The sequence below is a fragment of the Mus caroli genome, unplaced genomic scaffold (genome assembly GCF_978045245.1).
Source record: "Mus caroli unplaced genomic scaffold, Mus_caroli_1 scaffold_13, whole genome shotgun sequence".
Lineage (NCBI taxonomy): Eukaryota > Metazoa > Chordata > Mammalia > Rodentia > Muridae > Mus > Mus caroli.
The window spans coordinates 43,965,134-44,248,603 of record NW_028227268.1 but is presented as its reverse complement, the minus strand read 5'-3'; the positions used below and the strand labels follow the sequence as shown (position 1 = coordinate 44,248,603).

The 283,470-nt window shown below is 44.6% G+C and overlaps 10 protein-coding genes and 1 pseudogene across 12 annotated transcripts; 6 read left to right on the top strand and 5 right to left on the bottom strand.

Annotated features, from left to right (window-relative positions):
• The first annotated feature begins 43,609 nt into the window (after positions 1 to 43,609).
• On the top strand, positions 43,610 to 48,812 carry Slc46a1 (solute carrier family 46 member 1). Its single transcript, XM_021176653.3, has 5 exons — positions 43,610 to 43,931; positions 44,277 to 45,129; positions 46,579 to 46,662; positions 47,574 to 47,730; positions 48,252 to 48,812. Exons 1-5 carry the CDS (start codon positions 43,704 to 43,706, stop codon positions 48,307 to 48,309), a joined length of 1,380 nt encoding a protein of 459 aa, XP_021032312.1. The 5' UTR covers positions 43,610 to 43,703; the 3' UTR covers positions 48,310 to 48,812.
• Positions 48,813 to 48,866: 54 nt separating this feature from the next.
• Positions 48,867 to 74,156, bottom strand: Sarm1 (sterile alpha and TIR motif containing 1). The gene is made up of 9 exons (XM_021177112.3): positions 73,388 to 74,156; positions 67,342 to 67,960; positions 64,465 to 64,677; positions 64,111 to 64,202; positions 63,767 to 64,002; positions 59,209 to 59,311; positions 58,932 to 59,121; positions 52,078 to 52,199; positions 48,867 to 51,887 (listed from the first exon to the last, which is right to left on the bottom strand). The coding sequence occupies exons 1-9, from the start codon at positions 73,855 to 73,857 to the stop codon at positions 51,758 to 51,760; spliced, it is 2,175 nt and encodes a 724-aa protein (XP_021032771.1). The 5' UTR covers positions 73,858 to 74,156; the 3' UTR covers positions 48,867 to 51,757.
• Positions 74,157 to 75,823: 1,667 nt separating this feature from the next.
• On the top strand, positions 75,824 to 78,900 carry Vtn (vitronectin). Its single transcript, XM_021177950.3, has 8 exons — positions 75,824 to 75,992; positions 76,082 to 76,201; positions 76,280 to 76,621; positions 76,701 to 76,840; positions 77,008 to 77,164; positions 77,274 to 77,426; positions 78,153 to 78,503; positions 78,716 to 78,900. Exons 1-8 carry the CDS (start codon positions 75,929 to 75,931, stop codon positions 78,823 to 78,825), a joined length of 1,437 nt encoding a protein of 478 aa, XP_021033609.1. The 5' UTR covers positions 75,824 to 75,928; the 3' UTR covers positions 78,826 to 78,900.
• A 1,190-nt stretch (positions 78,901 to 80,090) lies between these two features.
• Positions 80,091 to 81,245, top strand: Sebox (SEBOX homeobox). The gene is made up of 3 exons (XM_021178355.2): positions 80,091 to 80,143; positions 80,282 to 80,442; positions 80,569 to 81,245. The coding sequence occupies exons 1-3, from the start codon at positions 80,116 to 80,118 to the stop codon at positions 80,950 to 80,952; spliced, it is 573 nt and encodes a 190-aa protein (XP_021034014.1). The 5' UTR covers positions 80,091 to 80,115; the 3' UTR covers positions 80,953 to 81,245.
• A 2,931-nt stretch (positions 81,246 to 84,176) lies between these two features.
• Vma12 (vacuolar ATPase assembly factor VMA12) lies at positions 84,177 to 89,265 on the bottom strand. The gene is made up of 6 exons (XM_021177521.2): positions 89,021 to 89,265; positions 87,453 to 87,526; positions 86,817 to 86,906; positions 85,731 to 85,773; positions 85,401 to 85,513; positions 84,177 to 84,930 (listed from the first exon to the last, which is right to left on the bottom strand). Exons 1-6 carry the CDS (start codon positions 89,229 to 89,231, stop codon positions 84,835 to 84,837), a joined length of 627 nt encoding a protein of 208 aa, XP_021033180.1. The 5' UTR covers positions 89,232 to 89,265; the 3' UTR covers positions 84,177 to 84,834.
• Positions 89,266 to 89,370: 105 nt separating this feature from the next.
• Poldip2 (DNA polymerase delta interacting protein 2) lies at positions 89,371 to 99,281 on the top strand. Its single transcript, XM_021178261.3, has 11 exons — positions 89,371 to 89,596; positions 91,028 to 91,109; positions 92,190 to 92,287; positions 93,749 to 93,845; positions 94,007 to 94,082; positions 94,295 to 94,402; positions 94,543 to 94,679; positions 95,450 to 95,476; positions 95,657 to 95,782; positions 97,700 to 97,779; positions 98,356 to 99,281. Exons 1-11 carry the CDS (start codon positions 89,436 to 89,438, stop codon positions 98,468 to 98,470), a joined length of 1,107 nt encoding a protein of 368 aa, XP_021033920.1. The 5' UTR covers positions 89,371 to 89,435; the 3' UTR covers positions 98,471 to 99,281.
• Positions 99,282 to 99,444: 163 nt separating this feature from the next.
• Tnfaip1 (TNF alpha induced protein 1) lies at positions 99,445 to 112,450 on the bottom strand. Its single transcript, XM_021178262.3, has 7 exons — positions 112,253 to 112,450; positions 106,192 to 106,511; positions 105,248 to 105,417; positions 104,746 to 104,835; positions 104,607 to 104,659; positions 103,903 to 104,098; positions 99,445 to 101,904 (listed from the first exon to the last, which is right to left on the bottom strand). Exons 2-7 carry the CDS (start codon positions 106,394 to 106,396, stop codon positions 101,668 to 101,670), a joined length of 951 nt encoding a protein of 316 aa, XP_021033921.1. The 5' UTR covers positions 106,397 to 106,511; positions 112,253 to 112,450; the 3' UTR covers positions 99,445 to 101,667.
• A 90-nt stretch (positions 112,451 to 112,540) lies between these two features.
• Positions 112,541 to 118,206, top strand: Ift20 (intraflagellar transport 20). Of its 3 annotated transcripts, none has more exons than XM_085829774.1 (5): positions 112,541 to 112,740; positions 115,033 to 115,161; positions 116,264 to 116,349; positions 117,389 to 117,492; positions 117,853 to 118,206. In XM_085829774.1, the coding sequence occupies exons 2-5, from the start codon at positions 115,035 to 115,037 to the stop codon at positions 117,932 to 117,934; spliced, it is 399 nt and encodes a 132-aa protein (XP_085685900.1). In that variant the 5' UTR covers positions 112,541 to 112,740; positions 115,033 to 115,034; the 3' UTR covers positions 117,935 to 118,206. The 3 variants fall into 3 exon arrangements, with proteins under 3 accessions (XP_085685900.1, XP_085685899.1, XP_085685901.1); XM_085829773.1 differs by lacking the exon at positions 112,541 to 112,740 and adding an exon at positions 114,708 to 114,936; XM_085829775.1 differs by lacking the exon at positions 112,541 to 112,740 and adding an exon at positions 114,709 to 114,916 and having other exon boundaries at positions 115,011 to 115,161.
• Positions 118,207 to 118,288: 82 nt separating this feature from the next.
• On the bottom strand, positions 118,289 to 127,406 carry Tmem97 (transmembrane protein 97). The gene is made up of 3 exons (XM_021177282.2): positions 127,147 to 127,406; positions 120,181 to 120,325; positions 118,289 to 119,283 (listed from the first exon to the last, which is right to left on the bottom strand). The coding sequence occupies exons 1-3, from the start codon at positions 127,270 to 127,272 to the stop codon at positions 119,024 to 119,026; spliced, it is 531 nt and encodes a 176-aa protein (XP_021032941.1). The 5' UTR covers positions 127,273 to 127,406; the 3' UTR covers positions 118,289 to 119,023.
• Positions 127,407 to 144,079: 16,673 nt separating this feature from the next.
• Positions 144,080 to 275,161, bottom strand: Nlk (nemo like kinase). The gene is made up of 11 exons (XM_085829772.1): positions 273,481 to 275,161; positions 203,081 to 203,210; positions 195,272 to 195,327; positions 166,933 to 167,039; positions 165,358 to 165,443; positions 162,941 to 163,150; positions 159,923 to 160,024; positions 151,252 to 151,338; positions 149,093 to 149,291; positions 148,332 to 148,425; positions 144,080 to 145,879 (listed from the first exon to the last, which is right to left on the bottom strand). Exons 1-11 carry the CDS (start codon positions 273,936 to 273,938, stop codon positions 145,825 to 145,827), a joined length of 1,584 nt encoding a protein of 527 aa, XP_085685898.1. The 5' UTR covers positions 273,939 to 275,161; the 3' UTR covers positions 144,080 to 145,824.
• LOC110306189 (annexin A2 pseudogene) lies at positions 152,644 to 153,698 on the top strand (annotated as a pseudogene).
• Positions 275,162 to 283,470: the final 8,309 nt, after the last annotated feature.

The following is a 283,470-nucleotide window of genomic DNA, read 5'->3' as shown; positions in this document are numbered from 1 at the left end:
TTTTTTCAGAATCTTCCTGGTCCCCACCTCTTGACTGCCATGGAAAAACAGCAAATATTGCTTCATACGCTATTTACATACTCAGCCATTCCTCATACCTGTCATCCACCCAACAAACCTTTGGCACCAGTCATGGGCAGCATTTGGTGCTAAGGATACAGAAATTAAAGGGCCATACATAGGTGGGGTGTGATGTTCCCAGCATTTAGTCCAAGCTGGATGGTGTGCTGTTTCACTGACTGCACAAAACACTAGGTGTTACTGTTTCACTTTACAAGTGGGGAAACTGAGACCTGAAGACACAGAGCCAGGTAGACTTCAAACATGTTCTGTGAGTGCCCTGATGTGGATGCCAACCCAGGGTGGAAGCTTGGGGAGAGAGCACTGGAGACACCCCAAAAAAGATGCCTGGAGGAGAGCCTGTGTGTGTCCCGGCTCTAGATCGGAGTCGTAGGCAGGAAGAGGGCAGAGTGGGACCGAGAGGGTGTCGGGCAGGTTGATGTATGTGCTGCTGGGGACCGGGGTGCAGAGTGTGGTGTGGAATACCTACTTGGTTTGTTTTTTATTTTTTTATTTTTTGTTTTTTGTTTTGTTTTGTTTTTTCAAGACAGGGTTTCTCTGTATAGCCCTGGCTGTCCTGGAACTCACTTTGTAGATCAGGCTGGCCTTGAACTCAGAAATCTGCCTGCTTCGGCTGTGCAGGGATTAAAGGCGTACACCACCACACCCAGCTTGGAGTACCTACTTGGAAACAGTCTCTCAGGTGCTCTTGCCCCTCCTGGCGCTATACTCAATGCAGCAGGTATTTGATGGGTGTCTCTGATATTATCACAGTGTGATCTGTGGGTGCCAGGGTAAGAAGGAAGGGTGCCAGAGAGACCTTTCAGGTGGGAGCACAGTCTGACAAAGATGTATAGGGCTGAGGACAGAAAAGCTCCGTGGTTGGAAGCTGCCGCTCCCAGGATAGGACTGACAGCTGTCACTCACCTTGTCAGGCTGTTAGGATACCCACGCACTCCTGGCTCCAGTGAGGGGTCTGTGCGAGAGACCCTCAATGCTTTGCAGAATGGTTGCAGCCGTGTGCATGGGTCTAGGTGGCAGAGCCAGTCAGGATGGGAAGTTAAACAAACAGCAGGCAGCTCCCAGCCTTTACTCCCACAGAGCTACTGAAGTGAGCAAGAGGCAGGAAGATGGGAGACAAAGAGTTTCAGACACACAGGACAATACCCGATTCTAGTTTCTCTAGAAGAAAGCCTCTCCCATGGCCCAGGGCTCTGGAGGAGCCACTGCTGCTACCAGGCTGGGTTCTCTTCCCCCAGGAGCAACATTTACTGCTTATAAACCACATCCCGATGCTCCTCCACACTCCTGAAGCACAAAGCACAGGCATGGCTTGTCATAGCGTGAATCTGTGAAGCTGGGCTCATTTCCAGGACTGCCCTTGGCTCACTCTCCATTGCTTTGGACTACTTTGATAGAGCTGGGACAAAACTCAGCATTTTCAAACTGGCTGGCTACTGTTTTCTGGCTGCTGCCAATAATCCTCTTCTGTGCCATGGACTTTGCTGGCCTTGGTTGATCCTCTGCCTTCTCCTCCTCCTACTCCACCTCATTTTCTTTTGGTGTGCGTGTGTGTGTGTGTGTGTTTATACGTGCATGTGTGTGCATGTGCATATATACATGTAAAGGTAAATGTGAGTGCTCACACACATGTGAACAGAGATTAACATAAGATGTCCATCTTGTTTTTAGAGACAGTCTCGAGCTCACAGGCTAGTCTAGATGGCCAGTGGGTTCCCGAGATCCTCCTATCTCTACCTGCAATGCTGGGACTGGGGTTACAGAAGCCTCCTGTTGAACTCAGATGATGTTGACGATGATGACAATGATGATGATGATGATTTACATGGGTGCCAGGATTGAACTCAAGTCTTCATGGTTGTGTGGCAAGCAGTTTATCAACGAAGCCATCTTGCCATCTCCCCAGCTTTGCTGCTGCTGTTCTTTTTTTTCTTTTCTTTTTTGGTTTTTCGAGACAGGGTTTCTCTGTATAGCCCTGGCTGTCCTGGAACTCAAGCTGGCTTTGAACTCAGAAATCTGCCTGCCTCTGCCTCCCAAGTGCTGGGATTAAAGGCATGTGCCACCACTGCCCGGCTGCTGTTCTTTTAAAAACAAATTTATTTTAGACTTATTTATTTCACGAGTATGAAGGTTTTTCGGGGTGTATTTCTGTGCACTAAGTTCACAGTGCTTATGGAGGTCAGACGAGAGCATCAGGTTCCCTGGAACTGGAGTTATGAATGGTTGTGAACTGAATCCAGGCCCTCTGCAAGAACAGCCGATGCTCTTAACTACTGAGCCGTCTCTCTAATCCCTTCCCTGATGCTGAAATTCAGTGTTGGACAAATAATTGGATCAGCAGCATACAGGCAACCCAACCCCATGATTAATTTATTTCAAAGTCAGAGTCCCAAGGCTAACGGGAAGCTTCTAGCTGCCACACACATCGCAAGAACTTACTCCCTGCCCAGCAACCAAGCCAGTGTCCTACTCTGCAAGGCCTTGTTCATTTTCCCAGCCCTACCCCATGGCCTCCTTCAGTAAATAGTGCATGACTCCTGATGGACTGCAAACAGTGCAAGCAGGAAAGCAGCCTTCCTACAGTCTTTGCTGAGGCCTTGACTGAGATATATAGCCTTGGGTCCTATCTCAGAGGAATGTCAGACCTAGGACATTCCTGCCTTGCGCTTTGTCTATAGAGCTTCCTGGAGAGGGCCATCAGAGACAGCTGAGAGTCTAGGGGGTTAGGAGACATGCACAGATTGCAAGACCCAGCTTGTCCTCAGAAGCAAACGGCTGGTATGATGGAAGTAGATCTGGGCTTGTAGGGGTGGGCAAAGGTGGCTCTTGGCAAGTTCATACCTGGATAGATCGGCGGAGAGGCATTCAGAGTGCAGCCCCAACAACGGTAGGGAAGGCTAGATATACCAGTACCTGGAATGATTTGTAAGATGTGAAACTGTCCATCCCGGAGGAGAGAAGGGCAGATAAAGTCATCAAATCTTTGAAGAAGAAGGTAAGGATGTTCTCAAGGGCCAAGAACAGACCACAGATCGGGGAGACTGGGAAGGCACATAGGCTGTCATCAAGAAAACCACTTCCTTGGACTGGAGAGATGGCGGTTAAGAGCACTGACTGCTCTTCCAGAGGTCCTGAGTTCAATTCCCAGCAACCACATGGTGGGTCACAACCATCTCTCATGGGATCCAAGGCCCTCTTCTGATGCATCTGAAGAGAATAACAGTGTACTCACATTGATAAAATAAATAAATCTTAAATATATGTAGATAAAGAAAACTACTTCCGCCGGGCGTGGTGGCGCACGCCTTTAATCCCAGCACTTGGGAGGCAGAGGCAGGCGGATTTCTGAGTTCGAGGCCAGCCTGGTCTACAAAGTGAGTGCCAGGACAGCCAGGGCTACACAGAGAAACCCTGTCTCGAAAAAACCAAAAAAAAAAAAAAAAAAGAAAACTACTTCCTCATCAAAAGAGGCACCTTCCTTCCCAGGGACCAGCTTCCCCTTCCCCTGAGATGGTAGGGAGAGTGAGCAGGTTGGGTGTCCTGCTTACAGCCTGGAGAGTCTTCCGGCTTCCTCTCATCCTCTACTGCCTCCCCTACTGGGTCCACACAACTTAGTTTACACAAATTCACATCCACTCCCACCCCACACCGGACAGGGTGCTTAGACGGTGATTAAATAGGCCTACGGGGCTCACCGCTTGCTTTCCTCCTTGGCTTGGTCCACATCATTCCTGCCTCTCACTCCATAAACCAGATTCTGTTTTCAGATGCCTCCTTTGGGCTCTGTATTTTCTAGTCTCCAGGAAGTTCCCATGCTGTTCGGTGGCTGAAGGACATTGTCTGTGTCTCCTCCCCCCTACTTTACTGGTTCTGTCTTGTTGATCTTCCAAGACTGAGGTAAAGACTTGCTTTGTGAGCTGTCAGCACAGACTGGGTGAGGCCCCCTGCTCAGTGCCCTAGATCAGCTTTCTTAAGGCTAGTGTCACACTGCTCTGCACAATCTCTTGTAAGCTGAGAATCCTCTACTGGACCACGCTTCACCGAGAGCTGGTACCCAGCAGATAGGTGTTGACTGAGTGAGTGGGAATGACAGCCACATAGATAGCATTTCCATGAGATAAACCATCAGGTTCAAGATGGAGAACTAAGCCGTCTTTCTAGCTTATTCTGGATTGTAGGAAGGGTATGTGGGAGTTTCGGTCATATGACAGAAAGAAGAAGTGAATGGCTCTTTGCCTCCATTAAGATCCTTATGTGAGTGAGGAAGTAATTTCTGGAAGCCACACAGTGAGCCTGGGTTCATTCCTCAAAGAGACACGAGGCTCATTTACATACAAAAACCTCAAGAATCCCCTCCCACATTGCCAGGAGGTGAGCGGCTCCTTTTCATGTGTCTGTGTAGAGGCCAGAAGTAAATGTCCGGTGCTTCCTCAGTTACTCCTGGAAACCATTGATGGAGCTAAACCAGCCTCCCCAGCACTACATTGATCAGTATTATCTTGAGCTCACTCTGTGGCCTTGGTAGGGTGTGAGCTTTCAATCCTTCTGCTTCTGCCTCCTGACTATCTGGGGTTAGAGTCCTGCATCGCATGGTCTGCTATGCCCAGCTGTTTTTGAAACTGTGATTAAAATCAGCACAATCTGAGTTATCACCCTGAGCCCTGTGTCTGCGCACAGGGCAGGGGTGCTGAGCACGCGCACGCTGTTGCATAACTGGCTTCAGAACGTTTCCATCTTGCAAACATGATACTCAACACTTATTAACCAGCTCCCATTTCTTCCTCCCCAGGACCTGGCAACTCCCATTCTACACTTGGTCTCTGTGAGTTTGGCAGCTCTTGATACGCCCTAGGAGTGCAATCATCCAGGGGTTGTCTTTGGTGGACCACCTTATTAATCTCAGCATGCTGTCTCCAGGCTCAGGAGGTCTTTCCTTCAGAAGGTCAAATAATGCCCTGAAGCCAGGCGTGATGGCTCACACCTTTAATCCCAGCACTCGGGAGGCAGAGGCAGGCGGATTTCTGAGTTCGAGGCCAGCCTGGTCTACAAAGTGAGTTCCAGGACAGCCAGGGCTATACAGAGAAACTCTGTCTCAAAACACAAACAAACAAACAAACAAACCTCGATGTAGTTCTGCACCACACTCCCCTTGCCCATTTGTCTGCCAGTGAGTGTTTCACCTCTGGGCTATTGTGAACGGTGTGCCTACCACTACAAGTATGCAGACATCTCTAAGAGTCTGCTTTCAATACTTCTGTCTCTGAACTGACCCTATTTAAATGCAAAGTATCCTCTCTGTAGAGAAACTCATGTGTTGGAACAGTTCTCTTCCTGCTGGTGGCGCTGTTTCAGGAGGTTGGAGACCCTTTCAGACATAGGGGCTCAGCTGGCAGTTAGATGTGAGGGTATAGGGTGAGGCCAGAATGTTTACATTGCTAGAGACTGAACCCAAGGCCTTGTACACACTAGACAAGCACTGGAAAACGGCACTGGAAAACAGCTATACCCTCCCAGCCTTTTTTTTTTTTTCCCGACAGAGTCTCACTAAGTTGCCCAAGCTGGATTTGAAATTCACTCTGTACCTTAAGCAGGGCCTTCTTCTGCCTGAACCACTTGTGTTCTGATTGGTCACCAGGATAGGACTAATGTGCCTTGTGCTCCTGTAACCATGGGGTTCTCACCTGCCACCGAGTCTTCACCATTATGGTAGACTACATCCCCTCAAACCATAAGCCAGAATAAATCCCTCCTCTCTTAAATCTCCCTTTGCCAGGTAATTGGTAGCAACATTAAGGAAAATAAGTGATTCAGGATATTGGTACCAACAGTGGGGTTGTTGCTCTGAGAAACCTGATTTCGTGGCTTCTCAGCCTCGGGAAGAATGTGGGAGAGTCTGGAGAAGGTCCAAGGTTATGTAAGGAGGTCGGGAGTGGGCAATTCTGGTTGACCATTGAAAGACCAGAATATAGACAGAGATGGAGACAGTGAAGATTCAGCTCAAAAGGTTTTAGAAGGGTAACAAGAGCTCTATCTAGGACCCTAACAAGCACCCAGACTAGAGTCCATTCCTGTTACATTCTTGCAAAGAATGGATCTGCATTCTGCTTATATCCAGAAAAAACGGAGTGAGGGTAAATCCAAAAGGAGTAGACTCATCTGTTTAGAAGAAGAGGTTGTAACGTTAAGGCTGTGGAGTGGTTATTACTGTGTTTAGCCAGATTTAAACACACACACACACACACACACACACACACACACACACACACACACACACACACACAGAGAGAGAGAGAGAGAGAGAGAGAGAGAGAGAGAGAGAGAGAGAGAGAGAGAGAACAGAAAGAGACTGAGTATAGTAGAGCCTGCCTTTAATTCCATCCATCACTTGGGAGGCAGAAGCAGGTGGATGTCTGGTCTGTGAGTTCTAGGCCAGCCAAGGCTACACAGATAAGACTCTGTCTCCAAAAAGAAAACAAATTAAGGAAACAGAAAGACATGAAAAGGGAACCATCTGGAAAAGGGACAGAAACTTGATTAATGTTTTCTTTATAATTTTTAAAAAAAGATTTATTTGTATAAGTACACTGTAGCTGTCTTCAGACACACCAGAAAAGGGCATCGGACCCCATTACAGATGGTTGTGAGCCACCATGTGGTTGCTAGGAATTGAACTCAGGACCTCTGGAAGAGCAGTCAATGCTCTCTTCACCACTGAGCCAACTTTCCAGCCCCCTGATTAAAGTTGTGGACTGTGTCGGGGACCCCCACAAGTCTTATTTATGGCCTGCAGGAAAATGATCTGCACTAAGTAAAGGGATGCCAGCCCATAAAACCTTCCAGAGTTCAATCTCAGGGTTTATTTCTCTTACACATTTAAGTAGCGTAAAGCTATGCGGAAAGGTTCCCACGTGACCATGATCACAACGAATCTTTAGGCATAGCTACGTAGAAACTCCCTAGCAAGGTAGGAAAGCATCTGGAACCTTCACAATAAGAATGAGACTGGGTTTCTCAGTATAGCCCTGGCTGTCCAGGCTGGCCTTGAACTCACAGAGATCTGCCTGCCCCTGCCTGCCAAGTGCTGGGATTAAAGGCTTGGAGGCACAAGCCGGAACACAAGGCGCTGTACTAACTGATAAGTAGAGCTCAGGATAAGGGCCTAGGAAGGAAGGATTTGTGATAAGCCTGAGGATAGGCTGAGGGACGCAAAGCACACAGACCCGGCTCATAAGGCTGGGCTCTGTTCACTGAAACTAAGCTCAGGCTATTGTGGGTTCAGGAAGGCTGCCTCCATAGAATAGCAAATGGATACCAGGTCGTTAGACAATGTTCCCTCCGGCCTTCCAGGGGACTAGGCATCAGTCATTTCCCCTTCCTTTGAAGTAAACAGGTCCACGTGGCTAACAAGCCCAGTACCTCCGATGCTATCTTTAAGCTGTGCCTCCTACAGACAGGGGATGGAAGGGGCTGAGATGTTAAAGAGCAGCCTCTCAGTCTGTCCTAAGATAACTGGAAATGCATCTTAAGGGAAAGAAACATTGAAAGTTCCTGGGTTGAGCCGGGCTTTTTTAATCCCAGCACTTGGGAGGCAGAGGCAGGTGGATTTCTGAGTTTGAGGCCAGCCTGGTCTACAAAGTGAGTTCCAGGACAGCCAGGGCTATACAGAGAAACCCTGTCTCGAACTCCCTCCCCCCCAACCCCCCCAAAAAAGAAAGTTCCTGGGTGTAACACATTTCCAAAAAAATCTTCCATTTCAAAGTATGTAATTTATCTCTTGATTTCGCAGGGACTCACGGTTAGGAGACTGTTTTGAGTCTTAGAAGGGAATTTCAACTTTAGACTTTGGAACAGTGTTGGACCGAGACTATGGGGACTTTTGAAGTTGGACTGGATGAGTTTTGCATAATGGCATGGCTATGGGCCTGTAGGGGCCAGGAGTGGAACACTATGCTTTGAGTGTGAAATGCCCCTTACAGGCTCATGCATTTAGATATTTCATCTCTAGCTGGGAGTGCTGTTGGTGAGGTTGCACGATCTTTTGGACCAGTGCCTAGCTAGCAGATGGAGATTTGTGTCTGAGGGCTCTGGGCTTAATGTCCTACTGAGGTGTGAGCGGGCAGCCTCGAAGCTGCCAGCCATGCCCAGCTCCATGTCTTTCTCATCACGGTAGACTGAACTTTCTTCCTTTAAGATTTACTTGTTAGGTATTTGGTCACAGCAATGAGAAAAACAACCAATACATATAACTAAAAAGATACCCAGTGCTGCTGCTGGGTAGGGACTTTTTTATTTTTATTTGTTTTCGAGACAGGGTTTCTCTGTGTAGCCCTGGCTGCCCTGGAACTCATTTTGTAGATCAGGCTGGCCTCGAACTCAGAAATCCGCCTGCCTCTGCCTCCTGAGTGCTGGGATCAAAGGCATGCGCCACCACGCCCGGCTTATTTATTTATTTATTTATTTATTATTTTTATTTTTTATATTTTTTAAAGAAAGTTACTTTGTTTTATGTATTAGCGTTTTCCTACTTTTTTTAAAGATTTATTTATTTATTTATTTATTTATTTATTTATTATATGTAAGTACACTGTAGCGGTCTTCAGACACTCCAGAAGAGGGAGTCAGATCTCGTTACGGATGGTTGTGAGCCACCATGTGGTTGCTGGGATTTGAACTCAGGACCTTCAGAAGAGCAGTCGGGTGCTCTTACTCACTGAGCCATCTCACCAGTCCTATTTATTTATTTTTTTACTTGCTATGGAGCCCTGGATGGGCTAGAACTCACTATGTCCTTCAGTCTGGCTTCAGACTTACAGCCATTTTCCTGACTCAGTCTCCTACATGCTAAAATTACAAGTGTGTATCACCACACCCAGCTCCCATTTTTACATTTATTCAGTTTTTTGTTTTGTGACAAGGTCTCCTTATGTAGCCTTGGTTGACCTAAAATTCACTCTGTAGATCAGGCTGGCCTTGAACTCATAGAGATTTGTCTGCTCATTATGTGCTCTGAATAAAGGAATGTGTCAAAACTCTCAGATATTTATCTGACAGAGGGTCTTACTGTATATCCATGGCTGGCCTATGTAGACCAGGCTGACCTCAAACCACAAAGATCCTCCTGCCTCTGCCTCCCCAGGACTGGGATTAAAGGTGTAGGCCAGCACACCTGGCTATTTAGCTACGTTCGAGGAGGTTCAGTGCTGTGTCTCTCAGTGGCTGGGACACTTTACACCCTTCAGAAGGACACAAGGGTTCCAGGATCTCCACGTTCCCACCAGTACAGCATCCATGCCATTTGATTTTTGTTAAAAAAAAAAAAAAAAAAAAAACCAAACAAATCAAAACAAAACATTTTTTTGTTAGGTTTAGATCTAAACATTTTTATCTATGTGTATGTGTGAGTGTGTGCCACAGAAGTGTGAAGTGCCCATAGAACTCAGAAGAGGGTTTCTGATCCCCTGGAGCCAGAGTGATGGGCAGTCAGGAACTACCCGACTTGGGTCCTGGGAACTGAGTTGATCCTCTGGAAAAGCAGCAAGCCATCTTAACTACAGCCATCGTCCAACCCTGTCATTTGATGACTTCTTCTTCTTCTTCTTCTTCTTTTTTTTTTTTTTTTTGGTTTTTCGAGACAGGGTTTTTCTGTGTAGCCCTGGCTGTCCTGGAACTCACTTTGTAGACCAGGCTGGCCTCGAACTCAGAAATCCGCCTGCCTCTGCCTCCCGAGTGCTGGGATTAAAGGCGTGCGCCACCACGCCCGGCCTTCTTCTTCTTCTTCTTCTTCTTCTTCTTCTTCTTCTTCTTCTTCTTCTTCTTCTTCTTCTTCTTCTTCTTCTTCTTCTTCTTCGTCTTCTTCTTCTTCGTCTTCTTCCTCCTCCTCCTCCTCCTCCATCTTCTTCTTCATAAGCAGCTAGCCTAACCGATGTGAAGAAATTTTCTTTTGATTTCTCTCATCGATAGTGATGTCGAACAACATTCAAACCTGTTAGACATTTGTGTCTCTTCTGTCGAGAAATGTTAAACACGTAGAGATTTCTGTTGCTGATGTTGGACTGTAGGAGTTCTTCATATAGCTTAGATATTAACTTCTCAGGCAAACAAAGATGTCCTCTCCCTTTCTTTGACAGCTTCTTACTGTATAGCCCAGGCTAGCCTTAATTCTCCTGCCCCAGCCTTCTGAGTGCTGGGATTACAGGTGTGTGTGTGTGTGTGTGTGTGTGTGAATACCCCCAGTGTTCCCTCCCCTTCTATAGGGTGACTTCCCACTCTGCTGATTGTCTTTCTCCTTAGACATACATGCTCTGCTCTTCTGGGGCCTCTTTTCTCGTTGAAACCTACCTCTGATCGTCACTTTAACACTACCTCACTTAGTTCTCTACAGCGAAAAGCCCATGGAGCCGGGAAGAGCAGTAGGATTTCTGCTGCCTTTCAGTGTTTGGGTCTGAGCCTGACTCTGTCTGTCCATCATGCATCCACACAGATACTTAGTCATTTGTCCATCCATCCAGCTCCCCCTCACACAGAGGAAAGCAGCCCTCCAGCGCCAAGCAGCTTAGCATGTGTGACTCTGGACGAGACAACCTTCCCAGGTTTCTGACCGTAAAGCAGCGAAGAAGCCAACCATGTTTGAGGGCAAGATCTGAGGACTAGGGGTGGTGCTCAGACCTGCCACACCCAAGGTCTCTTCAACACAGCAGAAAGGAAGGAAAGGAAAAAAAAAGTTTGAAATTGGCCTACTGGGCTGTTTGAAGAACTAGCCATGCTGTGGGAAGGATCTCTTTGGTTGGACACTCCTTCTCAGGCCAGAGCTAAGTGAATACCTTCTCAAGGGACTCTTGAATGTCACAATCAAGAAACAAATGGTAGGCTGGCAAGTTGGTGCACACCTGATCCCAGAGCTCAGAAAGCTGAGGTAGGAGGTTTGTGAGTTTGAGGCTAGTTTGAGCTATAAATACTGAGACCCTACTTCACAGGGGTGGGGGAGGGGAAAGCCTTGATGTTTTCTGGGAATTCAATTATTTCCCTAATCTTGAGATTATCAAGTTGTTGGCAATGTAAGCAGAATCCTGTCTGTTTTCCCTGTAGTGTCAGTGAGGAGACTTTCCCTCCTGAGACTCGTTCTGACCTTGAAGGTTTATAAAGAACATAAAGGGACTTTCCCCTAATGACAGGAGGCCATGATCAGATTGCCCTGGGTGGAGGTAGAGATAAGGCAAGAGCTATACTCTGGGAGGAGGACAGGGATTGGAAAGCGTCCGGCCGAGGGGAGGGGAGTGGCTGTCTTCAGACCACTGAGTCCTTCTGTGAGAAGCCTCTGGCCTTCGGTCTTCTCAGCCTAGGAGCAGATTCCAGGCATTTAAATCTGAGCTGGGAAATCTGGGGATTGGAGGCCCCTCGTCTGACCCTGACTCTGTGCGTGGCTTGCTCCTGGCCTGGGTCTCAGAAGCCTCATTTGTAATATGAAGAAGAGGAAAGTGCTAGGGAAGGCATGCTGACTGCGTGGGAAGAGGCATGACGAGCATGCAGCACACAGTAGGGTGGCACACAGTAGGCAACAGTGGCTCCTCCTCCCTCCAGCTCCCTTTTTCTTTTTCTTTCTTTTTTTTTTTTTTTTTTTTTTTTGGTTTTTTCGAGACAGGGTTTCTCTGTGTAGCTCTGGCTGTCCTGGAACTCACTCTGTAACTCTGTAGACCAGGCTGGCCTCGAACTCAGAAATCCGCCTGCCTCTGCCTCCCGAGTGCTGGGATTAAAGGCGTGCACCACCACGCCCGGCTTCCCTTTTTCTTAAGCTTCCCTTTGCATAGATATATCCCATCCAGGTCCAGTCTCCTCGGACTCCCATGCTAATCACCATGGGGTTGAACCTGGCCAGGGCGTCTAGAATCTATCACCCACCCGCTTTCCACCATGATAACTCTCCCCTTCCCTTGGCTGTGAGCCTTGTCTGAAGTCCTGGCCCATCTTGACCGGACTGTTTAGGACATAACAGACTGCTCTGGTCTCTGACACAAACTGTACTTTTGGTGGTTACATCTGTCCCTAGCAAGTCCCCAGTGGGACGGTGGTAGCCCGAGGTACAGAGCAGGGATCTGACTCACCTCTTAGAGGTTCAGTATGCGCTGTAGCTCAGTGCTCTTGGAAACAGGCTGAATAATCCGGGTGCCCTCAGACAGACATGCTGCGCGTAGCTGGCAGACAAGCAATCCAGATCTCCTCAACCACCATCCTACACACACAGCCACCTGTACTTCCTTCAAGGAGATGTCAAAGCAGGGCAAGAGGTGTAAAGTCATTGGTAGAGTGCCTGCCTGTGATACAGCGGGCTCTCGGTTCAATCCCCACCATCACAAGAAATGAAGACAGTGTGCTTAAAGAAAAAGGATGCCCAAACTGGATATAGTGGTTCACACCAGTAGTTCCAATACTTGCGAGACTAAGGCAAGTAGATCGTTGTGAGTTCAAGGACAGGCTAGACTACATAAAAATAAAACACAAAGTAAAGGAAAGAGAAGAAGGAATGAAGGTCAGTATGTGCATCTTATTTAATGTGTAAAACATAGAGGTGTCTAGGACAGAGTACGTCTTCCTCCGTGGGTCTGTCCCTGCTCTTGATACCCTTAACACTCTATGCTGTGCCCTTAAGGAAGGAGGAGAATTCTAGAATCTTGACGATGGAGGAGGCTACAGAACAGGCAGGCCACTTTTCTCATTTCCTGCCGGGGCTCAGAGAAGGAAGAGAGTCTCTCGGGTCTGCACATACTGGACTAGGACCTGCAGCCCTTGTAGACAATGTCCCTGCCTCTTCTCCCTCCTTCAATTCCTCCTCCCTGCTCCACGCTCCCCCCAATCTTTCATTAACCTCTCTCCACACCAGTCCGGGTTTATTGTCTGCACAGAACAGAGAAGCAAACTAGGGCCCCAGAAAAGGGAATGGTCGGGGCGGGGCCTCGTGCTTAGCAAGTGGTCTAATGGAGACCTGATACTTCAGCGGCACTCCCAGCCATGCCTGGAGCCTCTCCTCTGCAATGCCAATGGGAGAGTCAGTTCCCACTCCTAGCTGGGAGGAAAGGGGAAAGGCCAAGGACCATTGGAGACCGTAGGTGGCACCAATGATGGCAAAAAGCCAGTACAGTGGCCTTCTGGCAGAATATGGCCTTGCTTTACACAACATGAAGATCTCATTCTCTTAGGAATGCAGCAGGGCAGCTCCCTGCTCAGGGTAAGAGGGACCCAGCCGGAAGGCTTCGGTGGCTTCCACGCCCCAGCGCGGCTCTGGATCACGCCCCCTGCTGGACGACTGGGGTAATATATGCTATCAACACGCTTTAAGTGCGGTTTACCATCTAAGCGCCTTGACTTCCTGTTCCAGAAGGTGATTGATTGATTGATGATGGTGGATGATGATAAGGATGGTGAAGGTGAATATGGTACATATAAAGATTTTCCCCCCTGAAACACCATTTTATGGATTCCAAAGGCACTATTTAAAATGCCTTTAGGGAGCTGGAGAGCTAGCTCAGTGATTAACAGCATTTTTTGCTCTGCCAGAGGACCCAAGTTTGGTTCCCAGCAACCAGCATCTGCTGACTCCCAACTGCTTGATAACTCCAGCACTGGCCTTTGACCTCCATGGGAGCCTGCACACACAAAGACATCCTCCCTCGGCCCCAAAGACACACGTGCATTCACGTGATTTAAAATAACAAAGATAAACCACATAATCCTTCGCTAGAATAATTATTGCTACTTTCTTTTTTTCTATTTTTGAGACAGGGTTTCTCTGTATAACCCTGGTTGTCCTGGAACTCACTCTGTAGACCAGGCTGGCCTTGAACTCAGAAATCCGCTTGCCTCTGCCTCCTGAGTGCTGGGATTAAAGGAGTGCGCCACCACCGCCCGGCTTTTTGTTTTGTTTTTAAGACAGGGTCTCACTATGGTTGGCTGGCTGGGAACTTGCTCTGTAGACCAGGCTGGCATCAAACTCAGGAGAGCCTCCTGTCTCTGCCTCCCCAGTGCTGCGATTAAAAGTGTGCACCACCACACCTAGCTGAGATTTATTTATTTATTTCCTCTATCCTTTTCTTTCCCCTCCCTTTCCCATGCCCTCCTCTTTCCTATTTGCTCTCTGTCCATTTTGGTGAAGTGATGGGACTTGAACCTGGAGTCTCATATGTATCAGGCAAGAACTCTGCCACTGCTATTCCAGCATCCCTGGAAGTGAACGTGTTTTGGAGGAGGCCCACAAACCATGGTGTTCTGTTCCCTTGTCACTCACACAGTGGTTCTCTCACTGCTGACTAGCTGGAACACATCGCCATATCTCTGACGGCCTTGGTTATATGCTTACCTTTGGTGTGTCGCCTGTATGCTTAGACAGATTCACATGTGTGGGGGATTTATGGCATAGAGTCATGTGTCACTTCATAATGGAGGTATGTTCTGAGAAATGTCTTGTTGAGCAATTCCACTACTGTGCAAACATAGACTGTACTTGCACAAAGTAGAACGGCTAATGTCAGCAGGTGATATAATTTTATAGGACTACTAGCTGTGGATAGTGGAGCCTGCTTGGAATCCCAGTGTTCAGGAGTTTAGGGCAGGCAGGTTAGGTGTTCAAGCCCAGCCTGAGCTACATAGTGAGACATTCCAAGCAAAACAAAAACCTTATAGGATTACCATTGTATACATGGTCCATCATTGACCAAAACATCCTTATGAATATACAGTACTTGGTTCTCCTCTCTCTATCTCTCTCTCTCTCTCTCTCTTTCTCTGTTTGTGATGTGGATAGGAAGAGCTGATTTATGTGTTTGTTTTTTTATATAACCATTTTTATTATAAAACCATTTTTATTGACTCTTTGTGAATTTTACATCATGCACCCCATACCACCCATCTCTCCTTCCCTTCATAGCCCCTGTGTCATGGAGACCCTGCAGCTTTGGATCTGCAGCCCCTTCACATGTTCTAGCAGTTCACAGATGAGGTAAATGTTGAGGTGGGCCAACTCAAAGCCTTGGACATGGGTCTGGGTAACTTGGTCAGCACACAAGCTCTCCCACACCCACACCACCAAGTGTGAGCTTTCCAACACTGCCCCAGAGAGCTCGCCCAGTGCCATAGCTGGCAAGGGGTAGGACCAGGCTCTCCCACTCTCAAGCCCTCTGGGCTGGTTCACTGACTCCTTTGCTACCAAGACCAGCTCTGCTGTGTTGCCCAGGCAAGATGCAGGGCCAGCTCTCCTGCCCAAGGAGGGCAGAGGAAGAGAGAATCTTGTTTTTGTTTGTTTGTTTGTTTGTTTGTTTTTGGTTTTTCAAGACAAGGTTTCTCTGTGTAGCCCTGGCTGTCCTGGAACTCTCTTTGTAGACCAGGCTGGCCTTTTACTCAGAAATCCACCTGCCTCTGCCTCCCGAGTGCTGGGATTAAAGGCGTGTACAATGCCCGGCTTTTGTTTGTTTGTTTGTTTTTTGTTTTTAAAGCTAGAATCTCATGTAGCCCAGGCTGGCCTTGAACTCACTGTGTACTGAATTCATGTATGAATACTGGAGTTAGTGCAGGACGGATCCACGTGCATGTTAGATAACACTTGCGTCTACTCATGTGTATTCTAGTGGCTGGGAGGGGTTGGAGAGTACTCTGTGAAGACTCACTGTATCAAGGGAGAAAGAAAAAAATAAAATTATTCTGATAGCTTGTCAGTGGCTGATAAGGAAGGTTACCAGTGGCCCCAGCTTCCCTAGTCTTAGCATTGAAAGTCCTGCATGCTGGGCTAACCTGGATAGCTGATCATTGTATGGGCCTGGTTACCAGTATCTTTACTGTCATGTTCTTTTGATGACTGTGACAGAGTCGAAGTGACTCTGTGACTACAATATATCAAAGCCAACACAAGGACACCATGCAACTGAAAGTCATTAAGCATCTTCCCTCTGAGCTGGCACAAATGACTGATGCCCTTTGACCAAGGACAACTGCAGCTCAGCTTTGATCCTTCTGCTGGATAGATAAGAATAGTCAAGATGATCAACCATCAGTTTGTTCTTGCTTCTTCATGATGCTCAACCCAGAATGGACTTGAATCCCTGAGTACTTACCAATGTCACCCAACACAGCCTCATGCCTGTACTGAAATTCCTGGAATTTTGGTTTCATTTAAAAACATAGAAATAAACCAAGCATAGTTGCACTTGCCTTTAATCCTAGCCTTGTGAGGCAGAGGCAGAGGCAGATGGATCTCTGTGAATGCAAGGCCAGCTTGTTCTACAGAGTGAGTTTCAGGGGGGAAAAAACCCTGTCTCAAAAAACAAAACAAAGCAATAACAAACCCACAGAAATGTTATAAAAATGTGTTTTATTTTAATCCAAGTTGTAGGGATATAGGGCTGCTCGGATTGTCTGAAGCAGCAGCTGACTATGATTTGCCTCGTGCCCTAGCAGAGGTGTGGTTTTGCCAGCTGCAGATAGTTTCTGCGATTGTATGACATTTGGATTTTGGGAACTTTTCTTTTCTTTTTTTCCTTTTCTTTTCCTTTTCTTTCTTTTTTTTTCTTTTTTCTTTCTTTTTTTCTTTTGGTTTTTTTGAGACAGGGTTTCTCTGTGTGGCCCTGGCTGTCCTGGAACTCACTCTGTAGACCAGGCTGGCCTCGAACTCAGAAATCTGCCTGCCTCTGCCTCCCAGGTGCTGAGATTAAAGGTATGCACCACCATGCCCGGCTTTCTGGGAACTTTTCAAAGGGTACGTTCCTGATAGGTGGTGATCTGCTGGTGGTTGTTGGTCATTCAGGGGGCTTGGATGCAGTTTGTTAGTAATTGTGCTCAAAAAGAAAGAAATTATACTCAAAGATCTCTATTTCTCTTTCTCTCCTCTATCCTTTTTCTCTCCTATCTAATGACAGGGAGATAAAGGATAGAAAAACAAAGAAGCCACCTAGTAGCAAAGGTCAGCCACACATGCCCAGTAGTGACTCTATCCTAATTGGATCTTATCAAGATGCCCCCACTGCTGGGCGTGGTGGCGCACGCCCTTAATCCCAGCGCTTGGGAGGCAGAGGCAGGTGGATTTCTGAGTTTGAGGCCAGCCTGGTCTACAAAGTGAGTTCCAGGACAGTCAGGGCTATACAGAGAAACCCTGTCTCAAAAAACCAAAAAACCAAAACCAAAACAAAACAAAAAAACCCAAAACAAAAACAAAACAAACAAACAAACAAACAAAAAAACAAAAAAACATGCCCCCACAGTTTACCATAGTCAAAGGGATGAAAAGGGCAAAGATAAAACTAATTCTCATATTTTGACAATCAGACCCTAACTCCCTTGGGGCCTGACCCTAATGACTTGTAAACTGCCTTTATTCCCTGTACTCAAGAAGCAGAGGCAGGCAGATCTCTAAGTTCAAGGCCAGCCTGGTCTACATAGTAAGTTCCAGGACAGCCTGGGATACACAGAGAAACCCTTACAACTGGTTCCTGGATAGGTGCAGTTTGTAAAGTTTTCCTTCTTGGTCAGTCCAGTCTGAGTAGATGGATGAGTTGGCTGCAGAGTGAAGCTGGGCTTTACTTCATGAGTCAGGAGGGTCTGTGTTCTCAGTGTAGAGCATGCTCATCCCAGCCAAGTCAAAGCGCTAAGGTTAGGTCTTGTCCCTGACAATAGAGGATCCACGGCACCTCTGGTTGGACACGTATAATGGGCCTTGTTGTGCCCTCTATTCCCCCTGACACACCTCTGGGATGTATTCTCTAAATCTTATTCTGAATCCTTAAAAAGAAAAATCCCAACGAATTACTTCCCTTTGTAGCAAAATTTGGCCCTGGTACCTACTTCCAGATCAGGAGTGTTGCTCACCGCATGGCATGTTAAGCTAGAGCTACATCCTTCAAGCAGATCTCTTTTGCTATAATTTAGGGAAATGTCTGAAATCCCTGGGAGCCAAACCTCCATAGCCTCGTAGTGGGAGCCTCAGCTCTGAGAAGGATGACGTGTGTGTCTGTAATTACGTTTCTCACTGCTGTGGTCAAATGCTTGGCAAAGCATCTTTGGATAGGAGAGTTTACTTCTTTGTGAGGTTTGAAGGTATAGACATGGAGTTTAGGGGGTAGGCGGGGAGTCTTGGTACAGGAACAGCTGATCACACTGCATCCTATCAGGAAGCAGAAGGGGCATGGGGAGGAGAGGGCTGCTGTGCTGTGCTATGCTATGCGTGGGTCACCTTCACCTTTGTATACAGTCTGCACAAAGGTGTTGCCTACATTCAGGCGGGATCTACCCACCTCAGTTAATACAGTCTAGAAACCCACAGAGATGCTCAGAGGTTTGTTTCTTGGATGTTGCTACAACCTGTCACATTGACAGTCAATGCCAACCATCACAGCAGCTTGCTAGATCCTCTTACACGAACCAACTCCCCAAGACTCAGTCCCAAATGATGGTCTGTCTCTATGACTCTTCCTTTATATAAGAACCTACCTGGGCTGGAGAGATGGCTGGGATGTATTCTCTAAATCTTATTCTCAAATCCTTAAAAAGAAAAATCCCAACGAATTACTTCCCTATGTAACAAAATTTGAGTTAAGAGCACTGATTGCTCTTCCAGAGGTCCTGAGTTCAAATGCCAGCAACCACATGGTGGCTCACAACCATCTGTAATGAGATCTGATGCCCTCTTCTGGTGTGTCTGAAGACAGCTACAGTGTACTTACATATAATAAATAAATTAAAAAAAAAAAAAAAGGAACCTACCGATCTGTCACCAGCCGTGCCTCCATCTAGAACTCTGATCCCATCTGACTTAGTAGTTTTTCTATTGCTGCAATAAGACTTATAAAAGGAAGAGCTTACTTGGGACTTACAGTTCAGAAGGGTAGAGTCCATTATCTTCATGGCAGGGAGTGTGGCGGCAGTGGGGAACATGGTGCTGAAGAGCACTAAGAGCTTCATCTTGACCCCTGGTCTTCCAACTTATTGGATGGATAGCAACCACATCCTTGCTTTCATCCCAGCCTGTATCCAAGTTGTAACTAACAGTCAACCACTCCCTGTCCCGTTTAGGGATCCCTCTGCCTGGGAGGCTGTCCAGATGATGCCCTTCTGTTCTAGTTTGCTTTCTGTTGCTATGATAAACACATAACTAAAAGTGACTTGGGGAGGAAAGGGTTTATTTCAGCTCACAGGTTATAGTCCCTCTTCCAGGGAAGCCAAGGCAGGAACTCAAGGCGGAGGTTTGAAGCAGAAACCAAGGAGGAATGTTTTTACTGGTGTGCTCCCTCTGGCTTGCTCAGCTGGCTTTTTATACAGGCTAGGTCCACGTGTATAGTACGTGTCACCCATAGTAAGCTGGGCATTCCTACATCAATTATCAATCAATATCCCCGTAGACAGGCCCTATAGGCTGAGCTGATGCAGGAAAATTTTCAGTTGAGGTTCCCTTTTCTCAGATGTATCCAGTTGACAAAGAGTAAGTGAATTCAGACTTTTATAGTTTGCTTTTTAAAAATTTGGTGATATTTGCTGTTTTTGAAGGTTGGTTTGTTTTAGAAAGGGAGGGTTTCAATTAGCCCAGGCTGCCCTTGGTTGGTCACTATACGGTTGAAGATGACCTTCCTTGAACTTCTGATTCACTGTCTCTACCTCCCAAGTGCTGGATTATAGATATACCTGACTTCAGATTGGCTTCTTATGCCTTAGCAAAACTTATTGGCCCAATTAGCTATGACACTAGACCAGATCTCAATAGTCTTTAGGACCTTTCAAGACCAAGCTGAGTTTCTTGTCTCAGAAGTACTCCAAAACTATGTGTGGGGAGGGGGGATGGGAGGATTGTGGGAGGGGGGTGACTGGGAGGGAGGTAGTGAGTGGGATGGGAAGTGAATGAGTAAAAAAAAAAATTAAATTGGGCTGGTGAGATGGCTCAGCAGGTAAGAGCACCCAACTGCTCTTCCAAAGGTCCTGAGTTCAAATCCCAGCAACCACATGGTGACTCACAACCATCCTTAATGAGATCTGAATCCCTCTTCTGGTGTGTCTGAGGACAGCTACAGTGTACTTACATATAATAAATAAATAAATCTTAAAAAAATTAAATTAAACAACAACAAACAAACAAATGGTATGCTTTTGCTATGCCTATGGTGGCATAACATATAGGCCCTAGGAGAAGCTGGGTCTGTGCCAGTCAACTGAAGACATAGTACCCGTGGTGGTGTAAATGAGAATGGCCCCCGTAAGCTCACATGTTTAAATGCTTGGTCCCCAGGTGGTGGAAGTGTTTGTGTTTGGGAAGAATAGGAGGTATGGCCGCGTTGGAGGACGTGTGTCACTGGGGGTGGGCTTTCAGGTTTCAGAAACCCATGCTACGCCCAGTTTAGCTTTCTCTGCGCCATGGTTGTATCTCAAGACATAAGACCTCGGCTGCTGCTCCAACACGGTGCTTGCCTGCTTGCATCATGCTCTCTGATGGTCATGGAACTGCAAGCTGAAGTGGAAACTTAAGGGTTCTTTAGAAAGTCAGTTGTGTTGGATGGTGTTTTGCTGGGGCAAACACGTCAAGTGTTTAGCTGAAGTGGAGATGCAGGTGAAGGGGTGCTTTACACAAGTGAAAAGACTTGTGATGAAGGATTTTTTTGGTTTTTGGGTTTTTTGAGACAGGGTTTCTCTGTATAGCCCTGGCTGTCCTGGAACTCACTTTGTAGACCAGGTTGGCCTCGAACTCAGAAATCTGCCTGCCTCTGCCTCCCGAGTGCTGGGATTAAAGGTGTGTGCCACCACGCCCGGCAAAGGACTTTTTGATAACGACATGCATGGGTTGGTTCACCTTACATGCATTGTTGAGCTCCATTTGTCGTGACTCCATAGAGACACCAAAAAACTGGTGGTGTGCTGGTGGCTTCTTGTTGCTTCTGCGGACTTGGGCCTATTAGCAGAGTGATGTCAGCTGAAACAGACTCATGTGCTGAGGCACATGATGACTGGTGGTGCAAGACCCGTGGAGGACATGTGATGTTTGGAGGGAGTATAAAAAGGACTTACCGGGCTGTAGGAGGGGCTTGCTTGTAGAGCTAGCTCTGCAACGCTTCTTGGTCTTCACTGGTCTTTATATTGTTGGGAGAGACACAGCCAAGAACTTCTGGCATCACTGATGGTCCTAATCCCCCAGGCTGACTCATGCCGATCTGGCTGAAGCCTGGCTGTTCCTGCTAGGTCGTGCCACTACTGCTGCTATCCCGACGCTACTGAACTGGACTGCTAGTATATTTATGAAGTGTTTTCAAGTGGATCGAGCTGCCGTTACTGACCAGTGAACTGAACTGCTGATTTCCTGACAACACAGATGAGATTTGCTCCAAAGAACCATTTCTAAACAGGTCCACTCCCTCCATATCCTAGTAACCTTTCTTTTCTACCTTTGGTGGGTGGTGGGCTAGAAGGGAGGGAAAAGCATTTAAGAATCAGTATTAAAGTTAGAGTGGAGAAAAATGCAAGCCAACAGTAAGCCCCAACAAAGTATTTTTTTAAGTTGCCTCGATCACGGCAACTTTCTGCCAGCAATAGAAAGTAACTAAGACAGTACAAACTGCAGTTAAAAGACTAAAACATAGAGAAAAATCTATGAGACGGCATTCCTGCAAAAGGTCACACAAGGCCGGCTTTCCCTGTTACCATCTCTCCTGGATCAGCTCAGTATAATTCTTCTTCCTTTCATCCCTTCCATAAGCTTCCTGATATCTTCCAGGTCACAGGCCATTAAGCTCCAGATCTCCAGCTTGTACTGCCTCAGGGATATCAACCATCACCATCAGTGCTGGCGCCTGCCTCCTACCATCTAGAAGTTCCTGACCTTCAATTGATGTCAGTCTTGTCTTCAACCGCTTAAGATATGCTCTTCCTCTCCTCATGCAAGTCTGACAACTGGGGATCAGGTCAGCAGTGCAAAGCAGGGTCCTTCCATGCTCAGAATGGATGGATGTAGAGGAAAAGGTCAAAAAACAAGGGTGGATGTTTCCAAACTTCAATAATTAAACTCTGACACCTTGGAGCCTGACCCCAGAGACTTGTCATATTTCCTTAATAGGAGTCAGCTCTTAACTTATTTTTTTTTCTTTTTTCCTTTATAGATTTATTTATTTATATGAGTACACTGTAGCTGTCTTCAGACACACCAGAAGAGGACATTAGATCCCATTATTACAGATGGTTGTGAGCCACCATGTGGTTGCTGGGAATTGAACTCAGGACCTCTGGAAGAGCAGTCGGTGCTCTTAACCGCTGAACCATCTCTCCAGCCCTAGTTCTTGACTTCTACCATGTGGCTCCTAGAGATACACCTCAGGTTGTCTGGCTTGGTGACAAGTGCCTTTACTCCCCTGAGTCATCTCACTGGTTCACACTTTCTTGGCATCTCTGTGGAAGATACACTGGCTGACCCCACTGGCTCACATTCAGGATGTGCAGGCAGGTTGGGGACTTTTTTTCAGATGGACATTGCAGGCATGGCCACCAGGGAGCAAGCAAGAACAGCTTGGGCAGGTCTGTAGAGGGAGAAGACTGAACAGGAAAAAGAGGACCGGGGAGGTCCCAGGACACAGAGGTGGGAACAGACCTTGGAGCTCAGGTGTGAGTCCTGGAACTATTTGTGGGGTGGTGAGCCCTGAACACTGCACAAGTCTCACCCTGTGCCAGGACGGGGTCTGTCTTCAACAGACCACCTGTTGTAGGGCCAAGGGCTTAGGGTGTGGGAGACTGATCCATGGTGCCCCAAACCCTCCCCTTCCTGAGTTCTTTCATGTCCAGGATTTGCCCAAGTCATCTTTTGCTCCAGAGAATATTCCTCTTGTCTTCCAAAAACTACGCCTGGCTGGACCCGCCACTCTGGAGCGGCTGTGAGGAGACTTTATGGCAGGACATCTTGCCAAGGGTGACTCGGTAAGGTCAATCTTTCTGTTCCCCGAGGACCAGAATCTTGAATTCCTCGTGTCTTCTCTGTAACTACCACCTCACCTTCCCTGTATTCCAAAAGAAATCAGGAGACAGAAATTGGGAAACGATGTTGGATTTATTTATGGCTTAGCCAAACACAGAAAAAAAATAACCAATTTTGTTTTCCATGTGTCTGTGGCAGCCTTTACAATTTATAGACACCATGAGACAAAGGCCAGAAGGCCTGCAGTTTCACTCTGAGATATTCGAACTGCCTGTTTCTGAGTGACAGACAAGGTTACTGCTAATGTCCTCAGCTAGTGATGTCCCACAGATAGAGTGTGTCAGCTGCATTCCCAAAACTGTCTTGTTTCCTACACTTTTGGTACTCTGAGAGTTAGCCTTCCTGCAAATTCCTTGAAAAAAATACAACCACTGTGTAATATATTACATAATATATACAAAAATATATGTATCATACACACACACACACTATAATATATATGTATATCAAAACCTCAGGTTGGTCTATCTACCTATGTATAAATACAATGTTATTTGTGTGTGGATGTGATTTGACTGCCTGTAGAGACCAGGAAAGGACACTGGGTCCCCTGGAGCTGGAGTTATGATTGTGAGCTGCCTGATGCGGGTCCTGCAGACTGAACTTGGTCCTCCGTAAGGGTAACACTTGTGCTTATTTGCTGAGCCATCTCTTCAGCCCAATTTTTATGTTCTCACGTATCACCTAAAAATAATTTAATTTTAAAAGTAAAATATGGGACTGGGGAAATGATTCATCAGTTAAGAGCATTGTTGCTCTTGCAGGAGACCCAGGTTTGATTCCCAGAATATAGAATCATAACCATCTAAAACTCCAGTTCTGAGAGATCTGGTACCCTTTTCTGACTTCCACAGGTATAAAGTATGCATGTGTGGTACACACACACACACACACACACACAAGCACACAAAATATTCCTGTTAAAAATGCATACATCTAATTTAAAATTTTAAAAATTAAATATTGGCTAACTATTTGAAATACTTTAGGATATGGAGCATTTTCAATGTTTAAAAATAAACAAAATAGGGCTGGTGAGATGGCTCAGTGGGTAAGAGCACCTGACTGCTCTTCCGAAGGTCCGGAGTTCAAATCCCAGCAACCACATGGTGGCTCACAACCATCCGTAACGAGATCTGACTCCCTCTTCTGGAGTGTCTGAAGACAGCTACAGTGTACTTACATATAATAAATAAATAAATAAATCTTTAAAAAAAATAAACAAAATATACTATATATTCTTCAAAGCAGTGCTCCCTCAAGGGGAAATATATAGCCAAAATTCAGTTCCTTGTGGCTAGGGAATGTTCTGAAGATGGGCTGAGTCTGGGCAGGTGACATCATTATTGTCTGGGCCTGAGAATGGGTTTAAACCTGCCTGTATCTGGCCCAATGGTCAAGTGTGCCCAGGAACAGAGGGTGAGGCCTGGGCTGGGGATTCCCAGACCGTGCTGCATGAGCCAGCGTAGCAGGAGAAGCGCCTCCCCTCCCTTAGTTCCGCCTTCCTCTATGGCTTGTCCAGAATCTGAATGAGCCAGGCAATGCTTGTGCTGTGTTCTGCAAAGGGGCCAGCACAAGGAGGAGTCTGAGAACCCCAAGGAAGATCCAGTTAACTGAAGCCTCAGCTTTCTAAACCGGAACACAGAAGCCACACAGTACTCTTTCTTGATTGATTTTAGTTCTCCTCTCTCAGTTTCCCAAATGCTGAGGTTCCAAGAATGAACCACCATACCTGACAGCATGTTTTTTCTTTAATTTTTTTTTAACTTGAAAAAGGGTTTCCTATAGCCCAGGCTAGCTTCAAACTCACCGTATAGCAGAGGATAACCCTGAAGTTCGGATCCTCCTGCTTCCATGTCCTGAGTGCTGGGATTACAGGTGTGTGCAGTCACACAGTTTATACAATGCCAGGGATTGAACCCAGCCTTCATACTGACTTAACACATTCCTTTCTCTGTTTTTCACTAACAAAGTAGTTATGCATGGCACAACAGAAATCATAAGAGAAGACACTTCTCCCCCAGAGAGCCAATTGTCCAGGCCTCACTGAGGGAAAAAGAGGGATCTGGCCACGCCTACTTGGAATGGGTGTTGTGGAATACTGTACCGTCCTCAGATTGTAGCAGCCATTATCATCTTTATAAGAACAGCTGTGTGTACCCACAATAGCCACTCAGACAGATTGGAACTGTTGGCATTCTTTTCACAGAAGGAACAGGTCAGGAGACTCCTGCACACTGCAGCTTTGTGTGGTCTTGGATGTTGCTAGTGTATCTATGACACCAGCAATCATAGGGATTGCTTAGCAACTAGGGACCCTGCATAGCTTAGTCTATACACACACCCTTTCCCACCAATGTACATAGTAACTCAGGGCCTCACCCACACCAAGCTGCACACAAATCCCTCTCCAATAGCAGTGTGCTCACTCAGACCTGCAGCTGCTTACCAGCCCTTAGTAACTCCTCATTTGTGGCCAAGCGTCCTGGAATGTATTCTGAGAGTAGGGGTTTGAGGGTCCATCCAGCTCAGATTGTGAGACCCCGACTTAGAGCGTTTCTCCCTAGAAGGTAAAGCCCCTGGACGTTCCCCAAGCTTGTTTTCCCTGATCTCTAAAAATACAGCCAGAAAGAAGCTCTTTGTTCTCTATAGCCAGCAAAAAGCCTTTTTGTTTCTATACTGTACAACCAGAGATGCCTGCCTTCCTGTGCCGAGGACACGGAGATAAAAATTCAGAAAGAACTCACTACCCACTCCTGCCTTGTAAATTTCACCAAGGACACCCAGAATAGAAGAACTCCTCCCAACTCCTCCCAATTCCTCAGCTAGCTGTTAAAAGCCCCCTACTGTCACCGCTTGGGGTCAAACTCCCCAGCCCTGCACGGCGGAGGGACTTCGTCCTCAGCTAGCTGATAATAAAACCTCTTGCAGTTTGCATCAGGTGTGGTTTTCTATCGGGACACTGGGGTGCTGGCCAGCTCATCCCTGGACTTGAGTTGAGGCCCAGCTTCGGGGGTCTTACAAGACTGGTTTGGGGTACATATGTAGGAAGGCGGACTGAGTCAAAATAAACCTTTAAAGATTTTATTTATTTATTTTATGTATATGAGTACACTGTACAGCTGGTTGTGAGCCTTCATGTGGTTGTTGGGAATTGAATTTCAGACCTCTGCTCTCTCCAGTCAACCCTGCTCGCTCCAGCCCAAAGACTTATTTATCATTATAGATAACTACACTGTTGTTTTCTTCAGACACACCAGAAGAGGGCGTCAGATCCCATTACAGATGGTTGTGAGCACCATGTAGTTGAACCTTTGGAAGAGCAGTCAGTGCTCTTAACCACTGAGCTGTGTTTCCCTGTGTAGCCTGGTTGTCCTGGAACTCACAGAGATCCACCTGCCTCTGCCTTCTGAGTGCTGGAATTAGAGGGGTGCGCCACCGTCGGCCAGCTGAGGTTGTCTTTTCTATTCTGGTGACTTCTGCACTATCTGTGTGCCACAGATTTTCCAACACCGATAAAAAAAATTTTTCCCCGGTTAATTTAAAGAATCTATTTTTATAGACTTGAAATATAATTTCAATGTCCTCATGTCTGATCCGTATGTAGATGACTTTGTTCCACAAGGAGATTTATGTGTGCTTTCTTGTGGAGACGGAATTGAGTTCATTATCACCAGAATAACTTCTGCTAAGTTGTGCTTTGCTTAAATATGCCTGAAATAAACAGAGTCAGACGCCCACGGTTTGAACCGACACTGGCTCCTGAGTTGTGCTGAGCAGGACTGCCTCCTTGTCTATCTCTGCTGTTGTCACTCCGCTGGCCAAGAAGGTTGCAGAGAATTCACAGGTCTGCCTTTGGTGCCCTATCTGGGCTGGGTAGACACGTCTGTCTCCCCAGGAAAAGTTAATACAGTGAAAGAGAGTGGGTTTCCTGGGGAAGGGGGTCTTGGAGGGACACTGGTACGTGGAATAGAAAGATGTTGCAATGCTGGTGGGGAGATCAGCTTTCAAGCAGGGAGCTGTGACAGGTGTCAGACTCTGTGCAGTGTGGGCATGCTCCCCAAAGTGTAGTGGAGCCAGGGGCAGGGCAGGGCAGGGCAGGGCAGGGCAGGGCAGGGCAGGGCAGGGCAGGGCAGGGCAGGGCAGGGCAGGGCAGGGCAGGGCAGGGCAGGGCAGGAGGAGCCTTGGGTGTTATAATAAGGTGCTACTGAAAGTCTTTTTTTAAGATTTATTTATTTTATGTATGTGAGTACACTGTAGCTGTCTTCAGACACACCAGAAGAGGGCATCAGATCTCATTACAGATGGTTATAAGCCACCATATGGTTGCTGGGAATTGAACTCAGGACCTCTGGAAGAGCAGCCAGTGCTCTTAAGTGTAGAGCCATCTCTCTAGCCCCTACTGAAGTCTTTTAAAAGGAAGTGTCAAAATGAGATTCCTCAAGAGTATGGTGACACACACAGCAGTTGGGAGCAGAGAGAGGATTTAGAATTTGAAGCCAGCCTGGGCTACACAACAAAACCCTGCCTCAGAAAAACAAAACCTGGGGCTGGAGAGATGGTTCAGAGCTCCTCCAGAAGACGAGAGTTAAGTTCTCAACACCCTTGTTACAGTCTGAACCCCAGCAGCCTCAGGGGACCCAACACCCTCTCCTGGCCCCCAAGGGCACACACATAATACAGTTAAATATACACAAACACAGGTGAAGGGGCACGTTCTACATTGTGGCAGAGAAAGGTTTGGAAGCAGAGCAAGATGAGACTTTGGGAGACCTGCCAATCAAGTGGAGGACTCAGGCAAAGTGGGGGTCTGGGCTGGCTGAGTGACAGCGGGGTCCAGGAAAGGAAGGATGAGAAGTGCATTAAGTAGAAGGGAGGGTGTATTAGTCAGGGATCTCTAGAGTCACAGAAGATATGAAATGTCTTTCTATACTGAGGGAATTTATTATGATGATGTGATGATGTACAGTCTGTAGTCCAACTTCCCAGCAATGGCCAGCTGTGAATTGGAAGTCCAAGAATCTAGTAGTTGCTCAGTCCCACAAGGCTAGTTGTTTCAGCTGGTCTTCTCTAGAAGCAGATTCCAACAGATGGGCTGGCAAAGTAAATGCAAGAAGAGCAAATCTTCCTTCTTCCAATGTCCTTATGTAGGTCTTCAGCAGAAGGTGTGGCTCAGATTAATGGTGTGAACCATCATGCTGGATCTGGGACTTGTCCCAGGCTGACCTTGAACTCAAAGATCTCCTTGCCTTAGTCTCATGGGATTAAAGTCATGTTCTACCTTGCCTGGGCCTAAGCTTTTCATGGCCACTATGCCTCAAGATCTCCTTGCCAAGATTCAGGTCAGGAACTTGTGTCTTCCAGCCTCAAGATCTGGATCACAGGTGAGCCCTCCAGCTCTGGATTGTAGTTCATTCCAGATATTGTCAAGTTGACAACCAGGAATAGCCGTTATAAAGGGGTAAGGAGAGGGATGGGGAGGTGTTCTCGACCACTAGACTCAGACATTTGATACAGGTGGACAACTAGTCTTCCTTAAAAAAAAAAAAAAAAAAAAAAAGCTATCTCAGCCATTATAACCCCACCATGGGCCAGCTTCCCGGTCCTCAAACCCCAAACACCACTTTGTTACCACACCCACATTGTCTGTTTTTCAGAGGCCGACACACAACAGCCAAACTCATAAGGGATTGATGGGCCCAATACCGAGATGCTAACTCCAATTAGGGAATCAAGGTTGGTGTGTGCCAGTCAACAGGCCCCATCTCCCACTCATCTGTGATGAAACTCCATTTTGTGCTAGGCGTTCATCTTGGTACCCATTAGCCATTTGTCTCTGACTCCAGTCCTTGGAAGAGAAGTTCCGTGATCTCCACCCAGAAGTGTACAGCCTACAGCCATGACCATCTACCTGCTGTGATATGAGTAACTGCTTTTTGGCTTCTGCAACCTGCTTGTGCAGACATTCAAGGACTGTTTTGAGGTCGCCTTGACTACCTGATCTTGGCCGAGCAGAACAGCCTCAGCTTGCTTTTGCAGATTCACAGCCTGTCCTTGTGTCTCTTGCCTTTAAAAATCCATCCCTTCCCCTCACTTCAAGCAGCAATCTCAAGTTTGGCTCAGAGATTGTTGCCCTGCTAGCAGTAATCAACAAATCCTTTAGTTGCAATTGCATTGAGTCTGAGTTCTTCCTTTGATGGTCTTGAACGCCACAACATTCAAGCTGCCCAGAGACTACAAGCAGAGCCACTGGTGATGGTCCAGGTGAGGGCCCAAGGACCTTTATGAAGATAGTGACAATTCCCTCGTAAGGACCCTCTTGCTCACTTGACATGTGTGAAGTGGAGCTGCCTGCCTGACGCCATGTGGTTCATTATGCTGTGGATAACTTAGGGAATCCCTCCTCCCTTTCATCCTCACTTCCTGGCTGCCTCCCATTCTGAGTTGCTCTGTTCAGCTGTCAGTTCGAGCTGTAGGCTGTGTGCTTCTACTGTTGCACGCAGTAGAAGTCTAGGACACATAAGTTGGACAAACTTACAGGTCATATGTTGGAATACATCCTCAGAGCTCAGAAATACTATTTAAAAAAAACACACACACACACACACACAAAAAAACCCTATACTTGTAAAGAAAAATAAAAAAATGCATACTCTGATATAAATGTTTATGAGTATTGGCCAATATATATGCCACTTTTGGGTGTGTATGTGTTCATTTGAATGCACCTGTGTATGTGTGTACACCTGTATGTGGAGGCCTGTGATTGGTCTCCACTGTATTTTTTCCTCACACTGAACCTGGAACTCACCAGTTCAGCTAGACTGTCAAGCTAGCAAGACACTGGGATCCTCCTGTCTGTCTCCCTAGTGCTGGGATTGTGGGCAAAGGCTCATTAGCTTTTAGCCATTGTACTTACTGCATTCGGGCCACCAGCATCTCTCTCATTAATTTTCCTAACATGGCTTTTGTAGTTTTCTAAACACACACACACACACACACACACACACACACACACACACACACACATGAGAAGCAATAGGGGTGAGTGTGGCTGTTTAGGTTCTCTGTCATTCGGGGCTGTCAGGGAGGCTCTTACAACACCACAGCCATTGTCCCAGGTCTGTTTGGGTCCACAGTGGAGAGGGAACCTTGTAACCCACAGTGGGCACATTTGAAGGAGATATTGGGAAGCTAGCTAACCCTACACTTAGAATATAGAAAGCAAAGAGTAGACATTTTAAAAAAAGACTTTAAAATTACATTCATTGGTGTGTGTGTGTTCACTGACTAGTTTTATGCTAACTTGCTGCAGGTGTGAAGGGGCAGAGGGCCATCCTTGGGAGTCAGTTTTCCTTCTCCATCAAATGGGTCCTGGAGATTGAATCAGGATGTCAACAAGGACCTTTACCCAGTGAGCCAGGCACCAGTCTCCAAACATACGTTTACAAAGATGAAAGCTGTATGAACACCTTCCGTCTCAGAATTCACTGAGTTCCAGGCTGTATGATGAGGTCCTGCCTCAAAAAAATATTTTTTAAGTTTTTTTTTATTATTCTTTTGTTTTTAAAAATAATTTCTTATATGTAAGCACACTGCAGACACTCCAGAAAAGGGCGCCAGATCTCGTTACGGATGGTTGTGAGTCACCATGTGGTTGCTGGGATTTGAACCTCGGACCTTCGGAAGAGCAGTCGGGTGCTCTTACCCACTGAGCCATCTCACCAGCCCCAAAAATAATTTCTTAAAGCTTTATTCTGCCTGCATGTATGCCTGCTTGCCTGAAGAGGGCACCAGATCTCGTGATAGATGGTTGTGCGCCACCATGTGGTTGGTTTCTGGGAACTGAATTCAGGACCTCTGGAAGAGTAGTCAATGCTCTTAACTGCTGAGTTCTCTCTCCAGCCCAATAAAAATAATTAAAAAGAAAAATCAACTATATATTTTGTTTTACTTATTTATTTAGAGACAATCTCATTCCGTTACGCAGCCTAGCCTCCAATTCACGCCAGTCTCCCTGCCTCAGCCTCTCCAACGCTGAGATTATAGGAATGTGCCACTACGCTCATCAACTGTACTTTTTCATGTGGGTTTTGTTTGTTTGTTTGTTTGTTTGTTTTGTATTTTTGGGACTTGGTTTCACTATGTAGACCAGGCTGGCCTGGCCCGGAACCAACAGATATCTGCTAGCTCTTGCCTTCCTCCTGAGTACTAAGACTAAATACATGATCCACCATGCCCAGCAACTATATATATATATTGGTTTTTCGAGACAAGGTTTCTCTGTGTAGCCCTGGCTGTCCTGGAACTCACTCTGTAGACCAGGCTGGCCTCGAACTCAGAAATCCACCTGCCTCTGCCTCCCAAGCGCTGAGATTAAAGGCGTGCGCCACCACGCCCGGCTATATATTTTGAAAACAAGAGAAATTACACACGCACACACACCTGGAAAACTCTAAGGCACATTCAGAAGGAAAGAGTCAAAGCAGGCTTTCTGCTGTTAATTCTTTGAAAAGGATGTGATATAATGCGGTCTGATTGTTGGACTCAACCACCTCTCTCTGAGCATGCGCAGTTGTAGCTGCTAGTTCATTGGGTTGTACAGGTTCTGTAAGAGACGTGGGCAGGAATGCAGACAGAGGTGGGCAGGGGAGCTGGCAGCCAGCAGCCACGGTGTGGGAATCCTGTCCCAGTGCCCTGTCCTCGTGTTCCAGTGTGTCTTAGCAGGCCTGAGTGACTGTCCTGTGCTCCAGGTGGGCACTTGCAACTCATCCATCGCCATATATCCTCCCAGTTCTCCCTGTCTAAGACCCATCATCAATGTGCAGTCCGATTGTTCCTAAGTGTTCCTTAACTTATACCCTTCCTTCACTGTCTATACCCCGTCACCCTGGCCTGAGCCCTGAGAACTCACCTGGGACTAACCCAGAGCTTTCAGGTGCCTGGACAATTGTATTGGGGAAGGGAGGGGGGGCGGGGCGGTCATACACAATATTGGATTTCATAAGGACATTTTCTTTTTCTCCCTCCTTCCCTCTCTCTCTCACCCCCGTCCTCCCTCTCTTCTGCCTTCTCTCTTCTTCCTTCCTTTCCTCTTCCTTTCTTTCGAGACAAGGTCTCTTGTAGTACAGGTTATCCTTGACTCACTGTGTGGCCAAGGATGACCTTGATCTCTGATCTTGTCTCCACCTCCTGAGTGCTGGGACTGCAAGCGTGAGCCATCATGTCTGGTTTTATTTGATGCAGAAAATTGCATCCAGGACTTTGGAATATGCCAAATAAGCATGCTTCCAGCCCTTCTCAAGGATATTTTCCTTGCTTTCTTTCTTTTTGTTGTTTTGTTATTTGGTTTTTTTTTTTTTTTTTTTTTTTTTTTTTTTTTTTTTTTGGTTTTTCGAGACAGGGTTTCTCTGTATAGCTCTGGCTGTCCTGGAACTCACTTTGTAGACCAGGCTGGCCTCGAACTCAGAAATCCGCCTGCCTCTGCCTCCCGAGTGCTGGGATTAAAGGCGTGCGCCACCACGCCCGGCTTTGTTTTGTTTTTTAAGATAGGGTTTCCCTTGTGTACCTCTGGCTGTCCCAGAACCCACTATATAGACCAGGCTGGACTCAGACTCAGACATCAGCCTGCCTCTGCTTCCCGAGTGCTGAGCCTGTGCCACCACCACCCGGCTGCTAATAATAATGTTTCTCATTTTATTTTATGCGGCTTGAGTATTTTGCCTGCCTGTACTTGCACCATGTACATGCAATGCCCTCAAAGGCCGTGAGAGGGCATCAGATACCCTCGGGCTGAAATTACAACCAGCTGTGAACTATCATTCTGGAGCTGAGTCTTGAATCCAAGTCCTCTAGAAGAGGACTTTGCCATCTCTCCAGCCACGAGGCTATTTTCAGGCAAGTGTGATCTCCCATCTTTAATGGGAGCATATCAACACCAGAGTCAACTCCAGTGCTCCCCACTCCCCGTCCACCCTACCCCCCTTCCCACTCAGGAGTATGTAAAGACAGCATTTATCAGCCAAACGTCAAGTAATACATAGAAAAGCTTTTAAAAGGGGGGTGGGGTGGCGTGGAGGGGTGGCTTAACAGCTTAGGGTTGCGAGTGCCTCCTGCTTTTGCAGAGGACGTGAGCTCAGGCCCCAGCTCCCACACCTGACAGCTAACCCCCACCACTCCAGCTCTGAGGGGACCCAGGACCTCTAGCCCCCTCAGGAGCACAAACCCAGAAGCAGACAAACACATACATATCATTTTTTTAAATCTAAAACAAACAAACAAACAAATACAAAAGAAAAGCCAAAAGAAAAGGCACCGGGAACACCTGGGCATGCTGTCCCAGATGAGCCCCTGAGAGCTGCATGTTTACAAAGTGGCCAGCCATATCCGGGGCTATAGAGGGAGCTGAGACCTAGACAGGCTGTCGGAGGGAGGACACACCTGCAGGTGTCCACTCAACAGCTGGCTTGTGTGCTTGGCCTTCCTGACACCTCTGGCTGGGTCTCAGCCTCAGCTATGCATCCTGAGGTGGCTTAGGTTAGGCTTGCTTGTCCCTCCATACCCCTCACTCCTGCCTCTGACAGAGGTGCTGATCTCAGCCTAGGCTGGGTTGTAGCTTGCCTGCTGGATTCTCTAAGGGTGACCTTATGTGGTAGTGGGGGTGGGAATCTTTAACTCTATCACCTAATTTCTGTTCCTCCCTGCCCTCAGCACGTCTGTGAAGCTTCCGCCATGTTCTCTTGTGCTATAAAGTGCAGTGGCATCAGAATTCCTGGCCTGGACACCAGCATGTTCTTTGGAGCTAATACAAGTGACTTATATTGGTGGGGGAGGTAGAAGGGTGATTCTTAGACCCTTGGAAGAGCAGTTTGGTATATTGACAAAGCTCTGTGTGGACCATGAGATCCTGAAGAATCTATTTCCAGATTTGACTCAGCTCAGGGAAGGGGAGGTAACTGTGGCAGTAGGTATTCCTTATATGAGTGGAAGTCAGTGGTGAAGAGAGGGCACAGCCCCTTCCAAGCATCCGCCACTATTGCCTGGTTGATGAAACCACAATTTCTGAGTTTTCAAGAGACCTTCCAAGGCTGTGTGTTTTAAAGAGCGTAAAAACAACAAACAAACAAACAAACAAACAAAGCAAGGTAGTGCACTCCTTAGTCCCAGGACTTGGGAAGCAGAAAGCCAGCCTGGTCTCCATAACCAGGACGGTCATGGTTATGTAGACACCCAGGACTTGGGAAGCAGAAAGCCAGCCTGGTCTCCATAACCAGGACGGTCATGGTTATGTAGACACCCAGGACTTGGGAAGCAGAAAGCCAGCCTGGTCTCCATAACCAGGACGGTCATGGTTATGTAGACACCCAGGACTTGGGAAGCAGAAAGCCAGCCTGGTCTCCATAACCAGGACGGTCATGGTTATGTAGACACCCTGTCTTAAAAACAGAACAGAACAAAACAAAACCAATAACAACAACAACAAAACCACAGATCACTTTTAATTATTTACTTATTTATGTATTGGGGGTGGGTCTAAAGCACAATACGGTGACATCTTCGGAAGGGTGAAAACAAAAAACAAAAAAACAAAAACAGCTGGTGACTTAGAACTTGGTACCCAGCAAAGCCACCCTTTGAAGCAAAAAGGTAAAAGAGAAAACCATTTCAGACAAACAGAAGTCAAGAGGGTGCTGTGCCAGAAGGATTACTCTACAGGGTAAATGGAAAGGAATTCCTTCCTTGTCCCTCCAGGAGGGGTGGAACACCACGCAAAGCCAGTGCGTGCAGAGACGAGAGCCAGCTGTTCCTAATGAACCTGGAACTGGCTATCAATTGTCAAGGGTGTATCATCTGCAGCAAGCCCGAAAAAGAATTTTCAAAACGACGTCACCTAAGAGGCCAACAGAGGCTGCATATAAAATAATAAAATGCAATTTCAAAGAAAAGACAAGTGAAGAAACACGGGTAAATCGAGGATATTTTTTTTTTTTTTTTGGCCAAGCCTCATCAAGCCTGACAATATCAGTGATAAGCAATAGTTTATCCTGGAGCTAAATATTGGTCATGGCTCAAGAACACAGATCTAGGTCACCCCAAATTCCATGTTCCAACTTGGAAGCTGTGTCACACCTTTATAGTAACAGAACAAACGCAGTCACAAGTCAAGACACTTTTAAACGCATGGATGGAAATATCAGAGAGGTGGTGGGGTGGAGCAAAGATGGCAGGAGTCTTCTGTTACACATCTCAGGCTGTCTGATGACAATCCTAGACTTGGGGTCGGTGGGAGCCAGTGGTCTCCTGAGTTAATATATTTTAAAATATCATATTTAATTAATAGAATTAATTTAATACATTGAAAATAGTTTTTAAAGGCTTGATTTGATAGTCAGCATGTTAGATCAGACACAGAGGTGGGGAAGGAATGGCTAATAATGGGAGTGGGGTCAGCTCAAGATAAATTATAATTAGGCTCTGGACCTACAGCATTCTGACTTCTCAACAGTCTTTGAAGTTCTAAGCAGTTAATCACCCTTGCAGGAGGTTCCACCCCAGAACTTTTGTTACATCATAGTGTTGCAGAAGTACACACAGGGCAAGGACTAGTTTTGTCTGGAAGTATGTCCCAAAAGTAGGTCGCACCCAAAGCCTGAATGGGATCTAAGTAGGCCAACAAGGTACAATGTGTATTTTTTAAAATATATTTATTTAATATACGTGAGTACACTGTAGCTGTCTTCAGACACACCAGAATTGGGCATCAGATTCCATTACAGATGGTTGTGAGCCACCATGTAGTTGCTGGGAATTGAACTCAGGACCTCTGGAAAAACAGTCAGTGCTCTTAACTGCTGAGCCCTCTTTCCAATGTATTCTTGGTAGGGAGTCTGTAGTTTGGTTTGGATGAGAAACAGCCTCCATAGGCTCAGATATTTGAAGACAGGGGTGGTGGTGGCGGGGGGGGGTGTTAAGGGGAGGCAAGGGGGAGATGTTACCAGATGGTACAGTCTAACTCAGTGGTTCTCAACCTTCCTAACTCCTCATGTTGGGGTGACTCCCAACCATAAAATTATTTTCGTTTCTACTTCATAACTGTGAGGTTGTTACTGTTACGAAACTGTTTTCTGATGGTCTTAGGTGACCCCAGAGAAAGGGTGGGTCAACCCTAAGGGGTCGCGACCCACGGGTTGAGAACCCATGGGAGGAATCCCGTCGCTGAGGAGGCGGAGGTTCTGAGTGTGTATAGCCTCGTCCCACTTCCAGTACGTTCTCTTCTTCATGTTTGTGGTTGATGATGTAATCCCTCAGCTTCCAGATCCTGCATCTTTGCCACGTGCCGCCATACCTGCCTGCCACGATGGACTCCTAATCCAATGTAACCCTAAGGCAAAATAAACTCTTCCATTTGTTGCTTTTGGTCAAGGTACACCATCATAATAGCGGAAAGGTAACCACTACAGGGCGAGCTCACAGCACTGAGCAGGCGCGGCAGGAGACTTTCCCCCTAGTTTATCAAGTGACAGCTGTGTTTCAAGGAATACTCAAGGGCCCCACCCACCTCACAAGTCCCGCAGCACTGATAGGCGCCACAGTAGGTTCACAGAGATATTCCCAGAATTCACTTCCGCCAGCTGAGGCAGGACAGGGAACATCAGACTTTCAAAAGTTTGGTCTTTTACAAGATAAAAATGTATTTATATCAGAAACAAAATGGAAAATCTTTTAAAACACAGAAAATAATCTAACCAGGTGGTGGTAGTGCAAGCCTTTACTCCCAGCACTCAGAAGGCAGAGGCAGGCAGACCTCTGAGTTCAAGGCCAACATGGTCTACAGAGTGAGTTCAGGACAGCCAGGGTAACACAGAGAAACCCTTTTAGGAGGGGGCAGGGAGAGAATCTTACCTTACTAACATTTTGTTACCATGACTCTGATCTCTACTCTGTATTTTTTTGATTTTCGGTCTCATGAACAACTTCTCTCATTTCCAAATACCAAAGTGTTACTGTAGTGCCAGGAAAGGGTTGAACCCCCCAAACCAGACAGGAGCTGATCTGATGCAATCACAGTAGTGATTCGAGCTTTTTATTCGAGCTAGCTTGGCGCATCACCAGCACACAGGATGGTTTTGGTGATGAGGAGCCCTGAATATCTACTGGGGCAAGGCTTTATAGTAAGCAGCAAGCAGGTGTGTGTGTGTGTGTGTGTGTGTGTGTGTGAGCATCTAATTAGAAAGCTCCTGTGGCCTTTAGTATAATTGGCTGGTGCTGGAAGTCACATCATAAACTTAATTTCTATTTCCCTCTACTTTGGTGGCTGTTAGGCAGGGGGTGAAGTTTTTTTTTGGGAAATAATCTGGAGACGCTGGCCTCCTTTTATCAATGGAACCAGATTACCCCCTTAATGGATGCAGAGGTTACCTGGTTCACCAATAGTAACAGCCCCATTCAAAATGGACAGAGAGGACTGGAGAGATGGCTCAGCGGTTAAGAGCACTGACTGCTCTTCCAAAGGTCCTGAGTTCAAATCCCAGCAACCACATGGTGGCTCACAACCATCTGTAATGAGATTTGATGCCTTCTTCTGGGGTATCTGAAAACAGCTCCAGTGTACTTACATATAATAATAAATAAATAAATCTTTTTTAAAAAAATGGACAGAGGTGTGCTGGGGCAGTCGTGGTCTCAAACACCAAGATCATATGGGCAGAGCCACTCCTGGTAGGAATATCAGCCTATCAATCTAATTGGAGAGCTAATTGGCTGGTGCTGGGAGTCATATCATAAACTTAATTTCTAGTTCCCTCTGCATTGATGGTCATTAGGCAGGGGGTGGGCTTGTAATACAGATCTGCTTTCCATGAAGCAGGTCCACCTCCGGAGCTCCACCAACCTTAGCTCAGAGATTGGGTCCTAGTCAAGAGACACTGCCAGGGTCACCAAAGCCTTCTGAAAGGGTCCTTGTGCTACAGAGTTACAGCATGGATCCACTGCACATCTGTTTGCAGTTGAAGAAGACCCTGGCCAGCAGGAGGAGAATTCAGCCCCAAGACTCCCTTCTGTCTCCCACCGATGGGCCCCTACCCATGTCCCAGAGATGCCTCAAAGACATAGCCCTGTTAACTATTTTCATGAAGCTTCAGGAAGTCCCATGAATTCTAGTCACCAGAGAAATGGTTGTGTGTGTGTGTGGGGGGGGGTGAGATGCAAAAGCTTTTAAAAATTCAGACTCCATTTTAGAGAACCTGACCGAAGTTTGAACTCAGGTAAACTAACAGACCAGTACCTTACCTAGCATTAGTTTCCAAGTTACCCCCCCCCAACAAAACATTTTGTGAGCCTAGCTCCAGTCTCTAGGCTCACCCCCCAACAAGACCAGGGTCTCCAGGTTACACCCCCAACAAGACCAGGGTCTCCAGGTTACACCCCCAACAAGACCAGGGTCTCCAGGTTACACCCCCAACAAGACCAGGGTCTCCAGGTTACACCCCCAACAAGACCAGGGTCTCCAGGTTACACCCCCAACAAGACCAGGGTCTCCAGGTTACACCCCCAACAAGACCAGGGTCTCCAGGTTACACCCCCAACAAGACCAGGGTCTCCAGGTTACACCCCCAACAAGACCAGGGTCTCCAGGTTACACCCCCAACAAGACCAGGGTCTCCAGGTTATTACCCCAGCAAGACCAGGGTCTCCAGGTTACACCCCCAACAAGACCAGGGTCTCCAGGTTACACCCCCAACAAGACCAGGGTCTCTAGGTTATTACCCCAGCAGAACTGTATTACAAGCCCACCCCCTGCCTAATGACCATCAATGCAGAGGGAACTAAAAATTAAGTTTATGATATGACTCCCAGCACCAGCCAATTAGCTCTCCAATTAGATGCTTAAACACATACCCACCCCACCCCCACCCCCACTGCTTGTGGTGCTGTGTTCCCATGCTGGGGTAGAACTTGTGTGTATGTGATCCAGGGTGCTGGGCAGTAACCTCTCAGGATGGGCTAGTCTTTATCCAATTACTGGATTGGGAGAAATACTTTTTTGTTCTGTTTTTTGTTTTTTTGTTTTTTTTTTTCTAGACAGGGTTTCTCTGTGTAGCCTTGGCTGTCCTAGAACTTGCTTTGTAGATCAGACTGGCCTCCAACTCAGAAAGCCCCCTGCCTCTGCATCCCAAGTGCTAGGATAAAAGGCATATGTCACCACCACCTGGCTAAAATATTTTTAATGATTTTTAAAAAAAAAATTTCATGTGTATTATGTGTATGTTTTGTCTGCCTGTATTTTTGTGTACCACGTGTGTGCAGTGCCAATAGAGGCCAGAAGAGGGCATTAGTCCCATGGGAAACTGATGTTAGTGATGGTTCTAAGTCACCACGCTGGGCATGAACTGGGAATTGAATGTAGGACCTCCAGAAGAGCAGTCAGTGCTCTTATCTGCAGAGCCATCTCTCCAGCCCTCATAGGGAGGAACCTTAAGACTGCATTCATGCCAGGCGTGGTGGTGCACGCCTTTAATCCCAGCACTCGGGAGGCAGAGGCAGGCGGATTTCTGAGTTCGAGGCCAGCCTGGTCTACAAAGTGAGTTCCAGGACAGCCAGGGCTATACAGAGAAACCCTGTCTCGAAAAACCAAAAAAAAAAAAAAGACTGCATTCATATATAGTTAAACACTTATCCTTCATCACACTTTAAAAACATTGCTTAGATTTGATTTTTGTGTTAGAGTATTTGCCTGTGTTTATGATTATGTAGCATGTGCATGTCTGATGCCTGCAGAGGTCAAAACAGGGTGTCAGATCCCTGGAACTAAAGTTCCAGACAGCTGTGAGCTGCCATGTGGGTGATGGGAACCACACCTGGTCGTTTGCAAGAACAAAAAGTGCTCTTAGCTGCTGAGACAACTCTCCAGACCCCTTCATCACACTTTATTAGGAACAGTGTGTGGGGCTGGGCACTTAGCTCAGGGATAATAAGGTGCTTCCCTGACGAGTGCAAGGTCCCCAGTACAAAGTGCTGGGGTGAGGGGTGACGTACAGGGAAGGACATTTTTACAATGTTATGCTGTGTGCCATTTAACTATGGCTTCAAATTCTAACGGAGTCAACATGCACCCCCCTGCCCTGCCCCCGTGATCACATCTTCCTTGCTCTGCAGATTGGAAAGGCAGAATCATTTTATCCCCCCCACCCCGCCCCGGACTTCCAAGTGAGTGACTGGATGACAGTGAGTGACTTCATGTATAGATTCCAAGTATAGATTCTTGGACTCTGCCCTCCCCGCACTGTAGCTCCACACTGACAGGTCTCCACATGGCCCGGGGATCCAGCTGGGGGAGCCCTTTCTTCTAGATGACCTGATTATAACTAAGTCTTTAGAGCATCTATTGTGTGTGTGAGGTACCATTCTGGTAGCTGGGAAACCATACTGAAGGATCCAAGATCCTTTAACTCTAGGAAAGGGAGACAGCCAACAATAAACAGAAACAAGAAAGTCCTAACAACCCCATGGTGAGGGTGTAACAGGAGAAGGGGGAGGTAGTGGCTGTCATAAATCATTGGGTCAGGTGACATTTTTAGCAGAGGTGGGGCAGCCAGTGGCATGGACATCTGGAAGAACAGCATTCCAGGTAGAAGAAATGGTATGTGCAAAGAGGAGTAAGATTGACGGGTTGTTGGAAGGGGACTGAGGAGGCCAGAAAGGCCAAAGTGAAGGGAGACCAGAGTGGGGTTGGTGGACTAGGGGGAGGGCGAAGGAGGCCCAGGTACCGGTGGTTTGCAGGGTGACTTGACTTTCACTAGTAAAATGGAAACTACTAGATGGGCTGAGCAGAGAGCAACGACCACAGCAGAGCTCCAGGAAGCACTCAAGGAATAGTGACCATCCCTCACAGAAAGAGGGAGTGGGAAGGACTTCCAGGCATGGCTGAGATTCCAGGCGCTCCCTCCCTCTGTTCCTGTAGTAGGATGCCCCTGGGGGTGCAGGAGATCACAGAGGGTTGGAGGCTAACCCTAAAGGGGACCCTAGTTATGTAGCTATAGGATGGTCACTGTCCACGCTGGGGTGACCCTTTCTGGTGATTGTCTCCATGCTCCAATAAACTTGCGTGTCTACCAAGCCAGAATCATTATTTTGGTCTATCGTTAGCAAGCATAAACATTAGTTCACATCCTCCAGGAAAAGTGAAGTTATCAAGGAGTCAGAAGAGGCCTCTAGTTATCAGACACGCAGACTGAGACACACCCTGACCCACTCTCAGCTGACAGACCTTGGCCTCTCCGGACCTCAGCTCCTATCTAGAAAGTATTTACAAGGTTTTAGCTGTCTCCCTCCCTGTGCTGATCCTACTTGTAAAAGCTCTGTATGGGTGGGGTTAGAGGGGAGTGGTGGGATGCGGATGTAAAGAGGTCTGAATGTGTAACACAGAATCATCTGTCTCTAGAAGCCCATGAGAAGAGTAGGCTCCAGTGCCTGTTTGGCATCCACCTATTCTGAGCCTTAGACTCTTGCAGGCTCAAGGAAGAGGAGGGTCACTGTGTCTCCTCAAAGTGCAGGCAGAAATGGAGCTACTGCTCCCCACCCCAAGAGTCGGACCTGTGGGTCACACACTGGGTCCTGTTAGTTCTTGGGAACTTTGCTGACGCTGCTCCATGTGACTCTGCTCCACATGAGCATGAGACGCCTCTATTCCTGCCCTCAAACCCTCTGCCATGGTTGGATTCTACACTATTTACACAGTCTGCTCTTTCTCTCTCCCCACCAATCTAGAAGCTATGGTGCCTGGCGGGGCTTCATCTGTTTGCTTCAGTGTTGTGTTGTCAGATCTCCACAACACCAAGTAAGGGCACTCCTTTTTCACAGGCAATAAAACAGAAGCCCAGACAGACAGACAGGAAGTCTGAGCTGCTCGTCAGCAGTGCAGATGTCTGTTCTCCAGCTCAGTTCCCACAACAGGGGCACTGAAGAGCACAGGCCCACACCCAGGGGCCTCCAGTCTCAGGCTCATCTTGTCTCTATTCCACCCTCTAAGAGAACTGCAGAATCAGACCCCAGGCCTTGATGTGACACTAGCTCCAGGAAAGGCTCCTAGGACAGGAACAGGGGCAAGGGACAACCTATTAGTCATTATTGATAGCCAACAGCGATTAGGTTTAATAGCAACAGCATCCAGAAGCCTGAGGCAGGGGAATCTCTATGAGTCTGAGGTTAGCCTGGTCTGAAAGTATGTATATAAAATAATACTTTCAGTGTACCAAATCTCATTGTCATGTTCCAATACTACTACTTCTTCTTCTTCTCCTTCTCCTTCTTTTCTTCTTCTTCTTCTTCTTCTTCTTCTTCTTCTTCTTCTTCTTCTTCTTCTTCTTCTTCTTCTTCTTCTTCTTCTTCTTCTTTTCCTTCTTCTCCTTCTCCTCCTTCTCCTCCTTCTCCTCCTTCTCCTCCTTCTCCTCCTTCTCCTCCTTCTCCTCCTCCTCCTTCTTCTCCTTCTCCTTCTCCTTCTCCTTCTCCTTCTCCTTCTCCTTCTCCTTCTCCTTCTCCTTCTCCTTCTTCTTCTTTCTTCTTCTTCTTCTTCTTCTTCTTCTTCTTCTTCTTCTTCTTCTTCTTCTTCTTCTTCTTCTTCTTCTTCTTCTTCTCCTTCTTCTCCTTCTCCTCCTTCTCCTCCTTCTCCTCCTTCTTCTTCTTCTTCTTCTTCTTCTTCTTCTTCTTCTTCTTCTTCTTCTTCTTCTTCTTCTTCTTCTTCTCTCTCTCTCTCTCTCTCTCTCCCTCTTTCTTTTCTTTTTTCTTTTGGTTTCTTTGAGTCAGGGTTTCTCTGTGTAGCCCTGACCTGGAACTCACTCTGTAGACCAGGCTGGCCTCAAACTCAGAAATCTGCCTGCTTCTTCCTCCCAATTGCTGGGATTAAAGACATGCAGCACCATGCTCGGCATTCTTTCTTTCTTGGTTTATTTGTTTGTTTGTTTGTTTGTTTTGGACAGAACATCAAGCCTTGGTTAACCTAGTATTGCTTAGACCAAATTGGCCTCGCCTCTGGTGTGCTGGGATTAAAAGCACATGTCACTAGGTCCTGCCTTCACGAAGATTTTCTTCCAAGTGAAGGCAAGGTCAACGGATCAGTGGCAGAGCACAGGTACTCCAGTGTGGCCCACCAGGCTCTGGCTGTTCTTACACAGATGCACATATGCCGAGAGGCAGATGCCACGCAGCTGGCATATCCAGTCTTGTGCGCTAATCCTGCGTGCCTGTCGACCTTACTTCCACATCTCTGGATTCAGATCATTAAGTGACTAATCTATAAGGTTGCCATGAGATAATATATTCAGAATTCCTGGTCCCAGAACAAAGTCACATTGTCAATAAATGTTAGTTATTGATATAGTGATTATTCTTTTGAGTGTTCCGACGCCCAGGAGGGAGGGCTGCCGCACGGTAGTATCTTTGCGTTGCCTGAAGTGAGGACACACCACAGGGATTCTAAATGGACTACACCCAGCCAGCCCAGAGTACAGCGGACCAAAGCTTTTGAGACTGTCTCACGCTCCGCCCCTCTAGACTTTTAACAGAAGCACCCGAAGCCGGCGCAGGCGCAGACAGCACAGACTGGTCCCGGCCTCCCGCAGCTGGTTCCGAGGTGCCAGCCCCTCCGTGTTCGCGCATGGAGGGGCACGTGAGCTCCGTGGGCTCGCCCCACAGTTTCCTCAACGTTCCCGTGCTGTTCCGCGGCCCCGTGGAGCCCCTAGTCTTCCTGGCCAACTTTGCCCTGGTTCTGCAGGGACCGCTCACCACACAGTACCTTTGGCACCGGTTCAGCACCGAACTCGGCTACAATGGCACCCGCCACCGGGAGAACTGTGGGAACCAAAGCGCGGATCCCCTCATGAAGGTAGCAGGGACCAGAGCAGCTGTGAATACGGAGCGCGGCACGGGGCGGGGCCTGTGGAAGACGGGGTCCCCGTGGGGACGGGACACACGTGGCGTGGTGGGCGGGTCAGACCAAAGGGGGCCTGCCCTGGCTGGCTGCCTTGTGCTGGTGGTGTATCTAGAGAAAGCCTGGCTTGGAAAGTTATCTAGCGTAGCGACGGAGAGAATGCTTCTCCAGGGCCTGTTTTTACAAGTTGAGGGAACATTCCAAGAGGCTTAGGGCTCTAAAGCAAGGCTATTGCACCCAGGATGGTGATGGTAGCTAACCAAAGTGAGGTCCTGCGCACTGGTGATTGTGTCTTTACAGGAAGTGGAGACCCTGACATCTCACTGGACCCTCTACATGAACGTGGGAGGCTTCCTGGTGGGACTCTTCTGGTCCACCCTGCTGGGAGCCTGGAGTGACCGCGTGGGTCGCCGCCCATTGCTGGTGCTGGCCTCTCTTGGTCTGCTGCTCCAGGCCGTGGTGTCCATCTTTGTGGTGCAGCTGGAACTGCACGTCGGGTTCTTGGTGCTTGGCCGAGCTCTTTGTGCCCTTCTGGGAGACTTCAACGGCCTCCTTGCTGCTAGCTTTGCCTCTGTGGCAGATGTTAGTTCTAACCACAGTCGCACCTTCCGGATGGCTCTGCTGGAAGCATGCATTGGTGTGGCCGGGACCCTGGCAAGCCTTCTCGGGGGTCACTGGCTCCGGGCCCAGGGTTATGCCAACCCCTTCTGGCTGGCTTTGGCCCTGCTGATCGTCATGGCCCTATACGCAGCATTTTGTTTTGGTGAGACAGTGAAGGAGCCAAAGTCCACTAGGCTTTTCACGCTCCGCCATCATCGATCCATTGCCCGGCTGTATGTGGTTCCAGCCCCAGAAAAATCCAGGATGCATCTAGCCCTGTACTCTTTGGCCATATTCGTGGTGATCACTGTGCATTTTGGGGCTCAAGATATCCTGACACTCTATGAGCTGAGTGCACCCCTCTGCTGGGACTCCAAGCTGATTGGCTATGGCTCAGCAGCCCAGCACCTACCCTACCTCACCAGCCTGCTGGGCCTAAGGCTACTGCAGTTCTGCCTGGCTGACACCTGGGTGGCTGAGATTGGCCTGGCCTTCAACATCCTGGGAATGGTGGTCTTTGCGTTTGCTACCATTACACCCCTCATGTTCACAGGTAAAGTGAAAATGGGGCCGTTCACTCATTGCCCCCAAATGTGGTTCAAGCCTGTGGCTTTGGATCCAGAGTTATATTCTCTGCCTGTGTTCTAAGAGGACAGACACGCGAGAAACCACAGAAAAATACCATCTCTGATATACAGAAAATACAGAGCTTGAGTGGCCAAAGTAATTAATGCACATTATAGCTCATAAGCTAATTGCTTCACCCCTTGGCCTCCCAAAGTCCATGCCATTAATGTCTTGATCTTTGGCTCTCGGATAAGAACCTCGAGTTAATGAGAATGCTCTGCCTTCTTTTGGGCTTGTTAAAAAAGCTACAGTGTCTAAAATTCCTGCTGCCTTGGCTTCCCTCCCTCTTCCTTCCCTACTCCTTCCCCTTGTTGCTGCCCAGCTTCTGACTCTCCTGAGAAGAGAGGAAGCTGGCAAGAGAATGAAAAAGTTAACTCCCTAAAAAAGATATGTGTATTCTGCTAGAGTCCGGAACTGCACTGTGTGCAGAGTCAGCTGTTTGTGGTAGCAACTGCGTTAACTCAGCTAACTCGGTAGTGACACCAAAGGGACCGGGGACCATTTGCCCAAGGCCACAGAGCCTCAGAAGTGCTAAGATGAAAGATGCTGCATCACAGAGTCTCAGCAGAATCGCAAACATTTCGAGCCTATAGGTAGCTAGATGCCAGGGCAAAGGCACTCAAATGCTGTACCCTCAACATGCACCCCTCCTTGGCCCATGTAGTCCTTCCCCAAAGTGGCTGAAGCAAGTTGCCACAGGCTGGGTAGCTTAAACAACAGAGAGGTATTCTCTCGGTGTTAGAGGTCAGTATCGGTGTCACTGAAATCAGAATGTCACAGGGCAGTGCTCCCTGCAGGAGCACAAGGAGGGAAGCTGTTTCTCATCTCCTTGAGCCTCTGCTGTGGCAGACTTCCTCTGTTCCTGGTCACATCTTTATCAGCCTGTTAAAAAGGAGAGCTTACATCAAGGTCCTTCCTGGTTAAACCTGTAAAGACTCATTTCCCATGGAAGACAGCTCACAGGTTTAGGGCCTGTCTTTCAGGCTGTGTATTCTACCTCTCCCTCTGTAGAATCACCCTCCAGTAGAGGCCTGTGGTCTTCCACTTACAAACTAGGAGACGGGAGTGTGACCTCAGACAAGGTCTCACACACACAGCAAGCAGTGGTAACCCAACTCCAAAGCACAGGCTCATTTTCTGGGACCTGCCATCTTCCTTCTAGAGCCAAGTAGGCACTAGAGGTATTCTGACAAAGGCGTTGGTGGGGCTTAGACAGAGCAAAGTGGGGTGTAGCTCTCATTCAAAAGATTGGGCAGAAAGCTTCTGCCGTTTCCTCCTGGGTCCGACATCTGTCCCTCCTGGGCTGTATGTAGGAGCTCTGCTGATGTCAGGACACCCCTCCTTGATGGCTGTTTCCTGGCCGATGTTTCTGCAGGGTACGGATTGCTCTTCCTGTCATTGGTCACGACGCCTGTCATCCGGGCCAAGCTTTCCAAGCTGGTGGACAAGTTGGAGCAGGGTGAGTGTCAGGATCAGTTTGTATCTGGTCCCAGTGCCCAGTGTCGCCTGAACAGGCACATGGACAGTTGTGGTCAAGGATGGCCTGCCTTCTGTCCTCACCTGGAGGAGTAAGTAACGAAAGCAGATGCACTTCTGCTGCTCCAAGCTGGCTGGAGACAGATGCTGTGGATTTTTGTCTCTAGACCTCTTCTTTCCCATCTGGAAAATGGGTGTGATGTATAGAATGGGGGAAGACACTTGTCACCAGCCTGGTGACCTGAGTTCCGTATCCACATGGAAGAAGAGAATCAGCTCCTGAAAGTTGTCCTCAGACCACCACACACATGACACACACCCATGAATGAGTGTAATAAGACCTTCTTAAAAGAACTCATCATGGTGGCACATCCTTGTAATCTTAGCACTCAAGAGGCTGAGGCAGGAGGATTGCAAGTTCAAGGGCAATTGGAGCCACGTAGGGAGACCATTACTCAAAACAAAACCAACCAGGCTCCAGAGAGATGGCTCAGCCTTTAATAGCACAAGCTACTCTTCCAGAGGACCTGGGCTCGATTCTTAGCAGCACCCACATGGTGACTCATGACCATCTGTAATTCCATTTTGGGAGGGATCTGATACCCTCTTCTAGCTTCCAAGGGCACCAGGCATGCAAGTGGCATGGAGACATACATGCAGGCAAAACACATACATGCAAGTAATTTTAACAGTTAACAGCCATGTATTTAATAGCTATTCTGCCAGGTGCTTCCCGTGGACGGCCTCATTGAGCTTTTCAACACTGAGAGTAGGAGGCTCAGGTGAGGGAGGAGAGAGTCGGGGAGCCACCCCAGGCCGTCCAGCTGTGAGGTGGAGCGGCCCTCCTTTGACCCTGGGTCTTTCCAGCTCTCAGGTGTATTTGTTCACTCGCAGGTGCTCTGTTCTCTGCTGTGGCCTGTGTGAATAGCTTGGCCATGTTGATGGCCTCTGGCATCTTCAACTCCATCTACCCGGCCACTCTGAACTTCATGAAGGGCTTCCCCTTCCTCCTGGGAGCTGGCCTCCTCTTCATCCCAGCCATTCTGATTGGGTAATGGAGGGCTCTGACCTTACCTGCTCATCATGGAGTCTGATTTTTCTAGAAGTTTCCTGTCTCTCCCACTCCTAACTGGAAAAGGAGGCCTTGTCCTTTAGGGATCCTGCCCCAGGGCTGACCCTACCCCAATGCAGATGGTTGCCTGCTCTTTCAGGAACCATCTCCAGAGAGAGGTAGAGGGACACATGGGGAGGAGTCAAGCCAACCTGACAAGGCTGTGTCCCCGCTCTCTCTCTCTCTCTCAGGTCCCCTCATCCTGCCCCATCCCCATGTGGCAGACAGGACTACAGTGGCAGAACTGTGGTCACAGAAAGCCCAGAGAACTTCCTTGTGGCTGAGCCCCAGGCTAGCTGACCCACTGAAGTCTTTAGAGCTCTTCTCTAGAGCCATCTGTCTATGGACAATGGGGAGGGAGACACCTGGAGCTGCCTGCCCTAGTCAGTCCCATGTCACCTCTCCAGGCTGGGTGGGGGCTCCCCATGTCAACTCTAAACCGTCTCTCTGGTCTCTCACAGGGTACTGGAGAAGGTTAATCCACACCCTGAGTTCCAGCAGTTTCCTCAGAGCCCCTGATCTGCCCGAAGCCATGAGGAGCAGTGGACCCACACTGACTATGTATGCCTAAAGCCCAGCACACCAGCCGCCTCGGAATTCGTCTTTGACCACAGTCTATCCACCCTTGACCTCAGCCTTGGCAGTACTCACTCTGGAAAGGGAGTTCAAGCCAGTTATGGGCAACACCTACTCTCTGACTGAGCCAGTCTCTGCTACATACAGAATCTAATCAGGAGAGGTCCACTTTAGGGCAGGCGCCATTTGTGGCAAGGGTTTCTTCACCCCTTATGCTAGTCATCACTCAGAACCTTCTAGAATGAAGGAGATGGCATTTCGGGGACCAAGCGTGAGACCGACCTCTCCTTCTAGCCCATGGTACTAGGTCCCTGCTGTGTTCAGTGGCTTCCAGGCACTGGAGCTCTGTCTATGGTTGGGAATCTGTCCTTGACCACAGTCTATCCACCCTTGACCTCAGCCTTGGCAATTGTCACAGTAAATTGTTTGAATCAGTCTGAAAAGTTTACTGGGCTTTGGGGTTTTCTGTCTTTATGCTCTCTGCTTGTTTGGCACCAGCGCCTTCTGGGCTGGACTCCCCTAGTTGCCTGTGGGGTTGGTGCTGGGTATGTCTCATTCTCCAGGCTCCAGCTGGTTTCTCCCTAAGCTGCTGAGGAGTGAAGGGCTTGTGAGGCTTCATCGGGCCCATGGAGACACTTGGACCCAAGCTCTGGCTGCCCCTTGCTGATGGTCAGATCATTCATTCCCTGGCTGGCTTCATGGCTACACCAGCCCCAGAGGGATCGCCTTTGGTTGCCATTTGACCCACCCACATAGCTCAGTGTTGAGACACTGAGACCATCATTCCTACTTCTGGGAAGTTGTGTGTGTGTGTGTGTGTGTGGCGTGTTGGAAAGACCTGGGCTCAAAGCTGTAAGGGAGAATCTTATCTAATGGGAAGCCACTGTCTTTGATGAAGCTATCTCTTCCTGCCCAAACTGCAAGCTAGTTTCTCGGCTGGAAATCATGCAGGTGAAAGAGATGCATCCCAGGGAAAACTAAGGCCCACAGAACTGCACCAGGGCCCATCTGCCTTCCACACTCCTGCTTCACTGTCCCCCTGGAAATAGAAAAGTCTAAGCAAGAAGAGGCTTTCCACTAACCCCACTGCCCTGAGGCTGTGAGGGGGGAAAGGCTCCACTCTGGCAGCATGTGACCTTGAGCAAATCTAGAGAAAACTGGATCAGCACTCCCCCACATCTGTCTGCAAGGACCTAACTGGGTGCACTAGGAAGCACAGCTGTTGGATGCTCTGAGATCCCTCCAGCTCCATACATCCCAGGATGAGATGCTCAGTGAAGGATGAACAAACTGGCTGGATCTTTAGCCTCTGAATGTCCCTAAGCAGTTCGTAGCTCCCTAGAGACGGGTGGGTGCTGAAGAGTAGGGATCTCCCTGACTAAGCCCCAATCTGGGGGCAGCAGCTATAGCTCAGCTAGGTAGAATCCCTGAACCCATAGACCATGCGAGTGTGGGCTGCTTGAAGGGCTACTGAAGAGCCTGTCTCAAGATCAGTGTGGTCAGCCATGCTTAGCAGAAGTTGAGGCCCTCTGTCACCACATAGTGTACTGTCTAGCTAGAGGAGGCTTGACACTTTTGCTATCCTGGCTGGAACATAAGGCTGTGCTCTGGTTCCCCAGGAAGATAGTAGGGGACAGATCAACAGAAGGCCAGGCAGTGGAGGTAGTAGTGACTTGTGCCCCAAACAAGAAAAACCGGAAACTTCTTGAGTACTGCCCACAGGGACCACGGGAGAGCATGGGACTGAAGACAGACAGAACATTTCCTTAGGGTGAACTCATACACTGTATTGTCATTGAATTTGTCATCAAGGATACCATTCCATCTGCCTCACCTTAGAATAGGATGTGGGGTTTTTCCTGGTGACAAAACTGCAAATAGTCACAGCCAGAGGCCAGCCATGACCCATGGAAGATGGACGGTAGGAGAAAACTGTCCCCAGGCCTGGAGAGAAAGCCCTTTGGCTCTCTGATAATGTGGGCCAAGGGCAAGTCACCTGGCTAGCCTCAGGAGAGGTGTGACCCCATGGCCTCCAGAAGACGACAGCAGGGTGGTGCCAGCTCTCTGAGCTTGAGCCTGGGTAATGGCAAGAGCCAGCTTTCTTGCCTTTCTTGTCTAGTGGAGGGAGGGACATGGGACAATCCTGCTCAGTTATTTCTGTATGCCCTTAGCTCCACCTTTTAGTCAAGACCCACCCTGCACTGCTCAGTTCTTTGTGGCCAGGGAGAGGCAGCTACCAAGTGTGGGCCACAGCCTCTTGGATGAGTCTCAGGAGAACAGATCTGGACACTGCAGTGCTGGGTACCAGGACTAAGGCAAGATCCTGAGGCTGCCACCAATAACTTGGGGGCCTGATCCCATCACTCAGCCACTCGGCCCTGTAAAACTGGAGAGACAGGACTGGAAAAGGCTGTTGTGATGATTGGGGTGTTTGGAATGGCTGGATTGGTGAGGGCTCTCTTTCATCAGATCTCCTGGGAATCTGAAAAATGCCCAGGCGCCTCCCAGGTGGCCTGCTGTGAATTTTGACAAGATTCCCAATGGATTTGACATGCTTCGGTGGGAGAAACTGCCCCAGGAATTAGCCCTTGCCTGTGAATGGCTTGCTTTTTTCCCCATGGTGCAGGTTCTGCTCAGGCCACTGGTGTTGTTGGGGCTTCCCTGAGCAGGTGGGTGACAAGCCCTGTGTGGGTGAGGAGCTGGGGAAGCCAGATGGAGCAGGCTAGGCAAGAGCCTTAGGCACGCACAGAGGTTTGGGCTAGGGTGAGCTCTTATGGCCTCCTCGCATAAGCAAAGGACCTTTTCTTGCACCAGGAGGGGCAACAAGGCCAGGCAGAGGGCCGGTTCAGCCACACCTGACTCCCAATATGCCAAAGGAGGCTGCCAGAAGTCTAGAAGGGGTACCAGGTAGTTACAGAGCAAAACCATGAGGCAGGAGGAAGCCAGGTGAGCCTGGGTCCAGGCACAATGTGAGTAGATAGCCTTGGGGGATTCTTAGCCCCAGCTTCCTCCTGAGCACAGGTTTGGGGATCCAGGTGTTGTATTGACCCTTATGGGAGACTGGCAACCTCACCTTACTCAAGCTGGCTGCTCTCAGGTCAGGAGATGGGGAAATGTCCTTCCTCTGTCTTGGGTGTCCAGAACTAAGCAGGGACATGGTTCTGCATGGGAGCTGAGACCTGATGGCAGGGCCTGACACAGGAGTGTCCTCTCATCTAACCTGTGCCTGGCATCTCTGGGTTAGAAGTGGGCCACAGGGTGGCAGCTGGGAAAGCCATTGCCTGAGAACAGTCTGGTCTGCCTCAGTCAGGGTGGCATCTAGAGGAGCTATTCCTTTAAAGGCAGGGAACTGAATCAGGAGTCACAGTAGGGCGTGGGAACTGGGGACAGGTTAAGGCAGACCCATTGGCGTAGCTCCCTCCAAACTGGTATCCGAGCCGGCAGAGGAGTCCTGAGAGGGACGGCCCTGCAGGAAGCGGATGATCTTCTCGATGGTGGCCTCCTGGTACTCATGGGACCATCTGTGCACACAGAGGGCAAAATGGGTCAGAGGGTGGGTAGAGGCCTTGTGGGCCTGGGCCATTTGCTTCACCCAGGTGCTGCTGGTGGTCTGGGTCACACACACACACACACACACACACACACACACACACACACACACCACTTACTCTTTAACTTTCCCTTTTTCTTTTTTAAGAGCAGGGGGCTTACTTGATGCCGTTGAAGGTGAGTACAGCCTGCATATCCTCAGGCAGCGCCTGAGGCTCAGGCCACTCAAAGCCATCAATGATGGGCACAATGTTCTTGCCACAGCTTAAAGCAGTCACAATCTCCTGAAGAAAGAAGAAAGAGAAATCTGTTTGTGTTTCATCTTGAATGAGCCCTGCAAAGGCCCATGCCTTGGATGTTCTATCCTCAGTGAGATGGGGAAGTGATGGAGACTTCAGGAAGTGGGAACTAAGTGGATAAAGGAAGTAATGTGGGGGTGGGGTGGGGTGGAGGTGGGAAGAGGCTTTCCCTTTCCTACTCTGTGCCTCTTGCCCACTGTGAGTGTCCTGCTTCACAGCAGGACTCAACAGGGCAACAGGGCCAGTGGCCATGGACCAAAAAGCTCAGAAACCACGGGCCAACGCAAATCTTCCTCCCTATTGATGTTCTTGGGTGTTCTGTCACATGGTGGATATCTGATCAACACAAGACCCCACCCCCACCCCCATCCCACACGGCAGCCCTGGGGTCAGGCGGGTATGAGAGGACCCTTAGCCTGAGACTGAGTCGGGGGCAAGACACTGGTTTGAGGATTTACCCTGACTTCTCTCAGCTTTCACACTATAGAAACCTTTAGTCTCTATCCTAGGACAAGCAGGCCTGAGTGTCTAAAACTACTGGAGTCCCCCTGCGTGTGCTTTTACCATTGCAATAATCCTAGCCAGAGGTTGGGCAGGGAGAGGTGGCCTAGAGAATTTCTCATAGGCGTTGAGCACCAGAAAGGCCAACCACGGGCCGAGGCTTAGGACTCTGGAGGCCCATCTACTTTTTAGGAAGGGCTACAGAATGCGTTCAGTCCCAGTGGCCACAATTTCATCAGTCACGGCATCTAAAGCCTCCACAAGATCCCTCAGCAGCAAGGTCTAAGGAGCTTCCAGGGTGGTACATAGACCAGAGAGGCAGAGCCCAGGGAAGTGATGCCCAGAGAGCATCAAAACTCTACCACTGTGCCTCTCTTTTTTCATCATTTCACAGATAGATTTGCGTGTTTGCTTGTCTGTCTGTCTGTCTAGTGTTAGGGGTGGGGAAAGGAGACAGCCAGAAAAGTGAAGCTGCTCAAACTATTTGGAGCCCAGAAAATCCTAAGTCCAAGATGTTGAACACTGTGATATTTACACTGTTGGGTTTTGTTTTGTTTTGTTTTGTTTGTTTGTTTGTTTTTGAGACAGGGTTTCTAGATCAGGCTAGCCTTGAACTCAGAAATCCACCTGCTTCTGCCTCCCAAGTGCTGGGATTAAAGGCGTACGTCACCACTGCCCGGCAAGTTTTTGGTTTTGCTTTGAATATGGCTGTGAGGAGTTCTTCCCTCTTGGAGAAGGAATGTAACTTGTATCTTATTTTGCAGGAGCCCTCAGTTAAGGGCTCTAAAGAGACATTGGATGTTTTCAAAGAGATTGGACTTTTAAGTTTTGATTTTTATTTTATTTTATTTTATTTATTTATTTATTTTTTTTTTTTTTTGGTTTTTCGAGACAAGGTTTCTCTGTGTAGCCCTGGCTGTCCTGGAGCTCACTCTGTAGACCAGGCTGGCCTCGAACTCAGAAATCCGCCTGTCTCTGCCTCCCGAGTGCTGGGATTAAAGGCGTGCGCCACCACACCCGGCTCCTGGGAAAAGGAATCTTAACTAAGAAAATGTGTCAGTCAGATTGGCTGTAGGCAAGTCTGCCGGGCATTTTCTTGACTAATGATTGATCTGAAAGGCTCAGACCACTGGAGGCAGTGCCACCTTGGGCAGGTGGTCCTGGGTGGTACAGGACTGCAGGCAGAGCAAGCCAGTAAGCAGCATCCTTCCATGGTCTCTGTTCCATCCCTGCATCGGTTTCCCCTGATGTGGACCTGTAAGCAAGTAAGCTTCCCAAATTGCACCTGGGCATAGGACATGGGTCCCAGCACCAGACAGGAAACAATGACAGATGCCACCACCACCCCTGTTAATCCAAGGTCTCTGCTTTAGTTAGGATTTCTGTTGCTGTGAAGAGACACCATGACCATAGCAACTCTTATATTAAAAAGAGCATTTGGTTGGGGCTTGCTTACAGATTTAGAATTTTAGTCCATTATCATTTTGGCGGGAAGCATGGAGGTGTGCAGGCAGACATGGTACTAGAGAAGGAGCTGAGAGTTCTACAAACCAGATCAGTCAGCAGCAGGGCAAATGAGACCTGAAAGCCCGCCCCCACAGTGACACACTTCCTCCAATAATGCCACACCTACTCCAACTAGGCCACACCTCCTAAGAGTGCCACTCCCCATGGGCAAAGCATTCAAACACACAAGTCTATGGGGACAATTCCTATTCAAATCATCACAGCCTCTCCCTGGCCTGGAGGTCACCAGTACACTAGACTGGCCAATGAGCCTCGGGGACCATTGTGTGAAAAATCTGACTTCTCATTTCTGGACTTGACATGTCTCTTAGAATAAAGTTCTATGTCCTTGTTGGTGTGTGGTGGCTCACGCCTTTAATCCCAGCACTCAGGAGGCAGAGGCAGGTGGATTTCTGAGTTTGAGGCCAGACTGGTTTACAAAGTAAGTTCCAGGACAGCCAGGGCTATACAGAGAAACCCTGTCTCGAAAAACCAAAAAAAAAAAAAAGTTCTATGTCCTTAATGTGGCTCACAGACCCTGTACAGTCAGCCAGAGTCCACTCTCAGACTCCACCCCTGCACTGTCCTTTTAGTCAGAGCTTGCAGCCTGTGCAAATTCCCATGGGCTCTGCTGCTCATGAAACAGTTACAAACTTTAACTAATTCAGGGGTAATTGTAATTCAGGGCAGGGGTCATGCCTGCTTTTTATATTTCCTATCATCTCTCACAAAGCCCTGCTCACAGTCAGACCTTTTTTTTTTGGGGGGGGGGTCGAGACAGGGTTTCTCTGTGTAGTTCTGGCTGTCCTGGAACTCACTCTGTAGACCAGGCTGGCCTCGAATTCAGAAATCCGCCTGCCTCTGCCTCCCAAGTGCTGGGATTGGAGGTGTGCGCCACCACACCCGGCTATAGTCAGACCTTCTTAAACACTGACTGGACAGATGAATGAATGAATGCAGCAATACACACAGCAGTCGGGGGCTGCATTATGAAATAAAAAGATCCAGGTTCGCAATGGTTATGAATGCTTAATTTTGATTGTTGGCTTTATTGGGTTAAAAAATACTCAGAGGGCCAGTAAGATGTCTCAGCTGGTAAAGGTGTGCTTGCCACAGAGCTTGTCACCCTGAGTTCAGTCCTTTTCATAGTGGAAAGAAAGAAGTGACTCTACAGAGACACACACAAGGACACACACAGAGACACACAGAGACACAGACGGACACACACACAGATAAACAGATTAACCTAGGCCATCGGGGAGGTACAAACTCTTGGCTATGTCTGAGGATGTTTGCAGTGGGAAGGAGTTGAAGAGGGACAAACTGCCCTGAATGTGGCTGGCACCAGCCCATGGGCTGGGGTCCTAGGCTGAATATAAGGGCAGGGGGAGAAGAAAGCCAGTTAAATGGCAACCTCCCTACTCCTCCTCATCCAGAGATGAGAGCTAGCCCCTTCCTCCTGCTGCTGACAGGAGCTGATCTTGCCTTCTGGCTTTTGCATCCATGATAGATGTAGCTCTGGCCTCATGAGTCACAGTAAACCTTTCCTCCCTCAAGTTTCTTTTTGTTCAGTATTTGGTTACAGCCTTGGAGAAGGTAAGGAATATGCGGGACACAGGCTCTGTGACCCAAGACAAAAATAATGGGCTTTCAAAGTCTGTTTTCTAATGTGTAGAACAGGGTTAATGACAATTGATGACCTTACTGGGTTGTTGTGTGGAATAATGGCTACATTCTACAGCCAGTGATTAGAGTGGGATCTAGCACTTAAAAACTGGGTATATTTAAGGAGCAGTTTAGTGGGGTGTGGTGGCTCAGGACTGTAACTTAGAACAAGAGAAGACTAAGGCGAGGAAGATTGTGATTAGGGGCTAGTCTGGGCTATGCACAGCTATATCTCATCTCAAATAAATAAATAAATAAATAAATAAATAAATAAATAAATAAATAAATAAATTTAAAAATGAAACAATGGGCTCCTTCTTTGTAAAGTGCAGAGGGCAACGCTGCCCCACAGGCTATTCTTCTGGGGACACTACTCACTGGGAATGTTGACATGGTAAGCACTTACTGAATGGATTTTGCCTTCCAAGGGGGTCCTCAGGGATGGGACTTTTTAAAGTGCAGTTCACTTGTGGGTTTGTATATTGATTAGACATTAAACGTGGCTTCCAGGAAGGCAGTATGAAAACCAGAGACAATTAGGCACTGCAAACAACCAAAAAGGATGACGAGTTTTCAGGACAAATTCCAAGGAGCAAGCCATACCTACCACTTGCCTGAATGCTCTTCCTCAGCAGGCCCAGTGCTGGAGCGTGGGAAGAGAATGTATGTAGCATTCACCCAGACTGGCCTCCTGGAGCCTTGTCATCGTACCGATAATGGGAAGAAATGCCGAAGAGCGGGGAGTGCTTCTTCCAAGTCCCTCAAGCATGCAGCCCCAAAGGGCTCCAGATGAAGCCTTCAGAGTCCAAGCCCCTCCCCGGCTGTGTCATCCAAGCTCTGCTGCCTTTGCCAGGCTCCTGAGAGGGTCCTGGCCCTGCCACTTATTGGGGGGAGTTTTGGGTATTTGTTCCACCCAGAGTTACACAGAACCAGAGACAATGCAGTTGGTCACCATCCAGACGTACAGTTCGGTCAATAAAGACATCAAGTCATGGTGTAACTCGGGGATAGGAAGCAGATGCATAGCAGAATCACACATACTCTGTTCACTCATTGGCTCAATTATTCCACTAACTCTTCTAAAGTCCCTTTTGTTCTATGCACAGTGTTAGGCTCCAGGGATATGGCACAAGCACAGCAGGCCTGAACTGGCCGGACACTCATAGACAATTCCCATCACCCCAGAAGGTTGCCTGTCACCTACTCAGCATCTTCAGTCACATTCCTGGAAGACATCTTCCTGGTCCCACGTGCCCTCCAGGAACCAGACTCTAGATTCAGCAACTTTTCCATAGCCTCTAGGGCTCAGCCCTCTTTCCCATGGCCAGTCTGGACGGCACTCCGCGTTTATTCTCACACACACTGCCCTAGCACCTCCCCTTGTATGGTGGCTAAAATTGATTTTCAACTTGACTGGATCTGGTGTTACCTAGGAGACAAGCCTCTGGGCACATCTGTGAGGGACTACCTAGATGACGTTAACCCTATGCCTATGATGAGGGATCATCCTGGTGGGTGTCTTAGTTAGAGTTTTACTGCTGTGAACAGACACCATGACCAAGGCAACCCTTATAAAGACAACATTTCATTGGGGCTGGCTTACAGCTTCACAGGTTCACACCACTATCACCAACGTGGGAGCATGGCAGCATCCAGGCAGGCATGATGCAGACAGAGCTGAGAGTTTCACATCTTCATCTGAAGGCTGCTAGCAGAATACTGGCTTCCAGGCTTTTAAAGCCCACACCCACAGTGACACGCCTACTCCAACAAGGCCACACCTCCAAATAGTGCCACTCCCTGGGCCAAGCATACACAAACCATCGCAGTGGGTTCACTGAGGCAGGAAGATTCATCCTAAAAGTGGGTGACACCATTCCCTAAGCTTCAATCCCAGGCTGCTCAGAAAGGAGGAGGTTAGCCAAGAAGCAGAATTCATGCTCTGCCTCCTGACTGCAGATGGAAAGTGACAACTGCCTCAAGCTCCTACTGCCCTGCCTCCCAGCTATGATGGAGCGTGATACTCACCTGCAGGCTAAAATGCACCCTGTTGTCATTGACTCACTCTGTCAGGATCTTATCACAGCAACAAGCCAAGAAACTATCACATCTAAAATGGACTCTCTGCCTCCTAGAGTGTTGTGTGCAGGCTTTACCTCACCTATAACACACACACACACACACACACACGCACACAGAGAGAGATAAATGTAATTCTTGGGTTCCCCAACCCCCAGTAATGTCACAGAACATGATACAGGTCCCAGGAAAGAGCACGGGCTTTAAAGTCAGATTTCAAACTCCAGCCAGTCTGATCCCCACACAACAAGCATGCTGCCCCTCTGACCTTCAGCCTAAACTCAGGTCATCATGTCTGTGACATCTTTTTTTTTTAAAAACTGTATGTATATGTGTGTGTATGGATATTTGTGGGTACCTTCAGAGGACAGAAGGGGGTGTTGGATCCCCTAGAGAGGAAGTTATAGGAGGCTGTGCACAGCCTGATGTAGGTGCTTGACCTCCAGCCTTCTGTAAGAGCAGCATGTGCTTTTAACCACCAAGCCATCTCTCCAGCCCCTAACTAGCATTCTTAAATTTCTCAAGGTCTGCCTCCTCCATGAAGCCTACCCTGATTATCTCAGCCCTGGCTTAGTGTTTACATTAGTCATTGTGGGCATGATTTTACATTTTAATTAATTAAATTTTTAATTTTAATTTTGATTTATTGAGACAGGGTCTCACTGTAAAGCCCAGGCAGACTTCAAACTCACAGACATCCATCTCTGCCTCCCAAGTGCTGAGATCAAACGTGTGCACCACCACTGGCCTGGCTCAAGTGTTCTTTTTCCATGCATTTTTATCCCTCCCTGACATCACTGTACAACCTTATAAATGGATAAGACAGGTCAGTCATTCCTACTTTGTAGATGAGAAAACCAAGCTGGGATTGATCACAGCCAGATGTGCAGACTACAAGGGACGCGGGAAAGCCTCGAGCTTTCCACCCCAGGCCATGTTTCAGCACAGACCCCGGCCAGCACCTACCTTGTGCACCCAGTCCTTACATTCATGGTCCTGCATGCACTTATCCAGCGCCCCAGCAGACAGCACCAGGACAAAATTGCGAGCCGCCATGACGCTTTGGATAAGCTTGTCCTCAAATTTGCCGGCTTCCAGCTTCTCCACGTCGATGAAGACGCTGAAGCCATGAAGCTGCAGGTGCACCTTCAGGAGGCTGCGGGGTGGGGGGTTGGGGGAGAGGGTCAACACTTTGGCGGCCTGGCCCCAAACCCCAGCGCCAAACCCGCGCGCCCCTTCTCACCTGGCCAACTGGGACCCTGAGTTCCTCCGGTAGCTGATAAAGACATCTGGGGTGTCTCCACTGAGCTTGCCTCCAGTACAGGGCAGCGGGGAATGTAGCATTTCTGGAGCCAAGGAAAGAGACATGGAGGTGAGGGTGACCCTTCCCTACTGCTTAACATGGGGTCCATCATCGTGGAGACTTGGTCCTCGTCTACTCAAACTTCTCAGGCCAGTCTGGGCAAAGTGACCTGATTCGGAAAAGGCTGTCATCTCTCAGCAAGCTCTGGGCAGGAAAGATCTGAGCTTTAGGGACACTGACGCGAATCTCTAGCCGTACCTTCCTTCTGAACTGCAGACTGCCTTAGCCAGTTGCCCACAAACACTCCAAACTGAGCCTACGTTAAGCCCCTCCCCCTGGTCCTTCTTCCTCCGTCCTACTGGAAACCCAGGCTTCTGCCTCAGCTCCTGCCTAACATTTTAGTCGGGAAATGCCGGTACTCCTCAATTTATAGTAGTGTCCTGAGACACCCACAGTGACTATAAACTCCTGCACGGGAAGGTGTATTGACTCCACCTCCTAGATGTCCTAGCTTAGCCTAGCCTACCTTACAGGGCTCCCAGAGCAGCTGCTTTAGTCTGCAGCTAAGCAAAAACATCCAATACAAAGCCTGCTTCACAAAACTCTAGTTTTCTGAACGCTGTGATGAAAGTGAACGTGTAGCTGTGTTTCATATCACCACGAAGGGGAAAAGCTGCAGACTAGGCACAGTGGCATGTTATCCCAGCACTGGGAAGTGGGGGCAGAAAGTTCACAAGTTCAAGGCTAGTCTCAGCTCTAAAGCAAGTCTAAGACCAGACTAAACCACACAAGACCCTGTGTCACACACACACACACACACACACACACACACACACACACATACACATACACAGAGCTAAGTAAATGTAATGAAGTAGGATAACAAACTGCATGGCGAGGGAACTCAGCTCAGTGGGGCATGCTTGCTTCTCACGTGCAATATGACACACATACACAAAAAAAGGCAACAGAGCATGGAGAATGTAAAGTGTGCATGGTGGTCCTGCCTGCAACCCTGGCCCTGAAGAAGGGAGGAGGCTGGAGAAAGGGGATCTCCAGAGCCAATGGTCACCCAGCTTAGCCAGGTAAACTCTGAATTCAGTAAGACCCTGTCTCAAAACAAAAACAAACAAACAAACAAAACAAACAACCAAAAAACAACAACAACAAAAAAAAAACATGTGGTTGTGGTGGCCCACACTGCAATGCAGCACTGGGAGACAGGCAAGGTCTCTGTGAGTTTGAGGCCAGCCTTGATCTATTTAGTGAGTTTCAGGCCAGTGGGGCTGTCTCAAAACAAAGAAACAAGCAAATAAACAAAAACCCAGTACCGCCGGGCGTGGTGGCGCACGCCTTTAATCCCAGCACTCGGGAGGCAGAGGCAGGCGGATTTCTGAGTTCGAGGCCAGCCTGGTCTACAAAGTGAGTTCCAGGACAGCCAGGGCTATACAGAGAAACCCTGTCTCGAAAAACCAAAAAAAAAAAAAAAAAAAAAAAAAAAAAAAAAAAAAAAACCCAGTACCAAGCAATAGAGGAAGAGGACACCCCAACATTGGCCTTTGGACTCCTTTGGACTCCACATGAACACACATGCAGACATACAAAGAAACTACACACACATAAAATAACAAAATGAAAATAAAGAAAACAAAATAGGCCGGGCGTGGTGGCGCACGCCTTTAATCCCAGCACTTGGGAGGCAGAGGCAGGCGGATTTCTGAGTTCGAGGCCAGCCTGGTCTACAAAGTGAGCTCCAGGACAGCCAGAGCTATAAAGAGAAACCCTGTCTCGAAAAACCAAAAAAAAAAAAAAAAACAAAAAAACAAAATAGAAAAAAAAAGACCTAAAATAACAAAATGAAATAGCAGGCTGTGGTGGTGCACGCCTTTGAGCCCAGCAATCAGGAGGCAGAAGCAGGACGATCTCTGAGTTCGAGGCCAGCCTGGTCTACAGAAGGAGTTCTAGGACAGCCAGGACTACATAGGAAAATCCTGTCTTGGAAACCCAAAATTAATTAATTAATTAATTAATTAAAAAATTTAAAATTAGAACAAAACAAAAATGAGGATTTCATGGTTCTTTATATTCCAGAATAGCAATTATTTTTGCCTTAGAACCTTATTTTTCAAAAAGAAAGAAATCTTAGCCGGATGAGATGGCACACACCATTAGTCTCAGCTCTTGAGAGGCAGAGGCAAGTGGATCTCTGAAGTTCAAGGGCAGCCTGCTCAAAGCTACACAGAGAGATTCTGTCTCAAAAGAGAATGAACACCAAGCAAAGAAAGAGCAATAACAGAAGGGGTCCTGCAGCTACAGAAGCTGCAGCTTTCCTCAAAGCAGGGAGACAGTCCCTGGCGCCATGGAGGTGCGGAGTATGTTCTGGCCTAGTGGATGGATAAAATGAAGTGGACTCATCTTCTAATAATATCCACAATTAACACCCACACACTTTTGTTTATCTAGGATGCAGAAAAAGAAAAATAGGCTCAAATCCCAGTTGTCATTTAATGGCTTTTATAACCTCGGGAGATGTATTCAGATCCTTTCGTTTTCATTTTATTATCTTTAAAATTAAAACCTAGGATGGAAACGTTCGGTCTTTTCAAAACACTGCCGCCAGGTTTAAATCCCAGCACTCAGGAGTAGACAGAGGCAGGTGGATTTCTGTGAGTTCAAGGCCAGCCTGGTCTACAAATAGGACCAGGACAGACACAGAGGATCCTTGTCTTAAAACAACAACAAAAACAAAAACAACCAAAAAACCAGCCAAACAGAGTGGGGGCAGGGAGGAGATCTTACATTTATATATTCATGGGGTGGGGTGCCACACTGGGAAGGTCAGAGGGCACCTTGTGTGTCTTCTCTCCTATGATGTGGGTCATGGAGCCTGACCTCAGGTCATCAGGCTTGGCCACAAAGTCTTTGCCCACTGAGACAACTCATCAGTGCCAAGAGACTCATTTTATTCTTTTAAAGGTTTTTAAAGTTAATTTAAAATACTGAACTCCCACAACATAGAATAGTAATAAAATAATTGGGTTATCTGCTTTGTTTTGGTTTTTGAGACAGGATCAATTTATATAGCCCTGGATAGCCTTGTACCCATATGTATGTCAAGTTCACCTTGAAGTTTCAGCAATTCTCCTGCCTCCACCTCCCAGGTGCTGGGGTTACAGGTACACACCTCAAACTCAGTGCTGAGATTATATGTGAAAAGCTTACTACAAGGTCTTGAGAGATGACTCAGAAGGTAAGAACACTGGCTGCTCTTCTAGAGGACCCAGATCCAGTGCCAAGCACTCACATGGTGACTCACAACCATTTGTAATTCCAGTTCCAGGGGCTCTGATGCCCTCTTCTGGTTTCTATAGGAAGCAGAAGCTCATGAGGTATACATACATACATACATACATACATACACATGCTCATGCACACAAATTAAAAAAATCAATCTTGGGCTGGTGAGATGTCTCAGTGGGTAAGAGCACCCGACTGCTCTTCTGAAGGTCCAGAGTTCAATTCCCAGCAACCACATGGTGGCTCACAACCATCTGTAACGAGATCTGGCGCCCTCTTCTGGAGTGTCTGAAGACAGCTACAGTGTATTTACATATAATAAATAAATAAATCTTAAAAAAAAAAAATCAATCTTAGCCGGGCAGTGGTGGCACATGTCTTTAATCCCAGCACTTGGGAGGCAGAGGCAGAGGCAGGCGGATTTCTGAGTTCGAGACCAGCCTGGTCTACAAAGTGAGTTCCAGGACTGCCAGGGCTACACAGAGAAACCCTGTCTCGAAAAACCAAAATAATAATAATAATAATAATAATAATAATAATAATAATAATAAATAAAAATCAATCTTTTAAAAAACATGACTGTGATAGCCTGGGATATATAGTTACTGACCCCTAAGTGCTAAAGAGTAAATTATCCAGTGAAAATGAGTCAGGGAGAAAAAGGAGCAGCCACTGCCCTAGGTTCTGCTGGGACAGACCACCAGAACTCAGACATTGTAAGCTGTTGGATTCTGGGATAATTCTAGGATTCTTGCCCCCTTAACCCCACCTCAAACCACAAGTGCTCCACCAATAGTACCCATGTATTATCCTTCCTGTCCTTGCTAAAGCTGCCCCTGCCTGTCCTTCCTGTTCTCCCTGCCCTCACACAACCCTCAAAGCCTGGACAACCCCTCCTCTCCAAGTCTGAACCTGGGTGACCAAGACAGGCAGTGATTCCTCTGGGCTGCACACGGGTCCTGGGAATGCTTCCTACTGTGGCCATCTGCCGATTGTATACCTCCTTACTCCTGTTCTGGTACCCATTTCCAGTGGAGGACTCCTTATGAACAAAGGGAAGCAGACTCATCTTTACATCCTCAGAGCCCAGTCTAAACCAGTCAGATGCTCCTTGTCAGGGGAGGCTCTGCATCTCCAGCGTGGTCCTCCTCTCCCTTTCAGGATTGGAACTGGATTGGGTTTCCCAGGTGTGCTCACTTACCTCTGGCTGCAGAGAGGATGCGCGTGCGGTGCACCCCCAGGCGGATGCCACAGTCCTCCAGGAGCTGCTGCTCTGACACGCGGTGCAGCAGGGAGCGGTCTAGACCGCAGCTGACCAGGCCATAGGTGTACTGGCGGAAGCGAGGATCCAGGCTGCCCAGCCAGTCCGCTAGGTTGCTGCGGTCGCAAGTAGCGTAGCTGGCGAAGGTCTTGAGCTCCGTGAGCTCCCTAAAGAACCTGCCCAGGAGATAAAAGTCGATGCAGTTCTGATGCTAAGGGTGCTGAGGATGAACAAACAGGGCCTAGATAAGACCCAGTTGGATTAGACTGGCTGAGCCTCCTTACCTCTTGCGAGTGATGCTTGACTTCATGCCTAGGTCTGCCTGGAGTTCTTCATCTGTGAGTCTTAGAAGCAGGTCACCATCTACCTGCTGCTCCTGGGGGAGGGGGAGGTGTGAGGAAGGCTCTCCCCATGACCCCAAGATATAAAGGGAAGGATAAGGAGGTTGTAGTGAAGACTGATGGGACCCCGAAGGTGGCTGAACGCGGGTTTCCCACCCCTAAAAGGCCACCTTGGCGCAGCTGGCGTGAGGCCTATACGGCACCCGGACGCCTGTGCTCAGGACACCCGCAGAGGCCACGCGACCCTCGGGGATGCGACCTTTCTGTGTAGGGGGAGGTGGCTGCCCGCAGCTCTACCCGAAATTTCTCGCAGTACTGGGAGAAGCCGATCTGCTGTAGCCAGGTCTGGACCTCAGCTTCCTTCCAGCTGGCCACGCAGGGCAGGATGCGCCTTGGCACCTCCTCGCCCAATAGGCGCAGCGCGCGCTTGGCCAGCGCCGACGTGGTGCCATTCGTAGAGTAAGAAACCAGGCGTTTCAGGCTCTGGATAGCGCCGATGTCGCTGAACACCTTAGGAAGTAAGATGGATAAGGGCGCCTGAGGTTTCCAGCTCCCCAGCTGCCACCAAACGTGTCCAATCCCATCTCCTGCCTCTTCTCACTAAAGACCCACCAACTGCCCTAGCCTTCGTCACTAAGTCACCTCTCCCACCCCCGTCCCCACTTCTGCCATGTATTTACCCTCCTGAAACTCTTTTTTTTTTTTTTTTTTTTTTAAGATTTATTTATTTATTATATGTAAGTACACTGTAGCTGTCTTCAGACACTCCAGAAGAGGGCGCCAGATCTCGTTACGGATGGTTGTGAGCCACCATGTGGTTGCTGGGATTTGAACTCTGGACCTTCGGAAGAGCAGTCGGGTGCTCTTACCCACTGAGCCATCTCACCAGCCCCATTTTTTTTTTTTTTCTCCTGAAACTCTTGATTAGGACCTCCAACTTCCACACCTTTACGCCCTAGGATAAAGTCTGTAGTTCTCAATGTGACCGCGAGATGGCAGCGGACCCCCACACTCCCAGCTCCCGCATCTGTGGTGTTCTTTTAGCCTGACTGGAACCCCACTACTTCATGGGAATCCTGATTGGTCAGCAACCCCTCCATGCATTTCACTTTGATTCCTCCATAGTTTGGTCCACACCTCCAGTTGGTCCTACTACCACACTCTGAATGTCCCTGTCACTAGATGACCATGGTGCTTCCGCTGGACTAACAGTTGAGGACATGTCTTAGTCACCACTGGAGCCCCATAGCTATGATGGAGGATATGGAGTAGAACTCAGTATGTCTTTGTTGCTCAATACTGTGTTCATTTGGCCTTGGTGAGAAAGAGCTGAGAAAGCTAACAGCCAGCTTTGCTGCTTAGTGCAGACCAGGGATCCCCCTCCCTGTTCACCACTGTCACCAACTCCCAAGGGACCCCAGTGGAATGTAAAAGAGATGGACAGTGTAGTGACAGTGTTAAACCTGTCCTGTTGTAAGACAAAACCCCACAAGCTCTTTGCAATGAAACTCTCACTAATCCCATGATAAGGACAAGAGACGGTGATGTGGTCCAACACCCTCAGTTTTCCAAAAAAGTAAAAACATGGCCCAGAGGAGGGAAGCCAGCTGCCCAAAATCACACAATAAGTCAAAGAAGTAGGAGATGGATGCTGTGGTTTAGATCTTGGGCATGGGGACCCTCTGTGACTCAGATGACCAGTATTTAGCTGATACCCTGAGGTCCTGCTCTGTCTCCAGCAGTTATCTCTTTTCCATCCTCTAAGTGACATAACTGTCCACTGAAGCTTCCCAACTGGATATCTGCTGGGCACCCCAAATTCAACACGACCCACTGGTCTCCCCCTTCCCTGCGATCTCTTACCCAGTTTACCTCTTTATATTCATGGCCAAGGGCACCTTCAACCCCTGCTCTCTTTTCTAAGCATCAGTCCTTTATCTGCCCACACCCCTCCCTTCTTCCATGTTCTTCTTCTCTTTCTGCTTTGTTTGCCTGTTTGTTTTTGAGACAGGGTTTCTCTGTAGCTTTGATTGTCCTGGAACTCCCTCTGTAGACTAGGCTGCCTCTGAACTCACAGAGATCTGTCTACCTCTGCCTCCAGAGTGCTGGGATTAAAGGCTTGCTGTACCACCACCTGGATCCTTCCCCCACTTTCTCAGTTTGCCCCCCCCCCCCAATATCCCACAGCAGCCTAGAGGTACCCTTGTCACATCCACGTTTATAGCAGCCTGGTTGATCTTTGTAAAACTCGAGGCTCTCAGGGGCTGAAGGCGTGGTTCCCTCGGCAGTTTAGAGCACTAGCTACTCTTCCAGAGGACACGGGTTTAATTCCCAGCTCCCACAGGGTCACTCACGCCTGTTTATAACTCCAGTTTGAGGGCTTCTGACACCCTTACATAGGCACACATGCAGGCAAAATATCAATGAACATAAAAATAATTTTTTTAAAAAAATCAAGGATCAGGCTGGAGAGATGGCTCAGTGGTTAAGAGCACTGACTGCTCTTTCAGAGGGCCTGAGTTCAATTCCCAGCAACCACATGGTGGCTCAGAACCATCTATAATGGGAGCTGATGCCCTCTTCTGGATCTGTCCGAAGGTAGCAACAATGTATTCACATACATGAAACAAACAAACAAATAAATATTTTTTTAAAATTGAGGATCTGCAGGACAGTGGAGGTGCAGGCCTTTAATCCCAGCACTCTGGAGGCAGAGGCAGGCAGATCTCTGAATTCAAGGTCAGCCTGGTCTACAGAGTGAGTTCTAGGAGGGCCAAAGCTACACAGAGAAACCCTGTCTCAAACAACAACAAAAATCGGGGATCTCCTACTTTAAAAGCTCTCAGTACCTTCCTCTTATTCCCAAAGGCCAAGTACAACTTTGAGTCTAACCTTCAAGGGCAAAATGACTGGTCTCTCTACCTTCTGCCTGCCCCACCTAATTTCGTGTAATTTTTTTTTTTAAAGCCCTGGCTGGCCTGGAAATCTATGCGTAGATCAGGTAACCTCAAAGTCACAGAGGTCTGCCTGCCTCTGCAGACATACGACCCCACCCTTGGGTATGCTTCACTCTATTCTTGCAAGTACTCCAAATTCCAGTTACAGATCATTTCCTCTGAGAAACCTTCCCAGACTCTCTCTAACCCTTGAGCTTCCCTTCTCTAACATCAGTACCTTGGTCTTTCCCTGTAGGCTCTTGATGGCAGCCTCTGCGCACAGGTAGAATGCTCCTATGCACTGAGCCTCCAAACGCGACGAATCGAGCAACAGCACCAGGCTCTGTAGGTCGTCTGGTCCACGACCCTGGCTTGTGTCACTGGCATCCACCAGACAGCGGGCGAAGCGGCCGGGGTCCAGCGATGCCACGAGCGGCTCGACAAGCGCCAATGTGCCGGAGTGCTCGACCTCGCGTTCCACCTCCTTGTTGGTAGCCAACACCGCCACCGCCAGGCAGGCGTGCAGCCGCAGCAGCTCGTCCTCCTTGGAGAAAGCGAGCGGGAAGAGCCACTCGGCGGCGCGCTTCTCCACCATGCACCGCTGCACCGTCTGGCCCCCGTGCAGCGCGCAGTTCGCCAGCGCAAGAGCGCAGTGGCGCAGTAGCGCCGGGTCTGTGCGACGGCACCAGTACAGCACCGCGTCGAGGCCTCCGGCCGCCACCAGCCGCTGGCACGTCTCCTCCGAGTGCTTGAACATGTGCTCCAAGATGCCCGCCACGCTTCGTGCCAGTTCCACAGGCTCGCGCTCCTTCGCCAAGTTCAAGATCACGCCTAGGCCAATGCGCGCCACGCGGTCCCTGCAGAGAGACAGAAGGAGAACCGTCGTGTGGCTGCTGTCTCCAGAGCTTGACTTTCTCACGGAGGCCTGGCCTGATCTCTGGGCCTTATGAGTGTGAGTCATGACAGAATTATTACCCTTTCTGTTCTGATCCTGACTTCTGTCTCTGGTTATCAGGAAGCACTAACCTGGCTACAGCCACCATCTTCTCTACCCTCTCTCCAAACACGGTTGAATGTTTTCAACCCTATGGTCGGATCCTGAGCCTTCCTGGGTCCTTCTCTTCTGTTTTCTAATAGCAAACTTAGGTCACCTCATTTCTCGACTTCAGTCTCCTCAACTCATGAATGGGAAAATAATACATATCTTATAAAAATATTACTAGGGCTAACACAATATTCCATAGAGGTTGGAGAGATGTTCTGCCATTCAGAGTGCTTGTTGCTCTTGGCAAAGAGGTCCAGAGCTCAGCTCCCAGCATCCATATCGGGCGACATGGCTCACAACTGCCTGTTACTTCAGTTCCAGGGAACCTTTGCTCTCTTCTGGTCTTGGAGTGCACCTGAACACACAGGCACATACACATATACCCACAGATGAAAATAAATCTTTAAAAAGATAATCCATTAAAAAGTGCTTGGGACAGAGCTGTCACATAGAACCCAGCAGATGTGAATTTGTCATTTGATGTATTACTAGAAGTGCACCACCCTTAACCTTGCTTTTGAATGATTCCCCCCTTCACATTCCGTGACCAGTGTGTGCTCATTCATTCACTCGGTTGATGGTTTTTGAGGACCTACTGTGTGCCCAAGTTGGTACTAGAGAGGCTGATGATAAAGAGTGATTAAGCCTGACTGTATCTTACTCAGCCCCAGCAAATAAGGCCAGTGATGAGCAAGCAACCAATGATTGCACCAGCTCACAGTAGAAAGGCACTATGCTAGCAAACTAGATGATGTCATGGAGGAGGGATGGATGTGTCTAAGAAGATTTTTATCTGGGAAATAACATTGAGAAACCTGCCTGCAAACAGTTAAGAGAAGAGCCTAACGTGTGTGTGTGTGTGTGTGTGTGTGTGTGTATGTGTGTGTGTCAGAGAGAGAGAGAAAGAGAGAGAGAGAGAGGCAGAGAGAGAGGAGCCAGGGCAAAGGTTTTGACACTGCGGAGCCCCCCTGTTTGAGGAAGAGAAAGGAGACCAGAGAGAAACACAGTATTGAACATCAGCAAAGAAAAAAAGAAAATCAGGAAGGGATTTACTTAGAGTATGTGTAAGTAAATATTCAAACCAACCAAATGCATGAAATTCAATAGAAAATGGGCAGAGTCTTAGACAATATAAAGGAGAAAGTCTAAACTATTAGCAAACAGGAGACACTCCAACCTTCTGAGAGTCAGAGGCTGGTAGTCAGAATAAACATTGCCTGGTAGGTGGGCTGACACAGAGGGCTGGAAGGTTGTGAACTTCTTGAAGCACTGTGGGAGGGGTGGCCACTGGGTCAGTTACTCTGAGAAGCAGGTGATCCCTTCTAAACAGAGTCCAGTTGAGGGCATATCATAAAGGCGTTTAACATGGTACTATTTATGAAGAAGGAAGTTGGAGCCATTAATATCAATTCCAGGGGTTATTGGAGAGGGGCCCACTCACAAATGATTGAGTAGGTTTCTAACATTGTAACACGAAGGATCTTCTTTTTTTTAATTGTTGTTTTTGTTTGTTTCTAGACAGGGTTTCTCTGTGTAGCCCTGGCTGTCCTAAAACTCACTAGGTAGACCAGGCTGACTTTGCAACAGTATGTAACATGAAGGATCTTATGACCCTAACACAGAGTTGGAAAAAAAAAAGTACTACATAATACAGCATCATTTATGTAAATTAAAAACGTCTGCACTCAAAACAAGTCTGAAGGTTTTACCAAGCTGGACACAGTAACACAAATCTATAACCTCAGCTATTCAAGAGACTGAGGCTACTCTGAAAGTGGTGACTCAGGCCTCTAATCCCAGCACTCCAGAAGCAGAGCTAGGTGGATCTCATGAGTTCCAGACCCTACTATAGAGTGAGTTCCAGGACAGACAAAGCTACACAGAGAACCCCCATACACAAACAAACAAACAAAAGAAGATGAGAATTGAAAGCTCAAGGCCCGGACTACATAGTGAGTTGTTGTCTGGTTTAGGCAACTTACAGAACTCTTGTCTCAAATAGACAGACAGACAGACAGGCAGGCAGGCAGGCAGGCAGACAGGCAGTCTGGGGAGGATGCAGGTCAATGGTAATGTTTAACATTTGTAAGGTCCTGAATCCAATCTGAAGAAGAAGAAGAAGGAGAAGGAGAAGGAGAAGGAGAAGGAGAAGGAGAAGGAGAAGGAGAAGGAGAAGGAGAAGGAGAAGGAGAAGGAGAAGGAGAAGGAGAAGGAGAAGGAGAAGGAGAAGGAGAAGAAGAAGAAGAAGAAGAAGAAGAAGAAGAAGAAGAAGAAGAAGAAGAAGAAGAAGAAGAAGAAGAAGAAGAAGAAAAAGAAAGCAAAGTCTCTCTCACCAGATACATGAAACATTTGGTGGTGCTTAGGGATTAGGTCAGAAGGATGGCTGGGGCATGAGCCAGGAGAAGGGGATCTTCCATTGCAGACACAAGTGCGTGCATGGGCATGCAGGTTTCAGAGAGCTGGTACCCCTAGGGAGTGAGCCACACTACAGAAGAGGGTCCAAAGAAAGGGTGGGGAGAGATAAGCCCTAACAGCCTTCTCAGCTCCCTCAGGGTATCTGTACTTTATCTTTGGAACAAGCAGGAGGCCACTCAAGAGCTTTGGGGAAGGAGTATCCAGTTCTGGTTTAGGCTTTAAGAAACTGGCCACTGTGAGAAGGATATGCCCGAGGCAGATCCTGAAGGCCAGCAGAATAGCAAGCAAAGTGCCATATTCCAGATAGGGGCGAAGACTTCCTGTCTCACCTAATTCAACAAAACAGTGACTTCCCCTCGTCAGGTTACTTCCAATGACTGACTTAACCAGTGACAGAACTCTTGCTCTATGGATGCCGCAGTGACCACAGTGCCTGTAACTTTGTGGACAATGCAGAGTTTGGCTAAGTCCTGGATATGGTGTTAGTTCAGCAAAGGTTTGCTGACCTCATCACTCAGCCTCTCTATAGCCAACCTCCAAATGGCCAAACGGGTCTGAACTATCCACCCTGCATTCTGGAACTCAGGCACTCCCTTTACCAAAGAGGAAAGCTAAGGTTAGAGAGACACCATGGCATGGCCAAGGCCACAGAGTTTCTGAATTTAAAATCCTTCATCTTGACTTTGGACTAGGTAAACTCCTAGGCTATCCGGGTTGAATGTGTGTAAGAAATCATCTCAGGACTGGAGAGTTGGTTCTGTGGTTAAGAGCACTGGCTGCTCTTCCAGAGGACCTGGTTTCAATGTCCAGACCACACAAGGTGGCTCGTGATCCTCTATAACCCCAGTTCCACAGGTTCTAACATCCTCTTCTGATCTCTATGGGTACCGCACATACATGGTACACAGATATACATGCAGGCAACACATTCATACACATAGGAAAATGAAGCCATCTCATCTAACACATTTTCAGAAGACTCACCCAAGGTCCAGTGAAATGAAGGGCTTACTCTGGAACATGGGTTCACAGCTGGAAACTTATTCTGACCTCTAAGTCTTAGCCTCCAGGCCTCATCTTTTCCTATGCCCAGACACCTTCCTGAAGTTAAAGTTGTGGATAGTTGTAAAAACTGTAAATTCACCTCTTAATTCTGTTCTCTGAGATTGCGGGTCTAATGCAATGGCTGAAATCTTTGGGGGTTCACAGGTCTAGTTTCAAATCCCAGCTGCCAAGTAAGAAACCATTTGAGTACATACATACATATTTTTTCACATACATATATGTGTGTGTATTTATGTGTGCAAATGCTTGTATATGCTCCACCCCTCTCTGGAAGGAGATACAAAAAGCTTGTTCAGTAGTTTTCCTCCACAGGAGAGGATTTGTTGAGAACTTTTATCATTATACCATTTTTTGTACACCTTTGCAAGTTTTGAATTGTAATGTGTAATAGTTTTCTTTCTTTATATTAAAAATAGACTCCTTTATTATTCATTCAATATTCTAGAGGAAGCCATTTATCTTCCTCAAAGATATGTTCACTATATTCATTCTGTCCCCCTGGTGGGGTGGGCTGTGATTTTAGAGGGCTGCTAGCTAGGCAGTGCCCTCACTGGGTATTATGGGACCAGAGTTGAAGATCCCTACACTGTTGACAGTTCGTGGGTGAGAGCCAGTGAGCTAGGATTCTGGGAAGTGGCTGCAGCATCACCCTGGGGAAGTCCAGAATTGCCAGAATGGGATGGCAAAAAGAGGCACCGAGGAGGCTGATGGATGGAGAATAAACACAAAGCCCTCGCGTGTTCCCTGCTTCTCTCCCTTCCAGTCTTGTCCCCATGAATGAAAGCAGAGTCCCTGGGTTTCTGGGGAAGGAGCATGAGGGATAGCGGGACTTGTGCCCTGTCCTTGGTCCTGAAAAGGCATCCTTACGTGTTTGGGGACTAGTACACTAGACAGAGGTTACTCTCTCAGAGCTGTCAATAAGTAAGGATGGTCATTTTCATTCCTGAAAACATATCCGTGTGTTTGCATCATATTTCCGGCACCCGCTTCCCACAGGTACCGCCAGTTCAAGCTTCCTGCCCATACCAAGCCAACACCAGCCAAACTGGGCTCCAACACACTCAGCAAGCACCATTTTCCAGTTCTCCATACTCATGGCCTATCCCAGTCAGGACAGTGGATATTAGATGAGAGGGGTTAAGCAAGCAGAAACCTAACTTGGATCTCCCAACCTAAATCGTTCTGTTTGTGCATTTTTTTGACAATTGTGTAATTTCCACATATCAAAGGTGATCAAAAATGCCAGAGAAAACACGCTGTGATACTTGTGAGGGCTGAGTGCTGAAAGTGACTCTTCTAAAAATTCTGAGCTGAGAGCCTGAGATTTTGGTGAAAATTAGTGTGACAGCCTGTTTTGCTCTGGCACCAGAAGACCGGGAAAGTGGGCCCTCCAAAGGCTTCATAATAGTTCAAGGGAGGTCTCAGGAGGTAGGCAAAGGAGAAGCAGTCAAGCACAGTTTCCCATAGGAAGGAAAGATATCTCAGTTTTCTCTGCCCCTACTATTTCGTCCTAGCCAAAACAAAAACAAAAACAAAACAAAACAAAACAAAACAAAACAAAACAAAACACCAAAAAACTTTCTGTTCCTGATCAGACGCTGCAGAATGAGGTCATGGCTGCCCTGGTGAGAAGGTAACACAGAAAGACACCCAGATGCAGGGGAGAATTATGGGCTTAGGGCAAAATCAGCAATGGGATACCATCTCCAACCACCTTCACTGCCCTGGCCACCCCATACCTCACCCCACTCTCCCTCACCGGTTCTCAGCCACCAGGATCTGCTCCAGCAAGCGCGCGGCCTGCACACGGGTCTCTAGCTCCGGTGCCTGAAGCAGCCGCAACAGCAAGTCGAGGCCACCATCCAGACGTATAGCATCGCATAGACCCTGGGCCACCTCGCGGCCCACGGCCGGCAGCAGCCAGGCTTCCTCTACCAGCTGGAAGACCTCGGCGAGGCCCGCGCCCACAGCCCGCGCCGCGCTTGCCTGTTTCAGCTCGGACAGCGCCTGCTGCAGCTCCGGCAGCGAACGCTCCAGGGCGCCTTGCACCTCAGTGCCCACCCCGGGCGACACTTCGCGAGACCCACGACCGCCCGCAGCCCACCATGGGCTGGCGCCACCACTCCGATCCGGTCCGGGCACTGTCAGCCGATCGGCGCCCGGCCGTGGGCCTGACATGGTGAAGAAGCGACACAGTTTGTAGGCGGAGAAGAGCAGCGTCAGGACCATGGGCGCTGGGCAGCAGGGGACATGCCAGGCCTGGAGGGGCGGGGCCTGGCAGAGAGACCCCGGCCTTGGGAGGAGAAAGAAAAAAAAAAAAAAAAAAGCAAACCGGATCCGGTAAAGGTGCTGGGCTACAAGTGTAGAAGCAGAGGGAGAAGGGCAGTTCGGGGACTCAGCGACTTAGGAAGGGCATGAAGGGAGAGAGAAGCATGGACCAGACGCGGGAGGGTAGAGATGCAGGTGCCCGGAACAAAGCGCAGCTCCAGTCTAAGCACGGCGGAGCTGAGATGCTCAACAGCAACACGCCTCTGAGTAGCGGAGTCAAGGATTTGACGCCCCGCCTCTAGGTTTCACGGGCTCCGCCCCCGACGCAGGCGCAAGCCCTACCCCAGGTCTCCAGCCACGCCCACACCTGGCTCCGCCTCCTCTCCCTAGTCTCCCCTTGGCGGTGTGCAAGTTGTTGTAGAAAGGGCTGTAAAGAGCTGTCTTCCATTTCCCACCGCTCGCCGGCCCCCCATAATGTGGAAGCAAGCTGGCTACATGTATCCACGTCCCCTCCGGATGGTTAAAGAATCGCAGTTGAGAATCTTAAAGCCCTTTAATGCCGGTTTCCACTTAGGCTTCACGCGTCTGTAGGGAGTAAAATTTAGTGTTTCATTTTGCCGTTGAGACTACTGCCGTCCATAGAGAAGAGACACCAAAGGTACGCTCGCCTGTGATTACAGAACAGAAAACTTAGGGGCTTCAGAAGTGTGCCAGTGCCTGGAATTTGGCCCAAAATCTGGCACTCTACACCAGTGAGCACTTTCTTTATAGAGAAATCACACTTAGTATGTGAGTCTAGAAAGTATGCCCAATGAGTCCATTTTTTTTTTTATAAATGAGGTCATTGAAGGTGTGGCCAGGGTGGTCCCCTGAGGATCAATGGATTAGTGGAAGCCTCAGGAATGGGCTCTGGGACTGGAAAGATGGCTCAGCCGTTAAGAGCACTTGTTCTTACAGAGGACCTGGGTTTGATTCTCAGCATCCACACGGCAGTTCATAACTGTTCAAAACTCCAGTTCCAGGGTATTCAAAGCCCTCTTCTGACCTCCATAGACACAAGGCATGCATGTGGTGCACAGATGCACATGTGAGTAGACACTTATACACAAAACATAAAATAAATAAATTAAAAAAAAAAAAGAGCCGGGCGTGGTGGCGCACGCCTTTAATCCCAGCACTCGGGAGGCAGAGGCAGGCGGATTTCTGAGTTCGAGGCCAGCCTGGTCTACAAAGTGAGTTCCAGGACAGCCAAGGCTACACAGAGAAACCCTGTCTCGAAAAACCAAAAAAAAAAAAAAAAAAAAAAAAAAAAGAAAGAAAGAAAGAATAGACTCTGTCTCACTACTTCCTATGCTGTGACATCCAGCTTAGAGAGAACAAGGAGAGGCCAGAAATGAAGCTTTGTTCTTTTATGAGAAGAAAAGAAAACCTCCCCCAAAGTGCTTGCCAGCTCTCCCCCACCCCTCCTTCTTGCCCCCAAAATCCAGATTCGAAGTGGAGGTAGGATGGGACAAGCACCTAGTCAGGCAGGGATGTGCCTGATCAAACAGTAAATCGATAACGGCTTATGGGAATGAGTTGGAAGCTACTCCAGGCATGAAACGTTTTGTCTGTTCTAGCTCACGGAATCTCTCAACACCTGATGAGGCAAGGCACCATGGTCCCATTTTATAAAAAGTAAGGCTCAGGGAGATTAACGGAACTGGCTCAGAGGGTGACAACACATGCTTTCTTTCCACCTCCCCAGCTAAGCTAAGCGTGTTATCCCTCCTGCCCGTGACCCTCCTGACTCTGGTCTTGGCGAGGGTTCTGTTTCCCAGCTCTCCTGGGGCTGGGGTTCTGGGAATGTGACCCTTTGTTGCAGCTGTGTTTGGAGGAGGGGAATAGGGCCGGGCCAGAGGATGAGCAAATAAAGGGCAGAGACCCAGGGAAGTAGGAACTCTTCTTCAGTCTGCTTCTCTTCTCAGGCAGAACAGCGAGATTCCAGAAGCTCCGCACCCAGCTTGCCAAGGCTCTGGGCTAGAGGCCTGCCATGGCACCTCTGAGGCCCCTTTTCATTCTAGCCCTGGTGGCATGGGTTTCTCTGGCTGACCAAGGTGTGGGAGGGGATTGGTGGGTATCTAGGGTAGTGCAGGTTGGGCGGGTGCCCTAGATTGGGCTGTAAATCTGATATTCCCTCCCATAGAGTCATGCAAGGGCCGCTGCACTCTGGGTTTCATGGCCAGCAAGAAGTGTCAGTGTGACGAGCTTTGCACTTACTATCAGAGCTGCTGTGCCGACTACATGGAGCAGTGCAAGCCCCAAGGTGAGTTCAGAGCCCTGGTGGGTGGGCCTCGGGTTTCCTCTACAACCTGACACTCACTGCTCCCCGTTCTGCCTGCAGTAACTCGGGGGGACGTGTTCACTATGCCGGAAGATGATTATTGGAGCTATGATTACGTGGAGGAGACCAAGAACAATACCAACACCGGTGTGCAACCCGAGAACACCTCTCTACCCGTTGACCTAAATCCTCGGACGGACGGCACTCTGAAGCCGACAGCCTTCCTAGATCCTGAGGAACAGCCAAGCACCTCAGGGCCTAAAGTGGAGCAACAGGGGGAGATCCTAAGGCCCGACACCACTGATCAAGGGACCCCTGAGTTTCCAGAGGAAGAACTGTGCAGTGGAAAGCCCTTTGACGCCTTCACGGACCTCAAGAATGGGTCCCTCTTTGCCTTCCGAGGTGACTCTATGGACAGGTCAGGTGGCGGTCGGATCTGCCTTAGGCTCATCTGCTTCTCACACAGTTTCCCCTGTTCTAGGGCAGTACTGCTATGAGCTAGATGAGAAGGCTGTGAGGCCTGGATACCCCAAACTTATCCAAGATGTCTGGGGCATTGAGGGCCCCATCGATGCTGCCTTCACTCGCATCAACTGTCAGGGGAAGACCTACTTGTTCAAGGTACCAGACCTAAGTCTGAAGCAAGGTAAAGGGTGCCATGGACGTGCTGGGGAGCTGTGAAGACAAAGCAGTCAGGAACTCCAGGAGCAGGTGACAGCCAGTTTAGGATATAGGACTGCTTCTGTGGCCAGCAGTATGTCCTCACCCTTCTGATCTCTGCCCTTCAGGGTAGTCAGTACTGGCGCTTTGACGATGGGGTCCTGGACCCTGATTATCCCCGAAACATCTCCGAAGGCTTCAGTGGCATACCAGACAATGTTGATGCAGCGTTCGCCCTTCCTGCCCATCGTTACAGTGGCCGGGAAAGGGCCTACTTCTTCAAGGGTACTCAGGGTGGAGGAGAAGGGGGCAGGTGGTGGATTCCCTGTTCTATCCCATGATTCCTCTCTGCCTTGGTCAGATCCCTCCTGATGCCAGCTGTTCTGCTCCTCAGGAAAGCAGTACTGGGAGTACGAATTTCAGCAGCAACCCAGCCAGAAGGAGTGTGGAGGCAGCTCTCTGTCAGCCGTGTTTGAGCACTTTGCCTTGCTTCAGCGGGACAGCTGGGAGAACATTTTCGAATTCCTCTTCTGGGGCAGATCCTCTGGTATGGAGGGAGAGCAAGGCTGGCTTCTTTCTCTGGAAACTGGGTTTGGAGTAGGGCTGGGCTGTGATAGTGGGGGCTTCTGGAGGAGGGGCCTGGAACTGTGGCACCATCGATCAAGAGCTGTTTGCTCTGGCTAGACTTTGCTTCTGTTGACTTTTGGGGGATGAGGCTTGGCTCTATTTGGATCCCATACCTTGGACTTTGCCTAACACAGCAGAAGGAGGGGCTGCGCCACTGAGGGGTTTCAGATGGGGCAGAGATACAAGGGATACAGTGGAGAGAGGATGGGAAAAAGCACTAGACAGGGAGGCTGGGGCCTGGGGCCTGGGGCCTGAGTTGTGTGTGCAAGGCATAGCAAATGTGTTCTAAAGGTCCTACTGGAGCTGGGTGTAGTGGCACATGCTTTTAATCCCACCACTCGGAGTCACAGGCAAATGGGTCTTTGTGAGTTAAGAGGCCAGTTATGGCTTCATAGTGAGTTGTAAGCCAGCCATAGGTAGGTGCTAAGATCCTGTTTCAAAGAAAGCAAACAAACAAACAAATAAATAGGTAGATAGGTAAGTAGGTAGGTAGATGATAGATACATACATAGATAGATACATAGATAAAGATAGATAGATAGATAGATAGATAGATAGATAGATAGATAGATAGATAGACAGGCAACCTTGCTGGAGAAATCAAAGCCAGGATCCGCCAAGTGCATTAACCCTTTCCCTGTTACAGATGGTGCCAGAGAACCCCAATTCATCAGCCGGGACTGGCATGGTGTGCCAGGGAAAGTGGATGCTGCTATGGCCGGCCGCATCTACGTCACTGGCTCCACATCCCACTCTGCCCAGGCCAAAAAACAGAAGTCTAAGCGTAGAAGCCGAAAGCACTACCGTTCACGCCGAGGGCGTGGCCACAGACGCAGCCAGAGCTCGAACTCTCGTCGTCCATCACGTTCAATCTTGTTCTCTTTGTTCTCCAGCGAAGAGAGCAGTCTAGGAACCTACAACAACTATGATTATGATATGGACTGGCTTGTACCTGCCACCTGCGAGCCCATTCAGAGCGTCTATTTCTTCTCTGGAGGTGGGAGTCCCTTTCTACTCCTTAGACTGGTTTTGGCTAGGCCTTGCCTGCAGGTCTTGGTCCCTGGGTGCTGAACACAGCCTGTAGATGTGACACTATCTGCTTGGTGAATGTTCCCTTTCCCTTCTGAGAAAAAGCCTTTATCCTTCTTAGGACCAGTGAGCAGGATCAGGCAGAATCTCATATAAACCCTTTTCCATTCTTTCTTTCAGACAAATACTACCGAGTCAACCTTAGAACCCGGCGAGTGGACTCTGTGAATCCTCCCTACCCACGCTCCATTGCTCAGTATTGGCTGGGCTGCCTGACCTCTGAAAAGTAGGAATCAGAGCCCACATGGCTGAGTTTCAGGAGCCTCATCTCTCTCCCAGCCCAATAAAAAGTCTGTTGGCTACGAGTTTAAGACTACTGTCTTGAATGGGGGGAGGGGGCAGCCCTGTCCCCTGGATAAGGAGGGCAAGTGGGGATCTCAGAACTGATTGAGGGACGGAGAAGACCTTCACTGGGCTCAGGTGCTCTCCCTAAATCATAGACACTGGGGGCTTGTGAGAGTACCCTTCCTTCTGAGGCACCACACCCTCCCTGGGTGAGGCTTCTTTAACCACGAAGTTAACTAGGAAGGCTGGGGACATGAGAAACAGGAAGGCGGAGTTCATCTCGGCTTTGCTGTCCGTCATGAATCTGTGATGCAGCTAACTCCTGAGCAACAGAGGGACAGACTCCCACAACACGAACCCTAATGGAGGCTTTTCTCCTAGGCCTCTGTCCTGGGCATAGGGCAGGGAGAGAGATGGGAGGGCACGAATAGGAAGAACATGATGCAGGGCAGTGGTGGCGCACACCTTTAACCCCAGCACTTGGGAGGCAGAGGGAGGTGGACTTCTGAGTTCGAGGCCAGCCTGGTCTACAAAGTGAGTTCTAGGACAAACCAGGGCTATACAGAGAAATCCTGTCTCCAGAAAACCAATATATATAATAAAAGAGAGAAAGAAAGCAGAAAAGAACATGACATTTAACTCCTCCCTCACAGTAAAGCAGCTCATGTAAGTTGATGCTGTAAATGCAAATGTCTTTATGAACCCATGGTTCGCCTGTGGAACCTTCCCTGGCTCTAGGATGCTGGGCAAGCTGGTGGTGCCATCTGCTTCCTAGCCCTGCTGACAGGAGGTGGCTCCAACGGCATCTACATCCTACCTGATCTCACTGCCTAGTCCTCAGAGAGCGGGGCAGGAACCCATCTTGTTTCCCCTGAAGGAAGCAAAGACCAGTGTACTTGGGGATTTTAGGGCACAGCTGAAGCCCTGGGTGTCTGCGGTTTGAGGGAAGAATTTCACAAAGTACAGGATTGAAAGCAGAGACTTTCAGAGGCTGAGGTTTGAGGAGGAAGGTGTGACCAGCTTCTTGGTGTACACCAATCTGGTTGAACCCAGATCTCATCAACCCCAGTCCTGCCATGTTTCCTACTTCTCAACCTCTCTTGAATGAATGCCAAGCCTCTTCCCTCCAGAGGCGGAGCCACCCACTCTGAGCGGCTTAAAACCCTAAGGCCTGAGTCTGGTGCGGGGAAACAGCCCTGGCATGGCCTTCTGGCTCCTCACCCCGTGTCAGCTCCATGGCCAGTCCTGTGGAGGCGTCTCCAGGTGACCTGGTGGGGAAAGGGTAGCAAGGTGGGATGGGGAAGGGTGGAAGGGAGAGAGTAGGGGTTGCAGAGGCTGATCATGGCTTTGGGTGGAGGCTCTTGCAGGGAGTCTTGGTTTGATTCCCACCCTGGCCCACAGGCTGTGCCAGTGGGTTGGGTCCCCATCGGAGGAAGAGGACCACTTTCAGTGCCGGGCAGTTGCTGGAGCTGGAGAGGGCATTTGCAGCTAGGCCCTATCCTGACATCAGCACCCGTGAGCACCTGGCTCAGGTAACTCACCTGCCTGAAGCCAAGATCCAGGTGAGTCACAAGGGCCAACTTCTGAGCTCAACAGCCTCTTCTCTCTGGGAATCCTGACCTCAGGTTGTTTTCTGTCCCACAAGGCTGTGCTGGTGCCAAGATCCATCCCTTCATCTTTTCTATCAGGTGTGGTTCCAGAACCGGCGAGCCAAGAGAATCAAGGACAGAAAGCCAGGAGCCCTAAATTCCAGGCTGGAGCTTCCCCCAAACTCCTGTTCTCTTCCAGACACTCCTCAGCTACCTTGGGACCCTGGAACATCAAGCTATCCTCTGCACCCTACCAGTTCAGCTCAGTATACTTCAGCATGCCCACCACAGACCTCCTGCCTAGGACCCATTTTGGGTCCAGGGCAGAGTTGGTCAGGGGCTAAAGTGGCAGCCCCATGGGGGACAAGTAGAGCTTCAGGGATTCACTCTTCTTTAGAGCAAATTGTTCCTCAGACTTCACTGGGCAACCTGTCTGACCTTATCTATACCTCAGCCATCGTCACCAATGTAGACCACTTCTAATTTAGGTGTAGAGCTTTTAAGACTTGGCTCTGGCCTTGTAGCCCATAGGACAGAGCACATAAGAGAACTCCTGCCTCTTTTTTGCAGTGTTTGCTAACAGTTTGGCTCAGGGACTCCCACCCCCATCCCTAGTCTCCACCAGTTTAGTTGAGGTCCTGTGACTGGAGCCTGGCTCCTATAACTCGGCATCCTGGTCCTTTTGGGGACATGAGCATCAGGAGGTACTGTTAAAGTGAGGGACTATATTTTCCACCTTTACTGACAGGTTTGGGTCCCCAACTCCTATTATCTTAGCAGAATGATCTCTTTCCTCTAAAGGGTTAGCCACCAGTCTAAGAGGGCCCTTCAGGATCTCACATATGTGCCAGGGGCAGGGTACTGGACTGCTGGGACCCACATTTTCATGGTTCAGGGCCCCATTGCCTGACTTCCTGCCACCTGGACAAATTAATCAGAACTGTGGATCTGAAGAGAGAGTGATATTAAAGTTACAGAAATAGAAGCCTGGGTCTTAGGTTGATTGAATTTCCCCAAAGATCAGATTGGCTGCCCTCTGATGTGGGCTGCGGGGACAACCTAATAGAACTGGGGGGTGGGGGTGGGGTGTGTGGTATCACTGGCATCTGTAATACCAACTAATCTCCAAATAAAACAAAACTCTTCGCTTTAATCTGGATTGTTGTGTCACAAATTAATGGGGATGAGGTCTGCCTGCCTGGGAAGTATATCTCCCATCACCAAATCCCTAAATAGGGCCAGGTGTCACAGACTCTGCGTTGGAATCATGTCCAGGCTTCTGTTGAGCTCAGAGCTCTCCCAGGCTCTGGGGACACAGCAGCTTGCTTGCACTCCATGGCATTCCAGTTGCTGCCACCTCTGGAGCTGCTTTGTTTTGGAGAAGCATGGGGTCTGTGCCCAGCCTTGTTGCAGGCAAACCCTACCTCTTCTATGTAACTATGACTCTCAAATTCTGTTTGTAAAGTAAGATGGGAACACTTATTCCCTGTCTGGGGAAACATTTAAGAGCTTCACGTGATGACATAGTTAAAAACCCACTAAATGCTAGTTCCTGCTGCTTTAGAGAGGAACTCATGAATAACTGGCAAGGCCCAGAATTCCTGTCCCTCTGACCACGTGCCATGAGCCTCCTGGGTGTAGAGTGCTTTGAATAAAGTAGGGCAGAGCAAGAGAATTCCCATTCCTGTGGTCAGCTACTTGTCAGCACTCTCTACCGTGTACATGGAGAGGTCCCTGAAGCGTGGGTTTTGCTTAATTACACACACAAGGAAAGAGCTAGGTCTCTTGCTTTCTCCAGATGTTAGCATAGTGCCTGGCCCACAAAACTGCTGTTGGTAAGAGCTTGATACTGAAGAAGTATAGCAAAGTAAAAACAAAATTCGAGGCTTTTAGGCCCAGGCTTGGGAGTGTGGTCTTTGTGGCTTAGTGCTCCAGGTGCTGGTCATAAAACAGATAGCGACATTCCTTCCTCCACCCACCCGCTTCCTGGGTTCAAAGAGTGTTCATTCAAAGAATGGCACCCTGACCATTACCGGAACCTGCAATGCAAATGTGCTATCTTTAGGGGCTCTTAGATTGTTAGGGGCTCTTAGAAACTGTCTTGAGGGATAACCTGACACTTGTGACTTTGCACTTCCTTGTGACTCTTAACTGGTATTTTTGGTATTTTCCAACAACGCCCTCCCCACCTCCTTGAGTTGTGGTTTCTTCCTTTAAATACCCCCTTACTCAGCTACTTGGGGCGCCACGGTCCTCTACCCCTGCGTGGTGTATGACCATGGGCCCGAGAGCGCTCTTGAATAAAAATCCTCTTGCAGTTGCAGCAAGACCGTTTCTTGTGTGATTTGGGGTGTCGCCTCTCCTGAGTCAGAACGTGGGGGAGTCCTCACGTTGTGGGTCTTTCAATACCACAGAAGCTTGCTGGCTTCTGTGGAGAGGCTGGGATCTAGTGGAAAACCCTTCCCAACAAAAGACCCCAAGTTTACTGACACACCCTAGGCTGGTCAAGGTCTGCTGGAAGAGACTCTCATGGAGTCAAAACCTCTAGCATTTGTAAGGCTTGTAACTTAAATTCAGGTACTTAAGGATATGTTAGTAGTTTGGCATATAGGGAACATAGAGTATTGAGCTACAACCCCTACCCCGGCCCCTGACAAAGCTTAAAGTGAGACTTTCTGACCCAGCCTGGTTATCAGAAACACTGTAAAATGCTACTTACACTTTTCTACACTTGATACACTTCCTTATGTCTCCTGAGTAACGGGAGCTGGGAAACACAGCTGACAAACTGTCTCCTCATCTAGTTAATATGAGAAGCTTGGCAAACACTCCAGAGAGAGGGCTCAGGAGGTAAAAACACTGGCAGTACAAGCCTGAGAAGCAGAATCCAATGTTGGAGCTGTGCGGTGGTGGCACACGCCTTTAGTCTGAGCACTTGGGAGGCAGAGGCAGGAGGATTTCTGAGTTCGAGGCCAGCCTGGTCTACAGAGTGAGTTCCAGGACAGACAGGGCTACAGAGAAACCATGTCTCGAAAAACCAAAAACAAAAAAAGAAAAAAAAGAATCCAATGTTGAATGTGATGGTGCATTATCTACGAAGGCACCCTGGAGCACACAGTGGTGCATCAGCAGAACCCAGAGACCTGCTTCAACAACAGACCCTGAAGGTTGCCCTCTGATCTCCATATGAAAGCTCTGGCACATGTGTTCCTGTACTTATATTCACATCAGGATGTAAAATATATTTTATAAAATGAAGAGAGAAAACAGTATGAGCACACTTCTACGAAACAAAGAAACAAAGTCTACAATTAGGACCAGAGGGCTTGAGGGGCTGAAGTGATGGCTCAGTGGGTAAGAGCAGTTACAACTCTTGCAGAAAATGGAGGTGCAATTCCCAGCACCCACACAATAGCTCAACTCTAGTTCCACTTCTCACCTCTTCAGGCTCCTGTACGTATACGTACACATACATACAGTCAGACATACACAGGGAAAGCAGGCAGGTGGGCAGACTGGCAGGAAAAAACAGACCTCTAAGACCAGCTATGATGGCATATGTCTGAATCCTAGGACCCAGGAGGCAGAGGCAGAAGTCAGCCAGAACTATATAGCAAAACCCTGTCACAAACAAAAGGGCAGATATTGAGCAATTCATAGAATTATGCAAGTTTTTGTGCTTTGTGTTTTAAAACCAAAGATAAAAATACAGTGAACACAATAAATATTTATTGAATAAATAACATCTTTCAAGTGCCTTAGACAGATTCTCTAACTTATCTAAGTTCTGAACAGTGTAACATAACAAAGACAGTGGGACAATGCAGACATCTTTGGCTCCATTTAACATGAGGGCCATACTGATCATCTGATTTCTCTCAGGCCATATGACCTCTGGAAAATGGCCTGATATCATTTCCTTTTCTACAGAGTTAGCTGCCTGGCTTCTAGTTCCACCATCCTGTATCAACTGGTTTTTCTTCTATGGATGCCTGTCTTCTGACTCTTGGGCCAGTTCAAGGCAGTAGAGTCCATTTAGGATAAAGGCCTGGGTTCTACTTACTTTTATGAGAAAAACCAGACTCAGTAGACCCCAAAATGGACCAGCAAAGGCAGATGATGGGCCCTGGATTCAGAAGTTACTGAGATCAGTCTTTTTAGTTTTACAGAAACACTGTCTGAATCTCCTCTACTCCTCCCCGAGGAAATTCACGGTAGACAGGCTCCCCAAAGAACCTGACCTGGTCCTCTGACTAACTGGAGCTGAATACAAAGAGCATTGTGGGTTGACTGAGAGTCTGTGATGGGCAATGGAGAGTCTGGGGCTCCTCACACTTCTTCCAGACTCTGATGGTGAAACACCAGTTACAGCTCGCCCAGTTCTCCTTCCATTGCCCTTACCATGACGTACAGTTCTGCCAGACCTACCACCGAGGCAACAATCAATGCAGCCAGCACTCTCTGCAGGTGAGAAGAATTAGGGATAAGAGCTGTGGGTCAGCACTCAAATCTGCAAGCCCTTAGCACCTCTAATGAGGATTGAGATTCCCTATTCCAGTCCCTAAGTCATCAGTTCTCAACCTGTGGGTCACGACCTTTCACAGTGGTCACAAATCAGATAGCCTGCATATAGAGATTTACATTGTGATTTGTAATAGCAAAATTACAGCTATGAAGTAGCAAGAAAAATAATTTTATGGTTGGGGGTCACCACAACATGAAGAACTGTATTAAGGGGTCACAGCATTAGGAAGGTTGAGAGGAAAGGAGGCTCCTGGGATTGCTACCCACCCCCATGATTACTGGGAACCTAAATGTGTCCATGTTGATTGCATCAATATATGCAACTGATTAACCTGTGCAGTTCCACATACACCCTCCTTTCCCATTAACCCAACAAGGGCACTCTGTCCTGCCCTGTGCCTACTCACCGAGGCCATTTCTGTGAAGACATACTGGCTTCCTAGGTAAGTGCAGACAAAGGCAGCTGCCACTGTGATAATGAAGTTGAAGATGGTGACGACCAGAGCCTTCACTGACCTCACTTTGGGAACAGTTCAGAAAGGAAGCATTTAGGCCAGCATTCTCAGGGAGGACAGATTACCCCAGAGCTGCCTCCCCTACCTGATGTGTTCTCTTTACAGACCAAGTCTGAACGTCTTACACTTCATCTCATAATAGTGCATGTGGTAGGAAGGATGGCCATGACCAACCCCAGGGAGAGGTTTGAGCAGCCCGGGCTCTCATTCTCAGCACCTTACCTTGCTTTCCCAGGTCACTGAGAGTCCCCCCACACTGTGCATCCTGGGAAAAAAGTAAACAAACAAACAAACAAACAAAACATAAAACAACAACAAAACAGATGATTTCAGAATGAGCAGTTCAGGTCCCCTTTACCAGTTCAGCCTCAGCCCTTTTTATTTCTCAACACATCAGCTCTCCCTTCCATGGGTTCTTTAGCCTGGGACTTGTATGATGCCTTTTAGATCATAGAGGAGGATCCAGGCTCCTAGGACCCATCTACCTTCCTATGTTATCGCAAAAACATGCCAAAGAAGTCCTGTCAGGAAAGACGGGCTACAGGCACACCTGTGATCCTAGTATTTGGGAGGCTGCCTGGGCTACAGAAACCCTTCCTTGAATAAAGAAGAAAGCTCCACGGCTCATATCCATTTCTATGACATTTAAGAATGAGTCACCAAGGGGCTGGAGAGATGGCTCAGTGGTTAAGAGCACCGACTGCTCTTCCGAAGGTCCTGAGTTCAAATCCCAGCAACCACATGGTGGTTCACAACCATTCGTAATGAGATCTGACGCCCTCTTCTGGTGTGTCTGGAGACAGCTACAGTGTACTTAGATATAATAATAAATAAATCTTAAAAAAAAAAAAAAAAAAAAAAAGAATGAGTCACCAGGGCTGGAGAGGTGGCTCAGAGCCATCTGTAATGGGATCTGGTGCCCTCTTCTGGCATGCAGGCATACATGCATACATGCAAACATAGCACTGCATACATAACAAACAAACAAACAAACAAACAAACAAACCAACCTTAAAAAAAAAAAAAAAAAAAGATTCAGTCACCATCTAAGCCCAGAGTCTCAGTGAATACACTGAAGACTCGTCTTGGTCCACATGGAACATAGGCCTTACAGTTCTACAACAGTGTATAGACTAAGTTCGAATTCCCATATTTTTCTTTTCTTTTTTGAGACATTGTCTCACTATATAGTTCTGGTTGGTCTCAAATTCATTTGCCTCTGCATCAGAAGTACTGGGGTTAAAGATGTGTGTCATTACACTACCCTCGCCATTTTTTTAGAACATACACCGAGCAGTAGGCCCTTACCTGACAAGTGACATTGCGAGTGATCCGCTTATACTCTTCATTGGCTAGCTGTATCTTAATCTTCTCTAGCCGGGCAACTAGCTCTGGATTCTAAACAAAAATAACCACGTGAGAAGAATGATATTCTTTTACATATTTCTTGCTACAGGGTTCCAAAGACCACTGTACTCCTAATGGTGCTGGGACACCGCATACCTGTTATGCTTCCACTGCTTTGGAAAATGGTTTACTGAATCTCAGTTTCCAAAGCCGTCAGAGGCTTCTCTCCCTGATCTTAGATTCCCAACAGCTTTTGGTTTTGTTTTTTTAAATCCTTGGTACATGCACATAAACCCGAGCAGCAGTACATGTGTGCAGGGAAGAGACAACCTTTGGGAGTCAGCCTTTCCCTCCACCATGGGGGTCCTGAGGACAGAACCCAGGTTGCCTGCCATGCCTGGTAGCAAGTGCCCCCACTCACTGAGGTATTTCACTGGCCCCCAAATTTTATGTATTTATTGGTGCTAGGGCCTTGTCAAGCACTATCCCACTGAGCCACAGCTCAGCTATTCCAAAGAATTAAAATATAAGATTTTAAACCCAAAAGCTGATTAATAAAACCTGTACTCAACTCTCACAAATCTCTCTGTTACATACCCGGGGAGGCTTCACAATCTCTGGAAAGTAGATTTCACTGCCTTCTAGGAGTTCATGAAGATATAGCCTGGACTCTGGAAAGAATAAGGTTCCACATAATGACACGTGCAGCTGAGGCTGGAAAGCTAAGATGACAGAAGTGGGTAGCCCTAATTTTTACCTAAGTAAAACACGGCCATCCCTGTTAATTCATATATATTTCACATTTAACTCATATATTTCATATATAACTCATATTTCACGTTAGTTAAGATGGAAGTAGTAAACCTGGGGTTTATGAGAAGGCTTTTGGACTGGATATATGAGAACTCGGTAGGCACTCGAGAGTGATGGGGGGAAAATACGCCTCAGAAGGGATTAGATCTGAAAAGAACGTGGCGACTCTTGATTGGGAATCGCTCACTTCTTTCTCTCATATATAGATATATTATTGAGACAAGGCTGATATATATATATATATATATATATATATATATATATATATATATATATCAATATATATCATGTAGACCAGGCTGGCTCAGAACTCATTATGAAACCAGTCTAACCTTAAGCCCATTAAGATACACCTAGCTGTCTCTTGAATTCTCATGTACTTCATCTAGACCACAACTCACAATCTTACTGCCTCAGCCCCTTGGGTTTCAGGTACGTGCCATGCCCAACCTTGTGATCATTTTCTTTCTCTCCTTGTGTTTATTCAATTATTTTTCATTTTACTCAAGATAACTTTCAACTAGGAAAGATTTAGGACAATTCCACCTAAGTATTTTTTAGTGCCATAGAGTGGACTTTAACTGTCAGTCTTCCTTACCAACCCTACCTCACCACTACCAATGGTAGGTTATTTCTGTGAAAATAATAGACCTGTCCTAGTCAGGATTGGGTTGTGATGCTAAACACTCAGCGGACACTGTATTAGAGGATCTTTTTCTAAGATTCTCTTAAGTCTGAATAGTTGATCATCTACCCTTTGCACTTCTGGCCAGAATATGTTAACTCTGGCAAGGTAAGTTACATGCCAGTTTACCCTATTCCCTACCTTAACATTAAGTAAATAGGTCTAAAAAGGAGAAATTACTTCTTTACAATGTCTAGAACTACATGCGACTCAATCCAGATCTTTCAATAGTTTTTGTTGTTGTTACCGTTTCCCTACCCTCACTCCTAAACTGGGGCTTGTACCTTTACCTTTGAGATGGAAGGAAAAAAAAAATCACTTTTCCCAAACACGATATGCTCACTATTGATATATGGCCCCCAAATGGAGAAACTCAACCTGTCAGATAGTACTGGGCTACAATCTCGACTTCCTAAAAAAAAAAATTCACATGGACTTAGGTGGCACTAAAAGAGGACTCAACAAAATCTGAAAATACGTTTTGTTACACACGAAGAATTTTCACGGAAGTTAAGATGGAAGTAGTAAACCTGGGGTTTATGAGAAGGCTTTTGGACTGGATATATGAGAACTCGGTAGGCACTCGAGAGTGATAGGGGGGAAAATACGCCTCAGAAAGGATTAGATCTGAAAAGAATGCGGCGACTCTTGATTGGGGACCGCTCACTTCTTTCTCTCAGGTGCTGATGCAGATCTCGGATGAGACGGAAGGAAACCAGGCGCCGGGGTCCCGTGGCGTTATCACTGCCCGCGTGTTTCTTTCCTAGAGCAGCCTCGAGCTGGGCACGCAGCTTCCGGGGGAGCTGCTCCCGTTCCAGTTCTCCGCCAGGACCCAAAGCGCGAACCAGTCGTTCGCCGGCAAGCAAGGAAGACGCCATTTCTGCCTCACGCTCTGATCAGGTGATCCCAAACTCGGACTTCCGCCCACAGGCGCCGGATGTAGCTGGAAGAGCCCACGCGGCCGCGGGGGGCGGGCCCGAGGGGAGGGGCTTAGGCGCGGGGCAGTGTGGGGCGGGGGCGGGACGGCGCCCCGCCGCGGGTCGGGCCCTGTGTCAGCAGCCGAGCGGGCGCTCGGGCGGGACATGGCTGCTTGTGTGGCCCGACGGGCCCTAGCAGTGGGCAGCCGCTGGTGGTCTCGGTCGCTGGCCGCGACCCGAGGGTCGAGGCCACTGTGTGCGGTCGGTGGAGCAGGGGCCCTTCCTCCGGTGGCCACAGCGACGACACGAAGGCATCTGTCGTCCCGGTGAGGGACGGAGAGAGGGGGCCAGGGAGCCGGGCCCAGAATCTAGGGATCGTTTTTTACCTAGCTGCTAAGGAAGCCAGGAGGCCTGACTCTGTTTGGGCAGCCGGAGTGCCACCTGAGAAAGGGTCCCGAGGAGGGAGCCGACACGGGCTGCTTGGGACATGTGCCAAGAGCAAAGAAGGGAGCACTGCCCAGGGCCCTGGCAGTGCTGGGCAGCTCCGAGGGAGAACAAGTAACGCTTCTTAAGCGAATCCTGCCTCCCAGGCTGGGGTCCCCGGCACCTGGAGTGGGCTGCCATTTAATACAACTACAGGGATCCCCGGGCCCTTTTGGGTCAGTGACTCTCACAAATATGCTATTCTGTGGGAAACAAGTCGATTTAAGTGTCTACCTTTGTGGGTCCTGTTTCCATGTGACCTTGGGGAGACTGATTTTGCCCATGTGACTTGGGAAATAGGGGTTGAGGCTGGGGGGTGTGTGTGTGTAAACAAAGCCTTGTAGGGATCAGACAGGATTGAAAAGTTGGCTATGAAGTTAACATTTCCAAAGTAACATTACAGTACTTTGATGGATCCATAGCAAAATTAATCCTATTTAAAAGGATAAGTTGATGGAAATGACCTGATAGTGGTTAAGGGAGGTATTTGCTATTTAAGACAGGTAAATGTGAAAAGACACTGGGTGGAGACACGGCAGTGCTAAGTGCACCTTGTGGGGTACCTTTGAGAATCTAGAAATGCTAGGTCCTGAGGTCAGGGTAAAGACTTAGAATTTACAGCACAGGTGAATGTGTAGAATTGGGAGAATCATGCTGTATAGCCAGATGGGCCCAGAACCTGTTATTTTCCAGCCTTAGCCTTAAGAGCCCTGGGATTACCGATGTGTGGAACCATTTTTGGTTCAGAACAATTCTTCCAAGTAGCAACTGCCAGGCTTAGTGAGTATACTGCCAAGCAGCAGTGGGTAAAAGTAGAGACAGAAGAACTGCTTGCCTTAAAACAAATGCTTTTTGAGCACCTCTTACACACGAGGCATGTCTTTCAGGTCTTTAATGGGCTCAAGGCATGCACACCAGGAACTGAAATGCAAAGTTGGAAGGATGGTTAAAATGCCGGGGGAAGACCTGGAGGGTGGGTGAAGGTGTGCATTGAAACAGGATATGCAAGCATGACTTTGGAAATGCTAAGTAAAGATAGAAGGAATGAAGTTTGGAGTAGTCACACAAAACCCTGGAAGACTGGGAGAACTTCACCATTTAGATGCCCATGTCTGGATCTTAACCGAGGAAAAGCAGCATCCTGGGCCTTAGCTGTCATTGCCCTGACCCTGCAGAGTACTAGGGGGCTTTGTTCACCTGTTTGATTTTTTTCCTGGCGAAGGACTGCTGTCTTCTCAGGGTTTCAATTGCTTTATCTTTTCCTTCCCAATCAGGAACCGTGCAGAGGGCAAAGTGCTGGAGACAGTTGGTGTGTTTGAGGTGCCAAAACAAAATGGAAAATATGAGACTGGGCAGGTAGGTACTGTGCTAGGTCTCCCCTCATTTTCATGGACTATTCTGTTTCTGAATGCAGCTAAGTCTGGTCAGAATATTGAATCTCAGCGGTATTTGTATCTTTTCATTCTTCATCCCTTTGCCCACTGGTCTTAGAGACAGATGCCATCTGCTGAGCTACACCCCCAAGTTTCAGTCCATCTTCATTTTGACCAAGATAAATTTTGGACTTGTTTTGAGGCAGGGTCTTCTGTGTAGCTCAGTTTAGCCTTGACTCATTCTGTAACCCACGGTGACCTTGACATTGCAAACTCGTTCCCTCATGGAATACTTGTGTTACAGATGTGTGCGACCATGTTCAGCTCAGAATCACAAATTAAGAAAAAACAGGGTTTTTTGTTTTTTGGTTTTTTTACATTGATTTATTTAGAATGGGTATGTGTGTGTACACATGCGTGTGTGCATGCGCCCAGGCATGGAGATCAAAGAACAACTGTGATAGTATGTATTCTTACGTGTGAATGCATGTGCACTAGAGTCACAAAACTTGTTATATATAGATTTCTGGAGATATGTGTATATTAGCATCAAATCCCAGCACTCCAGAAGCAGGGGCAGAAGGATCACTTCAAGTTGGAGGTCTAGTGTAGTGATACTCTTAAAACACAGTAAGAAGCAGGAGATGTGGCTTGACTGGTCAAGGCACTTGCTGAGGAAGCCTAGAAGTAAAGGTGAGGACAGAACTGACTCCAGAGTCACATAGCCCCAGGTAACCCAGTGCCTCTGACTTCCTTGGGTCCCTGCACCCAGATACAGATCCACACATATAACTAAAGTAAAACAAATCCTGAAAGCAGACAGTTACAATCAGTGGCTCTGCGCTGCAGTAAGAGGAGGGCAGGGCAAGGAAAGTTCCCTGGAGGCCAAAGGTGACCTGAAAGGTTGGGGTCAGCCTGGTGACAGGCATGAGAATACTTCAGTAGTCTGAGGACAAAGCTGGGGAGACTGCTGTAGTTGCTTCCACCCAGGCCACTGCATGGTCGGGGCCCACTTGGATGGATCTTTGAGACAGCAGGCTCATCGAGATCTCTCTCCTCCTAGCTATTCCTCCATAGTATTTTTGGCTACCGAGGGGTCGTCCTGTTTCCCTGGCAGGCCAGACTGTATGACCGGGATGTGGCTTCTGCAACTCCAGAAAAGTAAGTTTCCCTATCTTGTCTCATGGTGTCCTCAGGTGGCCTGACTTGTGGCAGACACATGCAGTTGGGGTAAAAACAGCATCCCTTGGGCTTTAGAAATAACCCCAAGCCAGGCATGGTACTGTACACTTTAATCCCAGCACTTGGGAGGCAGAAGCAGGAGGGTCTCTGTGAGTTCAAGGCCAGCTTGGTCTACAGAGTGAGCTCCAGGACTGCAAAAGAGCCAGGCCTTGGTAGAGGGACCCTGTTTCAGAAAACAAAACAAACAGGAACAAAACAAAACAACTCAACCAACTAAAATAAAGGAAATAATCCCAGAGTGTTTCTTTAGCACTCATCCCCATAGAGACAAAAGTGCTATGGGGTCTAAGTCTATGGGGTCTCTGTGGGCCTCCCCAGAACTGTCTGTCCTTCCTTTTTATAGACTCCTGCTGCTTTTCCTTTTTATATTCTGAACCCCAGAGAATGTTTTAGGGAACAGTTTTCTTGATTTATTTTCTTACTTTTTTTTTAAAAAAATTTGTTTTTATTTTGTGTATATGGATGTTTTGCCTGGAAGTGTCTGTGCACAGTGCTCACAGAGGCCAGAAGAGGGCGCTGGGTCCTGAGACTGGAATTAGAGATGGTGGTGAGCTGCCATGAGTGTTGGAAACCAAGCCTGGGTCCTCCAATAGAGCAGCAGTGCCCTTTAACCACAGCCGTTTTCTACCCCTTCTCCTTTATGATTATTATTGAGTTTACCTTTTGATTTGTCTCAATATTATTTATTACATGACTCTGGTTGCCCTAAACACATGAGATCTGTATGCCTCTGCCTGTCAACCGAGTGCTGAGGAGGGCATGAGTTTCCACACCAGGCTATTCTTAATCCCTCCCTTTCTAAAGATTTCATTTTTATATAATGTATATGAGTGTTATATCTGCATGTAGGTCTGTGTCCCACATTCATGCAGCGTTCCTGGAGGCCAGAAGAGGGTATAGATTCTTCAGAACTTGAGTTAAAGACAGTGTGAACTTCTTGTGGGTGCTGGGAACTAAACTTGGGTCCTCTGGACGAGCAGTTGGTGCTCTCAACCACTAAGCCCTCTTTCTAGCCCTGCTTCTTGGTTTCTTGATGCACAGTTGGACATCTTTCTGTTAATCTCACACCGTCACTGGAGTACAGTAAAAGAGGGAAGTCCCACAAATGATCACCCTGGGGTGAAAGAAGTATAAGGTCCTTGTGGTCTTGGGGTTCGGGGAACAAGTGGACTCTTTTGTCTTGGTCCTCTTCAAGGAGGTGCCCAGAGCGGTAACCGCATGGCCCTAGAGAGAGACTGGGGAGAGGCTGGCTGGAGGTGCGTTGAGCAGAAGTCCCTTCAGATCATGAACCAGCCCATTTAGGAGAGGAGATGGCAATTAGCTGAGCCAGGCACAGCGTGTACTTCTCTGGGGTGATCTGGGCTGCTTCTCATCCCACAGAGCAGAGAACCCTGCCGGCCATGGCTCTAAGGAGGTGAAAGGCAAAACTCACACTTACTACCAAGTGCTGATTGATGCCCGTGACTGCCCACATATAGTAAGTAAGCAAAATGCCTGGGCCTGGGGTCCTCCCCATGGGAAAGATTTTCACTCATTTAGGGTCAAAATGGGGTCAGAGAGAGGTTAGGTCAGCTCTGGGCCTTAAGGCCTCAGGACTGGGTAGTAGCTAAAGAACCTTTGAATCACCTTTTGCTTTAGTCTCAGAGATCTCAGACAGAAGCTGTGACCTTCTTGGCTAACCATGATGACAGCCGGGCGCTCTATGCTATCCCAGGTGAGGAGTTAGCATTCAAATGGTACCTGAGGAGCAGAGGTCTGGTGTCCGAGGGAGAGGAATCTGATGTCTTGTCATTTGCTGGGAGGGATCATGGTACTGAGAACTGTGGTGCCAGGGTTGCCTACCTTGGGCAGGACTAGAAGGTATTTCCTCTCAGTCTCTCATTCCTCTGCTCTGTAAGTCTTACCAGCTCTGCCTCTCTGTGCCAGGCTTGGACTATGTCAGCCATGAAGACATCCTCCCCTACACCTCCACGGATCAGGTTCCTATTCAACATGAACTCTTTGAAAGATTTCTTCTATATGACCAGACAAAAGGTAGTCTCTCAGGAAAAGGGAAGGCCCCTTCTTCTAGCAGAGTTTCAGAAATAACTGGGAAGGAGTTTCTGGGAGGGACAGCTGGAGGGTGGGTGGTATGCCCAGGACTCTGGACTGGACTAACCCATTGTCTCTTCTAGCACCTCCTTTTGTGGCTCGAGAAACGCTGCGGGCCTGGCAAGAGAAGAATCACCCGTGGCTAGAGCTCTCTGACGTGCACAGGGAGACCACCGAGAACATCCGTGTCACAGTCATCCCTTTCTACATGGGCATGAGGGTGTGTGCTAGCCTGGGCTTCTTCCTGCAGGAATCTTCTTCCCAGATTCAGTGTGCTATCCCGGATGGACTACAGGGCTTGGGGCGGGAGTGTATCTAAACCTAAATCATCCCCTGTGCTTCTGCTTTCAAGTGCTCATGTGCATGTGCAGGGTAGGGTTGAGGTAGCCTCTTGATAATGGCCAGCACCATTTCTTAGAGCAGGAAACCCATAGACCAGGAAGTAGTCCTTCATGCCAGCTCCATCTCTCCTCTGTAGAGGGAATCTTTCTTGTGAGAAATAGATACATACTTGCCTAAATCAGTGTGGATTGATTGTCACACTTAGTATTTAGTAGCCAAGTAGTTACTGATCTCTGTCTTGCCTCACTCTAAGCTAGGCCTGCAGATACAAGTATAAAGGGAAGACTTCCTGCCTGTTAGCACTGAGACCCAGGGAATGTCAGCATCCATCAGAGCACAACAGGAAGGGCTGTGAGAAGGACAGGGCCCAGGTGGCAGGAGGAGGACAGGGCTGTCAGGGACACTGGAGAGAATAGAGCCCTGGAGTGGTATTCTGCTAGCATCCAGTTCTGTTGATTTTGACAGGATTGTAGAGGGGAAAGAACAGGAAGGGTGCGGGGAGGCTCTTGACCATAGTTCTATCACATTCGTCATTGGCCCCAGACATTCTCAGCTTAATCAGCCTCCGCCACCTTCCAGGGATGCTTCACTTGAAATATGTTGATTGGAACAGACTTAAGTCTCATCCTCAAACTTTTCTCCCTCCAGGAAGCCCAGAATTCCCACGTCTATTGGGTGAGTGTCTCCCTTGGCCGGGGCTCAGGAATGGTCTGGGGGGTGCTGTGGAGGCAGGGTGGATGCAGCCATCCACACTGTTAAGATGTTGATGTCAGCCTTTGTTGCTTTTTATCTGGAATTCTGGGTGGGCTGGCCCAAGGATCATTCTCCCTCAAACACAAACTCTTTCCCTCACAGTGGCGCTATTGTATACGCTTGGAAAACTTGGACAGTGATGTGGTACAGCTCCGGGAGCGGCACTGGCGGATATTCAGTCTCTCAGGGACCCTGGAAACAGTTCGAGGACGAGGGGTGGTGGGCAGGGTGAGCATCCTTGGGCCACTATGGCCTCGTTGCTGGTCCTGTTAGCAGGCCTGGGAACTTCGGGTATGTTTTCTTCCTCTCTGGTATGGACAGTATGTGTTCCTGTATGTGTGTGTGTTCCTGTGTGTGTGTTCCTGTATGTGTGTGTGTGTTCCTGTATGTGTGTGTTCCTGTGTGTGGTTTGAAATCTTACAACAGCTGTGTGGGGCAGATGAAGGGGAGACTTAGAAGCTAGTTAATAAGGGACTGGGAATGTAGCTCAGTTGGTAGAGTGCCTACTTTGCATCATGAATTTGACCCTAGCACTGCATTAACTGAGTAGGTTTTGGTGCCTATATCTTAGCACTTTGGAAGTTCAGGGTCATCCTTGACTGCCTGGGCTACATGAATCTCTGTCTTGAAACACATACCTCTGGAAAGCTGGGCCTCTGCCAAAGCTGCAAGTACTCTTAACTGCTGAGCTCTCTGTCCAGCCCATGCTGCTGGTGTGGTGGCGCACGCCTTTAATCCCAGCACTCGGGAAGCAGAGGCAGGGGGATTTCTGAGTTCCAGGACAGCCTGGTCTACAGAGTGAGTTCCAGGACAGCCAGGGCTACACAGAGAAACCCTGTCTCAAAAAAAAAAAAACCAAAAAAAAAAAACCAAAACCAAAACAAAGAAAGAGTCAGAGGGATCAGAGATGTGCAGCCATATCTGGGCACATGATAAATTTGACATCAGCCTGGGTTACATGATCCCTATTGTTTAATAAAAGCAGAACTATGGGCTGGTGAAACGGCTCCACGGGTAAAGGTGCTGCCAGGGCTGCCAGGGCTGCTGACCTGAGCTTGCTCCCCGAAACTCACATGGTAGAAGGCAAGCATTGACTCTCTGAAGTTAGCTTCTGTCTTCTGACTTCCATACATCAGACAAGTTGCATGTTTGTGCAGGAATGAACACACACACACACACACACACACACACACACACACACACACACACACGAGATTAGGCACCTCCCCCAACACCTCCCCCCAATAACAAACAAAAGCACTCTGATTTTGGAACATGCACTGACTGTGACATGTCTCCCTGCTTTCATACATCTACTGGTTCTTGCTTTGATTTTATGTTCCCTGCCGATACTACCCTGTCTCTAGAGAGATAAGGCCACAAGTATATTAGTCTCATCCAGCATCATTGTTAGAAGAGACTTGGAAAAGTAGGGGGACAAGTAAACATGGCTTGGGTTGGGTGTGTGGCACACACCCATAATCCAGTAGCATGGAAATTGAGGCATGATTATTGTTGTGAGTCTGAGGCCAGCTTGGGCTACATGTTCTTTGAAAAAAAAACAAAAATAGGGCTTGCCTTCAAATTCCAGCTATATATTCCATTATTTTGGACTTTTTTTTTTCATTTTGTTTTGAGACAGGGTTTCTCTGTGTAGCCCTGGCTGTCCTGGTAGGTACTCTGTAGACCAGGCTGCCCTGAAGATCCTCCTGCCTCTGCCTTTGTAGTACTGGGATCAAAGGTGCGTGCTTTTACACCCAGGTTGGGCAAATTATGTAACCCAGTGTTTCTTACTGCTAAATTAGGGATCACAATAGTACTTCATGGTCACCAAGAGAATAAAATCAGCAGGCAGAGGGCCTGATATTGCGTCTGGCACTTGTTCCTCTGAGTGAATGTTGTGAAAGAGGTTTTCAAAGAAAGTCTGCTTAGCACCCATCTCTTGGTGCCCCGTTTCCTTTTCCTAGAGACAGAATAAAAGCCTCAGGTCATTGGCCATGATGTGGGAGGAAGTCCTGAAAGATGGTCATTGTAGATGTGTCTGCTGTCATGGTTGCTTGGGTGAAAGATCAACACATAGTGGCCCCAGGGTGCAGAGAATGGTTCTGGGGCTTGGCCTGATCCATTTTGCCTGAATTCTTTTAGGAACCAGTGTTATCCAAGGAGCAGCCTGCATTCCAGTATAGCAGCCATGTCTCTCTACAAGCTTCCAGTGGGCACATGTGGTGAGTGAGTGTATGCTGGAGTGTATGTTGCTCAACTCCACAGAAACTGCCAGTTAGAACAGGAGAGCTGGGGCTGGGTGTGGTAGGTGTACACCTACAGTCCTAGCACTTGGGAGACTGAGGTAGGTTTGTGAATTCTAGGCCAACCTGAACTACATAGTGAGACTCTATTTTGGCTCATGCCAACAATAACAAAAACACCTGAGTAAGCTGAAATTGTGGTCAGTTCAGCAAAGGCCCTGGGATGAGCACAGATGGGTGCCATTCATTGCTGTGTGGTACTATCTGGTTTTTATGACTCTTAGATCCTTACAATTTGTGGCCTAAGGACTTAGGTCCCAAGACTTGAGACTGAATTGCTAGTATAGTTGGGTTCCCCCCTTAATCTTGAGTACGGTGGGACACTTATGTAGTATGTATCCCAGTGGCTGTGCTTATTGTGTGTGGTCAGAGGTTCTTGGATCTCTTAGATTATAATCCCAGCTCTGGCTCCATCAGAGGACATGGGACTACACAGTTCAAGAGGCCTTTCAGTTCAGACCTTACTCCCTCTAAACCAGCTTCTCCAATCCTCAGGGGCACATTTCGTTTTGAGAGACCTGATGGCTCCCATTTTGATGTCCGGATCCCACCATTCTCCTTGGAAAGCAATAAAGATGAGAAGACCCCACCCTCAGGCCTTCACTGGTAGGCCAGCTGAGGCCCAGGTTGGCCCTAAGAACAACAGCTCTCAACCCATAATTGCTGCAGAACTCTAAACCTCTCCCTACTGTGAAATTCTTTTTTTGGAAGGAGATTGTAACTTTTCTTGGAAGACCCACATAAGACTCCTCCAAGGTTGGCCACTGTCCAGGACACCAAGTTCCAGCAAAGCTGTCAGGGAACTGTTCAGTTGTCCAATGTTTTCTGGAATGTGAGGTGTGGTCAATAAACCAGTGCTCACTTGGCCACCGCGGCCATTTTTGTCTCCAGGGTCTCAGGCCCCCTTGCTGGCCCTATAGGAACTCTTAGTTGCTTTTCATGCAAAATTTCTTCTAGGGAGCTGCTGGCTCTGCTAGGGTGCGTCTTCCTCAGAGGCTGGTAACAATGAACAGCACTGGACTAAGTTCTGGTCTCTCTACCCTCCGCCCAGTGTAGAGGAGGCCAGTTTAGAGTTGGACTGACCTGACTATAAACACGGATTACCCACCAGCACCCCTGGCTTCACTAGGCCTGGAGAAGAGTGAGGCCAAACCAGTCAGGTTTCCTGGAGCTGTGGGCTTCTGAGCACTGAGCAAAGCCTGTCAAGCATGCAGACCACAAGTGCAGGAATTCAGCCAGGAAGCAGCTTAAGTTATGGTCAGTGACCAAGTCAAGCTGCTTTTGGAGCTTCTTTCAGGCCAACAGGAGCCAGAGAATTGGGCTGCATTTTGCCCCAGGTCTTAGGATTCCTTCACCACTATAGTCACTGTTAGAGGTCCTTTCATTCTTGCATTATTAAATCTCAGTTCTAGTTCTTCTGAGTATTGTTCTTAATCTTCCACCAGGGGGAGTGTGGGTCTGTAGGACTATAGAGGACCGAGTCTCTTGACCTACCTAGAACACAAGGTCATGGAGGGAACAGAAATAAAAGAACTGAGCCCACAGCTGTGAGCTGGCCAGGCTCTGCTCACTGGAAACATGGCACAGCAGTGTAAAACAACTTTATTAAAAGTTAGTGTTTACTTCCATCACTTAAGGTAAGCACTAAGACCGCAGGTATGTAGTAAAGGGCACAGTCTTTCATGCCAGAACCTGTGTTACCCTTCAGGCCAACCAGTCACATGTCCCAGGTTCAACAGAGCACACAGCTGGTGTTTGTGAGCAGCGTCCAGTCTGACCCTCATGAATGTTTTATGTTTAAGTCCTCTGGGCTGCCTGTGATCAAAAAACCCATCCTGCTACAACTCCTTTAGGACAGGGCTGGCAAATCTCACCAGTCCAGATCACTTCAGTATTATTTCCTTAAACCAAGGAGAAATTTTCAGTCAAAGAAGATGAATGCCCAACCTGGGACTCCTGCTGTGTTTCCTCAGCCCATGACTAGACAGCACTGAACAGCAGAGGAGATGGATGTCAAAGCGCCTCGTGGAGGCTAAAGGGGGTGTGGAGGTAAAGAGACAAACTGGAAACACCGCAGGGGTCTGGGAATCTGAGTGTTGAAGGCTTTTAGGGGACAGCTGAGAAAACAGATTGGTGGCCTCATGCTGTCACATTCCAAAGTCTGTGGGAAAGACTCAAAGCCAAAGCCTCTATTTGGCCAAAAAAGTTGGATTGTCATCTTAGTTCCAGCGAGATCTGGATGAACTAATAGTTGCTCGTCACTAAGGTGCCTGACCCAAGCATCTTAGAGCTATTTATACATTCAAGATTGTGATTAACATAACATGCCTGATTATTAAGTCACATTTCCCATTTCCCCTGCTCTGTCAGGTTAGATCCTTGTGAGAGCCCAACCCTGGGCTTGGCATCTGCCCATAGGCTCTAAGAGGCGAGCCTTTGTGTGCCCATGTGGCAATCATAAGAGTGGTCAAGGGATGCAGTTGATAATCTGTGTCCCTTCTTGAGCACTGTTGATGGGTACACGGGCTTCAGCTGAGGGCTCCATAGCCTTCTGCTGCAGCTTGTTTCTGGCCTGCAGCACAGCTTTTGGCTTTATGGTTTGTGGGGACAGCATGTCTTAGAGCTGAACATACCCAAGTATGAGGCTCAAACCAAAGAATCCTGTTAAATCTGAGTCAGTGATGTGACCCTACCCTTTCCCCACAGGATGCTATTAAAACCATTTTCAACTTGGACATCCTTTTCCTTTTGGTATTCTTTGGGTAGTCAGGCTGACAAGCCAAAGCTGGTCAGGCTACTTTTTTTTTTTTTTTTTTGAGACAAAGTCTATGTAGCCCAGGCTGGCCTGAAACTTTTAACTACATAGCACAGGCTGGTCTCAAACTTGTGATCCTCCTGTCTCAGCCTTTCCTTCAGATTGTGCAGGAGGGGATCAGTGTCAAAAAAAGCTTTGGGTCAAGGCAGAATAGATTCCCCTGAATGATAGACATACAAAGTGCTTTAAAGATGGGTCCTAGGATACAGAAAAGGGTGGAGTGAGTGTGTGAGTGTATGTGCCTACTAGGTAGGGTCCTGGCACTCTGCTTAGTCCTAGCTTTCCCCTCAGACTAAAAACTAGTCATTTCTTAGATACCTAGTGAGTGTGGCAGTACTGGGGATTGAGCCCAGGGCCTCACTCTTGCTAGGTAAGTATTCTACCACTGGGCCCCCTTTTTAAAATTTTATATTGAGGGCCTTGCTATGTTGTCCAGGCTAGCCTAGAACATGTTATCCCACCTTGGCTTCTCCATAGCTGGGATTCTAGGTACGGCCATGCTAACATCTAGATTTAAAAACAAACAAAAATCCAGGCTATACCAATGTTTAAACACCTTAGGAAAAAAAGGCCACTTTTTCTGTTCAAAATTGGGTCCTCACAGCACCAGAAGCCTCCTTTCCCCTAGAACAAAGCTGTTCCCGTGGGCCTCAGCTGAGGAACTAAAGGAGCTCTTCAGAAGAAAGGGGCACTCAGCCAAGGGCCCGGGAGTATTCTTGGCAGGAGGTGGGAAATCAGTGCACTCACCCTAGAGCAGAAGTAGCTCCTTGTTGACAGGAAGTGGGGTGGCATCTGGAAGTGCTGAGGGGAGGGGGGCCAGGCAAGACAATGTGACCTTCCCTCTCCCAGCTCCCCAACCTCCCAAGCAGGGCTGTCACCTCTACATGCTAGAGCAGGCTCCCAGCTAGCAGGAGCAGCATAGGGTGGCCAATGGGTACGTTCCACAGGGTGGCAGACAGGAATTCTTGTGCCCCGATTTCCTAAGGACCTCATCAGTCACGATGAGCGGACTGATGGCCGAGTTGCCGGTCATCGTACGTGCTATAGCGCTTGACATGAATGCGACGGACACGGTCCCGCAGTTCAAAGGTGTCTTCATCTTCACTGGGGGAAGCCTGGCTGCGGCTCCGGCTTGTGGCCTCCAGTAAGGAATTGTCAGGGACTCGAGGGGTCTCATAGAGTAGGACATTGAGTGTTTCCTCATAGATACGGGCCTCTGGGAATTCCACCTGGAGTGAACAGAAAAGACAGAATGAGGTTTCATTTAGTGAGGAAACGTCTACCGTAGGAGTCAGGTGGCTGCCCGGCTAACAAGGGAAGCATGAGAGGGCATGAGAATATAGATCAACACCTCTAGCTACCCTACAGCATCCCACAACTGAAGACTAGTATGCATAGGTATATCCAGGTACAAGCACAACTCCATGGGCTTGGTGCCAGATGGAGTCTGAGCTTTCTGGGCTGTAGTTACTGTTTGTATAAAGTGGTGTCAATAGCTACCTTTGGTTTTGTTTTTTTTGAGACAGGGTCTCCTTATAGTTCAAGCTGCCCCAGAATCAGAATCCTACCTTAGCCTTCTAAGCACTGTGATTCCAATCAAGTACACCAACCTGAGCTAACACCTCTGAAGAGTTATCAACATAGCAGGCAAGACATGCATCCTGTAGTTCAGTGACTACCCCAACACAGTAAACAGCCAGACATGTAATAGAAAGCAGCTGCTTAGCCAGGCAGGGTGATGCCCATCTATCATCCCTGCTACCTGGGGGGCTGAGGTCAGGAGGATGGAGAGTTTGAAGCCAGCCCACCTAGTGAAATCCTGTCTCAGCAGAGGGGGGGAGGAGCAGAGGATAGCTCAGTGGGTAAAGGCGCTTGCCACCAATCCTGACAACTTGAGTTTGGTCCTAGGACATAACTAGTAAAACCCAAATGGAGAGAATGCTCCAAGCTGTCCTGTCTTTCACTCATAGGCCATGGCAGAGCACACCCACCAACACAAATCAATGAAATAATAACGGAGCAGCTCTGAGAAGCAGCTTCATTGTTTTTCTGACCTAGAACGGCCCCAGGTGGCCTGTCTCCTATCCAGTGTGAGGGGTTAGGGAGAGAGCATCTAGAAAGAAGACGCCCTGTCACGTCTGCCTGTCACATCTGCTGCTGCTCAGGAGCTGCACTGACTCCACCGTTACAGCCCCTTGTTTAACTCCTGGTCCCCCCCTCCGCCCCCCGGCTCCTGCCCCTACAAAGACTGCTCCCCAATATAAGCTGCCCTTCCGACGACCCTCAGGAGACCGTGTAGCAGTCTGCGGCCCAGCTTTTCGGGTCTCGGTGCTTGAGCCCTTTATTTACCATCACTTTCCAGACAACCTGTGTGGCACTGCACCTGTGAAGCTTGAACTTAAGCAGTGTTTAAGTGGAAAGCACACCACACTACTGTCTCCAAGTACAGACGCTAGGGAGGACACGTGCTGGCATCTGCAGGAAGGGAGGTGAGTCTATGTCTACTGTCCCCTATCAAGTAATTCCCACAGTTGACTACAGTGGACTATGCCGACGACCCTAGTACTAGTGGCCTGAGGCAGGAGGAATGCCATGTATTTATAGCCAACCTAGCCTATTTAGCAAGTTCCAGCCTGAGCTTCAGAGACACTGTTTCAAAAATAAAGAATTAAATAAATAAATAAAAATATTAAAAAGTTACAAAAAACTCATAAAAGGTTCATCAGGCACCGTGATCACTCCATGGGCTCAGGAAGCCAGCTGACCAGGAATACCATGCTCGCCTGGCTGCAAGAGCAGTGTTTAAGTGGACACCACACTGTTGCTTCTGAGTTGTACCTTGCCATGTATTGGCTACTTAGACTCTCATTCCCATGTCTGCAAGTAGGGACACAGACCAATGCAGTTTAAATGGTTCCCCAACATCAGATATCTGGGAAAAAAAAAAGCTGGGACCAGAGCTGCAACCTAAGTTGTGACAACTTCAAAGACCTGGCCCTCCCACAGCCTAGAGGGGAAGTTCCCTGCTGCTCAGCGGGCTTAGCTGCTGACCGTGTCTGACCAACCTCCAACCTCGTTCCAGGCTCTGTCCTACCTGGCACCATCATACCATATTTGGGAAAGTACATGTGGCCCTTGTGTTGCTGTGGGCAGGGTACACTGGGGCAGTACCAGCTCTCCATCTTGGAGTCCATGTGATCTGTCCCTGGCAGGCAGCCCATACGTACCTTGGTCTGCTTCTTCTCTGTGGCGTACACAATGGAGGTGCAGCACACCTCTGCCAGCTTACGGCCCTGGCCATAGAAAGACCAGCAGCAGATCTCGTCCCCAATGACGTCCTTGATGAAGAGCACGCGGCCGTTGAAGCGCAGGGACAGCTTGTCAAATAGTTCAATGTTCTTTAGCAGGTGATCATCAGAGTTGCTGAAAAACCAGAAGCCCAGCAGGCCTGGAATGAGCTTCCAGCACAAGGGGGCTGCCGGGAAGGGCTAGGCTCTCCGCTCCCTGATCCTATCATGTTGATGCGAAGATAAGGCAGAGGGACAGGGAAGCGGAGAGCAACCTGTAGGACTGGGGCCTGTGAGGGAAACGGGTGGAGATGGCCCTCAGTGACAGCAGAGAGCACGGAGGTAAGAAGTGACCCCACCTAAGCCCGGAAGAAAAGGTCCCTCAGTGCTACTTCTGTTCCTTCTCCGCCATGGGGTGATGCGCTGTCCACGGGGACCAGGAGAGTCTAGAAGCAAGCTGCAGCCACCTGGGTCTACCCAACCATGGCCTGTTGTGAGGGCACAGTGAGAAGCACAGGCGCCAGGAGGACTCAGCTCACATCTCTACCCCGAGCTCCCTTCTACCCCTCTTCATGCCCCTCCGTCAGGCCTGCTGCACAGGACCCACTCTGGGTGCCCAGCCCTTTAACTGACGCCTGCCGTACCTGGTGTACGAGTACTTGTTGTTGCTCCTGTTGTACAGCAGCTTCACCACAGGCTGTGAGGGAAGAGAGAGTGAGGGCCAGGCCAGGAGCCCGGTGTCCCCAGGTGTCCCTAGGCCAAGACCCTCAGAGTACTCAGTACCTTTGTGGAGGATTCAATGAGCCTGTCCTCCTCCCTCAGGGACGTGATGATGGGGATGTTGCACACAGGCTGGTAGGAGTCTTTCTTGTCCTGGGTGACACACAGAGCGGAGAGCTGCCTTTAGGATTCTGTGCTGGTCAAGCATAGCCAGGGACATCCCCAGGCCTCTGCCACGGTCTCACACACACACACACACATACACACACACACACCCCGACTGGTAATGAGGTACCAAACAGTTCATGACTTTCTTGGTAATAGATACTGCCAGCCAGGAAGCAGTTCCCCACTGCCAGAAATCTGAGGCTGATACCCAGGCACATGAACAGCCAAGTGTGACTCGCTAGCAGCCGTCTGCTGGGCCTGGGCAGCTCCCCATCGTTCTGACTGCGTTTGGATTCCTCAAACTCATTTCCAACACAGCTTCCCAGGGGCCAACCAAGCCTCGTGTCCCCAGGGGGACAACTTCGGACCCCACCAGACCACGCAACACTTCCCATACCTGCAGGGCAGTCTGGCACGTGCTCACCAGCCCTTGAATGAGGTAATATTTGGCTTCGGCCATCAACTCCTGGATTTCTTGCCGGCTTTGAGGGAGGGTGATGGTGTCATCTCGGAGGTAATTCAAAATGGTGCCAAAGTGCTTTCCACATCGGTCTATGAGAATCCAGCCTAGGGAGTGAGAGGGGTCCCACAGGATTGCCGTTTGCCTCCAAGCTGTGTCCAGCGCTGGCAAAGGCCACCTGAGAGAGGCAGGCAGGCAGCAGGATGCAAGGAAAGGAGCCACATGAGGAGAGGCCAGAGCCCAGGCCAGGGGTGGCTCTGAGACTCTAGGTCTCAGGACAGTACTGCTCTTCCCTATCCTGAGTCCGGGAACTGCTATCTTCAGGGCTCTGTGGAGGACTGGCTGTCTAATGTTGGGGCTACTCAGGCCACCATGGTGACACAGAAACAACCAGTCTCTGCTTACCTTTTGCCCACTGCCCAGGTTCTACTATGTTTATGACAATCTTATCCTATTTGGATATAAATACACACGTCAGCTTTGAGACAGTTGTTTCGGTTAGCCGCCGTGTCTCAGTCTCCTGAGTGCTGGGATTACAAGCACGAGCCATTACTCCGGGATTCTATTTGATAAGGTTTCATATAGCCCAGGATGGCCTCAGGTTCATTATGTAGTGGAGGCTGGCCTCAAATTTCTGCTCCTCCTGTCCCCACCTCTAAGTGCTAAGGTTACAGACGTAACCACACCCAGCCTGAGTATGATACACAAGCATACAGCATTCTATGTGCAATCTCAAGGAATTCTGAGGCTCTGTTAGAACTTGTATGGGGCAGGAAAAGATATATATTCTAGACCTATTGGGTCAAGCCCAGCCTTGGAGTCAGCTCAAGATGCCCCTTCCTCCTCTCCCTTACCCAGCATGCCCCCATGCAATGGCTCACCTTCTTTGTCGGTCAGCACCTCCATTCGCCCACTGAACATGGCCTTGAGCATGGTGTCGTGCCGGGTGAGGGCCCGCACCGTGGTGTAGTACAGGGAGCCTCCCACATTGAGCTGCACGTACTTGTTGCCCAGCCCGCCTCCCTTGAAGCCACTGATCTTGGGCTTGGCCCCCGAGGCTGGACACAGACAGGTGTCCCCTGACATCTCCCGCTGCAGGTAGATCACCACACGGCAGGAGGTAGGCTTAGAAGGTTCTGCCGTGGTGGAAGTGGTCACGAGTGAGTGGCCCTCAGAGGCCAGGGCCTCATACTCTCAGTGCCTGTAAGCAAGAGGTAGAGAGAACACTAAAGTCAGCAGAGAGGCCACAGGGAGGAGGGGCAGCAGAGGGAACTCTGACGCAGTTTACTTTCTAGAGAAGCCCTTCCTCATTGTACGAGTTAGATTCTTGTCAACTTGACACAAGCTAACGTCACCTGGGAGGAGACCCTCGATTGAGAAAATGCCTCTATCATACTGGCCTGGAAGCAAGTCTCTGGGAGCATTCTCTTGATTAATAATTGATGAGCAGCAGGGATTGGGGGGAACCATCCCGGGGAAGGTGGTTCTGGGTGGCATAAGAAGGCATGCTAGGGGCTGGAGAGATGGCTCAGCCCTTAAAGGATAGGTTCACAACCAAAAATATAACAAGTCATGCCGGCAAGCCAGTAAGCAGCACCCCTCTGTGGCCTCGGCTTCAGTTCCTATCCCCGGGTTCCTGTTGCCAGGTTCCTTTCCCCATTTCCCTTAAGGAAGAACTGTGACCTGGGAAGTGTAAGCCGAGTAAACTCTTTCCTCCCCACGTTGCTTTTGGTCACAGTGTTTTATCACACCAGTAGACTGCAAACTTGGACAGTGGGCAACAGGAAGAATGCCCTGCACGCTGTTCTCACAGTACCAGGAGTCAGGGCTGGGAGCATGGTCTCCCTGGGCATCTCACCAGCTCCTCTAGGATCAGCTCTGCTTCTGGCTGCAGGGAAAACCCTTCAAACTAGCTAAGGGTCGGAGGAGCAGATCTCCCTGGGATCGACCAGAATGGCTCCAGAAAATGTTTTTCCAAGATTCCCAGGATTCCAGGTGTCCAGACTAACCAACTGGGAATCTACCCAGCCTAGGATTTTCCCAGGAGCCAGGGGGACAGGATGCACTTCCTGTCTCAGGAGGAGCCCCTCCAGGATTCGGGTTATCGTTAGTCAAAGGAAGCCAGGATCCAGGAAGGAAAGTGAGTGTGGTTCTAAGAGCACGAGGAGAGCCGGCTGTAGGGGCAGACAGCCAGGGAGCTTGGCAGGGGTTACCTGAGCTCCCCCGCCCCCCCAGCACCAGCCCTGCCCCAGGTTCCTGTAATTGTCACCTTTTTCAAGGCCCAGCAGAGAGGGCTGTTGTGCTGCTTCCCCCCAAGAGCCCCTTTTCTTCCTTCCCATCAAGAATGGGGGGAACAGACATGATGGCCCTAAAAATGAGTAAGCTCAAAACTGAAAGGAAAACACTAACAGTTCAGAGACCCGAGAAATGACTACAGGAAAAGCTGGTTCTCCCTCCTCGTTTGCTTTCAGTTATTTTCTTTTTTGGTTTTTCAAGACACAGGTTCTCTGTGTGGCCCTGGGTGTCCTGGAACTCACTCTGTAGACCAGGCTGGCCTGGAACTCACAAAGATCCGCCTGCCTCTGCCTCCCAAGTGCTGGGATTAAAGGCGTGCTCCACCACTGCCGGGCTCTTATTCTGTTTTTATTGCTGCTATTTACATTCTTAATTCTAAACCTGTAGATGGAAAGAAGTTTGAATGTAAAAAAAAACGTTTAAGTCCTAGCTGGGCGTGGTGATGCACACCTTTAGATCCAGCACCAGGGAGGCAGAGGCAGGCAGAACTCTGTGAGTTCTAGGCCAGCCTCATCTACAGAGGGAATTCCAAGACAGCCAGTTACATAGTGAGACTCTGTCTCAAAAAATACAAAAATAAAATAAAAATAAATAAATAAAAGCTGGGCGAGGTAGTGTAATCCTAGCACTTGGGAGACAGAGCAGGTAAATCTCTGAGTTGAGGCCAGCCTGGTCTACTGAGGGAGTTCCAGGACAGTTAAGACTATACAGAGCTCTATCAAAAATGAACAAAAGATTGAATGTCCACTGAAAGTATAGAGACTTACCGTGGTTACCACCCCTAAACAGCACAGTATAACAACTATGTATATCACACTCCATACATTTACATAGTGCTAGTATTATTAAATAAGCCAGAGATAATAGGAGGAATTCAGGAGGGTGTGTATAGATTATATGTAAATATACAGCATTTAATGTCATAAAGAACTTGAGCATTCTCAGATTTTGGTATTTGCAAAAAACCTAGAGTTGGGGCTGGAGAGATGGCTCAGTGGTTAAGAGCACTGACTGCTCTTCCGAAGGTCCTGAGTTCAAATCTCAGCAACCACATGGTGGCTCACAACCATCTGTAATGAGATTGGATGCTCTCTTCTGGGGTGTCTGAAGACAGCTACAGTGTACTTACATATAATAAATAAATAAATAAATAAATCTTTAAAAAAGAAAACAACCTAGAGTCAATGCCACACAGACATGAAGGGATAATTGGACGATGATGACGATGGCGTTTTTTTGAGATGTCTATGATGTTGCATTGGCTGTTCTAGACCTTGATATATAGACTAAGCTGATCTCAAACTCAGTGATCCACCTGCCTCTGCCTCCTGAGTGCTGCGATTGAATGACAGTGCCACTGCTCCTGGCTGTAATCTTTTGGTTTATCCAAACTACCACTAACCAGGCCAAAGATGGTGGCTCAGAGCTATAATCCAGCACTTGGAAGGCTGAGGCAGGCTGGACTACAGAGACGCCATCACAAGGTTAAAAAAAGGAAGAAGACTAAGCTGTACCTTAATTGGCAGAATGCTTGTCTAGATTTGATTCCCAGCAGCATATAAACTACATGTGATGGCCCATGCCTATACTCCAAACATAGGCAGATGGAGGCAGACAGACCAGGTATCTCAGCTACCAAGAGTACAGGTGACTCTGCCTGAAAAACCAACCAACCAACCAATCCCAATTGTCACTAGGTACTATTAGGTTCTTGGTGGTGCACCTCTGCAATACCAGCAAGCACTACCAGACTAAGCCCTGCCTGGAATACAGAATGAGACAGAACCCAACCTGGTCCAGACAGCAGGATCTCGGTCTTTAAAACACACTCAAAAAAAAAAATAAAAAGTCACATACTGAAGAGATGCCTCAGCTGTTCTGAACACCAGCTGTTCTGAGAAGAGTCCCGCCCTCATGGACCCCCATACTCTAGTGGAAGAAGACAGACTAGCTGGGTGGCACATGTCTTTAATCCTAGTATTGGAAGTTCCAGGCTACATAGAAAGACCCTACCTCAAACAAAAACAGACTAGAAGCCACACTATAAATGATGGGACATCGAGGCAGACAGTTATAGAGGCGATCGACGTCACTGAGAAGATAGGAATTATGAGAAGATATGAGAATTATCAGGCTGAGGCTTGAGACCAATTGAAGATCACATTTCAGTTAAGATCTAAAAAGTATAGTCTAGACAGCAAGAGCAAAGCTCCTATCTGAACAAGTTTTAGAGGCTGAAGAGATGCTCTTCCAGAGGTCCTGAGTTCAATTCCCAACAACCACATGGTGGCTCACAACCATCTATAATGGGACACCTCTTCTGGTGTCTGAAGACAGTGACAATGTACTCATATAGATGAAATAAATCTTTTTTTTTTTTTTTTTTTTTGGTTTTTTCGAGACAGGGTTTTTCTGTATAGTCCTGGCTGTCCTGGAACTCACTTTGTAGACCAGGCTGGCCTCGAACTCAGAAATCCGCCTGCCTCTGCCTCCCGAGTGCTGGGATTAAAGGTGTGCGCCACCACGCCCGGCTAAATCTTTTTAAAAAGAAAAAAAAAAAAAGAAAAAAAAAAGCCTTAAAAAAGTGTATTCCTGGGGGCTGGTGAGATGGCTCAGTGGGTAAGAGCACCCGACTGCTCTTCCGAAGGTCTGGAGTTCAAATCCCAGCAACCACATGGTGGCTCACAACCATCCGTAACGAGATCTGACTTCCTCTTCTGGAGTGTCTGAAGACAGCTACAGTGTACTTACATATAATAAATAAATAATAAATAAAAAAAGAGATTAAAACTTCAAAAAAAAAAGTGTATTCCTCTTGCAGTAGACCCAGATACAGTTAGACCCAGATAGCACCCAAATCAAAAGGCTTACAATACTCTGTATCCTGTTCCAGGGGATCTGACACCCTCTTTTGGGTGCTGCTGCATGCACACACATGGTACACATATATACACTCAGGCACACACACGTACACACAAAAATGTTAAAAAGTGAAACAAGTTTTATGGGGCTAGAGAGATGGCTCAGCAGTTAGGAGTACTAGATGCTCTTCTAGGACCTAGGTTCAATTCCTAGCATTCATACAGTGGCTCACAACCATCTATAACTCCAGTCATAGGAGTTCTGATGCCCTCTTCTGGTCACTGTGGGCTCCAGGCACACATGTGGTGCACAGACACACATGCAGGCAAAATCAGCACACACATAAATTGTTTAAAAGGAACACATTTTGGGGACAGTAGTGACATGGTGGCGGTTATATAGGAAGAAGCGGGAGGATGGTCTGGCAGGAAGCCAGAGAAGACAAGTGCTACATGAGAAGGAAGAGCTGGGGTTTATGGGAATTGCAACAGACTTTGGGGTCGGGGAAGGCTTTTAGCAGGGGAGTGATGTGATCTGATTTATAATTTCCAAGGACAACTTGATGCTGTGTGGGATGCAAAGGTAGATGAAAGGAAATGGGAAAATCAGAGGAAGGAGTGGTCCAGGCAAATGATGATAAAGGCTTACACCACAGAACAACCACAACACCCCAAAGTGGAACCAACCTCTTTAAATACGGAACACTCAGTCGTTTCCTGTTATTCCTCATGTTTTACAGGTAAAACCCACAACACTGGTCCTCAAACAAGAATTAAGTACTCAATATACATCAGCTTGCTAAACTAAAACTGACCCTGAAGAGATTTCAGTATGTCTTTGGAATGGTCAGGGGGGGGGGGGACGCTTTCAGGGAGGGCTATATTGGTGCTAAATTAAGTAGCATATCCTTTTGATGGCTTCTTAATTGCTTCAGTGATGGAACGCGGAGGAAACGAGCTCCGGGAGTCTGACAGTAACACTACAATGCTAGACTGGTGAGCAACTGACCGCCTTACCTCAAAGGGGTAAAAATCAACTCCTCAACAAGTTTTAGCAAGTTCCTCACATACTTTGTGTGCAATCCCCATTTCCCCAGAATCAAGGAAGCACATAAACACGTTCTGCCAAATCAAAGAAACTCAAGTGACTAGGCTTGCCAACTGAGGAAGTCAAATCCGGAGCTAATCTATTCTTTTCCTCCTAAGAGCTACTTTGAGTCCTAGATGACGTCAGACCAGATTCCACCCAGACCAATTAGGTCCAAGAGTCCAATGGCAGGTGACGCCCTAGAAAGAAATTTCTGAGAGGATGAAGCTTCCACTGATAGTTTCAGGGCTCTTTCCTCAGGACTTCGCCTGTGAATAGAGGGGTAATCCTGGGGCTGGGGACACACACGTGTCTCTATGGGAACCTAATGCGAAGCCAAGCAGAACAAAGCGCAAACGATCACGGTAGTTCAAAGACTTGGGGTTCTAAAGGAAGGACACGAGGTACGGCGAGAAGGTGGGAAGGCTGATTTTGGCAAGAACGGTCAGAAATCGTGGAAGCGGCTCTTATGTTTCACCCAAAGGCTCTCCAGTGGAAATGGAGAAACATCCCATGTCTCTCGTTGCAATGTAGGCTGCCCTCCCGCCACACCCCTCCTCTTCTGAAAAACTGAGATCCGCGGTGCCTCCCATCCCCAGAAAAGACCTGAACTTCATCCCCGCGCGCCATCCCGTGCCTTTTGCCCAGGACTCGGCAGAGTCTGTCCTTCCCCTCTGCACCCGCACGTCTGGCTCTCACCGTCCGCGGGGACGCCTCTCCTCTCAGCCAAGTGGCAAGCGGATTCAGTGCCACCTCTGGCCTGCGGCTGCCTGCAATCTCGGCTGTGAGCTCACATCCTGCGCCCGCCGACTCGGGAGTTACAACCCAAGCCTGCAGATCGGGAAAGAGACTACAAGACCCGGCATGCACAGCGCGCGAGCTAGCAGTGGGTCGAAAACTTGAAGTTTGACTTCCTTCTACTTCCGGGTTCGGGAACAAATCTACTTCCCGTGTCGTAGTCCCCGCCCCCTGAGCAAAGGCTTCTGGGTCCAGTGGGCAGTTATCTCGTGTTGCATCTATTTCCCAGCAAGCACTGCAGGGTGGGCGGATGCTGGTGCTTCTGGGCTCGGGGGTGACGTGTGGCTCCTAGGTCTTATCTCCGTGGCAGCAGCTGGTTGCAGTTGCCGGAGAGAAGCTTCTACCGACAGTCGTCAGGGCCGCAGAGCGCCGCCGAGACGGCTCATCAGGTAGGTCGGGGACGTGGATGACTTGGGACGGGAGGAGGCCGACGTGACCCAGCGCCGAGGATTGGCAGGACCGGGTGGAAAGCGGCGGTTTCCCTACCTCGGAGTTTTTAGGGATAGGGTTTACACTCAGCTCAGCCTGGCTCCCTCGATGTCACCGGTGAACCGAGGTTCGGACATTGCAGAAGTATAATTTAGTAAAGACAGCCGCGCCATTTGCCCAGTTCTTTCTGACTGTGTCTACGCCTTCTCCAAACCCCACAGCCACAACTATTTGTTGTGTCTGCGGACCTGGGAGAGCCAGGGAGCGTAGAGCCAGGCACAGCCTTCATGCTTAGGAAACTCAATCCCAGGTTCCTGGAGCATATTTGTGGTGGGAGTTAAGGGTGGGCTGGGGATCTGATAGCCCGCTGTGTACCATTTCTATCTTACCCATCTCTTTAAACTGTCCTTTCCAGCCATACTCTCGGTCCAGTCCATATGGCAATCATGTTTGGCTCCTTTCTTCACTTTTCTCCAAAGTGCTGCATTAAGCATTACTAAATTCTGTCAATTCAGACATCATCTGATCTCTGAACTCCCTTTCGGCTTCAAATCTTTTCTTCTGTTACAGCTTTCTGTTTCCACATGAATTCATTCATTCTGCAAACATTATCAGAGTGCCACTTACCTGCAGGCAGCCTGCTTAGAGATGCTTGGCTCACAGTGAGAAATTTGGAAAGGACGCCTCTATTCTGCTCTTCCCTGTTTCCTCTGTTTGGCCAAGGCAGTGAGTGATCTTTCCAACTCTGATCAATAAGCACTGCCGAAATCCACTGCTAGCTGTTATCATTATAAAAAATAATCCAAGTTCAGCTGGGCAGTGGTGGCGCACGCCTTTAATCCCAGCACTTGGGAGGCAGAGGCAGGCGGATTTCTGAGTTCGAGGCCAGCCTGGTCTACAGAGTGAGTTCCAGGACAGCCAGGGCTATACAGAGAAACCTTATCTCGAAAACCAAAACCAAACCCAAGTTCATTTAATCATCCAGCTATAGCCGGTTGCCAACCTAGCCACCTTGCTCCTTCTTGCTGTTTTGATCCCAGGACCCTTTGTGTCAAAATCTTCCAGCCTCAGGATGCCCCCATATGCTTTTCCCTATGCCCACAATGTCCCTCTCCCTTCTCTTAGAAGATTTTCTGGACGTGTTTAGGTCCCAGATTGTTTTTTCTGAAGGCTTTTGTTGACCTCTCCGCCTCCTTGAGTTATGTTCTCCTGTAGAATCCTGACAGAGCACTGAGCACTGTTCCTCATACTCTCATCACAGTGTGTGGTTATTCGCTTACTGTCTGTCTAGAGACACTATGCTCACTCTGTCCTTGGAGCTGGGATTCAATAAGGGGTTTTGTTTTCTTTTTGTTTCTGATTTTGATAAATGCATGTTAACTCAGAAGGCAGTAGGAGTTCAAACAAGTGTTTGCAGTCTCATATCATATGAACTATTCCATAGGACCTGGTCCAGTCAGTCCCTAGGAGCTCTTAAATACTCAAACTATCCAACTAGAACAACACAGGAAGGCAATTTTTTTTTTTTTTTTTGAGACAAGGGCTTGTGTAGCACAGGATAGCCTGGAACTCGGTATGCAGCCCAGGTTGGTCCTTAGCGTGTGGCAGTCTTCCTCTGACACAGTGAGTTACTAGAATTAGAGTCACGCATGACCATAGCTAGCTTCTAACTCTCATTTTTAAATTCCTCCTTTTTGTTTTGTTTTGTTTTGATTTTTTTTTTTTCTGTCATTTCAGGACATGCATTTGAAAAGCCTTTTTGGGACCTTAAACAGGGATTTATGACTATGCTTTTGTCTCGCTCGCAGCTTAGGCCAGATACACCCAAGTGAACTGCAATTGTCATTTCTCCTTGCTTAGTGATAGTTCTGTAAAAATCACTTGATGCAATATAATCCTTCAGGTTCATGTGTCTGTTTTCCTCCAGCTAAGCTGTGCTGCTCCAGGGCAGGCACCATGTTGCATTCATCTTTACGCCCAGCATCTAGCAGTGTCGGCATGTAGTAGGCACTCAAGAAATGTATGTTGAATGAACAATGTCTGTGACAAGCAACTGGACTTTACTCTTTCCTGACCCTTGCTCCTATGACATACCTCCTGATTGCCACTGTCACCCCTTCAAAGCAGACCTCTAGGGCTTCCTGGAAGGGAAACAGGTGAGGCTGAGAGCTGGAGGCAGAGGGTTGGGGTGTATGAGGAGGGCTGGGGTGGTGTCTGGGATGAAATTCAGGTCGTGACTGGTTTCTCTGCAGCTATGGCCAAGGACATCTTGGGCGAGGCAGGGCTGCATTTTGATGAACTGAACAAGCTTCGGGTGTTGGACCCAGAGGTCACCCAGCAGACTGTGGAGCTCAAGGAAGAGTGCAAGGATTTTGTGGACAGTGAGTACCATCTGGAGACGCAGTGTTATTCTGCTTTGAGCAGTTTCCTTACCTGACCTTGGCCATTGCTCTTGGGTCTACCAGAATGAAGTTGCACGCTCTCTAGATTGAGCCTGGTCTCTGGGTTCCTATGTGTACCCAACCTTCTCTGCTTGCCCTCTTACACTGCCATGCAATCCCACATTTAGTGCCAAGCAATGGTTTAGATTGGGGGAGGGGGAAGTGTTTTTAGATGTGCTGCGATGTTTTTGTTTGTTTGGTTGGTTTTTTCTTTTAGCAACCGTAAAATTGATGATAAAGAATTACAGCCTGGAGGTGGGAGATGAAATTATATACTATGTTACTCCCTGGTGGCAGGGTGTGTTATTTGGAGTTAGAGGTAGTGACTGAGGTCTCTATGAGCAGCTCAGCACAGTGCTGACCTCTGGGCTACTGATCTCCAAGAAGCCTCCTTTCCTAGCAGCTAAGCCAGCCCAGTACCAGTGGGAACATTCAGATTTAGCTAGAGCAAGGGAGTTTTCTTTCCTTTTTTTGAGACAAGGCCTCACTATGTATGTTGCATGTTGGCCTCAAACTCATGATTCTAACTTAGTCTCCCTAGTGCTGGGGTTCCAGGCCTGTGTCATACACTCAGCTGTAGTAAGGGATTTCTGTGCCATGGTTTCGTGACAGGTTGCTTGCTTGTTGTCTGTTTCCACTTTAGTAGTTGCTGCGTGCTGTGGCTTTCTCTGGGCTTATTTTCATAAAATAAAACGATTCCACCAAGGTCATTGGGAAAGCAAATAGGAAATGTGGCACCTAAATGGCACGGTTACAGGCGGGAATTCTCACACCACCTTTTACTGAAACCCAGTGTTGTCTGGCCAGTCTAGAGTCTGCACTTTGGTTCTGAGAGCCCTTTCTGAGAAAGGTAGGTTTGGGTCCACACTGCAATCTGTGTTCTGAGTCTAGTCCTGGCACCTCTCCTGCCACAGACCAGATGGTGGGAGGCTTAGGTTAGTGAGCATCGGACAGCCACAACACAATTTAGAAGGTGTGGTTAGCTCCACCCTCCCTACTTCCAAGGGATGCTAACAAGAATGTTTTGTTCTTTTCCTCAAAGAAATTGGCCAGTTTCAGAAAATTGTTGGTGGTCTAATTGAGCTTGTTGATCAGCTTGCCAAAGAAGCAGAGAACGAGAAGATGAAGGTAAGATCAGCAGTTGGTCCTGGCCAGAAACCCTGCTTATTATATGGATGGTGGGATCATCTTTTTAAAACAGGCATTTAATAAGAGATCCTGGGGCTGGTGAGATGGCTCAGTGGGTAAGAGCACCCGACTGCTCTTCCTAAGGTCCAGAGTTCAAATCCCAGCAACCACATGGTGGCTCACAACCATCCGCAACGAGATCTGGCGCCCTCTTCTGGAGTGTCTGAAGACAGCTACAGTGTACTTACATATAATAAATAAATCTTTAAAAAAAAAAAAAAGAGATCCTGGCCAAGTTAATGTGGTGAGCTTATATGCCAATATTTTTTTAAGACTTTATTTCAGTGTGAATGTTTGTGCACATAATGTGTGCATTAGAGGCCAGGTGTTAAATCCTCTGGAACTAGAATTAGAAATGTTAGGTTGTGAGCTGCCGTGTTGAGTGTGGGGAATTGAACCCAGGTCCTCTGGAAATACAGTGCTTTAATGACTGAGCCATCTCTTCAGTCCTCAGTTTTTGTTTTAGATTTATATGTGTGACGATTTAGCCTCCATGTATGTATGTGTACCACCTTGTGTGCCTGATGCCCATGCCCTTGGAGGTCAGAAGATGGCATTGGATCCCCTGGAACAAAGCTATAGAGTCGTGAGCTGCCACGTAGGTGCTTGCAGAACTGAACCTGGCTCCTCTCTAAGAGCCACAAGTGCTCTTAACCAGAGTCATCTTTCCAGCCCCACCAGTCCATGCTTGTCATTGCTCCCTTTGATCTTCATGGTCCCACTGGTGGGTGTTTACCCTCCTTTTAAAAATGAAGACACGAAAGATTGCCTGGTAGATGACTTGGTGAGTAGCCCAAGTCTAAATGATGCCTCCCAATAGAGCACTGCATACACTTGCGGGCCTGACTGCCATTTCGTACCAGGTACTTTCAGGAGACGAGGAGGTTAATAGTCATGGCTAACCAGTAAAACCATGTCCTCCTCTCTTGGAGGACTTTGGGGAGTTTAAAACCACACCTTCTTTGGTAATGTCTGTTAGGCCATTGGTGCTCGGAACTTGCTGAAATCCATAGCGAAGCAGAGAGAAGCCCAACAGCAGCAGCTGCAGGCCCTGATAGCAGAAAAGAAGACGCAGCTAGAAAGGTAAGCGGCCATGGTCACTGCAAACTTCTTTTCCTTCTCTGCCACCTTGGCTTCCCTCACCATTTCCCGGGTAGAGCATCTCACTTTAAAAATCGATAGAAAAAAGTGGGGACTTGCTTAATTCCAAATTGCCTCCATGGTGTGAGCACTGGTTCTTATAACAAGGACTGAGGCCAACTCCCGTGCCTTCCCTGGGGTAGTGTTCTCCCAGGTGGCCCTAAACGGGGCTTTGCTTATCGGACACTCTGGCCCTGACTTCTCAATTCATGGTTTCTTGCATCTGTTTTAAAGCTCTATACTCTCAAAGAATTATGTTTTTATTTCATTCTTTTCAGGGCTTCTAACAATTTTGTCTTTCAGGTACCGGGTTGAGTATGAAGCTTTGTGTAAAGTAGAAGCAGAACAAAATGAATTTATTGACCAATTTATTTTTCAGAAATGAACTGAAAATTTCAGTTTTATAGCAGGAAGGCAAAAAAAAAGCAGCCCAACCAAAAAAACAAACCTCTGTACCATTCCAGTGATGTCACTAATGTATGTCATGCAGTGTTACGGGGGCAGCTGATAAACAGTGCACAGCCTCTGCTAGTGGCCAGGCAGCACAGGGCCTCAGCTCGACTTCTCAGCACAAACTCAGTGTCTGTAAACTTTGGTACATTCACAAAGCTCTCAAGGAAAAGCAATAAATACCATTTGCAAGTGGCTTGGTCTTTCTTCTGTGGTGCTGTGTGCGTTATTTCCAGTCCCTCTTGAGATCAAGAGTTGTTCTACCCCCCATCCACACAACAAAGCAGGCTAACAACAAATCAGCAGCTGCCTTTATTTGGACCAGACACGTAAGTAACAACCACAGCAGCATGGCTCGCAAGCAGAGCCAGCACTGTCTAGCCCCACAGGGTTTTGTTTCTGTAGTCAGTGGAACAAGCAGCAGACACTCCTTGGACAGTCCAGTCACCCTCACGAGCCTGCGCACTAGGAAGCCCAGTGGTGTGAGGCGCCAGAGCAGGGACATGAGAGCAGTTCCTAGAACCAGCACCAGAATAACCCAGAGCAGGCTATCTGTTCAAGATAAAAATGGAGGTCCCTTCCTTCCACTGTCACCCATTTCTGGCTTGGACTCATGTGAGGCTATAATATATTTTTCTCCCAGAGGTGGAGGTGTGGGCAGGAAACCATGTTAAAAAGTGCTAAAGAGACAAAATACTGCTCATTTGTTGACTATCAAGGTCAAGGTGAGGACTTGGTCAGGTGTGTGCATTCTAGGTCAGGAGCTAACAGCTTCTCAACCTGTCCTTTTTAGCAATGCTGTGGTAGAGCTTTGGCACCATTTTGCTGTAACTTGGTCACACCCCTGCTGATGGCCTGTTCAGCCCTGGAATGTGAAGGCTTGGCATGTCTCCTGCCGCTGTCTTGTTTGTATGCACTGCTGGTGGTGTTTCAAATGCTGCTGAAACATGTTTGGGGCAGTTTTCCTGTGTTGTCCAAAAGGCAACTGTGCTGGGATCTTCCCCACCAGGCTCGTGGCTGCCCCTTATTTTTTCTTTCTTTTCTCCTCATGCTTGTAGTAAGGGTTCCGAAGCATGAACAGGAGGAGTATGAGGGGGATTATTAAATAGGGGGCGTAGACACCTACGAGGGTCAGTCGTTCACGGAAACTCTCGGGTCTTTGTCCCTTGAAAGCAACGGCTTTAGAGAAATCCTCAAACAGGAGTGTGTAGAGGATTGGAATTAAAGTCGTTATGGTGTGAGCTGCATAGATGATTGCAGGGATTCGGATCCACCGGCAGCTTCCTGAAGCAGAGGGGGAGAAAAGGGTCATCAGGTTAAGGCGACTCCAAGGGCGTCTGGGACCTGCTCTGCCTCCTCACCCCTGTTTGTCTGCCTCCTCTGAGTGGAAACTCAGACTATGCACATGGAAACCAGGTGTTGCGCTGCTCAACAGGTAAAGCTTACAGGACCCAAACAGCTCAGCCAGTCTGATCTAAAACAGGGGGAAGGGACCCTGTCCCAGCACCCATGGTGATTCACATGCAGAACCCCAGTGAGAAATAAACTTTTCCACTCTATAAGCTTAGTTCCCAAGGGCAGGCATGGCTACTTCATAAAGTCACTCATTATAGGATGACAAGTAGGCATACATTTTTTTGAGTTTTGCCTGCACGTATTTAGTGTCCTGAGGCCAGAAGAGGGTGTTGGATCCTGGAACTGGAGTTCTAGAATGGTTATGAGCTGCCATGTGGGTGCTGGACACCAAACTGAGGTCCTTCAGAAGAGCAGAACTGGGAGGAAGCTAGGCTCACAACCAACACGTAAGAGCGGCCAGTGTTCTTAATTGCTGAGCCCTAGCCCCAGAAATAATTTTTAAATGAGAAGTTAAGCTCTTCAGGGATTAGCTTGATACTTCCTGCTCATAAGGCAATATACTAACCTAGGGGGAAAGTAAGGCCAAGGATAAAAGATAATATATTGTGAGTAGTGGATGATAAAAGAGAACAAGTTTGTCCTTGGCCTCGGGTTTCATAGGAGGGACTTTTAGAAAACTGAGACAGCCCAGCTTAGGATATCAGCTGAGCCTCGTTTACTGTTCCCCAGTGACATATATGCTAGTGGATACCAGATCCTTCAAGCTACAGGGGTTCACTCCAAGAGATTTCTGAGCCAAACTAGGATTTTGTGTACTGTACCAACCTTTGAAGAAGGCATATGCTGCAACGGGAAAGAAAGGCAGCTGGAACACAAGCTCACAGAGCAGAAACGACTTGAACCACACTGGGGGCTCCTGCATCAGAGGGTCTTTGAACTCCTTAGAGTACCACCGCAACAGGTTGCTGAACTGGAAAGAGACAGGGTCACAGTGAGTATGGCCTTGCGGCTTGCATGGCCAGGGGCTCCAGTGCACCAATATCCTCTACTAAGAGTCCCTTGTGCAGCCCTGGTGGCAGCAGTCACATGCTCGCACTGGCTCTCCCTTGAATCCAGTTCCTCGTGTTGAGTTACCTCCAACCATAAAAGTATTTGTGTTGTTACTTCAGAATAGTAATTTTGCTACTGTTATGAATCGTAATGTAAATATCTGTTTTCCCACGGTCTTAGGTGACCCCCATGAGATAATCATTAGACCTCTAAAAGGGTTGAGAACCATTGGCCTAGGTGGTCACTAATAAAAAGTTACTAGCCATAATTCAAATGTTACCCTCTCTGCACAGGAAGTTTTCCTTTCCAATCCCATCTTAGTACAACTGTACATCTGTTCCTAACTCTGTGATAGCACAAACCTAGGCATGTTACTGCAGAGCTACAGTGTCAGCTGCTTACGAGATTTTCAGGATGCTATTCCTCTACCAGGTTTTGGTAAGAAAATTAAAAACCCATCCCGACACTTTCACAAATGCATATCGAAGTCCCAAAGCTCGATACTTCGAGTGCAGAAACCAGTTGGATTTTCTTGGGGGAGGGTAGAAGGAAGTAAATCTAACCTCTGTGGAGACATAGACATTTTCATCCCAATATTACAAATAAGTTTATTTTCATTTATCTTTTAAAAGACCAGCTAAAGCCGGGTGTGGCGGTTCATGCCTTTAATCCCAGCACTTGGGAGGCAGAGGCAGGCGGATTTCTGAGTTCGAGGCCATCCTGGTCTACAGAGTGAGTTCCAGGACAGCCAGGGCTATACAGAGAAACCCTGTCTCGAAAGACAAACAAACAAAAAAAAGGACCAGCTGATATTTGTGGAAGTAGCAGTACATAGCATCTAGGTTCGCAAGGCTGGAGTTAGCGTCTGGTTCCAGCTCCAGCCTCACCCTTGCCATAAACCAATTAGCTGCAGGTCCATGCTGACACACTTACAGGGGAGGCTGCAGCTACCACCCTGTGCTTTACAGGAGCCAGACAGAGGCTAGAGCCTGGAGCATCCTGAATCCCAGGCCATCCTCAGCTACATACTTGGTCTAAGGCTAACCTGGGCTATATGGAGTCTTGTCTCAAAAACAAATTAACATTACAAAAATAGCCTGGAGGTGGCACTCTTACACCTTCCAAGCCAACTGAGTATTGGGATATGGTGGATAAAGGCAGCTTCCTTGTGTTTATCTTACAATGGAAAATCTAGAGATATGTTCTATGTTAATTTTTAATCAAAAGGTAAAGGCTGGTAGGTGTGGTGGCACACAGTAATCCCAGCACTTGGGAGCTGGAGCTGGAGCTGGAGGATCGGGAGTTCAAGCCTAGTTGGAGGCTAAGTCTGAGATACAGGAGACCTATCTCAAAATCAACAAAACCAAGTAACACCAAAAACTGGCTGGCCATTGTGAAACAAAAGCTCGTTACCATGAGGGCTTTGAAGCACCCAGATGCTGCTGGGGTCACAGGCATCAGAACACACAGCGTTGATTCTTGGCAATGCCCCCTGCCTCCTGAACACTCTTCAGGGCAGTAAGGTTGGGACAGTAAAGGTTAATTAAGTCAGCCCTCCCGAGACTGAGACTCCACTTCCTCATCTGTCAATTCAGCAGGTTAGACTGGTTTTTCCCTTTGCATTGTGTTTTTTGAGAACAGGTCTCTTTAGCTGAGATGGGCCTTGAACTCTTGACCCTCCACTTTGTGGGTTCAGGGAATAGAGCTGTGCATCACCACAGCTTCACTTTACAATGACGTCACTGTAAACAATGTCTGAGGTTTGCCTATTCCACAGGTCCGCACAGACACGTGCTGAAGGGCTGCAAAGTAAGATCAGCAAAGCTGACTGCCCACTCCCAATCAGTTGGAGCCCATAGGGGTCTACCACACATATTTGCTGCCAGAACAGCCTAGACAGTGAGTGGAAGACAAAGACAAGGTCCCCAGCAGGGTGGCAGGACTGCTGGAGCTGGAGGCCAAGGGCCTGGCTCTGGCAAGACCCTTAACAGCATCACACATAATGCCGATGACCTTCCCATGGTGTTCAGATGCAGTGAGTTAGTGCAGTGGCCTGCAGACCAGCAGCCAGCACAGATGAAAGGAGCTTACTTGTCCAGACCCGAAGATGCTCCAGCTTAACCCGACCCAATGTAAGCAGGCAGCTGCTCATTAGCACTTACGCCCAAACCCCAAGGTTGAAAAGAAAACACTTTCCATTTACACCACACCGCGACCTGGAACACATCTCTCTCTCTGAACTCCTGGGCTACTGCAGCCTGCAGACCTACAGACTCACACCTTTTTTTATTTTAACAGAATGGGTTCACTCAGCTGCAAAAGATACTACAAAATCTTTCCAGTTTAAACTCCAACTCAAGTCTTTTAACTGTTTCATAATGGTTTTTAGCTCTTGTGATTTGATTGAAACAGCAGCAAAAATTTAGCTTGCAAAATTCAGCCCAACTGGTGAGGCCTTCTACATTGTTAGGAAAAACCTCTAGATCATAAGTTTTAGCTATCTATTGTTTTGGGGGGAGGGTGTAAATTTCAGCTTTGCTATTTTATAGAGATGACCTTGCAGTTCTAAATTCAAGTATCATTCATGACAACCTGAGATTGACTCAAGTCACAGACTATTATTTTCTTCGTGGAGAAACAACAAAATCATTACTCCCTCATCCAAAAGCAACAAGAGGGGAACAGGGGACGGCCTTCCAAGGCAGGATGCTGCAGGTTCATGCTTTCAGTACTCAACAGCAGAGATGCACAGTTTTGGGCCAGTATATTAAAAAGGCAGGGCCAGCAAGCTGGTTCTGTGCTTGGTAAAGTGCTTGGTACACAAACTCGATAACTGGAGTTCAATGCCCAGAAAAACCTCAGAGGTGGAAGACCTGGCCCACAGATTGTCGTGATCTCCATACATTCAATGCAGCATGCACTCCCACACAGTAATAGTGTCAAAGGCAAAACGGGGACAGAGTAAATAAAGGGCTAGCCAGGAAACCTAGCATCATGTGCACGAGACACATGAATAATGCTACATCCCTAACCTGGAAGCTGTTGTAGAATATTCGATCACACTGTCATCTCCAAAGTTGTGTTATTTACTGGGAAAAACAAAAACAAAAACAAAAACCACCACAAACCCAAAATCCAACTTTCTTTTCTTCTTTCTTTATTTTTTATTAGATTTTTTTTTTTTTTTCCCCCGAGACAGGGTTTCTCTGTGTAGCCCTGGCTGTCCTGGAACTCACTTTGTAGACTAGGCTGGCCTCGAACTCAGAAATCCGCCTGCCTCTGCCTCCCAAGTGCTGGGGTTAAAGGTGTGCGCCACCACGCCCGGCTCTGATATTTTCTTTATATACATTTCAAATGCTATCCCAAAAGTTCCTTATACCCTCCCTCTGCCCTGCTCCCCTACTCATCCACTCCCACTTCTTGGCCCTGGCGTTTCCCTGTACTGGGGCATATAAAGTTTACAATACCAAGAGGCCTCTCTTCCCAGTGATGGCCCACGAGGCCATCTTCTGCTACATATGCTGCTAGAGACACGAGCTCTGGGGATATTGGTTAGTTCATATTGTTGTTCCAAATATAGAGTTGCAGACCCCTTTGGCTCCTTGGGTGCTTTCTCTAGCTTCTCCATTAGGGGCCCTCTGTTCTATCTTATAGATGACTATGAGCATCCACTTCTGTATTTGCCAGGCACTGGCATAGCCTCATACAAGACAGCTATAACAGGGTCCCTTCAGCAAAATCAATCTGGCATTGTGCAATAGTGTCTGGGTTTGGTGGCTGATTATGGGATGGCTCCCCGGGTGGGGTAGTCTCTGAATAGTCCATCCTTTTGTCTTAGCTCCAAACTTTGTCTCTGTAACTCCTTTCATGGGTATTTTGTTCCCTCTAAGGAGGAATGAAGTATCCACCCATTAAAACCCAACTTTCTACTTGTGGTGTAGCTCAGCACTTAGCACACAACTTTAATCCCTCTGGCTAGAACACAGACACGCCCTTAGAATTCACCTTTCATTTCATCCCAAACAATTAAGGTAAATTTAGTTTGTAGAAGGAAGCACCTGTGTTTGAAAGTGGTATCTAATTGAGTGGTAAAGTGATGAATCAGAGGAAGATTTGACAGAACAGCATATGCCCAATTCTCGTGGAGAAGAAAGGGAAGCTACTTGATATAGAGCAGAGAGAAAAAAAGAGGGAGGAGAAAGGCAGTTTTACAGGAAGAGACTGGTTACAGACAGAACAAACTAGATATAGATGAAGACAGAACAAGCCAGAGGATGAGAAGGCGCCAGATTAGAACAGATTGCCAGTATGAGTTTGAGGCCAAGCAGATTAATTCAGGAGAGGCCCAGACAGAAGTCTGGTTGAGAGAGGAGTTTGAGCCAGAACAGCTAAGCTGAACCAGCCAGCCAGAGTTCAGGAAAAAAAAAAGAACAGATGAGCTTATTCATCAGTAAGTTTCAGAGGCAGAAAACACTCTAGGTCTAGTTAAGACTGTACAGAGGCCAGAAGCTTTCAGGACTAGGCCTAGGTTAACAGATGGTGGCAGCAAACGTTTACTCTGAGATGACAACTACAACAGGAGAATGAAAGTGATGTAACAGGAAGCTAATAAAAGTCCACCAGATCAACCAGAGATTGGGCATGGTGAAGTGAGCTGTGCGTATTTGGGAGGTAGCAGCAGGAGTTCTGTGAGTTTGAGACCCACCAGGTCTAGATACTGAGTTACAGAACAGCTGGAGCTACACAGTGAGACACCATCTTGAAAAACAAACAAAAATAAAATGTTTAAGTGGTGGTCTGCATGATGCTGGTCACACCTAGTTGTTTCTGGAGTGGTGAGCAAGGATGGGTGCAAGCAGTCAGAAGGTAAACCAGGAATTGCCAGGTGATGCCTGTAAACCCAGTGCAGCTCAATTGGTGAATTCAATTTTTAAACAAACAAAACAAAACAAAACCCAAACAACAAAAACAAACCTCAAACACAATACCAAAGGAAAAACAAGGAGGGTAGTTCAGTATGCAAAGCCCTGGGTTTTATCTCCATGCTACCAAACCCCAAAGAAAGGGCAACTCCCCTTCTTCATGGCTGTAGCTAGTGCAAAGTTTTGATGGCCTCTTTGTAGTTGTCAGGCCCTTCCGTGGCAGCAGGCTGACAGCACTCAAAGGTATCATGTCCTAATCCATGTCCAATAGGACCACAGATGTACAGAAGGATGTTCAAAGGGGAGGTTTTCCTGGGTTACATGGTGGGGCCTCGTGAATTACAAGTGACCTTATAAAAGGCAGAGAGAGATGTGCATACAGATGAAGTGGCAATATGACGGATGACTTGCAGATTGCAGTGAAAGGGCCACAGCCAAAGAAAGGTCAGTGAGTAGACTGTGTGCGCAGCAAGCCTGAGTGTGAGCCACAACTCTGCAAACCCAGCCACCTGGAAGAGGCAAGGAGTGTAGTCTACCTTTGGGCCTGAGACCTACTATTCTCAATTTCTAACCTCCAAGCAGCTTAAAAATAACGTTGGGGTAAAGTAAGCCACTGCATCTGTGACAATGCCTTAGAGAAGTGAAACAAATCAACATAACTTGATACACACTGGTTTTGGTGATGGGATTTGAATCCAGGGCCTCGTGCATGCTGGCCAATGTTTTTACTACGGAGCCACAGCCTCAATCCTACACTCTTTGAGTTTACAATCTAAAGCTGTGGCTACATGTCAGTTACGGCCTGGCCTGAGGTCCTCTTGCAATGGACTCAAATGAACTATTATTTTAAGGGGGAAAAAAGTAGGCTCCACAGGGCCCTCAACATGTCCATAGGCAGCCAGTCCTTGGGAAAGCAGCACCATGGACCGGTGCTCTTGCCACGTACTACCTACGAGTTTCCCCTGTAGGTCAAAGGTCTTTGCAATCCTGTGGTTCCACAAACAAACCAAAGAGAGACTTAAGGGAGTGTGTGTGTGTGTGGGGGGGGGGGGGGTGGTGACACTGCTGATGTGTCACTCCTAACTTTGTTGAGTAGGTGACAATTCCTGTGTCATGTCCTCTCAGAGGACACAAGGCACATGTCATTTTGCTGCCACCATTGAGAATTTGCAGATTTAAGATCAAGAACTGCCCTGCAAAGAAGAAACATTTAAAGACCATTTCAGAGGTAAAATCAAACATTTAGGTGGATAAGTCCGTCAACAGATTGGAGAGGCATGCTTAATCTTGACCTTAAAATCGGGTCAAAGAATGCTCTCCAAAGCGTATCTTCAAACAATTCAAAACTGACTTGGAAAAGCGGCATTTCCTCAACTGCTCCTCAAGCTAGATCCAGACCCAGGAGTATATGAATGCCACGAGCACTAACCAAGGGCTAACCTTTCAGTCATTTTATTCTACGCACGACATTTTTCTTTCTTTCTCGGATTACACTGGACTTTTAAAGTCCATCCAAACGCAACAGATCCAACACCTGACAGACACTGTTTCACCCAGGCAACTTCCCTCAGCCAACTGCCGTAGGTGAAACCATGGGAGCGAAACACACCCAGGCAAAGGTTTTGCAAAGGATTGGCGAGTACATGGGGCTCAAACCCAGGACCTCCTAGGCATGCGCCCTACCATTGGGTTGCACCCTCAGTTCCGCTCTGAAAAGAACAAAGCGGTGGTCAACGGCTGGGGACAGCTGGCTGGGGCCGAAGTCAGGCACGGAGCCAACAGAAATCAGGACGGCCACGTGGGGACCCCTGAGCCTCACCTCCTGCGGGTAGAGTTCGGGGGGCAACACCGCCTGCAGGTCGATGAACAGCGTGATGGGGATGTGCGAGACGAAGTAGAGGCCCAATAGCCACTCGACGCAGCGCCTGGCTGCCAGAGCCCCCATGTTTCCTCCCGTCCGTTGGGCTACGACTGGCACGCCGGCGATAGAAGCCTGCTACGTGGTTAGAAGCCCGGCGCCCGCGCTGTGCCGTCCCGCCCCCGGCTCACACAGGCTGTGCCTATTGGTCCAAGGGGAAAAACAGAAGCGGCTCGTGAGTGGGTGGAGACCCTCGTGGCCCGCCCATATAGCGGGGGCTATAGTTTGAATGATGGTCTACCAGTTGTTTCCATTGGCTGCTGGGAGTACCGCGTGAGGGGGCGTGGCTCTGTGCGGTCCACGTCGGCGGGTGCGCGTGTGCAGCGTGAGGCTGCGTGCGCTCGTCTTCCCTGTCCCACGAGTGTTTCATTCGCTGGGTTCTGTTCCGTATCGGGACCCCAGGCCATTGCCAGAACTCGCAGTGGCAGTTTAGGAGCGCTGCGAGCCGGGCTTTCCTGCTGGCTCCAAAATCACTGCCCAGCCCACAAATAATGATTTTATATGATGGACCCTGATAGGCTTGGGACAAGATGGGGGCTGCCATTCGATGAGAATAGGGAACACAGGACTTGGGTTCAAGGGAAAGGAATTCAGTTTGTGCTTTGTAGACACTGAGCAGGGTTAGGGCTTGGGTACTAAGTATAGAGCATTTACTTAGCACTCAAGAAGGCCCGACTTCCATCTCCTGCACCATTTGAACCAGAGCCCCAAAGGACCGGGTGTGGACAGAAATCTGTAAGGTCTAGGCCAGCCTGGTCTACATAGTTACAGGCAAGCTAGGGATACATAGAGCCTGTCTCAGACCAAACCAACCAACCAAAGAGACCTTGAGCAGGCAGGCGGGCAGTTGGATGAACTTGGTTTAGATTTGTGAGAGCATTTGAAGGTTAGAGAGCGAAGGGCATTAAGAGGTCCTACAGAATCATAAGGGTCATGGGAGGAGATGACCAAGCGAATGATGGTCACAGGGAAGAATGGGGTAGCTGTGTCACGGTTGACACTGAGTGCTGTCCACCAGCACCAATGAGTCAGAAGTCCTATGGCTGGAGAACAGTGAATTGGGAGGTGGGGAAATGGAGACAGAGTATAGACAACTGGTCGGGAAGAGGTAGAGAAATGGACCCCACGTGTCCTCTTTCTTTTGTATTCATTTTTTGAGATAGCCTCTCACTATGTAACCCTGTGACTGGCTGTGTAGACAAGGCTAGCCTGAACCTCACAGAGATCCACCCTGCCTCTGCCTTTCAAGTGCTGGAATTAAAGTCATAGGCACCATGCTTGCTCCAGTGTGCCCATTTCAGCAAAGGAGAAGGAAAGTATAGTTAAGGGAAAGCAAAGATTAGGGTTAGGCAGGGTAGTCTGTGTGCCCAGTGGTGGCTACCATAGCACTGAGACAGAGGGGTTGGCGTTGCTGAGGTAAATGGCTCTCAGTGTTGGGTCTGCTCAGAAAAGCATGTTGGATGCATCAGGGAGAGGGTGGTCAGGAAGATAAAGGTGAGCCGAAGAAGGTGGACAAGTGGTTGATGTAATAGACTGTGGGACCCAAGGACGACAGGGACAGATGAGGCAACAGGCACTGTTAACTAGAGAAAGTAGAGAGGTAAATGACTTAGGCCCTGCTGAGCATGTCAGTGGGCCAGGAGTTTGGGGGCTGTACTGTAAGATTTCTGGTGTCGGGATATTCTGCCTTCCAGGCCTGGATGCAATGCTCTAATGGGAGGATCTCTAGAGATGTGGTCAATGCCCAGAGAACCCAGTGCGCCGAGGAAACAACAGAGGAAGGTGGGTGAGGGCAGAACCAGGCATTACCTTCAGATGTGGCCTTGGAGAGCTGGGAGGCAGGTGACCTGGTTTCAAGGAATGTGGGAAATCAAACAGCTGTGGGTAAGCTAAGCCCTAGACAAAGCCAGGTGCCAGTTTCTGAGGTGACTGCTGAGGGTGAGGAGGGCAGTGAGCAAGGTGGAGACCCAGCAGCACAGCAGGGGCAAAGTCTGAGTAGATGCCATTTGAAACCATAGTTCTGCTTGCAGGTGGCTTGCTCAGGAGCTCAGGGATAAAGGACAAGTGTTCAGTGTCCAAAACTTTTTAGACATACTCCAAATCCCTCCTTCTTTCCCTCCCTCCCTCTCTCTCCCTTCCTTCCTTTCTTTATTTTATTTTCCCCATTAGTTTTTTTAAAATATTTTTTTATTATTTATTTTCCTCAATTACATTTCCAATGATATCCCAAAAGTCCCCCATACCCTCCCCCAGACTCCCCTACCCACCCATTCCCACTTTTTGGCCCTGGCGTTCCCCTGTACTGGGGCATATAAAGTTTGTGTGTCCAATGGGCACGTGTCCAGTGATGGCCGACTAGGCCATCTTTTGATACATATGCAGCTAGAGTCAAGAGCTTTGGGGTACTGGTTAGTTCATAATGTTGTTGCACCTACAGGGTTGCAGATCTCTTTAGCTCCTTGGATACTTTCTCTAGCTCCTCCATTGGGGGCCCTGTGTTCCATCCCCCATGTTTTTCAAGACAGGATTTCTCTGTGTAATCCTGGCTGTCCTGGAACTCTGTAGATCAGGCTGGCTCTGCTGAGTCCTGCATGGCCTAGGAAGGGACAGTATGACATGGTTTCCTGCCCCTGGAGCAGAGCCAGCAGAATGTGGCCTCCATGAGTATTGACGGTTGCTGGGTGTGAGGCTTGTTCGTATAAATATACTTCATATTGCTCTTTGGAGAAATACTCTCCCTGTCAAGGTTATTGGTGAATGTCCTTTCTACAAAAGTCAATGATGACAGTGTGAGTCTGAGTGACTCAGTGTGAGGGTGAGTCCATGTCCTTACTAAAAATGGTAAGGCTGTGACCTTCAGGACAGCCCTAAGGCTGTGGGAAAGAACTCTGAAAACATGAGATCAAAAATTATATAAATTTGAAACTATGCAAAATATAAGGCTGTGATATGAATTATATGAGGGGCTTCACAGACCTAAAAGAACAGAGGCAGCTGCACTATGAGCCAGCTTGTCAGAAAGATACAAAGGCAGGCAGATTCCTGAATTCAAGGTCAGCCTGGGACAAAGCAAATTGAAGCCCAGGTGTGCTGATCTCAGAGATGAATCCCACCCAGCTAGCTTATTGTCTGTACTTACAAAGGCAGACAGATCTCTGAATTCCTTTGCAATGTTAAGTCAAATGTGCTTGCTTTTTCCTACCTAGGGGTCAAGTGGCTAAGGTAAAAAAAAAATGCTGATTGGTGGTATAATCACAAGGGAACATGGGGTGAATGACTGAATTGATCTATAAATGAAAGACTGGGTCTGAGAGAGCTGAGCTCTCTGGAGATCTTCAGAAAGCTTTCTGGAGCAGAACACAGGCTGTCAGCTTGTACCCCACGGTTGACTTTGAGCTGTTCTTTGGCCGCTCTCAAACACCCCTTCTCTCAGGAACCTCTCTCCCCGAGCTGAGGGTAATCCTTGGCAGGATGGTGCCAGGAACAGGGATTGAGACAAGGGAAGGTAAATATTTTGGGCAAGTTTGATTTAGGACAGATTTCACTTACGGTGTTTTCAAACCTCCCAGTGTGAGATAGAGCTGGGTAAAGGAATGAAGATTTGGATAAAAAAAAAAAAAAAATTGGGCCAAGCAAATTTAATAAGCAGAGAAATGTATGTTAAGGTTTTTGAAAGAAGTCATTTGTAAGAAAGGTGTCAAGATGCAGACAAGGCTTTTGCAATATTTCTTGGAGTTCATACAGAAAGTTAGTTCATTGTCCCCTGAAAAGGGCTATTGAGCCATGATACATGGCATAAGATTGGTAAACATTTGCAAGCATGAAGGTGAAAAAACCCTGAGCGCACTCCCTTCTTGTGGAACATGATTAAGCAAATTTTTTTTTTAAGATTTATTATTTTATGTATATTGGTGCACTAGCTGTGTAGCCTTCATGTGAAGGTTGTGAGTCTTCATGTGGTTGTTGGGAATTGAATTTTAGAACCTCTACTCTCTCTGGTTGGTCCCGCTCACTCAGGCCCAAAGATTTATTTATTATACATAAGTACACTGTAGCTGACTTCAGATGCACCAGAAGAGGGCATCAGATCTCATTACAGGTGGTTGTGAGCCACCATGTAGCTGCTATAGCTGCTGTGGATTGAGCTCAGGACCTTCGGAAGAGCAGTCAGTGCTCTTACCCTCTGAGCCATCTTGGCTGTCCTTACGCAAACCTTAAAGGCAGAAACAGTTGATGATCTGCCTCATTCTAGCTCGGCTTTGGTAAATTCAACGTGCTCCAATTTGATTAGTTTGGTAGAAATCACGCCTTTATTAAGGTTACCAACATCAGCTCTGCCCCGCCTGACCAAAGGCATTACAGGCAAATCTTGCTGTTCCTGAAAATGAAAGTGAATGGGAAGACAAGCCACCCCGTCCCAGTGGTGCTTGCGATTCGGAAGAGGTGGCAGGTATATTGTTGAGACAATTAGGTTATGAAAATACCAATAAAACCTGCAGAGATCTGCTTGGGCCTGCAAGACATTCTGGAAATGTTAGAGGTTTTGTCTGCCTCTGTGCTAATGACTTTACACCCTCTATGGTGCAAGGACCTGCAATGGTGGCAGCTTTTCAGGGGCTTTTCCCCATTTCAAAATGGGGGCCCATCGTTGACTTTGAGCTATTCTTTGGCTGCTCTCAAACACCCCTTCTCTCAGAAACCCCTCTCCAAGCTGAAACTGGTCCTTGGCAGGCCTTGAACTCATAGAGTGAGGGCTCTGACTCCTGAGTGCTGAAGTTGAAGGTGTGCACCACGACCTCCCAGCCAAAATATTTTCTCTAAAAACAAACAAACAACAAACAAAAGGCATTTACCAGAGGGACTTAGGCTACCTGAGGGGAGCCTATTTGAAGTAAGAAAGAAAAGTTGTCCTCCTTGCCCTCAGCTCAGTCCTCCAGTTCTATGTGTACAACTTCCCTCTTTCCCATTTCTGTACCATTCATGTGAATGTGAAGTCCTTGGAGGGCCCAAAACTCATTAGGAAACAGACTCAGAATTTGTCCAGATCATGAAGTAACAAGGCAAGAGTACCATGCTGTTGTAACATCTAGCCTTGGATCTTAATAAGGGTGTGAGTGGTGCTTAGTTCAGGCCTTCCTCCATTCCTGTGTCAAGACAGTGTCCTTCCTCATAAGATTTGTAGTCCCCTCCAGACCAGGCCCAGGGCCCTGGGAAGCCTGGCCAGCTGGAGTCACTGTACCCAGCTACATTCAGAAAAGGACTTGGCACACTGTACCATCCAGCACTGGGAATAGCTCTAAGGAGAGGCAGTGCCATGCAAATGTATGGCATGCAGACCTTGTACAACACCTAACTGTGGCTTCCAAACCTGTGGGCCCCAGCAGGGATCTGCCCTGGGAGCATGGCAAGTGTGCAGCTGTCAGTGTAACTGCGATGTTCCCAGCCAAGTCTGTTATCTGTAGATAAAGATTTCAAGGCCAAGTGCTTCCAGTAGAAGGTCCTCCAGTTTAACCTCTACAGCTGCAGTCTTGTTTACAGTTCCTTTAGGAAGCCCGAAGTGAAGTTCTTTTGTCTTGATTTTTAATTTTTGTTTGATTTTCGAAACAAGGCCTTTCTATTTGTCCTGGCTGTCCCTTAAGTGCATGCCCACTAAAGTAAAAAGAGAATGTTACATGTCCAGGAGCCACAGTTACAGGTGACTGTGAGCTGCTCAGTGTAGATGCTGGGAAATGAACTCAGGTCCTCTTCAAAAGCAGTGTGCATGGTGCAATGGCAATGGCAAGCCCCCTCTCCGACCCCAGAACTGAAATTATTAATTTGAGGAAGTCATTGCATCTTACAGCGCACGTGGTCTTGGAGAAGGCGTGAGGGGTGGGGATAGGGAGGGGATTCATCTCCCAAAGCCAGGGCTTAGTGACTTCCTGTCTTCCTGGGAAGAGACTGTGCTTAAGGCCTTCTGTAAATTATTTGAATATCAGGACTTTTACATTAAAAAAAAAAAAAAAAAAAGAGACAAAACAACAGAAGCCCAGCTCACCCACTGTATGGAATCAGTTAGCGCATTCAAGTAATTCAAGTAGACCCAAGGGTTGCGATAGACACACACTGTACAGTGATGTCATCACTCCCCAGTTGTCACTAACATGGGACTCAACACAAAAACTTCAGCTTTCTGAATACCTGGGTCAGTGAGTGTATGGCCGAGATACTGGACTTCCGAAGGCTAGTGGAGAAGCAAGGGAGACTCACAGCCTTACACCTCGTGAACCCACGTGCGAATGCTGCTTCTTTCTACTAAATATACCAGAAACAAAGGTTCCCGAAGAAAAGTATTTGCTGGCCGAGCATGGTGGTACATGTCTAATCACAACTCAGGAGAGACAGAGGCAGGAGGATAAGGAATTCATTTGGCTACATGGCAGGTTCAAGACCACTCTCAACTACATGCAACTCTCCCTTTAAAAAAGGGGGCAGTGGGGCTGGTGAGATGGGGCTCAGCGGTTAAGAGCACCGACTGCTCTTCCAAAGGTCCTGAGTTCAGATCCCAGCAACCACATGGTGGCTCACGGCCATTCGTAACAAAATCTAATGCCATCTTCTGGAGTGTCTGAAGATAGCTACAGTGTACTTACATATAATAAATAAATTAATTTAAAAAAGCGGGGGAGTGGGATTTGTGAGACAAACACCATTAGCCCCTCAGTACTCCTGATGGTGGCAAGGGACAAGGGAATTCTGGCATTGTAAGTGCCCTCCGTGCAAGGGTTAGGGGAAGCAGCCCTAGGGTTGGCTGCTTTGCTCATTGACAGCATCTGCACAGAAGTCCTCTTTGCTCACCACTTAACCCACACCACCCTCCTTACCACATCCAGCCTGCCTATGACACCCTGCGTGTTTTAAGGCTTAGTTGATGGTCACCTTTGTTTTGCCTCTCTTTGATGGCACTGCACCGTGACTGCCTGTGATACTCTGGCCCTGAGAGCTTGTCCTTTTCCACATTGTACATGCCCCTGGGGATATTTTCACTGGACGTTAGGTTCTTTAAAACCAGGCTGTGTGAAGGGGCAAAGTCCCTCCTCTGCCATATGCAGATTGTCCCCTATCGTCACTGAGAAGGAATGCAGGTGTGAGGTGAGATTTGACTTGCGAGCTTCTGGTGCTTTAGGAAACGGTGAGATCTTGACACTTCTGTGACTCAGACGGACAGACAAATTCATACTTCAGGGTGAAACCACCAGGCGGGCACTCACCAATACTAAGGGACTGCCATCAAAGCAATGCTAGGATCCTGTCAGTGCTGGGGATTTGGCTCCAGGGAGGCAGGGAGACTTAGAACTGTCTTTGGAGCTCCAGGGTTTTGCCAGGATTGTGGGCCTGGTCTGCCTTGTCAAAGACCAGTGTATGTGGGCAGATGGGCAGAGCACGGCTCTGCAGGGGCTAATTATGAATGACACCACCAGTCTTTTCTTAGCTCTCCTGGGCGAGGTTTTGAAAGTTGTGTTAGTCAGGGCCTGGTGGTGTGTACTTTTAATCCCAGTTCTAGTAGCCCCAGCCCTGGGGAGGCAGATGAGGCCTCTGACTGCCAAACAAGAGCTCCATTGTCTAACGCAACTTTCTTTCCTCTTTCCTTTCCTTTTTCCTCTCCTCTCCTCTCCTCTCCTTTCCTTCCTCTCCTCTTCCCTTTCCCTTCCTTTTCCTTTCCTTTCCCTTTCCTTTTTCCTCTCCTTTCCCTCCCCTTCTCCCCTCTCCTTTCCCTTCCTTTCCTTTCCGCTGGGTCCCATTGTGTAGCTCTGGCTGCCCTGGAACTCAGTATGTAGAGACCCGCTGTTTGAACTCACAGGGATCCTGCTGCCTTCTGAGTACTTGGATTAGAGATGGGTATTGACACACCCAGTTTCCAGCATTAGACATTTTCTTTCTTTTTGGGGTGTGTATGGGGGGAGGTTCGAGAGAGGGTTTCTCAGTGTAGCCCTGGCTGTCCTGGAACTTACTCTGTAGACCAGCTTGGCCTTGAACTCAGACCCATCTACCTCTGCCCCTGCCTCTCTGGTGCTGGGATTTGAAGTGTGTGCTCCCACAACCTTGCTAGGCATTTTCAAGGTACATGCACTTCAAGTATGGTGGTGGAGGTTAACTTAGGAGCCTATTCCTTTACAGTCAATCTGCCCTACTCCCTCCCTGCTTCATGGCCCCCTTTTTATAGCCCACTGGTTCTAATTTGTGCTGTGTGGAGTGTATTTGTGTGTGTGCATTCACACCAACCAGGAAGTCACTATTATAGAAACCTGGCTTTCATTCTCCCAGAAGCCACCAGCTGTCAATGGCTCCTCAGTGAGGGATGGGGCCTCGAGTCACTTCCCACTCCATGCTGGGTATTGACTGACTTGATCATGTACAGGAACTACAGCTGCTGTGAGTTCAAGAGTGCAGAAGTCTTGTCATAACCAGAAGATAGATTCTCTCTGGTCTACCCCAACCTCTGGCTCTTCCAGTATTTCAGCCACCCGTCCTCAAGATAACTGAGCTTAAAGGTGATATGGTTGGGGAGGGGAGAATAATGGAGAGGGAAGTTTCACTGGGGAGGGAAATGGAAGGGTAGTGCAGAGGTGCAGAGGAGGTGATTGGGAGAGAGATAACTAGCACTAAGGATGTTTGAAAAAGACACATGGAAGCCTACTATTTTATAAACTTTTTGTTGTTGTTGTTGGTTTTTTTTTTTTTTTTTTTTTTGAGACAGAGTTTCTCTGTATAGCCCTGGCTGTCCAGGAACTCACTCTGTAGACCAGGCTGGCCTCGAACTCAGAAATCCACCCAAGTGCTGGTATTAAAGGCATGTGCCACAACCGCCTGGCATAACCTTGTTTTTTTAAAGATTTATTTATTTATTATATGCAAGTACACTGTAGCTGTCTTCAGACACCCCAGAAGAGGGCATCAGATCTCATTATGGATGGTTGTGAGCCACAACGTGGTTGCTGGGATTTGAACTCAGGACCTTCAGAAGAGCAATCAGTGCTCTTAACTGCTGAGCCATCTCTCCAGCCCATAAGCTTCTTAAAATATATAAGCACATATATATTAGACATGGTATGGTGCCATATGCTTTTAATCCCACCACTTGGGAGGCAAAGGCAGGCAGATCTCTGTGAGAGCAACCTGGTCTACTTAGTGAATTCCAGGCCAGCCAGAACTACAAAGTAAGACTCTGCCTCAAAACAAACAAACAAACAAACAACAATGCAAAACAACAATATCACACCATCATGAAAGAGTTTAATTGGAGTCTACACAGGGGATAAGAAGCCATAGGTTGCCAAATAAAAAGCCCATTGCCATCGGGCGTGGTGGCGCACGCCTTTAATCCCAGCACTTGGGAGGCAGAGGCAGGCAGATTTCTGAGTTCGAGGCCAGCCTGGTCTACAAAGTGAGTTCCAGGACAGCCAGGGTACACAGAGAAACCCTGTCTCAAAAAAACAAAAAAACAAACAAAACAAAAAAGCAAACAAAAAAAAGCCCATTGCCAGTGTGGGATGCCTTCCCTTGAGGTATACCTTCAGGGGTGTCCTGAGACCAACCCCAAACAATATAGGCTATTCCCACTGTTCTTGGTAGCCTATCAGAACTTGATGGTAAGACTATTGCTGAAGACACCACACACTTTGGCCATAGATATGGAGAAATCAAGCTGTTACTGACCAGGATGCATCGTCCTCACTGGCTAGCTGTCATATTACCAGGTGATAGGCAGGCTGCAAAGGGAGTGAAGGTGGGTCGTCATTAACCCTCTCACCCAGCCGTGAGCCCTGTGAGCTGCAATAACGACCAGTGTGGCAAGGTACGTCAACGGATACAAGAGTGTCATGCATGCCCGGGGTAACCAGCCACTTTCTGATTAGATTTAAGGCCTGCTCCACAGGAAGAAGCACATGCCGGTTACTGTAAATTTAACCAAGAAATATGGTTGGGGAGCTCAGGGGCCCTAATGGTGAATCTAGTTCTATTGTTCTGCTAAATAGACACAGCATCACACTGCCTTCTGATTGTATCTCTACCCATGGATCAGTGCGGCTCTCAGACCTCATCAGAGAGCATGTGCAGTGGACATGGAGATTCTCAGGACTCTGCATGCACCACCACGCCCAGCTTTTATATATTCACTTTGTGTGTGTGTGTGTGTGCCAATGCTTTCTTCCACTCTGTGGATCCCAGGGCTCCAACTCAGATTGTCAGGCTGGGTGGTGGGCATTGTCACCCACCTAGCCACACCACTGTCCCCATTAACTTCTGTAAACATCCAGAAATTAAGCAGGCTTTGCTGGACAGCCTCTATCTAAGCTACTCTTCTGCCCTGTGTGAATGCAGGCACAGAGCAGCTAGTGAGTAAATATGGTCAAGTTCTCATTAAGCTTGATCAAAACAGTGGTCAACTTCACCTATGGTAGCCATGTGCTCTTCAGGGCCAAACCCAAGTGGCCACGAGGTTAAGAAAAAAGAAAGCACAGAGAGTTCTAAGGCCTGGCCTGGAATTGGCAACACAGCACATAATAGCATCTAGTCCCATTCCCTCCGTTTATTTAGATACTTGCCCACACTTTGCCACTAGGGGGCGCGGAAGTCCAGACTACCTGCATGGTAGCAGCCCGCAAGCTCCTGGTATGGGAGGTTTGCCATGCAGAAATCGAGGTGACTCTCACTGTGTCTGAATTTGCTAGAGTCTTAGAAAAAAAGGTGTGCAGAATGAATGACATTAATAGATTATTCCCCAACTAGTAGCAAATAATGTGGCAAAGACTATCAATAGATGCCACTGTATGTCATTTGCTGAAGAGTAAGATGTGATCTCACATTCTTTTCTTTATGTGGGTTTGGTACTCACATCTGTAATCCTAATCTTGGAAGGTAGAGGCAGGAAGTTCACCAGTTCAGAGACAGATTCCATTGCACAGCAAGTTTAAGTCCAGCCTGGACATGTGAGCCACTGCTTCAGAAAAGCCAAAACAAAACTCTCCACAGGTTAGTTACTACAGGGCTCTGGGAGAGTGGAGATCTCTGGTAATCAATGCAATGCTGATCACATAATCATACCATTTATCCCCCAAAATAAGACGAGCTGTTTGTGTCTCCCTATGGGATGGAATAGGAACAGGCCACTCATATTACCTTATAAAAGATCATCACAGGCGCACACGTGTATACACACACACACACAGGAAGAAAGATGTGGGATTTATTACTGAACATGACTTAGAGGGTTTGGACAAGGCAGTGAAGCCTTCAGGAGTGGAGGAACTGCCACTTATCCAGGGGCCCACAACTGGGAATTTATTTCATTCCACAGCCATTAGCTACTGTGTCTTTAAATTCACCTGCCTTAAACACGAGGAAGCTCCATTTCTTTGAGATCTGGGTCTTCTAGTGGTCAAGGAACTTGAACTCGGCTACATGCAGGACTTCGACCACAAGTTCCTTCTCCTGTAGTTTGCTGTGGATATACATGATGCGTTGGCCACTGTGCCCTGGTGCCTTCCAAAGGCACCTGACATACCCGTGGAGCCTAGCCTGGGGAAAACACTGAGATCAGACATGAATAGCTACCAGAAAATTGTCTCCAAGGTCTCTTAGGGTAACCCATGTAGGGAACAGGCTGTGCACATCCCCAAGGAGGCTGATAGTTTCTCTAAATGTTTAACAGGTACCTAAATCTGAGGAAACAAACTGATTACATAAATCTTCTCCCATGACAGCTGGCTCTGCCTGCTCTCCTCCCTCCTCCTTTGTCTTCTTTTTAAAAAAGATTTGTTTATTCATTTATGTATGTATGGGTATTTTGTCTGCATACATGTCTGCACACCAGAAGGTGGCACTGGATTCCATTGGACTAGTTACAGATGGTTGTAGCTGCCATGTGGGTGCTGAGGATTGAATTAAGGACTTCGCCGAAAGAGCTGAGCCTTCATCTCTCCAGCCCTACTCTCTGCCTTTTCTACCAGCATTAAAAAGAAAACCAATATAAGGAAAACGCCCCTGATCCCGAAAGGGAGGAAACACCGCACAGTAAAATCTGGAGGATAACTGGAGAATCTGAAGAGAGAAGGTACTCAGGTGACATATCATTTGTTAAATTTCTTAACATCTTGGGCTAACACAGGCTGGAGAGAGCGCTCACCAGGTTAAGTGTCTGCATGCAACCCCGATGACCTAGTTCAATCCCTGGAAGCCATTCTTCCCACCAGACGGGAAAGACAGGAGAAAGAGCTCAGGAATAGGAGCCAGGTGTGGTGGTGCTCACCTCGAACAGCAGCACTCAGGAGGGCAGCAGAGGCAGGTGGACTGCCAGTTCCAGGCCAAACTGGTCTACATAGTAAAATCCTGCCTCAGACAACTGAAAAAGAAGAAAGGGTGAGGTTGGAGAGACAGTTCAGTGGTTAAGAGGACAGACTGCTTTTGCAGAGGACCTGGCTTATGGTCCTCTGCAAGACCCAGCACTGCGTCAGCTCACAACAGTCTGGAACTCTAGCTCCAAAGAATGCAACGTCCTCCTCTGACCTCTGTAGGCACTGGGCATGAAAGTGGTACACAGGCATGCATGCATGCATGCAGACAAAACATCCATCACATTTAAAGGCTGGGAGGAGGGCTAGAGAGGCGGTTCGATGCTTGAGTTCTTGCCTAACACCTGGGAAGCCCTGAATGTAATCCTTAACACTGTGTGTGTGTGTGTGTGTGTGTGTGTGTGAGAGAGAGAGAGAGAGAGAGAGAGGTGGGGTGGGGGTGGGGAAAATGTCCATGTTCAAACTGCCACCAGTTCAGTCTCCTGTGTCAGCTTCCCAAGCAGAATGACAGGCGCCACCCTGACTCATCCAAGTCTCATTATATGGGCTGTAGATCTTTATTCCTCCTTTTCTTCACTAAAGATTTTGTTTTGTGTTTTGGGGACAAGGTCTTCTAGCCCACCCTGGTCCTGAACTCATACTATAGCTTATTTCACTTAGTGTCAAGTCTGGTTCAGCCACTTCATCACCTAACAGAATTTTTTTCCACTTTAAGCCTGAATAATACTCCTTTATATGGATATACTGTAGCCTATTCCTGGAGGGACCCGTGGGTTTCCACCTTTCTGTCACTGTAGGTAATGTTATGAACACAGGAGTGCACATATTAGAGTCACTGTTTTCTTTTTTAAAAGGATTTATCAGTTTTCACTATGTGTAGTGTAGGTGTGTGTGTGTGTGTGTCCGTGTGCGGGTACCCTGGGAGTTTAGGAGTGTTGGATCCCTTTGGAGCTGGGTTACTGGTAGTGTGAGTTGACTGACGTGGGTGCTGAGAATTGAACTCAGGTCCCCTGTGAGAGCAGCAGTAGTTCTTAAGCAGAGCCACCTCTCTAGCCTTAATTCTTACAGTGATGAAGCCAGAGATAAGCCCCGTGCTTACTTCGTTTCTGGAGGAACCAACATACTGCTTCTCAAACTCTGCACCGCTTACATTCCCATCAGCCATGCCCTGGGCTTCCAACTTCTCCATATCCTTGCCAACACTGGTGTAACATTTTTTTCGACATGTTTTAATCTTTTACTTTAAATATATATTGCTAGAACTTTGAGGCTACAGATTCAGGCTATTTATAATTATGGAAAATGTATACCAGATAAACTGTAAAATCTTCAGTGGCCAAGCAGGCAATCAAAACAGATTTTCCTTCTGTTGGAGAAAGTCAAACTTCATTTTATGTTCACACACACACACACACACACACACACACACACACAAAATCACTTCTCAGACTTTAAGATAGATTTAAGCAGCGCTTCTGTAGAATCTTCTTTGTCTTCAGGGCTGTGTCCTAGTTGAAATGCTGATGTAAGCACAGGGGTGCATGCCTATAAGCCCAGGACTTGGGAAGTGGAGGAGGAGGAGGAGCAGCAGCAGCACAAGGCTGCCTGGGATATGTGAGGCTCTATTACAAAAAGATAAATAAGTGCAGAGGAGAAGGTGCTGGAGGAACATCTCGGCTGGTAAGAGCACTGGTACTCTGGGTTTGGATCCCAGCCTCAATATGGTGGCTCACAGTCATCTGCAATTTCACTTCCAAGGGCATCTAATGCCCTCTTCTGACCTCCGTGGGAGAACCAGACACACGTGGTGCGCAAGCATATATGCAGAACACTGGCATACATAAAATAAATCTATCTTTAAAATGAGATAAAATAAGGACCAGCGAGATGGCTCAATGGGTAAAGGCATGTGACACTGAATGTGACATCAGAACATGATGTCCAGGACTCACACAGTAGAAGGAGGGAACAGATTCCTGCAGGTGCTCCTCTGACCTCCACTTGTGTGCATACACATTAAAACTAGTAAAAAAAAAATGCTGTCATAGGTCAGGTGTGGTGGCACATGCCTCTAATTCCAGCATTTGAGAGACAGAGACAGGTGGTGTGGGTTTGAGGCCAGCCTGGCCTACATTGAGCTCCAGGTTAGCCAGGGCTACATAATAAGACCCAGTCTCAAAATACTCAAAAGATCAATGTGCTGCTTGCTGTAACTTACCCTACCCTCCCATCAGCCATTATACCATTATACTGTCCTATGCAGTTTGTTTTCACCACTTTCCTTGTTCTCTCCCCCCCCCCCCCCCCCCAGTGTTTCTCTGTGTAGCTCTGATTGTCTTGGAACTTGCTCTGTAGATCATGCTGGCCTTGAACTAAAGAGATCTGCCGGCCTCTGTTTCACAAGTACTGGGATTAAAGGTGTAGGCCACCACCCCTGGCTTGCTTCCAGTTCTTGTCTACATTGCTGGGCATCTAACCTATGGCCTTCTACCTGCTAAGCAAGCACTCTACCATTGAGCCACAAGGACAGGCCTCTGTTGTACCCACGCTTTTTTTTTTTGGGGGGGGGGTTCAAGACAGGGTTTCTCTGTATAGCCCTGGCTGTCCTGGAACTCACTTTGTAGATCAGGCTGGCCTCGAATTCAGAAATCCACCTGCCTCTGCCTCCCAAGTGCTGGGATTAAAAGTATATGCACAGCTAGCACCCCCCCCCCCACCTTTTCTAAATTTAAAGATTGGTTTATTTTTATTTAATGTGTATGGGTATTTTGCCTGCATATATGTGTGTGCCCTTTGTGTGTGAATGCCTAGTGGCGTTGGGAGGCAGATAAGGGCACTGGATCCTCGGAACTGGAGTTATGGATGATTGTGAACTATCATGTGGGTGCCAGGAATCAGACTTAGGTCCTCTTTACCAGCAAGCATTCCTAACCACTGAGCCATCTCTCCAGCCCCAGGGATTTATTATTTTTAGATCTGGGTGTGTGGGTAGGTCTGTGCATGTAAGTGCAGGTGCCCATTGAGATTAGAACGGTCTGATCCCCACCGAGTCCTGGAGTTACAGGTATTTGAATTGCCCCATGTGGGACCTAGGAATTGAACTCTGATCTTCTTAAGAGATGCTCTTAACCACTAAACCATTTGTAGCCCCTGATATTTTTAGTATAAAAGCAATATTTTGACTGATATACTAAAAAAAAAAAAAAAAAAACCCAAACCAAACCAAAAACAAAACAAGAAAACCCACTCCAAACGAGAGATCATCTCCAGGGTCTTAACCTGCCAGTAAGTGCAGCTGATTAAGGAGCTGACTCACCTGTCCACTCTCATGCTTCTCAAAGCCTTAGCAATTCCCAGTTATGTTAGACAAACACCCAAAGCACAGCTCCCTCGGATCAAGAAGCAGGTCCCAGTACAAAGAGATCAACTTGGTCTCGCCCTCTATGTATCTGTGAAAAGCTTTAGTTTCAAAGTTAAATGTGCACTTTAGAATGCTCTTGTGTAGCTGTGCACAGTGGTTCATGCCAGTTCTCTCAACACTGGAGGCAGAGGCATGCTCAGGCCAAGGCTGGTCTAAGTGGTGAATTTCAAGTGGGCCAGAGAGGGCTGATCTCAAACCAAAACAAAATACCAAACTAGCAACAAAATATGAACAGTCAACTTTCCCATATCTGGAGGAAATAAACCCAGTTGTTTTGTTGGAGCTGGGCCTGGCTGCCCAAGTCTTTAATCCAATCTACTGGGAAAGCCGAGGCAGGAAGGTCCTAAATTCAAGGCTAGGCTAGGAACACGGCCCAGTCTCAAAATGGATGAGGATGCACTACTATAAGTTTGAGCCTCAGTAGCGCAATAAAAGAGGGACGCAAATACCACTTGCAGATTCAAGAGTGCATAACAGCATGATCTGGGAGTATAGCTCACTTGTCAGTTTTTAAGTATGTACAAAATCGTGGATTGCATCCCCATTATAAAGCAATCCTTGGTTGTGTACTGAGCTCAAGGCCAACATGGGCAAAAAGAACAATATAATATTATTTTGTCCAAGCTCAGGACAAGAAGTTAGGCGGTGTAGTTTCTGGTCTGAATTACACTGCAACAAGTTCCTGACTTCCTCCTCAGCTGAAGCAGCTAGGGCTTCTAGGGTGGGGAAGCAGAAAGAGGGAGGGAGGGTCACATGACTCATCTAGCCTGCTTTAGCCACAGCAACCTACTTTATTTACTCTCTTTGAATAATCCCATATATTAGGGTTAGATCCCACATGAGAACAAGATGTCCCACTGGATATATTTAGATCAACTGCCTCTGATGCCAGTTAACAGAGCTTCTGACACATTCCTGGCAATCTTAACTTCCTGGGAAGAATTAAAAACAAACAAGTAATTTCCTCAAAGATAAGAGTAGAAACATCAGCATGTGTCTCCAGACTTTGCAAAGTCAGGACAGGACAGAAGCTGTACTGAAGAGCAAGCCATGGGAGGAGTGGAAATAAGACAGCGACGTATCATTTTCAAATGTCACGTTTAATGTTCTCACCACTGTACTTCAAATCTACATTGTACAAAGTGACCAGAAAGTGTGCCACGGTAACTGACCAACCTCTGAGATTGTACCTTTCATACCAGTGTCTTCTCGGGCTCTTTTGATACTCATTCAAGTGAATTGAAATGCTTCGGGTGGGGAGCTTCTCGGGAGCCTCATAAAAAACAACAACAACAACAACGACAACAAAGATATTGCACCATCTTTGTTTAGTAATTCAATGTTTGTTTCTTTCACAGCAAATAATTACTTCATTGAAGTTAAAACTTCCAAATATAACTTAATAGTCTTCAAATTCAGCTCAGATCACTCAAGATGAAAATACTCTGCTAAATACAGATAACTTACAGTAACTTTAACAGTTAATTGTCCGTAACACACACACACACCAAGCTTTTTCCTAGACCAGTTTTAAGACGATCCGTTAGTACTCCTCGTACAGGTGAAAAACGCTCTTCAATTTTCTTGTCTTTTTATTTTTAATATAAAAGTTGGAAGGGACATTCAAGTTTCAAGTCTCCACATTGAACTTAAAAAAAACCAAAAGAGTCATCATCAGCGTGTGGAGGTAACAAGCCGAGCTGTGTAACTCCAGGAGGTAGAGGCCTTCGATTGGTGCTCATATTTACATATGCACAGAGTTCAGTGTTCCAGCAGGAAAAAGAATTTGTCAAAAAAGTAATAAGTTATTTACTACTGTGACATCTCAAGACTCCCACAGCTTTGCCTAAGGACACAAACACATTTGACATGATTCCCTATGTGCCTTTGTGGCTGTAATTTTTTTTTTTTAATTTCTTTTTGTCTTTTATTTATTATTTTTCACTGTCCAGTGCAGGAAAAGTCTCACAGAATTTCACAGACCTAAAATGTGCAAGCTAGTTCTCTATACAGCAGTGTTGGGATTCTTTTGAAATTAGCCCAGAAATGAATTATTTACATACATGAAAGATGCATGCTTGGGTCTTTTTTTTTTTATGTAAGAAAGAGCAGAAAAACTTCTAATAAAAATAGATTAAATATATATATGTATATATATATTTATACCGGGTAAGGGAAACAGAGGGTTAGTTTCTCCTAGCCACAAACTCATTCTCTCTACGCACAGCATTGGAGGTTAAACAGCACACACCACCAGCACGGCTCTAATGAGAAGCCAATCACAGGCTTCATCATTAGGTGGCCCCTCCTGCCCATGCCCCAGGCGCAGCCACAGTCAGCTCACAAGGCTCCATGATTGGTCACTGGCAAGCTTTCTAGATTCTTTAGTTTTAGAAAACCCTTAATCTTTAGGAATGGCTCAAATATCAAAATGTATGACTGTCCTCTGTGTCTGAGTGTATACATGTGAACAATCTTACTTCATTAAAAAATAATAATAATAAAATAAAAACATAAACCCCAAATGCCCAAATTTGGTTCAATTTTCATTTGTTCTGAGGTGAGCCGTAACAGCTGCACTGAATTCTTTAACCATGTGCAACTCTGGGTAAAATATTTTTTTTTCTTCTAAAAGCACAACCACTTTACAAGATTAAAAGTCTAGTAACATTTCTAAATATTATTCATATCATACAAGTAGTGGTTGTTAATTTAAAACTTCATTAGTAAAATTACAGTACAAGCATGATTAACCCTCCAGAATTGCAAATCCCAGACTCCAGTGAAAGCTACATTACATCTTCAGTAGTACAGTGTCTTCCACAGTCACTCCCACACCAGAGGAGATGGCGGCATCTCAGACGGCTGAGCGACGGTGGAACTGGAAGGCAAGGGAGACTGGGAGTCAGTGCGACAGGGCACTCCACTACCACCTGCAACCCTCCCCGCTTAGTGCAGAGCATTTCTGTGCTTCTGTATCTACACTGAGTTGGTTGCAAACCGTTCACTTAGGGACCTGTTACCCTGAGCGAGGCAGTGAGCTTCAGTGGCTTACACAGGGATGGGAGAGGGCCACGATATTGAGTGGGAGTGGGAAGGCTCCTGTGGCCTACCTCAGAGTGGTGTGGAAAATAACTGAGGTAATATATGTACAGTGCCATCCATGGAGCCTACTTCATGATGTAGAGTGATTCGGAGCTGTTATAAATAAGGGTTCTCGTATTCAATCAGAAAATGCCCTTAAGAAACAGCCCCTCAAACTAGTGTTGGTGAGTGGGGACCTATCTGAAGGGGCCGTGTGAGCAGTACTGGTGCAGTATGAGCCAGGGTCCAGCAACTGTTACCACAGATCTGGTAGGGTCTAGGGTTGCTAGTTAGAAAGGGATGGCAACCACTCCCCTCCCAGGCCCGGGAGAACAATGACCAGCGCCTGGAAGGAAGGCGCTAAACACATCATCTGGATCACTGAGTGTTCTGGGAAACACTGAAGTAATTTAAACCAGAGAAGTCAAAATGCAAGTTAACAACATCTTTCTACATGAAGAAAACGGAAGAAAAGGAAGACAACTGCTCTTACTAATCTCATAGACAGCTTGGTCCCACAGCAGACTCAACACAGGGAAGGCCCTACCTATCTCGCTGTGGGGAAAGCAAAGGGAGACAGATAAGGAGTCGGCTGTCCTTCAACAAGAAAATGGAGTCAGATCTGCTTGTGGTTCTTTGCTGCCTGGCTTCAAGTTCACATTTGCCAACAGAGAGTGCAGGAGGGCACTGCAGACCGGAGCATCAGGCTACAGCTTCCCTTCCTGCTTCTGGCCCATCTTTGTCCTCAAGTTCCTCTGTAGCCCAGCACGACTTTCTGATGGGCACACTTCCTGCCACCTCATGCTGTATGCTCCTGCAGAGACAGGCACTCTCCAAAGAGGCCCCCAGGGAGGGGACCTCTGAGGTCACTTTCTGGCTTGGCTTTTGTTTTTGTTTTTAAACCTATTGGTCCACAAGGGGTTACACATTTGTCCAGTTGTTACTGCAAGGCCCCCTCCCCTACAGGGCACTTTTTTGCTCTTTAGAAGTTAGACATCTTCTCTTGACTGGCAATCCCTATTATTAAAATCTCCCCACATTGTTGAAGTGGTTTCTGTCTCCCCACTGGACTCCAGTAAGGAGAAACAAGGGAAACAGAGAGACAAACAGAATGAAGTTTGCTAGAATCCAGGTTAGAGTCACAGTCCCTTGGCTGTTCCTCCCACTTATCCAGGCTTACTCAGTTAGCTGAGGCAGGAAGAGGACAAGGAGAATAGCCTGGGCTACAAGGTGAGACCCTGTCTTAAAGAAACAAAACAAAACATGCAAACATATGGCAAAGAGGGAGTCAGAGAGGAGTACGGGCCTGGGCCAGTGCTGAGACAGAGGCTGGAGGAGCTCAGAACCAAGGCTCGTTAGGGTTTATCCAGTGAAAACCCAAACAAATAACCAATAACAACCCTGAAGCCCACTGTCAGTGTTCTTGCTGTGTTATCGAGAGGGCGAGCAGGTGGAAGCACCGAGATCACACTCCTAACTGCTGTCTGCCGCAGTCAAGGCCCCACATATACCACCGTATATGCTCTGGGAAAAACCTAACTGCTAAACTCACCATGGGAGCTGGGCCCCAGATACTGACAGCAACAACTTCCTATTGAACGTTTTTGTTTGTTTGTTTGTTGAGATGCGGTCTCATGTGACCTAGGATTAAACTCACTATGTAGCCCAGGCTAACCGCTAACCTTACACTCCCTTCTTGCCTCTACTTTTTTTAAAAAAAGATTGATTTATTTAATATATATATGAGTACACTGTAGCTGTCTTCAGACACACCAGAAGAGGGCATCAGATCTCATTACAGATGGCTGTGAGCTACCACGTGGTTGCTGGGAATTGAACTCAGGACCTCTGGAAGAACAGTCAGTGCTCTTACCTGTGGAGCCATCTCTCCAGCCCCACCTCCACTTTTTAAATGCTAGGATGACAGGCATGTGATACCATGCCCAGCTTCTGTTGAACTTTAAAAATCTGTATTAATTTAAAAAACTGAACAAACTGAAATGAAAGCGGAAACAGGGAAGATGGCTCAGCAAGAAAGGGTGCTAACCACCAACCCTGACTGATGACCTAGGTTTGATCCCCAGAATACACGTGGTGCAGGCAGAGAACGGACTTCTGAGCATCCACACATATACATACATGCAAAATGAATAATTAAAACAAAACAAAACAGAAATATGCTGAATATCAAAATCACACCAGCCTTTCTTTACTTCCGAGTGGTGAGAGCTAAATGCACACATAGTTACCTAATAAAGCTCTTAAAGGCAGCGGACTGCGGGTTGATGCAGAGAGGCACTCTGTTTCCTTTCTGCTGTTCCAGAATGAACTGGTGGATAATTTCTGTGGAGAAAACAAACACCATCCACTCCACTGCCAACTCGCAGGCTGGCAGTGTAGATTCCCAGCTAACAGAGCCAGCGTCTGAACACGGCGGCCTGCTGGGATAGTTAAATCACACACATACCCTCTATCAGTCCAAATCAAGTTCTACTTTTTCTGAAGCCAAAATGATGGGTGTTGCTAAAAACAGACAAGAACTCCCCCAGAGGCCCTACACAGGCTGGAAGTTCCACTGGTGGGGAGAGTCTCCTAAACCCAAGATGCCCTCAACCTCCACCCCAGGGAGTGAGCCTTTTTACATCTTCAGGGTAAGTTATCAGAGTTCCCCTTTTCTCATCACCATTCTCTCTAGTGACTTTGAGGTTCTTTGAAAATGTCATGTGTTACATAAAGAATGACATTCAGTGAATGCAGATACAGTATATTTTTGAGTCATACTCATACAACTTGGAATAGAATGAAGTATCCATTCCTCTGGCTAATCTTCCCCTGGATATAATGCTAAGTCATCATTCTCTTAACGTGCACACATGCTCTGCACAGACAGCTACGTACAAAGCGGAAATAAGACTCTGGGCAACCCTGGCAAGCCTCTGCCTCGATCCCTGGCTATGCAATCAAAGATGTCACTAGTTACCTTGTCCAACTGGGTGTCAAAGGTGCTCACCTTTAACCTGTCGGACAGAGCTGAGGTTCTTCTCAAAGGTGTCATCAAATTTGGGGTTGGTGACAGGCTCAAAGTCACTGGTGTAGACTCTCCCCGTCGAGGTGGAAAAGCAGCACTTGCACATACACGTATGGTATCTCAGCCGCCCTTCATCTAGGTAGGGGTGGGCTAAGGCATCCTTAGCGGATATTCTTTTTGACTGAAATCAAATTTAGAGACCAGCACATCAACACTACAGGTAAGCATGGCTGTCCATGTAGAATCTTCCACAAGACAGTTACATTACACGGGTAATACTTGACATATAAGGGGGCAAAGGGGCCAAGTGAATTTAGGGGTAGGTGGCCGGAGAGTGAGTAGACTTGCGATAGCTGCCACTTTGAAATGCTCTTCAACTAAAAATCTGCAGAGTTCCTACCTTGAAATAGATGAACATAGGGCCCCAAATACAAATATCATGACATTTAAATATGGAATGCATTGCATTTTAGACAACAGGCTACACTCTCTGGAAGTGTCAGCATTTAGAGGGGATGTGTTTACACTGGCAACTTTAGAAGGCTGCTTAGAACTCTCATTCTCTCTGAACACAGACTGACTGGGCAAAGCATACCCCAAAGCCACAGGAGTTAGTGGAGGGAGCAGTCTGAATGCCAGGCTGAGACCAGAAGTGGCCGCCTATCTTCTGGCTTTGGGGGCCTTTTGATCAGAACAGTTAATACACCAGAGTGTCTTGCTTACTGACCCAGAAACTTTACACTCCAGCAAAAAATTAAAGAAAAATCATCCTTCCTCAGTGCTCAGTGGATGATGAAGGGAAAGTGGATCTTAGAGGACTCAAGGATGGGTTCAACAGGAAACAATGAAAATGACACTCAGCCCTGATTCAAGGATGTGTGGCACTAGCCTAAGGTCTCATGTAGCCAGAGTGGCCTCAAACTCACATGTGGCTCAAGAGGACCTTGAAACCCCATCTTCACCCTGAAAACCAAATTGGGTTTATTTGTATTTATCATCACTCCTGGTTCAAACTCAACAAGTTTTGTACCTAATTTCTCTGTATGTTTCTCTGATAGGGTCTTTCTAAAAAGCCCTGGATGTCCTGGACCTCACAGCAGGCTGGCCTTGAACTCACAGAGATCTGCCTGCCAAGTGCTGGGATTAAAGGCATGTGCAACCACACCCAGCTTTCATAGTTTTTCTATGGTCCTGTCTAAAGACAATTATGTGGATCTGATTAATATATAAGAAAGATGTTGTATTATTATCAGAGAGCAAGGTAGCTTTACTGTCTATAATTGTGTGGGTTTTTAAAAAAAATTTCTTTAAATACCTATGTTTTATATTTAGTGATTTCTTTGTATCTTATCAAGTACATTTCCCTTTTGAAATGTTTCTGTTTAAATCTTCTTTGACAATAATTACTGGAACACATATGAATAATAAATGATCTTTGGATGAATAAACGAATAAATAGCAGACATCATGATGCAGTTTGTGTACAAGCCCAGAACAATCAAGTCCAGAAAGAGGTTCAGAGAAGCTACACTCTCAGCCCAGAGAGGAGACATCCTATATGCCACACAATGATTTTCAAACAATTGAAAAATTTTCCTCTTGGTTTAACTTGGTGTCAAACCCTTTTACAGATAAGAAGATTATAAGAACGGCAATGTCTCCTAGTCCTTTTCATAAGCTCTGCTTAAGTCTAAAATGTCAAAACTCAAACATCCATGGGATGAGATAACATGGGAACACAAATAAGAGCTGCAATCTGTTATTTCCAGTCACTACTGACTCTGCTAGTCGAGTTAAAGCCAGAATGCTTCTCTTAGAATACTATTTTAAAATTTATTTAATAAACATAAAAATATTTTCTGTTTTTTTAAACGTAACACTGGAGCAATGGCTTGGCAGTACAGAATTCTTGTGGCTCTAACAGAGGACCAGGATTTAGATTCTGGCACCAATATGGTGGCTCACACCATCTGTAGCTCCAATTCATCTGTAAAAATACTATGCAGTGCTTAGCCTGCCCGAATCTGATGCCCTCATCTGACCTCTGAGAGCACCAGGCACACATGCGGTACACAGATAAACAGGCAGGCACAACATTCAAACACACAAAGTAACAACACATAAAAGTTAGCAGTACTTACTGGATCAAAGACCAACATCCTGCAAAGCAGGTGAACAGCTTCATGTGTGGCCTGGCTGGAGAGGGTGTAGAGCACAGGAAGAGATGGCTGCAAGAGAGCAGGAAATTCAGATAGTTAAGCCTCATGTATTATATATGTAATACAGTTAATTTGTAGCAAACCAGCTCAAAAAGATGTGAGCTGGGTGTTGTGTAGCATGACTTAATCTCAGCATTCAGGAGAGAGAGGCAGGTAGATCTCTGTGAGTTCAAGGCTAGCTTGGTTTACTTAGTGTCAGGCCAATCAGGGCTACACCGTAAGACTGTGTCTCACATCAGCTCAAAAAACAAACAAACAAAAACCTCAAAGGGAATGAGTTTCACCACACTCATCAAGCTTCAAAAGGGAACTCTCACTGACTTCTGGCAGCATATCTGGTCAGAGTACATCAACAGCACAGTAGGGCAGAGGACAAAAAGTCTTGACAAATGAAAATCGATCCAATAAATAAGATGGCTTTGATAATAAGGGAAGAACAATCATGCTTAAAGATGGAAAAAAGACACTAAAAACTTTGACCTCATGCAGAGTTATGGACATCAAATGTAGGAAGTAAGTCGGGTGTGAGGTTCTAAGTGCTAAGTCATGAGTGAGTGTGCTCTCTAGGTGGCCTTGGCCTGGCTGAAGGAGTGTCTTGGGAGGGTGTTCCTTTAGTTCCCAGCCAACAATCAAGAGGTTTAGATTTTAGCTGGCAGCAAACGGTATGTGATTTAGCTAGGGCATTAACTGTACAATGGATAGATAGCAGGATGCACTCTGGGGTCACATAAAGGAAAACTCTTCCTGAACCAACTCTCAATTACCCAGAGTCTGCTGAACGTCAGACACGGTCCCTGCAGGAGACAGGACTGCTTTACTAAGCTAAGCTTTCTGACATCTAAGATTCTAAGTTATAAAAAACACAATATAATAAAAATACTATGCAGTGCTTTGCCTGCCTGGAACCCCTGACTTACAGTGAACCATTCTGCCACTCTCAAGCCTTGTGGTTTGCTTGGCTGGATTTTCTTCTACCAGTTTCACAGATAGGCACCTCACTCATATTTAGCCAACTGAGTAACATTATTTTTTGAGGACGAACCCTGGCCCCAGGATAGATTCATAGTTTAAACCCCACCAGAGACAGGCAATAGAATGACCAGGCCAACACAGCCAACTCTTTCCCCCTCTTTCCTGACTTTAGTATTTAGAATAAGAAAGCTGGCCATTCATTAATGTTTAGCCTGTTGTGTCTACAAACTCTCCTGCCTCTGCCTCTGGAGTGCTGAGATTACAGATGAGCATCTCTACGCTTGGCCAAGAAACTTAATTTTGTTTCTGGAGTCAACTCTCAGTGCTAGGTGAGAGTTTTAAATGTCTATTGTTCAGAGAATCCTGTGCAAGCTCAGCTTAGAGGGTGATCACTCCATACCCCCAAGTGCCTATGGGTCGGTTAAAGCCTACACCAAATTTGATGCCAAGAGGGATGCTCTGAACCTTGAGATGGTGTCAAGACCAAACGAATGGTTGAGGTCAGCATCGTCAACATTCTGACTAACCACAGCAACGTACAGGAACAGGACATTGCCTTCACCTATTGGTGCTGAAGTCAGTCTTATCTGGCTACCTGGAGACAGATTTCAGGCCTATTGAAGACACCTGCCCAGTACGATGCTTCTGCACTGAAAGCCTCTGTGAAGGGCCTGGGGACTGATTGAGAGCTCCCTCATCGAGACCATCTGCTCAAGAACCAACCAGGAGCTGCTGGAGAGTAACAGACTGTATTAGGAGACACACAAGACCGATCTGGAGAAGGATGCCATTTCCTACACACCTGGAGGCTTCTGCAAGCTGAGGGCTGCCCTTGCCAAGGGAAGAAGAGCAGAGGATGGTTCAGTCAGTGATTACCAACTGACTGACCAGGATGCCTGAGAGCTCTATGACACCGGGTTGAAGACCAATGGAACCGATGTCACCAAGTGGATAAGCAGCTTGACCAAGACCATTGTGTGCCATCTCTATGACATGCTGGACACCATCAAGAAGTAGGTCAAGGGCTGGAGAGATGGCTCAGCAGTTAAGAGCACTGACTGTTCTTCCAGAGGTCCTGAGTTCAATTCCCACCAACCACATGGTGGCCTACAACCATCTAGTGCCCTCTTCTGGTGTGTCTGAAAACAGTGTACTCACATGCATATAATAAATAAATCTTTAAAAAATTTTTTTTAAAAAGAAGTAGGTTAAAGGAGACCTGGAAAATGCATTCCCGAACCTGGTCCAGTACATACAGAACAAGCCGCTGTACTTTGCTGATTGGCTGTATGACTCATCAAGGGCAAGAGGAATCAAGACAAGATCCTGATTAGAAGTATGGCCTCCTAAAGTGAGGTGGACATGTTGAAAATCAGACCTGAATTCAAGAGGAAGTACTACATCCAGCAGGATACCAAGGGTGACTGTGGGTGCTGCTGTGCCTGTGCAATGGAGACAACTGAAGGGCTTGGCACAGTGCAGCACCCAGAAGTGGCCTTACCTGTGCTTGACCTAACGATCTAGAGAACCAGCCTGCCACTAATGGACCTGAGTTTCTCCCTGAGGGGAGGATGATGCAGACCCTTAGCACTGCCTGGCTTTCCCTGTATTCCCTCCTTTATATCAGGGAAATGAACACTCCTGGGAGCTGGACATGTCATCTGCGATATCAGACACTTGGCTCTTGTGTACTATTATGAATAAAACATTTTTACTTTAGACACAAGGGGAAAAAAAGAAACTTAGTTTTGCAGATTGAGCTTATAACCTAAAGCATATTATCAATTAATCTATGCAATCCTCCTTCTTACATGGACAAAAAGGAATACTAGTAGTAATAACAGTGTTTTTATGAGTAGAATATAAGAAGTTATTTATGACAAGTCTCAGAACACATTCATAGCAAACTTCTAATTACTGTTAGCAATTATTATTAACAGTTTTCATCTTACTTGGAGTAGTTGGTTAAAAGAAGCCTAAGAACTAAAGAGACTAATGGGATGGCTAATGTTGGCTGTCAACACGACACACCTGGGAATAAGGAGGTTCATCTGAGGGACTGCCTTCAGACTGGCCTGTGAGCGAGCCTGTGTGCAGCAATTTCTTGGTTGTTGACTGATGTGGGAGGGCCCAGCACACTGTGTGTGGTACTGCTCCTGGGCAGGTTCTGGGTGGCATAAGAAAGATGGGTAAAGGGAGCATGGAGCAGGGCAGTAAGCAGCGTTCCTCCTTGGCACTTGCTTCAGTTCCTGCCCCGCCCTCCCTCAGAGAAGGACCGTGTCACCCGGGAGCTGTAAGATGAAATGATCCCTTTCTTCAAGTTGCCTTTGGTCCTGGTGTCTATCACAGCAACAGAAAAATCAAACTGAAACACAGTTTTCCCCCTTATACTTCAAACTAAAGCCCATCTGTTGATTTGCCTCTTCTCTGAGAAGTCCACATCTATGTTCTCTGATGTGTTTTGTCTTGTGACCCTCATGCTTAAAGTTTATATTAAAGATTCTTCTTCGGTAACTCCCAACTCTACTTAAAATTGAAACAACTTGTATTGAGGTTTTAGACCTGTCCCCCAGAAGGCTAGCATGAAGTGCCGGCCTTGCAAGCATGAGATTATGAGCTCAAACTCCAGAATGCTGGGTAGGGTCGTGTGCTGTGCTCTTTTAATGCCAGCACCATAGAGGTGGAGACCGAAGAACCTCAACGGCACAATGGCCAGTCAGACTAGTCTAGACTAAGTGGTGAGTTCTAGTCAATGGGAAAGCTTCTCTCAAATGAGGTAGGCAAGAGTTTCTAATGATGACATATGAGGTTGTCTTCCGGCCTCTATATTCACTCATACATATGTATATATGTATATCCACCCAAACATACCAGCACATGTATGAACATGCATAGGTATATGTACATTAAAAAAAAAAAAAGGATCTTTGGGGCTGGAGAGATGGCTCAGCAGGTAAGAGCACTGGCTGTTCTTCCAGAGGTCCTGAGTTCAATTCCCAGCACTCACATAATGGCTCATAACCATCTCTGTAAAGGGATCTGATGCTCTCTTCTAGCATGCAGATGTACATACAGCAGGGCACTCATAAAGAAATAAATTACCCTAGAAGTCTAAATATATTCTTCTATTAAATAACCTAGAGTAGATGCACTAAGATGGGGCTTCAAGACCTCCAGTCAGCATAAGCACCTTCACTAAGTGTGAGTCTTTCATAAAACTAAGCAGTGTGCATGCATTTGACTTTATGTAACTCCTGCTGTGTTCTATCTCATTCTGTCTTGTTTATTATCTTAAGAGAATTCACTTAAAACTTCTCAATAGATTTTTATAAAGACTATTATGCTAAGTAAAAAAAAGAGATTGAAACAAAGGCTGTTTCTATATCAATTGAGATAATACAATTTTCTTGTTTAAAATGCTGGACATAATAGATTCTCTGTAAATGGACCATCTTTGTATTTCTAGTGATAAACTTCAGTTGCTCACTTTATTCCCCCAAGACAGAGTCACATTAAATACTCTTGGCTGTCCTGGAACTTGCCATGTTAAAGGTGCCTGCCTATATATCCAGCATAACATAATTGTTATTATTTTTTTCTTTTTCTTTTTTGAGACAGGGTTTCTCTGTGTAGCCTTGGCTGTCCTGGAACTCACTCTGTAGACCAGGCTGGCCTCGAACTCAGAAATCCCCCTGCCTCTGCCTCCCAAGTGCTGGGATTAAAGGCGTGCGCCACCACCGCCCGGCTGTTATTTTTTTAAATGCATTTTTCACAGGGTCTTGATATGCATCTCAGACTGGCCTTGAGTTCTCTTGAAGCTCCTTCCTCAGCCTCCACAGTGTGGGGATTATAAGCAGGCCTAATTTTTTAAAGGATAGTCCCCCTCCCAAACTATTTTAGTGCTAATCTTTGTTGTGTTTTGTTTTGTTTTTTAAGACTGTGTTTTTCTGTATAGCCCTGGCTGGCATTGAACTAAAGAGATTTGCCTGCCTCTGCCTCAGAAGTACTGGGATTAAAGGCATGAGCCATCATGCTTGGCTTTAGTGTTAATCTTTTTTTATTTTTTTAAAGATTTATTTATTTACTTTATGTATATGAGTACACTGTAGCTGTACATATGGTTGTGAGCCTTTCATGTGGTTGTTGGAAATTGAATTTTAGGACCTCTGCTCGCTCCAGTCAACCCCGCTTGCTCAGTCCCTGCTCACTCTGACCCAAAGACTTATTTATTATTATATCTAAGTACACTGTATCTGTCTTCAGACACACCAGAAGAGGGCATCAGATCTCATTATGGGTGGTTGTGAGCCACCATGTGGTTGCTGGGATTTGAACTCAGGACCTCTGGAAGAGCAGTCAGTGATCTTATCAGCTGAACCATCTCACCAGCCCTAGTATTAATCTTAATAGCTATTTAGTAAGTGCTTCATTTGTTACAGACACTATCCCATGTTCTCCTTAAATTATTCTTATTTAATTATTGTAATAATATAAAAAGATTATTTTACTTTACTTTATTGAGACAGGCTCTCCCTACATAACTCTGGCTATGACTTTGAGGCCAGCCTTGTTTACATAGCAAGTTCTAGACCAGCCAGAGGGCACTGGATTCCCTGGAGCTGGAGGTACAGGTGGCTGTGAGCTGTCTGACATGGGTGCTAGGAATTAAAGTCAGGCCCTCCCTATGCCAGACTGATATGTGCTCTTAACCACTGAGCCATCTCTTTAGCTAAGCCAATTATAATAATTTAATGATAGTAAGACTATGTTTTTTGAATGGCAAAAAAGGAAAGTTTATCGAGAGGTAAAGCAACAGTTCCCTGAGCCAGGAAAGGACCCCCAAAACGTAAGTGGCTCATGGGCACTCATTTTTATTATTTTGTGCATGTATGTATGTGGGTGGGTGGGAGCTGCCGCCAAAGCACATGTGTAGATGTCAGAGGACAACTACTGGGAGGGAATTTTCTCTTGTTCTGGGGACTGAGAGCAGTCCAGAACTCAGCGATGGCATGTAGATCACCTAGCAAATGCAGATCAACACCAGCTCCCGAAATGGAGGGGAAAAGTGGAAGTTCGTATACTGTAGTCAGTTGCCTGTGGCAGATCCTCATACACAGGGACAGCATACACTAGGCAAAACAGCGGCCTGGGGGATTGCTCCTGCAGAAGCCGAGGCTCCAGAATGAGAAAGCTCAAGCTTTGTGGCGAGCATCACCTACCAACTTTCTCTCCAATAGCAAATATTCTGATAGCAAGACCAATGCTTACTGTGGTACTCCTCTCAGCCGACCCGACAATCAACCTGGTAAGCAAAACCTTAAACTTCAGGAGGTGCCTGCCACTCACTAAGAGGCCAAGCCATGTAAAAATGTACAAGAAAGGATTCCAGTAGGATTGATTAACTTAAGCTTATGTGACTTAAAAACGAACTTTTAAGTTTTTCTTACCTCCCTCTTTTGCAAAAATAATATACTTTCCTCCCTCCCTCCCTCCCTCCCTCTCCCTTTGAAAGATCTAGGCTTTTGAAGTCTCTTTTTGAGCCTGTGGATGGGTATCCAACCTGGCTTCCACTCACAATCCTCTTTTCCACTTCCTGCATGCTGGAGCACAGGATGGTGCTGCAGACAAAGCTGAGGGCTCTAGACTTCCACAGCTGCTGTGTTCTTTTTTTTTTTTTTTTTTTTTTTCTAAATGAGAAACCCAGCTCATTCTGAGCCCAGAGCGCTCAAAGGAGCATACAGTAACTTTGGTGCAGTAAGACACTGTCAAGCTGTTTTAAACATGTCAGGAACATCTCGGATCCTGCCTTCTAGATTGTCATCCTGCTATGTAGAAGGCCTGCCCTCTAGACTGTTGTTTAGTCACATAACACTTTGACAGAGAATTAATTAATTGATAACTACTAGCAATTGCTAAAATCTTTATAGAGAAATGATACCAGGGTGTCTGATCTTCACAGTTTATTACTGGTTATCTTTGGCCAGGTAGATTTATTAAATCGACAAAGTCAATAAAAGAGGAAAATTATTCATTACTGGTTATCTTTGGCCAGGTAGATTTATTAAATTGATGAGGTAAATAAAGGAGGAAAATTATTCTATTTTCAAGGACACATTTACTATAAGATACTAACAAGTGAGACTAATGTCCCTGATGCTGGTCAATAAATAGCATAGCAGATCCCGTTAGCTTCACCTGTAATAGAGCCCCCTCTTGGTTAATAGTTACTGAATTCCTGACAGCTTGAGAGTGGTTAAGGGTGGTTAAGAGTAAGTACTGCTTGGGGCTGGAGAGATGGCTCAGCAGTTAAGAGCACTGACTGCTCTTCCAGAGGTCCTGAGTTCAATTCCCAGCAACCACATGGTGGCTCACAACCATCTGTGATGGGATCTGATGCCTTCTTCTGGTGTCTCTAAAGACAGCTCATATATATATATATATATATGTATATATATATATATATATGAGAGAGAGAGAGAGAGAGAGAGAGAGAGAGAGAGAGAGAGAGAGAGAGAGCGCACTGCTCTTGCAGGGGACCTGAGTTCAGTTCCTAAAACCTAGGATAGGTAGTTCATAAATCTCAGTAACTTGAGCTTCAGGGTATCTGCTTCCAGCTTCCTACAAACCTGTGCACACATAATTTAACATAAAATAAATTTTTAAAAAAAGTTACTGCATTCTTCTAAGGATGTCAGGGCCTCAAACTATTTCATACTTTGAACAAAATGCAACCGAAGGATATACCCACAAGGAGGCTCTTTAAATATAAGCTTAACCAGGTGGCTGCTGTGAATTTGATCCAACTTGCTCTACACAGTGAGTTAAAAATAACCAGAGCCCTGTCTCAAAAATAAGCAAACAAATATGAATAAAAACCCACAAGCATCTCTCTCTCCTCACTGGCCTGAGCCAGTGTCTGAGAACCTTCCTTCCTGCCTCCTGTGTAGCCATGGCTGAGGAGGCCGGCCTTGCTAGTCCTGCTCAAGCCTTCCTGGTTCTGCTTGTTTCCTGTGTCTAGGAAAAGCATTCTCCTCACTCACTCACTCTTCACATCATTAACTTTCCTCTAAAGGGGGTTAGGATAGCGCTTGCAGGGAACACTGCTTAATCAAGAGAGCAGATAAAAAGCACCCCAGCTTTCTCAGCAGTGATCTGGCAGGTTGCAAGTAATATTGATTAGTAAGAATCGGGCAGCCCTTCTGTATACTGCTGACCACACTGGGGTCTGATGTGAAGCTAGTGCTAAGAGGAACAGCAACAGCATCCTTGCAAGGCAAAGAGACACCGGCAGTTATTTGGGCTTAGTGTTTGGAGCTGGTATCTTGACTCACATGCACTTAAGTCAGAGCTTCCTCCCCACATACTGGTAACACCAAGAGGTTACCTGTCACTGATAAGCAATGGCGCTATAAAAACATGCATTTCTCCTATAGTACTGGGCATGGCCACATGCCATTTACTATTTATGGTCATATACACATAACAGTGATCTTACTTGTAGGATATCTGTTTGTGTCTATGTGTCCATGAATAAATATATATATAAACCTGTAAGCAACATCTCTGGGATCGAAATTCTTCCCTTGGGGCCAGCTGCCAGAGACAGACTTCCCCTCTTTACCTGTTTATGAGGACCCCTGAGTATGTGTGCCTTAGCACCTTCACAAGCTGTCCTCATTGCTTCCAGTGATGGCGTGCCCAACAGATCTGTGATCAAATCCAACTGCAAGAGAACATGAAATACAGGTTGACAGAAGATCACAGAATGGCTTTTCATTAGACTTAAGTTGCAGCCTTAGAAATGAAAATGAATGCCACTTTTTTTTTTTTTAACCTTAGAAGAACTACAACATCTTCAAGTAAGCTCTGATAAGAACTCTTTCTTTTACTTTCTGGCCTATTTTTTCAGAAAATCAGGCTAGGTGGTACATACCTGTTATTCTACCACTTAGGAGGCTAAGACAGGATTGTGAGTTTGTGGCCAGTTGGGCTACATTTCACGGAAATCATAGATAGAGTTCTTACACTAGAGTAACCTTGGCGTTGCATCTCTAGGCCCCACTGCTTTAAAACCCCAGCATTTATACTCTTTGCAGGTAGTGTCTAAAGACTATTCTTTTCAAACACTTAATGAATCAATTTTAATGCTTCAAATGGATTCAAGCTCTTCAAGGGGCTAATCTACACATCAGATACATGTAGTGCCATAAATACCCAAAGCATTCACTCTTGGAATAAAAGGTACACACTCAGTGTTTAGACCAGCACATATCTTTTACATTCTAGAAACCTCTTACACTGACAGAAAACTGTGGAACTTAGAAATCCATGATGCCACGTGAGGCCACATTTATTGAGCTGGGCATGATAAGGAGACTGATAGAATGGTCTTCCTATGAACAAGTCTTTGTAGGTAGCAAACCACCTCACCAATTTTTTGGTGCTCAAACTGTTCTGACTCTCTAACCTAATTAACAGCAACATTTCATTTGGATCTCCCTAGGATGGGAAATTCATGCCCAGAGGACACCACTTCCTGCCCTTCTCTAACTACGGGGCAGCCCTCAGCACTGGTGTTGGAGTAATGGGAGTGCCTGAGAAACTGGCTTTCCCCTGAGGTTCAGATCTCTGGACCCTTTCTGAGGGAAGTGTGGCTATGACACTGTCAGGGCTCTAACAACCTCCCTGACAGCAGAAGAACTTGAGTGCTCAGTGGGCACCTGTCGACTAACACGGGACCCATCTATGGAAGAGGAACACTTTGAGAAAGTCTGCTGCAGTTCAGTGTCCAGCTCACTCATTTCTCAAAGACAGAAAATGCAAGAGAAAATTACTACGTCCACATAGAAGTTAGACTATCTCCCTATAAAACCTCTGTTTCCTGTGACAATCATTACCCCACACTGATGGTAAATTGATGAGTTCCTAGCGGTTATGTAAAGCTGGAAAGCTCAGGCTTGTAGACTTTGTTAGAACCTGTTACAAAGATCCCCTACTTTCTCAAGTGCTGAGATACCACACTTAGCTCCACGTGTTTTTTTTTCTCTAAAATTTATTATCTAAAAGTTATTCTAAGAGTTATTTTTATGAGTATTTTTGTCTTCATGTATGTCTGTGCAACAAGTGTACTGCCTGAAGACCAGAAGAGAGTGTCAGAACTCTCTCGGACAGTTGTCAATTGTCACATAGCTGCAGTCAGGGCTCGTAACACTAAGATGCCACCTTTAAAAAAAAACCAAATAAAAAAATATATTTTATGGAGAGAAAAAAACATATATGGTTTCACTATACAGACCTGGCTATCCTTCCTGGACATTTTTATGTAGACCAGGTTGGCTTCAAACTCATGAAGATCCACTGCCTCTGCCTCCCAAGTACAAGGACTCAAGGCATATGCCACCAATGCTCACTTTGTTTTGAAACCTAAAAATTATTTTTAACTGTCTGTGTGTGTGTGCACTTGAATGCAAGACTCCTTAAGGTCAGTGCAGTTAGATTCCTCAGAGCTTAAGTCATAGGCAACTATGAAGCATCAGACATGGATGCTGGAAACCAAATTCAGTTCTTCTGGAAGAATATCAAGTCGTATTAACACTAAGCTATCTCCATCGCTGCAGCTCTCCCAATCCCTTTATCCTTCCTCCTCTTCCTTCCTTCCTTTCTTTTCTTTTCTCTCTCTCTCTCTCTCTTTTTTTTTTTTTTTTTTTTTGAGACAGGGTTTCTCTATGTCGTCCTGGCTGTTCATTTTGTAAACTAGGCTGGCCTCAAAATTCAGTGATTGTGGTTGCCTCTTCCTTCCAAGTGCTGGAATTAAAGGTATGAACCTTTAATTCCACCTTTTCCTCTTTTTATTTGAGGCAGGGCTTTACTATAGTTCTAGAGTTCCTGAAACTTTGGAACTTGATATGTAGATTAGGATAGCCTGGAAGTCACAGAAATCCTAATGGCCTCTGCCTCTGGAGTGCTAGGATTAAAGGTGTGTGCCAGAAGAGCTGGCTTCAAATGATTTTTAAAAAAGTGTATTTATTGTATGAGTGCTCTGCTGCACATACAAACACCTGCCTGAAAGGGGCATCTGATCCCTTTATAGATGGTTGTGAGCCATCATGTGGTTGCTGGGAATTGAATTCAGGGCCAGCCCCCAAATGATTTCTTGAAACTCTATTTTAATTATCTTCTGGTGTTCTATACCATATCTAAATACTTTAGCCCAATAATAAAGATAAGAATTTTTCTAAATGTTCAGATTTGAAGAAATCAACACAAAACGTATATAGTTTACGCACAAAGGAGAAGTATGTCAAGTCATCAAAACATTTTAAAGTCATAGCTACTCAGCTGGAAGAAACAGATGTCCTCTGACAACTCAAAACCATATCCATGCAATTGTAGAGCCAAGTCTGCTGCTATGCACCAGTGCATGTAATCAAGTCAACGCTTTCTCTAATAGGCTCCTAACTTGCAGAATGAACCTCTGCAATCTCCAACTTTATAACTTTCTGGCTCTTGAGTGAACTTGAATTTGCTAAAAGTCAATTAAGACAGTACAATGAATAAATTCAAGATGTATGCTAGATGGCTTTCCCGTCACATCTATAGCCGAGTGAAAAGCAAATAGAGCCGTAAAGCAAAGTCACACCTGCTGAATGGGACTCTGCGCCTGAAACAATATTCTTCGGCCCAGTAGCTCTGCAAAGATGCACCCGACAGACCAGATGTCGATAGCATTGCTGTAATGACGGCTGCCCATCAGGATCTCCGGAGCCCGGTAATACTGAGTAACTACTTCCTGAGTCATATGACGGGATTCATCCAATTCCTCCACTCTGGCCAATCCAAAATCACAAATCTAAGTAGAAAGGACAGTTAAGACATTATCAAGTAGACACTTACCTTCTTCTGTTTACCTTGGAGACAGTGTAGTTTTAAAACTGCTGTATAGCTGAGGATGACCTTCAACACCTGAGCCTCTCGTGTACGTCTAAAGAGCTAGGATCACAGGCATGTGTCACCATGCCATGCCCAGTGTTTGCTTAGGTTTTTGTCAACCTGACAAACATAGACATATTGGAGAATAGGGGAAACTCAGTTGAGGAAATACTCCTGTAAGATTGGCCTATGGGCTTTGTGTGTGTGTGTTGATGACAGATTTGGAAGGGTGTAGCCCACTGAAGGCCATACCATCCCTGAGCAGGTGGCTCTGGTTGGTTTAAAAAAAAAAAAAAAAGCAGGCTGAGCAAGCCTGGAAGAGCAAACCAGCCAGCACTCCTCCGAGGCTTCTGCTTCAGTTCCTACCTGGAGACTCTGACTTGGTGTCCCTTAAGAGACTGTGACCCTGGACATGCAAAGCCAAATAAACCCCATCTCCCAAGTTCTTTGTCACAGTCTTTTTAAAAATTTTATTTTAAATGATTTTTTTTAAAAACATATTTTCTTTTTTTAAGATGTAGTTATTGTCGGGCAGTGGTGGCGCACGCCTTTGATCCCAGCACTTGGGAGGCAGAGGCAGGTGGATTTCTGAGTTTGAGGCCAGCCTGGTCTACACAGTGAGTTCAAGGACAGCCAGGGCTATACCGAAAAACCCTGTCTCAAAAAAACAAAACAAAACAAAAAAAGATTTATTTATTTTATGTATATGAGTACACTGTTGCTATCTTCAGACACACCAGAAGAGGGCATCAGATCCCATTACAAAAGGTTGTGAGCCACCATGTGGCTGGTGGGAACTGAACTCAGGACCTCTGGAGGAGCAGTCAGTGCTCTTAAATGCTGAGCCATATCTCCAGCCCCTGTTATAGTCTTTATTATATCATAATAATGAAAATCAAGCTAGGAGACTCAGCTAGACAAACACATTTATACCTGGAAAAGCAGTAGCAGCAACAAAGAAATCTCATTATACATACATGAACAAAACCTTGCTAGGCTACTCCTGAACGTTAAAAAGTCTTAAGTGATATAGGCATAGGATATTCCTATCACTATAAAAATATGGTCTTATTTGGAGAAAAGAAATTTTGTATTATTTTATGCACATCAAAATTTTGCTTGTATGTATGTCTGTCCACCACACGTGTGCCTGGTGTCCACAGAGGCCAGAAGAAGGTATCAGAGCCCCCGGGAATAGAGTTACAGATCATTATGATCTGCTCCCTTTAAAATTATTCTTTTTAAATTTTTTTTTTCTCCAGGCTGGAAATGTGGCTCAGTAGAAGAACACTTGCCTTTATGTGCAAGGGCCTGGGTTCAATGCCCAGCAACAGGAAAACAAATACTTTAACCTATTCTAAACCAATAATTAAACAAAAATCAAAACCAATGAGCTCCAAACACAGCTCAGCGCATACTTCAGCTTAACTAAGCCATTTCCAGGATGGACTCATGGAAGAAATTAGAATAAAAGAGGCATATTTTGTTTGGCTTGGCACAAACGCCATCTTCTATTTTTCTTCCTTTTTTTTTTTTTTTTTTGAGACAGGGTTTCTCTGTATAGTCCTGGCTGTCCTGGAACTCACTTTATAGAACAGGCTGGTGTAAGCTACATCAATCCAGTCAACAGAAGAGGGCTTCATGAGGATGGACACTCAGAAAGGACATTTTCCTTCAGTTCCCTATTCTACAGCTACAAGTTACCACAGCACTAAAGATGATCTGGAAAATGGACTTCAGCTAATTAATATAACAGCCATGACAGGATCAACATAAAATTTCCCTTGAAGGTTGATTTACATGATGAATTTCAGACCTGCCAGGGCTACATAGTGAGACCTCTTCTCTAAGATAGATTAGATAGATAGATAGATAGATAGATAGATAGATAGATAGATAGATAGATAGATAAAGTTATAGATCACAAGCCTTGATCTGGCAGAAAGAAAGACTCAAACATGAAGAAGGAACATGGGAGAAGATTCTGGGGCACAAACTAGTTCCAATGGCCCTGATGAGAGATGGGGCTGAAGAAAACTGCTTTCTATACTTCCCATGAAGTAGGGAAAAGTTGCTCTTGAACTGGACATTTTATTTTTCCCGGATCTTAAATAACTGAAAAGCTACCTTTAGAACACAATTGCTGTTCACAAGGAGGTTCCCTGGCTTAATGTCTCGATGCAAAATGCCAGCTGAATGGAGATATTTCAAACCTGAAACAAACAAACAAACAGAATTTTAATTGCAGATATTTAATTCCTTTTACTTAACCAGTGATCACCAAAAAAAAAAAAAAAACCAAACAAACAAAAAAAACACCTTAAACAGAAACAAACTAAAAGATTTAAAATCACTCCCTAAACAAAAACTAAAGAATACTACTAAAAGCTTGGCTTAGTCCCTTTCAAAGCACTGTAATTTTCTTGCAGTAAAATGTCACACAGTTTGCACATGCCAGAGACAATGTCTATAATTTAAAAGATTACATGGCTTGAAGCACAGGTAAGTCCGTCAGGCCCTATTGTTAAAGCTGGACATGCCAATATCTGACCTGCTCCTCAGCGTGGCTACTGGATGGAGTTCTGCTATTGATACTCCCAACCTGTGACTCTGAACCTGCTCCAACACAGAAGTCTCCATTAACCTACAGGAGGCCTTTCTTAGGCTAAGCATTTCAGTGACAGGACAAAAGGCAGGGACCTGCCCAGATCTGTCAGTAGCACTAGTCACCACTGACAGCCAGGAGGGCACTTAATCATCTCAAAATAATTTGACATCTTAAAAGACTTGTTGGTCTTCAGTAGCAGTGTAAGTTACAATCTTACACCGATTCCTTTTTGAAATAAAATGTAGTAAAATGTATTCTTTACAACTGTAGACAGGCCAAGAATTTTTCCCATTTCCCCCTACAGAATATCTACAGATTTATCACAGGTGAACTTTTTTGTTGTTGTAATATTGCTTGGAAGACCTTGATTTTCTATTTCTTTCTAGAATTCTATGAATATTGGGAAAAATGTATTTCACCAGACAAGAAAGTGGTTTCAGTTTCAAGTACTTCTCCATTTGTCACCGTAGAACTGTGTACACAGCTGAGGGCTAGAGGAGGAATCAGTCATTTGCTTCTCAGCCAAGCCTGTGCTCTTACGGGCAGTCAGAAGTTACTTAGCGGCCGTTTCCACTGGCTTCTCCATCTGCTTTGGGCTTTAAGGGTCATGGTGAGTTGAGTGGGACTTGGCTATGGAAGGCATCACTCAGACCAGCCCACCAGTAATTGGCTTGAAGGATGGATGTCTTCCATTGAGAACAGTCACTTTTTAGTTATCTGATGCATGCTCTGTGAAGAGCTAACGGCAGCCAGTGGGATTTGTGACAAACTGTTGGTTACCTGCCTTCCTAGATAAATTCCCTTGCCTGCCTTCTCTGCCCTGATGAAAATAAAAATAAGAAATACACGGCCACCTTAAAAGCCTCTTGTTGACGGGAATATGGCTAGCATGCTCAAGGATTTGAGTTTAATACATAGCACTTCTAACCCCCACACCACTTAACATCAAACACAAAAACATCAAAACAATTTTGGTTAAAACAAAAATGTCTTTGGGGAAGAAGGCTTGGATGCCAGGATAAAGTTCAAACAAAGAACAGAATGCCTCGTTTATACCACCACACTGTCTTTTCCTTGATAAATGGAAATCTTACCTCGCAAAATCTGATAAAGAAAAACTTTGACATGATCCGAGCTGAGTGGCTGAGGAGAGACGATAATTTTATGTAGGTCACTCTGCATCAATTCTGTGACAACATATCTTCAAATTGTTAAGGAGATGCCAGAGAACTGACCCCCAACCCCCTCATTGTCATCATCAGATTTAAAGGGTAACATCCATTCTTAAGGCTGGGAAGTTTGAAGACAGCTAGCTTCTAGACAGGCCGATAAAGATGAGAATTCCATTGACTACAGGATTAAACAGTGCCTAAATTTAAAAGGATGTACAAGTTTAAGAACTGAAGTAAGCAACCAAATGATCGCCTTACAATTATTACACAAGAGAAAATTAAAAGTAAATACTTTTAAACAACAATCAGGCCAAGGCAAAGTGTGAGGATCTGTTAGTCTCAAGGTTTTGGCTAATAATGGGAATGCCCTTTAAATGTAAAAGTGGTCCATTTTAAACCACCAGCAAAAAAGTTCACAATCTATCCATCAACAGCTGCTGTGTTACTTTATCAAGCATGGTACTGCCCAAAGCACATGCAATGGGTAATTCAAATCCAAGACTCCCCCCATCAGAGCAATGTAACCTTCCACTTGGTTAATTCTGCATGTTTATGAAAACCTGGTACTCTGAACACAGATATAGTCTCAGGGTTTTGTTCAAATGACAAAAAGCTGGAGACTGGATAGCCATGGGAAGGTGGAATCCAGAATTTTTACAAGACACTTAAATGCTACAGAAATTAAGAAATCTCCCCCCCCCCTTTTTGCTATATTTATATTAGAATAATAGACATGCTTTGCCCTGGGTGGGGTTAAAAACTCATTAAAAGTTTGCAGGACGTCATGATTTAACTGGAATGTTTCTTTAGGTAATCTTCAATTCACAGCTTTTAAAGTGAGCAGGAAATCCCAGCACTCGGGAGGCAGAAGCAGGCGGATTTCTGAGTTCGAGGCCAGCCTGGTCTACAAAGTGAGCTCCAGGACAGCCAGAGCTATAAAGAGAAACCCTGTCTCGAAAAACCAAAAAAAAAAAAAAAAAAAAAAAAAAAAACCAAAAAAGTGAGCAGGAAAAGACAAGACAGAAGCAGGGCAGAATCTGTGCTAACATGTGGTACATGGTTGAAAACTGCTGCTTTCAGATGTGTGTGTGTGGGGGGGGCGGGGAGTAGGGATACGGGACACTTGGGAGGCTTTCTGCTCTCTCACTGGTTGGTATTTCTGGCTCTTCTGTCCCTTCTCCTTTCCTCCCCTCTGGATGCAGGAACATCACAGGCTTGGTCCTCAGCCCTTTCCTTCTGCACATTCACCCTCTGGAATACTCAAGTCCAGACACTCCTTTGCTTTCACACCACCAATCACAAACCTTTAGTCATCTTTGCTAGTTCTCTCCATCTTTCCATGGGGAAAGCCCTGCTGGCTTTATCTTCAGAGCTTAGCTATCATTAGGCCTCTTCTCATCAGCATGCTGCTGTCTCTCTGAATGATAGCTCTAGATCCCTAAAACACAGCAGCCAGCACACAATGTTTTGTTTCTATGTCTATATTGGCATTTAATTTATTGTTTACAAAATAATGTTTAAGGTTTCTGTTAGAGAACTCAAGCGTTCTAAATAACCAGGCCTTAAGCAAAGAGGGCTGCAAACAGGCTGGGGACACCCCCATCCGCAGTGCTGCCCAGGTAGGAGGCAGTGAGCAGTCATGGCTTAAAAAAATGTTTTGTTTTGTTTTGTCTTTTAAAGACAGAGTCTGTGTAGCTCCGGCTGGCTTTGAACTCAAAGAGATCTGCTTGTCTCTGCTTCCAGAATGGTGGGATTAATTGGCACTGGTCACTTTTGATGATCACACACTAACCAAGCCCTATTCCCCTTCCCAGAGACCCAGCACTGTCATGTAGCCTAACTAACATATGCTCTCTTACCTGCCTCCTGGAAAAGTGGATTGAGGGAAGGCAGGAAGGAATGCTTGGGATAGAAGAGGAGCAAGAGACTTAACCCAGTACAAATATCTGGACTCCATTTAGAACCTGCTTCAAAGAGAGACATTGGAGGCAATCGAGGACTGTAGGAGGAGTAAACTGATGTTGTCAGATGCCACAATGCCACACTCATTATGTTCTGATGAGGTACTTAGCAGAAACACATAGTTAAGCATTTATAAGTCAAGCAATGTGATTCTTGGAATCTATTTTAAAACACTCCAGCTCCCTCCAAGGGGTGGGGGATAGGAATAGAGAAGACTGGAAAAAAATGATTATTTGTTGAAGCTGAACAATCTAAGAATTATGTTTTTATCTTTACTTTTGGTATTTTTGAAGTTTTCAAGAATTTTTTTTTCTCCTGAAAAACAAAAACAAAGCAAAATAAAAAAGGTTCTTCGTTAAAAAAAAAAGAAAAAGGAAAGTAAGTAAATAAAAGATAAGACCTACCCAGGACCCTGCCTCTTTGAGCTAAGTCACTTTTTCTTTTAAGAGTCTTTCTCTCTCATTCCCTCTTTCTTTCTTTTTTTTTTTTTTTTTTTTTTGGTTTTTACGAGACAGGGTTTCTCTGTATAGCCCTGGCTGTCCTGGAACTCACTTTGTAGACCAGGCTGGCCTCGAACTCAGAAATCCGCCTGCCTCTGCCTCCCGAGTGCTGGGATTAAAGGCGTGCGCCACCACGCCCAGCTGGCCTTATATTTCTTATCCTCCCTCTACCTTCTAAGTAACGGGAGTACAGATTTATGCTACGGCACTCATTTCCAGAATTTTCATTTAATTAATCCATCTTGTTGAAAATCTAAGATTTTTGTTTTTGTTTTTTTTTTTATTTTAAACAACCTTGAAACAAACATTATATACTGCTTTATGTTAATCTGATTAATTTTTCGAAGTACAATTATAGGACATTTTAGGTTTAAAATGTAGTGAGCAATTTCTCATGCTATTCAAATCTTTAATATTAAATGCTTATTTAATATTCCTCTTTTAATTGTGTCATGCGTTTCTCTTGAAGCTTTATGTTACCGCTATCCAAAGGCACATCAATTAAGTGTGGATCCTCTCAGGTGAACTCATTTTCCCAGAAAAGAGCGCTATTAGAAACAGACTGTGTGAGTGAGGCGAGGAGTCTGAGACCTCATGGATGAGCATGGTGTGTCCAGGATAACAGCCCTGTACTCTCTTGCAGGCCGCAGGAATGATGCAGTACCTTGCTGCTTCCTCCCAGGTGTGTCATCAGTCCTCTGTGGTTCATCTGCATCCCTGCTTTCTGAGGAGACACCTGGTGCCTCCAATTCTTAGCCTTTTAAAACATCCTCTAAGAATCTACCTGTTTTCCATTCTCATTACAGTCAGCTAAGGATTCTGCTTTTGAAGTCTGAACTTTTAATCATTTACTAGCATTTTAGTATAGCTGTAGTAAGGGATGACAGACAGTTTCAGGCTGAAGACCACTGACAAGTTTACTGAGCACCTGTTAGGTGTGAGCAGGAGCCAGAGACAAGAACGTGGTAGTGAGAGCCAATCTTGTCCTTTTCCAATTTTCTTTTCTCACAGGATTTCACACAACAAAGACTGACCATGTTCCATAGTCGACGGTAACCTTGGGCTCTGGGGCCCCAGAACTCAGATCCTCTTGCTTATAGTAAGCACACTCCCCAATCTATTTTTTTTTTTTTTTGGAGATAGGCTCTCAGGCCTCAAACTAAACTCACTGTGAAGCTGAGGATGACTTTGAACTCCTGCTCTTCTTGCCTACGCTTCCTTAGTGCTGGAATGACAGATGAGTACCATGCCTTGTTCATGGGATGCAACCCAGGGGCTTAGACATGCTAGTGTGCTAGCTGTTTTATATCAACTTGACACAAGCTTCTGATAAGAGGGAGCCTCAACTGAGAAAATCTAAGACTGGGATGCTGCCAAGCCAGCCTGTAGGGCATTTTCTTAATTAGTAACTGTATGGGAGAGCCCATACCATGGTGCATGGGGGCAGCTTACACTGGTGGTATTGAGTTCTATAAGAAAGCAGGCTGAGCAGGCCATGGGGACCAAGCCAGTAAGCAGCACTCCATGCCTACTGTATCTGTTCCTGCCTCCAGGTTCCTTGCCTGTTTGAGTTCATGTTATGACATCATGAACAGTGATGTGGAAGAATATGCCTAATAAACCCTTTCTTCCCCAGCTTGTTTCTGGTCCTGTTGTTTCACCCTAAGATAGCAGACAAGCATTCCCACAGCTGAGTCACACGCTCTACCCCTTTGCTGTGTTTTCTACTGGAATGCATTTTCACTTGTAAACCTGACTTCCATATGAAGGATATTAACCCTTCTGAATATACTAATTTTTTTTCCTAAGAAATACTAATCACAGGACAGAAATAGAAAAACACTACAATTTTCACCAAGTTAAGCAAAATTTTTGAGACTAGGTCTCACTATATGCATGCAGTCAAGGCTTCCTCCAACTTTCATCTTGCTTCAGGCTTCTTAGTGCTGGGATTACAAGTGCATGCTCCTGGCTTCAATCCTTGAGTTGTGCTGGCTCTCTAAGTTTCAGAGACCAAGTAAAGGAACATTACATAGAGGAAAACCAAGTGAAACGAAAGAACCTGCACAGATGCCATTATTGTGTTCCATGGATTTGGATGTTGGTGTTCCCAAGTCTCTCATGCTGAAATCCTAACTCCAGAATACTGGGAGGGGGGGGGCCTTTGGGAGGTGATTAGGGCAGAGCCCTCATGCATGGGATTAGTTCCCCATAAAGAGGCCTGAGGGAGCTTGTTAGCTGCACAGTCCCACTGCTGCAGGCTAGTGAAGGCCTTTGACAGGCACCAAATCCATCAGGTGTCTCAACACTGAACTTGCCATCTCCAGAACAAATTTCTGCTGCTTATAAGCTATGCTGTTTTCAGGACATCTTTGTAGTGCCCCAAGGGAGTAGGACAGCTGTCATGCTGAGGCTTTATTCTGAGAAAACAAGTCCTGAAGAAAGGAAACACGGAGGCACTTATCTTTGTGGGATGTTTGTCCTGTCTACCGACTTTACCTACAGCTCTCTTCCCCAGCACTCAGTGTTCTTTTCTTGCCTTCCATACTACAGGACTGGCAGCCCAGCTGCGACACCAGAAACCTCAATGTTAGTGCGACAGCTGGTGTGCCACTAGCACATGGTGAATCTACCTTGAACTGAGGAAGGAACAAACGGATACAAGAGCCAGCAACAGAGATCACTTGGAAGGGCACTGTGTGCTTTCTACTAAAGGTGACTGCATTTTCAGATGTGGGTGCTATAAACTGAATCTCAGTAAGCTCTGAGAGCAGGAAGCACTCTTAACTGCTGTTTTCTGGCCACAAGAGATACTTTGTAACTAAATGCTCCTTTCAGAAGTAGCAGTAGTAGTAGTAGTAGTAGTAGTAGAAGAACAAGAACAAGAAACCAAAACCAAACAAACAAAAAAACCAAAAACAATACAAAACCTTCCTGAAAAAAAAAATGAAACTTATATAGCATTACAGACACCAAGACAAGATGAAGTTCACACCGGAACTGCAATATTGACAAAAATTAAATACCACTAAATAGAGGATGACTTGAAACAAGCTGGATGTTCCAAACTAAGTCCACAAATTCACGCACACATGTCCTCACAAACGAAAGCATCAGGCGTTTCTTCTGCTAAATCCAAGTAGCTATATCGCTATGTCACTATCTTCAGGACCCTGGGACTTGAAAACCCTTCCAGCCAGCCTTCTAGGAAAGCGTTTACAGAGAAGTTAAAATGAATGTTTATTACTTACTTTGTTCATGTCTTGTTCCTAAGAGGATGACAGACTGGGTAAAAGTTCTAGCTAAGCCAGAGTGCAGGCAAAATAATAGACCTGCCAGCTTCTCTGCTCTTCAGCCCACCTCTGTGAAGAAACATCCTCATCCCTTTAATTAGTTCTGAACATACAACATTGAAAAGTTTATGATATGAGGTTTTAAAAAATTATTAACACAGCAGGAAGTTGAGGTTTTTCTTGCTTTAAGTTTAGCATAGTATAAAGAGAAATACATCTTTATCCCATGAATGGAGCATAAAAATAAAAATAATCACACAAACAATCCAACCACCAGGACATTCAAAATTTTTCTCAGAAAACACAATTCCCAAATTTGAAAATCAAGCACTGTATCTGCAAAACCCAGAGGTAATACATACTGCATTATAAGGTTTCTGCTTTGCTCTAGCAAAATCCTCTGAAGTCTCAATCCCCAGCATAATGTTTCCCAGATGTCTAAACTAGTTGCCATGCCAACTAAAGCAGCTTAAATTAAATGAGGGCCTGAAAAGGCACCTGCATCACTCCAGGTCTGTTGCACATTAAATAAAGCCCTCTTGACAGGGCCTCAGAGGTGCCATTAACTTGAACATCATCTATCTGATTATTGTTTGAGTAATTTAATGAGGGTCTCTACAAAAGAGTAAAAACAGGGTACTATTACCCTCTCTTGGTCCTTCTAAATGGGATAGCCTCTCTAACAGCTGGTGTACCTACTGGGTCAATGACTTTGTGATGGTCTTTAAAGTTATCATTGGGTAAAGATGACCCATAGAACCAGTGCTTAGGCTTCTAGAAGAATATTAGCAGATTAACCATTTCCTAGATTGAAAACTTGTCATTAAAAATAAGATCATTAAAAACACACTGTGCATGGTGTGCCAACCTCAGAGTGATTTGAACAGCCCTGCTATAAAATAAATTGCTGCTGATTGCAGCAATTAGTTAAGTAGCTCCGTGAAATATGAATTTCAAAATGTACTGATTTGCTTCAGAAAAACGAAGGATGCAAATGAATAATGACAATTGGGTTTGGGAGCAGGCACCACAGTTCTTAGGCTTCCGGTGCTCAAGACAAACCAACAGTGTCTCTGTGTTGCTTTAAGAAGTTGATTTCTTTTTTGAAAGTTACCATTTCAAGTTTCTTTACTGCTTTCTCAAATATTGGTCACCAGAGGATGTTACTTTAACAACATACAAAACTAGGTTAGAGAGTTTATATTAATTAGCAGAGGTCCCATTTCCAGTCAGGACAAAGCCAAGACTACCTTACATTTCTAGTTTTTTTTTTTTTTTTTTTTTAAGATTTATTTAATATCACACATAAGTACACTATAGCTGTCTTCGAACACACCAGAAGAGGGCACCAGATCTCATTTCGGGTGGTTGTGAGCCACCATGTGGTTGCTGGGATTTGAACTCAGGACCTTCAGAAGAACAGTCAGTGCTCTTAACCGCTGAGTCATCTCTCCAGCCCACATTTCTAGTTTTTTAAAAGATTCATTTCTATTAGTTATTTTATTATTGCATATTTGTAAATGCAGAGTGGTGGGGGTGGTTGGAGCACCTGAGTGCAGATACCTGCAGAGCTTGGAGAGCCTCCTGAACAAGGTGCTGGGAATTTAACTCAAATCCTCTGGAAGAGCAGTATATGTTCTAAACTACTGAGCCACTGCTTCAGCCCATGGTCTGAGATTTCCTGACTCCTAATCCATGCTTTCTCCACTGGAACTTGCTTTATAAACCTTCAACCTCGTGCTGTGAATCAAGCATCACCATGGTATGCAAATGTCATAGTTTTCTTTCTACTGCTATGAAATAACACCATGACTATGAGCAACTTGGGGAACATCCTACAACTCCAACCTGCAGGGAGATCAGGGCAGGAACCTGGATGTGGGAAGTGATGCAGAGGCTATGAAGAAATGCTGGCTTGCTCAGCCTGTTTTCTTACATACCCAAGATCACCAGCTGAGGGCACCCAAAAATGCCCCCCACCCCAAATGCAGACCATCAAGTTGATATATCAGATGATGCTACCCTTCTGCTAGTAACTGAAAAAGAACAAAGGTTAAAATGTATCTCAGGAGGTCTGGAAAGACGGCTCTGGGGTTAAGAGCACTGGTTGCTCTTCCAGGTGGTTCCCAGCTTCAGTTCTGAGCACCCACATGGCAGCTCACAACCGTCTGTACCAGTTTCCGGGGATCTACACCCTCACAAAGACACATGCAGGCAAAACATCAATGCCCATAAAATTAAATTAAATAGATTTATTAAAAAGTATCTCAGGTACAAGTCTATTTCACTATTTCTTTGCCTATTTCTACCTCCTGAGCATCCACTGCCTGTAGTCTTGTTCATTTTGTTCTGTTAGTCAAATTTTACAACTATGAAAATTCACAAATCCATCCATATAAACTCTCCACCCATATAAATCACAGATCCCTTCATAGTCTCTATTACTTTTGAGAGAAAATAAAAATGACTGTGTTCTCTTCCCCCAACATAAGTACATGGTATGTATAAAAAGGACAAGGTGGGGCTGGAGAAATGGTTTAGCGGTTAAGAGCACTGACTGCTCTTCCAGAGGTCCCGAGTTTAAATCCCAGCAACCACATGGTGGCTCACAACTATCTCTAATGAGATCTGATACCCTCTTCTGGTGTGTCTGAAGACAGTTACAGTGCACAGATAGCCACAGTGTACTCACATATAATAAATGAATAAATATTTAAAAAAAAAGACAATGGATTCCAGGGTAATTTTTGGGCTGCAGTAAAATAGAGGGGGGTTATTGGCCCTTAACAGGAAAACAGAAAAAAAAATATATAAATTAGATTATTTGAACTCTAAGCCAAGCCTTTGATGAGAAGTCGAAGTTCCTGTAAGTTTGGAAGTCATTAGATGATAAATAAAGGCGGGCTGGGGATTTCCTTTAGAAACACGGTGCTTGCTTAGACAGTGTTAAGGCCCTGGGGTTCTGTCGCCAGCAGTGGCAGGAGTCAGAGAAGGATGGTTACCAGAGCTAACTTTTTGGGCTTGAGGTGTCGTGAGCTACTCAAGGGGCTGAGGCAGCAGGACCCCAATTTTGAGGCCTTCTTGTGCTGCAGAGTAAGCTCAAGCCCAGACTGTATAACTCAGTGAGACTGTCTCAAAATAAAGAGAGCTGGGGGAACAGCTCCGTAGAAGAGCATATACAAGGCCATGGCTCAATCTCCAGGATCCAACAAACAGAAAGGAGGAAAGAGAAAAAGGAGTAAGCAAATATCAGTCTTTACTTTCTATCAAATGAAATGTCACATATAGGGTATTAGTGCTACATGCTCATATTTCTCTGCAAGAGACATTTACATATCAGTTTTAGAAAACCCTTCATCTCCAGCTGCAGGGCATCTGCCGCTCAAGTCTCTGACCTCAAGACAACAGCACCCATGTGCATGTGCTCCTCCAGACACAAAAGGATGCACACGATTACATACAAATGACCTTTAAAAATCAGGTAAGCTCAGCGGTTAAGAGCACCGACTGCTTCAAATCCCAGCAACCACATGGTGGCTCACAACCATCCATAATGAGATCTCATGCCCTCTTCTGGGGTGTCTGAAGACAGCTACAGTGTACTTACATATAATAAATAAATAAATCTTTAAAAAAATTCATGTAAACAGATCACCTATAATGGAGTTATAAACTCAACCCCAATGACAGGACATTCTTTAGAATAATGCACACTAGCCGGGCGGTGGTGGCACACGCCTTTAATCCCAGCACTTGGGAGGCAGAGGCAGGCGGATTTCTGAGTTCGAGGCCAGCCTGGTCTACAAAGTGAGTGCCAGGACAGCCAGGGCTACTCAGAGAAACCCTGTCTCGAAAAAACAACAACAACAACAACAAAAAACAGAATAATGCACACTAAGTGTCAGCAGCAGAGCTGTGGGTGACAGTGACGAAACACCACTTCCTGCCAGACTGCCACAAAGGCTGCTTAGGACAGCAGCAGAGAAAAAACAGGGTCAGAGAAGCTTCTGGGGACAAGGAAATGAGGTGGGCCAGAGCGGGAGGGGAAGAAGGAGGGGTGTCACAAGTAAAAACAGGTCTGGATAATTTACTCTGATAGAGAAGATTATGAGGAGACTAGAAAATTAATCCAGAGCCTCAACAGTAAGTCTCCGATGACCTCTCCCTTCAATTAAAACAAATGTGAACTATGATCAATATTTACTTAACCCATCCCTGGAATGTTACATCTACTTTAGGAAGTAATTTAAGAACTCACGATAATCAGCTTCATGCCAGAAATCCTGACTGCCCCAACTGCCAAAGACAATTCTGCAGAAAACAGGCAACACAATCACCACAGAAACAAACGCTGACATCAAATTCTGACCTTCTATTAACAGTAAGATGATTGGGTACTTTTCTGTTTTTAGGAAGTCATGATTACTCAAGCAGTTTCAGAGGCTGCAGGACTGATGCCAAGAGCATCTTTGTTTAACCATCATCATTAGCATTGATAAATACTGACTGGGTACCAAGTGGGTGTAGAGAGCATGCTAGCTCAATGACAGAGAAAAAGGATGGAGGAATGCACAGCAAACATTCAAGGGACTGAGGAGAGACTGGCACTGTATACATACAAGAATGACATGGCAAGGACAACAAGGGAACAACATTATTAGACGCTTGGCCAAAAGGGAGAACAGTTGCTATAGTCTTCACAATTTGTTATGCACCTCAGTTTACTTTGTCTATTCCCACTAGCTCAGAGAAGTTAGCCCTATCTTCAAAATCATTCCATAGAGATGTAGTGGGTCTAGAAGGGTAAACGAATGAGTCAGAGGTCACACCAGCTCGAAACAGATCTCTGGTGCTAGAGCCCAACCCTTGTTTTCAACTATACCCTGTTTGTTAAAAAATGAAGCAAACCCACATGACAAACTAAGAACAAAATAATTACACTTCAGAAGGGAAAAAGGCTTCGAAACTGATCTTTGAAAATGAGAAGCTGAACAGACTTAGCTGGTGGGGAGGTGCTGTGATGCAGACCCCAAATCATCAGGGTTACAATCTCCACTCTGTCATTTACAGCTTGGTAACATTAGGCAAGTTATGTAACTTTCCTGTGCTTATAAAATAGGCATGATGATGTTCTTGCCAGGATTTAAGCAACTGTGTTGAGAATCACACAGTGTCTGGCACAAAGGGGAAAGGAATGAGGTGGCAGCCATCATTATCATCCTTACAAGGAGGAGAAAGGGTAGAGTTTATTAAGTCTCAGTACCAGGAGCTGTGCCAGATGTTGGACATACATAATTCATCCACCAGTAAGGAGTGCCATCAAGTAACCTTCTCAAGGTCAGAAGTTAGCAAGCTGGGCAGGGGATTAAAATATGAACTCAGGACTGCTTGAAAAAAATGGACGACTGTGTTCCTATTCTTCCCTCTTTCCTTCTACCAGGTGTGTCGAGGTTCAGTGGGAAAAAGACTACAGGTGAAGAGGAAGAATGTAAGTAAAAAGAAAATTGACAACTGTTCTACATAGTTCTTTTGAGCCAGTGGGATTTCAAAATGAAAGACCAGGCAATCGCAAAGGAGCATCATTGCTGAAAGAGGAAAGAACAATTCATTCTTTAGGAAGAGAGGTCTCACCCTATGCGCAGGCTGGCCTTTGTCTCAGCCTCCCACCTTCTGAGATTATACACGTGCCCACTCCTGACTACTCACTCACAATCTTCTTACTTTTGGCCTTGCGGTATACTTTTTACTCTTATTTTTTAATTATTTTATTTTTCATGTGTATAGATATTTTGCCCACATGTATTATTTGTGTACTACATTTATGCTTGGTGGCCATGGGTCAGAAGAGGGTGTCAGATCCCCTGGGACCTGGGTTATTTATAGTTATAAGCCACTAAGTAGATAGTGCAAATTAAACCTGAGTGCTCTGAAAGAACAGAAGGGACTCTTTTTGTTGTTGTTTTTATTTTGTTTTGTTTTTCAAGACAAGATTTCTCTGTGTGTAGCATTGGCTGTCCTGGAACTCACTCTATAGTAGGTACTCTTAACCACTGCGATGGCCCATCTCTCTAGCTTGTATGATTTGTGTAATAATGCAGCCTCATGTGAGCTCTTCTGGTCCTGGAAAACATTATGTTTACCATAGGTGCATTCCTCTAGATTAAGTCACATATGTACAAAAAGATCTTGTGCCAGAAAGTTTTCTATAGGAATGAGTCACTTTAAGAAGTAAGTAGGTGGGCCAGAGAGATGGCTCAGCAGTTAAGAGCACTGGTTGTTCTTCTAGAAGTCCTGGGTTCAGTTTCCATCACTCACATGGTAGTTAGTTCACAACTATCTATAATGGATCTGATGCCCTCTTCTGTCATGAAGACAAATAGTACAAATAGAACACTTATATAAATAAATAGATTTTTAAAAACATAAGTGGGTCTATATAGTTGGTTTCCTACAAACTGAAAACTAAAAAAGAGAACAACTCTAACAGCTAATCTCTGCGAGAGCTCAGGAAACTTCCTTAGTGAATTCCTGGCATTAGCAAAAGGTTTTGTAGTCATGGGTGCAGTGGTAACAACCAGCTACAGGTTAGCATCTTGCAATTGAGCACTGTACACCTCCAAAACCAAAGCCTGAGCTGGCAAAGTGGTGTAGTGGGCAAAGGCACCTGATGCCAGGGCAACGGACCAACTCCTGCAAGTTGTTCTTTAGCTTCTGTGTGAGCACCCCTCCCCTACGAGTAGATAAACACAATAAAAATAGCTGGCCTTGAACTTACTTTGTAGTCCATGTAGGCCTTGAAGTTTCTACCTCTGCCTCCTAAGTAGCTTTCACCACCAGGCCCAGTACCACCTAATCCTATTTTCTACCATCTGGTTTTCTTGCCACCTCTAAGTAAGTATCAGTAAGAGGAAAAAGAGTTCCAATTAGATATGTAACATTAAACCTATGGCCAATTATGTGATCCAGGGGGTATTAATATTTAACAACATGCATAGAGCAAAGCATTAGAACCAGTAGCATAGAAATAAAGAGCACGCTGATAAAATACAGACTTGTGCTAGTGTTAGGTCTATTAAGTTTCCTGAGGTACTGCTCTCAAATCGAGTTGCTAGCAGGAGACACAGCTGGTCTGTGAAGTAGCTAAGCGCCCCACTGATTCCCCATATCCTCCAATTAAGGTGAGTCTGATGTATTTATAGTGGCTTCTGAAACCTCCAGGTCTCCACGTAGCACATGCATCCTGGTATCTAGCAACCATAAAAAAAAAAAAAATAGAAATGGAGTCACAACAGTGGGACATGACAGAATAGATCAAATACATACAATCCCAGGAGTTTCCTTAAAGACCCCCGCCCCCCAACCACCACCTGAATTAAGTCTGGCAGGCAGCTCACAATCAAAGGTTAAGCAGAAGGCTAAGCAGTTTGGGAGATGATAATAGGGCTCTCAGGCTTTTCAGAGGCTCAAATTAGGTGTGCCTTTGTAGATCTGATCCTCTAAAGTCCAGAGCTGGTACATTTCATTCGCACCAGCTGGGGAGGTTTAGAGATATATTTATATTTTAACGGAGAGGTGAAAAGATTAGAGTGAAGCTCTCCCATCCCCCACTTCACCTGGAACAGAGGTGTTTCAAAGAGATGGTGTGAATACGTTGTTCCAACTATAGTGACGCTCTTTAAAGGAGAGAAGGGAAAAATTCCAACTGAGTCAGAACTTTTAATCAGCCTCCTTTTAAAAATAACCTTATGATTTTGTCAAAGACTGGGTAACCTTCATGCGGACGGGAAGGGCTGGCAAAGGCCCTAAAGAAGATGTGACAATTGTTACAGGGAGGAGGTTCTTGAGATTTCAGGCTGAAGGAGCAATTTATGCCAAAACTCTACTTAGTGAGAAAGAGTTGGTGAAAGTAATGAAAAAGCAGGAAGGTCCACGGAGGATCTGGGCAGATGGTTTAACAGTGCTACCGAGTTGTATTAACCATAAACTCAAGGAAAAAGAACACAAGGTACTTGAGCTAGTCCATTCCAAATGAAGAGCTAAGACCTCTAAAGTTTCCTTAAATGTTCTGCTTACACGTAGGCCCATGCACCACATGAATGCTTGGTGAGGTGCTCAGCAGTTAGGGTTGGATTGATCCCCTGGGACTGGAGTTACAGATTCAAACCTGGATCATCTAGAAGAACAGCAGTGCTATTAACCACTGAGCCGTCTACCATCCCAGACCAACAACTAAAAACCTTACTTGTACAAAATTCTACTCTGTGGTTGGAGAGATGGCCGCTTAGCAGTTAAGAGCACTGCCTGCTCTTTCAGAGGACCAGGGTGCACTTTCCAGCACCCACACTGCAGTTCACACATGTAGTGAGAATTCTGTTTTTGTTTTAATCTCAGATATGGGATATAAGTCTGCTTCAGATTGTCCATAGCAGCTATGATTTGCCTCGTGCTCTAGCAGGGATGTGGTTTTGCCAGTACAGATAGTTTCTGCAATTGTGTGACATTTGGAATTTTGGGGACTCTTCAGAGGGTATATACATTCAAGAGCCTGAGAGGCAGAGGTGTTGGTGGTTGGTTTCTGCTGGTCACAGTTTATTAAGTGGTCGTGTGCAAGGAAGAAAGAAGATATTAAATATCTGAATGGCAAAGACCAAACTTACCCTGAGGAACAAAATGCCCCTAACCAGCAGGAGGAAGTCTACTGATAAGTTACCTCAGTTCTCTATCCTTTCTTCTCTTCTATCTAGTGTTAGGGGGTTGGAAAGGGTGGAAAAAAAAGAAGATATCAGCAAAATAGCCAAAATCAGGCTACAAGTGGCCATTTGTAGCAGCAAGGGAGGAAGAAGTCTGGGCTAAGAGGATCCCGACTCTCTGACCTGAAGCTCTACTACCACTTTCAAGCTCCATCCCCACCCCTAAACCCTACCCAACTCCTCCTCCAGCCCTGCCATAGCTCCAGCGCTCTTCAGGGAGCACTTACCACCCACACTTCTATTTAGGCATAAAGACTTCCAGCACCAAACCACTGCTCGGGGCTACTCCTCTGGCCAGCAAGTGGGGAGGACCCAGCAGTATCTGCAGACTAGGAGGAACATCTATTGACTTATGTGACCATTCTATTCCCCAAGACTGATGTGGGTGCAGCAGGGCGCCAATTCCGGACCACTCCTAACTTCAGGGACATGTGTGGATAGGGAGATGGCGAAGGTTCCTATGGCTGGGACTTCTATGTTGGCCTCTCCTTCAGGCCTAAGCTTATCTACAACAGAAACCTTAAGGCTCACAACAGAGTTTGTCAAGAGGGCTGGGGTCAGCATGTTAGACTGGAGCTTGAGAGTGGCTAAAGAATCGTTGTTCCTCAGTACAGACTTCTTCCTCCCCTTTCAGCAGCAAATGCCTGCTAGGCACACCTGTCTGTAAGTCCAGCTCCAGGAGATCCAACACACTCAATAGATAAACATACAGGCAAAACATCAATGCGCATAAAACAAAAATAAATCAGTGAAAAGACAATTGACAGGTACGGTGGCACATGCCTTTAATCCTAGAACTTAGAAGGCAGAAGCAGAAAGGGCTCTGTGAGTTTGAGGCCAGCTTGGTTTACAGACGAGTTCCAGGACAGCCAGAGCTAGAGAGAGAAACCCTCTCTTGAAAAAAACAAAAATTAATTAATTAAATTCCCTGTAGGACTGGAGAGACTGTCAGTGGATGCTGCTCTTACGGAGAACTTGACTTGATTTCAAGCACCTATACTGGGCAGTTTACAACACCTATTAACTCCCATGCCAGGGGATGCAGTGCCCTCTTTGGCCTCCACGGGCATCTGCACTTACATGAATATATCCCATGTCTGTCTGTCTGTATCTCAATCATACATATACATATAATTTAAAAACAAACAAAAACTCAGAGGCTAGAAAGCCAGCTCAGAGATCAAGAGCAATCTCTAGTATCCCAGAGGATTGAGTTTTGTTCCCAACACCTATGTTGGGCTTCAGGGACAGGGTGGGAGGTCTCTTGTGGCCTCCATGGGCATACACATAGACACATACATATAATTTAAAAAAGAAATCTTAATTAAAAAGATAAAACTTAAACACCTTCTTCACCATATCCAGAGCAGGCTTGTTACATCCAGAACGTCAGCCTGGCACTCATGGACACATAGTAGCTACTGCCGCCTGCACAACACCCGAATAAAAGGAAGCCAGTCAACTTTCCAGTCTAGTGAGGAGCTATTCACAGTTGATGGCTGCTGGGAGGCCGTCAGGTTTTTTTTAAGGGTATGGCTTCTGATGGGTAGACTATACTCCAATGGATGGCCGCAAACATGTTATATATGGGTAGCACAAATTGGACTGTATGGCTCATTAAAAAAACAATACAAAACAAAAACCCTAGAGGACATTTCTAGGAGTAGGAAGGTGGGGGTGGGAAGACTAGTAGGTAAATATGACCAGAATACAAACATATTTTAAGAAAGGAAGTCTACTTATTCATGTCAACACCATCAGATACCATGTGCTTCACAGACCCTACTACTTTTAGAGTGCCGCTGAGTTCTATCTCTATGAGGCCTTCCCTGACCACCATTACAAATGTTCTCCTGCCCATCTGGCTCATCTCAGTCTTTGAAATAACAAGGCAGGCACCACTATTATTTACATTTCATAATGAAGAAACTGAGGCCCCATGAGATTATGAAACATGTTCAAGGTCACACAAGCCTTGTGTGACACAAAGAAAATATTCAAACCTAGGAGTCAACCTCAGAATGCCATAGCTTCTGTCACTGCAGATTTCCCTTCTTTGACTTCAGGCTAGCAGAATTCTGAACCAATTATAGGGATTTTGAAATAAACCTAGAACAATGGTCAATACCATGAACACTTATTGGAGGAGCCTCCAAGTCTTTGTATTCACAAGGAAGGGTGCCATGTGGCTGGAAAGACTAATTTCAGAATATTCTGGCCAGGCATGAAGGTGTATATATTTGGGAGGTAAGAACAGAGGGACTGCCATGAGTTCAAGGCAAGCCTGGCCTATACATAGCAAGACCCTGTCTCAAAAAAAAGAAAAAAAACCACCAAAACCCAAAAATCCCAAAACTAAAACCAAAATATGAGAATAGGAAATGAAAGATAATTTTCATATTCCTATGTTTGTCTGCCAACTCACTTTAGAATAAAGAGAAAAAAATAAAACTGATTCAGGACAGGGAGGGAGTGGTAAACATAAGGACCAGAGTTCAATCCCATCAGACAGAGAAAAGCTGGGCACAGTGGCCTGCTATAATATCAGTGCTAGGGAGGCACAGACAGGAGACTTGCTGGTTAGTCAGGTCCAGCTTAGCCCATGAGTTCTAGATTCAGTGAGAGACCAGGCCTTTAAAAACTCGGAGGAGAGTCACTGGTGGTGCACTCTTTGATCCCAGCACTCAGGAGACAGAAGCAGCAGAATCTTTGGAGTTCAAGGCAGCCTGGTCTACAAAGCAGGTTCCTGAACAGCCAGGGCTGTTACACTGATTAATTCTGTCTCAAACAAACAAACAAACAAACAAAACAACAAGAAAGCAAAATGAAACTATTTTATTTTGGAGAGCAACTGAGAAAAACACCTGATGTTGACTCCTGACTTTCACACTTACCACCACACACAGAGAATTAATGAAAACAAACAAAATCCAAAAAGTGAATAAAACAATTTATTATAACATTCAGAGAGTGAGAAACATGTGAGTTTGTAAACTATTAAAAATGCCTCCTCTACACTGTAAAGATGTTATGCTAACACATCCAAAAAAAAAAAAAAAAAAATCCCGTGGCTAAGTAGGCACTTTAATCGGGCCAGTCACTGAAGCAGTCAGATTCAGCTGAGCACATAAGATTGTGATACTGTCACATAAAAATTACCTAGCTGGGCATGGTGGAACATGCCTTTAATCATTTGGGAGACAGCAGCAGGTGGATCTCTGAGTCTGAAGCCAGTCTGGTCTACATATTGATTTCCAGGCCAGTTAAGGCGACACAATTGAGTCCCAGTATTAAAAATACCTATTGGATTAAATGCTCATTATTTATCTAGAATTCAAAAGTAGAACAAGCTGGCTACTGAGGAGCACAATGCTCTACGTGCAATGAACTATTGACGTTATATACTTTTATAGAATAAAATCAGTGCCTTTAACTGATTTAACTGGATTGAGAAATGGAGAACCCATTGTATCAAATTATTTTCTGTAGAATAGAGGTGAACAGAAAGGTCTGAAAAGCTAACTTGAGTCCTAATCACTTTTTACTGATTTGTTGTTGTTCTTGTTTTGTTTTTCTAGACAGGGTTTCTCTGTGTAGCCCTGGCTGTCCTGGAACTCACTCTGTAGACCAGGCTGGCCTTGAACTCAGAGATCCACCTGCCCCGGCCTCTCATGTGCTGGGACTAAAGGTGTGTGCCACAATCCCCAGCTTATTTACCAATTTTAAATAATGGAAACGGATCAATCTATTACCAATTTACAATGCACAGTAATTAACATAAGCCAGATTATAAAAAAGAGATCTTAGAATATTAAATATTAAGTAGGCTTCACATTTAGAAGTTTTACAATTATTTTTCTCTTTCTTTTAAAAGAATCTTCATCTTAAACCAAGTGTAGCAGTCATGTGGTACATTCTCAGAAGTGAGGAGGCTTAGGCAGGAAAAAGGTCATGTTTGAGGCCAGCCTGGGATACATAATGAAAATTCCTTGTCTAAAAAATGGCCTTTCTCCAAACTCATACAGATCTGCCAGCCTCCGGCTACCATATGCTATCAATCCCAGGACTGAATCTGGTTTTAAATATTTTTAAAGTCATTTATGGATTGATCAAGAGTAAGAGTGTGTGTCTGTATATGCATGCACACACCACAGCTTGCCTATAGAAGCCAGGGGACAACTTTTCTGCTATAGGGGTTGGTTCTGGGGATCAAAATAAAGTTATCAGGCCTGGTTCAAGTGCCTTTAAATAGTCTTTATCTCAATGTGATGCATGTGACTTTTCCAAAGGACACAGTAAATCCTTGCACACTATAGTTTACCAAACTCCCTCAGCAAGATGCTCTTATAAAAGAACAACAGTTAAAACATGCTCTAATCCATTTCAAATATGAATTCTAAACTCCTGCCATACTTAGCTGAAGGAAAATTCCAACCATAAATACAAGACTTTATGAATTTTCATTCTTTACTTTCCCCCTCCTTTTCAAATCAAGTCCACAGAGAAGAAAATTTCAACCTAGAATTCAACTGAAATGAAATTGAAAGCACTAAGTACATGGACAAGAGACTCTGGTTTGTGGATATTGTCAACTTCAAACAATGCTTTCTGAAGACAAGCGAAACAGCAATGTGCCAGAGCAAGCAAGCTATGTTCTCTTTTAACAAACGGTCAGCTCTAAATCTCATCATCAGCCCTGCAACAAAAAGCACGGTGACTTTGCAAGCAGAGAGGAATTGGTGTGCTTCAATGAGAACCACTGACCTTTTCTGAAGCAGGCCTGAGCTTCTCTATAGAAATCAATGGAATAAAAGGTCATTCTGTTTAAGTGTTCAAATGGCAAATTCCTTTTCCTTTTAAAGCAAACTAATTTATTGTATAGAATGTCACAAATTAAAACTACTTCAATTTCAACTTAAAACTGACTTAAAAATCAAGAGGGCTGGAGAGATGGCTCATTGGATAAGAACGCATACTGCTCTTGCACAGAACTGAAATTCAGTTTCCAGTACCCTCAGCAGATGGCTTACTACTGCCTGTAACTCCAGCTCCAGTGGGATTGGACACATCTGACCTCATGTAGACACACACACACACACACACACACACACACACACACACACACACACACACCTTAAAAAGAAATGATTAAAAAACAAAGGGCTGAGGCTGTGCCCAACTGCTAGAGTGCTTGCTCTGCTTGCACAGGCCCTGGATCAGTCTCTAGCACTGCATGAAACGGGATGTGGCAGTGCAAACCTGTAATGTCATCATTTGGGAGGTGGAGGTAGGAGGATCAGGATTTTAGGGCTAGCCTGAGGTACACAAGCCTGCCTCAAAAAACAAATAAAACAAGAAGAGCATCCTAAACAAAAAGACATTACTTCAAACTTCAGCCTTCACAGAAGGCAGTGGGAAAGAGAAAAGCCAGCTGTATCTGTCAAATGAAGAAGGTGGAGCCTGATGATCACCAATAGCAACCATCAAAAACAAACACATATGCATAAAAATCCAGAGACTGAGAGCCAAGAAACACGAATTTGAGGCCAGCCTGGTTATAGAAAAACCTGAGCTAGACTGAGACCCTACCTCACAAAACCAATCAACAGAAGCCACAAAGACTTTGGAAGAGATTTGCTTTTTTTAAACGAATATAACAATTTTAAGAGCTATAAATGTAGCTAAGCAGAATGTTTGTCTCACTTACAAGAAGTCTCAGGTCGGGCATGGTGGCGCACGCCTTTAATCCCAGAACTTGGGAGGCAGAGGCAGGCAGATTTCTGAGTTCAAGGCCAGCCTGGTCTACAAAGTGAGTTCCAGGACAGCCACGGCTACACAGAGAAACCCTGTCTAGAAAACCCAAAAAAACAAAAACAAAACAAAACAAGAAGTCTTAGGTTTGATTTTAGAAATACAAAGTGGGAGAGCACGTTTTTATCTCGCAACTGAGAGGTGGAGGCAGTGGGATGAAAATCTCTCAAGGCCATCCTATCCTTAACCACAAAGCATGTCTGAGGCCAGCCTGGGTTACATGAGATCTGTCTCAATACCTAACCACCTAAAAATAGTTGTTGTTGTTTTTAAAGAGCCTCTATCTACACTGGCAACATTTTATTATACTACAGTTTTCATTTACAAAAAGCTGAGATTTTCAATGATCTCTTAATACATTCAGAGTAAAAGATGAAAATTATTTGTCTACAAGCTGCAAAATATATTGATTTTACTCCCAACACAATAGATATGAGGAAGGCAGGCATAGGCTTAGTAACCAGGGACCATGTTTGGTTTTGGTCATAAGCTTCCCACCTCTTCCAATCTGAACCCTATATCTGACTATGCCTATAACCCCCATTCCAAACAATGCACCCAGTTACATCAGAACTCTCAGATTCCTACCTGAACTGGGCTGCATAGACACACCCCTCTGAACAATCGTGTAAGCATCTCTGCCCCTAACAACAATCAAATTTGGACAATTTCTATTCAGGTATATTTTCAATGTATGTGGGCATAAAGAATGGAAAGGCTTATCTGGCCTTCATTAGTTTTGGGTGCATGCACTGTAAGGCATACTGTGTCCCTAATTAATCTATCAAAATAAAGAACCACCCAAACTACACCCCTTAGCAACCAAACTCTCCTTCTTATAGGCCCCATGAAAAGGGAACTGTCTGCTGTGGCCCTCAAGAACTTACCTGCATGTGGCCAGTTGTCCATCTTAACAGTGTATCCCTTTCTAATATGTACTATCTCTGTGCTCCAAGCAAAGTTATCTTGCCCTGTTTGCACATCTGTGTGAACCCTTACTATCTGTGATTTAGAAGGAGGCTAATAACCTGGAAACATTCAACCTAGGCCCAGCTTGGAACAGCTAACAAGTGGCATGCTAATCTCTAGCCAAACAAAGACTACAGTTTGTTCTGCTGCTCCACTGGAATATCCACCCTCTTCAATGCCACTTGTCTAAATTCTTCCTATCCTTTGATGAAGATCTGAAACGTTTGTTTTTCCTGTGTGAAGCCATGCCAACTCCCCTCCCTGCCTTTTAAACTCTAACATCACTTGTCTATATTCTTCTGGCACATCCTACCATAACCATTAGCTAGCTATTTTATTTCTTCCTTTTTAATTTTAAAATTTATGTACACGAATGTTTTGCCTGCATACCACATGTGTGCCTGGTGCCTGGAGAGGCCAGAAGAGGACACTGGAGTGGATGGAACTGGAATTAGCACAGTTCTGAGTTGCCATGCAGATGCTGGGGATCAAACCTGGTCCTCTGCAAGAACAGTCAGTGCTCTTAACAACTGACCCATCTCTCCAGATCTGAGTTTCTTCATCTTAAAGTGAAGATAGGAATAAAACGTTCAGGACACATCAGACTTCTTTTGAAAGTCTGTATTCACAGAAATTCGTTTAAAGTCATACCTTTGGTGAGTGAATAAATGAGAGAGCAGATGCAGATAAAATGATCACTAAGTGGGACTCTGGCTAGTCCTTGGTTGTTCTGCTATATTCCTCTTGTGGTTGTCTCTACTTCTGTCTAATGCTTCAGAGGTAAAGGGCCATGCTTGGTGACACTAAGCGAGAGCTTTTGTATTAAAATCAACAAATGCTCTTTAAGTAATTCAGCCTTTAAAATTAAAATAGAACCAGTGATCATCAAATCTTGTGTCCTCACTATACCTGTTTGTTTCTCAAGACAGCAAGTAACTCAGGTTGGCCTTGAACCTAATCCTTGCTCCTTTGCCTCCCAGGTGCTGAAATTATAGGCATGCATTATCAGTCCCAGTCTCTGTAAATCATAATACTTTTCAACTTATATTATAATCATCATTTTTACGATTAAATTTTACACCAGATCACAAAATCCATAGGACAGAGATTCTTTTTTTTTTTTTTTTTAAATCACTTAAAATGTTTATTTTGTACCTAATAATGCATATTCTTGCAGAACACAAGAAATTCTAGCCTGGCAGTGGTGGCACACGCATTTAATCCCAGAACTTGGGAGGCAGAGGGAAGCAGATTTCTGAGTTGAGGCCAGCCTGGTCTACAGAGTGAGCTCCAGGACAACTAGGGCTATACAGAGAAACCCTGTCTGGAAAAACAAAAAAACAAACAAAAGAAAACAAAACAAAAACGTAAATGTGTTGTGTCTCTTTAGAACGCCCAGGGTGGACTTCTAATGCATCCTGCACTGTTGATGTGTGGAAGAGTGCGGTTACCCGCGGACCTCATGGTGGGCTCTTCTCTGCACTGGCTCCTGGGCTCTCCAGAGGCTACAGAGCTAGCTATCTCTTAGAGGTTTCAAGGGGTTGAAACCCCTATCATTAAACACTCCCACAATGCCCAAGCCTAATGTCCAAAAGCCAGTATGTGGACTCTTATGCACAAAACATTAAGATTATATCTCAAGTTAAAAATGAGCCTTTCCCAAAACAAATTAGTATTTATTTACTTACAATCCAGTAAGCATCCGGTACTTTTAAGGGCCCTTAATGCATAGAGTGCAGAATCCTAGCTGAAAAAAATACTGGTTCTTGGTCACACAATTAGAACTGTTTCTCTGGGTTTAATTTTAGTAGCTAAATGTTATTAAGGTGCAAACTATTTTCATACAGATTTCCTAACAGAAGCAGAAGTAGAAGTACAAAACAGAAACCATAATCCATTCAAAGATAACTTGTTAGTTTAGTAACATAATCCTTAATAAAGTCAATATACTTCCCAAACTGATACTTTCTGTTCAAAGCTGTGGTGCTGGTGAGATAGCCCTGTGGGTAAAGGCACCGCTGCCAAGCCTGACGACCTGAGTTGGATCCCTGAAGCACATTCTTTCTATCCTCCCACCTGTGCACTGTGGCATGCATGTACTCATGCCCACTTCATACAGTAGACAAATGTAAAATAAAGTAACGCTGAAGTTATAGTGGAACTTCCTACTTCTGCATCTGTTGCCTTCTACAGGCAGGTGTGTAAACAATTAGTAATCTACATACTGAGCTATTTTTAGCTGCTTGAAGAAATAATCTCAATTTGCATACTATGTAAAAAATCTAAGCAAAATTCCTATAAGGCACCAATATAATCATTTATTAGCTTCAGTCTGTCTGGAGAAGCAAATAATCAACTGCAAAAAAGCTATATATTGATCCTGTACATCTGATTACATCAAAATGCTTGTAAAACTCAGATTTTCTAGAATTCTAAAACAATTTAACTAGGGCTTTGGTGGAAAGACAGTAGAAGATTTGAGAGAGGGTCACATGTAGTGAAGGCTGGCTTTGAACTCCTGATCCTCTCTCTACCTTTCCTCTTCCAAGTTCTAGGATTATAGGACTCTGCTACCAGGGCCAGCTTCTAACTAGGTTTCAAAGGTTTGTTTTATTATTATTATTATTTTATTTTATTTTATAATTTTTAACTACATGTCCATGTACCCATGGAAGCCAGATGGCAAGGATCCCCTTGGAGACAGACTGTTGTGAGTCATTCAACGTATGTACTGGAATCTGAACTCAGGTCCTCTGAAAGAGGAGTAAGTGCTCTCAACTGCTGAACCTTGTCTCTAATCCCCGAACTTTTGGTTTTATGATGTTTGTGTATTAAAATTATGTAACACAACATCGCCATTTTCGCTTAGAAAAAGTATAACCATGTGGTAAAAGTATGTACAGTGGAGGATTACCTTTCTTCTCACAACACGGGCAATGCATGAGTAAGCGTATACATAGATACCGGTGAGAGCAGGGGGGCGGGGCAGAGAGAGAGAGAGAGAGAGAGAGAGAGAGAGAGAGAGAGAGAGAGAGAGAGAGAATCGGGAGAGAGAGACTGATTGACTCTAAATATGGATGTCTTCAATTAAATATCCCCAAACAAACAAGTCCATTACATCCAGCTATATATTTAGAACTTGTCTAAAACAAGTCTCAAGTAGACCTCAAAACCAGTTTCTAATAGCACTATGCCATGACCACATACAGTGTGTGCCCTCAGTATCTGCATGAGCTTGTTCCAGGCCCCTCATCAGATGCCAACATCCCTCAAATACATGGTGTGTGTAACCTACACAGATCCTCCTTGCCTACGCAGACAAATAATGTTCAAAGCACTGGTCTGTATTGCTAGGTTCTCTCACTAAGTCATTTCTAGATGGGATAACTAATATAACATAAGCATTACGCAAATAGCTGTCACAATATTTAGTTAAAATAAGGAAAGGAATATGTGCATACTCATTATTGATGAACTATTTATCATGAAGATATCCATATGTGGTCTGTTGAATTTTAGGTTTTTTTTGTTGTTGTTGTTTTTTTCGAGACAGGTTTCTCTGTATAGCCCTGGCTGTCCTGGAACTCACTCTGTAGACCAGGCTGGCCTTGAACTCAGAAATCCGCCTGCCTCTGCCTCCCGAGTGCTGGGATTAAAGGCATGTGCCACCACGCCCGGCCCTGAATTTTAGTTTTTGGACATACTAACAGAAGAGGGCCAACTGTATTTAAAAGCCAAAATAGTACCTACTCTAAAATCCACAATGTCGTAGCAATCCTCCGAAAAAGAAAACAGTCTACTGTCTAAAACCACATTTAATAATGAGTGGACCTGTTTCTAAGAGTCCATAGACAGGGTTGATGACATAGGTAAGTAATATTTTCAATTTATATGGTAATTTAAGACCTTGTTAATCTTTAATATATCTGTATTTTTCTTATATAATTTTCCTTATTACCCAACTGAAGAGAAACTAGAGAAAAAAATTTTCCCCTTAGGTCATGACAAATTCATTTGTATTACAGAAAAACAAAAAGCAGACTCTCATTTTAGAATACTGAAAGAGTGAACAAAGGCGGAGCACACACATGCAACCACGGCTTTGCCTGCCCTCTCATCTGTCAGCTGCTCCACAACACCAATCTTTAGTATCCTGGATTCCAAGCTAACCATGCCTTCCTGAACAATCTTTACAACTGCACAACAGTCACAGGCCCGATTCTTCTTCTTTTTCTAATTTTTCTCATTCTTCTCCTCCTCCTTCCCCCTCTGCACCTCCTTCCTCTTCCTCTCCCCGTTCCTCCTCCTTCTCCTCTTCTACTTTGTGTGTGTTGGGGGCTGAGACAGGGTTTGTCTGTGTATCCCTAGCTGTCCTGGAACTCACTCTGTAGACCAGGCTGGCCTCAAATTCCGAGATCCATCCTGCACTTCTGCCTCCCCAGTGCTGGGATCAGTGTGGTCATTCTTATAGTGAAAGCATTGCTTTTCCAGACAAAGGTTGGGAAATTTCCTCTGAGCTACTGGAGTACCTGTCTGATACCACTGTATCCTTGTATCCTTGAGGGTTTTGTCTAAGGCACATTGCATATATGCTTACAATGTGATTCCTGGCAAGCACCCGTTATTGTATGCCTGAGGCTTTGGGTTATGCTGTATCCTTTTGCCCTCTACCAAGGGAGAGAAAGAAGGCTGGAGATGAAAGTCATGTATATGGGTGGCTCCATACTATGTAACTGACCCACAATACAGTCTCTGAATACCATGGAAGAGGGGCTTCCCTAGTTGGTATGACTTGCCTGTGTTGTTACACATTGTAGCTGGGACAACTCATAGTTCTACTGAAAGAGCACAATTGGAACCCTACACCTGCCTGATAAGCCCTCTCCTTTGCTTAGCTGAATCTGTCATCTTTTGTTATAATAAACTGTGAGCATGAGAATAACAGCTTTCCTGAGTCCTCCGAGTTCTTCAGGGAGTGCACCAACCCTGAATCTTGGGAACCTGTGATACAAACAATAATATAGCAAAATATGAATCTAAAAAAGGACATTCTGATATAAATGTCTGGTTTCAACGACTTCATTTCCAAAGAGGTAGGAATGATACTTCTGGCCGACAAAAATGCCTTGTAATATATGGATTTCCTTCTCAGCAGGCGTAAGGTTAAAGAAGTAGCTCCTGGCCGAGCATAACAGGGAATTTCTGCAGAATGAAAGAAGCACTGCTCACTCCCACTGGCACCTCCCATTCTCCAGACCATCTTCAGGAAGCAGTAATAAATGCCTTTGCCTGAAGCAACAAATTGCCGTGAGAAAGCACTTTGCTAACTAACTCTATTCAGACACTTAGGCAATTTTTCTTTTTCCCTCCCTCCCTCCCTCCCTCCCTCCCTCCCTCCCTCCCTCCCTCCCTCCCTCCCTCCCTCCCTTCATCTATCCATCTATCTTAGGCTGGCTTTGAATTCATGATATGGTCCAGGCTGACCTTTAACTCAAGATCCTGTCCCAGCCTCCTCAGTGCTGAGATTATAAATGTGTGTTACCACACTGGGCCAATTTTATGCTTTTGCAAAATAAGGCATGGTTTGGCCCAAAGTATCAGGTAGACAAAGATTCTCTTATCAACTAGGAGCTAGACAACACACAGTCCTCTCTTTAGAGTGTGTACTGCTAAGGTACCAAGTCACACTGCAGGAAAGCATCAATTTCATAAATGATTAATGGATTAAAATTTCACCAAGGATTATAGCACTCAGGAGTTTGGTTTATCATCCTGAAGCTCCCTAGCTGTGTGGACTCCTGCCAGTTCTGTAACTTATAAGGTGTCCTCATGCCCAAGCCAGCTATACTGCTCTTTCTTCCTTGGGAAACACTTCATTGTTCCCATCTCTAAGGAAATTAACAAAGACAACTGTCTATGATAGAATTACCTGTTTTTGTAACTAGTGTCAAGAGGGGAGATTGTCATTTTTTAGTGTTGAATCAGAAGAGTAACAGACAATTGGTTTTCTTTTTGTGTAATAGGCTTAAAATATCCACAGAGCCCCCTCACTTTTAATAAACCATATATTCAGAGCATCACCCAATTATTCCCCATCTTTATGGTGAGCTTCACTTGGTTAACTGCGGAATGGAGACTGTAATGGCCTGACTATGACTGTCAGACAGCCTTATCTGTATCTCACTTTTCTTCGTGCAGTCTCAGAAGCTGCTACAGGTACTATTTTACTGTTCATTATTACTCTGTATACAAGCAAACAATCTTCAGACAATTAGCGAAATGGGGAGATTCATATAGGCCGGAGTTGAGAACATGAAACTTTCAAGTCAACCTGAATTAAACATCGATCCCAACTCTTTCTACTCTATGATCTCAGCCAAGCTTCACCTTTTGTGTCTCAATTTCCTCATCTATGAAATGAGAATAAATATACTACCTCATATAGCAGTTTATTTTTAAGAATTAAATAAATATGTATAAAGAACTTAATGTGTTTGACATCTAAATAAGTAATAGCTCCTTCCACTACCATTACCACCACTTTTCCTCACGGAACACATTTAACTTCACCCCATCCTAAGTACCAAAATCAAGGACAAGATGATTAAACCTCTTGACAGACGGTTTGCTGGATATAGCAAAGCCACCCATTCCATGGGGATCCTGTACGACATAGCTGCTTCTTTGGTTATCTGCAAAATGGGATAATGATCATGTACTACATAAAACTACATGGAGACTAAATACAGTCTGCCCAGATATCCATCTGCATCACCACACAACATCTGATAACAGTAACAGTGAGCTCCAGCGCATACTTGGGATTTCAAAATTACCTGGTTTTCAGGTACTCAACCACGCTTGCAAGAATGAGACAATGTAATTCATGACATGAGCCCCCAGAAGGTAGTAAAGAACAGGCTAAGCAACAATAATTTTAAATGTCCCCTTCTTTCACGTTCCCTGGTTAGGATACATTTCTTCAAAATAGTCAATGTGTGGAGGTTGGAGTATGTCAAGGGCAGAGAGTACCTGAGAAAAAGAAAAACAAAAATAAAGACACAAAGTCAAATTTAGAGACTGAAAGAGAAAACAAAGTTTGACACAAATGCAAGTCAATGCTGTTAACTAATGGCTTAAGGCTTATATCCTTAAGATAGAATAATCCTTGAGATGGTTTCATAAACTTTCTACCTGAGAGAGGTTCTAGCTAAGCTGAAATGGGTTGCATCACACATAACCAAGCACTGCTCAGGAGAGTGGTGGGAAAGGAATGTCACGGTTGCTTTTAGAGCAACATCTCCACCTTCCATTCCACTGCTCCTCTGCTAGCAAACATTGACTACACACATCCCACCTGCCAGACACCAGGGCATAACCAGGGCATACAAAGCAGTCCCCTGCTTTCATGACTGGAGGAGAGGGATGTATGAAACAAGCACTCGCACAACACAGAATCATGCCCTCTACTGCTATGCAGGACAAATCCAAGGAAGGGAGAGAAAACACTTCCTAGAAGTAATGCTACTCTAGCACTGGAAGGCTGGTTAAGAGTTGGTCAGTTGCCGAGCAGGCAATGCAGCAGTATGGGGGCAGCTTGTAGAAACAGAGGTACTCAGTTATGGAGCACAGTGGGTCAGAAAGCAGAGTGGTAAAAAGTCCAAGAGGAAGGCAGAAGACATAGCAGGCACGATCTTCTCGAGTTATGTAAGATATGATGGATTTTATTCAAAGTACAAGGAAAGAAGTTACTGGAGTAGGAAGCAGCCATTTGGCATCTGAAACTCCAGCACCTTAGAAAGCAGTAGAAAATAACGCAGTCTGCTCTTACAGCTCCTTAGCTATGCCCTGAGTCCTGGTTATGATGTCACACCTAGTTTGCTAAGGAGAACTATTGGGCTCAAAGGACTAAGAAGAGATGAGCAAGAAACAGTGTGCCACAAGTACAAACTTTCTACTGCTCCCGCATACACACACATGCAGGCAAACAGGCACCTGGCCTCAGTGTACAGCCCTAGGTGGCCTGGAATCTGCCATGCAGAGATCTGCCTGCCTCTGTTTTCCTGAGTGCTGGGGCTAACAGGTACATGCTACCGCACCAGGTTTATCGTAGTTCTTTTGTAGAGGGTTTGAATATTATAAAGCAGGTAAAAGAAGACTATCCATGTGGTCAGAACCCAGTCTTAGTTACGGAATTCATGGCCATCTCACTTGGAAAGTCTGCAACCTCTACATTTGAAGCATCAACTCTACGTTAGTATTTCTTTCAAATAAAAATTACAAAAAAAAAAAAATTAATTGTAGGATGTAAACTCTTGACTGTTCAGTTTTTACTCATTTAGCTATTTCCTTATTACCATGTTGGGGATGGTATCTAAGGGCTTAACCCTTGTGAAAAAAAATTTAAATATCTGTTTAATTTATATCTACTGCTTTTTTTTTTTTTCTTTCTGAGACAGGGTTTCTCTGTGTAGCCCTGGCTGTCTTGAAACTCACTTTGTAGACCAGGCTGGCCTTGAACTCAGAAATCCGCCTGCCTCTGCCTCCCAAGTGCTAGGATTAAAGGCGTGCGCCACCACTGCCCGGCTAACTGCTTATTTTTTAAACATTTAAAAATGTATGTATTGTGTGAGTTGACAAGAGGCACAGTGTGCATGGAGAAGTCAGAGGGACCGTTCAGAAGTCGGGTCCATCCTTGTACCATATGGATCACAGGGGATGAACTGACATCAGCACCTCTGGCAGACAGAGCCTTTTATCTACTGAGCCATCTTGATAAGCCCATAATCTCATTTTAGCACTATCAAATATCTAGTCCTCAAGCTCACAACTTTCTTCTCTTCTCTTCTCTTCTCTTCTCTTCTCTTCTCTTCTCTTCTTTCTTTTTTTGTTTTGCTTTGGTTTTTGAGACAGGGTTTTCTCTGTGGAGCCCCGGCTGTCCTGGAACTCAAGAGCTTTGACTCCTGAATGTTGGGACTAAAGGCTTGTGCAACCACTACCCAGCCAATTTCCTTGCTTCCTCTCTTTTTAAAACTCATTTGTTTTATGTACAAGTGCTCTATCTGCATGCACACCCGAATGTCAAAAAAAGAAGGTAACAGCTCCCACTATAGATGGCTGTAATCTACCATGTGGCTGCTGGGAATTGAACTCAGAACTTTAGGAAGGGCAGTCAGTGGTCTTAACAACTGAGCCATCTCTCCAGTTCCCTCCCCCTCATTTCCTTACTTAAATAAAAAGTATATTATCTAAAGCAGGTGCTATAAAAAGATCCATACCACATCTGGGTGTGAAAGCTCATGGATCATGGAAGCAGCTGGATCTCTGTGAGTTTGCAAAAGTATGGTTTATGCAAGGAGTTCAAGGCCAGTCAGGCCTGCCATAGTGAGACCTGGTCTCTAAAAATTTGTTTTCAAGCCAGGCAGGGGTGGTGTATACCTTTAATCCCAGCATTCGAGAGACAGAGGGAGGCAGATCTCTGAGTTTGAGGCCAGCCTGGTTCTAAGCCAGCTAGGGCTATACAGAGAAACCCTGTTAGACAAAACAAACAAACAACAAACAAACAAAAAATGGTTTTCAATGATAACTTTCTTTAATGAAAAAGCCTTCCCTCAAGTTGAAGCCAGTTAAACACAGAGGGATTTATTGTTTGGATGTTTCTACAAGGATTATGTATATTTCCTTTTAAATTAAAATGCTTATAGTGAGAATTTTTTCAGCAGAAAATATTTTTCAGTTTCTTCACAAAGAAAATTTTCATCATGTGGAAACAATTACCTCATTTTTACATATTTTAAAATCTTAAGTCAGCCAGTGTAGCAAATTTGTACAACTTTCCTACTTGTGGCACACACACAAAAATTAACATGAATGTCTGACGCTTGAGGAAGGTGATTAGGAGTCACATTCTGTTACTAGATATCTTTTAGGCTCTCAACTCTGTACCTGAGCAAGATATATTCTACATTGGGAGAAAACACATGCAAAAAATGACAGTGTCTATTAGGCAAAGCTCCTTTACACTTCAGATCCATCTGAGCTAATTAGAGGTTATCTAGTGGGAAGTGGCAGCCCTATTTTCAGAAGAATGAGGCTTCCTTATTCCATTCTGATGAGGTTCCCACCAGAAAAGCCACAAGTACCTCAGATAGTGGCCTACACCATCTGGCTACTGACTGGCTTAAACTCTTGCTTGTTGTTTTGTTTAACCTTAGTGCAGAGAAAAGAAGTACTCAGACCGGCAGAAAAGGCCAAGGATCTCAAAGCAATGTAAATGAGCAAGTGAGATGGAACACAAAGAGTTCAAACACAAAGCTTCATGTGTAACTCTTCCATTTAAACCGATGGGAGTTTCTCTTGACCCCACAATTATTTGGGGAAATCAAATAAAGCTTAGCCTTTTGATGCAAACAGAAAGGCACTTGTAGAGATGCCCTGGATGGAATCCAAGTACCCTCCTACATACACACAACCCCAAATCTCAAAAAGTGAGAAGTAGCCAGGTGTGGTGAAACTCAGGAACAAACAGGCAGATCTCTGTAAATTCAAGGCCCATCCTGGTTACTTACTCCAGGCCAGCCAGAGCTACATAATAAGACCCTGTATAAGAAAACAAACAAACAAACAAACAAAAAACCAAGCAGGGCATTGGTGGCGCACACCTTTAATCCCAGCACTCGGGAGGCAGAGTCATGGATCTGAGTTCAAGGTTAGCCTGGTCCTAGAGAGAGTTCCAGGAAACAAAACAAAGCAAACACTGCCCCTCTTCTCCCCCCAAAAGACAATAAAAAACATTATACTTTCATTTATTTATTTGCTGTTTATGCCAATGGCATGTGTAGCGTCAGGTCAGCCCATGGGAATCAATCATGGGACCATCATGTGGGTCCCAGGGGCTGAAGTCAGGCTGTGAGGCTTCACAGCAGGCTGAGCCACCCTGTTTGCTGGTCCAGTTTCCTTTATTCACATATGCCTGTGAGATTTACTCATGTTGCTAAGTGCCTTAGCTGTTCATTTGTTTTACTGCTATGGGATACTCCTTTGTATGAAAGGAATATTTCATCATGTAATTTTCAATATCCAGCTATTTTAAGTTAAGATGTCATTCCTATTCTTGCATGAGTCTTTTGCTAGATGTATGTATCTGTCTGTCTTATAAGGGGCGTTAGGATAATACATTTAGCTTTAGTAGTGACCACTTATCTCAAAGTCAAAGATACTTTCCTGCTAATTTACTCTAAAGATTGTGTTACTTAACTTTTCATAGTTGAGTCTATGACTCACTTCAATCAATTTATATGTATCATGTAAAGGAGAGGTCTTAAGGTGAAGTATTGTTGAGTTTGTTAAGCCTATCACAAGTTTTCACTTTTCCTTAATAATATGGTAAGTGGCTATCTCCACTCATAAACTATAAAATTTATTGATACCTGGGTCTCAACCCTAAAGATTCCAATTTCTAAGTCTGAAGTAAGATCTATGACGCTGATCTATGCTTCAACGTTTGGCTGTCTGTGTAGGCACCATGGACTGTCCATCGAAACACGGAAGCAAGTGACCACAGGCAAGCCTCCCATGCCACCTCATCACACTACTGATCAGGCTAAGAAAGTCATTACATTATCTGAAGGTAGAGACCAACTCCAAAGCTAATGTAGCCTAGGCACACGGGATATATACAATTAATGTTTGCTGAATTAGGGAAAATGGAGTCTGGAGCCAGACAAGATTTTTTCACTCTGATCACTGAAATAACTTAGGTAATTCTGTAAGTTTCTCTGTAAAGTGGAACTAACAGTTCTATTTTGCAAGAGGTTTATGAAATAAATGAATTAGTGTACATGAGCATCTAGCATTTCCTGACACACATAAACAGTATGCATAAAACAGCTGGTTTTACTCCCTTCAAAAAAATGACAGTCGTTTAGTTTGTTTGTTTGTTTGTTTGTTGGTTTGAGACAGGGCCTCACTGCATAGAGCAATGGCGGGTCTGTTAGACTAGGCTGGCCTTGAATTCAACAGAGATTTACCTGCCTTTGCCTCCTGAGTACTGTGTTCTCCTATACCCAGCTTTTGGATCCCCCATGTGACCCGCTACTGCGTTTTCCCCTCAGGACCAATCGTGGCTTAGCTACATCAAATATCAGTTGCCTCTGAAGAAGACTGGCATTCTACATATACCAAGTATGCTGGTCCTGAGATGCTTTGGAGATAGATCTGAAGCAATGGAGAAGCTGGTTACATATAAATAAGCCAGTGCTATCTCTCCATCTCCATGTTCATACCTTACTTCAAATATTTCTACATAAGTCACAGGCACTTTTCTAAGAGAGCTTAGGAGCTCCAAAAAGAGTTTGTGTCTACTTGTCTGTATTATGAAAAAATTCAATTTCCACCACATTCAAAGACTGTTATTTCTGCTTTTATCATGACCATTTTGCAAACAAGAAAACTTAAACCCTCCCCAAATTAAAGGCACGTCACTAGAAACTGTCAAGAGCGCAGGGCACACCCAGCTCTGCTTGCAGCTGCCTCTTGGAAGCCCCATCAGAACTGGCTGCTTCAACTGGTGTGGCTTTCGGGAGTCGGCTTCCTTTCTTGCACTGCTCACTTTGGCGTGTGACATCTCTTCAAGTTAATGACTTTACAGACATGGGTTGTGAGCTAAGACAAACAACAGCTTGTGATAGCACAGTTGTTTGTTTGTTTGTTAAAAGTCAGATCTTCAGTAAGTGAACTTCTGAAGTCTCCTTAGAAATAAATGTTTCTTTTCCATAGATACTTTCACTGGGAAGTGATATTGTACAGCAGTTTTGTTCTCTGATGCTGGGGTGGTCCCAGGGTAAGTTAGGAAATAAGGAACTTAGTGAGTATTAGACATCATTCTAACTTACATTTCCAAAATCTAGGAATCCCAATTTATAAAGTTAAAACCAGCAACTTGAATGGTATTTTAAAACTTACTCAAATACACATGAGTCTAAACAGTTTTGAGGGACAAAAGGAAGTACTTCCCCAGTGCTGGGAGCCGGAGGCAGGGCCTTCACCTGTGGGCAAGTGCTCTACCATGAGCTATAGCCTGCTATCTAGCCCAGCAACACTTTTTGAAAAAGTTTAAAAAAATGTTAATTCACCGGGCGTGGTGGTGCACGCCTTTAGTCCCAGCACTCGGGAGGCAGAGGCAGGCGGATTTCTGAGTTCGAGGCCAGCCTGGTCTACAAAGTGAGTTCCAGGACAGCCAGGGCTACACAGAGAAACCCTGTCTCGAAAAAACCAAAAAAAAAAAAAAAAAAAGTTAATTTATGTCTGTAATTCTAGCCCTCAGAGGATAAGACAGGAGGACTGTCGTGAGTGTGAGGCTATCCTATTCTAGAGTGAGACCCTATCTTGAAAGAAAGAAGGGGAGAGGAGGGATTTCAGGAAGGATAATCAGCAAGTCAAACAAAACATGTCAAGCCACGTAGCTTCCAGTGAGCCAGACAATGTGTACGATAGTCTTAGTTTAACCAAATAAACTCAAGCAAATTTCTTTCTTAAAGTGAGAATGGGAGTTCATCATTGGCTGATGTTATTAAGGTTTCTGTGTAATCAAGTACACAGACATACAAGAAATCTTTTTTGATAGAGTTAATTACAACCATTAAAATAGTTAAATACCATGTGAAGAGTGAGGCAGTTCTTTTCACATGGAAACAAAACAGTTCAATGCTAACTCCAAGTAAATTTTCCATGAGTCTGCCAGGTAAGTCAGGGTTAGCTGAGATGTGGTCTTTCAAAGTAGATTAGCCCCTTTTCCTATGAGTCTCTGTATCTTTAAACAGCTGTAAGCAGACTAGCTCTAACTTACCCTTCAGGACTATCCTGTCTTTATATGAGAAATCGTTTTTCCTACATTCTTACCTAAACATTACACTTAAAACCAAGGGCCAATGATTCCTTAACTTAAATTACTCATGTACAATTATGCTTTATTTTTATGCTGAATATTGGAATTATTCCTCAACTAAATACCAACATTTGCTTTGCTTCATTTAATATTAATTTGTTAGTTTATAAATCTATAACTCACTTAAATCTATTCAGGGTTCATTCACAGGAAGGGTCTAATTTGTTCAGTCTTGGCTATGGTTTCTTTCTAAACTATTTTCCCCACAAATAATGTTCCTTTCTGAGAGTGGGGGTGTAAACTTAGTAGCTTAAATTCTTGGAATCAAAAAGACATCCCAAGCCAGGTGTGGGGAGCACTTGGAGGCAGACGCAGGGGGGATCTCTATGATCTGAGGCCAGAGTCTGAGTTCCAGGACAGCCAGGACTACATAGAGCCACTCTATCTCAAAAAACAAAAACAACAACAAATAGACTATGCCCTGCAATTCCAAGCTGGCCTGGAAGTTAATGTGTGTGATGTTTTCTAATTTGGGGTCTAATTATGTGTAAATCATGTAACTGTAGAGTGTAATTAATTTCCAAACTTCCAAGTCAAATTTTATAATACTGTACTCTGAAGTGATTAATACACTGTGAAGTTGTAGACTATTGATCTCAATAGTGAAAATGTATGACGCCTAAGAGGCATAAAGAGAATCTTATAAAAAGAAAGCAAACCAAGGAAGGAACATAACTTAGAATCTGCTGTGACCCCTTCAGCAAAGACATGCAGCTGTTTTTCAGAGCTTGGCATAAACTATAGCTGAATTATTCCATGCCCCCAAAACTCTCTTGTTTTTAAACAAGCCAATGAAGTAGGTCTAGAAAATAGTTTCCCCCAAACACCAATTTCACTTACATTATCATGTTTAAAAAAACACAACATCTTCAATTCCCGGAAGACTCTTTTGCAAGAGACCAGATTCTGGAAGACGTTGGGCATCTTTTTGAGTGCTACTCTCTTTCCATCTCTTGGATCTGTTACTGACCTGAAGAAGCAATATTTGGGGGGAAAGGAAGGGAAAAAGAGAAATCAATTCTAAACCTTAGTCTCCAATGTTTCAGAGATCATGACAAATATTTTGTATCTTAAACCACTCAATATCCAATCCACATAATGATGCTAAGTTTAGGTTCAGTGTTCAAGATGACAAGAGTCCATAGGCAGAGAATGTCTAACCACCCGGTTCATCTGCCGTGTTCTTAAAGAAAACCTTATCTGAAGCCAAATCTGGTGATACTTGTTTGTAATCCTAGCATTTAAGATGAGGCTGAGGCAGGAGGATGGTGAGTTTGAGGGACCCCTACCTCAAAGAACTAATATATTCTCTCTCCCTTCCCCGCCCTTCTCCCTCCCTCCCTCTCTCACATACATATCTACCAATACTCTAAAGAACCCACCTGAGTGAGGTAGGAATATCAGCAATAAAGCTGTTTTCAAGACTGGGGGAAGCAACAGCATAGGACAACATGGTCAATAAAAATCCTGTCATATTGTATTTTCAGAACCACTTTCAACATTGAAGAGATATTGGAATACAGTTTACATAAACTGCTCTCTCATACAGATGTACATTTAGTTACTACAGTGATATTCCCTTTCTCTGAAGTCTCAGTGTTAGCGTGGGGAGCCTTCGGGTCCTCAATAGCGGTGCTCTCTCTTTGCTTCCAAGCTCTCGCTGTCCTCGTGGTTACAGCCTCCTTAACAGCTCACGCTCCTTTTCATCTCAGTCTTCTAAGCACCCGCACCACCAAGTTCCCGAACTGTATTTCCTCATTTTTAAAACAGTTCTTTGAAATTCCTGACGAGTCCATCCATACCGATTAAACCAAATGCTTTAAGTCATTAACTGGCTATTTGGCAGCTGATGTCTGGCCCTGCTCACCCAAGGTAGAATCCTGCTGATCACTGTTAGTTCTTGCTCTCATCACCTCTCTTAGACTTGGGTCACTTAAAACTGAGACCCATGTGCCATCAGGTCCTTTATCTAAGTTACTAATTATATTTTAAAGAACAGGACTGAGAGTTCCTCTCCGTAGCAGATACAGCACTAGAAACCATATATGGGACTCACAGCCAATCATAATCTTGGGTACAATTACCTGATTATCCATTCAATTAACTATAATCACTCACTTTCTTATCCTGTTTATATAAAAATCAAACGCCCGCCAAATTCTGCCTTCCTGAAAATGAAGCATCCCTGTTTCTACTTGTCTAAGTGTCACACCTGACACCTTTATCTTAGTGACCCTACTAAGTGTTCATGAGACTTTCAAGGATGCCTACCCATATCTGTGAACTAGAGTATTGCTCTTGATTCTGGTGATGGAAAATTTGGCAAAACAAGCATTATCTGTTTTTAGTTTCTTTTTTTCAAAATAGCATCTCATGATGTAGGTCAGCCTGGCACTGATCCTTCTGCCTCAGCCCCCTGAGTGCTGGGATGACTGATATGCACCACACAAAAGCTGTTTTTTTCTTTCAGTCCTAAAGATCAAACCGGGAGTCCTGTGCATGCCGAACAGGAGCCCTTCCACTAAGCTATGGTCTCTAGCCTGAGTTTTCAATAACTTTTAGTATAGCTAAATTAGTCCAGGGATTGATATAAGATACAAGAGATAAAAAGCAAAATCTGCACCACCACTTAAAGTCCATATAAAGTATGAAAGTCAAATAGAAGAAACCAAGTGTAAGCTACAGTCAGACTGGTAACTGAAAGCCCCTTCCCCTATCTCAATACAGTACAAGATGAAATGGCAATAAGTAAAAGGGAAAGAAAATGTTAGATTAAACTTTGTATTCCAGTCTGCTCAGGCTCCTTTAGGCTAGAACAGTTACTTATACCTAAGTCAATTGCTATTATGATGGCTGCCAAATACTACTTTGATAGTTTTAGTATCTTCAGCAGCCCAATCCAGTAAATACTTAGAAATAAACAGCAAGGGTTTCATATAGTTCTTCCTAGCCCGACTTGTTTTACTACTGGCCATCCCACTGTCCATTGTGGTAAGCAAGCTGCTCTCTGGTAAACCCACACTATAAACACTTACACAGGTTCAAGGCTACTACTGTGTCGTATGTAAATTTTAAGGTAAACTTCACAAAGCAGCATTTTACTCCATTATTCATCAAAAGTCAGTCAAGCCTGTGGCTGGTAACAATTTAACTCTGACTAATGTGAATGGCAGTGCAGGATTCATGCCATGTTGAGTTTGTTTCTTAACTTGATGTAGCAAAAGCTTCCCTTCAGAAGAACCAATACAGCAAAGCACAGGCAACTGTGGAAGAACAAAGTAGGGACTTTGGGGGTGGGGCGGGGGGGCGGAGAGCCACTTTTAGAGCTATAATTCACAAAGTGGTCAGTTATATCCCTGCTAAACACCAGAGGTCATACATGTGCACTTGGTTAACTTCCTAAAGTATTTCTGCTATATTAACATGTAGAACTTCCTAAGTTTTAAATTAATATTTGATGCCTTTATTCATTCATTTCTTACTTTTCTCCCTCTCTCCTTCTTTCCTCTTATTTAGCCCAGGGTCACTTTGAAATAAAGTATTCTTAATCCAAGGAACCTGGACATTGCCGCACAGCTACTTCAATCACAGGCAAATACAAAAGATGCGTCTTAACCCTGGAGATACTTTCCTGCCCACCTTCAACTTGCTAAGTAGTAGAAGATGACCTAGAATTTCTGGTCCTCTACTTTCTGAGTACAGGTGTATGCCATCAACCTGGTTTATGTAATACTGAGGAATCGAACTCATGGTTTTGTGCATGCTAGGCAAGAACTCTATCAATGGAGCTATATCATAAATCCAATACTTGATCTTTCAAGTACCATGATAAAACCTAAAACGCTGTAAGAAAGAACCATTCTTTGTATCTGTCCAAATCATATCAACCCTTTTCTGCACTTAGGGCACAAGTTCAAATATTTTTAAGATGTCAGAAGAACCCACAAACCATTTTTTAGAGTTTGTCAAAAGAATACAACCACAAAGCAGGAGGCTTTTCAGATCTGCAGTGGTCACTTTAAAGTATTCTTACTCCAGGGAACCTAGAAATTGTCACACATCTGCTTCAGTCAGACACAAAAACAAAAGCTGGAAGGAACCAAGATGAAGCTTATCCCTGGAAATACTTTCCTGGACACCAAAGTGCCACTTAAAACATTGTTAAACCAGTAAAAACATGTAAAAGCTGTTGCTTAAAATACCACTAAACTGGTTGGCAGGAATCCCCAGCAAACTTATGCTCCTCATTGATTTTTATGTGAAGAACATTTTTTTTATCTGGCACTCTTAATCTTTCTGATACAGGTTTTTACCACTCATATCAAATAATGTATAATGAAAATGGTTCAACTTGGATTAACAAAATAAAGTCTTTCTGATTCTATTCATGCTACACTGTCATCACCAATTGGCTAGGTTTTGCTACATATACAATTAGTCTGTCAACTGCACCAACACAGCTCACATTCCTGCAACAGGATCTCTTTACTTAACTCTAAACATTTAGATTACTGCTTTCACATTCATTTTGATTATTTAGGTTAATTTTACATAGAGCTGGATTAAGTCAACTTGAGAAAATAGGCAACTCTGAGGCAAAGTTTGACAAATCTAGAATGTGCATGTTTCACTTTAATACTTGTTATATGTTCAGGGACACAAGAAGCATAACAAGTCAAGATTTATTCTTATGTCCCACTGTTCTTCTTAATCAGAATCCCAACAGGTGAGTTTGTACACTCTGTGGTAATGCACAGAGCTTGTTAGTGGGAGGATTAAACCCTTCTCAGCTTTCTGCACCTCTCAACAACAAAAAAGGCTTCATGCTCTCCTTACTTAGATTACTGGAATCTGAGTTAGCTATATTTCTAAAAAACAACCTCTTTCCTGTTATGAAAAGATGTGGAACAATCACTTAAATTGTCAATTTATACTACAAGGGAAAGAGACCTTTTATGATACCTAAGCCAAGGCAATGAAAATGTTTATCCACCACCACACACACATATTCTAGATATTATTGATTAGAAAAAGCAGACATCTACTTTTAAATGAAAGAGTTAAATGTGAACTCAAATATCCTGTAATTCTGTGTTTAAGTAAATGGTACTGGGCCACTCTGGTCTATAGTGAAACACCCAAGATAAGGAATAGGCAGGTCATTATATTCAAGTAGTATTACTAGTAAGATCTTAAAAAACGTAAAACAAACACGGCAAACTGCAACATATGTGGAAGTGGAGGACAGCTTGCAGGAGTCAGTTCTTTCCTTCCACTGTGTGGATCTGGGTGTTAAACCCAGGTCTTCAGGCCTGGCAACAAAGCCTTCACCTGCTGATCCATCTAGCTTGCCCATAACAGTTCTTCAGTCTCCAGTCAATAATGCTGGATAAGTTAAACTATAACTAAGAACCATTTTACACTAATTCCTGTGGTCTGAAGAATATTCAATTGTTTTTAAGATCATAAATTAGTTCCATCCCTATTGCATATGTTTTACGTGCAGTCACTGTCAAATGTCTTTGTGAGGAGTCTGTCTTGCCTGCAAAAAAGTAGCCACCCTGACTTTTCAACAGGAATCTCTTTATGTCAGAGGGTAAATATGATCCAGGCCACTCTAAGAAGTTTTCATGGGCCGTTAGTCACTGTCCTCTCTTAGAAACAAACCTATGAATATTACATGGGCAGGAAACCAGTTGCAATGAAGGAAAGGTTCTGGCAAAGCCATAGTGGAAAATAATTCATAACTCTAGTGTGCACTTCAATACCTGTGGGCAAGAAGAGGTCACAACAGGCAATTAAAATCAAAAGTGTGTCACACAAAAACACACTTGCGGAGCTGTGGAGAGATGGCTCAGTGATTGAGAGCACTGTCTGCTCTTCCAGAGGTCCTGAGTTCAGTTCCCAACAACCATGGTGGCTCACAACCATCTGTAATGATGTGTGTGTCTTCTGGTGTGTCTTCTGGTGTGTCTAAAGACAGCTACAGTATATTCATATAGATAAAAATAAATAAATCACACACACACACACACACACACACACACATACACACTTGCTTTTAATCCCATGGATGGCTTCCTAAAGTTACGTGTTTAAGAATATTTTGGAATGAAAAATCCAAATAAACAAAGAAAAAAACAAAAAAACATTAAAAGACATGGCAATTTTTATAGTATATTAGGATTTTGGGTTTTTTAAAAAAGATTTATTTATTATATGTAAGTACACTGTAGCTGTTTTCAGACACACCAGAAGAGGGCACCAGATCTCATTACAGATGGTTGTGAACCACCATGTGGTTGCTGGGATTTGAACTCAGGACCTTCAGAAGAGCAGTCAGTGCTCTTAACCACTGAGCCATCTCTCCAGCCCGTATATCAGGTTTATAAAGACAGAAAGTAGTACACAAAAAAGTTCTATGAATGTGGCAGATTTATACAAAGTGTAACTTTACAAACAAAGAGGGCTGGGGATATCTCACCAGAAGAGTGTAGCACAGGCACATGATAACTCAGTCCTCAACACAAAATAACAGACCACATACAGACAAACTTATCTCAAAATAAAAAGTAAGAAAAAACTAGGGCTATAGCTAAGTAGTAGACAACTTTCCTGGGGTGTATGAGGCCCTAAGCTCAAGCTCTAGAACCATTAAACATATATAAAGAAAGAGCAATGTCAGGGAAAACATTCCCCTCCATACAAAGAATAGTTATCAAACAATAAATTACATGGTATTTTAATAGATAATAAAACCAACCAACTTATGGCTTACAAGAGGATCCTTCAGACTTGTCTACCAGGATGGTAGTAGTGGTCTACCTGCAACTCTATCACTTGAGGTGGAAGCAAGAACATTAAAAGTTCAAAGCCAGCATCAGCTACCCAGTCAGCTGATACAGCCTGAGATTAACAAGGTGTCTCAAACAACAAGAAGTCGGGCAAGCATCGTGGCTCATACCTGATTTCCCATCACGTGGCTGAGGCAGCAGAACTGCAGTCCCAGGCCAGTCAGGGCTACTGTAAAGGCTCTCTAGGATTGGGAAACAGGAAGGCTGGGCCAGTTACTAAATTTCTGAGATTGGGAAACAGGAAGGCTGTGCCAGTTACTAAATTACTATCTCTTGACATCAAGGCCATCCTGCTTCACACTGCTCTATAATGTTAGGGCTAACTCTGCACTTTGTCCATTGGCTCAGGTTTCCTAACAGGGAGGCTCTAGGAGAGCCAGCAAGGCTAGAGAATGAAGAAACATGTTCCTTTGCATCCAGCACCATCTTTCACTCTGGGAGGTGGTAGCTTCTGATAGCAGCAGCTAGTATAGTTTTTGACTCTTACATAACTAACTGCATTACATCTTCCACCCTAGACACCAACACTAACAACTTTCCCTCAAATGGCAGTACTTCTACTGCATGGGTTTGTAAACTGTAATACATCTAAGTTCTTCCCTGCATTGTCCCTGGTGGAAAACAGACACTTCTGTGGTAGCTTAAGTGTTCTCTTCTTGCCTGTCTAATTATCTAGTTGACAACTTTATAACTAATTAGCACTTGTTCATGTTACACTCTGTTCAAATACCTGGTTGTTCTTTCTCCTGACTGGACCCTGGTGGATGTAATAGTATTTTGAAGACAGTGTTGGAAGTTCCAAGTATCTATACTGAAAGACTAAAATTAATCTCTAGCCTTAATGCATAATTACATAGAAGGGCTGTGTAGGAATTTACAGAGCTTAAGCTATTTTATTTATTTATACCCTCCCTCTCTCTCTCTCTCTCTCTCTCTCTCTCTCTGTGTGTGTGTGTGTGTGTGTGTGTGTGTGTGTGTGTGTGTGTGTGTAAATTAGTTCCTTCCTTCCACCAGGTGGGTCTTGGGAATTCAAATTCAACTCAGGTTGCCAGGCTTGGAAGCAAGTGCTTTTACTCACTGAGTCTCCTGCTGGCCCCTCATTTGGAAAGCAGTTGGCAATGTCTATGGAATTGTCTACTAAAGATGAGTCTACCTGCTGACAGGCAATCTGACTCCTTAGTACACAATAAAAAGAAATGCACATGTATACTAAAACACATATGTAAATGTCCATAGCAGCAAACTTTGTACCATCCTTAAAAGCGAAAATAATTCAAATACCCACAAACAGTATGTACTGGTTGGTTTTGTGTGTCAACTTGACACAAGCTGGAGTTATCATAGAGAAAGGAGCCTCCCTTGAGGAAATGCCTCCATGAGATCCAGGTGTAAGGCATTTTCTCAACTAGTAATCAGGGTGGGAGAGCCCCTTGTGGGTGGTGCCATCCCTGGGCTGTTAGTTTTGGGTTCTATAAGAAAGCAAGCTGAGCAAGCCGGTAGAAGCAAGCCAGTAAGTTCCTGTCCTGACTTCCTTTGGTGATGAACAGAAATGTGGAAGTATAAGCTGAATAAACCCTTTCCTCCCCAGCTTGCTTCTTGGTCATGATGTTTGTGCAGGGATACCCTAAGACATAATAGAGCAAATAAAACCACTGAACATTCATCCAAAAAATACTCTAGACCAATGAAAATGACGTACTGCTTCAGGCAACAACGTAAATCACAATTTTGAAAAAAAAGGAACTGTACTGTAAAGCTCCATTTCCATAATATTAAAAACTTGAGGGGCTGGAGAGATGGCTCAGTAGTTAAGAGCACCGACTGCTCTTCCTAAGGTCCTGAGCTCAAATCTCAGCAACCACATGGTGGCTCACAACCATTCGTAATGAGATCTGACGCTTTCTTCTGGTGTGTCTAAGGACAACTACAGTTAGGATGGTGTCTACTCTGGAGGAGTGAATGGTGGGAGAACACAGGGGACACTCTGGTGCTGGAAAGTCTCTCACCTGCGTGGGTAGCTACAGGAGTCTGCACTTACTAAACCATCAAGCCCAGCCCTATGTGTGCTTCTGTACATTTGTTACTTTGTAACTAAAATTTAATTTTTTTAATTAAGATTTTACTATGTAACTCTGGCTAGCCTGAAACCTATATAGATAAATCAGGCTGGCCTTGAACTCAGAAATCCTCAGCCTCTGCCTTCCTAGTGCTGGGATTAATGGGTTAAAACCAGCACACCTGGTCTGGTTTTAAATTTTTAAAAAAGATTTAGTTAACTTTATTTTATGTTTATGATTATTTTTTTACCTGCATGCATATAAGTAGATCACGTGCATGCCTGGTGTCCACAGAGGCCAGAAAAAGAGTGCCTGGATCCCTTGCAGTTATGAATGTTGTAAGCATTGAGGAACCAAACCTGGGCCCCTACAAGAGGACCTCTTAATTGCTAGGGCTATTTCCCTTATCCTACTCCCACCCTTTTTTTTTAGATAGGATCTCACTATGTCACCCTGGCTGGCCTGGAAAACTCACCTTATAGATCAGGCTAGCATAGAATACATAAAGATCCACCTGCCTCTGCCTCCCAAGTGCTGGGATTAAGGACATGTGCCACCACTTGACTAAAAATGCATTTGAAACAAACTACAGAGTTTCATTTCCTAGCAGAAACAAACCAAAAGCAATAAAAAAGCATTTTAGCTTGAAATATGCCTAATGAGTAATTTTTTTAAAAAGATGATCTTGTCCATATTTTCCTCATATACACATCCACATAAGCTGGATGGATTTGTTACACTTTCTCCTATGCTGAAGGTTCGTTCTAAAAGGAGGACTAAATCATATCATTTCTAGAGTTTTGGTAGAATTTCAAAGAAAATTCTTGCTTAAAAAAAATTTGCTTGCTTAAAAAAAAAACATTTTCTTCATCATTACACAAGCACATGCTATTAAAAAGCATTTCACAGGAGAGAGCTGTCAGCAGAATTTAAGAGTACAGTCCCACCCCGATCTAATCACACTCTTCCAACTTCTTCCATTGTGAAACAAAATGCTGAAGCAGCTACAATATATAGATGTGCTTCAGGTTTTTAATTAGTTAGCCTGTTAAAAATAACAAAACAAAACAAAAAAAATACTGTCAAGACAAGAGGCAAGACCTCCAGCTGTGGCAAACTGACGAGGCCAGCAAATCCTCTGCAGGGAACAAGAAAAGCATGACAACAATACAGAAACCAACCGTGTCAGGGCTCTAGGAAATGACCAGCATCAAATGACAAATGTGTAAGTATTTATGAAAAATTACTGAATGTAAGAAAGAATCATGACGGTCAGTGGCTAACTTTGTGGGGCTGCTCCAGTCACCTTCCCTGCCTTCGTAGAAGTTAATGTGTTACTTGAGCAGGGTGGTAGTGAAAACCACCTTTCTATCCAAAGACCCTAAGGCGATTTTAAGAGACACTCAGTGGACCTGTGCACAAAGGCATCAAATACCACCGAAGAGGGGCAGAGAAGGCTAACATCCCTGCCAGCCCCAGGCAGTCGTTCCAACAGATGAACACAAACCTGGAAATTCAACAAAGATATTTTGCCTTCTTATCTCTACACATCTCTGGAGGACTGGAGACTGAGTATGCACTCAAAGGACACCGGAGAAGGCCCAAACTCTCCACACACCAGGCTGACTCCAAGCCTCCTAAGTGAAAAAAAGAAAGTGCTAAGCCCACACTGAGACCCAAAGAAAGTAGTAAACATGGGCTGGAGAGATGGCTCAGCAGTCTGGAGCACTTACTCTATCAGAGGACCCAGATTCAATTCCCTACACATATACAGCAGCTCACAACGACCTGAAACTCCAGTGTCAGAAAGACTTCATACTATGTGCTTTTAAATAGTGATGCGACTGTGAAAGACCATGGACTTTTAAAGTTATATTAAATGAAGGCTGCGTTATGACACTGTCACAAGCTTATTGGGGCCAGGAAGTAGAATGTGGTGGTTTGAATGAGAATGGTCAAGCCGGGTGTGGTGGCGCACGCCTTTGATCCCAGCACTCGGGAGGTAGAGGCAGGTGGATTTCTGAGTTCAAGGCCAGCCTGGTCTACAAAGTGAGTTCCAGGACAGCCAGGGCTATACAGAGAAACCCTGTCTCGAAAAACCAAAAAAAAAAAAAAAAAAAAAAGAGAGAGAGAATGGTCCCCATAGACTCATGTTTGGATACTTGGTCCCCAGCTGATTAAACTATTTGTGAAGGATGAGGAGGTGTGGCCTTGTAGGAGGAGGGGTGTCATCAGGGGTAGGCTTTCAGGTCCCAGCTAGCTCTCTCTGCCTTCTGCTTGTGGATCAGATGTAAAAAGTGTAGTACATTTTCATAACAAAATATTACTCAACTATCAAGAAAAATCAAATTGTGAAATCTTCAGGAAAATGATGGAGCTAGAAACAATCATCCCTCCGTGAAACATAAGACAGAAATGACAACTTTGCTTGCCTTCCATGTGGATGTTAGGTGTGTGCTACAACCACCACAACAAGGCTAGGTTCCTAGTAAGAGAGCAGGGAGGGGAGAGGGAATCTCGGAAGTAGAAATAGAATATAGGTTATAGAGAATCAAAGGAGAATACAGAGTGGACGAATTAAATGGAGAAGGCAATGAGAGGACAGGGTAAAGGAAGGGCTATGAGAGGGAATAACAAAGGTTTTTTAAAAAGCCATATGAAAATCTACTGCCACAGACGCTTCCTAAACTATATCCATATATGAAGGAATTTATAGTCACCGTATAATATGAGAAAACAATGCCCCAACTAGACATCTTATGTCAACCAAGTAAACCCTGCAATGCCAGAAGTGGGTTACCTCTTGTTGAATTATTGGCCAAAGTGGTTCCACATACCCCTAGCCGCAAACACTACAGGCCGTTGCCAACACTACTGGTTACTCTCCATAACCGGATGCTAAGGCCTTATTGCTCAAGACTAGCATTCATGGTGCTGGAAGGTATTTTGTACACTCTCATCCAGTTGTGGGGTCTCTGTGTTAACTACCACCTACTGCAAGAAAAAGCTTCTCTGATGAGGGCTGAGTGATGGATGCATTGACATTGATCTATGGGTATAGCAATATGCCATTACAGAGGTTCTTAGCCCCTTTAGCAGGATAAGGTACAGGCTTCATCTCATGAAGAGGGCTTTAATTCTATTTTTCCTTAAAGCGACTGGTTACTCCCATAACATCTGTGCCACTGTTGCACCACTATAACTTGCAAGCACATCACCATTGTAGGGGCAGGGTGTGTTGTGTGATAGTGATAATTACTTCTCTCCTCTGACTGTGTGGGAAATGCCTTCCTGTGTCATAAAAAACAGTCAGTAAGAATGAAGCTTTAGTTAGGCACCAGCTCAATTTCTTCATGTTCAATGACATAAGTAAGTTACATATCGTCTGGAGTTTTTTAGTGGTGGCATAAGATGACTAGTTGGGGCAAAAGCAGTAGGAATACTCTAAGTGCTGAGCCATCTCTCCAGCCTCTGAGAAAAGTATCTATAAATAGCAGACATCTAGAGATGATTAAAAATTAATGCAAGCCATTTCTACTTTGATGGCTTATTAAAATGCTTAAGTTTTTTAAAAATGAAGAGGATGGGAAGAAAGGAAAATTAAAAATGCAAAAGACAACAGGAAACAAAACTTCAGTATAACTAATTATCTTAAAGATAATTATCTTAAAGAATCATAACCTGAGACATGCAATTAAAAAAAGAAAAGGGGAGAGGCAGGGGGTAGACTAAATGGGCATGTAAGCATACACTTGTGATTCCAGCACTCAGGAGGCAAACAGAAGGGCAGAGAGTGTGGGTTACATACCAAGACCCTGTTTTAAACAAAGAAACAAACAAACAAAAAAGCAAGGGCAGTTAAATCTTTTTAACAGATAAACAAATGCCCACCTACATGATGTCTAAAGTCACTTTAAACATAAAAACAGGTAAAAATAAAATGAAAGTAAAAAATATACGAAGTAAAAAACAAGCCTAAGAATAGGTGAAATAGACATCAAGAGGAAAGTTTACAGAGGAAATGAAGCCATTATATACATAAAAAGGTAGTTCATAGGCTGGAGAGATGGCTCTTCTGAAGGTCCTGAGTTCAAATCCTAGCAACCACATAGTGGCTCACAGTCATCCATAATGAGATCTGATGCCCTCTTCTGGGGTGTCTGCACTGTACTTACATATAATAAATAAATAAATCTTTTTATTTTTTTCTAAAAACGGTGGTTCATGAGAAAGGTCCTTGGGTTTATTATATGCAATATCATGTCCTCATGAGAACAATTTAACTTATTTTTCTTCTATGTGCCTTTTATTTAGTTATTTTGATCCTTGTTACATTGGCTAGATATCCTAGTATACATAGCTGCCAGAAATAATTATACTGTATACTTCAAATGAGTAAATCCTATTGTATGTAAATAAAGGCTAATTTTAAGAGAAGGCAAAATGAGAAAAACAAAACAAATAGTTCTCTGCTCTTTTAATAAAAGAAATGAAATTGAAACTATGAGCTATTTCTCATGGACTTAGAAAATTTATTCTAATGATGGAAGGTGTTAATTAGCACAACATTTTTAGAGAAAAATTTGGCACTGTATAGCTAGATCTTTAAAAAGGGAGCGGACCTTCTGACCTAGCACTTCTATTTCTGGGAAGTCTAACTACAGAAACAATTGAATCAAATGAGACATAGGCAGAGTGATATTGAAAAGCTTTGTCTCAAAGTTTGGAGCTAGGACAAACGGATGGACCATCCAGAGACTACCCCACCCGGGGATCCATCCCATAATCAGCCACCAAACCCAGACACTATTGCATATACCAGCAAGATTTTGCTGAAAGGACCCTGATATAGCTGTCTTGAGTGAGGCTATGCCAATGCCTGGCAAATACAGAAGTGGATGCTCACAGTCATCTATAGGATGGAACACAGGGCCCCCAATGGAGGAGCTAGAGAAAGTACCCAAGAGCTGAAGGAGTCTGCAACCCTATAGGTGGAACAACAGTATGAACTAACCAGTACCCCCAGGGCTCGTGTCTATGGCTGCATATGTAGCAGAAGATGGCCTAGTTGGCCATCATTGGGAAGAGTGGCCCCTAGGTCTTGCAAAGTTTATATGCCCCAGTACAGGGGAACACCAGGGCCAAGAAGTGGGAGTGGTGGGTAGGGGAGTGGGAGGGAGGAGGGTATGGGGGACTTTCGGTATAGCATTTGAAATGTAAATGAAGAAATTATCTAATTAAAAAAAAAAAAAGAAAAGCTTTGTCTCCTTGTGAAGAGTAGGGGGAAGAACCTTGCACACCCAAATTAATGTTTGCTTAAATAACAAGATGTACATCATTAACATGCATGTGTCCTTACTGAGGAATGAGGATGCTAAGCTTGTGTCAACTAGTATAGCAGACCTTACACACAAAGAAGGAAGGAGTGGGCCTCTTAGAAATACGGGTGAATTTTATCCGTGGAACAGTGTCTGCAACCCCAGTGCTACAGAGGCTGAGCACAACGGCTCCTCTCCTGCATTTTGTTTTCTCTCTAGGGAGTTGTACGTAATCACCATTATAGCCTCCAGACTTACTATGAGAAGAAAATTCTTAATTCCTGCCCCCATTAGCCTACTATGAACACACAAGGCTATCATTTCTGTTTATCTCTTATGATAACTGATGGAGGGGTGCTTACCCTAGTGGCCAGGAGGTAGGGACAGGTAGATCTCTGTGAGTTCGAGACCAACCAGGTCTACATACTGAAAGTTCATCTCAAAAACAAAAGCAAATAAACAAAAAATGATTTAAAGACTTTAGTCAAATGTCATTCAAATGAACACATTTGATTTCAAGAGCACTCTGACCTACAAACTAAGTTGTTTCAGTAAGTTACTTAGTTTACCCTCAAACAGATCTGAGTAAAAACAAGCCATGTGTATACTTTTTATGTTAGGGTTATCCGAACTGTAATCTATCTATGAAAGGAAAATGTTACAGTGGAAGAACCAGCCATTTCTAGTTCTAAGATCAATTAATTAATCTATTAAAAATCAGTTAATGTCTCTGAAAAATATAGAATTGGAAAGTACAAAATGTCAAAATCTAAATGTTCTCCACTAGCATAGGGGCATTGTAAAACAGCTCTCTGGCTGTGGGTTGGGGACACGATCCTTACATAAAACTTAGATGGGGGAGAAAGGTTGAGTTTAAATGCAGAGAATTATCCCTTTTTTTTTTTTTTTTTTTTTTGGTTTTTCGAGACAGGGTTTCTCTGTGTAGCCCTGGCTGACCTGGAACTCTCACTCTGTAGACCAGGCTGGCCTCGAACTCAGAAATCCGCCTGCCTCTGCCTCCCGAGTGCTGGGATTAAAGGCGTGAGCCACCACGCCCAGTGCTCAGATTCCCATTAAGGCTCTTGTATCTTTCTCAACCCAAATATAAACAGTAGACATTTCACCTCCTCTAATATTCCTTTATTAAACCTCTAAGGTCCAGGAATCTGAGGCAATATTCAAGTATCAAAAAATATGTAAGAAAAGCTCCTTAAAAAAACAAAAACAAAACTCTACCCAGTGAGTTAGGGACAGGGACAGTTCTGCACCACTCACTGCTTTCAGTGCTCTCTAAAGGTAAAAAGCTTTCCACATTCCAAGCACCCTCCTCAAAGTCAGCCCTATCTCACTGACACCCACTGGCTATGCAAACCACATTTGCCTGAAATGTTACCACTCAATGGATTTTTCCAAACTAAGTATATCTGTGACCTATACAAGAACACCTGTACTGACAGTTTCTGGAATGTCATTATTTAATAAAGCACAGGACATTTGGAACCCAAGAATTCTCCATTCCGGAAGGGAAGGGAATGCATGGAGGAGGAAGAGAGGGTATAGGGAGAGCAAATATGGACATAACAAACATATGTGTACATGAAAATGTCACAGTGAAGCCCATTAATCTCATTAATCTGTGTAATTAAAGAACTGAATAATTGTGATTTTTAAAGTAAAATAAAACCTTACCTAATCCTCAAAAAAAAAATCTCCATTCTGGCTTTATGATTTTAACCTAGGTGCAACAGTTAGAACACAGACCCAAGATAAAAGGACAGAAATACACTTAAGGAGAAAGACGGCTTTTCTATTTCTGCCAGCTATTTTAGAAAATCCTAGAATACTTAAAGTGAGTGTCTCAATGCCATCTGGTCGTACTGCTGATGTAATTCTAAACAGCAATTTAAAAGACTTATGCAGATTTTTCTTTGTAAAAGCAGATACATTAAAAGCTATGTCAGAGCCACTGTGGTAGCACATACCTTTAATCCCAGCACCCAGAAAGCAGAGCTAGGCAGACTTCTAAGTTCCGGGCCAGCCTGGTCTACATGGTGAAATCCTGCCTCCTACTCCACCACCAAATAAAAGGAACTTATATCAGAGCAGTCCTGGGCATGACATGAGGAGTGAGAAAACAAAATATCCATTCCAACTATATATATTTTTAATTAGAGATTTTTCGAATTATAAGATACTATATATCTTGATCAAGAAGTTAATTCTACTTGTGCCATGTTTTATTTTTTAAAATTAAGAAAAAATATTAGGGCTGGAGAGATGGCTCAGTGGGTAAGAGCACCCGACTGCTCTTCCGAAGGTCCGGAGTTCAAATCCCAGCAACCACATGGTGGCTCACAACCATCCGTAACGAGATCTGACTCCCTCTGGAGTCCTCACAACCATCGTAACGAGATCTGACTCCCTCTGGAGTGTCTGAAGACAGCTACAGTGTACTTACATACATATAAATAAATAAATCTAAAAAAAAAAAAAGAAAAAATATTATTTTAGCTAGGTATGGTGAGACACTCCTTTAATCCCAGCACTAAGGAGGCAAAGGCAGGCATATTTGTGTGAGTTCAAAGCCAGCCTGGTCTATATAAGTTCCAGGACAGCCATAACTACATAATAAGACCCTGTCTTGGGGCTGGAGGTAGGGGAAGAGCAAAACCAAAAACAAATGATAAAAACCCATTATTTTATGTGTATGGGTGTTTTGCCTGCCTGTACATCTGGGTACCATGTGCATGCCTGGTACCCATAGAGGCCATAAGAGGGGATTGGATCTCTGGAACTGGAATTATGAACAGTAGTGAGCCTCTATGTGGGTGCTAGGAAAAGAACCCTGATCCTCTGGAAGAGCAGACAGTGTTTTTAAACACTAAGCCAACTCTCTAGCCCTGCAATCTGATTTATAACAAAGGCCCCGACAATAGCAGTATATATTCGCACTACAGTATAAAGTATTGGGATCCTTGCCATTATAAGCAGAAGCTAGATAGATAAAGACATACCATCTTTTCCTATGAGAACTAAATTCCTTCTAAAATGATGTTATGTGACTTATGGTCTGAGAATGAGAAGTTAAAAAAAAAAACAGTGGGGGCTGGGGAGGGGCAGGATACAATTCCAACTCACAAAGCTGTTAATCTTGTGTTACAAATGGAATGAACTCGACAATACTGTCATGAAGGATTTTCAGCAAACTGTTCCCCCGGGGTCCAGACCACTATGCAAATTGACTTCTTCCTAGCTAGAGAAGCACAGCACTTTCAGGAGGAAATGGGAGCTATAGCAGATCTAAAGCAGGGAGGCGCAGCGGCAGCATGTGTAACATTAGCTAATGCTGTGTATAATCCCAGTCTTGTTTCATGAAGAGTCTTTTCCTGGCACTTCTAATTTCCACTTCAGGTGCCTGCTGCTTCTCAGTGGTTTTCCCCACTTTACTCTGCCAGTACACATATCACATTCTCCATCACCCCAAGACCAGAGCTACAAAACAGGACCGGGGCGAGGCCCCCATTCTACTTTGGGCAAAGAAAGGTTGTAAGGATGTGAATGGACTGTTTCTTGGTACAGGGAGACGATGACACAAGAAAATTAACACAATCTGCAAAGAAAGGAAGCAAGAATGTAGGTAATATCCAAGCTTTTGCATTCCAATGTATCTGAGGCTAATTATATCCACCTTGAAGTCTGATGATGCGAATGAAGAGCTTATATTGATGATCTTTCATAACAAGGACCAGCTTTTACACTCACCCTCACTCTTACCAGAACTAAAATGAGCTTTCTAGTCTTCATTCCCCTGCCCTCAGATTATAAACAATGAAATGAGTTCTTGTTTCTAGATTCCTAAGAAGAAAATAATCAAACTCACAAACTATTTGGTTTTTCTCAGAAAAAAAATCACATAAAGTTCTGAAAAAAATTATAACCCTTCAGAAACCTTAAGGTTACTTCATATAAATAAGAACAAGGCATGTCATTTTAATCTCTTTTGGAGGGTATTGTATGTGTGATACATGTATGTGTCTTCCTCTACTTCCCTCTGCCTTATTCCTCTAAAAGGAGATATCCCCCCCCACCCTCTCAATCCAAACTCAGTATTTCCATTAGGCTGACTGGCCAGGGAGCTCCTGGGACCCCTTTCTCTCTGACTATCAATTCTGGGGTCCCAGATATGTGCAGCCATGCCCAGCCTTCCACATGGATTCTCGGGATCTCAGTTCAGGAGCTCCATCACAGGAAGGCCTCATCACAGGAAGGTCTCATAACCACTGAAGCACCTTCTCAGCCACAGCGGGCCTTTAGTGTTCAAAAGGTATTAAGGATCACTTGATGGAAATATTACCATTAGCAAAATCTGTGAACCAATCATATGCTAGTAAGCAGGAGTCTTTTTGTTTTCAACTGTTCTGTCATCCTCTGAAATGCTTGGATGAAATGCTAACATGTTACAATGCAGACCATATCCTGATTTAGACAGTCTGACAGCAGGCTAAGGCTTAACATAAATAATGTTCATCAATTATTAACACCAGCAGAAACCATTAAAATGTCCAGTACAGCATTAATACATTTGCTGAACAAATGAAATAAATGAATAGTGGGGGCCTTTAATGTGTAATTTTCATGGCAAGGATTGTTACCTTCATTTTTCAAACTAGAAAACTGATGCACAAACAAGTTAACAAGTTAACAAGTTGCCCTGAGTCACAGAGAATGACGCTGACTGGAGATTCAGTTAGCCTACTAGGCTTGACACAAATGTCCTTGATAGTGGAGGTCAGTTTCTCTCTAACGGTGAAGTTCTATACGCAGCAGCAGTCACCCAGCTTTCCAAGGACTTTCATGGGCCCTCTGACCACAATTCCATTACCAGATAAACTGTGATCCTCCTGGGAGGCCCGTGCAGTAAGTTAAGGAACACACAGCGAGAATACAGAGGGGACATTAATGGAGATATCCACAAAAGCTCTACCTTTAGAAATTCTGTTACACACAGATCAAGCCTCTTTGGAAGCATGCAATTATGGTTCATCAAGTATATGTGCCTTTCCAGACAAGCATCTGATGAATACTTATAATCTCAGCATTTAGGAAGTTGAAACAGGAGGATCATAAATTAGAAGCCAGCATAGGCAACATAGTGGGCTATGTTTGAAAGAAAAAAAAAAAGGACATAAATACTTCAGATTCAGAACTAGACTTAAGAGATCGACTGTATCAATTTTTATATCATGTGCTCACTAGAATATTTCAGTTTGTTTTATTAAGGTACATCCACAAAAGACAACTCCCTTACTTTGCTGGGGGAGAATATTCCTCTGAAATCTAGTTTAGAAAAACTTTAAAAAGAAAACAACAACAACAACATGAGCCATTTAGTTTCTTACCTGCTTCTACAAGAAGACAAGATACATGGTGCATTTTTTTTTCACTCACTAGTATCTCTTAACCATTTATTACACAACAGTGTTTAGTGAAAAGGTAACTTTAATAATTTAAACCTAGTTAGAAAACAGAAAATTATAAAACATAGCTTATTAAACTTGAGGATGGAATAGCCTATTAAAAATTCATATAACTGTTCTAAAAATTATGGTTTTCAAATTAAAAACAAAATTTGTCTATGTGTACATGTCTGTATATGGATATGCACATGTGAGTACTGGTGCCTATGGATACCCAAAGGGTCAGGTCTTCAAGGAGCTGGAGTTACAGGTCATTATGAGCTGCCTGATGCGGGTGTTGGAAACCGAATATAGGAAAACTCTGCAAAAGCTATACATGATAAGCCAGCTCTCCAGTCCTCAATACTTACGCTTTTAGTGCACACAGGGAAATTCCCAGCCCAGGGCTTCCTAAGAGAAAAATAAAACCAAAAATGGAAGAACTGCCACCTACTAAGTAAATGTTCTAGATCTGTGTGTGTTTTATTTATTTTGTTTTTGTACTATTAGTCTTTTTCATCTAAATGCACTTTTATTTGTTATTAAGAAATGTGTGTGCTAGTACATGCTTACAGCCCCAGCACTCTTTTTAAAAAGGGAAAAAATCATGAGTTCAAGGCCAGCCTGGTAGGTACATTAGAACCCTTTCTTAAAAAACAAACACCAAAAGGGCTGAGAGGCAGGGTATATAGGTCAGTGGTAGGGAATGTATTTAGGAAGTATGAGGCTTAGGGTTCAATCTCCAGTAGTGCTGAAAAGGAGAAGAAAAAGCTTAGCCTGATGGTGGAATTTCACACTTATAATCTTAGCACCTGGGAGGCTAAAGTAGGAGATCAACCATAATAAAATTAGAGAAGGGGGGGGGGTGAGGGGACAAAACCATCATGCCTGTAACCCAGCACTTACAAGATGTAACCCAAGGCCAGCCAGAGCTACAAAACACCCAGACTCACACAAACAAATGACAAAAGAAACATATATATATACACACACACACACACACACACAAATAAAAACAAAGGGGGCTGGCTTGAAGACTAGTTGTGGAGCATTTGTGCACATGAGACCCTGGTTCAGCACTGGAGGGAAATAAAAAGAAGAGAAAGAAATGTGTGCATATGTTTTCTAAAACTGCTAACGTTTTAAATAACATATTTCAATGACCCAATTTTTGGGGGGCGGGGGGATTATCACTACTGTTTCCATACTCTCACTTATCCCCCGCTTCCTTTCTCCTATGACGAACACACCAACCGATCTTAATGCAGTAAGAACGGAAGCACGAGACCAAAAACAAGTTAGTGCTTCCAGGGTCATTTACTCCGCCCATTAGAAATGGTGAAGAAAAGACTGAAAGTGCCACCCAGCAGTAATCCAAAAAGGTCATGCCCATTGGCAGCACATGTAAGAAAAACCTGTACATTGTCAGCTCTAATAGGTCAACATGGGTCAACATGGGCACCTACTTGGCAATATTTCAAAAGATGATAAAATGAAATTCAGAATACAGAAGCAAGCTGGTTGTCAAAAGAAAAGAAAAATCAGATGCTAGCATGACAAGCTTTTTTCTTTTTCTTTTCTGTAAGATATATAATAAGTGTGTCAGTAAGAGGAAGAGAGTGGCACACTAGTAAATGTTTTACTTGAATTAAATGTCCCAAAATCTTCAATGTGTGTTGTGGGGTACTTTAAAGTGAAATGAATGAGGGTCTCTTAACAGCACACCGAATGACCCCCCAGATCAGATGCTCTACCAAAGTCCCATTTCATAGAGCACAGTAGAACCCCTTTATCTGCAGGTTGCTTTCTCAAGTTTCATCTAACTATGGTGAATCAGTCTGAAAATATTAAATGAAAATCCCAGGATTAAACAAGTTATGTTTTAAATGAATGCTTCCTGAGTAGGATAATGCAAATTAGGGCCTTCCCATTCATCCGACCTCTCCTAGGACAGAAGTCACCACTGGTTAGCATTCCCACAAAACATAAACTACCTGGCCCCTTGTGGGTTTGCGCCCACCTGGGCAGTCAAGACATTCCAAGGCTTTCATTCAAAAACTCTTACTCTGCCTAATAATGTTCCCAGAACACAAATGTAGTGACAGAAATAAGACATCCAGGCACAAAACTGGGAAAGAGAGATAAACTGTAGTACCATGTGGCAACACTACAGAGCATACAGGGAACACACACTCCATATAGCCTCCCGTGGCTCAGGTGTCCACTGTAGGGTCTTGGGACACACAACCAGAGGATAAGTGGTGGGAACTACTGCACCATGAAAGTTCACATAACTAAAATAGGTATTATATTAATAAGAATAACTTTATTTGGTAGTTTACTATTGGAATGTAACTATCAGACAGGGTTATTTTATATCTAATAAAATGAAGCAGCTCATAACAAACCTTTACTCAATGACATACATCACTAAGGGAAGTATGCTTTAGACACATTTGCAAACATGGAAATTAGTCACAGGCCTCTGTCCAGACAAAATGTTTGTTACACCTGTATCTGGTACATTTTATTAAGATATTAAGTGTTAAGAAAGTATCTATGTCATTCCTGTTTCTGTTACGCTTTATTATTAAATTTTCTCAATGTATCTATCTATAAGCCAAAAGAATGAAACCAGATGAAACACCGCATCTTCACAAAGGAATGAAAAGCACTGAAAACAAGTATGGGAAACACTAACAATATAGTTAAATAGAAACACTTTACCCCCTTATCTAAATCTTACAAGATAGTCAGCTAAAAGAAAAGGAAATATGAACCATGTAGTATGGGGCTTAAAAGAAATGTAACAGGGCTGGTGAGATGGCTCAGCAGGTAAGAGTACTGACTGCTTTTCCGAAGGTCCTGAGTTCAAATCCCAGCAACCACATGGTGGCTCACAACCACCCATAATGAGATCTGAGGCCCTCTTCTGGTGTATCTGAAGACAGCTACAGTGTACTTATGAATAATAATAAATCTTTAAAAAAAAAAGAAATGCAACAAAATGTATGACACAGTGGCGGCGGCAGGCCTAGATGGATGATGATAAAGTTTTATTCTATATATAATGTAATATAATAGCAACTGAAGGTGTAGATGTGATGTGTATTACAGGGGCTGGAGAGAATGGCTTATTGCTCCCACAGAAACAACTACCTATAACTCCAGTTCCAGGGAATCTGATGTCCTTTGGCCTCTGAAGGCACCTGCATACATTCATAAGGCACATGTATATATATAGATAAATAACTTTTCTAAAATGTATATTGTAAACTATCAAGCAATCAATGAAATTACAAACAAAAAGTTAACAACTAAAAGCTAACAAGGAGGTTAAAATGGAGCCATAAACCACTCACAACCCATAAACATTTTTGCTAAATTGGTAGCCATAAAATTTTGGAACACTTGCTCTTCAAGAGACATAGTTAGAGAAAGCAAAGAGGCAAACCACAGTTGAGCATGATGGCACACACCCATGATCCCAGCACTTGGGATGCAGAGAGCGGAAGAGATGGTGAGTTTGAAATCAGCCAGGACTACTGCTTGGACTGCACAGGGTCTAGAAACAAGCCACAAACTGGAAAAACTTGTTTCAAATCATACAGCTGATTTGAAAGTTAAAAAATGCTTAGTGGACTGGAGAGAATGCTCAGCAGTTAGGAACACTGGCTGCTCATCCAGAGAACCTGGGTTCAGTTCCCAGCACCTACACGGCAGTTCACATACATGCGGGCAAAATACTAATGCACATAAAATAAAAATAAACAATAAAAAAAAACAGAAATTAAAAAACATTCTTAAAAGTTCTATTAACACACACACACATACTTCTTTCGGTAGAGAAAAGACTTGAGATATTTATCCAAAAAATACAAACAGATGGCCAAATATTAATAGTAAAAATCAATCAAGACACAGCAAGATACTACTAACACAGGTATTAAAATGTCTAAAAGTTACAAGATCCTCAACCCAAGTGTCAAAAGTAAGTATACATGAAAACAGTGAGTAAAGTTAGAAATATGTTCACACCATTTCTCAATCATTTCTCTCCTACACAAAAGGATGTCCACAGCCATTGTATTTGTAAGATCCCCAAACTAGAAATAACCCAAATGTCTATTGACAGGTGAATAAAGAAAGAAAACTATGGTACAGCCCTAAGAGATTACTACTAAGCAATAAAAGAGAAAGAATGATTATTGATTTTGGCAACACCATGGATGAATCTCAAAATGAAATGTAGTGTAAAGATGAGATCATACAAGTTCATTCTCTACAATCCTCTTTATATAAAATTCTGACAAGTGCAAACTAACACAGGGAAAAGGACTTAGAAAGGGGCTGAGATCTAAGAAGCACAGAAGGGAAGGTGAGCAGATGGTTCTATGTGTGCATAAAACTACACAGTTCAGTGTGTGTTGTTTGTTATATAGTAGTAATAACGCTTTTTAGATAACTGGATCTGTTTACTAATGGCAAGGATGCTGCTGTTACCCTGAGTGCTGTGTGAGTTGGGGAGAACTGGTGAGGACGCATGCTGCTCTATCACTTCTGAAGCCTTGAAGACCAGGGTCCCCAACATGGGAGAAAAGAGACACACTGTAAAGTTGGGATTTTAATAATTAACTCAAATTCAAAACACTAATATGAATTAGCCTTATCTTAAAAGATCAAGCCATGGAAAAGCACTAGGAACTGAAAGCATGCCTTTTTTGGCATCAAGAAGACCCAGATAGAAATGACTAATTCCAGGTATAGGGTAAGACAATGTGCAGGGGAGGCCTGAAACACGTTGTCATATCTAGTTTCTAGATTACTAGGTTTATGTCAAAAGGACTCAGGTACCTAGGAGCCAAAAGAGTGCACTTTGCATATCAATGACAATATTTACAATTCAAGGAAAATGTCAGAAGATTAAGTTCATGTTAGTAATAATACCAGTGGTTCACTATTGGAGGATGTTAGTGAACCAGTTCTTTTCTCTCTCTGTCTGCCTCTCTCTGTGGTGTATGTGTGTGTGGTGTGTACATGCATCAAGGCATGCAGGCAGAAGTCAGAGGACAGCTTACCAGAGTTGGTTCTATCATGTGGTCCCCAGTTAAAATTCAGGTCATCAGGCTTGTGAGGAAGCATCTTTACCAATTGTCCATCTCATGGGCCCTCGTTATTTTAAAAATGGAATAGTGGAGGCTGGAGAAATGGCTCAGTAATTAAGAGTACTGGCTGCTCTTCCAGAAGTCCTAGATTTAATTCCCCCACCCACATGGTGGCTCACAACCATCTGTAACTCTAGTTCCAGGGGATCTGACCTCTGTCCTCTTGAAAGCAACAGGCATGCATGTAGTGCACAGACATGCACGCAAACAAAATAACCACATACACAAAATGCTGAGAGCTAGTGATGGTGACACAAGCCTTAATCTCAGGTGGCACATGCTAATCTCTTTGAGATCCAGGCCAGGCTTGGTCTACATAGTGTGTCCCATATAACCAAGGCTATATGGAGACACTGTCTCAAAAAACAAAACAGTTCAATTCAGACATAAATATAAACAAAAAAGACAAAAATCTCCACAGTTGCTTTCTAAATTGTAGTCTACTGAAGAGAAAGAGCCAGTTTAGGACTGGGTCTGAAGAATATTTGTTAGCCCATAACAAAGCAGCAGTAATCTGTAGAGATGGCTCAGCCCCAGGAGCCAACCTTGTTTTTTGAGACAGGGTCTCTCCCTGGGATCTGGGGCTCACTGGGTCAGTCTTGATGACTGGGAGCCCCTAGGAACCACCTGTCTCTGCTTCCCTGGCTAGTGCTGGAATTTATTATTATTGTTATCATTATTTTAAACAGACAGTGTTCAGTCCCCTTTATTTCTTTTACCTTTCAACCACATGAGCACATCACCACAGGCACTTCACCAATTGATCAATATCCTCAGACCTGGAAACAGTAATTGTGAAGGCAGTATATAATACCCAGGTAAATATTCCATTCCTGTCTGCATCTTCCGTTACAAAAGACACATTCCAAATTGGTACATGTGAGTCTCGAATGTAACAAACTATTCTTCCAGAAGAAACCTAAAAAGTATAAAATAGGTGCTTCTCTTCTCAGTTGGCTATGAATTTAATTATTTACTTACAATGATGCTTCAAAAAAGAAGGTCCTTAGTAGGGAGGGGACAAACAGAAACCTTTCTCCAGGATTCAATGAACTGTTTCAAGCCAATCAATCACAAAAAATTGCTATCAAAACAGTGTCATGGGGTAAGAGGCACATACTACATAACAGTCTTAACCTGCTCTAATAAATTAAAACCCTGAACACTTGAAATAAAGAAGAAAGGCAGCACTGCAGCAATACTCTTTTCTGATTAAGCAGATGCTGAACTTCCATGGGCTAAAACTGACTTACACAGCATGAACAATACCGCAGAAACTACAAAGGCAGCAGTGAGAAAGACAGGAACGTTCACAGTCACAGGTTTCTGAGCACTGAAAACCTCATCCCCATTACTGCCTTTCTTTGTTTTTACATTTCCCCGTTGCTAGTTCAATCATTCATTAGCTTTCATACACTTAATAAAGTCATACTTTCTCACTGAAGACTTTACCACTGAGCCTAATAACACATGTCTATGTTCCCAGAACTTTCTAGAACTCAGGAGGCAGAGGCAGGAGGATTATAATCAGTAGCCATCCTGGGCCACATAGTGAAACTATAGCTCCCTTGGGCGCTTAGACATAGAAACCTTGCCTCAAAAACAGACAAGCAAAAATAAACACAAGTTCTGGCAGTTTTGTTCTATTTCTTCTTAATAAGCCAGTAAAGGGTTTCCATAGTGGCGCTGCAACATTTACTGAGGACCTACATTTATGTACCCTTGTTACACTGTATCTCACTTAACCCACATATTGGTAAGCTAACTTAGTGTTTTACTGCCCCTTAATCTATGAGAAAACAACATCCAGAGGTGTTAATCAAGGTGTTCACAGCCAGGTTGCTGCTTTTGCACCCTGCCTTTAGCTCACTATATTTTTAACTCCAAGGGGCCTCTGTCTTCTCAAATATTAGGCTAAGGGGGTTTTGTCACAGTCCTAAGTGACTGTACCATGATAAAATGTGTTGCCTTCACAAACGTGTTGTGCTAGACAGGGACACTCAGTATCTAAAGAGGGAGAAATCTGGAAGCCACTCAGTATATTTTAATTTTCCCTTTATGGCCACTTCTATATATTCTCTTCATGTATATATACTCCTTTACAGTCAAAGACTTTTCATGGTTATCTGGCAATATGAAAATTCCATCTCGGAAAAAAAACGGCCACACCTACTAAATGGTCAAGAGAGATTTATGGTTAATATATGTAGATATATGGGATATTTGTGGTCAAAACTCCATTTTGCACAAAGGATGATTCGTTGTTATAAAGCTCTCTATCATACAACACTCTCCAACTGTAATCCACAATAGGATTATTGGCAGAGCTCACACTTGTAATTCTAGCACTCACGAGCCCAAAATAGAAAGATTGCCACCAGTTTGGATCCAGCCTGGTCCACAGTATAAAACACTGTCTCAACAACCAACCAACAAAAGCAAGACCTGGTGATAACAGCGGTAATCCCAGCTACTCAGAAGTTGGAGTGAGGCAGGGGGACTCTGGGCTCAAAGCTAGCTTGAGCAACTTAGTGAGGCTCTGCATCAAATTTTAAGAAACTGGGTGGTGTGGCACAAGCTTTTAATCCCAGTTCCTGGGAGTCAGAGGTAGGTTAATCTCTGCTATATCAAAGCCAGCCTACTCTACACAGTTTAAGGACAGCCAGGGCTACTTAGAGAGACCCTGTCTCAAAAACAAACAAACAAACAAAACGAACAAACAAACAAAAAACAGCAAACCCCCAAAAAGATAGCTAGTGATACAGCTCAGTGGTAGAGCTGAAGTTCCCATGTTAATTGCTGGCAGTAAAAAAAAAAAAAAAGAAAAAAGAAAAAAACTGAGACAGTGTCCTGAGACAGTACACACACAGTGCAGGGAACTGGGCATCTATATCCTTTTGGTTAGCATTCACTAGACACCTATGACTCTTAAATTTATGTAAGGATCTAGTTCTGAAGTTTTTCCTTTTCAAATGTGACTCCCTGTTAATTTTACATTAAAATATACTCTCCATTCCAAAAATATTTTTGATTAAGTAATAAAGATTGTTGGGCACTGATTGGGTGCCTTTAACCTCAGCAGAGGCAGAGGTAAAGCAGATCTCTGAGTTCAAAGCAGCAGCCTGGCTTACAGAGTCTTAGGACAAGTAGGGCTACATAGATAAACCCTACCTCAAAAAACCAAAAGCAACAACAACAAAGTCGTAAAGATCTCTATATCCAAATGCCCGTGCTATGCCAAAGGGGAGATAGACCAACTTCCTTAAACAGGTAGCTGTTAGGTATCATCACAATAGCCATCATCTTCACATCAAGAACAAACCAAATAAGATTAGATTTTAGAGATCAAGTCACTTCATTGACCCGCACAGAATTCTGAAAACAAAAAGGACAACACAGCTAGCAAACAGAAGAAAAGGAGAGATTTAATAAGACAATCTAACCATGCACTCCTCTGCTTACTTCTACCCACAGGACTGTTGTTCCAATAGTCCTAATACAATTTTATGACCAACAACAACACTTTTTAGCAAGAGCTACAAAAGCTTGAATTGACTGCACAGCAAACATATCCTAATAGCTTAAAGTTCTTTCTTAAATGACTATTTACGTACAACCTTTAGGGTTAATGAGAAAATCCTAAGATGTGCTCCTGCATACATCCTATTACTTACTCCTACAAACATGTTACTCCCTCAGTGTTTACATTTCTCAGCTTTTGCAGTCAAAAGCACTCCAGTCAATTCAAAACCTGACAAGCTCTGGTGAAGACAAATAAATCTCTTTGGACCATCAACTTCAGAGGTCAATATGAGATTGCATTCTTCAACTGCAGCCCATAATCCAAACTGATTCTTTCTGCTAAGAGGAGCAGGAGGAAACATAGGGAACTGTACTTTTAGCTCCACCTACCATTTTTCAAAAGGCTGTAGAAGTGTCCTAATTCCATACACAAGGAATTGATAAAAAGTAGGATAAATGTAGTAGAAGAAACTCATACTTAAGGATCAGAGTCTTGTAAAGTTGCTTTCTGCTAACATTTTTTCTTTTAATTCAGCTAACCCAGATTTTCTGTATTATGGCAGACACACACAGGTGTACATACACACACACATATGCATAATGGACATGTGCACACACGTCCCCAAACAAATGTATATCCACATGCACAAACATCAACACACAGAGAGAGAGACAGAGACAGAGAGAGACAGAGAGAGACAGAGAGAGAGATAGAGACAGACACACAGAGAGAGAGTGAGTTAGTTAAATAGTTAATAATGGCTCTTAACTTGTTGCAAATGCAACACTGTTACTTAAGGGTTTACTTAATAAGCAGCAGATTTCAGTAGGGAAAACTTTCAGTTTATTCAGATAACAAGATTTCAGCAAAGTGGGGCATAAATGTATTTCTAACATGTTCTGGCAGGCAGATTTGATGAAGGACACAGAAATTTCTTAAAGAGGTTCATATAAAGCGCCAACCAGATAATAGGTAACTTTCAAATCAATAAAGACCTACTAATGCAGCAGACACACGACTGCTGTGAACAATCCCAGGCTCAGGCTGAAGCCTCCTGTGGATCTTTACTCAGTCTTGTCCTACAATAGAAGACTTCCCTCCAGTTGTTTTTGGTTTGCAAATATATTTACTGTTGACAGTAACTTAAGAGTATATGACAGTTAGCACATATTTATTAAAACTTCACATTTAACAGCTCCTGCCTCTGCCTCCTAAGCGCTGGGATTAAAGGCTTGCGCCACCACACCCGGCTTAGGAATCTTTTCAAGCAACTAATGCTAACATAGGTGTTTCGTTTCATTTTTAGTGAACTTTCAAAATATTTGACAAAATTACATACCACCCTGACCTGCCAACCTTGACTATGAAAAATCACAAACCAAAGAGTTAAAGCAGCCGCAAGTGCTGCATGTGACATGGGTGCCACCCTGGTCCTCGCCAGGTCCTTCCACTTCATTAGCTCCCTCTGCTCCATGTGTGTAAGCACTGTGTGTCCCAGTCAGGCACAGTAGGAATGGTTTAAACAATGATCTGACAAAAATACAGCCTTTCTTAAAACTGTGTACAAAGCACTGCACACAAGTTCAGCACTTGCAGGTCTTCTGAGGGTGCTGGCCTGTGGGTTAAAAGTCTGTAATGGCAGGGAAAACTGAAAAGAAGGAAGTTGGACTGCTTTAATACCACAAACAAACAAACACAATCAGAAATGGGTTAAAGAACTAAATGTAAGTAAACTCTGAAATAACAAAGCTTCTTGAAGGAAATAGAGAGAAAGCTTTTGAACATTAACTCTGACAGTGACTTCTTGGATCTGATTACAAAATCAGCCAATAAACAGGGTTATATAAAACTTAAAAATCTTTTGCTCAGCAATATAACCCGTACAATGAAAAGAAAACCCAAAGAAAGAGGTGAAAATATTTGCATACTGTGAGGTTTATTCTATACAGAATATATAAAAAAATAAGCATTTAATATCTATAAGAAATATCTACAACTTAACAACAAAATAACCTAGTTGTAATAGCTTCAACTGTCAACTTGATACAAACTGAAAGTCATTTTGGAAGAATTGCCAGGATCAGACTAGCCAGTGGCCATGTTGGTGAGGCATTTCCCAATCACTGATATAACAAGTCCAGCCCACTGTGCCCAGTGTTATTGCCTCAGTAGGTGTGAGCTGGAGATGATTAGCTGAGATAGCCAGGGGAAGCAAGCCAGCAATCAGTGTTCTCCAATGGTTTCTGTTTCAGTTCCTGCCTTCAGGTGCCTGCCTTGAGTTTCCCCCTTGGTGGAATAAACCCTGTCCTCTCAAGTTGCTTTGATCATGATATTCACCACAACAACAGAAAGCAAACTAGGACAGAAATTTAAAATGGCTAAGACACCTCTTCAAAAGAGATACACAAATGGTCAACAGGGGATGAAGGATGCTCAGCATCGCTATCAGGGAACACAAGTCAGAACCACACAAGAGGTTGCCTATCACCAAAACAACTCTGAACACAATGAATGCCGGCAAGAGTGTGAAGAAATCGGAAACTTCGTGTATTATTGGTAAAAAATGCAAACTGGCCCTATCATTACTGAAAACAGTAGAAAAGAATCTCAAAAATACTAAGGCATAATTATCTTACGTTCTAGTAATCCCAATTCTCAGCAAGTATACAGAAGAACTGAACAAGGAAATGTTTGTTTTGTTTGAGACAGGATTTCACACAGTACCCAACTTCCTGCCTCTACTTCCCAAGTGCTAGGATTACAAGAATGAACCAGAGAGAGGCACTGAAGAGGATCTGCACACCTATGCTCAATGCAACACTATTCATAGGAGCCAGCGTCGATCATCAGCTAGTGAACGGATAAAGGGTGCACATGGACGCTACACAGGAATGCTATTTGGCCTGAAGAAGAGCAGGACTGTTGCTGCTGTAGATGCTGTGTGTGCCTGGCAGCAGGGAGACAGAATGGAATGCTGTATTCTCACATCAATTTAGCTGCAAAATTAAAATTACTATAAGGATTATTTGTAGTGAAGGCACCTAAATATGAATTTAGATTCATATTTAGTATGAATGGCTAATATAAAGAAAATAAAAGAAGAAACATAAAGATCAACTGTTGTGAACGTAAAGCTAATCAAAAAACCAAAATCTTCTCTTTTTTAAGGTGGTATCTATTTTAATAATCAAAGGAGACATGTACTTTTAACATTTAGTTATTTATTTCGTGTGTTGTGTGTACACCAGGATGCGTGTGTGGAGGACAGAGGACAACTTGGAGGGGGCACTCATCTTCTACCGTGTGGAGACAGATCAAACTCAGGTTATCAGGATAGGGACAAGTGCTTTTCTCCATTGGATATCCTACTGGCCCTCAAAGGAAATCTGAAAGTCATTTTTATCTCAATGCTTGGGGGAAAAAATGATAAGCTGTCAGTTTATTTCAGGAAATCAAAAAAAAAAAAAAAAAGCATTTTTTGTTTTTGTTTTTCGAGACAGGGATTTCTCTGTATAGCCCTGGCTGTCCTGGAACTCACTTTGCAGACCAGGCTGGCCTCGAACTCAGAAATCCGCTTGCCTCTGCCTCCCAAGCACTGGGATTAAAGGTGTGCGCCACCACCACCCTGCTGAAAAAAAATGTTTTTTGAGACAGGTCTCATTGTGAAACCCAGGTGTGATGGCTTGGCCCAGGGAGTGGCACTATTTGGAGGTTTGGCCTTGTGAGAGTAGGTGTGGCCTTTTAGGAGCAGGTATGTCACTGTGGACATGGGCTTAAGACCCTCATTGTAGCTGCCCGGAAGCAAGTCTTCAACTAGAAGCCTTCAGATGAAGATGTAGAACTCTCAGCTCTGCCTGCACTATGCCTGCCTAGATGCTGCCAAGCTCCCATCTTGATGATCATGGAATGAACCTCTGAACCTGTAAGCCAACCCAATTAAACAGTGTCCTTTATAAGACTTGCCTTGGTCATGCTGTCTGTTCACAGCAGTAAAACCCTAAGAAACTAGGTAAGTTTCAAAACTTTCAATGAGCCCTTCTCAGCTTCCTGAGTGCTAGGGTTACAAATGTGTGCCACCACTACTGGATAATTATTTTATTTATACTGGATATGTAAGGTCTAAACTCTCATTTAGCTACCTTTTCTATAAATAATCATAGATGCCCTCTGAAAGGAAAGGAAAATCTATAGTACAGCTTGGACTGCCACAGACCTGCCTGGACCTGCCAAGGTACTGCCTGGACCTGTCACAGTACTGCCTGAATCTGTCACATTCCTGTCTGGCCTGTGACAGTACTGCCTGGATCTGTCACAGTACTGCGTAGATCAGTCACAATACTGCCTGAATCTGTCACAGTACTGCCTACATCTGTCACAGTACTGCCTGGCCTGTCTAGCACTGCCTGGATCTGTGAAAGTACTGCCTTGATCTGTCACAGTACTGCCTTGCCTGACTGTGACAGTACTGCCTGGATCAGTCATAGTACTGCCTGGCCTGAAACAGTCCTGTCTAGCCTATCACAGCACTACCTGGATCTGTCACAATACTGCCTGGATCTGTCACAGTACTGCCTTGGATGGATCACAATACTGACTGAATCTCTCACAATACTGACTGAATCTCTCACAATACTGCCTGGCCTGTCACAGTACTGCCTGGATCTGCCACAGTACTACCTGGATCTGTCACAGCACTAACTGGACCTGTCACAGTACTGCCTGATATGTGTCACAGTACTGCCTGGATGTGTCACAGTACTACCTGGATGTGTCACAGTACTGTCTGGCCTGTGACAGTACTGCCTGGATCTGTCACAATACTGCCTGGATGTGTCACAGTACTGTCTGGCCTGTCACAGTATACTGCCTGGATCTGTCACAGTACTGCCTGGATGTGTCACAGTCCTGCCTAGCCTGTCACAGTTCTGCCTGGACCTGTCACAATACTGTCTGGATCTGTCACAGTACAGACTGCATCTGTCACAGTACTGCCTGGACCTGTCACTGTACTGCCTGGATCTGTCACAATACTGCCTGGCCTGTCACAGTCCTGCCTGGACCTGTAAGAGTACTGCCTTGATCTGTCACAGTACTGCCTGGATCTGTCACAGTACTGCCTGGACCTGTCACAGTACTGCCTGAACCTGTCATAGTATCTCCTGGCCTGTAACAGTTTGGCCTGGACCTGTCACAGTACTGCCTGGATCAGTCACAGTACTGCCTGGATGTGTCACAGTACTACCTGGACTGTCACAGTCCTTCCTGGATCTGTCATAGTACTGCCTGGCCTGTCACAGTCCTGCCTGGACCTGTCACAGTACTGCCTGGATCTGTCACAGTATTTCCTTGCCTGTCACAGGACTGCCTGGCCTGTCACGGTCCTGCCTGGACCTGTAAGAGTACTGCCTGGATGTGTCACAGTACTACCTGGCCTGTCACAGTCCTGCCTAGATCTGTCATAGTACTGCCTGGCCTGTCACAGTCCTGCCTGGACCTGTAACAGTCCTGTCTAGCCTGTCACAGCACTGCCTGGACCTGTCACAGTACTGCCTGGATCTGTCACAGTACTGCCTGGCCTGTTACAGTACTGCCTGGATCTGTCACAATACTGCCTGGCCTGTCACAGTCCTGCCTGGATCTGTCACAATACTGCCTGGCCTGTCACAGTCCTGCCTGGACCTGTAAGAGTACTGCCTTGATCTGTCACAGTACTGCCTGGATCTGTCACAGTACTGCCTGGATCTGTCACAATACTGCCTGGATCTGTCACAGTATTTCCTGGCCTGTCACAGTACTGCCTGGCCTGACACAGTCCTGCCTGGACCTGTAAGAGTACTGCCTTGATCTGTCACAGTACTGCCTGGATCTGTCACAATACTGCCTGGATCTGTCACAGTACTTCCTAGCCTGTCATAGTACTATCTGGATCTGTCATGGCACTGTCTGGCCTGTCACAGTATTGACTAAATCTTTCACAGTACTGCATGGATCTGTCACAGTACTGCCTGGACCTGTCACAGTACTGCCTGGACCTGTCACAGTACTGCCTGGACCTGTCACAGTACTGCCTGGATCAGTCACAGTACTGCCTGGATGTGTCACAGTACTACCTGGATGTGTCACAGTACTACCTGCACTGTCACAGTCCTGCCTGGATCTGTCATAGTACTGCCTGGCCTGTCACAGTACTGCCTGGATCTGTCACAATACTGCCTGGATCTGTCACAGTACTTCCTGGCCTGTCATAGTACTATCTGGATCTGTCACAGCACTGTCTGGCCTGTCACAGTATTGACTAAATCTTTCACAGTACTGCCTGGATCTGTCACAGTACTGCCTGGATCAGTCACAGTACTGCCTGGATGTGTCACAGTACTACCTGGATGTGTCACAGTACTACCTGGACTATCACAGTCCTGCCTGGATCTGTCATAGTACTGCCTGTCCTGTCACAGTACTGCCTGGCCTGACACAGTCCTGACTGGACCTGTCACAATACTGCCTGGCCTGTCACAGTCCTGCCTGGACCTGTAAGAGTACTGCCTTGATCTGTCACAGTACTGCCTGTCCTGTCACAGTACTGCCTGGATCTGTCACAATACTGCCTGGCCTGTCACAGTCCTGCCTGGACCTGTAAGAGTACTGCCTTGATCTGTCACAGTACTGCCTGGCCTGTCACAGTACTGCCTGGATCTGTCACAATACTGCCTGGCCTGTCACAGTCCTGCCTGGACCTGTAAGAGTACTGCCTTGATCTGTCACAGTACTGTCTGGCCTGTCACAGTACTGCCTGGATCTGTCACAATACTGCCTGGCCTGTCACAGTCCTGCCTGGATCTGTCACAGTACTCCCTGAAACCGTCACAGTACTGTCTGGATCTTTCACAGCATTGTCTGGCCTGTCTCAGTACTGCCTGGATCTGTCACAGTACTGCTTGGACCTGTCACAGTACTACCTGGACCTGTCATAGTATCACCTGGCCTGTTACAGTTCAGCCTGTACCTGTCACAGTACTTCCTGGATGTGTCACAATACTACCTGGCCTGTGACCGTACTGCCTGTAACTGTCACATTACTGCCTGGACCTTTCATAGTATTACCTGGTCTGTCACAGTCCGGGCTGCACCTGTCACAGTACTTCCTGAACTGCCATGGTGTGCACTACTTAGTTGTTCCCAACTAGATGGTGGCATTTATATGCTCTATTCATCCTGCCACTGGCAATGCTGTGGCAGTGGACCTCAAGGCAGACTGACTGGTTCCACACCATGCTCTCAATGCCACCTTTCCCCTTCTTTTTCCTTTTGCTACTCTTCTAAGTGCCTAAGTAACAAGTGGACACACTAGGGAAGCAGATCCTCCTAACAACTCCAGTGTGGTTTTTTTATCCTCCTTTATTTTTCAAACAGTCTCACGTAGTTCAGGTTGGCTGCAAACTCACAGTGTTGAAAGACTAGGCTTGAATTCCTGATTTTCCAATTTCTTCTTCCCAAATGTTGAGATTACACATGTAATACTATACCCAGCCTCTTTAAAAAATTCTTGTACTGAGACAAGTTTTCTCTGTGTAGCCTTAGCTGTCCTGGAACTTGCTCTATAGACCAGGCTAGCCTTGAACTCATAGCTCCACCTGCCTCTGCCTCCAGAACTGGGAAAAGCTATGCAACACCACCACCTGGCTAAGAAGGAAACTTTTTAAACCTGTATTTTCTTTAAAAAATAATTAAATTTCTTTCAAAGATTACAGGAGGCCCTTACTAATTGAATTTGAATGCTCCTGTAGGTGATTTATGTAGGTGCTTAGTTCCAGTTTGTAGACTGTTTATGAAAAATTAAGAGGTGTGCTCTTGTGGGAGAAAGTGTGTCACTGGGCGTTGGCTTTGATGTTTCAGAAGCCCACATCAATTCCAATTTTTTTCTCTCTCCCTCTCCCTTTCTCGCTCTCCCTGCTGCTTCTGGATTAGCTACTGCTCCAATTCCATTCCTGTCTGCTTCCAACTATGATCATCACAGACTAATTGTCCACAACTGGAATCGAGGCTCCAATTAAATACTTCCTTTTGTTTTTTTAAAATAAGCTGCCTTGGTCATGGTGTCTCCTCAAATAGAACTGTAACTGACAGTAATGAAATAGTAAAGTTATAAAAAACCTGAAAATCTAAAGTCAGCCTATCATCTCTAGTATGAATAAATGGAAACATACCATGGTCAAACCTGAAATGCTTACATACCCTAATATTAAGGCAAGCTTTTAGCATCTGTGGCAACAAACTCATCAAAACACCTAATTCTGCCTCAGATTAAGGTCTTTAAACTAAGTTAGAACACAGTTATTATTTAAACATTCACAGACAATAAATTCTCAGTAAGATCTTTAATACCGAAGGGCTGGCAAATAAGGGGGAAAAAGGAGAAGGCAAGGAAGGAGGTCTGGACCTAGAGTGAAAGGCAGAAATGACGCAAAGCATTAGAGTTAGTAGGAATGAAATCCAGCACCCAGCTGGGATCATTTCCGTTACGGCTTCACTGAATACGCTTCTCATCTATAGTACAGCTGAGAGAGACCAAATGTGGTCAGCTGAGTCTAACCATGGTTCTGAAAATACATGTTCGAAGCCAGGCCATGGTAGCTCATGTCTATCATCCAAGTACTCAGGAGGCTGAGGCAGAAGGAGTGCCTGAGTTTGAGACCAGCCTGGACTACATAGAAAGATTCTATCTCAAAAGCTAGAGAAACAACAGCAACAACAAAACCCTCAATAAATCAGATGCAGAGAGAATATTCCACAACATGTAAAGTTAGCAAAACAGCCAGGCACAGAAACATGCACGCACACCTATAATCTCAGCACAAAGGAGACTGAGTCAGGATGATAGTGTGCACCAGGCCAGTCTAGATTATGTAGACCTACACACACACACACACACACACACACACACAGAGAGAGAGAGAGAGAGAGAGAGAGAGAGAGAGAGAGAGAGAGAGACCCCAAAGAGCTACTTCCCCCTCATTACCATGTGACGACACATATTGTCTAGAACCAGGAAAACTGCCCTTGGCATCAGCCTAACTTGAGTCCTGGTCTTGGACTTCCAGCCTCCAGGAAAGCTGTAACTTATAAACTACATAGCCTATGCATTTTGTTCTAACAGTCCAAATAGAATTCTACGATAATTTCTGAAATATCCAAACTTGTACTTAAATTGTTGTTGATTTTAGATGTGTGTCTCTGTGCATGTGCAGACACACAGGCCCAGGTGTGAGTATGGAGGTCAGAGGATGACAGGTGTTGGTTCTGCCCAGCATGTGAGTCCTAGGGACCAGCCTCACATCGTCATGCTTGGTGGCAAACACCCTCACCTTCTTGCCACCTCCATCCTAACTTTCAATTATTTTCTGTAAAAGTCCTGCGTTTCTATGTTAGAAATAACTTGAAAGGGCTCACAACAGTTTTGAGAATTCCTACATAGAAATCCTTCTTTCCTTGAAATATCTAACCTCATTTAAGACACATACAAAACAAACTGGACTTTTCACTTTATAAGCTTCATTGCTGTTTCCACTATAGGCAAAACACTGCTAAAACATAAATGTTGTTTGTTGCTGTTTTTAGCTTTTATTTCTATCCCACCCATTTCAAAACAGATGGAAGGTAGTTTAAGAAGAAGGTCCAGTGTTTAGTTTAAAGACAGAAGAAACTGAGAGGAAAATGGGTCAGAAAGACGTACTGAAAGGGAGGGTATCTTGAACCTGGCCTATACCAAAAAAATGCAGGCTTCCAAACTCCTCAAGAGAGGAGGCTGCACACAAGCTCAGGGCTCTGCAGTGAGAACTCAGGAAGAAAACAACCCAGGTTTTAAGTTGAGCTGTTTCCCCACCACCACCACCACCCCCCACTAAAATGCCCACTTAGCAAAACAAGAGAAGGAAGTCTGTGGGCTCAAATTATGTCAAAAATTCCAAAGAAATTCAAGACTGAAACAGACGAAACTGAAGCACAGTCATGTAGAGAGACTGTCTGAGCAATGCTAAGGAATTGCTGTCCATGCTGCTCTTGCCTAATAAATAAATCCCACATAGTTCATGAGTAGCCCTTCAAACACAGGAGCAAGAAGGGGACATGCATTTCTGACTAGTAAATGCCTGCAATGGAGTCAGTGTTCCTGACACTTGGAACAGTCTGTTCAACAAGACCTTGTATAAAAGCTAACAGCTAGGTGGGGTGGGGAGGGATGTGGGGCTGGGATGGTCTATGAGTTCCAGGACAGCCAGGGCTACAGAGTAACCCTAACTTGAAGAAAAACAAAAAAGTAACATACATCACCTTACAGATGTTTCTATCAGAGTAACATAACAGTCTGCTATCTGTCTGGGATAGTTGAATATTCAGAGTCTATTTTTTGCGGGGGGGGGGGGGGGGGGGAGGGGTTCGAGACAGGGTTTCTCTGTGCAGCCCTGGCTGTCCTGGAACTCACTTTGTAGACCAGGCTGGCCTCGAACACAGAAATCCGCCTGCCTCTGCCTCCCGAGTGCTGGGATGAAAGGTGTGTGCCACCACCGCCTGGCTCAGAGTCTATTTCTGAATGTTTTTAAAAATTTGTCTGCCAGATCACTTAGTGTAAATACAACCAATTCTCCTTATGAACAAAATAAGATTATTCCATACTTTATCAACAAAGTGCTTACTAGTGAAAATGCCATTATTTCATACGTTCTACCAAAAAGAATATTTATCAAATAATAATATTAAATAATATTATAAAAAGTATTAGTTAATCTACAGGATGTAAATGGCCTTAAGAAGCATTTTGATTTGGGAAACTTAAAACAAAAGACCCTTAGGGAAATGTTTCTTAATAGTGAGTTATGATCCTTTGAGCACCATGAGCCAGCCAGCTTGTCATAGTGGCACCCACATCTCTCCTATGTCCCCCTCTGACCAGACCTGTGCTTTCTCAATAAACTTTTGTCTTTCCAGGAAGATTCCTTCTCAACTCCTTTAGTGCTGCTGCTTAGCTCATGCTCTTATCAGCATCCCCAAATATGTGAGAAGATACAGAACAGAAAGCATGTTTTAAAAAAAATTAGTTTCTTCCACAATCAAAAATAATAGATAGCAACCTCAGAAGGACTTAATAAACACCACTAACAGACTGACCAAGATCCAAGTAACAGAGCAACAGGCCTGCGCCCTGTACAAAGTAATCAAGGTCATTTGGAAACATCTCCCTCCCCAACCCTAGATCACTCTCACTTTAAAAGAACTAGCCAGCTGGGGGCTGGGAATGTGTAGTCAGTAGTACAGCTTGACTAGCAGGCACAAAGCCCCGGGTCACATTCTTCTGCATTGTAAAGAAGAGAAAAAGATAACAATCACCCAGGCAGGAGTATGCTGAGTTCCAGGACAGCCTGGGATACAGACCAGGTCTCAAACCAACCACCGGAAAAATTTAACTTCACATAAAAGCAAACAGTTTGAAAGTTGAGTTCAGATTTAGAATAGAATTATACTAGCTCAAGGCTCTTTCCAGAGTGCAAGATAGGTACCAATTTTATGATAACTGAGGTCCCTTTAGAGATCAACATCTGGCCCAAGTAATTTACCAAATTCAAATAAAATAATCTTCAACATGCTGACTAAGCTTTAATTACTTTAAAGGCTACTTTCTCAAAACTAACAGCAAAGTAAGTTACAACAATCCTAGCATGGTGGGGCATGCCTTTAAACCCAGCACTCAGAAGGCAGAGGTAGGCGGTTCTCTGAGTTCAAGGCCAGCCTGGTCTACAAGTTCCAGTACAGCCAGGGTTACATGCAGAAAGCTTGTCTCAAAAAACCAAAAGCAAACAAACAACAAACAATTCTAGCTAGAGGTGGAGAGATGGCTCAGGTCCCCAAATTTTCCTTCTTAATTTCCAGAGTTGTTTATAAATATTTTTGAGAACTAAATTCAGTGAACTTTAGACAATGATTATGTTACACAAGACAACTGGAAATAAATCCTGTGTTTTTCTGTCCATAGAGATATCTTTAAGAAAAAAATATATACACAAGGAAGTATGGAGTGTAAATTACAAATAATATAATCCTCCAGTGTATGGGTATGGATGGAGGTGAGTGTGTATCTAGAAAGGGAAAGCCATAAAAGCACACAGGAAGTAAGGGGAAGATGTACACACACACACACACACACACACACACACACACACACACACGTGAAGTGGGGGAGGAACATTTCAAGCTCGTGGACATGACTGAAAACAGACTACACTTCTCCTCAACATACATCTTGTATTTGAGAAATAGCTTAGAGGTAACTCCCAAATACTCAATAAATATCAATTTATGTAAATTTAATTGAAAATGTACTAAATGGCCTTGACCAAAAGGTATTTTTAACTAAACTTGAGAAAAATGAAGTCCTAGCAGCCAGAGCAGTATGGTAACAGGCTCACAAGTGTGCATGTCATCATAGTTTTTCCAAAGTTACTGGCACAATGTTAACAGATAGAAGTCTAGGTTTTAATGGGCTACTCACTAGCATGCCAGAAGACCACCTGGTCCCCAGCAGAGACATAGTCCGTTATAGATATGCCAAGACCCTCTAAAAGCTTTACTAGAGGCTCAAATAGGAAAAAGAATTCCCAGACAGAGATAATGGGGATGGGGGTCGTCACTGATTTTGATTCTTAGAGAAAACAGTAAAATGGGAACACATCTGCCCTGTAAGTTTATTTCTCTCCTCTTTTCTTTGGTGGCTCACAAGCATCTGCACTAGGATCTGATGCCCTCTCTGATGTGTCTGAAGACAGCCACAGTGTACTCGCATACATAATAAATACATCTTTAAAAACGAAAGAAAGAAACACACTCATCTCATCTCGGTAGATAGACTGAAACTAAGTAGCTTACACTTGATGATGTCACGCTGACATTTGAATCGTGGGAGGACAGGATACAGCAAGTGGTTTGCCTTAAGAAGCTCAAGGCTAATGTTTACTGACAAGTAGGTGGGGCTACATGTAATCTGTCATCTGAACTCTCAGGAGACTGGGACAAGAGGGCCATGAGGAGTTCAAGGTCAGTCTAGGACCCAGATCATCTCTAAAGAAAGCAAACAAAACTCCTAATTTCCAACTTCGAAAAATTACCAGAAATAAAGTGTTAGTGACTGTGAACACACAATGCAAAAAGGAAAATCATTCAAAAATGCAACAGATGCTTAAGCCAAAGCCAATGAACAGTTACAGACCATGTCAGAAAGATGGCAGGTGAGAGAGAGGCTTACAATGCAAAATGAAGCACCTTGGGCGGGTGAGATGGCTCAGTGGTTAAGAGCACTGACTATGCTTTCAAAGGTCCTGAGTTCAAATCCCAGCAATCACATGGTGGCTCACAACCATCTGTAACAAGACCTGACACCCTCTTCTGGAGTGTCTGAAGAGCTACAGAGTACTTACATATAATAAATAAATCTTAAAAAGAAGCAGCAGCAGCAGCAGCACCTTCAACACATCCAAAGAAGTACAATAGGAGCAGCATCTAAAATACTCTGGCCGGGCGTGGTGGCGCACGCCTTTAATCCCAGCACTCGGGAGGCAGAGGCAGGCGGATTTCTGAGTTCGAGGCCAGCCTGGTCTACAAAGTGAGTTCCAGGACAGCCAGGGCTACACAGAGAAACCCTGTCTCGAAAAACCAAAAAAAAAAAAAAAAAAAAAAAGTACTCAAGTGTACAACATGTAGTGAACAGACATTTCTTGTTACTGTTCCCTAAATAAAATAGTATAGCAACTGTTTGCAACAAATTTACTTGCTCTAATCTAAAGATATTTTAAAGTACATAAGAAGCTAGGCAGAGTGATAGACACCTGTTATCTCAGTACTCAGGAGCCAGTGGCAGGAAGACCTTGAATTCTGAGGCCAGCCTAAGCTACTTAATGAGCCACAGACAAAAACAACAACAAATAACAGTATATAAAAGATGTATGTAGATTACAGGCATATACTGTTATTTTATGTCCTATGATTTGCATATCTATGGACTGATCACAGAACCAAACTCTAAAAACATACGAGGAATTAAAGTACTCATGATTAACATGAACGAATTAAATGTTTCACTTGAGAGTCTGTTAAACTAGACTTTACCAGAGTCACAAAATATAAACACAGAGAAATGCCAAAAGCAAAAAATATAAAGATGAGGAGATGGCTCAGTGGGTAAAGTGCTTGCTGAACAAGTCTGATAATCTGAGTTCAAATTCTCAGAGCCCATGTAAAAGCTAAGGTGGAGATACAAGAAATCCTGGAAGTTAATTGACAGCTAGCAGCAATTAACAAGAGACCCGATCTGAAGCAAGGTGTAAGTCTAAGGTGAGGAATGACACCTAAGGTTGCCCTCTAACTGTCACACACTCACCATGTCATACACATGTATACACACATCTATCTATCTCCACCACTCCCTCTCCCCCTCACGCAAACACACACAAACACCCACACACACACACACACATGAGAAAATTAAATAAGGATATTAAAAGCCATATGGAAATACTAAACAAAGAAATTTGGTTAGCCATTTCTAATTAGGATTAACAAAGAAAACAGACTTTATTACTAAGGAAAAGACTGGGTATGCAACAAAGTCATAGTTTTTGTTGGCTGCCTGTTTAGGTGGCTGTATACAGAACATTCGGATCTCAAGAACTGTAAAAGACAAGCCCTTGCTAAAAGAGAGAACACTAATCCTTCTCATTGTTAATAACAGGGAAGGACTAAATCAGAGACAGAGAGAGATGGGGGGGGGGGCAGGGGGCGGTGCTAGGAAATGTATAAAGATGGTCTTGCATGTTAAGTAACAAAATTATTTAGCAACCTCTCCTTAGTTGAATATGGTTGGTTTGAATCATTAAAAATCTGAGGGTCGGGGCTGGCAAGATGGCTCAGTGGTTAAGAGTGCTGGCTGCTCTCCCGAAGGTCCCGAGTTCAAATCCCAGCAACCACATGGTGGCTCACAAACCATCCGTAATGAAATCTGATGCCCTCTTCTGGAGTACCTGAGGACAGCTACAGTGTACTTACATATAATAAATAAATAAATCTTAAGAAAGAAAGAAAGAAAGAAAGAAAGAAAGAAAGAAAGAAAGAAAGAAAGAAAGAAAGAAAGAAAGAAATCTGAGGGTCTTCTAAGTCCAAGAGCTTATATCAAGCCTGCAGATTCTTTCTCATCGGGCCTTCATGTAGAACACAACAGGACCACTGAGAGAGATTTCCCTCAAGAAACTAGGTATCTTAATTGAGTGGAAGATTAGGAGCAAGGCTTACTTGTTAATGATACTGGGAAGTAATATTGAAAATTAAAACACTACTCCTAGTATTATTGAAAATTACAAAACATCTAGTAATAAAGTTAAGAAACTGTATGTGGAGAGGGGCAGAGAGAGGGTTTCTGAAGACTGAGACAGGCAAGCACTCTGTGGTCCACATCCCCACATCTCTAAGAAAATCTTTTTATTCAAAACCTTAAAATAAAACTCTAAATACCGTCAAGAAATGTAAAGACCAAAACCAAAACCAATCCAAACCAAACACACAGAAGTACATCTTTGATCATAGCACTTGGGAAGCAGAGGTAGGAGACTCTCTGAGTTCAAGGTGAGCCTGGTCTACAGAGATCTAGGACAGCCAGAGCTACACAGAAAAAACTTTATCTTAAAAAACAAAAACAACAAGAAAGAAAAGAAAAAAAAAAAAACAAAGAAAAAGGAAATTTAAAGACTAAATAAATCAGTAGATATATGCCATGTCCATGGATTAGAAAACTCAATGTAAAAAGTAAAATCTCTCTTTAATCTATACATTTAACATTTCTCTAATAAACATCTCAAACAACTTTTTAAAGAAACCAATAAACTAATTCTCTAATGATATAGAAAGGGAATGTTTCTAGAATATTAGAAACACTCTTGAATGAGAACAAGACTGGAGCCTCTGCCCTGACTGACTTTTCAGGGTTACTGTAAGCTTGGTGGTTCTCCAAGTCATTTGGTATTATATGGGAATGGGTGTTGGCTGCTGCAAATGGAAAGACTCCCTTCTAGGTAGGTAGAAGACAAAAATGTTGTGTACTTTATAAAGCATAGAATTGCCTGCCCAAATGTCAACAATGCTAAGATTAAGGAATCCTATTCCAAAGCTATAATAATCAGGAGAATACGGTTTTAGTAAGAACAGAAAAAGGATCCCTAATACAGACTAAAAAGTCCAGAACTATATCATGTGTTACAGGAAATTTGATTATTGCACTTAGAAACCTAATTGTTAGCAAAATATAAAAGCTTAAATAGATGTCAGATACAGGCGAATCCAGTAGAGATGCGGCCTGGGTGTGCCTCTACAAAGCCTAAATAGATAAGAATGCTAAAGAAACTTTCAACTTATTTTAAGGCAAATTGCTTGGGAGAGGTCGGTGGTCTTTCCTCTAGGACCTGAGGCAAAGTCAGCTGGGTGGCCTTGAGGTGAAAAGAAACATTCTGCTCCTATTAGCTTGGTTTGGAGCTCCCCCACCTTGAAGCCAGCCAAGGGTATAGAGTATAGAGTATAAAGTATAAAGGAGGTGCTAGAGACTTCAAGGATAAGCAATAGGACCCTTGAGTCTCACCTCTTCTCTTCTCTTCTCTTCTCTTCTCTTCTCTTCTCTTCTCTTCTCCCCACTCTCTCCTCTCCTCTCCTCTCCTCTCCTCTCCTCTCCTCTCCTCTCCTCTCCTCTCCTCTCCTCTCCCCCTCTTCTTCTCCCCCCCTTCCCTCCCCCCCCCCTCTCTGTGGAAAAGCCTTCATGGAAGGAGCTCTGAGTAAGAGATAGGGATTTTCTCTTTGGGCTTGCAGGAACAGAGAAGCAGCTGGCAGGACGTAGGTAAAACAGAATTCTAGCCAGGGCTACACAGAGAAACCCTGCCTCGAAAAAACAAAACAAAACACCCCCCCAAAACAAACAAACAAACAAAAAAACAGAAAGAGCTAAGGAGCTCAAGAGAAAGGTAGACTAGCGAGGTAGAAAGACACAGATTTTTAAAGAGCTGGCAAGTGAATTGTAGGGTCAGGCTTGTAAACAGATTTTATATATAGTTTAAAAAAGAAATATAAAGTTGCCTCACTGAGCTAGCAGGTTTTTACCTCGGTTTATGTTTCCTGTGTCTTTGTTGGTATAAATTTAAACAGTTTACATATTACAACCATGTCTAAATAGTCAACTAGTTTTGCAAGCAGATCAAAGCTATTAAATAAAAGTCTTTTTGAAAAAGTTTCAAAAATAGGTTACTGTTGAAAAAAAACAAAAAAAACAAAAAGGAATCAAACAGCACAAGAAGGAAAAATCGTAAGCCTAATTTCCCCAAAATAAAAATGTCTGGTCATCAAAAAATACCTTAACTACCTGAAAAGGCAAATTAAAGGCTAGGGAAAAAATATGGACAAAAGACTGGCATTCAGAAAATTAACACAAGACTCCTAAAGTACAGTGATAATAACCACTCAATTTTTTTTTAGCTGGGAAAAAAATTGGTATGCTAACAGCCAATAAACACACAAAAATGAACCAAGTGTCATTAGTCACCATGGAGATGCGAATTAAAACTAAAAGGAGATACCATTTCACACACTAAATGGCCCTGTTCAGAGGCTACCGTATGTTCCAGGTATACACAGTGAACTGGAACCTCACCTCTGGGGCAGTGATGCATAACAGGAAAACTACTTTGGAACACTGGCAGTTTCACTAAAGTTAAATATATATCTACCCTACAAATCAGCAATTCTACAGCTAGATGGTTATCCCCAGAGGAAAGAGAACAAATATAACAGCCTACGACTGGGAACAACATAAGATAGATGAGTAAACTGTGCTGTGTGCACACAATGATAGATGATTCTGTACTAAAGAGAATGCAAGAGTGAGAAGCCTGCCAATACAGTGACACGATGAATGTAAAAACAGCAGACAGCCTGGCCCTAAGTATATACACACCTTTACGGCATGACTATCTGTATGAAATCTAAGAAAAAAATACTAATCAAAGATGGCAAGACTCAAAGTGGCTGCCCAGGGCAAAAGAAAGGATATGCATGGGAGAATTCACTGGAGTGCACTTCCTGAGGTGATAAAATCAATCTTGACTGAGATCTGATGACAATGTGAATCTTAGTTGACTGCTGACTAAAAACTCATCAAAATGAGTACTTGAAATCTGTATAAGTCAGGCCTTGCCTCAGATCAACCCCCACCCCAACACAGTGAGCTCAAGGTCAACCTGAGTAATTTAGTACCTTTCTCCACACAGAAAAAAGGCAGAGAGAGAGAGAGAGAGAGAGAGAGAGAGAGGGAGAGAGATAGATCAAGCTCTTGTTTGGTAAGCAGGGAGCCCTGGGTTTGATACTCAGTACCTCTAAGAATAAAAATGGCCATTATAATAATAAGGAATAAGCCAAACTCATAACAGTATTAGACATAAAAGATTAAATAATATTAGAAAGATCAACAGCAATCAGTTGGCAACCATATGCAAAATACTATATTAAATTTTACACAGAAAATATACATTTCAAAGGCAACAAAATATTTATAACTGATTTCATACAAGGCCACAAGCTATAAACCAACAAATTCAAAGAAAATGATAACATATAGTCTCATCACAACAAAACTGTATCACAAGAAAGTGATTTGAAAATAAATATGACTTTAGAGAATTAAAATCACACCTCTAAGTTATAAAGGAAAAATGGCATACACATGTATATATCCAACTGATTTTCTTAAAAGAGAATAAGAGAAAATAATCAACAGAGAAATAGCTCAAAAAAAACATAGATTGCAACATAAACCATTAAATCACACAATTTCTAGGACAAAACAGGATATTTATGTACTGAGTTAGCCAAGAGTTTTTAGAGAAAAATAAGATACCAAAAACAAGATAAAAACTAACAAGATTTCACCAAAATTTAAATGTCTGACATAAAAAAAAAATTGAAAGAGGAAAAATATTTTAATCACAGAATAGGCAGTAAGTGTAGTCCTCACCCCTCATTAAGGAAATTTCTCTTTGCAACATAGACCATTACAGAAAACCCCAGCAATCATAATGCCGAGGAGCCCAGTCCCAACTGGAATATCTACAATACAGGCAGCTAAAGTATGCTGAAGATGGAAGAAACAGCCTTCTCCAGGGAAGCGCACGCACACCAACTGGTTACTTATAGTCAATACCAAATGGTCAGCCCTGAAAACACACATACAAGTAACACTATACAGACTGGAGAGCTTGTACTTACATTCTTAAGAATATATGTATCTATTCATTCATTCATTCATTCATTCATTCATTCATATATATTCATTCTTACATATATATATGTATGTATGTATACACAGACACACATGCTCATATACATCTTCTAACCTTGATAAAAAAATTTTGGAAAAGAGCAAGGAAGGGTATATCAGAGTGATTGGAGAAAGGGAAGGGAAGGGAAGGGAAGGGAAGGGAAGGGAAGGGAAGGGAAGGGAAGGGAAGGGAAGGGAAGGGAAGGGAAGGGAAGGGAAGGGAAGGGAAGGGAAGGGAAGGGAAGGGAAGAAAAAGGAGAAATGATTTAATTATATTATAATCTCAAAAGAAGAAATAGTTTTTAAAATTACAGTATAGAAAAAAGAAAATATTTGTACACTCATACCTAAAAGATCGCTTATATCTATAGAATATCATAAAAAACACTCAAAACCTACGACTAAGGTAGGAGCATAGCTCGGTAGCAGAGACGATATAGGAAATACACAAACACAAGGAATTTCATGTACAGAGCCACTGGCACATAAGAGGTCATGCATGATATGTCTGAGGCCTGAAATCAGTTCACTGTGACTAGAGTGTAGAATGAAGGAACAATTGCTAAGAAATGAGAATGTCAAATTAGGAAAGACCTCATTTGTTAATACTTTCTGATTTTATCAGAATCTAGGAAGTCATTGAATAGATTTACACGGATGCTGAAAGTGATCAAATGGCTCTTAAACGGTGGTGCAGAGTGCTAAGGAGAATGGTCTCCAGCAGTGGTTCTCAACCTAAGCGCGAACAATCCTTTCACAACCGAAGACCACTGGAAAAAACAGATATTTATATTATGATTCCTAACAGTGTTAAAATTACAGCTTTGAAGTAGCAACGAAAGTAATTTTATGGTTGGGAGTCACCACAACATAAGGAACTATATTACAGAGCTGCACTACTAGGAAGCTTGAGTAACAACAGATCTAGAAGCTGGGAGAAAATAGCTGTAGTAGTCTGGGTCGATGCTCCTCCCATCGTGCCCCCAGATTTTATGGCAGTAACATGAAAGCATGTCCCATAACTTGTATGAGGCTCCTCTCTACACACCAAACTTTTTATGGTTATTTGATATTATTTCATATTTTTTACTCTTGGCTGAGCAGACCTCAAAGCTCTCTCACAAATCTCAGCACTAGGCTCACGTTCTTTCTTTTCCTGGCTGTTCACTTGGCTGTTTGGAGCTCTGCCTCTCTCCTAGGTTCCTACTCTTACCTTTTTCCTGTCTAACAGTGATGTCAGCTGCTCTTATAAAGAGAAAAATAAAGCCAGAGGGTGCAAGGTCTGGCTAACTTTCTGTTCCACCCTCAGCCTGGTTTGTTATCAATATACTTAGCATTTCTCTGTACTGTCTCTGAATCCTATGCTCTTTGCATGTTCTATAAGTGACTTTGTTCTATCTTGTGTCACTTGGTCTTCAGTTTCAACCTCTTCCTCTCCAGGGTACTTCCTTTTAGCCTGTAAATTGACCTAAGGCTTATCACTCAATTCAACCCTCATCTTCTAGAGTACCAACCTAGCTTCTTTCTTTCCCTTTATATCCACTTCCTGGAAAAAATAGTAGTATCCTCAGCTATACACACACACACACACACACACACACACACACACACACACACACACACACATAAACACATATATGTAATGTTTGCAATTTATTTACAAACATTCAGGTGTTGTGTCAGGAAAGCCTCTTTGTCCTCACACACTAAGACAATCAACCATTTCTATAAATGCCATACAGTTCAAACTGGTCTAACAAATGGCCAGTAACTTGTTATCCAGCAGTTGGAGGTTCCCATTCGAGCCTTTAGTCCTTATGATCTATGTTACATTGTTACATCAATGTATCAGCACCGACAGTTTCTTTTCACTGCATTTTGTAACATTGTAACTTGACACCTCTTCACCACATTAAGGTTTTTACAGTTTGAGCTTTTGTTGTTTTGTGACAGGGCTCTTAGTGCAGCTCTAGCTGGTCTGAAACTCACTACACAGACCAGGCTGGCCTCAAAATCACAGAGAACCACCTGCTTCTGCCTCTAGAGTGCTGAGATTAAAGATGTGCCACCACACACACAGCTAGTTTGGCTTTTACAAATAAAGTTGTGGGTCAGGTGTGGTGGTGCACACCTTTAATCCAGCACTCGGGAGGTAAAGGCAGGCGGATTTCTGAGTTCGAGGCCAGCCTGGTCTACAGAGTAAGTTCCAGGACAGCCAGGGCTATACAGAGAAACCCTGTCTCGAAAAACAAACAAACAAACAAACAAACAAACAAAAATAAATAAATAAAAAACAAAGTTGTGGCAAACACTTATACATATATATTTTGCATCTTATATAGACAACAAATTTCATTTCTCTTGGGTTAGTATTTAGTAGGGTAATAGCTGTGCTATATTCAAGATTATAAGAAAATGGTAAACTGTTTTTAAAGATGATTATAATTTTATACACACATACAGAAAAGTTTAAGTTTGATCAAGTATCTGGTAACGGCTATGGTTTTTCTCTTTAATTATTGCTACTTTAATTGACATGTAGTACTGTCTCATTTCACATTTCTGCCCCCCATCACTGAAGATGTTGAATATTGTTTCAAATGCTTCTCAGTCATATTTCTATTATTTTTTCATAAGTAATTCTATTCAAGCCCTTGCCCACTTTTAAGGTTTGTTTCCATTATTTTCCTGTGGATAGTGCTGGGGAGCTAGCCAATTGACTTGCATATGCTAGGCAGGTCTCTGCTTCTGACTGAGCTATGATCCTAGCTCAGTCCTAGGTTTTGAGAGCTCTTTATGATATTCTAGATATAAGTGATCTTTTAGATGAGAGGTATCCAAATATTTTCTTCTATACTGTAATTCTTTAAAAATTTCTATGTCCTACCTGTGGCCTATGGGCCATATGCCAACTCAGCTATGAATGTAGCTCATCACAAAATCATAAACATCATTAACAGAGATTGCTTTTTTTTTTTTTTTTTTCTGGAAATTCATGAGGATAGGAGACATATGTATGTGTACCAAGATAGAGGCCAGAAGAATGTCAGACTTCCTGGAAATGGAGTTGCAAGTGGTTGGAAGCTACCTGATTTGGATGCTGGGTCCTTCCTTATGGAAGATCAAGTGCTCTAAACTACCAGGCCCCACTTTTTGCAATTAAGAAGTTTCGATTGTGTGGTTCTCAAGTAAGCTTTGTAGATGACAATGTCATGCTGTAACATCAAAAGGTTGGATCAAAAGATGTCTGCATCCTTTCATCATTAAAGTTTCACTGAGGTGTCATTCCCTTAATCAAGCCTTATTAAAAAAAAAAAGTCACCCTACAACTAGCAAGATACCTTGCACCATAATGTTGGAACATGTCCTTTTAGAATTGTGCAAACTGAAGCCCTAGGCATCTTATCCATGTCTTTTCATAGTAAGAAGCCTGTACATATCTCTGTATTTTTTTCTTTTGTGTGCCATTCATATACAGGCAAGCGCTCTATAACTGAGCTACTCCCCCAGTACTGTTATTTATTTATAAATATTCAAGTACTTGTTTCTTCCAGTTAAGAACAATGCCAGGAAAGCCTTGCTGGCCTCATCCACAAGGCTAGTTACCACAATTACTCATTTTTCTCCATAAAACCAGGGTGAGATGTGCTCATAAATAATAATACAAACAGGTAATGCCTTGATGTTTACAATGAATAAAATATTTTACTATGAATAAAATAATGTAGCATTTTTATGATCAGTAGTACACTGAATTTTCACAAAAACCAATGGTAAATACCATTGCAGTCTCTGTTCTATAGATGAGGAAACATAGATACAATGTAGTAAAGCCAATTTATCTAAAAAATCACACCATCAGTAAGCAGCAAAATGTGAAATCTATATACTCTCCCAAGAACTTAAAATAACTTCTTTCATGCCTGCCTTCCCTGTACAAAATTATATACAACATATTAATTTTATTCCCAGTTTACCTTCAATGTTCATAGCCTAGTACAGGTCTACAACAATATGTCCCCTAATCAAAAAATGACACCAAGCACAAACAACTCCGCCCATTACATTTCTATCTGTTGACTTCTGCCTGCCAGTCTTACAGCACTCTGAATAACTGTCATCGACTATGTTTACAGCCAGCCATCTTTCTTGACTCCCAATAAAAATCTGATAAGTTTTCTAAGTTATTATCCAAAATTACCAATGAAATGTTACACACTCCTACAGTTTTGTTTGAAATTTTGTTTTTGACATCTTAAATCCGGACATTCACAAAACCATTTACCTGAAATCATAGCTGTTTTAAGCTACTTAAAGGGCTAACAGAACAGACCTGTTGTGTTAGTAGGGCTTTCCATAAACATTACTTTACTCAAACTTTTCTCAAGGCTTGTCATTTTCAACAAGTAAGTAAACACCGTTTCCCCATTTCATTCACAAATAAAAGGTATTTTTAGTTAACGTACACTTCTCAGGGTTCTCATTTGGTCTTAATTCCTTTCTGCTAATCCTCATTTGTCATAAAAGCCCAAGAATGAGAAATGGGATGTTCCCCCTCTACTAAGTGAACTTCTAGGAGGACAAAGAGGTACAACTTCCTTAAGTTTGACTCTACAAACAACATCTTTGGGATGGGAATTAGGAACTTAATTAATATAGAAGACAAACATAAGCAACATAAAGGGGCTTTTAGACTGTAATACAATCTTCTCTTTAGGAAGTCATTTCAGCAAATACTTTTTAGGAAATAAATGACAGGAAGGACTGACTATATCTACACTCTGTCCCCACCAGTCCTGGATTCTTCTGTTTGACTAGACTCAGGCTTGGAAGCAGATGATGACAGCAAGACCGATCTATGCATGTTTGCATTCTGTTCCTTGTCCTTTTTGTTGGCTCCCATCACTGTCTTGGTTAAAAGTCTAGGGTATTCTGCAGCCTCTTCATGGTTGTTCTTAGCATGTTGCTGCTTTGGACCAAGACACCATGTTTATATTATAGGTCACAGAATAACATGAGGCTGAGTCTTGGATGCTTTGGTTCTGGGTTTCTTATCTTTTAAAAGGAATTAACAGATTGTTAGACATTTTGTCTAGAAAAACTGAAAAGTTGCAGGTCTTGCAAGTTCTTTTCAGTCATTGTCTTAGGGTTACTACTGCTATAATGAAACACCAAAAGCAATTTGGGAAGGTAAGGGTTTATTCCATATACCAATTCATCATCAAAAGCAGTATGAGGACAGGAACTCAAGCAGGAAAGGAACCTAGAAGCAGGAGCTGATGCACAGGCCATAAAGTGATGCGAGTGTTCTTACTGACTTGCTCAACCTGTTTCCTCATAGAGCCCAGGACCACCAGGCCAAGGATGGCTCAATCAACAATTTGTTGGGCCCTCCATATCAATCACTAATTTAAATGCCGTACAGCCAGTTCTTATGCAGGCATTTTCTCAGTTGAAGTTCTCCTCTCTCAGATGACTCTAGCTTGTATCAAGTTGACATAAAAGTAGCCAGCACAGTCACAGATGAAGCACAGTAATTATCTGTAAATCCAGGAAAATGCTCTCCTTTTTAGTAACAGTCAAGTTGAGACCACTCAGATTAGCATCTGCTATGAAACACCAGTTCTCTTGGTCTCTCCAGTTCTCCTTGGTCTATACCAGAAGTGTCTCTAACTCAATGGCAGATGGACCTGGTCAAGATTGCTTGCTTCATGGAAAAACTGTTGTTTCTGTCACTGATGCAAACCACATTCTTCACCCTGAGCTTCACCAGCAACCTGTGACCCGACTCTTCACATAAAATGTATTAAGTTTATGTTCACGGTCCACTCCAATGAGCTTCTGATACCCAGTGTGTCAGAAGTCTTGGGTGCTTCTTTTTAGAAATATAGTTGGGTTACCCTGTACTATTTTTAGCTTAGGGTTCTTACTTTAAAAAGACAAAAACCGAGCACACACAAAACCACTTCCAGGAAGGGAAGAAGAAATAAGGCTTTACCTTCATGTAGCTGATCACCTAAGAGGCACCAGGAGAAAAAGTTCAAGTTTAATTTAAAAAACAAAAAACCCAAAACAAAAACAAAAAACCAAAAAACTTTATTTGGTAAAGAATGGTGGAAAAATGTGCAAATACCATGCAATGGAGGACACCACAGAATTTAGCTGGAAGAATAATCGTAGGTATGCTTCAAAGGAGTGTCTTTGTCCACTGCAGTTTTTGCGATAAGGTCTCACTATGCAGCCTAGGCTAGCCTCAAGCTCATGGATCTTGGACCTCAGCACAGAAATGCTGGGATTACAGGAATGGGCCATCACATTTGGCTCACAAAAAGACACATATTTAGCCCAGTTCAACCTCTCCTCTTGAACAGCTTAAATAAATAGAGTACTCTTGATATGACATATTTAGATCCCTTTATTTTTTTCTAAATTTACATTTTTATTAGTGTGATATGAATGTATTAATGTGGCAGCCAGGGGACTACTTTTGGGTGGCGATTCTGTTTCAACTACAAGTTTCAGTGATCAAACTCAGATTGTCAGGCTTATGGGGCAAGGGCATTTACCCACTACACAGATTCTATATAAACCCTGAACCATCTGTTTCCTCAAAGATTCATTAAAATGTTGACACAGAATAAAGTAAACCCATTTCAATCCTTTATACCTTTGTTAATTAGAAAATAACAAAAAGTTATCACGTTGGAGACATTCTATTTCTACTCTCCTCAGAGCCACTTGGAAGTAAAGGAAGCCTAATCTTTATAATTTATATAAAGCCCTCAACTAAGTAAAATTAAACAACACAGTTTAGGATACTGTGGTGGACTTATATTAACAGAACTGTTCTACAACTGGATGGTCACAAAGGTTGCACAACTGTTTTCTCAAATACTGTATTGAATTCAGTATTAAGTGGAAGAATTCTGAGAATAAGTCATCCCTCAGTCAAAGTGCTTTTGAAGAAAAAAAAAAAAATCAAAAGACTGAGAAAACAAGCCACAGACAGGAAGAGTGTGTTTGCAATCATGTATCTCATAAGGACTAGCCTCTAAAACACATAAGGAACAAGCAGGGCTTACCCTAGCCTTCAGATTCTTCTAAGGACTCCTGTGGGCTACTTAGCGCCATCTGTCCAAGGTGCTCAGGAGCAAAAAGCCACCATTTATGTCTCAGTTCATAAAACAGAAATAAGGAAATAAAAAAGCCAAGCTGAGAACTAAACTCTCTCCTATGCTAGCATCAGAGTGCTTTGGAGTGTCTTGATATCAGTGTGACAGTTTCTGTTTACTACATCTCTCAGGTTTCTACCATGAGATCCAGCACTGCATTGAAGCTGCTATTTTCCTAACAATTCAATAAGATTCTTTATGTAGATCATAGAAAACATATAAGTAAGGGAAGAGACTTCCTTTTCGAAATAAAAGGATGATCTTAGAAATACAGTTGGACCACCCTGTACTATTTTTAGATTAGGGCTCTTACTTTAAAAAGACAAAAATCAAACAAACACAAAACCACTCCCACAGAGGCTGTCTAAACACCGATGATAAGTGTCCCCTTATAGAAAGCCTTCCACTGTAAAGAAGCAGGAACCCCGAAGTACATAACAGCACTCGTGTCCAAGAACCACCATCCCATACCAACATGCATTAAAAACTTTCAACTAAACAACAAACAACAAGCATCCTGCTCTGAGGAAGCAAACAATGTCAGAGCCATTGTCAAGCATCCCTGTCAGTGGAGCTGTGGGTAGAGAGTGTGCTTATGGTGGTTATCAGCATTTAGTTTTCATTAGCACTGAAAAAGAAAAAAGGGGCAAAGATTAGCTTTTATGTGTCTTCAAGAGTGACCATCTACATTAAAAGAAAAAAAATGGAAATTACAAGAGCTAGATTCTTGGGAACTTTATTCTGGTTTTTGTGTGCTTGTGTTTTCTAAATCAGTGGCATCTTACTCTGTAACACAGGCTAGCCTTCAAGAGCTATCACACTCCACCTAAAAACTAGTTATTTAAAGCTTACCCACCTACAGAGACAGCTAACATATACTATAACCAGCTCACCCAGTTAAACAGTCTAGTGTCCAATGTTCATCTTTCCTGATGTGGAATTTTCGGTGATTTAACTGGAGATACTGATATCTTCTGCATCAAATAAACCAGTAACTATGGTCTATCAGAGTCATTTTGATTTCAACTCCAACCGCCTTGTTCTAGGCATTTACAAAACTCTGTATATAACTGTGTTGGTGACAGAAAACCCCTTTTACAACTAAACCAAAAGATTTCATGGTTAAAGTCTTGCTGCCAGCTCATCTCTGGTAAAGCTACTATATCATGTGGTCCAGAGCAGACACAGCAGCTGCCCTTTCATACACACAGTTATAGTTTAACCTACAGAATGATGACTTCAGTCATTCCTAATCACTAACTAATGTTTTAGACTGGAAAAGTTACTTCTTAGGGCTTTGTACTATAGAAATAACCACAACCCTTTGAGAAACAATGGCTCATTTATTGAAAATGAGTTTAACAAAGGAATTATTTGGTACTGCAAAAACTACACAGCAGTGAGTTGGGTGACACAAATCACAGCAGCAGCAGCTCATGTGACTACATTAGGGTAATTTGCTTCAAAATTTTAAAACTTATGGTAACTTAAAATTTAGCTTTGACCAAGTCTGGCGGTGGTTGCACATGCCTTTACTCCCAGCATTAGGAGGCAGAGTTTAAGACCAGCCTGGTCTACAGACTGAGTTCCAGGATATCCAGGGCTCCATAGAGAAACCTTCTCTCAAAAAACCAGAAAACAAAACAAAAAACTTAACTTCGACCATACAACAGTCTAGATCATGTCCTTTATCCCAAAACTGTGAAACTGGATCTTAGGATCCATGTTTTCGAAGCATTCTTACTTCCACAAGAAGATCGCCCTTGCAGAATGAAGCATCTCTGCTCTGATGCTTAGCTTTGACAAGATCATCAAGTTTCTATTCCATATGTGATCTGCACTGCATTTCATGCTAAGTGTAAGAACACAGCATTCAAAGAGTCACATGCTTTAAAACTCCAAATCCTTCTCTAGTGGGAAGCTTGCCAAACTTACTAAACAGTGAGTTGATGCAGTGACCAGAAATTTTTTGACATTTTAAGTATAAATTGAATCAAAACTCAATCTTAGCCATTTCTCCAGAAACAGTTTCAAAGCAGATAAAATGAAAGTCACGAATGCTGATCTAGATAGATGACTGAGAAATTCTTCTAAATTTTCTGGAGCTTACAATCTTTCAAAAAATAAAGAGGGGCTGGAGAGATGGCTCAGTGGTTGAGAGCACTGGCTGCTCTTCCAGAGAACCCACGTTTGTTTTCTAGCACCCACATGGTAACTCACAACCAGGGAGGGGATCCAACACCATCTGGCTTCCTTGGGCAATAGGCATACACATGTTGTACATACATACATGCAAGCAAACACTCATATACATAAATAGATCTCTAAAAATTAAAGGAGGTGGCGGCATAATGCACCCAAAATAGATATCAATACAAAACTGTTACATTTAACAGGAAAGACTGAGTTGTTTCAACTGCTGAGCCATGTCTAGCCCAGTGGCTTTCAAGCTTCCTAATGCTGTGACCCTTTAATACAGTTCTTCATGTTGTGGTGACCCCCAGCCATAAAATTATTTTCGTTGCTACTTCAAAATTGTAATTTTGCTGCTGTTACAAATTGTAAATATCTGTGTTTTTCTGCGGTCTTTTTTTTTAATGTGTAATCTTTTTTGTTTATTTGTTTGTTTTTGTTTTTTGAGACAGGGTTTCTCTGTAGAGCCCTGGCTGTCCTGGAACTCACTTTGTAGACCAGGCTGGCCTCGAACTCAGAAATCTGCTTGCCTCTGCCTCCCCAGTGCTGGGATTAAAGGCGTGCGCCACCATGCCCCGCATTTTTTCTGCAGTCTTAGGTGACCCTTGTAAAAGAAACGTTAGAGCTCCAGGTTGAGAACTAGGCTTGATTCTAAGACTTTACATACAACAACCTACTGTCCCTACATACGCTACTTAATGCATGTAAACCATGGGTACCAAGAGAAAATGATGTGCCATAGCCTGTGAGGGACAGAACCAGGACTTAAGCAGAGGACAGATGCTAGCTTCTAAGCCACACTGTCCCTCTGTACTTAAATGCTGTCCTCCATTTACTCTTGCCTTTTGTTCTACAACTGCTTCTACTTTTCCTCAACTCTGGAGAAAGAGTATGTAGGTAGACTAGCTGAACTTTCACTTGCTTTAAAATATAATTCATTTCCAAGTCACTGCTTCAAAGCTACAGGGAATATGATTTAGTCTCCGTCCCTGCCAGTAAATGAATAAAACTGTAATATCTGGGGGTGGCCCTGTAGCTCGGAGGCAGAGCACTTGCCAAGCACATGTGGGCCCTGATCAATCACCAGCTCTGTAAGTACGTGCACACAGACGCACACAACTGAAACATGAAGGGAACTGAATGGCATTCTTTAGTAACTTTAATACTGGAATTCTGCAATAAAGAAAGGTGCTGTATTGATTGATATAATCTCACCTCCTGATCCCTTGGAAACAGTCCCTAAAACCAATTACTGATTGAAATGTTTTAATCACATCATGTGTTTTTAAAAAGCACATCAATGTTTACTTCCAACTGTGGCTGTGGTGCACACCCAACTAAATTCACAACCCCAATTACTATAATGTAAAGAACCTGGTTAAAAAAAAAAAAAAAAAAAACAAATACAGACAGCAACCAATTAAACAGAATTAAAAGTTCTCACATTATTCTTAGAGACCACTCCAAGCACACCTGTGTCTGTACAGTACCCACAAGCTTGTTGCTTAGCTTCCAGATTACTTTTAATATGCTCAAATTTCCCCCACATTTGTACTACTCAAAGTCCAGTCTTGTGGAAGTAAAATAGTTCCCCTACTGCAAACATCAGAAGAAAGAGGAAGGTGAAGAAAGGGTGGAGAAAGCCTTCCCTGCAGCTCCAGGTTACTGTGTGTGCTTCTGGTTAAGTAAGATGATACAGTGAAATAAAGTCACCTGATTTATTTCAACTTATACAATTCGCAATTCTGTAGCTCTTTGCTATGCTGCATTAAGAAAATTAGCATGTAAGAAAAAAAATCACCTGCTTATGTAAATTGGAGGATGATTTTTATCCATGCAGACAGAAAGGGAGAAGAAGAAGCTGCAATCTAGGTCAAATGACTAATTTTATCTGTTTGTTCAAATGCCTCACTTCACCTTTCTCTGTAGCTCAAAGCAACAACGCTAAGTCAAGGGATAAGCAAAGGCGTCTGTGTTGTTATTTCCCAGCAAGGAGTTGGCTGACACCGCTGAGCTCTGTAGTACTTGAGCTGATGACAAAACTGAGAACCTTATCTAGATAATAAAACCACAACACTAAGGGGGAAAAAAGAAATCATCCGAGATTATCTGCTCTAATTGGGATGGAAAGTAAAGGTGGCAGGGACCAGGTAGCAATTTTACCTTCTCCAACTTTAGGAAGTTTCAGAGCAAAGGAAAATATCCCCAAGTAACTCAGGACAGACAAGTCCTCTAAAAAGAACATTATTCAACTTTGTCTGACATAAATTAGATGAACGTGTTACCTTGGTCACTAATGACTCCACTGCTGGGAGGTGGCTTTCCACTCAGCTGACTGCCAGGAAGGTGCAGAAGAGGGCCAGATTGCTCCAACATTATGTGGTGCTAGAGATCAAACCCAAGCTTTGTGCTTGCTACACAAGCACTCTCCTTTAACATCCTATCTCCATTAACCTGCATTGGTACACAAGTGCATATAAGTCCAGCAGCAGCTAAAGATTAAAACCGTGCCAATCAAAGAGGCAGACAGAACATGTGGCTACTAAAATCCTATTCTAAAAGTGCCTAGTCCACACTGAGATGTGCTCTAGCACTGGAATTTTGTAACCTAAGTATGAAAAATGCACTGGGCAGCAGTGGCGCACGCCTTTAATTCCAGCAATGGGAGACAGAGGCAGGCAGATTTCTGAGTTCAAGGCCAGCCTGGTCTACAGAGTGAATTCCAGGACAGCCAGGGCTAAACAGAGAAACCCTGTCTCAGGGGGAAAAAAAAAAGTATGAAAAAATGTAAAATATATCATTAGTAACTTTTAGTAGAATGAGTTATGTTCAATATAAAGCATTAAATAAAACATATTACTAAAAATAATTCCACCTGTTTCTTTTGCCTTTTTTTTTTCACTGTGCTAGAGCATGTAAAACCATGTGCATAGCTTTCATTATTTCTGTTCTGGGCAGCAAGCACTGCTCTTTGCTGGAAGTGCCCATTAAAGTTCCTTCCCTTGCAGAATCACCTAGGAAGTCACAGGCCCTTTCAACAAATTATTAAGGGCCTTACCTAATTTCAGAACCTAACTTACAAATTAGTGTAAGTATACACACTGTTGCCCCAGTCATCTTACTTGATGACACAACAACAACAAAATACTTATTATTAGGTTTTATTTAAAACTTCAAAAACCTGAGCAGGACCTAATATTGGGAGCTTGAGGCAGAATTCTGCTACAGTGAGTTCAAGGCCAGCCTGGGTGGCTTTATAAAACCTTGTCTCAGAAACAAAATATAAAAGAGGGTTTGTAATGTAGCTCAGTGGTAAAAACACTCATCTAGCATGCACAGGCCCAAGGCTCACCTGCCATGTCAAAAGCAAATTTAAAAAACAGCACTAGCAGTAAGAAGGCTAAGATGGGACACCAGGAGTTTTCAGCCAGCCTGGGAGACAATGGTGAGATACTGACTCTGGAGGAGGAAGAAGAGGAGGAGGAAGAAGAGGAGGAGGAGGAGGAAGGGGAAGAGGAGGAAGAAGAGGAGGAAAGGAGGAGGAAGAAGAGGACAGGGAAGAAGAGAAGGAGGGGGAAGAAGAGGAGGAGGAGGAAAAGGAGGAAGAAGAGAAAGAGAAGGATGAGGAAGAGGAGGAGGAAGAAGAGGGGGAAGAGGAGGAAGTGGAGGAGGAAGAGAACAGCAGCAATAATAATAAAAATGAAAGTCATTCCAAATATTTAAGAAACCAAACAAATAAAAGGCTGATATCAGGTAAGGCTGGAGAGATGGCTCAGCCATTAAGAGCACCTACTGCTGCTCTACAAGAGGACCTGAGTTCTTTTACCAGCATGTTGGGCAGATCACAACTGCCTATAACTAACTCTAGTTTCAGGGGCTCAATGCCTCTGGCCACTACAGGCCCCTAATAAACATGTACATACCCATGCATACATAATTAAAATAGCTTTTAAAGTTAAATAGTTGTGGTGTATGTAGTCTGTGTGGGTCTCCTAGAAAGGGAGAGGAAAAGAAAGCAGGGATATCACCACGGCTGCTGTTATTGCTATTATTGTTATGTTGAGGCAGGGGCAGGCACATGCCATGGCAGGCCTGTGGAAGCAAGAAGAAAATTTCTGGGAGTCAGTATGTGAGTTCTGGGTTCCTACTGAGCTCAGGTCTTCAGGATCACTTGATAAGTGCTTTTACCCACAGATATTGACCCCAAGGTAAGATATCTAAAACACTAAAAGGTATTTTACAACTAGGAAAATAATAGCATCTAACTGCCCAACTGGCAAGCTTTCCTCCATAACTGAACATGGATAATCCTCAGCAATCAATCTGTAATAAGAGGGAGAGAAGTCTCTTGAAATGAGTATTTAAACTCTGATCTCAGCTAGTCCGTGGAAACAATCGCTCTTAATCCCAGCACTTGGGAGGCAGAGGCAGGCAGATCTCTGGGTTTGAGACCTGCCTGGTCTACAGAGTGAGATCCAGGACAGCCAGGCCTACACATGGAAGCCCTATCTCAATCAATCAATCAATCAATCAATCAATATCTGATCTCAATGACTCAGTAGTTAAAAGAACTTGTTGTACTTATAAAGGACCCATCAAAATCCTATGGAATTACAATTCCAGGGGGGTCTAACCCTTTCTTTTTTTTTTTTTTTTTGTTTTGTTTTTGTTTTTCGAGACAGGGTTTCTCTGTATAGCCCTGGCTGTCCTGGAACTCACTTTGTAGACCAGGCTGGCCTTGAACTCAGAAATCCGCCTGCCTCTGCCTCCCGAGTGCTAGGATTAAAGGCGTGCGCCACCACGCCCTGCCTTTCTTTTTACTTCTCCAAACCAGCCACACTGGACATGCATACTAGAAAGCAAACACTCATACATATAAGAATTAAAAAAAAAAATGTACTTCTCAAAAAACCAAAAAAAAAAAATGTACTAAAATCTGATCTCAAAGTTGAACAAGGTGACATTTATCTTACCTTCCCCAGCCCTGCCCCCCCCCCAAACCCCAGATGGAGTCTCACAGGGATCCCAGGCTGGCCTTTAACCTCCAATTCTATATGTATCTGACATTAATCCTCCCATTTCTATCTCCCAAATGCTGGAATTGCAAGAGTTATCACATTGCTGGATTTTATGTGGCTTTGTGCATGCTTGGCAAGGACTCTACCAACTGAGCTTCTCCTTAGCCTGTGCTCTTCCTTTAAACATCTGTACTAGTTACCTTTAAATATTTCAATAGCTGCCTGTCCTGAAGAAAGCTGTTGTGGTCACTATCAGATTTTACTTGCCCACAAATAATATTATGCCTTTCAAATATTCATGCCATTTTATAAAATCCTTAGAAAGCAGAGACTTTTTATAAACAAGGAAACCAAGGTTCAGAACTTTTAATAACTTTACCAGAATCACAGGCTTGTTGATAGTGATGTCAGAACCAGAATCTATGCTGTCTTCTAGCAAGGTTGGTTTAGTATTCTATAATATCACTAGCATCAATGAATAAACTCTCCCAAAGAAAACAGTATCTTTTATACTATTAACATCAAGTTCTCTGGTTTATCAAACTTGGAATCTAAAAAAGTGTTAGTAACAATAAAAGTGTTGCTGATACTTAAAACATTGAAAATCTCTCTCTCTCTCTCTCTCTCTCTCTGTCTCTCTCTCTCTCTCTCTCTCTCACACACACACACACACATGCATGAAATTCAGATGTAATCATTCTTTCAAATGTCATCAATGATCTATCTATCTTCTTGATAAATGCAATGGTCTTTTCTCCATGCTAATTTTCCTTGACTTTTATGTGAACCAGCGATTACCCTATTCTCCTAACAGCCTCCAACCACACAGGGCTGTCATTCATGGTGAATACATTTCCTATCTGACTGAGCTATAGTTTGGCCTCCAGTAACTTCTACCACAGCAGAATACCCCCAAGGCTCAGACAGTCCTTAGCAACTCTACCTTTTAATTTAAGCATTCAGAAGATTAAAGCTGATCAATCTTCCTCTTATCTAAAAACTTTCAGAAGCTGTCATTTACAGGGTTTCAGTCTTTTTTCATTCTCACCCCTCCCCCCAACAAGAGCTTTATGTTTAAACCTGGGAGGGAGAGTCTGCTCCCGCTGGAGAAGAACCTCAGTTTAGGCCCCCAGAACTCAGGTAACCAGGGCACTTGGCAAAGGCCTGAGATTCCAGTGCTGGGGCAGCATAAACAAGAGGCCCTCTGTGGCTGGCTGACAAGCCAAACCAGGTCCAGTCAGAGACCCTGACTCAAACAAGATAAGGTGGGAAAAGATACAAGACACCAAGCACCAACCTCTGACAACCAAATAATAATGACTTAAGCCAACAAGAGTTAATGTTCTTTATCTTTTTTTGGGCAGACAGGGGCTCACACACACAATTTTTTCAATGTTTTAAGTATCAGCAACGCTTTTATTGTTACTAACACTTTTTTAGATTCCAAGTTTGATAAACCAGAGAACTTGATGTTAATAGAGAGACACAAAAAGACACACACACTCACACAACACACACAGAACAAAAATAAAGTTTTTTAAAAATGTCTTTTAATCATTCCTTGTCAAGTTTTGAAACTGTAGATACCTTGAATGTATATATGGTCCTTTCTTCATGAAAAGATCCTTGCCCTCTCACCCTGCCACACCAATAACCTCTACTTTAACATGACATCCCAACCTCTTTCTGCACTAGCCATTTGCCAACAAGCCAGTTTCTTTCCATGAATAGTTTACCTTTTCTAGGAAGCAGCACACCTTCCACAGAAATGTCTTCTTTATGCTCCCAATAACATCCAGGGACCATCTAGCTCGCTGCATTTATGGCACTGACTTGTAACTATCCATGTACAAATCTCTCTCCCACCCCAGAAGAGGTTAACTCTTAAGTTCTTATCACCTAGCACAGCAACTAGGAGACAGTTAACACACACCCACTACACAGGTATGATCCAAAGTGAGCAGACTGCATTATTAAGGTTATTAGAGAGTTTTGTTTTGTTGAATTTTTTTTTTTTTTAAGATAAGGCCTTATTTTGAGTCCAGGTTAGCCTGGAACTCATGATATAGTCCAGACTGGCCTTGAAATTACAGCAATCCTCGTGCCTCGGCCTTCTGAGTGCTGGGATTCAGATAAAAAGGTTAAAACATGATGCTCATTCCAAACTAGTTTTAACTTTTTACTAAGGCTATGAACTAACTACCTGAGAGTAAGGACATTATTTTTCAAATTACTTAGTTACTATAAACTCTTTCAAGACAAGATCATGACCCTTGTAAGATGGGATAATTGCCTGCAGCTCAGCACAATACACCACACACAGCAGAAATGACAGAAGCAGCTTTGACAGAGCCTTCAGAAATCAACCACAGAACTAAATATCCGTCCTTACTGTCTCATAACAGTGCCTTTCCATAGCAAGCTAACAACAAAAAAATATATAGACTAATGAAGCCCATGTACAAAACTTTCACCGTCTGACAGTAGATTTAGTCAAGCTAATTCAAAATACAGGTGTGAACCTAGACATAAGTAAAGACCACTTCTCATTACCCATGTCACACATCCCTGTATATACTACTTTATCCACAGCACTACAAGGAAGTGGTAAAGGTTCAGTCTGAGCATAGCTGTTCCTCAGAATCATCTTTCTGTAGGTTCAGAGTGCTAGAATTTTTGCTAATATTTCTTGGCTAGGTACTTCTGAACTACTAATGCCATCTATCATGTCTTGGCACATGCTTACTGACTGCTCTGTAACTGATGCCTCGGGCACTCTTCAATATTACCCCCTAGCAACAACAGGATCAAAATGACAAGCTATTTTAGTTAGGAAATCATTGTTGCTGTGCACTAGATGACCCAGTTAACAAATAATTCGCTGGAGTGGGTTATTATTATGGATGTACAGGGAATCGTAACTAAAACCCAAACATAATCTACCAAGTAGCTTCATTCCATTTACTGGTTAAATGACAAATGGAAGAAATTTCTTTGTCCTTGACAACTTCCAACCAACTGATCACTGACTGATCAGCATATTAAGGAAGCACACAATATATGCAGTTGATGCTTAAATTGCTAGCCCATCAATAAACCTGAGTTAAAAAAAAAAAAAAACTTTTAAAACAACAATAAAGCAGCCACTCGATTATACCACAGAAGTCAATAAAAACCTGGACAAATTCAAGTTGTAAAGAAAACATTCTAGTATCCCAGTAGAGGTCGTTTTACATCAAAGAATAACATTTCTCCAGGTGTCATACTTTGGAGAAAGAAAACAAACAATCTATATTCAAACATATATCTAGTTAGTGCATTTTACAAGTATCCTCATCTGGCATAGCAAATGGAAAGGGGGCTGACTATACCAGTCCCCAAACTGATTTAGAGATACTGTTATTTTAGCTAGTTTAAAAGGTAATGTTTGTCAAATGTTCTTTTTTTCTAAGTTGGTATTTAGTAATAACATGACATTAATCTCCAACTATAAAACAAATTTACTCTTTGTTATATTGTGATGGGTTTTTTTTTAACATGCAAATAATCTTCAGAGTTGAAATCTAAAATCATTTTGAATGTTACAGGCTACAGGCTCTCAATCACCAAGAAACAGGTACAGTGATGTTAGACGGTGTAACTTTCCTCCTCTAACTTTTCTTTATGACCATGAACCTGTAGTTTCTAAAGGTACATTTATTTGTAGTTGGAATCAACAATATAGATTTCCACACTGCTAGTTTCACACAGATGCTCTGTTATATCTAGAAAAGCAACCATTTCCTTTTTATGGTGCAGGCTCTGCTTCTTCAAAGCTCTTTGCACAAAGCAGACCCCCTCCCCCACCCCACCCCCAGAACCCAGAGGTGCCTGTTAATCTTGACTGATAGTAAAGAAACACTACAGACTCTTAACCTAGAAAACAATTACTAACAAAATACACTTTAGGGGCCGGGCGTGGTGGCGCACGCCTTTAATCCCAGCACTTGGGAGGCAGAGGCAGGCGGATTTCTGAGTTCGAGGCCAGCCTGGTCTACAGAGTGAGTTCCAGGACAGCCAGGACTACACAGAGAAACCCTGTCTCGAAAAACCAAAAAAAAAAAAAAGAAAAAAAAAAAAAAATACACTTTAGTATATTACTCTTACTGGTGTAACTAAATCCAGGATTTTCCCCAACCATCCAAAAGCATTCCCCATTTTCCAACATCTAATTTCTTATTTACCGAGTAAGAGGACCACAGAAAACACACCTCTAATTTTCACAAGATGAACAAGTTAGACATCTCTGCCACGCATGAAAGTTTACACTGAATAATTTTTCATCCACTCACAGACACTTCCCCCGCCTCACAGAGATCATCTTTAGCAGTTTACTTTTCCTTTAAACACAAGTGAATTTCCACTCAAGCACCTTAGACAGTGATGGCAACCTTCACTTATGCCTCCCCAGTCGGTTAATCCATACTGGTTTCTATGACAGCACAGATGATGAGTGGAACACTGGCTACACTATACCCAGAGTAGCTGTTTTGTTGTTGTTTTAATTGAGAGAACAGAAGAGTGGCTTCCCCTCAGCTCTGAACTTAACCTTCCTTATCTCCTTGGCACAAATTCAACTGAGGAGGTGACTGACTCTATGGTATTTAAAGTCATGCCTCCTAAAATAATTTGAATGTTGATTTTATACGGTAAATCTGACACCACAGGAAGATTCTTCCTGCACATTAACAAAAGCATTTTGTTCTTTTTTTTTTTTTAAACCAGCAGTAACTACAATAGCATCCACTGAGGACTTACTGTATACTAGTTATATTAGTTTATAAGGATCACTTCATTTAACCCTAGTACCAATTCTGAGATAAGAGCTAAGATCCCCATTTCACAGATGAGGGACTGAAAGAGAAAATTATCAAGATCACAAAGTTCAGTGATTAAGTCACTAAGTATCACAACAGAGATGCTGAAGTTTTGAAATACAGATAAAAGTAACTTGCTAAGGGTATTAAAGCAAAAACATTCAAAGCTTTGCAACTTTATTTGAAGTACAAAGACAACAGACTGGATGCATCTACGGATCTTTGATCTTTTAATTAATCAGACAAGTAAAAAGCTAAAACATTAATTTTATAAAGTGGAGGCTTTTCCTGGACTAACTTTATCAAGGCAGCATGTAGCATTAATCCAATCTATATTTTATGTTGAGAGTGTCAAAAACTGCCCGGGCTTAGAAGTCCTCAAACTCTTCTCATGCTGTCAGCTTACTCCAATTCTTTAAACTATACACTTCATAAGACCCTGAAGCACTTTGTTCCAAAGTTGCCACATTTTTAAAGCACAGTATTTTTTTCTAGCAAAGGTGAACTATGGACAAAAGGATACATTTATATTATCTTCACCAAATGATAGAAATACTGTTTGTACTTTGTTTTTGCATTACGAAATGTCCATATGGGCAAAAATGCAAAACACAAAGTCCCGACATCTGATAATGCAGGTCAAATTATATATGATGTTTTAAGAACCAATGAGCAACATCGATCATTCACTATGAATATATCTCAGGCTACCCCTGCTCACATTACCAGGTAAGCAAGAACTCTTACTTTGAGATAAAACACAGCAGACAGTTGTTAATGAAACCTTAATTGAACTGTCAAAGCACCATCTTTACCAGCAAGCTAATGGGAAACTCACGATTTTTACACAACTGTCCAAGACTGGTAAGTTATTCTACTAGTAAAATTCAGCAGAAAGATAGATCAAGTTAGGTACTAAGTTGTTCGGTGATAAATCTGAATGGTAAAATACTGCATCATTTCTATAAATATTTCTCTCTGGCTGCATTGAAGACTAGTCACCCTCAAAATTATATTCACTGTTTTGGGGTAGTTAGTACCCCAAGGTGCATGTCCATGAAAAGGAAGGGGTTAGATACAATTCCTTATATAAACTATGCCCAAAAAATACTCCCAAAATAACTGACTGAATCTAAGTGACTATGATGCCCAGATAATTACATATAGTGTTGATTTAAATGATGTATCACTAGAAGGATTTGCTTAATTTTTTTTTTAGTTTAGTTTTTTTGTTTGTTTGGTTTTTGTTTTTTTGTTTTTTTGAGACAGGATTTCTCTGTGTAGCCCCGGCTGCCCTCGAACTCAGAAATCCGCCTGCCTTTGCCTCCCAAGTGCTGGGATTAAAGGTGTGTGCCACCACTGCCTGGCCTGTTTAAAATAATAAAAAATAAAAAATAATTGCTTCACACATAAAAAGAACTTTCTAAATTAACAAGAAAACCCCTGTTTTATTAGGTTACATGGTAAACCACTTCCCCTGGAATTTCAGCACACCACTGGCAATTCATTCTGGTGTGGTTATCAAATCTCTAGTTTTAGCAAACTTAGGTCACAAGGCAGTTAAATTCCAAAGAAGCAATTCAGACAGCAAGTCATCAATATGGAAATATAAAAATAGAAAAGCATTTGCATACTAAAAACACACCTGGTACTCCTCTCCCTTTGCAAACTAAATTGTATTTCACCTAAAACAGCTGATAAAAACCATTCCTGCAGTAACTAGCAAAACCTGATTGTGAAATGAAATCGGATCAAAAAGAAAAAATTGGAAGACACTGCAAGATGGCAGCCATCCGAAAACCAAGAAAAGAAGTTCAGAAGGACTCAAGCCCACCAACACCTAGATCTTGGATTTCTATTCTCTAGAACTGAGAGAAATGCCTATGTTTACGCCAAAACAAAGCAGAACATCAAAAACGCAGTAAGATGCCATAGCACTGTCCTAGGTACTGGAGAAAAAAAAAGTTCTTCTAGACCAGTGGTTCTCAACCTGTGGGTGGAGCCTCCCTAGAGGATTGAAAGACCCTTTCACAGTATCACCTAAGGCCACCAGAAAACACAGATATTTACATTATGATTCATAATAGTAACAAAATTACAGTTTCAAAGTAGCATCGATAGTAACTTTATGGTTGGGGGTCACCACAACCTGAGGAACTGGGTTAAAGGGCTGCCTTTAGGAAGGTTGAGGACATTGAGGACACTGTCCTCTACTACATCAGGATAAATCTCTACATTCCCAGCACTCAGAGGCAAGCTTGAGGCCCAGTGAGCTACATAGTTGAGCTCCAGGCCAAACAGAAACAGTTATATATTGATTGAGACTTTGTCTCAAAAAGTTACAAAACAAGTACTTTGTTATACAGGTCTTACCCTCAAGGAACTTACAGTGTATTCAGTAAATATGAAACAATTGAAGATGGTCAAAGTTACTGGTTCAAGGGGCAGTCTGCGAATTTCTAGAAAGGATTCCCACCAAGCACTGGTGGATTTTCAGATATGAGCGATTCCTAATGTCCACTGCCAGGAGGTCTGACAGATGAGATGCTAGAGCACTCTCTTTTCATTTTTTCTACTCTTGCCATAAAACTGACGTTAAAACTTCTAAAAGTCACATGACCTTTTGACAGAAAGGTAGTGAACTCGAGAATGCTAAAACAAAACAAAACAAAACAAAACAAAAAAAAAAAAAAAAAAAAACCTCCCTTTCTGTATCCCTTAAGTTTTCAGCATTGGATACAACCCCATCTTAAAAAAAAAAAAAAATCCAGATACTCAAAGTATGTGAAACTATGACAAGAGTTAAAGCAGGAAACCAGTTTTCTCCTGCTCTCCTCCTATCCCCGCCTAGTTTGGAAATCCTCAAGGGTTAGGCAAGGAGTGGAAGTGCCTAGTGAATTCCCTGGGGAAGGTGCTATGGAAGAGAAGAAGGCAGGAATAGTCAGGTCCCTGAACAGTCACTGAGAAGGACCCATTATGGCCTACACTCTTCCCCACTAGCAATCCCACAGTCCCTGGAGAAGAAGGAACACAGCAATAACCTCCTTGCAGGCTGGCTGAGAAAAACTGAACTCTACGTTGTTGGGTTTTTTGTTGTTCTGTTTTCGTTTTAAGAAGAATTAAGAAACAGCTCACTTAGGTGCCAAGACTTTAACTTCTGGAATCAGATAGCTAGCTATTACACAAATAATATCTAGCTGAATTTTAGCCTTCAAAACAAAGAAAGGAATTTATTTACAGGCAAATTTTAAAGATTTCTTTTTTGTGATGGGGACTTCCCCGGACATTAAGAATCTATGTTTACATACACTGAAAATCTGAAACCATCTCTCCACCCTGGAATTGTTAATCCTTGGGAGGAAAAACTAAGAAAAAGAAAAGCTCAGTTCATTCTCTATAGGATAGAAGTAAATGCCCTATAAGCTAGCAGTTTTCCTATGGAGGGCAAAGATGCTGCATTTAACAAATCTTTAAACATATCTGACCATTAACAAAAGTCAAGCAGCTTCATTTGTTAAAAGTACACTTCCCACCATAGCAGCTGGCCAATAGTCAGCAACACATTACATGGAATGTGGGCCACTGCGTAGCTCCAGTCTACTAACCTCATTTGTGCTACTCATGTGTGATGCTATATTTAATGCATTCTTATCAGAAGGCTAAGCTACAGACTTCCCAACTTTAGCTTTATGGTTTAAAATAAAACTACTCAAGTGATGATTTTTAACTGGTTCAACAATGAAACCTACCTTTCTTCCCAGGGCCAAGATCACAAAACAAGGTATGAAAAGATATAGTGGGCAGGAATGTTGACTGCATTAAATATATTCTGCTGGGGACTAGTATAAAGCAACCAAGCTGGGGGTCAGCTGTTGACACCTGCTGTAACTGAGCAGCCAATCCAAACTACCACACTTGAGATGGCCAAGGTCTTTGTAGGAGGTATTTCACACATTTACCTGCTGATCTTACACTCAGTAGCTCTCTGAGTGAGGTTCTTGGCTGGCAAGTTCATCAGTCTGCAAACTTGTGTCACTCGGGAGAAAATGCTCCACTACCATTTGTCATGACTCAAAAAGCACGGGCCTAGAGAGCCAGTGCACCAGGCCTCATCGTCATCAAGGAGGATGGCTCCCTCAAGTTGAGTGGAAAAGCTCGCTCTACTTTGGTCAAGATGGGAGTAAAACCAATGAAGCATGGCTTGCCCCGTGAGAACCATGTGGAGTTGTGGTTTTGATACTCACCAGACAACGCCAAAGGCTCCATATCCAATAGGTCTATCCGGCTCAATGTCCAGCTGCTGTTGCGGATGATGCGAGTGCTGATGATGGTGCGCCTTAACTGTAGCAGCTGCAGCAGCCTGTACCTGAGCTGGGGCTGCTGCGGCTGGCCCAGGAGCCTGACCCGGTGCCGGGGATGGGAAATATGGCTGTTGTTGCCCAGGGTTTAACATGGCTGCGGCTGCAGCTGCTGCGGCGGCTGCCGCAGCTGCCGAAGACGTATGCTGCTGGACTGGGTGTACGGCAGCAGCCGACCCCGGATGAAGGTGGTGTTGAGGGTGGTGGTGGTGGTGAAGGTGAGGAGGAGGAAGGTGTGGAAGGTGGTGATGATGGTGGTGGTGGTGACCTGCTGCAGCTGCAGATGTACCGCCATTGTAAGCCGCCATCATTTTTGCGTTGGCTCTTGTGCCACAAAGAGACATTCAAAAAAATGCCCTTTGATTGGAAAGCAAACTGGGTCAAGCTGTCATTTGGCCATTTAAAAAAATGAAGAAAAACCACTCACTCCACCTCAAAAAACATAGAGCGGAACTGGCTTTATGTCTTCATCGGTCAATCCAGACAAGTTTGACAATCTTGGGTGTTCGATTTGGGGGTGAGAGTGTGTGGAAGGGTATGGGTTGTCAAAATAAAAGTTAAGAACATAAAATAAGAAGGAAAAAAAAAGGAAAAGAAAAAGGGAAAAGGGCCCCTTCCCCCCAGGATTCCTGCTACAAGTGGATACTAAAACTCCATTCTTAATGGGGGGGAGGTTCCAACTTTGAATGTGGGAATAAAGGCCAAACCTCCCGACCCCCTGAACTCCACACACGAAAAGGATCTGGTAACACGCCACCCTTGGAATCTTGTAAGAGGGTTGACTCATCTACCCCTTCCATTCCCACATCCTTTTCTAAACACCTCCCACCTCCTCAAAAACACAATTAAAAAAAAAAAATTCCAACCACTCTAAATCAAAAAAGATGAGGGGAAATTATCAGGGAAACCAGCTTCCAGCTTCCCTCCCCTCGAACTCTCAGGCCTTCCTACATCGCCCCCTACTCCGAGTCTGGTTGACCTGATTGGGGGGACTGGGGAGATGTACCAAACTTTCCTAGGCAGAATGAGCCAGGGAAGGAGGCTGGAGGAAGAGAGTGAGGCGAGGAGGCGACAGGCAGGACAGAAGAGGAGAGAGAGAACCCCGGCAAAAGTGAAGGGAAGAAGGTGCAGGGAGGGAATGAAAGAGCGGTGGGCAGTACTCGGACGCCCAGACACAGGGAACCGCCCCGGAGGAGGTTAGGGTCCCGGGGCCAAAGAATAGGAGCCCCGGGAAGCGGGCGGGGGACGGTCGGAAGCAGGCTGACTCCTGCCCCCGCCGCCGCCGGCTGCTTGTGCTGAGGAGGGTTGGGGGGGAGAGCGGGTGGGTCCCCCGCGCGACGGCCCCTGCAGGGCTCAAGGCTGCTCCGTCTCCCCCCCTCCCCCCCACCCGGCTTCCGTGCCCACGGTCGCTTTCTCCACAGCCGCCGTGACCGCTTTCTCTTCAGCCGCCGCCTTCTCAGCCGCCGGTGCCGCCGCGGCCGGACTCACCTCCCCTAGCAAAGCCGGATAGAGCGGAGCCAGCGGCGGACACGCGCAACCAGCCGCCGAGGCCCCGCCCCCGCCTCACACTGACCGGCTGCCCTAGCCAATCCACGCCCACCTGTCCGCGTCCGCCTCCAATCCCTGGCCGGAAGCTTCAGACAGGCGCACTGGTCGACCAGTGGCAACCAGGTGTGGGTCTCCTGGGGAAATCCCGCCCCCGGTTCAGGATGGGCAGACAGACAGACCAATAAAAAGGCAAATCTTGGCCTGACCGACAAGATTGAAAGCCAATTAAAAATCAAAAATCTCCGTGACTTTTTTTTTTTTTCTTTCGCCTCTCTCCTCTTTTCTTTTTCTTCTTTTATTTTTTTTTTATTTTTTTATTTTTGGCAAGAGCAGGAAGCTGCGTGCTAATCCCGCCTGCAAGAGCTAGAAGAGAGGGGCGGAATGAGAAAAAAAACCAATCACGAGCCAGGAACAAAGAACAGAGAAACCAATCCTTGGGTTGAAGACTAAGTGGGATGGAACTGAGTACAGATAGATATATAATTGGACAAATGGGGGAAAAAAGATTGACATAGGTCCCGCCTTTCATATGTCCCATTGGATAGCATTGTGGAGAATTTGCTGTCATATCGGAGACGACATCTTCAGGAGGCGGGGCTAAGAGAGGGGTGTGGTTTTGATGTGGGCGGGACTTAGGCGGAGAAGGCGGAGTCTAAATTATCAAAGGTCCATTGATAGGAGCCATCTACAACTCTTTCTAAGGTATAAGATATGGAAAAAAATAGAAGGAGCAAAAAGGCATGTTAAGCTTCAAAAACTCAAGGTTTCTTAATACGAAACAAAGTAGACTCATCAGTTAAGCTTGATTTTGACCAAAAAGAGGCTTTATTTTCAGCATACCCAGACTGCAAAATTTATACAAATTAAAAACCAGGAAAAAAAAATGTTAAAGCCCCTAAACAGTAATAATCTCCCAAAGTTTTCTGGTCAAGTAAGTTCCATTCATTGAAATTTTACTAGAAGAACATCATTCTTTGATATTACTTCGCTAACCTAAATTTATTCTTAAATAACTAGGCTAACAGACATTCTTTTCAATAAAACTGTGTATCAAAACCTGGAGGCCATTTTTGATTTCTCTTTTGCCTGTCCACTCCTCCCTTTCCTATCAAGAAAGTAGTCTTAAACACCTTTGAGCTCCTCTCCACTTCTACTCCTCAATTCGCCGCAGCATTACCTGACTGTAACACCAGTAGTGTATTTAATGCATCTCCCTGCCTACAGCTCTCTGGTGGGCTGCTGAGGACATAGTAAACTTTTCAGCTCCCATCATCTGTAAAAGGTGAAGTACTGCCTGTAAATTTTTTGGTTAAACCAAGAAAGAAGGCATAGAGAAATTTCAGCAGAAAATATGAGTCCATGAAAAATCCCAGGATCATATGAACAATGGTATATTCCAAAGTTCAACATGGTTTTGAAATGTAAGGAATTGATTTGGGTTGAGTTCCAGAGAAGTTTGTCATTGACCCGTGTTCATAGAAATATGTAGCCAGACGTTTCGGCACATGCCTTAAATTCCAGCAAGAGGCAGGTGGATCTCTGTGAGTTCAAGGTCAACCTGCTCTACAAAGAAAGTCCTAGGATATCTAGGGTAACATAGAGATATCCTCAAACCAAACAAATGTAAATATGTGTAATAAAGAATAAACAAACAATTTACAAACAAGTAAATAAGTAAGAAAAAGAATTTGGCAGTCTATTTTTATCTGAGGTTTTGGTTCCTACGATTTCATTTTCCATAGTCAACTGTAATTCAAAAACATTCCGTATATACTCCAAAAGTAAACACGTTTTAAAAGGTACACCATTCTAAGTAGTGGAATGAAATTGAGACATGGTACTTCCAATCATCAGATTGACTCCCACAGTACTGCAGGGTTTATGTCCAAACAGCCTTACAGGACAGTCTACGATTGCCTCACCAAGCCCAAGTCATTTCTCCTCGATTCATCTTGTCACATCTCCATTCATCACATGAGACACTGGGAGAACAGTTTTGAGATCAGGGACACAAACCATGTCACTTGTATTACAGTACACAGAATGCAACCTGAGCAACCTTATTCTGAAAACCCAGTGCTGAAGACGTCCCAGATCTAAAACTTTTCAAGGGTCAACAGAACACACGAGAGGAACATCCCATCCCTGACTTTCTATGACAGGTCAGAGCACAAATGCGGCTGTACTGGGACATTGCTTTCCTCCTTGAAGTTACCTTAGGGTTATGCATATAAGGGTTCTATGAAACATAAATGACTGTGAGTTTAGAGTTGGATCCCATTCCCAAGATGTCATTACATATGTACATTTGTCAAAATCCAAAGCACAAAAATCCCAAATCTGAAACACTTTGGATCCCCAGAACTCCAGCTAATGGATGTTCAACCTGGTCTAGCTTATACTTATTCTTATTGTGCCTAATTTATAAATGAAAACATTATCAAATACATGTATGAAAAGGGAAAATAGTATCTGTGGAATTTAGCACTATTCACGGCTTCGGGCAGTCACTTAGGGTTCTTGGAATCGTTCCCTGTGGTTAGTGGAGAAATAGTGTACAAGTCTGACCCTGCCTTTAGCCCTGAATAAAGTCAATAAGCATACAGAGGCTGCCATGAGTTGGTTCTGTCTGCCTCAGGCCCTCCATCTCACTTCCACCTTCTCTGCTTGAGGCAGTCTACACTTCTCTCAGTTCCTCAACCACACTGATGTCTTGAAACCTTCATGGCTGATTTTCAGCTTAAGACATCTCCAGCCATGCTCCACTCCTCCCCAGCCATGCTCCACTCCTCCTCAACCATGCTCTGCTCCTCCCCAGCCATGCTCTGCTCCTCCCCAGCCATGCTCTGCTCCTCCCCAGCCATGCTCTGCTCCTCCCCAGCCATGCTCCAATCCTCTACGCCATCCTTTTCGCTCCATGTGAGTCTCAGATTTTCTTTTGGAAAGCTTTTTACTAGCCCTCATCTAGACTATGACTCTCCATTATATATCTTCATGGCACTGCCTCCCTCGTAGCACTGAGAACTCTATTCTAATTGCTTATTGAGTTTGACCAGAACAGAGAGCTTGTCTGTCTCACTTATATTATATACCCAGTTCATACGACAGTGCCAGGGGAAGAAAAAAAAAAAAGCGAAGACAGTGGAGATCTTCACGACTTACTGAGGTCAGGAAGAGTCAGTACAAGCCGGAGACCTGCCATTTGCTGGCTCTGCGATCCTGACCATTTAACTAACCTTTCAGTCTCGGTTGCCTCCGCTGAAGTAGTGCTATGTGCTTCATTAAGTTGATGTGAGGGTGAAATGGGGTGACATACTGAAAAGTGCTTACTTAGCAAGGAAGAAACCTTCAATATTCGTTAATTCAGTTCTCCCCTCTCTCTCACCTAATGCTTGGGATACTTTTCTACCTTCCCCGTGGAGGACAGTCTCCTTTAAAGCATATTTTTGAGACGTCTCTTCAGCACATAAGGTCTCTGGTTCTGTCCCAATCTATTGAGTTAGGTTTTGGATGGGAAAGAGCTGGAATCTGGTTAACAAGCCCTTCAAGGAAAGCTGCCCTGAAGTTGGCAGGGCCCTGGTCCCGAGGACAGGGACTTAAGTCTCCTCCAAGGTGAGATTCAGTGTCTGGTGCAGGGACTTTTAGAGGTACCTCACTGGGGCACTGGTAGCTCCTCACAGATCTGTACATCTATTTAGAACAAGAATTTCCAAGAGAACTGAGCATATTCCAGGTGCTACACAAATTAGACTCCTTGGAGAAATGAGTACACTTTCAGATGTGGTCTTATACTGAGTACCAGTTATCCCAGCACTCAGGGAGCTAAGGCAGAAGAATTGTGAATTCACTGTCACCCTGACATAGTGAGACCCTGTCTCAAAACAAGAAACAAACAAACAAACAAAACTCTAAGAATCATCATAAGCTTTGATTTCTAGTTTGTAAAATATAAGTTAAAATGTTTATTTGGAGTTGGGCAAGGTAACTTGTGCCCATAATCCAGGGGACTGAGCCAGGAGAATTACCACGAACAAATTCAAGGCCAGTCAGAGCTCCAGAATGAGACCCTGTCTCTAAACAAACAAATAAATAAATAATAAAAAGCAACTAAAAAAAAAAGCTAAAGAAACATGTAAAATTATCTGGATATGTTTTATTTAACTTGATATACCCAAATTATTGTAACTTTAGTATGTGATCAAAATTTGAAAAGGGATACACACATATATGATTCAAGAGCTGTGAAATCTAGTATTTTCACTCACATACAGCACTCAGTTGAGTTAAAAGTTCAGTTTCAGGTGACACATGTCTGTAATCCTAGATGTTCAGGGATCTAAGCCAGAAGGACCACCGGGGTTAGGCCAGCCTGGACTACATGAGAAGTTCCGAAGCAGCTCAGGCTATATGGGGATAGCATGTCTCCTCTCTCCCTCTCCCTTTCTTTCCCCCTCTCTCCCTCTTTCCCCCCTCCCCCCTTTCAGGTTCAAGTCCTTCCTTCTTCTAGTCACCTTTCATACATTAGTTATCTTCAAGTGCTCATTAGCCACACGTAGCTAGCAGCTACTTCATTAGACAGCACAAATCTAGACCATAGGGTTGAAATTTTGCTCTGCCCTCCCCGTACTAGTTATGCGACCCTGGCAGGCTCCTTAGCCAATATTAGTGTGCACACCTTTGTCTAAATAGAAAGGATCCCCGACTTCTTCATCCGTGGTGATCAAAGAGGAGATCCACAGAAAGTACATAGCCCGGAGCCTCTCGGTTCCTCATCAGTAGCTGTAAGTGGGATGGTTAGTATTAGTATTACAATCCAAGGGTCAAGTATCACAAGTCAGATGAGAATCATGCTGTGGGCTCTGCTCAGCTCATACCCCCAGCATTCTATCCACATAGGGTGCCTGTCCCCTTAAACATCTCACCAGACAGTACAGTTTCCGGCCCTTTCCATCCTATTCCATTTTCAGGAGCTGAGCATGATGAACGAGGAGAAGTCGGAAGTGAGTCAGCAGGATAGCAAGCACTTAGAGCCCAAAAAAGCAAGCAGGACATCAGAATGCATAAGCAGGAATATAATGTGCAGGAAGTGGGAGATGATCGTCCCTTTCTTCTAAGAACTGGCTCTCCTTAAGAGCTGTCTGCAGCCTCTTTGTACAGCATGGGCCAGGCTCAGGGAAACTAGGGAACAGCAAAGAGAGCCCTCCCCTCTCCACAGTGCTAGGTGCTCAACATCACTTATCCCGTGTAACACATCACCAATCCATCCATTCTGCAAATAGAGAAGCAGACTTGGGGAGCCTCAGGGAAGCTCATACAGCTAGTGGGTGACAGCTGGGACTCACTAGCTCCCATCATACCACCATCCTTTCCACCGTGTGTCACAGTTGGAAGGAATAGTCAGTAGGGAAACAAAGCCACAGAATAGGGGGGTAAAGGAAAGAACATCCAGAAAGGGATTTCGCTTTGAAGCAGAGCAGCCTTCTTACCAGACACATGCAATGTTAGCACTTTTGCTCAGAGCCCTCATTGGTGGGCAGGTAGGACCACCTGGGACCTTGGCAGCCTCACCCCTCTGGGTCCTACTTCCATTAAGTCCAGGCTATATCCTTCTGCCTCCCAAGCTGTACTCACAGATCGCTCAGAAAGATGCTCTCTGCTATTAGGCTCTCTACATCTGTCCCTTTACTTGAAGAATTTACCTGGTGAGTCTGCAGCCTTGACTGGAATCACATGCTGTGGCAGTTTTTCTAGCCATGTGACCACGGGTGTAATAACACTTTTGAACTTTGTTTTCCTCATCTGTGTGGTGAAGAACACAAGATGGAGATTATTTAGTAACATCAGTGCCTGACTCAATACAGGCAGCCTCCTGCCTCATCGCTCCCCCTCACTGACTCGACATTTCCCACAGCCATCTCTATGTCTAGGACTCTTCGCTGTGTTTGGGGAGTTGGCTCTGGGGATGAAAGGTGATAGTTAGATTTTAGTCACTTGTAAACACTTCTCACTGGGCGTGGTGGTGCATGCCTTTAATCCTAGCACTTGGGAGGCAGAGGGAGGCAAATTTCTGAGTTTGAGGCCAGACTGGTCTACAAAGTGAGTTCCAGGACAGCCAAGAATACACAGAGAAACCCTATCTCAAAAAAAACAAAACAAAACAAAAATACACTTCTCCTTGTCCCCCTTATCCATTCTCTTATTATGTTCATGTCTTCCATCAGCTTTGTGACAGGGACATAAAGCTGTCACTACCAAAATAAAGCTGGAGACACTGGAGTGTAAGCAAGGGTGCAGACCTGTGAGACATTTGGCAGTGTTGCAAGACAAAGGGCGGGTTCAGGGTCAGATATAGAAGGCTCTAGAAGAAAAGCCACAGAGATCCAAGGAAGAATTTCTGATTGACAGGAGAGATATGGATGGAGGCAGGGATAGGAACACAGCACAATATCAGGAGATAATAGTAACTAGGACCAAAGATGGAGACTGGTTCATAGCAATGTGCTAGGGACAGGGAGAGACCAAACAAGTCCCAGATCATTGCTGCCTGGGCCTTCTTTGCAACCACAGCTAACCCTTCATCTGCCTTAGTCACACAGTCTCTAAGACCCAGGACAATCCCCTCTGCATGTGTCTGAGGACCTTGGCCTCATCTTACCTCTCTCTACTTTTTAGCCCTGCTCCAAACCCCAAGACCAAACCTTAGCCCTGATCACATGCATCAGCCGATCCCCTACAGTTTCTTTTTAGGTAAATCAGAGATAATAAATGTTGTTAGTTAACGTTACTTTTGTTTGGTTTGTTCTATTTTCGCTTTGACTTGGTTTGGTTTTTGAGGTAGAGTCTCATTTTGCCCAGGCTAACTGCAATCTATGCAGCCAAGATTGGCCTGAACTTCTGATCCTTCTGACTTCACCTGTTAAGTGATGAGATCACAGACTTGCACTACCATGCCCAGTTTTAAAGTGACTTTAAAGTTGAGGAGATGGCTTAGTGGGTGATGCTCACAAGGAGCTCATGGATCACCAGAACTCAGATAAAAGCTGGAGGTGGTGGTCCGAGTACCTGCAACCCTGGCACTCACTGGAGGGAGACAGGTGGATTCCGGAGACTTGCTGGCCAGCCTGTCTACCCAGTGAAGGAGTTCTTCAGTAAGTGACAAGTCCCATCTTAAACTCCAAGGTAAAGAGAGACTAAGGAAGATATGGAATGTCTTTTTGTTTTGTTTTGGTTTGGTTTTTGGTTTTTGGTTTTTGGTTTTTCGAGACAGGGTTTCCCTGTGTATCCCTGGCTGTCCTGGAACTCACTTTGTAGACCATGCTGGCCTGGAACTCAGAAATCTGCCTGCCTCTGCCTCTGGGATTAAAGGCGTGTGTCACCATGCCCGGCATCATTTTTTTTTTGACCCACACACATACATGCATGTGAGCACGCACACCCACAAGTAGACACACACACACACCCAAACAAATTAAAGTTAGTTGTGAAAAGAAGTTTTAAAATATACTCTAAAATCATCATAATGGGCCGAGAATGTGTCTCTGCAGTAGCATAGCTTGCCTCGTAGATGGGAGAATCTGTGCTTGATCTCCAGCACTGTAAAACAACAATATTAGTGATAATAAACAATAACAAATAGAGTCATTATGCTTAGCCTTTGTAGATGCCCATTATTACTTTGACTTCTTAAGTCTTTTTTCTTTTCTGCAGTCAGTGTGCTCTTAACCACTGAGCCATCTCTCCAGCTCTCCAGCCCCTTTTCTTTGTTTTTTTTTTTTTGTAAATAAGCTTTTGTTATGTGGCCTAGGCTGACTTTGAACTCAAGATCCTCTTACCTCTACCTCCTAAGAACAGAGATTGTAGTTATGATCCTCCACAGTCAGCCTTAAATCTTAATAAACAAAACAATAGCTCACAAATATTAGACAAACCAATAAAATGAGAGATGTTCTTTATGTACTACAAGAAATGTCCTATAGATCTATCTTTTCATCTGGGAATCAAGGTGTATACATTGGGTGCTCTAGAGTGGCTTCAGGTGTATACACTGGGTGCTCAAGAGTGGCTTCAGCACACTGCAGCCTGTTACCCTTCTCTCTGCATTTAATAGATGTGAGGTGTAATACAAGCATCAGAATTATAATGTATAACAAAGATGGAGGCCACCAGGCTAAGCAGACACACAATAAGCTTCCAGGTTCCTTATGTGCTTCACAATAGCAGCAATAGTATAATCTTTGCCTCCTCTAACTGGTACAGATTTCCTGCTAGCAAACCTCCATGGAAAGAAGTCATCTACAGAAAGCTGCTTGGTGGCCATGATCTCAGAGG

Coding starts and splice junctions, on each gene's coding strand:
- Slc46a1 (XM_021176653.3), top strand. CDS start 43,704: ATGGAGGGGCACGTGAGCTCCGTGGGCTCGCCCCACAGTTTCCTCAAC. Junction 43,932..44,276: donor GCGCGGATCCCCTCATGAAG/GTAGCAGGGACC, acceptor GTGTCTTTACAG/GAAGTGGAGACCCTGACATC. Junction 45,130..46,578: donor TACACCCCTCATGTTCACAG/GTAAAGTGAAAA, acceptor ATGTTTCTGCAG/GGTACGGATTGCTCTTCCTG.
- Sarm1 (XM_021177112.3), bottom strand. CDS start 73,857: ATGGTCCTGACGCTGCTCTTCTCCGCCTACAAACTGTGTCGCTTCTTC. Junction 67,961..73,387: donor ATCCTGGTGGCTGAGAACCG/GTGAGGGAGAGT, acceptor GTCTCTCTGCAG/GGACCGCGTGGCGCGCATTG. Junction 52,200..58,931: donor GTAAGGACTGGGTGCACAAG/GTAGGTGCTGGC, acceptor TTCTTTCTTCAG/GAGATTGTGACTGCTTTAAG.
- Vtn (XM_021177950.3), top strand. CDS start 75,929: ATGGCACCTCTGAGGCCCCTTTTCATTCTAGCCCTGGTGGCATGGGTT. Junction 76,202..76,279: donor GGAGCAGTGCAAGCCCCAAG/GTGAGTTCAGAG, acceptor TTCTGCCTGCAG/TAACTCGGGGGGACGTGTTC. Junction 78,504..78,715: donor CGTCTATTTCTTCTCTGGAG/GTGGGAGTCCCT, acceptor TCTTTCTTTCAG/ACAAATACTACCGAGTCAAC.
- Sebox (XM_021178355.2), top strand. CDS start 80,116: ATGGCCAGTCCTGTGGAGGCGTCTCCAG. Junction 80,144..80,281: donor TCCTGTGGAGGCGTCTCCAG/GTGACCTGGTGG, acceptor CCTGGCCCACAG/GCTGTGCCAGTGGGTTGGGT. Junction 80,443..80,568: donor TGCCTGAAGCCAAGATCCAG/GTGAGTCACAAG, acceptor CTTTTCTATCAG/GTGTGGTTCCAGAACCGGCG.
- Vma12 (XM_021177521.2), bottom strand. CDS start 89,231: ATGGCGTCTTCCTTGCTTGCCGGCGAACGACTGGTTCGCGCTTTGGGT. Junction 85,774..86,816: donor CTCGCAATGTCACTTGTCAG/GTAAGGGCCTAC, acceptor CTTTTTTCCCAG/GATGCACAGTGTGGGGGGAC. Junction 84,931..85,400: donor TCTTCACAGAAATGGCCTCG/GTGAGTAGGCAC, acceptor TCTCACCTGCAG/AGAGTGCTGGCTGCATTGAT.
- Poldip2 (XM_021178261.3), top strand. CDS start 89,436: ATGGCTGCTTGTGTGGCCCGACGGGCCCTAGCAGTGGGCAGCCGCTGG. Junction 89,597..91,027: donor CGAAGGCATCTGTCGTCCCG/GTGAGGGACGGA, acceptor CTTCCCAATCAG/GAACCGTGCAGAGGGCAAAG. Junction 95,477..95,656: donor AGAATTCCCACGTCTATTGG/GTGAGTGTCTCC, acceptor TTTCCCTCACAG/TGGCGCTATTGTATACGCTT.
- Tnfaip1 (XM_021178262.3), bottom strand. CDS start 106,396: ATGTCAGGGGACACCTGTCTGTGTCCAGCCTCGGGGGCCAAGCCCAAG. Junction 104,099..104,606: donor AACAAGTACTCGTACACCAG/GTACGGCAGGCG, acceptor CTGGTTTTTCAG/CAACTCTGATGATCACCTGC. Junction 101,905..103,902: donor CAGAGAAGAAGCAGACCAAG/GTACGTATGGGC, acceptor TGTTCACTCCAG/GTGGAATTCCCAGAGGCCCG.
- Ift20 (XM_085829775.1), top strand. CDS start 114,866: ATGACATACCTCCTGATTGCCACTGTCACCCCTTCAAAGCAGACCTCT. Junction 116,350..117,388: donor CAGAGAACGAGAAGATGAAG/GTAAGATCAGCA, acceptor AATGTCTGTTAG/GCCATTGGTGCTCGGAACTT. Junction 117,493..117,852: donor AAGAAGACGCAGCTAGAAAG/GTAAGCGGCCAT, acceptor TTTGTCTTTCAG/GTACCGGGTTGAGTATGAAG.
- Tmem97 (XM_021177282.2), bottom strand. CDS start 127,272: ATGGGGGCTCTGGCAGCCAGGCGCTGCGTCGAGTGGCTATTGGGCCTC. Junction 120,326..127,146: donor CCGAACTCTACCCGCAGGAG/GTGAGGCTCAGG, acceptor GTCTCTTTCCAG/TTCAGCAACCTGTTGCGGTG. Junction 119,284..120,180: donor AGCATATGCCTTCTTCAAAG/GTTGGTACAGTA, acceptor CCTCTGCTTCAG/GAAGCTGCCGGTGGATCCGA.
- Nlk (XM_085829772.1), bottom strand. CDS start 273,938: ATGTCTCTTTGTGGCACAAGAGCCAACGCAAAAATGATGGCGGCTTAC. Junction 149,292..151,251: donor GGATGTTGGTCTTTGATCCA/GTAAGTACTGCT, acceptor ATTTGATTTCAG/TCAAAAAGAATATCCGCTAA. Junction 145,880..148,331: donor GCCTTTAAGAGCTTTATTAG/GTAACTATGTGT, acceptor CTTGCCTTCCAG/TTCCACCGTCGCTCAGCCGT.